General features: G+C 46.3%; 6 protein-coding genes, 2 long non-coding RNA genes, 1 other non-coding gene and 1 pseudogene across 14 annotated transcripts; 5 read left to right on the forward strand and 5 right to left on the reverse strand.

Moving 5' to 3' along the window:
• Positions 1-10,420: 10,420 nt before the first annotated feature.
• Positions 10,421-44,496, reverse strand: AKAP1 (A-kinase anchoring protein 1). Of its 2 annotated transcripts, none has more exons than XM_032871999.1 (11): positions 44,369-44,496; positions 22,778-24,389; positions 20,117-20,250; positions 18,405-18,531; positions 17,756-17,883; positions 15,770-15,947; positions 14,219-14,369; positions 13,719-13,786; positions 12,354-12,427; positions 12,066-12,128; positions 10,421-11,490 (listed from the first exon to the last, which is right to left on the reverse strand). In XM_032871999.1, the coding sequence occupies exons 2-11, from the start codon at positions 24,363-24,365 to the stop codon at positions 11,416-11,418; spliced, it is 2,586 nt and encodes an 861-aa protein (XP_032727890.1). In that variant the 5' UTR covers positions 24,366-24,389; positions 44,369-44,496; the 3' UTR covers positions 10,421-11,415. The 2 variants fall into 2 exon arrangements, with proteins under 2 accessions (XP_032727890.1, XP_032727889.1); XM_032871998.1 differs by lacking the exon at positions 44,369-44,496 and adding an exon at positions 31,237-31,430.
• A 308-nt stretch (positions 44,497-44,804) lies between these two features.
• On the forward strand, positions 44,805-84,380 carry LOC116875925. The gene is made up of 4 exons (XR_004384290.1): positions 44,805-44,983; positions 46,385-46,586; positions 53,425-53,535; positions 84,279-84,380. It is a non-coding gene; the product is annotated as an uncharacterized LOC116875925 (long non-coding RNA).
• Positions 84,381-98,211: 13,831 nt separating this feature from the next.
• On the reverse strand, positions 98,212-106,028 carry LOC116876049 (annotated as a pseudogene).
• Positions 106,029-109,051: 3,023 nt separating this feature from the next.
• Positions 109,052-140,847, reverse strand: SCPEP1 (serine carboxypeptidase 1). The gene is made up of 13 exons (XM_032872000.1): positions 140,747-140,847; positions 137,374-137,522; positions 132,863-132,952; positions 128,548-128,703; positions 128,158-128,232; positions 123,552-123,624; positions 119,295-119,332; positions 118,778-118,906; positions 118,081-118,174; positions 117,056-117,169; positions 114,951-115,088; positions 113,232-113,395; positions 109,052-109,650 (listed from the first exon to the last, which is right to left on the reverse strand). The coding sequence occupies exons 1-13, from the start codon at positions 140,817-140,819 to the stop codon at positions 109,588-109,590; spliced, it is 1,356 nt and encodes a 451-aa protein (XP_032727891.1). The 5' UTR covers positions 140,820-140,847; the 3' UTR covers positions 109,052-109,587.
• Positions 140,848-145,468: 4,621 nt separating this feature from the next.
• Positions 145,469-162,529, forward strand: COIL (coilin). Of its 2 annotated transcripts, none has more exons than XM_032872001.1 (7): positions 145,469-145,756; positions 152,662-153,775; positions 153,899-153,985; positions 154,409-154,456; positions 156,961-157,030; positions 159,940-160,095; positions 161,561-162,529. In XM_032872001.1, exons 1-7 carry the CDS (start codon positions 145,512-145,514, stop codon positions 161,587-161,589), a joined length of 1,749 nt encoding a protein of 582 aa, XP_032727892.1. In that variant the 5' UTR covers positions 145,469-145,511; the 3' UTR covers positions 161,590-162,529. The 2 variants fall into 2 exon arrangements, with proteins under 2 accessions (XP_032727892.1, XP_032727893.1); XM_032872002.1 differs by having other exon boundaries at positions 145,470-145,756; positions 159,940-160,028.
• An 8,049-nt stretch (positions 162,530-170,578) lies between these two features.
• Positions 170,579-192,951, reverse strand: LOC116876053. Its single transcript, XR_004384312.1, has 3 exons — positions 192,883-192,951; positions 185,111-185,113; positions 170,579-170,591 (listed from the first exon to the last, which is right to left on the reverse strand). It is a non-coding gene; the product is annotated as an uncharacterized LOC116876053 (long non-coding RNA).
• Positions 191,183-208,279, forward strand: TRIM25 (tripartite motif containing 25). The gene is made up of 8 exons (XM_032872003.1): positions 191,183-191,826; positions 194,827-194,922; positions 197,535-197,768; positions 200,494-200,665; positions 202,219-202,284; positions 204,193-204,219; positions 204,739-204,837; positions 207,750-208,279. The coding sequence occupies exons 1-8, from the start codon at positions 191,224-191,226 to the stop codon at positions 208,277-208,279; spliced, it is 1,827 nt and encodes a 608-aa protein (XP_032727894.1). The 5' UTR covers positions 191,183-191,223.
• TRNAK-CUU lies at positions 195,382-195,454 on the forward strand. The gene has a single exon. It is a non-coding gene; the product is annotated as a tRNA-Lys (tRNA).
• A 19,227-nt stretch (positions 208,280-227,506) lies between the features above and the next one.
• On the reverse strand, positions 227,507-251,727 carry DGKE (diacylglycerol kinase epsilon). 4 transcript variants are annotated; one of them, XM_032872004.1, is made up of 12 exons: positions 251,589-251,723; positions 250,620-251,092; positions 241,410-241,569; positions 237,413-237,532; positions 235,449-235,592; positions 235,020-235,177; positions 234,624-234,675; positions 233,405-233,518; positions 231,868-231,939; positions 229,362-229,489; positions 229,019-229,130; positions 227,507-228,652 (listed from the first exon to the last, which is right to left on the reverse strand). In XM_032872004.1, exons 2-12 carry the CDS (start codon positions 251,072-251,074, stop codon positions 228,449-228,451), a joined length of 1,719 nt encoding a protein of 572 aa, XP_032727895.1. In that variant the 5' UTR covers positions 251,075-251,092; positions 251,589-251,723; the 3' UTR covers positions 227,507-228,448. The 4 variants fall into 4 exon arrangements, with proteins under 4 accessions (XP_032727895.1, XP_032727896.1, XP_032727897.1 ...); XM_032872005.1 differs by having other exon boundaries at positions 250,620-251,096; XM_032872006.1 differs by lacking the exon at positions 237,413-237,532 and having other exon boundaries at positions 251,589-251,727.
• An 8,908-nt stretch (positions 251,728-260,635) lies between these two features.
• On the forward strand, positions 260,636-279,138 carry CUNH17orf67 (chromosome unknown C17orf67 homolog). Its single transcript, XM_032871804.1, has 4 exons — positions 260,636-260,690; positions 261,809-261,930; positions 277,328-277,465; positions 279,097-279,138. The coding sequence occupies exons 1-3, from the start codon at positions 260,636-260,638 to the stop codon at positions 277,442-277,444; spliced, it is 294 nt and encodes a 97-aa protein (XP_032727695.1). The 3' UTR covers positions 277,445-277,465; positions 279,097-279,138.
• The last annotated feature ends 6,923 nt before the right edge of the window (positions 279,139-286,061 follow it).

Below are 286,061 nucleotides of genomic sequence, written 5' to 3' on the forward strand. Positions count from 1 at the left end.
GTGTCAGAGCCCAGGAAGAACTACACCTTCTAAAACCCGCTTCCTTAATTTGTTTAACAAAAGACATCTCCATGCTCTGTGGCCTCTTAATTTCCGTAGATGTTAAAGTGCAGAGAATTAAAGAATCAATGGCCAATTAAGGAGGCACTGGCAGCTTCTAGCCAAGAGCATATTATTTATTTATTCAGCCAGCCACACTCATTTTTAAAGCGCCAACTTTCCATTTTGTTTCTGACATCAAAAATAAATCAAACTAAACTGTATACGTCATAGCTGAAAAAAATTATTTGCATGATGCTTTGCCCCCTCTGAAGCCTCAGTAGCCACCTGCAAAAGAAATTTGTGTCAAAAAAAAAGATATAAATTCATTCTGGCACTGGACTCCCCTTAGGATACAGATAGGATTGAAATGATAGAAATAAGATTTTAATTCACCAGTGATTTTTCCACCTACTCTCGAGATTCTTTTTGATTTCTGAGCATCCATTTTCCTGGATTGCCCTGGGAGGGTTGCAAAGGTTTTAGTCCATTAACTGTGGTGCTTTGGTGAAATGTCAGAATGGGCAGAGTGGGGACACAGGCTGACCTTTTTCTGCTCCTGGTCCTGGCCTTCTATCCAGAGTGGGGGTTACCCAATGACTCCCTTTTTCCTCCATCCAAATGACACCCTTTGACATGCCTTACCTTAAAAGAAATAGGAATTTGCCACCCAGTCTCTAGTCCCTTAACTGCTTTCCCATTTGCACAAGTCCTCCCCAAATTTGGACAATTTGGAGTTGCTCCTGTGATGGCTACCTTCACTCTCCACCCCCCATTTGCCCCCCACCCATCCTACCTCACTCCCACCCTCTCTCCAGCAAGCCCTCAATCCCACTTTCCACTTACATCTACCCAAACTACCCCAAAGGTCAACTCTAGGACAGTGATTTCAAACATCCATGTGCCCAAACCACCTGGACAGCATGTTGAAAAACAGTTTCTGATTCAGTGGGTCTGAGGTAGGGCTTGAGAATTTGCATTTCTGGTAAGTTCTGAGAACGAGACCTTACTTGGAGAACCACCTTGGAGGCAGTTGTAGGAGAACCTCCCTCCCGAAACTTGTGCTGTGGCGCCATCTAGTGGTCCAAGGCTACAGTGACAGCCATCTGCACAGGGCAAGTTGGAAGACCCTGAAATTCACTCCCCCCACCCACCCCCGGCTTCTCCCCTCCACCCCCACCAAGAACTTCATGGCTTGGGAGCAATGTATTCACTTTTGTTAGCTCTACGTTCTTGGTAAGCTTTTTATTGAAATTAAATGGTCTCTTTTCATCCTTGTAACAACCACAGGGCAGAACTGAGACTGAAACCTTTTGAGGCCAGAAACTACACAGTACAAAGAGACCTTGGTGTTTGTCCTCCAAATGCTTCTAACAAAAGGCATGACAATCCTCACACAGGGGCAGACAGCAAAACAGCCACTTTGGTCACACAAAACCCAAACCCCAATTTAACCCAAACCTTGGTCCGGAATACTCCTGGTAGCCAAGTCAAGGTAGGAAAAGAGTTTCATCTTTTCCCAATCTGAAGAAAAGGAGCATACCTTTTAAGAGGGAAATCAAGTTGCCCCAAGTTCTAGGAGCAGGGGAGCTCAAATTTAAGTGGGCATGAGTTTAACTACGAAGTTAATTGAAAATGCAGATTCCCAGACCCATTAAGAGTTTCTGGGTAGGGCCCAGCAATTTGCATTTTTAACAAGCCCTGCATGTAAGCTCTGAAGCAAAAGGCCTGAGCCCCAACTTGAGAACATTATTTGAAAGACTGTGACCCCCTCTAATGGCGTTCCTCCACCCACAGCTGTCCCACAAATGACAGGAGCCACAAAAGATGTGCGCGCATCCACCAGCCAGCCTTTAAAAAGCAAAAAGAAAACACACGTGACTGATAGTATCTTATTTAACCCACTGTAACCAAAATGTTTCATTCTTCTTCTCTAATCACACCTTTTCTCACGAAGTGTATAGTTTACGCTTAAAACACCTCTCCATCTGGACAAGTGGCCAGAGGCTCCACATGTGGACAGCGGCTACCATGTTGGACAGCACGGTTCTCGATGCACTGAAATTTGGAGAGGATGGAAATGTTCTGTGATCTGCATTTAGGCATCATTTATTGAACATGTTCCACTTTCCACCGTGCCCCGTGCTAAGTGCTTTCCATGCTTTATGCCAGTGGTTTCATGCCACCCCTCTTAGTGCTCTCAAGATCGAGGGGATGCTGGGAATCATCCACTGCCACCACCACGACCACATGTCCGGAGGGCCCAGAGGATGCAGAAGGAAGAGCGTGACGGACACTGAGCTCAGCCACTGCAGGTACTGAGGACCCGGAGGGGAGAGATACTGGGACAAGTCTGGAATCCAATCAACAGGGATAAAGTGGATTCAGGGTGGGATTGGCCATGGAACCAGACATCTGGTTAGAGAGCAGTCATAGTGGCAAGCAACAGAAATGGATTAGGGATTACCCGGAAGGCCACTGGGCAAAGCAACAGGATGGCAGCTGGAGGGCAGGTGGGTGGGAAGAGCTTGGAGCCGTCTGTCTCTTGAGCAGGATTCTCAGTCCCAGACGCACATCAGAGTCACCTGGTCACCCTTTATTATGATTATTTTTTAAAGATTTTATATTATTCTTTAAAAAAACTTATTTAAGTTATCTCTACACCCAATGTGGGCTTGAACTCATGATCCTGGTATCACGAGTCACATGTGCTACTGACTGAGCCAGCCAGGGGTCCCCCTGGTGAGCTTTTATCAATCCTGATGTGCCAATAACCAGAAGCTAAACATAGTCCAACCCCATGGCCCAGGAGTCCTCTTCCCAGGTGCAGGCCCAAGAGGAATGAATATATACATCCACCAAAAACCCTGGAATGAGTCATGGCAGACTTATTCACTCCAGCCCCAAAGGGACACCTAAATGAACACTCATCAGAGAATGGGTAAAGAAGCTGTGGTATGTTCATGAGGCAGAAGACACACACCTTCTCAGATCTCGTGGCCAGTGGAGAGAGCAGGACGCAAGTACTTATTGGATGATTCCATTCATTCAAAGTTCCAGAATAGGCGAAACTGATCTTAGAGAGGTCAAAGAATAGTGGTCACTAGGGAGAGGGCGCTGGCCAGACAAGGGCATGAGAGGAACCCCGGGGGTCCTGGAAAGGTCTATCTTCACTGGACTAGAGTGACCCAGGTGTATCTGTGTAAGAGTGCATCACACCTTGCCCTCCAGAACTGTGCACTTTGTGTACTTTAATACTGGTGTCATACTCCAAAAGTAATAATTTTTAAAAATGTATCTCAATGCCCACGCGGCAACCCGGTACGATGTAATCTGCATCTCTGGGGCAGCTTGGTGGCTTAGTCGGTTAGGTGTCTGCCTTTGGCTCCGGTCATGATCCCAGAGTCCTGGGATCGAGTCCCCCCATCAGGCTCCCTGCTCACTGGGGAGCCTGCTTCTCCCTCTGCTTCTGCTGCTCCTGCTGCTTGTGCTCTCTCTGACAAATAAATAAATGAAGTCTTAAAAAATACATGTATCAGTGGGTTTCATTATTTAAAAAAAAAAAAAGAAAAGAAAAAGAAATCTGCATCTCTGAGAATGGGTCTGGGTTTCGAAGCAGTTCCAGCATACAGCCAGAGTTAGACACTACTGCCACAGAGCTCGACTCAAACTTGCCTGAGCACATAAATCCCCTGGGGGTCTTAATAAAAGGAAGATGTGGGTTCAGTAGGATGGGGCGTGGGCTTCTGCCCCCAGGTGCTGCCAGCAGTCTGGAATTGTGGACCACACTCTGCTACCCAGAAAGGTCCTTCCTGGTCTACCCCGGGTTAGTGCCCACCCTATGTGAGCGGAGGGTTCTGGGCTGGATTGCCCTGGCCAGGACAAGACTTCTACCAGGACGGGGTCTACAAGACACAGAGCTGCCCACCACAGAGAACCTTAGGGACACTGAAGATTCTGTAATTCTAGAAGTCTAAAGAATTCATGGTTGGAAAAGGGGCAGGGAATATTAAGGCCGCATTTAAGTTTGGTTAAATAGGGGCAAGTATGCAGGAGTGTTTACAGTAAACTTTTTCTGTTAAGGACTTTATGTGGGTTTTTTGTTGTTGTTGTTTTATTTAATCATTTGACAGAGCACAAGCAGAGGGAACTTCAAGGAGAAGGAGGGGGAGAAGCAGGCTCCCCGCTCAGCAGAGAGCCCGATGCAGGGCTCCATCCCAGGACCCTGGGATCATGACCTGAGCTGAAGGCAGATGCTTAACCAACCAAGCCCCCCAGGCACCCCAAGGACTAGGCATTTTTGACCTTGCAGGGCATACGGTCTCTATGGTAGGTCCTTAAGTTGGTAGTTTTAACACAATGGACACTATGCAACCCAGTGACCATGGCTGTGGGCCAATAAAACTGCACGTACAAACACCAGTCAGGTTTGTGACCTGAGGCTGACACAATGCTGTCCCGTGGGTGTGAGGGATGGGCCCTCTTGTAGAAAACATGAGAATCTCAATCATCTCCCCTGGAGAAGAAACAGGGGGGCCTGGAGGACACAGAAAGGAGAAACCTTTCCCTGGTTATCTTTAGCTATCCTTGGAATCATGAATTGTGTGTATCACCTATTCAAAAAAAAAAAAAAATGAAAAAAACAGAGTTAGGACTTGTACACATGACGTATTTGTAGACTGCCTCCTGTGACATGACTCCTCCTCTACCATCTCTCTCCACGTGTCCCCGAGCCAGAGGTACAGCACAGGCCCATCTTGGCAGGACGGTGGCCCTACCACCTTCACCTCCTTCCTCAGCCTCCTCTATCTTCAAGGTGGTGGAGGCCACCTCCTCCAAGGAGCCCTACCAGAAACACGGGAATGCTAGCCTCACTCATCCCCCCCATCAACATGGCCCCTTTGGCCCCTTTGGCTCCTCTGGCCAGGAGAAGCAGAGACATTGCATGGAGGGGAAGAGCAGAGTCTGCGGTCTGGAAGGCCCAAGTCCCAGTCCTGTTGCTGCTGATTGGGAGCTCACCTCCCACTTTCCCAGCAGCTACCAGGATCCCCTAAGGAAGTGAGGGAAGGCACCTCCACAGGAGAGCACCATCTGCGTAGAGACCACCGAGCACCCCCTCCCCAGGGAGATATGCTTCCCTACGGGCCTGTCTGTGTCTCTCCTCGCAGCCCCCTCACAGGATGCTTGGCATACAGCAGGCACTCAGTGGAGAGAAAGACATCAGTGGGAGTGGGCAGGGTTCCTGCCAGCCAGTCACCAAGCCAAGGAAGCTGGAAAAAGGCAAGAAATCCATCCCAGGTCGAGGTAGGAGGTGTCTGCCTTCCGGGTCCTCTCAAATGGCGTCTGTCCGACCAGATGTCAGCCGGGCTTATTTCTAGCAACAAACAGCCAAAATCTCACTTAGATAATTTGCTTTGTAAAAATACAAAGTCAGTCAGCCTCATTAACAGGAATCTACAGGAAGGCTCTTATTTACAGAACAAATCAGTCTAAAGGCAAAGCTGGCAAGTACCTCTGTGTTCATCTAAGTCACCCCCAGGTTTTACGGATGGGGGGATGGGGGAGAGAGGGCGAGAAACTTGCCCCAAGCCCCATGGCCAGAGCTCTGAGTCCTCAGAGCAAAGGTCAGGGGCCCAGGACGAGAGACCATCAATCGGGATAGGCTAGAACAGGTTGCAGATGAGACACCACCTCAATCCCAGTGACTTACACCAGACTTGCTTCCCATACCAACATCCAGGGATTGGCTGCAACCCTGCTCTATGTCGTCTTCACGCTGGGATGCAGGTGCATGGCTTAGGTTCCACCTGCAACACAGCTACCATCGGGAGGGAGAGAACAAGTGAGTCTGCCTCTTGGGACACACACTGCCTCTACCCACCTTTCAGGGACCATGCCTGAGTGCAAGAATACAAGGATTGCAGGGCGGGAGGGGAGAATTTTTGGCAAGGTGACCTTCACTCCAGCAGAAATGCTCAGCCTAATAACTGCTGGTATTGTCGGGACACAAAGAAATGTTCAGACATACAAGGTGTTCTGAAAACCAGAAAAAGTCAAAGTCATACTCCAGACGAAGTCAATCAAAATAAAGACCTCAGGAGCAGGTGTATAAGAAACAGCAGGAGGAAAGCTGGAGAAACAAAGTTGGGCAAAAATGTTTCCTGGAAACAAACAGGGTCGCTGGCAGGTGGGGTTGGGGAGGCATAGGATGGCTGGGGGATGGACACTGGGGAGGGAAGGTATGTGCTATGCTGAGTGCTGTGAATTGTTAAGACTGATGATTCACAGACCTGTAACCCTGAAACAAATAATACATTATATGTTAATAAAAAAATGTTTTCTGGAAACATGACCGAAGTTTAATGTCACCATTCTAAAACTCCGGAGATAGAGGCATATGTGAAAAAAGTTTGTAATCTGAACAGGATTCTAGATGATTCTGACAAAACCCAGGAGAGAGAGAAAGTGTGCGGATGCACATTTGTAGGAAGAAAGGCAGAAATATTTCTGCTGAGTTTCCCTTTTGGGGGGAAAGGAGGCCTTAACTATGTGATATTAAGAGAAACATAAATTCAAAGTTATTGGCCAATAACTGATTCCCACTTAAAACACAGAAACAAGATCTTAAATGCTAAATTTAGGGGTGCCTGGGTGGCTCAGTTAGTTAAGCATCTGCCTTTGGCTCATGTGGCTTCCTGCTCAGCCAGGGGTCTGCTTCTCTCTCTCCCTCTGCCCCTCTCTGTCCACCCTCCCCCACCCCCCGCTTGTGCTCTCTACTCTCTCTCAAATAAAATCTTTTTTTTTTTTTCAGGTTTAAAACAACAGTGTGGATTTTATTTTATTTTTTTATAAATTTGTTTTTTATTTTTTATAAACATATATTTTTATCCCCAGGGGTACAGGTCTGTGAATCGCCAGGTTTACACACTTCACAGCACTCACCACAGCACATACCTTCCCCAATGTCTATATCCCCACCCCCCTTCCCCCAGCAACCCTCAGTTTGTTTTGTGAGATTAAGAGTCACTTATGGTTTGTCTCCCTCCCAATAAAATCTTTAAAAAAATAAAAATGAATGCTAAATTTACTACAGGGAAAAATCCTGATCAAGCAAATAAGGGGAAAAAAAAAATCACCAACCAAAAAGCGAAAACCACCCAGAAACAAAACATAACAGAAAAATGAACTAAATGGCAAATAATAATATTGCAACAGTGATCACAATGCACAAGTCAGATTCACATACTGACCTCTTGATTTCACTAAAAGAAAAAAATTCTAGCAGTGTGCTGTTTACAAGCCATCCACCCACCTCATTAAATGACAGAAAAAAATATATAAAATTTAAAACAAAAAGCACCAGAGTATCAAAGATACCTCACATTGATGAGAAAATATCACCCATGAGCTTTTTCAAACTAAGCAATGTAACAGCATCTTTCACAAGTTTCCACTTAAGAACAGGAAAACCAGAATCTTTTAATGCATTTTTCCTGGGAACGGACAGAAAGTACAGACAAGGAAAAAAAGGGGGAGGGCAGGGAGAGGGTAAGAAAGAAAAACTAGATATGAATAATTTACAAACTCAATTTAATATAATACATAAAACTTTATAACAAGCGAACAACATGCATTATTTTTTCCAAATGTCGGTAAAACATTCACCATGATTCCCTCTCAAAAAAATCATGCTAAAGGTCATCTGGAAAAGTAAATGTGCAAAAGAACCTAGAGCTTTCTGAGTAAGGACAAACATCAACATAAGGCTGTCAGTATCGGTGTGATGCTGATCCATGGGACAGTCTGGTACCCAACAAGGCAGCCACCTGTGGCTGAGCACCTGAGCCGTGATTAAGCAGAAAAGACAGGCTGGAAGTATAAAATATACACACAGGATTCCCCCAGACTCAGTACGAAAATACTATAAAATCTCATTGATATTTTCAATGTGCATTATGTATTGAAATGTTGGATTAAACAATTTAAACTAGTCTCACCCGGTTTTCTCTTATTGAGGCTCCTAGAGAAAAATTTTAAAATTACACGTGTGGCTCCCATGTTTCTCCTGGACTGTGCTGGTCTAGAAACAACCCAGATGTTCTCTTTTCTGTCTATATCCCTGATGACCTTCCCCAGCGGAGGTTTTTTTTTTTTTCCTTTTTAGATCAGCAAGGACCAAAAATGTTCACTCTGGCTGGGATGCTACATGTTCTTCCTGGCTTTGTTTACATTTCTTGAATTTTAATTTCTCCTATAAGCAAAATGATCACATTCTGCCATGGTGTTTTTCCCATTCTCAGTTATGAGACTGTTTTGTGGGGTGATGACTTCATGACTGTAGCCTTTACTTGTGGATGCAGAATGAAGCATGATCAGATCTCACGATCCTTCAGAGGAGCTGTGGTGGAGACCCGCCTTCGGACAGTGGGCTGGCTTTTAAGTGCAGTGTTCAACTGTAAACCACTTTCTAAGTCATCATCTATTTCCAAGGTCAGTCCCTGCCTCCCTGGGTTGTCTTGAGGACCAAGTTTATCTCCTGCAAATGAGCACCTTGTCTCCATCACTCCAGCTACTCATCTTGTTTTATCTTAAGCTGGAGATGGTTAAGAGATGTATGCACAAAGTTGTATCGGGCTTAGCAGGAACATGGGCCCCAGCATCCATGCTGACACCCCACCAGGAGCAGGCACACCTGGCAGGGCCTCGAGCACCGGTGAGGGGCGGGAGGTGGAGAAGCGGTTGAAATAAACACCTGTAGTGAGAACAGACTGGAAGCTCTAGGCTCCTGCACCCAGCACTCCACCTGGCTCCACCATACCCTCGGGCAGGTGACCAGCACCCTTCCAGCACCCCTCCAGCACCATGAGTTTTCAAAGCCATGCTTAAGCCATCCCCTGGATGGCCCAGCTAACTCAAAGCAGATGTCCAAAATATACTGTCCAGAGGACTGATGTCCACAGTCGGGGAGTGAGGACCTCAATAAATCTACCCCTCTGTAAGAGCAACAAGATTACCAGCAAAATGGTCAAAACCAACTTTTTCTGAACCTGTATAATCTGAGAAGGGTTAATTCAGAGTATGTGACCTTCACCAACCTCTAAACTCACTTTACTCCCGTATACCAAAGCCTCCTTAAATGGACTCACCCCTGAAAGCTAAGACTATTAAGTCCCACAGTAGCCCAGCTCCTCATCCCCACTGCCCATCTCCCCCAGTCCTGGAGGCCTTGTCCAACGGATCCTGACCCATCAACTTATCACCCCAAGAGCTGTTCCACAGAACAGCATCTTATCTGGACTACCCTGACTTGGTTTTGGCTTGTCCTCTATCCTGTCCCCCACCAGGCACCAGATTCTATAGGTCCCTCTCAATAGCTCCCAAAGGCCAACTCTGAACACCAGGCTCTGCTACTCTCCCCACACAAGCTTGAGGGCACCCACATACCCTTGTCTGCTCCAGTGATACAGAGCTGTACAGAAAAAGCTTGGGTGTAACCCAAACTGGCCAATGTCACAGCCAATTACTGCTGGGACTTAGGATGACCTCCAGCTACAACTGCATGAGAGCTTGCCCAGGGCCAAGCTCTGTACAAGCAGGGGACACTCCATGATTTTGCTTCATTGCTTTGAGGTTGGTCCCATGAGCTGATCCTACAGATGAGAGAAACATGCTGTTAACCACTTGTTACCCATGGCCGGGGAGGGTAGTTGCAGCTCTGTGGGGCAGCCTCCACCTTCCAGAAACCCCTTTTGTGGGGGTGGGAGTGGGGAGCGCCAAGACACAAGCCAACGGGCCCAAGCCTGCGTTTGCCCTAAAGAGAGGCCATTAAATAAAAACTTCATTCTGGGGCGCCTGGGTGGCTCAGTCAGTCAAGCATCAGACCCTTGATTTCCATTCAGGTCATGATCTCAGGGTCGTGATATCAAGCCCCATGCTGGGCTCCGTGCTCAGGAGGGTGTCTACTTGATTCTCTCTCTCCCTCTTCCTCTGCCCCTCCCTCCTGTATGCACACACTCCCTGTAAAATAAATCCTTAAAAGATAAAACTTCATTCTGTTCTCCCCATGTAGGTGTAAATTGTTCCTACACCACAAGAGAGGACATAACTTCAAAGATCTCTTGAGACGACCCAAAGAATTATGGAAGCCAGTGCTTTAAACTCGGGCCTGGCTTTCTGAGACTCTCACTAGGGGAAGCCAGAGGAAGCATGGCTGCCACCTTGTGGGGTAAGGAGAGAGGGAAAAAAAAGGAAATTTCTGGCTAACTGGTCTTCCCAGCGCCCTGGGGCTCCTTTAGAGGGGCCCCTCCAGCCCACCACATTCACCACCACCTCCTCACTCCCCACCCCAACCCTCTCACCCTGGAAGAAAGGGACTCAAAGCTACAGTGCACACAGTTCAAGATTTATGTAAGTTACTTTCTTTTGTCGGCAAAATGCTGAAGCCAATCTAAAAAAAGAATCAAACACACCACGGGAAGGTAATTCAAATGAGTTGATTTTTTTTTTTTTTTAACAAATTTTTACAGGAAAAAAAAAAATCCCCGCTCACAATCTATCCCCTACAGTCACCCTGTCCAGTATGCAGGAAGCCACAGGAGGAAACCTGCATTGACAGCTGCTCTGCTCACAGATGATGTGGGGTGTGGAAAAAATCTCGAGTTCCCTTTGTTCTCCAGTGTATCTTATACAAAATATTACATTTTTTTAAACATATATTTACAGAGTTTGCACAAATAGAAAATGGTTACAAATTACAACCAGGCTTGGCAAGATAACGTTCCCCTCCACCACCGACCAAGGCAGGAGGTCTGACTGCTTCGTATTTACATATGCATTAAAAAGTCTGCCTTCCTAGAGACCTAGATGAAGTTTATAAAAACTGGTTAAATATCATAAATTCATTGACATAAGCTGTACAAATAATCAATACCAATTAGTGATTTCATGTCTTGCTCCCTGAAGAAAGATTTTGAAGGAAAAGAAACCCTCCCAGGCAACACATCCCTTGGCCCGTCTGCTGCGGTTGGTCTGGTTCTGAGTGAGGGGAGGAGGTGGGAAGGAAGAAGGGAACGGAGGTGGCAGAGGACAACCTGGTTGAGACCGTTTTACTCTCATTTTTTTCTTTTTTTTTAAAGGCTTGGAACCAGGCTAAACTGACTGGCTTGTTCAACACCATCCTATGGCTTTTGAAAGAACCCATGGTTCCTTCCTTGTCTCAGAGACAAGACTTCTCAACATGACTACAGTGTGGAGGGAAAAAAGACGACTTTCTGGGGAAGACAACGATTGTTATTCTGATGTAATGTCTTTGCCTCAGCGCCAAGCCCAATTTCAACAGTGCAAAAAGACTCCAGAAGCGTCTGTCAGGGACGGGGGTCAGAGGCTCGCGTAGTAGCTGTCTACCCATTGAGCAAGTCCTCGCTCCACCAGCGACCGGTTTATCAACACCGCCTGGAAAACAAAGTTCCCTTGAGAGCTCGGCCCACTGCACCTCCAGGCCAGCAGTCAAGACCAGCAAGGGTCCTCCCGCTCCAGGTCCCAGAAGACCACCGCAAGCTACGAGTACCAGAAGATTGGGGTGGGGGTGGGGGACAGGACTCTTCTAGGCTAACAGGGGTATTTACAGAACGTTCTGTTGGCGTGAGGGCAGGCTTCTCAGTACACTAGAGAAATCTAAGCATGAACACCACGAAATGGGGTGGGAAAACCCACTGGACACAGGGTCCAGAAAGATCCTAGGTCCCAGAAGGACCACTGACACTTTGTTGTGGGGCCTATTCTGTGCACTGGGGCATGTTTAGCAGCACCACCCTGCCTCTACCTACCAGACACCATTAGCATCGCCACCCCCAAATGAGGCAACCTAAAACATCTCCGGACATTGCTAAATGTCCCCAGGTGGGGGCAGTGGGGTCCACTGGTTAGTTACAACCTCTGATTAGCTCAAGAGGAGATAGTGACAGAATCAGCTCCAAATCCATCCATGACTGCTGGCCAATAAATTACAAGAAAAGCATAGAACTTACTTCATTTCCAACCACACTCCATAGCTGAATTAGAGGAAGGCCAGTCGGGCTGTAACTTGTCACCTAGAAACAGAACAGAAGAAAGCAAGCATATTACAAAGCTCCCCCACGCACCCCTCATTAAAGACTACTGACCAAACCAGGGCCCAAGCCACAAAGGAGAAAGGAATTCAAAGGTCAAAGAATCCAAGATCCTTGATAACAGAGGCTGTGGGAGGCACAGCACAAAAGCCAGCAGGAGGCTCCTCAGACAGACCCTGTCCAGCCTGCCTGCCCCCACACACACACCTGAGCCAGCAGCGCGGTATTTCCGGTCATCTCGCTCATGGCTGCATCTGCTTCAGGGGAAAAGTGGTCATCATCTTTAAAAGGAAAAAGAACAGCAGCATTTAGGTTTTCATGGAGGCAAAGCACCCTTGTCACTCACACAATTTCCAGGTGTTTCCAGAAGCCTCGGATGCTGCCAGGGCCCGGGGAACTTAGTCTGGAAGAGCCACCTGTGGCAGGAACAGAGGCCAAGCCTCCATGGGGCTCCAAGTGGATACACTCATGGGGGCCCCGCTACAGGCTACCTGCTGGGGGACAGGAGCAAATGAACGGAAACTCTGCCTTCAAGGGGAACAGCATCACTGCCACCATCTAATTTGGGTGCTGACCGGGACGAACCTTCCTCACGTGAGGCAGTGACACCTGGTGAAGGTGGGCCACAGAGCACAGCATGGGCAGCCCCCCACTGGTGGGCAGGGCACAGGGGCAGCACTCTCCATCTGCTTACGCAGCTACGCACAAGTGCACAGCCGAGGCAAGAGGCGGCAAGGATGGAGAGGCAGGTCAGGGAGGTCTGCGTAAGGCCTGATGGAGGAGGGACCCCTTGGCTGGGCCTGGACAGACCGCGGAGATGCGAACTGCACAAAAGCAAAAAAGGAAAACAGGAGGAGGCTGCCAGGACACCAGTGAGCCTGCAGGGCCCCCAGCACACTTCCTGTACATGGACCAGAACAGTAAGAGCAGAGCGGGGCACAGTCGGACTATCACCTACAAAAAAAAATTCCCCGTTGTCGGCCGCTGCAACTTGACCACCGTCCACATCCCAGTTCCTGGGTTTATGGGATTCCCTCGGCCTCCCTGAAGGACAGATACTATCCCATTTTCCAGAGGTTTTAAAAAACTAGCAAGGCTAACTTAACATGCCCCGGATCACTCTGTCAGTACCTTTCTGTCTGGGGACAGGGTCAGTCTAGGATACCACACAGGTGAGTGTCAGCACAGTCCCCACGGTGCCCGGGGGCTGAGGCCCAGCTGAGCAGTGCAACACGCCTCCACACATACCCCTTGACCACAGAGGCTGGACCCTAGGTCCCAACCATGTTCCACAAAGTGCCCGAGTTAGAAACCTCTCAAAGTTGGCGGCCTGGGTAAAGTCCGGAACAGTGGCCCTGAAAGGGTGGTTCATGGGCCAGCGGCACTGGCATCAACTGAGTACTGGCCAGAGAGGCACGTCCTCGGGCCTCGGCGCTGAACTATCAAATCAGAAACTCTGACAGAGGCACACGCTGTGTTAGCCTAAGTCCTCCGGGCACAAACGAAGGTTCTCAAAGAGAAAGACCTACTCTCAACCATGGTTCCCACCATGTCAGAGGCCCCATCTGTTACCTGACAAGGGCATCACGCTGTCCAGAAGGACCTCTGCTCCCTGGAATGGCAGAGTCACAAAGTCAGATCTAGAAAGGCAAGGAAGGAACAGTTTACGAACTTGAAGGATGATTCCATTTCAGGCCAATATTTACCTGGTGCTTTAACGCTGTGCCCCCACCAAACCCAAGATGAAGCCAAGCAGAGGCATACAGGACGGGCAGCAGGTCGCAGCTCCCAGCATGCCTGATTGCAGCCTGACCTCAGCAGGACTGCTGGCATCAAGTTCCCAGAGAGAAGCCTGCCCCACTTCTGTCCAAGGATACTCGGGGGACCTCTGCCACAAGACCAGCCCTTCTAGCAGAGGCGAGCAATGCAGCCTATCAGGCTCTGCCAAACCAGAATAGGCAGCCAAAAGAGTCAACCCATGTCCCAGGCTTGGTAGAACTAAGCCAGCTCTGCAGAAATCCCACACCCCCTGACACACACAGAGTGTGCATGTCTGAGGAGTGTGGACCCACCGGATCTGCCGGAGCACGTCCACTTTCACTCTCTTATAGCCACCGTAGTCCACGTAACGGATCTCCACTTCATTGCTTTCCTCATAGGAGGCCACCACTTGGGCTCGCCACCAGGCACCGTCCACGCCGGGGGCAGCGCAGATGACCGTTACTGCAGGTCAGGAAGAGAGCATGTGGGTACTCCTGGCATAGGGCAAGGCACCAAGGGTCACCCCAGTCGATGCTACCCACATCCTCATGCTACTTCTCAGAGGCCTGTGCTTCCATGGGGCCAGGAGTCTCCAAAGCTTCCCTGGAGCCTAAGACTGGCCAAGGGAAGGACCTGGACATGGGAAATCTGGCCTCCCATGTATGCCACCCAAAAAGCTCTCCAGACCAAAAAACAGTCTTCCAAACCCATTTATTCTGAAACTTACTAAAACCTGAGAGGGACAAGGATTGACCAGAAGGAGCCAATCTAAAACTCAGGGAATGAGATGTATATTTTTAAAGTCCCAGAAAAAAATCAAGAACCTCCGAGTACGGCAGATCTTGTCAACCTGGTATCTAGAGCCTGTTCTGGCCTGTGGCAACTCAGAAGTTGATCAGAAGAAGATCCCCAGGCTTAAGGCCCCCTCTTCTAGCCTTTGCTTCAGGAAGGCACCAAGAGCACAGCTGTCCCAGGCAGCCAAGGCCAGGGAACAAGTACACCAGCAGTCACCAACACCCCCATGGTAGCCGGGACAGGACAGATAGAACTCTGGGGTGAGGGCCTGTACACACAGCTGACCATACTATGTCCTCACTTTGACCCTTAAAGGGAACCCCTGGCACAGTCACCTTTTAAACCCCAGTTCAGTCTTTACTTGTGGATCAAAGTAACATTAAGAGACTCTGATGATTAAGTCCTTATTTCTGCTACAGGTATCTTCAAAGTTTTCCCTAAAGCCTTAAAACCATCAGGGTGCTCCAGGTTAGAAGCCCCTGCTACGGGTGGATGATGAGATGTTGGGACATTAGATTCCTGCCAACAAGGCAATAAGGAAAGAGTGACAAAGCACAGACCTAGGAGCACAACTGAGTTTAGATCCCCGTTCCTGCTCAGGGATCACCTGGGCCAGCTACCGGACTTGAGGGCCCGTTTTCTCATCTGTCACATGGAGGTGAGACACCCCACAGCAGGAGTCTATGGCTCGTCAAGGAGCTTCTTCGAGAACCATCATCTGGATCAGGCACTTTACATACAACACACATACAATCCAACCCCGACTCCTGAAACAAGTGGGCACCGCCCCACTCAACAGATAGATGGCAGAGCTGAGATCTGAGCTCATGTGTCAAAAATCTACTTTAACCCCATGGGACTCTGTCAGCCAGTGGGAAGACCATTTCCATTGGGACAGCTGGGAAACTCAGCCCAGAGTAACTCCACGCGGACGGCAAGAACTCAGGGATGCTGCTCCAATGAAGGATCTTGGGACAGCCTCCTCCTGGGTCAAAACCAAGGGCAGCACAGGCCACCCCCAAAAGCCTGAGCCCAGGGCTCCCCACTGACCCGCGGGCAGCACTTACCTTCCACGGGGGTGGGCAAGGTGGGGATCCCGGGCTGAGAGTAACACAGGCACATCTGCTGGTCCAGACTGCGCAGCGCATGGAAGGTAGGGTGCGTGTGCTGCTGCACGAACAAGTGCCCGGCGTTGACCTGGTTGACCACGATCACTTCCACAGTGACACCGTCAGGCAGCATGAGCTGTCAGGAATGGGAGGGGCAGCAGGCACTGCAGTAATCCTTCTCTTCTCATGTCTGGCATAAGCCCTGAGGCCTCCAGGCAAGCCTCTAAGCTGGCATAGCTTTGGAAACGCATGGTAGCCCAAAGCAATATGGCACCCAAATGGAGGAAGCCCAAGAAAACGACCTCAGCCATGCAAAGTGTGGCACCTGCGGCCCTTATCCTGCAATGCCAAGAATCACCTCTAGAGGAGGCCTTGTCGCAAGGCAGGGAGGAGCCAGCTGTGGATGCCCTGTAGGGGCCTGGGCAAAGGCCTCTCTGGAGGGCAAGGAATGAGGGGCCATGGAGAAAAAGGCACCAGAGAGTAAGAGGTAGGCAGGCCCCAGGTCCACAGCCAGCAACCTGGGCCCTGGAGCTGACCCCAGGAGCTCCAAGTCCCACAGGGTCCCTCTACTCTGCTTTCCTGCCAGCAAGAAACCAACAGTCTGAGTCATCCTGTCTCCTCCTTTCTGCCCTCCACAGACAACCTCCCAGCTCATCCCCACTCTGGGATGTGGAATGTGGGTTGCTCCGTGGTCAGGTCCCACATTAAGACCCTAGCAGAGGCCAAGACTGCTCTCAAAATGACGTGTCCCTAGACACTAGTTTTCCTGATGCCAAGTTACAGGCAACAACTAGGTGCCCTCAACAGGAGGATGTAGAGGCCACCTTCCAGTCAGGTGGCCAGGTCTCTGACTAAGAGTCCTGACCTCCCTCCTTCCCCCATGCAGCTAGTTGAAAGGCACCTGCGACCTCCTCTCCAGTTCCACCAAGCCACACAGAGAACCAGGGAAGGAAGCCATCTACCTGCTCAATTATTTACAATTAAAGAGCATGGCTGGTCCAAGCCTGCTGGGGAGAAAATGCTAGGATTCAGAAGTAAAGCATGGAGTGGGCTTCAGCCTACTCCCCAATATCCAGAGGAAAGTAACAGGACACCCACCCCTCCCCCAACAGCACAAACTCTTTGGAGGGGGCAAGATACAGAACCAAGAAGTCAACCCTCCCAAACCAACCCCAGGGAGACAGTTCTCCGGAAGCAGCACATCCAGCCCATGTGTGAAGTGCTGTCATCATATCTGTCCTACAGAGCCCTACAATTCTTCTCCCGGGGAGAGGCGGCTCAAGCAGAGCTGTGGGCATGCTGCAGGATCCTGAGGGACAGGCCCCAGAAAGCCCACAGACCCCAGCACACAGGGGCCTCAACATGTTAGCTTTCCCTCCGAAGAGCCACCTGGCTGGCTGCCTGGGGCCGGGTGGGGAGAATTTCTTCTCCTTTATAGTCCAGGTACCTCCTGTGAGAAGGAAGGGGAAGGGATTCCTTCACCAGGGCCACCACTAGACTAGAACTAGGAGCAATGAACACAAGGACCCACTCCAAGCCCATCCAAACACACAAGGGTGGGTCCCACCCAGGCCTCCGAGGTGTTAGGCTGGGACTCTGAACACATCACCAAGCCAGTCTGGTGCACCCAGTCTCCTGTATAGACTATACTCCTTTCTAGGCAAATGCCTTGAAGACACAAAAGGTGCCAGGGCGGGAGAGCCCAAGAACGGTCCTTCCAAGTGGGGACAGAGACACATCTGGCTTTGAACCAGCACTTCGGCCCCAAAGCCCAGCCACAGAGAGCACAGGCTAGAAGCAGAACCAAACTGACCAGAGGCCAGCGGTGAGAGGTCACAGGCATCAATGAACTCTGGCCTTCTCGGCCCAGTGTTGGGAGTTTCTTATCTGAGGCAGGTTGGAGTGAAAGGGAGACAAGAAGGTCTGGTCTGGGCGCATGCTCACCCAGGAAGTCATTGGAAGAGAAGGCAGTGCCAGTGACGGCAGTGGAGGAGCGTAGATATTGGTGAGGTTCAGTTCTTTGAACTTCTTCCCAATTAAGTTCAGCGCCTTGTCTACATGATGCTGAGAACCTGAACGGGGGCAGAGGCGGGAGAGTCATAGTGGGTGTGATGAACAGCAAACCAAACTCACGTACATATCCCACCCCACAGTTTTCCTAGAGTTAAGGTGTAACTTGGCATCTTTAAAGGTGCCGAAAAGCCAAGTTTCACCTTAAGAAGAAAGGCATCTAATGAGGCTTGAAACCCACTGACCTTTCAAATGGTACCTCTCTGGTGCCGTGTCCATGCTCTGAACGCAACAGAAGGCTAGCTGATGGGAAAGGCCATAAGCCCGGGCCACCCCACCTGCCCATCTGAGTGCTCACACCTCTCCCGGCCAGAAGATCTGGGGGAGGGAGCCGAGGCTCCTTCAGGTAGCTGAACTGGAGAGGAAGGCTGAAGAAGACCCCTCTACCCCAGGCTCCCTTCACCTGGGAATAAGCAGGGTTTTCTATTCAGAGATGTGGATTTCAAAAAGGGGAATAACTGGGACTCAAATGCTTTACATTTCAGGCAAGACAATGAAACCCAGGCCAGCAGCTGCCACTGACCTTCTATGTGGCAAATCTGGATGTTCTGGGTGTAAGGCAGGGTTGAGATGTAGATCTTGGCACCAGACGTTTGCTTCAGAAAACTCACATACCGCCCCTGCTTGCCAATTAGCCGACCAACTAAGTGCTGAGAGAGAGAGACACACAATTGGGGGTGTTAATGGGAAATCAATTCCCTACGTTCCCAAAGACTACCTTTGTTTTATACAAGGTCAAGCTCAAACATCTCATTAACTATGAACATGCCAGCACTCCTCTGCCACTGTTCTGAGCGCTTAGCTCTGAAACAGATACCTTTATCACCACTCCACAGATGAGGTTAACGAGCTCAAGGAGACTAAGTAACTCTCCCAACGTGACACAGCTACCAAGTGCTGAACTACACAGTCTAGCTCCCAGACTCAGCAGTTCCCCTCTCTTCCCCGACAACTTGGCCCACATCCAGAGAACTGCAAAGCCAGCATCTTCTCCTCCCAAATCTACACTAGGAGAGGTTTTACCAGCACAAGGGTGGGTTTACGACTTCTCCGACCTCTTCAAGTCTATCCGCGCTCGAAGATAAGGAGGCTCCATTTGAAAATAAAAGTTGAAGAAAGAACCTCTGGGCTTCTGCTGCCCACTGATAGCGGCCCGGGGCCTCCAGAGCACGAGGCTTACCAAAGTGCCTGGCGTGCCAAGAGCTCAAGGCAGACAGAAGCAGCCCAACTTAGCCATGATGTAAGTAAGACAAGCTCTGAGACAATCCCAAATGACCCCACCCCAGCAGAGCTACCAGGGACACAGCTGCTTGGTACACAGAGCTGCCTGCCCATGCCCTTTGTAGAGGGCATGATGGCTCTCGGGGTCACAGGGGGAGAAAACACCAAGGGAGCCAGCACTCCGGGGTCAAAGCAGCCTGCCTAACCCAGGGTTCAAACCAAGCCAAGTCTCCACGGCAGCAGGGAGCTAGTGCCCAGGAGAATTCAGTTGGCCAATTATTTCTGAGCCCCGGTGATAAACATCAAGATCAAGCCAATAAAATTGTTAAGTTAGAACAGCAAGAAGCTCGAAACTACCTCAGTACCCTGGATTTGAGGACTGGCGAAGTAAACTGACATTCATACAATGAATAATGCAGTTAAAATCATATTTTCAAAGAATAACACAGGAAAATGAAATTGTTAAATATTTAAAAGCATTAATTAGAGCACCATCATCTCAGTTTTGTTTAAAAACCACAGGGTGCAAGACGAGAAGGAAACACACGTCTTCACAGTCACTCCCGGGGGTTAGATTAGAGCAGCTTGTTATTTTCTTCCTACATGCCTATACTTTTCAAGCTCTCTTAAATATGGATTTATGCTGTGCTCAATTATCAAAAATACTTTGCGTTGGGGAGCTCTGAGCAGGCACAGCGAAGGGACTCTGGGCTGGCCCACGTCCTCAGTCTGGTTTTTAGTAGCATCTCCAAACAGATCGGAGCTCCAGCAAACCCAAGGAAGCCCAGGGGAAGAGTGAGTAGCCTGTGAGTTTTAATGGAGATGAGAACAGGTCCCTCCTGAAGGCAGCTGCGGGAACTTCACATCACAGGAAGCTCTCAGGCCCTCGCAGAATGTGGGCCTCCTTTTCCCTCCAGCCCCTGGCTCACTCGGGGGCTGCTTTGGGTTTACTGTCCCTCCACACTCAGCCCGATGACCCTGGGCCTGAGGCACCATGGACCTTGCAGCCCTTACCTTGGGCACCTCGATCTCCCAGATGATGAGGTCCACCTTCTTAGGACTGGAGCCCACTTGGGCGTTCTGGAAACTGTCAGTCTTCCTGGGCCCACAGCAGCCATCCACTGAGTCCATGCTGTTCCCGTCTGAGCCTGCAGGGGAGGAAGCAGCATGCACAGACATACAGACGCCAGCTAAGAGCAGTCAGTAACACAGAACTTTCAAATCCACATTCCCAGGAGGCCCCTGCCCCACACCCCCTCCTCAAGCTTGGCAGGTGACTGTCAACCCGAAGTCTAGAAGGCTTATTAGAACAACCCCAATGAAAGGAGGACTGGGGGTGTAGATACACCTAATTTTAGCCTGTCACTCACAGCCCCACTTGCTGAACTGGCAGCCACACCCAGCCACAGCTGCCAGAGCAGAGACAAGTGGTGAGCTGGGAAGGGGGGGGGGTCCATAGGGTGGTGGAGCAGGCCAACAGGTCCACATGGTCCCCCGAGCCAGCTATCAGGGCTGGCCTCCACAGAGACCAACCAGTCACAACGAGCCCACGCCCTTCAACTGCGCCAGCCCCTCGGACCAGGGGACTCTAGTCCCCCCCGGCCCCCAGCCTGGGCTCATGGGCTGTGAACTTCAGTCAAGCAGAGCTAGAAGAGTACTTCCTTGATGGCTCTTCTAAGGGCCCCATTCTTATCCTGCCCTGGAGCCCTACTGGGAGTAAATGAAGGAAGGAGGCCCCCCTCTTCCTCTGTGGAGGCCTGACTTATACACTTCTGCATACTCTTCAGGGCTCATGGCGGGTCTTTACCCCCAAGTCAAAAGACTCAAGTTCATGCCCCAGACGACAGGGCAGGAAGCAGGACCCTGGGCATTGATGTGGTCTGCTGCACTCCTGTTCAAGAGTGTGCCCGAGGGGCTATCCCGGAAAAACACAGGTACAGACCAGCTCAAGAGGAAGGATTCTGGCTTAAACATGGGACACTTAACTGCCAGAAATAGATTGCTCCTGAGATTCTACTAATTAGGTTATTATCCACATGGTTTCTCCAAACTCTGGACATAATCCTTTGCCAAGCAACACATGTTGTCTGGATGCAGAATAAGACTTAAAAGAGATTCTGTCCCCAGCTAAGGATGAGTCACCTTCGAAATGGCCTTGTCCCTCAACATCAGGGGCCCCTGCCTCCCCTGGATAGAACAGGACTGGCCGATATGGGTCACCCCAGGGATACCCAGAAGTGGCTCAGACTCCAGCAGTCTGCGCTCACAGGCCAGCCTCCTCAGTCGGCAGTCCCCGGGCCCCTAGGTTCCAACTTCCTCACCCATAGGCAGGGCTATGCGCGCTCGGGTGCAGATGCCAGGGAGGCGGGAGCCTGTGCTTTGCACGAGTGCCGAGTGATTGGCACTGGCAGCCCCTGTCTGTGGTCCCTGTACCTCCCGGCCACCAGCCTGCTCTCCCGAGAGGCCTCAACTCCAGGCCCTCGCCACACCTGAGCAGCTGCTATGCTGCATCTGCCGGTGGCAGGACATGACTAAGGGGCTTAACTCAGCAGAGGGCCAGCGGATAAAGGGAAACTCCATTCTTAGAAAAATTTTTGTTTACTCATGTTAAGATCTTTAAACAACATTTTAACATCCCTGAAATCTGGATGCATCTTCGAGTCTCTGGCCTTCTATGATCATGATCACAATGATGAGTTTTCTTTCATTTAGAGGTAGAGGAATCAGTGGTGTCTTAATTCAACAGCCGTCTCAGAGATGACAAAACACGGCGTGGGGTACACACCAGATGTGGCTGGAAGGAGTCAAATTCCCACAAAAGACTCCCAACCCTCCTTGAGCGGAGGTGGTAGGGAGTAGCTCCGGGATAAGCAAGGCAGAGACCCCCACGGGGAATTCATGGCCCCTTTACAGGAGATAACTGGAAATACCCCAGGGTGGCTTCGAAACCAGGGTCAGGAGCTGCTGACCTGTATGTGAGCGGTCTGAACTGCCTACGTTGGGGCCAGCACTCGAAACCCCAGTGGACACTCGTGACCAAAGCGCCCCTCTTTCCCGGGGACGGAACTGCAGCTGCACAGAAAGTAAATGGCGGAGGCTCTCTGCGGAGGAATAGTGGCGACAACAAGGCAGGAGAGCGAGAGCCTCCCTCAAGTGTCAAGGCTGTGGCCGCTCTCTGGGCACTTACCCGGTAAGAGCTTCTGGAGAAGGAAGGCAGGTGAAGACATGGGAACAAGCACATGATTAAAAGGAAATAAACCATTGGAAAAAAGTTCACACCCATTCTTGGCACTTGGGAATTAAAGCTAAGGAGGCCTCTCCGTTATAAAAACCTTTAAGAGGTTAGGGTTGAGAGAGGAAGAGGCAGGGGGAGGTTAACCACCAAACCCAACATGGAGCTGGCTCCTTCGGGAGGACTGAGGATGGTCCCCGGCTGCTGAACCAAGTTACAGCTCCTGTGGCTTTGGGGGGTTCGGGAGAGCCTAACTTCTCAGCTACCCACCAGTGCTACGCTGGGCCCCGACTTTCTGCAGGCCCACGGGGACACGGAGTTGAAGAGCATTACTACTGCACAAGTAGCAGAGGGACAGGCAGACTGGCAGCCTTTGCCTACGAACAAAGGAGAACCGCCCCCCACTCCTTCCTCTAAGAGAGGACCATCCAAGACCCTCCTACCTCCCGAATGATCTGCTTCTGCATCCACGGTCCATCCATCCTCATTCCCCAAGTCCGAGAGCTCCCCTTTCAGCACCCCATTGCTGAAGGGCACAGTACTTTCTGGCAGCGGCGGGGAGACGGCCTTGCTCCTGGGGCTTGAGTTGGTGTCTGTACATGAGTCTTCAAGCCCTGAAGTGCTGGTGGAATCCGAGCACTGCTCCGAGGCCACTGAAGGGACATCCTGGCCACTCTCAGAAGTGCAGGGGACGCAGAGGACACATCCGGCATTTTGCACCAGGACACTGGCTTCATCAGGTGACTCTCCCTGGGGGACGGCTGGCAGAGGGCAGGGGGCCAGGGAGATGTGGTGTGCGGAGTTCTTTGGCTTCCTGTCCTTGGTGGGACTGGACAAAGGGCTGCTCAGGCAGCTCTTGTAGGTCTTTGGTGGTGGCAGGTCCTCTGCGGGCAGGCCTGGCGAGGGGAGGGCGGCGTCTGCGCCAGAGGCTGCCTCTGGCTCCACGGTGGCAGGAGCGGGCTCCCCGGCATCTTGCCCGGGGGAAGGTTTCTGGCAGACTGGCCCAGAGCTCTCTTCCTTCTGCCCTTGGAGCTGACCAGCTGAAGCCTGATACACCCGATCTGCAATCCTGCCCACGGTGGTGGCCAGCACCTCTTCAGTTGCCTCCAAGATCACTCTGGAGATGATCTGGTAGGCAGCCTGTTCGATCTTCTCATTTTGCTCCACGGCCTCCTCCTTGCCCGGCCCCCTGGCACCATCTGCGTCACAGGCTCGGTCGCCAACCCAGGGTGCCCGCAGCTCGTCATCCTCCATCAGCTCTGAGTGAGCCGACTCGATAAGGCTGCTCAACAGCTTCCCCACAGCATCCTCCTCCGTCTGTGGCGGTCCGTCCTGCCTCTTCTCCCCCGGACTGGGCACCTTGCGGATCTCCGAGTCGGAGTCATGCTCCTGGTACAACACACCCTCCTCAGGCAGGCTTTCTCCAGACACTGCGTCCCCAGTGCCTTCAGACCCACCCGTCTCTCTTGGTTTCTCTTGGGGGGCTGCAGCCTGGCCCTGCCAGCCCCGCCCTCCCATCGCACTGAACAGCGCCTCTTGCTTGCACACCTCAGCCGCCAAGTGGGGGAAAGGAACACTCTTTGGAGTTGGGAGGGGACACTCTGGAGGAACGGACCCGGCTTCGTCACCCGTCAGGGCTAGTTCCACCTTTGCACTGTCATCTCTGCGCGTTCCTGGTCGCAATCTTGTATCTGTGGTGTTAGGAAGGCTGCCAGAGGACTCGGACCGCCGACAGGATGCATGTGGCCGCAGCAAGGCTGGGGGCTCCGAGGGAGGCTTGCTCACAGCGGATGGCTCCCTTTCCACTGGGGCTCCGATGCTGGGGGGCGGGGACACTACTCCAGGACAGGGGTCCTCCCGGGCGAGTGGCTCTTTGATGGCACGGCCAGCCCTCCGCTCCACAGCGCCGGCCTCCACCTGTCTGTCCTGGCTGCTGACGTGCTTTTTACGAGAGAAAAACCACCACCAGCCGAGGACTGCCAGCATTCCAGGCAATGCCAAGGGGAAAAGTGAACGGAACTGGATGGCCATCCTGGAGGCCTGAAGAAATTATACCTGGAGAGGAGGAAAAGAGAGAGAGATGCTATAAGAGCCAAGCAGGGGGATCCTGATGCCACTACACAAGCAAGACAACCAGCTGCTCTCTCTCCCTTTCCTGCCCCTGTAAGGGGCTTCCCTCCCCCTGCCCAAATCCACAGCACTGTCCACCTGAGGCAGGTGGGCAGGGAGACAAGCCCCCTTCTGCTCCCTCATCCACGCACACTCCCTTCAAACAAGATGAGCCTTCTCTTGGACCCAAATCCCTTCCTTCATCACTTCTCATTGCCAAATTCCATGTTCCCCCAAGGGGATAGCATGTTTAGTGTTTTAGTTCTCTGAACTCCCAGAGCACTTATCTACTCAGATGACACTGGAGGGTTTTTTTGTTTGTTTGTTTTCTTGTTTTGTTCTGGATTTTTTTTTGAAAGAGAAAGAGAGGACATGGGAGAGAGAATCTCAGACTCCCTGCTGAATGCAGGGCCTGACGGGATCCACTGATCTCACAACCCTGAGAATTTATGACTTGAGCCATAATCAAGTCAGATGCTTAACTGACTGAACCACCCAGGCACCCTGACACTGGAGTATTTTTAAAGACCCGTGAAACTACATGTATCTATGTCCTTCACATCGCCCACAAAATCATCAATGAAACAGTTATGCAGCAAGAAAGCCCTGGGACCAAGGATGAGTATGATTTCGAAGGGAAGAGGGGGAGGCTCCAGGGGGACGGACCAGCAAAACAGACAGTGGCATGGAGGTACAGTCATGCTTGAAGAATCAAGCTGTTTGGTGGACTCAGTGAGGGTTCTGGGGCCTCACTGTGGAGTCTGGACTTTAGCCTGTAGGCAACAGAGAACCCTCGGAGGTCTGCAAGGCACACACACCAATCTGTGTTCCCAGGTGATCCTGGGAGTAGAAGAAACAGGATACCAAGCAACAGGAACCTGGACACCAAAGTCAACTGGATCTGGGCGAGGAGAAGGCAATAGACACATAAAGGAGATAGGAACCTCAGTTTTCTTCCTCATAAGATGGGGTCACAGCTCATAAAGCATGGCTGGTACAAGGATTAGTTGAGATATGTATTAAGTGCTATGCAAAGCTGGGTTTGCTCTCTTTAGAGGTTTGTGACAGACTTATTTTAGAATGCTTATAATTCAGTACCTCCCATGCCAGTAAATTTTATTCTGTCTGCAAAAATCACGAGCCTTCTTAAAACCAAAAATCCTCCACTGATATTGCAAATTATACCTTAATTTGGATTTGTGCTTTATTGTGCTTAATTTGGATTTATGCCTCCACTGGGAACCACTGCTCTAGGACTCTGCTTCTTAAAGGGTGGTCTATGGACCAGAAGCACTGAGCATCACCTGGAAACCTGCTAGAAACAGAGCCCCAGCCCAGACCTACTAAATCACAAGATGCATTTTAATAAGACCCCCAAGGGATTCACAAACACATTACAGTTAGTGAAGAACACAGGAACCATGTTCTGCCCCAAAGTGAGGGGGCGGGGAAAGCCATAAACCTTCTTGTTAATATCTGAAAGTGAATCTTTGGGACTGCAAAATATCAAGCAGAGCTAAGCAGTGGCCAGGCTCCCAAGATCCTATCAATCCCTCCAGGCAGAAAGTTCAACGACACTCCTCACAACTTTAGATTCCAACAAAGAACCCCATTAGGTGTTCTCCCTTGTATCACTTAATCCTCAACCACCTGGTCTGGAATGTATTGCCATCATCAAGGTCAAAACAGCTCAGGGTCAGCAGGGCACCTGGGTGGCTTGATCGGTTAAGTGTTCCACTCAATCTTGGCTCAGGTCTCAATTCAGGGCCCTGAGCTCAAGCTTTGAGTTGGGCTCCATGTTGGGCGTGAAGCCTTCTTAATTAAAGAAAGAAAAAGCTCAAGCAGGGCATGTGGCTGGCTCAGTCAGTGGTGCATGCGACTCTTGACCTTGGAGTCATGAGTTAGAGCCCCATGTTGGACATAGTTATTACTTAAATAAATACTTCAAAAATAAAAAAGCTCGGGGTGCCTGGGTGGCTCAGTGGGTTAAAGCCTCTGCCTGTGGCTCAGGTCATGATCCCAGGGTCCTGGGATTGAGCCCCACATCGGGCTCTCTGCTCAGCAGGGAGCCTGCTTCCTCCTCTCTCCCTCTGCCTGCCTGTCTGCCTACTTGAGATCTGTCTATCAAATAAATAAAATCTTTAAAAATAAATAAATAAATAAATAAAAAAGCTCAAGGTCATATAGTCAAGGATTGGAAGTTGGGTTCTATTCCCCGTCAAGTCTGGAACACACTGTGTCTGAGGAAATGAGGCAGCATACGGAACAAGGAAAGGGGGAGTTCACATTGCTCTTAAAACGTTATAACTATGACCTAAAAACCTCACACCTGCCATCTTCTCTTAAAAAAAAAAAAAAGTTCTAGGGGTGCCTGGGTGGCTCCGTTGGTTAAAGCCTCTGCCTTTGGCTCAGGTCATGTCCCAGGGTCCTGGGATCGAGTCCTGTATCAGGCTCTCTGCTCAGCAGGGAGCCTGCTTCCCTTCCTCTTTCTCTGCCGCCGCTCTGCCTACTTGTGATCTCTCTGTCAAATAAATAAATAAAAATCTTTAAAAAAAAAAAAAAAGAGAAAAAAATTCTGCATAGGCAAAGGCCTATATAAAAGTTCACTGGGGCATCATTTGAAACAAAGTTCTAGAGACTCACTGCTAAATATACTGCAGAATCCACGGACATACCAGTGATAGAGAAGTAGGCTGATCTCCCATACAGATGTAGAAAAACTGCCATGACACCAAAAATAAAAGCTGCAGACCACCATCCATGGAATGTCTACATCCGCATAATCCTACTGAAAAACCGGGAGGGATACATGCCAAGCCTTCCAATTGTAGGAGAGGAGATGGTTTTGCACACGGATCCTGTATCCTATAAACTTACCGACCTCATTTATTAGTTCCAGTAGTTTTTTTCTTATCTGCTAACCTAAGATAAAAATCTCTTCCTTTTGGGGAGAGAGATTTAAACTGCTCTCTCTCAGCAGTTCTCCAACTCAGTGGCACCTTATCATCACTTGGGAAGCTTTTAAAACCTCAAGGCCAAGGTGGCACCGAAATCAGTTAAATCACAATCTCTGAGAGTGAGACCAAGGTACCAGGTTTTTTGGTTTGTTTGGCTGGGGGTGGGTGTTGTTTAATATTTTTCTATTTTTAAGTAATCTCTATACCCAACATTGGGCTTGAACTCACAACCCCAAGACCAACAGTTGCTCGTGCCACTGAGCGAGCCAGCCAGGTGCCCCCAACCCAGGTGATTCCAATGTACACTCAAGTTAGAGAATCACTTTCCCGAACAAAGTGCACAGCCTCGAAGAGGCGGTAGATGACATTAGAGTATTTTCTTTGCAGTCAAGGTCTTCCACACAAAAATAAAATCTGAGAAGGAACAGAGAGGCTTTGGGGGAAGGGTGTGCTCAGGATAAAGCAGTATGACTGTGATGTGGCCTACTGTCAGATCAGTCCCACCCAACAGGTGACAGGCAACAGGAAAAGTGTGGCTAGGATCTCAACCTGTGTTCTCCTCTTGCCAATTTAGATTCTGATTCCTTACTAACTAGTCAATCTCATTTCAGCAGGATTTATAGTTCTGATTCCCATGGTCTTCTACCAATTCTCTGATCTGAAGAACAAAATTCCATGGAAGGGGTAGAGAGGAAGATAAAGAATCCTAGGTAGAACAACCTATAGAGGGCAGTCTCCTGTTTTAACAAAGGCACAAGGCCAAACTCAAATTGAGGTGTGCAAGGAGGGAGTTGCTACCCAAGATACAAACTGCCTCTCGAAACAGCTGGGAGAAGTCCCCACCCTTTGGTACTAGAAGTTGATCCTAAGGACCCAGCAGTTGACCCCGGTTCACCTCTGGAGATCCCAGGAATGGGCTATAAATCAGAAGCCCACACTCGAGCATACTCTCCCAGCCTGGCTTTGGTCCTACACCCTAGTTGATCCACACTACAACGTAGCCCCTTACCTGCCCCCGACCCAGGTCACTGTTCCCCAGCCCCACTTCATCCCTTTTTCTCCCAGACCAGGTTCACATTGAGCACAGGACCAGTCACCTGGGGACACAACACCGCCCTGTAGTTTGGCAGGAGACCCTCACCACACACCCACCTAACCCTCCCCACCCTGGCCCACTAGTATCCCAGAGATGGAGGCTCTGAGCCCCCAAACCCACCCTCCACAGCTTTCTGCAGACAGTCAGCTGCAGCTATGTGGCTAATTACAGCTCAGGAAACCATTTCGGCACCATTTCCAAGCCAGATGCCTCCTGCTGTTGTGGCATGAGGCCCCTGAGGTTCAACACTGGTACCCTGAGGCGGCATCACCCAACCCCAACCCAAAGAATAATGAATGCCCCACCCGGATCCCCAGTGCCCACCACTCTGCCCTCGGACTAGAGCTGGAGAGCCAGGAGACAGGACCCCTGCTCCTCCATGGACCTCTGGGGACAGGAACTACCCAACTGAAGTGCTCCTGCAACTTGAGGAAAGAGGTAGGAGATCCCCAGGCAGGAGAAGGCAGGCTTTGTTTTTTTCCTTGCTACCTGGGGACTGTGGTTAGACCTACCAGTCATCTCCACCAGGAACAGGGCCAAGAGCCTAGAGGATGAGCAGCCGGCCAGTCCAAAGGAGCCTTGCCGGAACTCACTGGAGGCACTGCTGCCCAGAGGCGCCACTTGGGAGCACCTGGTGACTGAAGCCCCCACTTCCCCCAGTCCTGAGAAGTCCCTCCCTTCCTCAGCCCTTCACTTCCAAGACTCCTACTGGAGCCAATCTCACCTCAGTCAAACGGATTTTTTGTGAATCCGTACAGTGCCATTTTCCCTGCTTTACATGGTCTGATAGGCCTGGACAGGTGCTGAAGAGGCCCCAGCCCTTCCTGAATTCTCAGACACAGCCGCCTTCACCCTTGCATACACACGCAGGCCCACGTGCACAGGTGTGCACGCTTCAGCCTACCTGCCTTCTCTGGGAACAGATTCTCGAGTTACTCTCTTTGCCCCGGTTTTTGGATTTTTGTTTTCTGTAAAAAGCCCAAACTTCAAGATATAAGTGGCATTTAACACCATTGGTCTACAAGCCTTCACACTCACAGCTAACTGAAGGCACCACCTCCCCCAGGGACTCCCCCTCCCGAGGCCCCAGACACTCTGACAAGCCAGAGAAAAGCCTTGCAGAAGGATGCAGAGCCCTGCCTGAGGGCTGGCAGGGAGGAGCCGCATCTGTTTTGAATCTGTTGGGATTAAATAGCTACCTGCTTATTTTTAGCAGGTCCGTTTGCCCGGGGATGGAAGCATGCTGGCTGCCTGCCCAGCGGTCACACAGAGCCCAAGGCAGGCACGTGCTGTGGCCCTACAAAGCCCTAGGTTCACCTGCTCTGTCTGGGTTCTAAAAGGATTCCTTTCCTTCCTCCCAGAGGAACCTGCGGCTTCTCAGAAAAGCTTACTCTGGAGAAGTAATGGCCTCACTCCCAGCACCGATGACCAACCCAGTTACTGCAGTCTAGAGCCTTCTGCTAAACAAGAAAATAAATTTCTGGGAACAGTACAAACTGTGGGTCCCAGTGACTAAGCCCGTTTGGCTGCAGTTATTGTGGGGAATAAAAGAGCTTCATGTAGCTGACTGATGGGAAAGCTGATCATCAATACAAGCACTTGGGAGCCGAGCGGCCACCAAGTCCAGCGCGGGCCTGGGCCTGGTCAGTGAGGTCACACGCAATCAGCAATCTAAACGGACTTTTATGTAATGCCCGCTCCAAGTGGAAATATGAATAAATCCATTATTCCAGGCCTATGTGTTCATATCACCAAAGACTCTCCCCAGGTGTTCAACCCAGTCCATCTCTAGAATGCTCAGCCCATCAAGTTGTTGCTGAAGGCCTTTTCGCCTTGAGGGGGTCTTCAAAGGACAGGAAACAGCCACATGATCCAGAACCTGAAGTCCAGGACTTGCTGCCACTGCCTTCAAAGAGCAGATGGCTGTGGGCCAGGTCAAGTCCCCCTCCCCCTCCCCCTCCCCCACTCCACCCCCACCAGTCAGCTGGAGGAAGACCACACACACGGAGGTCTGTGTAAGACCACAAGAGGGCCTTTTGGTTTCTACAGGATGGGTTTACCTGACTCATCAGGTTGAGGCTACACACATACATTCACTCATGTAATAATTCACACATAAATAGGTTTAAGTTGCTGTCAGGAAAAGACTCTGTCCACCAGAAGCTCACAACGCATAATGAAGAATCTGTGTGCGTCTCTCACACACCTGCACCAAGCTGAGCCCGATTTCAGAAGCAGGCCAACAGAACCCAGACAAGACTGCCTCAGAGGCAGCCACAATTTGCTGAGGTTGCAATGGTGAGTTACAGGCATAAATTAAAGTTCTAAACCCAAGATGCCTTTGGGGATGGAAGGGAGCAGCAAGATCCAGACAGTGCAGAACAAGTCCTGGGAGCCAAAGCTGAAGAGCTGGTAGGGGCCAGACAAAAGGAGTTTGACCTTTACTGTCAAGGCAACGGGAAGAAGAGGCAGCAGCTGAAACATGGCCAAAGCAGAGCAGGTCACAAGAGGCAAAGGCCCAGGTGATCTCCAAGTGGAGACTATCTGGCAGCTACTTACTCACTTGAAATGTGACCAGTGTAACTGAGAAACTGAATTTTAAAATTTTATTTAATATTTAAATTTAAATAGCCACATACAGCTGGTGGCTTCCTACAAGAAAGCGCAGTCCTAGAGGTGTTCCCAGCAGACCGGAAACAAACACAAGAGCTGGGTGAATGCTGTGAAAACCAAAGCCTACCTTGTTGGGCAGAGTCTGGTGCTGCCACTGAGGGTGAGGCCGATGGTAAGCTGGGCCACTCCCCCTCAGCAGCATGGCTGGGGCCGGGGAATCAGAGTGCTGGAGCCATGCCTCAGGGATGTAGCTCTCAGCCCAGCCCTGATGTTCAAACAGTTGTTACCTTCAACCGTAGGGGGGCTGTGTGGGCTGTGACTCATGCTGGCACCCTGAAGATTCCAAATTAGCTCACAGTGGAGCTGTGAGGTCCTGCCCCATACTCCCCCCCCCCCCACCCTTCATTGTGATGGCCCCACAGAGCAGCCAGGTGAGGCACCTTGCCTGGCCCAGGCCCATTCCCTATTCTCAGTAGATCAGCTGTCCAGAAGTCACAGAACACTTCCTGGGCTGCTCTCCAGGAAACTGGAGGCTTAACCCAGTGTGTCTGGGTGGGAACACCTGCTCAGTGAAGGTTTTTCCAGCCAAAATGGAGACCCAAAGCCCAATCCCAGGAACTCCAGGTTAAGAAGAGCCAGAAGCGAAAAATCCCCTCTCCGGACATGGTCTCAAATTAAGAGCTGTTTCTCCTCTAGATCAACTATAAATTAAACTAACTCCCAGTTTGGAAAACTTGGTAAAAAGGAGAATTCCATACAAAGGTGACATGCCCAGTCTCCCTCGCTCTGCTGACAGAACACCTGACAGGTCCAGTCTCATTAGGTTTCAAATGATAAAGGGGAGATGGGGGGAAATCAACATTTTCTACAAAGGTCTTCCCACTGCTTCATGGGTGGGGGGGAGGTAGGAATGCAGCTTTCACATGGTTGTGACATCCATCCTGTCCCTTATTCCCAGCTCTTGGCCACCAAATTGCTTTACCAGTAAATTCTGACAGATTTCTGAGGATAGTGATAAAGCAGGTGCCAGGGAAGTATTCCCAGGTACAGAGAGTTCCCAATCATGACCCTGGAACACTACCCAAGACTGCCCGAAAGATAGGAACTTGTGCTCTGACAACAATCTTACCCAAAAATGCTAATGAAGAAGACACACACCTTCAGAAGGAATCAGAAAAGACCGTGTAAGGCAAGCAGACCTTCACACCATCACCTCAGGTAGGCAAAGCAACAGGTGAGACAATGATTTCCCAAATGGCAGATAGTGGAATATGACCAACTCAGAAATCACATAAAGGCCTAAGGTCATTTCTACCCAACAAATATTTATGGGCACCTACAGGGTACAAAGCACAGCAGAACACAGAAATGAAACAGACAGACTGTACTTTTGAGGCACTTTAAAGTCTGTTTCTTTGGGGGCAAAAAACAAACAAACAAACAAAACCAATGACCTTCTTCAGTGGGCCTCTTGGTGCCACTATCTGCCACTGACCAACTGACAACTTTGGTCCAAGAGTCAGGCAAGTATCCTAGCTGGGGCTGGGGACAAACAGAAATGAGGCTGCCAGTTTCCACAGATTAGAATGTTCCAATGTCCCAGGGTGGAGAGGTTGTCAGTTTGAACACCAGCACTGTGAAAGCCAAGAGGGCTTGCTTGGGTTGTCCCATTCAATACGTAGACTTTCATTCCATACCCTTTCTCCTCACTACCTGATGTCCAATCCAGATCCCCTCTCATTGAAACTATTCCATAAAGTGAAGCCAGATAACTCTGCTGGCATGGTGAAAGGATTGTGGGCGCCTCGTTGTCTTTGCTGACTTCCCACCAAGTCTTCAGCCACAACCCAAACCCATCCCTTCAAAAGAACTTGTCCTTGAGCATGAATCAACTTGCTTCTAGTTGGCTGCCCCCCCTCCCCCATTTTTTCCTCAGCAAGCTCCTGAAAACAAGACACCAAGACACCTTGTCCACCAAGACACGGGAGTAATCCAAGAAAGGAGGGGGACACCCATCCACAAAGCAACACAAAAGGGAAGAATGGATTCCCAGGATGAAGGGGAAGCAGAGTCAGGGACAAGGGTGCCTCCCAGGAACAGCATGAACAGCTGAGAACCTGCTGTGTTTAAGCATAATGAGGTACTCAGCTACTGGCCAAGGCTCAGTGAAGAGCTGGAGATCAAGTGAGACATAGACAACGGAGGTAAAGAAACACAGGAAATGAACTAGGAGAGGAAAGGTGGGGGGTGGATACAAGAAAGGAAATAGGGAAAACCAAGAACTTTGAGGCCCGTAAGCAATATTTACATCATAATGTACACTCAACAGCACCTTGACTAGAAGTTGTGCTAGCTACCCCCATGCCAAGAAGATGAGGGGAGAAAAAAAAGTGTAGGAATGAGCCAAGTCCTTACCTTCCAAAGTAGAAAAACAATCACGTAATATTTAAAAAAAAAAAAATTTTTTTTAAAGGAAGAAAGAAAGCAAAGAAAAGCATCCCACCTAGAAATACAGATGTAAGTGGCAAGGAGGACAGCCTAGAAGAATTGAGGGCAGCTGCCTCTAAAGGAGAGGACTGGTCAAGAAACGCTCAGAAGAAAGGGCTTTTCTTTCAAAGAGTAACTGTGTATAACTTGTGTATCAAATCTTTCTACCAGCAGTGCTTTGATAGAACAAAAAATATATTCTTGGGCACCTGGGTGGCTCAATCAGTTAAGTAACTGCCTTTGGCTCAGGTCATGATCCCAGTGTCCTGGGACTGAGTCCTGCATCAGGCTCCCTGCTCAGCAGGGAGTCTCCTCCCTCTCCCTCTGCAGCTCCCCCTGCTTCTGCTCCCTCTCTCTAATATATTAACTATTAAATAGCAAGAGATGCTCTATTACCATAGATTTTTTTTTTTGAAGATTTTTTTTATTTATTTGACAGAGAGAGACAGCAAGAGACAGACTACAAGCAGGGGGAGTGGAAGAGTGAGAAGCAGGCTTCCCCTTGAGCAGGGAGCGGGATGCAAGGCCTGATCCCAAGTCCCTCCTGGAACATGACTGGAGCTGAAGGCAGACGCCTAACGACTGAGCCACCCAGGCGCCCCTCTATTACCACAGACCTTTAGGATTCTTGTTAACCAGTATAGCCTGTAGTGTCAACTCTATGTACAAACTTGGATTGCTTTAATTTTCCCGTAGTTGACGTCAATTCTGCTTCAGAGCCCCCGAAGTGCCCTGCCAGTATGACAGCAGTAACCACAAGAGCAGGGGCTTTAGTGACGGCAAGACCCTCCAGCGCTAAGGTACTGGGGCTCCCCCACCCTCCTGAGGTCTAAACCAGCATCAGGCAGCAGGACCCCTCAGGGTTAGTCGTTGAATAAAGCTTTTAATTCCCACAGCCAGCCAGGTCCAGTGGAGGGGGCTGAGGAGGTGGAAAGAGCCCTCAGAAAGCAAAGGTAGCGGGAGGGGTAGGCAGTCACATTTCAGAGAAGATGCTGTGAAGATACAGCGACCCAATAGCATAAACCTGCAGCCTTGCAAGGGTGTTCAAGGAACGGAGCCTAAGCACCCCTTGTAGATAACAAATTAACTATATTCCTGTGCATTTGGAAGGGTACTAGTGGAGTTAGTCGCTCAGTCACGTGCTCTGTAGTTTAGACGAGGAACTCGGGTCGAGAAGAGCCGGGTTAAGTACGCCTGGCAGAGGGAGCTTCAGACAGAATGGTCAGGGAACGCCTCTCCAAAGGTGGCAGCAGAGCTGGAACAGTGAGGGGTAGCCGTGCCAAGATCTGGGAGGACAGGGAAAGGAGAGGCGAGAAAGTTCCAGGCAGGGAGAACATGTGCCAAAGTACTAAGGCAGGAACACACTTGGCTGACTCAAGGGGCAGCAAGAAGCGGGGAGGGGAAGATGAGGTCGAAGGGCTGCTGCCGGAGAAGTCGCTCTGCACCATCACCCAGCTGAAGCTGCGCTGAAGGTCAAGAACCTGGAGGGACGGTTCACCCAACTTCCTCCAGAGAGGAGAACCCACTTGCTCAGCTCAAAGAGCCAAGGGGCTGCAGTTTCTTTTCGTTTCTTTTTTAAAATTTTTCGAGTGATGCAGTTTTGAAATTTATTTTTTTAAGAGTATTTATTTATTTGAGAGAGAGAGAGAGAGAGCATGAGGGGGGTGAGGGGCAGAGGGAGAAGCAGACTCTCCACCAAGCAAGGAGCCCAACGCAGGGCTCAATCCCAGGTCCCTGGGATCATGACCTGAGCCGAAGGCAGACACTTAACTGACTGAGCCACCAGGCATCCCTTGATTTTTATTTTTGAAGTTTTATTTAAATAATCTCTACAGGGGCACCTGGGTGGCTCAGTGGGTTAAAGCCTCTGCTTTCAGCTTGTGTTGTGATCTCGGGGTCCTGGGATCGAGCCCCGCATCGGGCTCTCTACTCAGCAGGGAGCCTGTGTCCCCCTCTCTCTGCCTGCCTCTGCCTACTTGTGATCTCTTGTTTGTCAAATAAATAAATACAATCTTTATAAATGAATAAATTATCTCTACACCCAACACGGGGTTCGAACTCACAACCCTGAGGTCAAGTTGCATGCTCTTCCAGCTGAGCCAGCTAGGCGCCCCTATAGTTTCTTAATTAATAAACAGAAGCAAATTCTGGAATCTATTTCAGAAATACAGTGCTTCTCTGGCTGGTAGATTAGGTACACACTACATGATCCAATAGGGGCTCACTTTCTACTTGGGAGTTCTCAGCAAATGCATTTGCCAGGAAGCCCTGGGGTCACACCACTCATTGGCCTTGGAGCCAACGCTAGGCCCTCACCCTAGCACCCCCCCCCCAACTCCACCAGATGAATCTGTCCAAGAAGGCAGTCCAGCCCCACGGAGCAGATGGGAATGGAGGCACGCATGCACACGCGCACACACACACACACACACACACACACACACACGCACCCCTTGCTACTTCTTTGAATCAGACTTTGCAAAAACAACCTCGGTCTCCAGCCAACATAAACCATAGGCAACAGAGGGCCTTATACGGCTTGAAGGTTTCTTAATCAGAAAAAGATAGATGGGCTGGAGTTGGCAACTCCAAGTTAGAGGATAGGAGGAACAGAAAAAAGGGGGAGAAGGCAGGATGGTGCTGAGGAGCAGAATTCATCAAACTCCTTCATATCTCTTCAGCTTCTGTAGCCCCCCAGTGAGAATTCCTAGTAAGGGGCATGGCTCTTACTGCCTCTTGTTTTGTTTTGGTTTTTAAGCCAGGAGACGCCGGTAATCAGGCTGCAACAGAACCACAGTTTGACAGACTTTTTAGTGTCTGTGTGGAGGACCTCTCTTGAGTCAGGTGACTTCCTATGAAAGTGGGATAATGTCATTTTTAGAGAAACTGGCCACTAGGGCAGTAAGAGGTCCTAAAACCAGGGAGTTCCCGGACTCCTGGGCTGCCTCTGCCACAGATCCAGAACAGAAAAGGCAGCCCCAGGGAACTTTTAGGCAACTACCACTCCACACACACCCCACGAGAGTTTTTAGGGTGACTTTATTCTCCTCACCACCCCGCCCCCCACACTGACTGGGAGACCGCAGCAGCGTCCACACCAGGACCTGTTTGTATGCTGAAACCACATGTACTTGGCCTTCCTAAAGGATGCCACATGCTAAAAATAGCACACAGCACAAGCCTGGCTGGGTGGGCCTCACCAAAGTCAAAGGACAAAGCAAGGAGGTTATTCTCAGCACAGCCTTTTCTCATCAGAGCTCAAGGCACGTCAGGGTGCAGGCCTCCTTCCAAGGCAGCTCAGGAAGTCACTCCTACTCCTTTCTCTGTGGAGGGACAGGAAGGAGGTCTACGGAAGACTGAACTGGCCTTCAGATCCATCGTCCCAGGCCAAGGCTACAGGAGACGGCGTAGGGGTGGCAGTGCAGCATGCTGGGGATTGGGCTTGAACAGATCTGTGCCTCCTCTGGCAGAGACAGACCAGGCTACTCCTAGGTGACAGCCTGTTGAGGGCTCAGGGCTGGGTCTCATGACCTCCATGTGAGGTCCCACAGGCCACATTATTATGAGCCAAGGAATGACCGACTTGAGATTGTCTTTTCAGCCAGGTGACTGAACTACACCAGAAGTCTGCAGAGCCATTTCCAGGCCCTAAGGCACAGCTGCCTAGCCTACAAGTCTGTCTTAGTCACACTCATCATTTGTGCCACTCAAAGGCACTGGACAGTTGCATAACTTGGAGCTAAAACCTGACTTTGGAAAGACAAGAGCATTAGAGTAGGATCCTGAACTTCAGTTTCCCATAAAATGAAAATATCCTGCAAAATGGGTTACAAATACCTCCACGGGGCTGTTAATGAGGCTGATGACTCAAAACACTGAAGAGCTTGACTGTTTGTGGAATACATCATTTCAATCTTAGGAACCCAGTTTTATTTTCCAGATGAGGATGGAACAGTAACAGGGCAGTAAGAAACCATCTCTAAGAATGCAGCTAGAGAGAGAACCCTCACTTAAATGCAAAGCAGCCCTGTGTCCCCAGGTCAGCTTAGTTTTCTGAGGGCCTCAGCTCCCTCACACGCAAAGGAGAAATACTTTACCTCCTAGGATTGAGATAAAATAAAAAGGGAACATAGCTGACTCTCGAACATGGGTTTGAATTGCATGGGTCTGCTTGCATGCAGATTTTGGGATGTAGTACATTACCATAAATGTTTTCTCTTCCTTATGATTTTCTTAATAACATTTTCTTTTCTCTAGCTTAACTTTTTTGGTAAGAATACAGTAGAGAACACACACAACATACAAAATATGTGTTCATTGACTGCTACGTTCCCGTAAAGCCTCCATTGGCCTGTTAGTCTATTAGTTCAGCTTCTGGGGAGTCAAAGTGATTTTTTTTTTACTGCACGGGATGGGATGGGGTGGTGCGGCTGGTGCCCCAACCCCCATGTCATTCAAGGGTCACTGTAGTTTGAAAAAAAAAAAACAAACAAACAAACCCTAAGATGCCAGGTGTACAGTAGATTCTGTATCCTATGCTGGCTGGGTCTGGGACAAGAGAGCTCTCACATTATATGCCAGTCTAGCAGGGTTCAAACTAGGCATGCCCAAGATTGGATGTGAGGGTATCTGGAAGTAAAGCTCACTCCCCAGAGCTAGCCCACACCTACACTTCAGGACCCCCACTGTGGCCCAACCTTATGAATGGCTTCATAAAAACAGGCCTCCTAACACCCAGATGGACTGGAGAGGCAGAATGAAAAGGACATTTGTTCGTAAGGTGCCTGCAAATCTGGTCCAGCCTTGGTCCCACAGTGGGATCCTACAGGAAGTCACCAGGTGGGTGAGTGGAGGGCCAAGTAGCAAATTCACAGTGAGCAAAGGCCTCAGACAACCAGCAATAATAAGTTTTAAGATAATAAATAAGTTAATAAATAATAAATAAGTTTTCAAACCAAAACAGCTTTCTGAGGGCTTAGCATCTGCCTCTCCCGTTTTGCGCTCCCATCCCCAGCCTCCTTACTATGTTCTTCTCTAGAACCATTTCTTAATTGATCACTGCCCTCCAAACTGGCAAACCAAAACCTGTTGAACAAACCATACATAGAGCTGATAAATAATGTCACCAAAACTGTGGATTCGTGGACTCTATAGAGGACTAAGCCCAAACATGTGATGCTTTACAAGGTGAGACAATTAAGCTTTTACAGTTGGCCCAAAGCTAAGACCAGCACTGTCCAACTAGAACCTTCCGTGATGGTGAAAATGTTCTAAAGCCTGCCCTGTCCAATACTGGCCACATGAAGATACTGAGCACTTGAAATGAGACTAATGTTACCAAGGAATGGGTTTTTAAATTGTATTTAATGCTTAGAAGTTTTTGTTGTTGTTATTGTTTTTTAAAAGATTTTATTTATTTGACAGAGAGAGAACAAAAGCAGGGGGACACACCAGAGGGAAGCGAGGGAGAAGCAGGCTCCCTCCTGAGCAAGAAGCCCAACTTGGGGCTGGATCCCAGGACGCTGGGACCACAACCCAAGCCAAAGGCAGATGCTTAACAACTGAGCCACGCAGGTGCCCCTAATGCTTAAAAGTTTAAAATTGAAGCAGACAGGCATCACTGGTTGCCACCCTACAGGACAAGGCAGCTCTAGACCCTCTCCCCTAAGGGTAGGTTTAGGAGATAAGAATAGAAATTAATAAAAAATAATAATAATAAATAAGAGGTGCCTGGCTGGCTCAGTCAGAGGAGTATGCAACTCTTGATCTTGGGGTCGGGAGCTCAAGCCCCATGTTGGGTATAGTGCTTACTTACATAAATTAAAAACTTTTAAAAATATAGCACTGTAGGATGCCTGAGTGGCTCAGTTGGTTGGACGACTGCCTTCGGCTCAGGTCATGATCCTGGAGTCCCAGGATCGAGTCCCGCATCAGACTCCCAGCTCCACGGGGAGTCTGCTTCTCTCTCTGACCTTCTCCTCACTCATGCTCTCTCTCACTGTCTCTCTCTCAAATAAATAAATAAAATCTTTAAAAATATATATATAGCACAGTAGCATTGAAAAGCTAAGAGAACTTGAGATGCACTTAAAACAGTGGACTATGGCTTTTGGGGTGGGGGGGCTTTGACTTACACTATCCACAAAGCCATGCTTCCTAGCCCAAACACATCCCTGCCCATACACACCCCAGCAGGTAAATCCACCCTGCAGTATCCCAGAGGCACTCTAAGGAGCAGAATCTGAACACTCTTGACTGATGTTGATCAACCCTCCTTTTACCAGCTGAAGAAACTGAGACCCCAGAAGGGTCTAGAGACACAGCCAGGTTTCAGTCCTGAAAGCTGTCGTCGTCCCACCGCACCCCCCCCAACCCCCGTCCTCATCCCTCAAACCAGGGCTCTTGCCAGCTAAACCCAGGGTTGAAACAATTCTCATTCCTAGGTCCTCAGCCTTTGCATTTTGACTCCCACAACTCACCTGGGGCTCTGCTTTGTTCCTGAATGCTATGGGCCTCAGTAACACGGGGCTGAGTGAAGGCAGGCAGCCAGTCTTACCAGATGGGGACAGAGTGTTTACTACCAACTGCTGTAAACTACCAAACTGAGCTGTAGAAATATCCAAATGGCCAGGATTTGGACAGAAAGAAGACCACTTAGCAGGAGGAAAAGAAAGTTAAGGAAAAGGACACCATGAAAGCTACTTATTACTGAAAGCCAGTCTTCAAAATGCTGCATAACATACACTCCTTCACTCCAACAATCTGCTTAGAAAGCAACAGAAAGATTAGGAGAAAAGCCCACGGATTTGACTATTCCTTGGTTCTTCTCACAAAAGCCCTCCAGAGGACCTAGTTTAATATTTATACTGGCCATTGAAACAATCCCAATTGACCTCCAGCATCACCCGCCTCAATTGTACTCAGAGGTGTGAGGATTAAAGGATCAAGGAGGTGTTTGCATGTAACTCTCCCAGCACAAGACAGTAACTGTCAAGGAAAAGGCATCCTCTAATTTATAGTTCCCACATCCCCACCAGCTAGCTACCTCTTCAGCCAGATTCTGTCCCACTCAAGACACTGCCACTGATCCTGTTTTCCACAACCCAAAGTATAAAATCAGGTATTGGAGCCAGCAGAGCTGCTCTGTGGAGCGCCACAAACAATGGGTATTTCATGTTAAATGATCATAAAGGTGAAACCTGCATGAAGCATTACACCAGAAAGGGCTGTGGAAAAAAAAAGAACTTGCCTTAGAAAGCCAAGGTTAGGATTTAAATACATCCCACGCAGATTAGCAGCTCAAACCACAGGAGAGGATTTCAGTGGGACAAGAGGCCCAGAGGACCCCTGCCTTCCCAGAGCAGAGGAAAACAGAATGGCAAACAGAAGGTGGCTTACTCATACACAAAACTGACTTCCTTACAACAGCACAGCAGACCAAGCTACAGAGAGGTCCTCTTCTTCTGCAAGCACAGCGAAGGTTAGGAAGGAGTGGCCTGGGGAGAATGGGCAGGAAGGCACCAGCTGGCCAGGCACATGGGGTGCCCACTCCTCAAAACCCTGAAACGTGTACTCAACCAAATCATGTTGCTTCAGGCTAGAGCCAGGAGGCTGGGAGCAGTGTGGGGAAACCAATTTGCTTTCCTTCCAACCAAGTATCCAGGTCAGAGGCTAGCGAGGAGGGGTATCCTTAATAAAATCCAAATCACTGAAGTGATTCAAGAGAAATTAACGTTAATCTCAGAGATTCTTTAGGAGGAGAAAAAAAGCAATTCTTGAACAGCCATCATGAACCAGGCACAATGCCCAGTCTAAAATATAATCTCAATCTGTCTTTAGGATGAGAGGGAACACTGTAAAGGCTAAAACTAGTCTTCACCCACAAACGAGGGCTATGGCCAGGCCTGGGTCCAACACCCACAAATAATTTAGATTACCAGCTACAGCAAAACAGACTGCTTTAAAATATTGATGTTCAGCAACCTTACACCAGAGCCACATCTACCTGGCATCTGAGCAGGTCCCATTGACAGCAGACACCTTTGTGCTCACCCTACAGGGGCCAGGAGTTGCTGTACTTCCTAGAAAATGGCTGGGCGGAGGAAAGGATATTCATACAAAAGGCTCTAGGGACCAAGATACGTGTCACTCAAGGGCTTAGATGGGATCTATTATCTGCAAATTTGGAGCCATCGCCTAGCAATGTGCATGACAAAGGAGCCAGTTTAATCCAGGTAGGCACCGAGGCTTCAGTGATTTGCATATTTGTAGGATCAAAAGGCCCTCTCAGATCCTAGAGCCATATTTCCTCTGAGAATACACCCCAGAATTACTTCCCAGAACCCACAAAACTAGTTAAGAGGTGGAAGAGGTGGGGCGCCTGGGTGGCTCAGTGGGTTAAAGCCTCTGCCTTCGGCTCAGGTCATGATCCCAGGGTTCTGGAATCGAGCCCCACATCGGGCTGTCTGCTCCGCAGGGAGCCTACTCCCTCTTCTCTCTCTCTCTGCCTGCCTTTCTGCCTACTTGTGATCTCTGTCTGTCAAATAAAGACAGAGATTGAAAAGTTGAGGTGGAAGAGGTTAAAGTTCAACACAAAAGCCCCCCCCAAAACATAATTTCACTTGTTCCCAGTGCTCAGAACGTTTTTTTAAGTTTTATTTATTTTTTAGTAATCTCTACACAATGTGGAACTCAAACTCACAACCCCAAAATCAAAACTCGCATGCTCTACCCACTGAGCCAGCCAGGTGCCCCTCAGAAAAAAAAATTTTTTAAGATTTTATTCATTTGACAGAGAGATCATAAGTAGGCAGAGAGTCAGGCAGAGAGAGAGGAGGAAGCGGGCTCCCCACTGAGCAGAAATCGCGTTGCGGGGCTCGATACCAGGACCCTGAGACCACAACCCGAGCAGAAGGCAGAGGCCTTAACCCACTGAGCCCCAGGCGCCCCCAGAAAATATTAAATAATCAGCAGGTGAACTACTTGAATGCCAGAAACAAAGAAATGTGAAAAATGATCAAATCATGCTCATGCTATCATCTATCCACTCATTTCAAAGGTGCTCTGTGCCTTTAAGAGCAAAGGGGATGGGTGGTGCTTACTAAGAGTCCGAGCTTTGCTTTCTGAATAGTTTAAAAAAAAAACACAACAAACTAATTTGAGAAGCACTTGGTTACAAGAACACAGTAAGGTTACCAGTTGCTAGAGTTAACAGCTTTTTGTGAATGGTGTTCCTTGATCAGTAATTGCGACAAAGGGGGGAGGGGGGAGGGGGATAGGAAACCAACAGATATGACCGTACCAGGTGTCAAGCAGCCCAGATTCCCCTGCAAGAGATAAATTTAAAAACAAAGTAGCCTACACTTCAGTAGGGAAAAGATAGTTGGCTTAACCTAATTGCTCTGTCCATACCCACTACCCGGCTGGAGCTGCCTTCACTAACACCTGGGGTGAAGAGCACCGGGTTTCTGTTAGCCGCGGCCAAGCGGGAGGAAGGCACCAGCCAACCTCGGCATCTCTGCAGGAGAGATCTCGAAAGACCCAGGGGTTCCAGCAGTCCCGGGTCTGTTCGACACCGCCCACCATCAACAGCGCCTTTCCTTCTCTAAGCCTCCCTCGGAGGTGGGGGATAGGGAGGGACTGTACCTTAGGGCACAACGGAACTGGTGAGAGCCTGCCCCGAGGCGTTCAGACCACAGTCTTCCCAAGCCCATTTTGACCCATAACCCCGAAACTAGCGTGGTCCCTCCACACCGCGGGCCGGGGGGGGGGGGGCGGTGGTGCAGGCGGAGTGTGACACGTGACCCACGCGCCCCGGGGCATGAAGTCCGCGGGCACAACGGCCAGGACAACCTCCACCTCTCCCGACACCCTTGAAGGGGCTGCATATGCTAATCCTCTCGAGAGACACCAAGCCCTTGACCTCAGGACCCTAACTCGGTTCCAAAGGTCCCTGCCCCCAAAACCTTTCCAATCACCACGGTGCCCTAGCCCATCCTCCGCGTTCCGCAAATCAACCCTCTTCCCAGGTTCGCCGAACTGAACTCCCAGGGGCTAGGCTACCTGCACGGGTTTGCCACCACCGTGCCTAGGTGGGGAGCAACCCAGCGCGAGCTTAAGGGGCCCAGAAGTTGGATAAGGTTCCTGAAGTGACCATTTCAACTCCAGCCCTTCAGGAGGAAGAAAGGGTGCCCGCGGGCCTCGGGGCACCTCCTCGCCCTTACGAGCGCCTGGCCCTGCCCACAGCCCGCCCCGCCGCCGCCTCTCCCAGTTCCCACTTGGGTACACACGACCTTTGAAAAGTAAACGCGTGTGGGGTTGGGCGACCTTGGGTGGGACGCGCTCGGGTCTGTCTCACGGGAGGGAGTGCACGCTCGGGGAAAGTTAAGTCGCAGAGGGGTGCCCCGGGCGCCGCGTCCTCGCCTCCCTACCCCCAGAGGGCTGTGACGCGCGTGGGGGGCACCATGCGGCCGCAGGCCATGGCTCCAGCCGCGCACACGCGACCTGTCAGCAGGGGCCCGCGGGCAGACAACCCCGGCGGGGGAGGAAGAGGGGGCGCGCAGGCGACGACAGCGAAAGGGCCTGCTTGACAGCAGGCGATGGGCCAGATCCCCTCCTCAGGCTCTCGGCTTCCGCAGCCTAGCGCCTCCAGGACACCTGGAGCGCGCGTCGCACACCGCACCTGCACCCTAGACTCCCAGCGCCCGACGGCGCCGCCCTCGGGGGCCTGGCAGGTGGTCCTCGCGCCAGCCGCCCGGGAGGCCCCAACTCACCAGGTCCTCGGCGACAGTCGGGATGCAGAGTCCTCGCCCGCCGCCGCCCCCCCCACCCCCGGGCCCAGCAGCCCAGCCCCGCTGCGCTGCGGCCGCTCCCCCACGTGCTTGCCCAGGCCGGAGGAACACAGAGACATTAAATACTGAGGACGCGCAGCTACGTGCCCGCTGCGCGACGCAAGGCCCCGCCTCCCGCCCTGGTGCCCCGCACCGCCCCACTCACCTGCGCGTGCGCGCCTCCTGCCTCTCCCGCCCGCGCTTCTCCCAGCTGCGCCAGAGAGGGCGCGGTCTGGAGCGCCTCGCCAACATCCCGCAGCGGCCGCCGGCAGCCTGGCCTCTCTCGGGCTCTCGCGAGAGGAAGTAGAATCTCGGCGGGGTTGGAGAGAGCGGCCTGGCTGGAGCCTGGAGAGACGTCGCGGAACCTCAGAGGTCTACCCGGCGAGCGCAGCGTGGGGTCTCCTGCCTCAGCTCTGGGCGGTTTCCCGGCGTCAGTTAGACAATCTGCCTGCGGCGTCGCGGACAGCCTCCTGGAAAAGGCGGAGTGGCCTGGCCGGGGAGGGGCAGGGCTCCCCTTTGCTTCCCAGGAACTGTCAGTACTTCGTAACGCATAATCAGGTGGCCATTAATAATTGTTCAATAATGACTGCAGAATAGGGAGTACCTCGCACTACTCAAATACAACTTTTTTGCCCATTTTCACATTCGGTGAGGTTGAACTGAAACAAACACTTTCTTCTAAATGGGTTTGAGTTTTGGAAAAATTCCTGTGAAGAGGTGGTCAGTCACCACGAGTCACTAACTCTGCCAGGAAACTTGGGAAAATAAATTGCCCCCAGACAAGTGAACAGGATGGGTCGCAGTTGGCTGGGCCTGTTCTCAGTCTTAAGAAATAGGGACGTGAAGTAAACATTTGGGCCAAATACAGAAAATAGATCATGCTAACCATTAACCATTGTTTGGGAAAACGCTTCATTCATCCTCATTAGTGACCAAAATGCAAATTTAAATGACAATGAGATACCATTTACTATTGAGTTTTAAGTATAAATTCATATATATATATATATATATATATGAATCCCAGTTGCATGCTGCGATTAGTGTTATGAAGGAAACAAAGAGGAAGTTGAAATAGGAAAGAAATAGCAAGGTTCTATGGTTCCAAAAGACATAGGGTAAAACTTAAACTGAAACCTAGTGGATGAGAAGGAACCAGCCTTGCAAATAGCATTTGGGAATAAGGATTAGGAAGTATTCCCAGCAGAGGCAACAACACAGGCAAAAGGAAGAAACAGCTTCTAGTGAACTAGAAGGTCAGTGTGGATAGAATATATAGTGGGGGTTGAGCGCAGTGCTGGAAAAAGAAGGTTGCAAACAGGTAAAAGAAGGTTGCAAACTGGGGAGAGGATAAGAGAACTAGACCACCTTATAAACTATAGTAAAGCTTGGATTTTATTCTACTCTGCTTAGCCCCAAAGCCGAGCATGCTTCCACCTCAGGACCTTTGCACTTGCTATTTCCTCCGACTGGAATATTCTGCAGACTACACTCACCTCTTTCAAGTCCTTTGCTCAGTGGTCAACTACTCAGTCTCAGTGAAACTTTCTCTGTTCTCCCTATTTAAGATTGTAATTAGACATATGTGTGCGGGTGCACACCCCCACCCACACAATTCTCTGTCCCTCACCCCTTCTTTATTTTTCTTCACGGCACTTACCACTATCTACATTCTATATACTTCATTTATTCGCAAGAGCTGATATCATTGGGGGCATGACATATGGAGGGCACTCAGTAAAAAAAGCATTTAGTGAATAAGCAGGAATCCATTTTAAAAGGTTAAGTAGAAAGTAATACTAAGAGTGCATAGGTGGCTCAGTCAGTTAAGCATCTGACTCTTGATCTCAGCTCAGGTCTTTATCTCTGGGTCCTGAGTTCAAACCCTGCGTTGGGTGTGGAGCCTACTTTAAAAGAGAGAGAGAGAGAATGATACAATATAACTTCTGTTTTTAAAAGGAAGCTGAAGCTGCTATGGAAAGAATGGATTAGAAGACCAGTACAGAAGCAGGGAGACCAGAAGAGAGACTGCTACAATGAGCCAGATGAGAAAATGTGCTGGCCTGAGCTAAGAGTCATGGCAGTGGGTATGCAGAAATGGCTTTGAACACAATGTATATTTTGGAAGAAGTACCAACAAGACTACTTCACTCATGTTGAGGTAAGGAAAAGGGAACAATTAACAGTCCTTCCTCTGGCTTGAACCACTATGTTAAATGGGGTATAATTTATTGAGATGAGGGAAGATGGGGACAGTGAATCATTGGTTTTATTTGGGACCCACTATATATATAGTGTTTTGTGACTGTCAAGTGCAAATAAGTAGTTAAGTTGTATATGCACATCTGAAGTTCAAAGTGGCAGAAGTTGGAAATACAAATTTGTGTTGAAAATCATTTAAAAAAGTGGATATTTTAGGGGCACCTGGGTGGCTCAGTGGGTTAAGCCTCTGCCTTCAGCTCAGGTCATGATCTCAGGGTCCTGGGATCAAGCCCCACATGAGGCTCTCTGCTCAGCAGGGGGCCTGCTTCCCCCTCTCCCTCTGCCTGCCTCTCTGCTTGCTTGTGATCTCTCTCTCTGTGTCAAATAAATAAATAAAATATTTTTTTTAAAAGTGGATATTTTAAAGAAAGACAATGCCCTGGTGGTGGTGGAGGGATGGAATGTCTACGGGGGAGAACCTGGGAAAATGATGTCCAAGCTGTTATGTCCTGGAAGGATTGGTAGGAAAAAATGGGGGGAAGGAGGAAGTAGAAGAAAGAGGGAGGCAAGACTATGAATATGGTTATGAGGAGGGGCAGAAAAGCAGGAGGAAATAATATCAATGTGTTAGTCCTATCCTAGGTGTGGTCACATGAGCGAAGGAAGAGGTAAAGTGGGGTAACTGGAGTGCTAGGGAAAGTGTAAGACACAGTTCACGGGGCGGGGGGTGGGGGGTGGGAGCTGAAGACAGGATTAACTATAATCACAGCTAAAGATCAACCCAGCAGCTGTGGCGGAGGCAGAGGTGGCCAGCCACAAGGTCAGGGCAGTGCAGAGGTCACAAGGTGGCCCTAGTATGAGAATGAGAAGGTGGAGGAATGAGAAGGGAGGTGAGGATGGAGGGCCATCTTAAGAACTTGGCCCTGAGGAAGAAGCTTAAACTTTAGCAAGTCTGCTTAAGACAGGGATTTTAAGGGGTGCCTGGGTGGCTCAGTGGGTTAAAGCCTCTGTCTTCAGCTCAGGTCATGATCCCAGGGTCCTGGGATTGAGCCCCGCATCAGGCTCTCCCTCCCTCTCACTCTGCCTGCCTCTCTGCCTACTTGTGATCTCTGTCTGTCAAATAAATAAAATTGTTTGTTTGTTTTTTTAAGATTTTATTTTATTTATTTGACAGAGATCACAAGTAGGCAGAGAGGCAGGCAGAGTGAGAGGGAGGGAAGGAGGCTCCCTGCCAAGAAGGGAGCCCGATGTGGGGCTCAATCCCAGGATGCCAGGATCATGACCTGAGCCGAAGGCAGAGGCTTTAACCCACTGAGCCACCCAGGTGCCCCAATAAAATAAAATCTTAAAAAAAAAAAAAAAAGACAGGGATTTTAAGATAGGACATATAAAACAGCTTCAAAGACTTTTGTGAACCCTCTGAAATTGCTCACATAGTTTAAGTATGATGTTTTTCTGTGAAAATAGTCATGGATAGCTTCTATCAGATTCTCTAATCCTGATGTTAAAAAATAATAATAACGGGAACCTGGCTGGTCTAGTCTGTAGAGCATGTAACTCTTGAGCTCAGGGTCGTGAGTTGGAGACCCACATTGGGAATAGAGATTACTTAATATATGTATTTTTTTTACTTAAAATTTTTTTTTAAATAAAAGAATAAGAATCTGGTAAGTGGAACAAGACAGAAGGTAACAGTGTATCTTTAAAAAAAAAAAAAAAAAAGGAATATGTCAGTTAGAAGTAGGAAGTGACAAAGGAGACCAAAAGAAAAAGCTGGGGAGTGAGTAGTGCCTGTCTTAGGGAGAAGGCACTCAATCCAGTCTAATCAAGACACTGCCCTCTCTGGTTAAGTGGCAATGGTCAGATCAGAACCCAGTACTATTATTCATTTAAATCCTAGAACTCTGCCCCTCATCCTGTTTCCATACCCACAAAGCAACCTTCTGATAATTCTCTCCGAGGAGAGAAGCCATGGCTGGACTGCCTTACAGGTAGATTTTGGTCACTGTAAATTACACAAATTACCCTCTTGTTTTCTCCATCTCGTGGACCTTGTAAAGGTTTGTTGTTTGAGTCAACTTTCAGTTCGGGAACTCAAACATGGTGGAGTTTCTGAACCTGTCATAAGGCTGAGTGAGGGCTTTAGGACCACAGCAACTTTCATCAAAACATCACCAGTATGTCCTCTTGTGAGGCTCTTGATTTTTGTTTTTTTGTTTTTTTGTTTTTTTAAGTAGGCTCCACACCCAACGTGGTGCTTGAACCACAACCCTGAGATTAAGAGTCACACACACTCTACCGACAGAGCCAGCCAGGTGCCCCTGTGAGGCTATTACAAAGTCAACCAGTTGTCTTCTCTTGGCAGCAGAAGGAACTTTTCCAGTGCTAGCAAATATGAACTGTCCCCTTAATGGGCAATACAGTGAGGGAGTGTCCTAGCACCTTCAGTTTCATTGAATAAACAAGTGAAACTAAACCCCTCCCATTCTCCACTGGTTTTACCCCCAGGATCATGGTGTGTCTACAGAGAAGAGTAAATGATCTACTCCGAAAGAAGTCAATAGAAAGAGTTAGGGAAGGACATCTGGGTGGCTCAGTCCATTAAACGTCTGCCTTTGGCTCAGGTCATGATACCTGAGTCCTGGGATTGAGCTCCGCATTGGGCTCCCTGCTCAGCAGGAAGCCAGCTTTTCCCTCTCTGTCTCCCCCTGCTTGTGTTCCCTCTCTTGCTGTCTCTGTCAAATAAATAAATAAATAAATAAATAAATAAATAAAATCTTTAAAAAGAAGAAATAGAGAATAATAATACCCATAGCTAATACTTAATGGGCACTTAATGCCCAGCACTGTGCAAAGTACTTTCTTCCAATCCTCCACCAGCTTCAGATAATAGACGCCCTCATTCTACTGCATTCCCATTCTGCAGCCCTTAGTCACACAGCAGTGGAGGCAAGGTTTTAACCTCAGAAATCTGACTTGAAGCCCATGGATTAACCAACTCACTATATAGCACTACTGGAGACAGACCTAGAGAATCAGCAAGCAGTTTGATACAGAAACATGGCTGCTCCATGTTTGATTTGTGTCCCCTTAAAAAAGATATGCTGAGGGGCGACTGGGTGGCTCAGTGGGTTAAAGCCTCTGCCTTTGGCTCAGGTCATGGTCCCAGGGTCCTGGGATCAAGCCCCACATCAGCCTCTCTGCTCAGCAGGGCGCCTGCTTCCTCCTCTCTCTCTGCCTGCCTCTCTGCCTACTTGTGATCTCTGTCTGTCAAATAAATAAATACAATCTTAAAAAAAAAAAAAAAGATATGATGAAATCCCAACCCCAGTACCTCAGAACGTGACTTTATTTGGAAACAGGTTTGTTGCAGATTTAAGTTAAGCTGAGGTCATGCCAGAGTAGATTTGACCCCTAATGCAATCTGACAGACAGCCACCAAAGACAAGAAACACAGGGAGAAGCGCCATGGGACAAGAGAGGATTGGATTTATGCATCTGGAAGCCAAGGAATGCCAGAGATTGCCAGCAATCCACCAGGAGTGAAGAAGAAACAACACTTCTCGAACACCTTCATTTTTTACTTCTTCCTTCCAGAACTGTGAGACAACACATTTCTGTTGTTTTGAGCCACCCAGCTTGTGATACTTTGTTCCAGCAGCCCTAAGACACTGATACAGTATCTTTCTTTCTGGAACCCATGGCCGACAGTTGGTGAAAGGGAATGTGAAGTCGTTTAGCTGGTGATAAAAGGGGGCTGTCCCCTTCCTCCCCCTCTGGACCCAAGGTGTGCTAGCTTCACAGGGCAGAGGCCCCATCCAAGGGGTTATCATGAAGGGGCCTCAGATAGCCAGCACTCAGGCTATCGCCCCATCACCACCATATATTTCCTGGGAACTTTTCAGCTACATATTTAAGACCTTGATTCAGGTTCAGTGGGCGTCATGCAGGGGTGTGTTCGGCCTTTCCCAGAGCCTCTTCACTCCTCTCAGCTTCTTGCAATGGCAGTACAGTTGGGAAGTGGAGCCTACGAAGCTCTGTAAACTACTTCAGACAGGGTGAAGTTGTACCCCAAAGCAATTTAGGTCCTTCGGCTATAGCCAAGCTCATGGACACAGAGAAGCGATTAATTATCAGACATTGTTACCTATTTTATTTTCTCCTGTGGGAGGGATTTCCTTCTGGGCCCACTCTCACGATCCTCCCAGGAGGCCACCTGACCATGCTGCATGTCTGTGTAGGGATGCTCAAGTTGCTTGGACTCTCTAAGAACGCTGCAGTGAGCCCTCTCTGGTAAGGTTTATAATCTGTTGTGCAGTGTTTGTTTTTTGTTTTTTGTTTTTTTTTTTTGTTAGTGTGCATGCCTTTTGGTACACCACTGCAACTGGGATTGTCTGAAACAGCAAGGTCTAGGAGTCTCAGATAACCCACAGGGATGGGAACTTCTGTGGGATGACACCTTTTCCCAAGGCGACTCACCTCTGGGAGTGATGGGGTAGGGCACATAACGATACGGGAGCTCAGACACTGCACCCAAATTTTTCCATTGTCCCCAACCTCCACTCACCCTCCACGAGTCCTCTGGAACCATTTTCTTGGCTCTATCTATTCTAAAACCTGGCAAGTTTCTGAATTCTGTTTGATGAGACACTCCAGGTTCCTACAAACTAACGTGTTCCATCGAGAACTGCCAGTAGCCCACACACAGTGGCATTGTGCAAATTAGGTAACAGGTGTCCCCTCCCCCAGACAGACACAGCTCTGTGCCAGGCTCCATAGTGAGCAGAGTGCAATGGCACAGTCTAGATTTCAGCCTCTACTTGCCCTTGGGCTAGATGTCCTTGTGCAGGACACAACCTGCACAACCCTCCATGACATTCCTGCAGTTGGCAGTGAGCCCTAACAGGACAAGTGCTGTCTACTATGACACAGTCAGGCAACCAGACCTCCAGGGATTTTGTGCACCACACTGCAATGGTTTCATTCACTTAACCACTGCCAAAGCCTAAATAAAGTATTGCCTTGTTCAGTACAGGTTTGGGTTTGGTTGGTTTTGGTTTTTTGTTTTTAAAAATTTTAAGTAATCTCTATACCCAACATGGGGCTTGAACTCATAACCCTAAGATCAAGAGTCACATGTTCCACTGACTGAGCCAGCCAGGCGTCCCTCAGTACAGGTATTTAAAATGCTCTTGTGGCAAACAGTCTCTCCTTTGCTGGCCTGCCCACTGCTCCCTTGCAGTGTATTCAATAAATTTCGATCTCCTTTGTTCTGCCTTGGGTGAATTCTTTCACTGCCCACACATTGGCCTCCACCGGATTGGGTCACCCCCATTTGATGGCCCACACAGGTTGGAACCACAGCCATGCAGGGCCAGGACTCTCCACGGATTTTCTGGGAATGTCTCCGGACTCTCCCTCGGTGGACCGACTCTAGTACTCCCTGGGAATCTGATGACCTCCAGCTGAGGTTACTCCTCCATGAGGATCTGAGCCCCAGAGGGAACCTGCTGGACTACCCTTGCCCAAAAGGGTGAGGGATTTTCCCTCTTGCCCTTCAGAGGATCCTTCCCTCCCCCTTCTTTCAACTTTCAGTCCTCTGTCAGCCTAACCCTAGTGTTCCTCAGACAGCTGAAGGTCTCTGGCCAGGGCAGCTCTCTGGTGTTGGTCTGCCTGTGTCCTCACCTCTCACACTCCATCCGCCTCTCACACTCCATCCCCCCGAGGTGTCCGTTCCCAATGTGTGGCACAGTTGGCAGTGGCAGCCCACCCAGGGTGAATCCACACATACTGCAGACTCATTTGGAACCCCTCCTGAAGCCAGGTGACTCTCAGCCTTGCTTCTTGCTTCTTTCCGCATCCCCTTTTTTCCTTTGTTCCCATGGGTCCAGCCACCATCTTGATCTATGTTACTGTGGGTCTGAGTGAATCCAACAATTCCATACACAAGTGATGATTCCACAAGGGTTCCAGCCCATGCCATCAGGGGTCCCCTCCCCCGAAGACCCATGGAGCTGACCACCAGAGAATCTCACTCAGATCACCTCTCAGCACATTCATCTAACACCATGCTCTGGTCTTTAACTGCACAGAACCCCTGATGGACAGCTTAGGTCGAGACAGCCCCCACCCACATCCAGCAGAAAGCAGCTACTGAAGATGAGACCTCCACCCAAATGCCAAAGATTTGTCCTCTTCAATCAGTCAGGGAGGAATATAGAGGCCACTTTCAGGCAAAGAGGCTTGAGCAATGGAAGCTTGATTAAGGCAGAAGAACCCACAGTGACCCCAGGGCTGAATACAGACAGGCCATCAGGCAACACACCTCAAAATAGCCCGAGTCCCTGGCTGACCAATGGGCTACTTACAACCGGGAACAGGAACCAGAAAATTCCATATATTCCCATGCCTTCTCACTACCCCCAACAACAACAGCCACCCCCCCACCCCATCTCCTGGCAGACAGTCTCTCCTTTGTTGTCCCACCCTCTGCTCCCTTGCAGTGTACTCAATAAACTTCTCTCTCCTTGTTAATTAAGAAAAAAGAAACAAAACACTTGTAACCTCAAGTAATTTGACCTAGCCTCTCAGTATCCTCATCTGTAAAATGAGGGTAATTACAGGACCTACTTTATGCAATTTTTGTGAAGATAAACTGAGATAATCCATATGAAATACTTTGTACAGTGCTGAGCCCAATAAATAAAAGCTATTATTCCATTTCAAGTGCTTTTATTAAGCAATCAGGAACAAGTCAAGATTCATTCAACATATGTGTATTAATTATTTTGTGCTAGGTCTTGTGTAAGGTGTTGTGGTTACCAAGGTGGAGGCCCCCCATCTGGTAGAGAAGGCAGACATGAACATGTGTGAAGGCCATGTGCAGTGGGGTCAGTGCTGTGACAGAGGTAAGTACAGACGTGGGATGAAAAGGTGGTAAATGTCAGTGACTTTTATTCTGCCTGTGTTAGAGTTAGGGAAGCTCAAAGGTATCCCTGGTACTCTTTCTGCATTTGTTATTTACCAAAATAAAATATATTGCTCCCATTATTTGTTGTTGCATACCAAACCATGCCATCCCAAAACTGAAATGGCTTAAAACAATCACTGATTGTTAGCTCATTGGATGGTTTGTTTCTGCTCCCTATGTTTTTGGCTGGGTGACTTGATTAAGATTGGAAGATCCAAGATGGCATCACTCACATGTCTAGTTCCTTGGCTGTCATGGCTGGAATAGCTGGGCTGGCCCAGTGTTTGTTTCTCTCTCTTTGTGATCTCTCCAGAACTCCCTCTTTGCTGGACCTCCCTACATAGTTGCTGGGGGCTCCAAGAGGAGGAAGGCTGAGGCTGCCAGGAGTCTTAAGACCTAGACCCAGATCTGGGCAGCAAGTTACTCAAAATCTTTTCCACTCTTTCTTCATCTGTAAAAGGAGGGGCAGTAAGATCTAACTTGCCGTTTTTGTTGTTGTTCATTTTTTTGTTTGCTTTTTTTTAGGATTAAAGAGAATGCAAGGAAAATACTGGCACATAGTAGATGAGATAGTTGAGGGGTGACCGTATACTGTTGTTATTCGTTTTCTTAACTTACTTCTTAAGTAATATGGCTGCTACATTTGGAAACATTTTTTCAACCTGTTATGGGAACACCAAACAGGCCTCTCGTATTGCCTGCCCCTCCTTGAAAACCTCAGCAGTCATGCCATGGAGTTGGGGCATGGCTTTGCGAATTTGTTCAACCTTTTGGAAAGCAATTTAGTAATCATTAACAGACTCATAAAAAAACGTTCATATCCTTTGACCCAATAACTAGATTTTCAGAAAATTATCTCAAGGGCATTGATTCAAAAGGAAAGCAGCATACACACCAAGCTCTTCATTGCCATTTTCTCTAGAGCATTCTAAAATGGAGAAACAGGGGCGCCTGGGTGGCTCAGTGGGTTAAGCCGCTGCCTTCCGCTCAGGTCATGATCTCAGGGTCCTGGGATCGAGCCCCGCATCGGGCTCTCTCTCAGCAGGGAGCTTGCTTCCTTCTCTCTCTCTGCCTGCCTCTCTGCCTGCTTGTGATCTCTGTCAAATAAATAAATAAAATCTTTAAAAAAATAAATAAAAATAAATAAAATGGAGAAACAGGGGCACCTGACTGGCTTAGCCAGTGGAGCATCAGACTCTTGATCTCAAGGTTGTGAGTTTGAGCCCCACACTGTGTGTAGAGATCATTTAAAAAAAAGAGAGAGAGAGAGAGAGAGAAACAGCTTAATTGTCCAATAGTAAGGGAATGGTTAGCTAAAATATGATACAAATAAATGCTTTAATATGATACAAATGATTAAATGCTAAAATATGATACTACTTTCTGGAAATAAATGCTTTCTGGAATATCATATATTTCCTAAAGTGACAATTCTTACCACTATATGATAGCATGGAAAATTTTATAAATAAAATGTTAAGTGTCAAATTCAGAATTCAAAAATGTCTCTACATGAAAAAGGACTAGAGCCAGACATGGGGAAAAATTTTTCATGTGTTTGGGAAGTGGGTTTGGAATTGATTTATTTTCCTTAAAAATATTTTTTATTATTTAAAATCAAAATCAGAGAAAAAATTTAGGCGAGGCCATATGGAAAAATCGTTTATTAAAAAAGAAAGGCCAGGGGCACCTGGGTGGCTCAGTGGGTTAGGCCACTGCCTTCGGCTCAGGTCATGATCTCAGGGTCCTGGGATTGAGCCCCGCATCGGGCTCTCTGCTCAGCAGGGAGCCTGCTTCCTCCTCTCTCTCTGCCTGCCTCTCTGCCTGCTTGTGATCTCTCTGTGTCAAATAAATAAAATCTTAAAAAAAAAAAAAAAAGGCCATAGAGTAAATGGTAGAGAATAAGTTGCAAAGCTTTTAAAAATACAGGTGACTGGGGGCACTGGGTGGCTCATTAAGTTAAGTGTCCAACTGAATTTCAGCTCAGGTCGTGATGTCAGGGTTGTGTCATGGAGCCCCAAGTTGGGTTCCTTGCTCAGCTTGGAGTCTGCTTGAGATTCTCTCTCCCTCTCACTGTGCACCTCCCCAGATGCTCACATTCCAAATAAATAAATAAATAAAATCTTCAAAAACAAAATACAGTGGCATCTGGGTGGCTTTGTCAGTTAAGCATCTACTTTCAGCTCAGGTCATGATCTCAGGGTCCTGGGATTGAGTCCCACATTGGGCTCCCTGCTCAGTGGGGAGTCTACTTCTCCCTCTGCCCCCCCCACCCAGCTTGTGTGAGTGCACGCACTCTCTCTCTCTCTCTTGCTCACACTCTCTTTCTCTCAAATTAATAAAATACAAGTGCCTAAGCTTCTCCATACAGATTCTAATTGAGAGGTTCTCAGGTAGGGCTTAGCTATTTATATTTTTGCAGAGCTCCACAAATGATTTTGATGTATACCTTGGGGAGACCCACTGAGATGGATACATTGTTACCCTTTCAAATGATTGAATAAACATTCAGATTAGAAAGAGTAATGCAAGGGGCACCTGGCTGGCTCAGTGCTATAGCATGTGACTCTTGATCTCAGGGTCATGAGTTTGAGCCCCATGTTGGGGATAGGGTTTACTTTAAAATAAGAGTAACACAAGGAAGATTTACATAATTAAAACATTTTTCCCCCAATAAAATTTGTTCCTACTTGTGGACCTTTTCTATTTCCATTTATTTACTTGTACTCTGATGAATTTGTAGCCTTTGTACATAATCCAGAACACAGAAGGGACAGCTTTTGATAAACATGTGTAGTTCTGTACAGTGTAAGGAAAAAAACATGGCATAAGAGCTGATGGCCTGGGGCTTAGCAGGAAGAGCAATAGTAGTAGAGAAAGATCTCATCTCCATACCAGTTAAAATATATTGACAGAGGTGTGACTGGGTGGCTCAGTGGGTTAAGCCTCTGCCTTCGGCCCAGGTCATGATCTCAGGGTCCTGGAGTCAAGCCCCACGTCGGGCTTTCTGCTCAGTGGGGAGCCTGCTTCCCCCCTCTCTCTGCCTGCCTCTCTGCCTACTTGTGATCTCTCTTCCTGTCAAATAAATAAATAAAATCTTAAATATCTGTATATATATATACATATATGTATATACATATACACACACACATACATACAGAATTTCAAGGATGATTTCCCACTGTGACCAGTTGTGGGCCGTTTCTAAGGAATAGAAGTAGTAGGTAGTCTCATGATATTTAATATGAATATTTTTCTTTCTTTTATAATACTGGCATTAACTCATAGGGAGTTATTGTTAAAGACTGAAGAATAGAAACTGCAAAAGCCAAGCAGAACCTTGTTCTACCCAGCCCAGCTTCCAGAAAATATAGTGAAAGAGACAGTAGATTCTTTGAGAAAATCCTGGAGTTAAGTAATTTTCACAATGACTATGTTTCCTAAGACCATCATTTCCCAAAGTGTGCCCTTTGTAAAAAGTAGTTTCTCAGAAGACTGGAAGATATTGCTTGAAAAGGGGTTTCATGATAAAATCAGTTTGGAATGTAGGATTTCACCAAGTTAGAAAGATTTCTTTGCAGGACTTCTCAGAGCCTTTGTGAATCTCTAAGAAAGAATATAGTATGAAATATAAAAACCTTATGTTGGTGGATGCAACACACTTTGCAAAACACTTCCATAGACCATAAGATTTCCAATCAGAGCTAAATAAATATTAGTTTATGTATAAGTGTTAATGCAAGGAAAATTAGTACAGAGTATTATGGTCCTAGGTTTGTATTATTTCATTTAGATTTTTCCCTGAAGGAAAGTTAATCTTCATGTGAAAATTAGGAGACAATATATAGAAAATTCAAGAGCCTCTCCGGATAAACTCTTAGAACTAATGAGAAAGTTCACTAAAGTTTTTAGACATAAGATCCTTGCCCCCAATCACAAATTGCTTTCCTATTCCCCAATAGCAAACAATTAGAAAATTTAATTTAATTTAATTTTTTTAAAGATTTTATTCATTTATTTGACAGACAGAAATCACAAGTAGGCAGAGAGGCAGGCAGAGAGAGAGGAAGGGAAGCAGGCTCCCCGATGAACAGAGAGCCAGACGCGGGGCTCGATCCCAGGACCCCGGGATCATGACCTGGGCCAAAGGCAGAGGCTTAACCCACCGAACCACCCAGGCGCCCCTAATTTAATTTTTTTGAAGAAATTTTAATTTTAGAAGTACCATTTATAATAGGGCCAAAATCTGTACACTAACTAGGAAGAAGTCTAACAAAATATGGTCAAAGCTACTATGGAGAAAACTTAAAGTCTTTATTCAAAGACATAAAAAAATTCCTAAACAAACAGAGAGATTATATACCATGTTTGTGGTTAGGGAGATGCAACGTGGTAAGGGTATAATGGTCTCCATCTTTCACTTCCTTCATTTCCTGATTAAAACTTGTATTTATCTCTTACCCTTCCTTCTCTTGTTTCTTGTAATGTCTAAGAACAAAGATGATCTCCACTCTTTCATTGTCAGAATGTCTTCTGCCTGTCTTAGCCAATTATGAGACATGTTTTAGAGCTCCATCTCCAGATGCCCAGTAATACCCAGCCAGGTCAGTTGGGAGAGCATGTGACTCTTGATCTTGGGGTTGTGAGTTTGAGCCCCACATTGTGTGTAGAGATTACTTAAAAAATAAAATCTAAGAAAACAAGCAAGCAAGCAAGAAGGATGCCCAGCAAACACTGGTGGGTGGTTGTAGGATTTCTAGTACAGTGTAAAAGGTCTTAAAGCATTTTAGAGTACTATCAGACTCTCTGAGCAGCCTATGCAATTAGTTTGTGTCTTCTAACCACTAAATATCTCTTGGATACCTTAGCTAGAAAGGGCTTTATCTGTGCTCAAAATCGCCCAATTTAATCTGCTAAATGGGTTCTGTCAATGTAAATGAAGGTAGCTTCCTGGCTCACAGCAATACCCACAGAGGCCACATTTGTGCAACATTTCCTCTGATAATAGACTCAACCCCAAATCATAGAGGTGGGGAGGAGGTGATCCAGGCTGGATTGATTATAATGCCTCATTCCTCTGGCCTGGTGTACACATGACCCAGGCTGCACTGATCAGTCTTTCCTGATGGTGGAGAGAATGAAGCTAATAGGAAAAGAGCAGAGAGACAAACCGTTTTTGAACTCCTGGCTTTTGTCACCCCTGCACTTTCGTGGGTTGAGGATACAAGCCAAGAAAGGTCCCCCTTTTTTTGCTTAAATTTGTTCAATATGGTTTTCTGTCTCTTGCAGCCAAAGAATTTTCATAAGAAAGCAGGTGGAAAGTTCCATTCTTTGATTGCCCTGGAGTCTATGCAGGCTACTAGTAATATAGTCAGAAGTTATTCAGGGAAGCAGAAATGCCATAAGTTATGAAGTTATGGGATAAGGAATTTATTACAGGAAGGAGAGTGTGCACAATGGTGGGAGTAGCTCAGGAAGTACAGGATCATTCAGAAAATCGGGAATCAGAGAAGAGGTCACTGTTTGGTCAATCCGAGAAGCTAAACACGTCCAGCAATGAAATGGGATGGCAAAGGCAAGCTCCCGGGAGGTCAGCGGGAAGCTGTGCCCCTGTATAGTTACTTACTTTGAGGATCACTGTCAAGCATCTGGCACTGAGTCCCGGGCCACCATCAGTCAATAGGGTCACCAGTTGGTAAAAAGAGGCCAATCAGGAGCAGAGGAGAACAGGAACAATCTGGAACCCCCACACACCTCTCTCTGTAACTGCTTCCAACCGTGACAACCTTCAGAGGGTAATGGCTGCTGCTTCACCTCCACCTTCCAAATCTTATGCAAATTCATCTTATGGCCAGCTCCTGCCCGGAACCATGCAGAGAGGAGGATTCTGGGAAATACAGATCCCAATTTATTCAAACTGTCGCCGCACAAATTGCCCTAACCTTTATCCAGGCAGCCACACATGGAGAGAGTCTCATGTAAAGAAAGAAATCAGGTGCTACACCACCTGACTGGCCTGGGGCTTCTGCAGCAGTCTGACCCTGACCCACCAGCTGCTCTTCTCACTGGGCAATTTTTCTCACACCCTTCCAGGTTCCTAGCTCTGCCGGCCCCTGGTACACCTAAGAGCCCTCAGTCCTCCTCCCAAATCTGTAAGCCCAGCCCCGTAATAATTGTTAGGACCAATTTTAACTTTGGAAAAGGAAGATGAAGGATGTTCAATCTGCTGCTTGGGGACACAACACAAAGTTAAGATTGCTCAGAGACCACCTCTGACTTCTTGCCCCTGTCCTAGGTTCTGTTGGCTGGATTCTGCCTTGCTCCTGGAGCAAAAAAATAGCCTGATTATCTGCTGAGCATTCTCTCTAGGCCTCCTAGGACTGAGTTCCTGACTTGCTGCACCCCACCAACCCCACCCAAATCCTCTGAACTCCAGCCAGGAGCTGTGGGCACTCCTTCCAAATAGGCTTTCCTGATATCAGCTCCTTCAAGTCTGATTTCCGATAGCAGCCAACCCATGACATGCTTGAGTAATACTCCTCCAAGCCACTCTGAACCCCTACATTGTTTGTACAAGTGGTTCTTATTCTCCAGAAGCAGAGTCACCTGCCTGTTGTACATAACCTCCTTCCATTTTCGTCTCCTTTTCAAATTTCACTAAAATGTAACTTTGCCTTAATCATCAGCTTTTGTGGCATATTCAAACAGCTTCTTCAATTTTTTTATAGGGTCCAGTCGGAATGTTCCTCCCATTGAGCCCAGCACAGCTGATTCTGATATTCAGTTATATTTCATTTTCTGACTGAATTTCTCTTTGCTTTAATACTTGCATCAGCAGCTGACTGGTCATTCATTCAGCTAGTTCCCATGTGTCAGGTGTTTAAGATGCTTGTCCTGGCAAAATGACAAATGACTACATGTCACAGATCTTTGGGGGTCACTCCAAAGCATCTTAAATGGTGAGTGTGGCATCCAAGAGTACCAGGGATGTCAATTTATTACTTGTTCTGTTGCTACCCTCTGTCAACCTCTTGCCATATCAGATGACCCCGATACCTCCTGCTTTACTAAAAAAAAATGCTTTTCATCATCAACTGTCCTGGTCCCCAGATTCCATACCCTGCCTACAAACTGGACAGCCTCCCAGAACCCGTACCTATAGACCATGTTTCCTGGGTATATATCCTGAGTGGATGGGTGTATGTGTGTTTTAAATAATTTCTACACCCATTGTGGGACTCAAACTCATGACTCTGAGATCAAGAGTCATATGCTCTACTGACTGAGCCAGCCAAACACCACTGAGCAGGTGTGTGAAGTACCACATCCCAACCCCTTCCCATGTGTCTTCTTCAGTGCTCTGGGCCAAGTTGGCTAGGACGACCACCGTTACCAATAATGCATTGAGCACTTGATCCCTGGATGTACTGACTCACGGAAATAGCTTAAAATAGCTTTGTTGGCTCCAGGGAAATATACCAAGAGAAAATAAAGTCATCTCTGAGATATTTTGGGTCATTAAATCATCTCATATGAGCCATCCTAAACTCTAACAAATTGAGCATGGTTTTCATTGATGGTATTATGGCCATCCAATTAGGCTCTAGATCAAATATATGATCCAATGACACTTTTATATACTCCACAGCTCATTGGACTCCCTGTGTAATCATTGCAGAGAGTACATTTAAGTCTGTTTTATAGAAATTGTGGAGTCTCACACTTATATTGTTCTAGGGGATTACAGAATCCTTTAGGATTACAGATGATCTTTTAGGACCTATTTTTGGTCATATCACTGACTTACTCAGTGCCAAGTCCTCTGTCAGGAGTCCATTGTCCTATTGTAATAGTATTCCTAGGAGAACGTGAAATGCATATTTGTTTTTTCACTCAGTAATATTCTAAATTTTTAGGTAGGCTCCAGGGGCACCTGGGTGGCTGGCTCAGTTTGTTGAGCCTCTGACTCTTGGTCATGATCTTGGTCATGATTTTAGGGTTATGAGACTGAGCCCACAGTTGGGCTCTGCACTGGGGGTGGAGCCTATTTGAGATTCTCTCTCTCCCACTTCCTCTGCCCCTCTTCCCTGCTCTAAAAAAATTTAAAAATTAAAAAACTGGGGCACCTTGGTGGCTCCGTCAGTTAAGCATCTGACTTTGGCTCAAGTCATGATCTTGGGGTCCTAGGATCAAGCCCTCTGTCCAGTAGGGCTCAATGTTTAGTGGAAAGTCTGTTTGATCCCCCCCTCCCCAACCCTCCCCCACTCATGTGCACGCTCTCTCTCTCAAATAAATAAATAAAATATTTAAAAACTTTTTTTAACTTAAAAATTATTTTAATTAATTAATTTATTTATTTTTAAAGATTTTATTTATTTATTTGACAGACAGAGATCACAAGTAGGCAGAGAGGCTCCACAGAGATCCTGATGCGGGGCTCAATCCCAGGACCCCGGGATCATGACTTGAGCCGAAGGCAGAGGCTTTAACCCACTGAGCCACCCAGGTGCCCCCAGAATTTTTAATTTAAAAAGTAGTCTCCATGCCCAGTGCGGGACTTGAACTCATATCCCTGAGATCAAGAGTCACATCCTCTACTGACTGAGCCAACCAGGTGATCCAAATATTTTAATTTTTGAATGAAGCTCTCTGCCACTGAGCACATTGTGAGAGTTTTGCCTGATTTGTACACTGAGAGGGTGTATGTGTTGCAGATAGGGAGGAAGGAGATGGTGTGGAATGGATATGATCCTTGAGGAAAAGCTTTGTTTAGGAAACTGTGGCAAGTTTCCTAAACAGAGAAGGAAAGAAGGAAGGAAGGAAGGAAGGAAGGAAGGAAGGAAGGAAGGAAGGAAGGAAAGAAGGAAAAGAAAGAGGAAAAGAAAAGAAGGAGGGAGGAAGAGGAGAGGAGAGGAGAAGAGAAGAGATGAGGCAGAGAAGAGGAGAGGAAACAGGAAACCTGTTAGGACAATCTTGAACCAGGTTTTACCTCAAAGACCCAATACCTTCAACTTCCTCCATTTTTCTCCTATGGAATTTCAACTTATTGAAAGAATGAGCCATTCTTTCTTTCCCTGACCCTGCTTTGGCTGAAGGCCCTAACATCTTTCCCCTGAAGCCTCAGCCTCTCCTAAACACCTGTGGTAGGCAAATACTGCCTCAAAAAGTTGTCCCATCTTAATCTCCAGAACATGTGAATTCACAATCTTACCTGGTAAAGGAGACTTGGTGGATGTCATTAAGTTAGGATCTTGAGATAGGGAGAATATCATGGATTATCTGTGTGGGCCCAGCATAAACTCAAAGGTCCTAATGAGAGGAATGTGGGAGGGTTAGAGTCAGGGAAGGAGATGTGACTATGGAAACAGAGGTGGGAATGATGGGGCAGTGAGCCAAGGAATGCCAACAGCCTTCTAGAAGCTCAAAAAGGCAAGGTAACAGTTTCTCCAGAAAGAAGGCTGCCTCATCAGTATCTTAGCCTGATAAGACCCATGTTGGACTTCTGACCTCCAGAACTATAAGAGAATAAATTTGTATCATCTTATTCTATGATATTTGGGGTGATCTGTTACAGTAGCAATAGGAAACAAATACAGTGCCCCAGCCAGCATTGACTAAACGGTAGAAATGGTGGGGTTATCGAGAGCTACCCTGCTTTGTGTGGTGGCCACGAGTGACAGATTGCTGTTGAGCAACAGGAATGTGGCTAGTCTGAATTGAGATGGACTGCAAGTGTGAAACACATACCATGGCTTAAGGACTTCATTAATATTTTGGATACATCAGGGTAAATAAAATATATTAGAAATACTTTCATTTGTTTATTTTTACTTGTTTAAATGTAGCCACTGGAAAATTAAAAATTCCACGTGTGACTTGCATCATATTTCTGTTGATCAGAGGTTTGGATGAATCTCGATGCTACAGTTTCTAACATTACTGTGCAACCTGACTGGGTTGGCCCCAAGCCCTGTGCTTCCAGCTCATATGCCTCTGGTTCCCATCAAGTATGCCAGGATGCTACCAGAAGTTCATACCTGAACTACCCTGAACCTGCCTGGCTTGAGTCTTGGTACCCTGCTTTAAGTTTTTCAAACTTATGTTTTATAGGATGAGGTCATTTTTAAGAAAAAGAACACAAAATTAGGTATGGGTGTAGGAGTGATCTGTGTCAAGTGGAGGACCTTAAAGCTTCATTAACCTTACTGTGAATCTGCCTGTCTTCACTCCCAAACATCATCGGGACTGACTCCTTTCTTCTGGTTTCTTTCTTCCTTTCTTTTTTTTTTTTTTTTAAGATTTTACTTATTTATTTGACTGACAGAGATCACAAGTAGGCAGAGAGGCAGGCAGAGAGAGAGGAGGAAGCAGGCTCCCCGCTGAGCAGAGAGCCCGATGTGGGGCTCGATCCCAGGACCCTGGGATCATGACCTGAGCCACAGGCAGAGGCTTTAACCCACTGAGCCACCCAGGCGCCCCCTTCCTTTCTTTTTTTAAGCTAGTTTGTTTGTTTGTTTGTTTGTTTGTTTTAGTAGTCTTCATGCCCAACGTGGGGCTCGAACTCACAAACCCAAGATCAAGAATCGAACACTCCTCTGACTGAGCCAGCCATGTGCCCCTCTCCTAGTTTCTAGTCTGCCAGGGATCCCACTTTCCAAAAGATCTCTCACTCCTTCCTAAGACAACATACCAAGTGGCCCCTACTGCCCTTAACCCTGGCAAAAGAGGCCCAGCCCTTGAACTTTGGAGAACATCACATAACAGTAACACAATGGCTAGGTATGTTAAGAAAAATAAGGGTGCCTATCGGTTGGGATTTGGCACTCAGTGCTGGCACAGCCCAATCCTAAACATTTGTTCTCATGACTAACACTATTCAGGTCCCAAAAAATTGCTTCACTACGTTTCCAGCCCTGTGTCCTTGAAACAAAAAGAACTGAGACCAAATGCCATGAAGATTTGTAAGTTGTGGTGCTAATAACCTGGAGCTAGACACTGCACCCGAGTGAAAGGAGGAGGAAGCATTAAAGAAAAAAAGAAGAAAAGACAAATCAATTAACTTGTCAAACCCTCCTCCCAACTAGCATGAATGCAGTGGGTTCTTACATAACAAGGTATCATTTCCCAGGGGTACAGTGGTTCTGGTTTTTGCAACAGTTGCAAGTGACGGCTAAGGAATATTTTGTAACACCAAATAGTTCAAATTACTCTTGAATGTTTATATATGCAGGTCTAGATGCAACATTCTTGAAACATTATATGAATTGGCACCTGGATAGACAAATACAGGAGCAACTAGATGGACAGCGAATGCTAGAATTATGAGTTTTTATAAAAATTTTAATGAGAATGTAAATTTTCTAAAAATTTGGATATGAATTTCAATTTTATTAAAATAATTTTGAAAGTGAGTACAAGTCAAGATTATCATAAAGACAGAAAATGCAGAAGTGGAGTTCAGAGAAGAAAAAGCCTGAAAGAAGAGGAAATAGAAAGTCATCTGTTTAAATTTCTAAAAACTGGAAACAGTGATAGTGAGCTGAGCATGACCCACATAAAAACTGCAGACAGGACTTTACAAATCTTTAGTGAACAAAGATTTCATTACTAATCAAACGAACAGTGAAAATAAACAGGGAGACGTCTGGTCGCTCAGTCAGTTAAGCGTCTGTCTTCCGCTCAGGTCACTATCCCAGGGTCCTGGGATTGAGTCCCACATCGGGTTCCCTGCTCCACCAAGGGTCTGCTTCTCACTGTGCCCCTCACCCCACTCATTCTCTCTTTCTCTCCATCTCTTTCTCTCAAATAAATAAAACCTTAAAAAAAAATCTTTCAGCCCACAATTTGAAAAGATCAGATGAAATTCCTGCAAGTTCTCTTTCTTCATTAAATGAAAACTTAATTATGGATTAAAACAATGAGGGGAAAAAAAGAATTATTCATAACAAAGTCATGACTCAGAAAGCCAAATGCAATTCTGGGCAGTCCATTTGCACATGAAGAAAATTGCATTTATAAAATCTGCAATTCAATGTGAAAACTAAAAACCACTGGAGTTTTACTGTTCTTATTGGATAGTGATCCTGAAAAATGCCTGTCCCATCTTTCAGACAGTATAAATACATCCCTAGCAAAGTGCAATCTAATTCAAATTAATGGTGATGGGGTGCTTGGGTGGCTCAGTCGGTTAAGCATCTGCCTTCAGCTCAGGTCATGATCCTGGGGTCCTGGGATTGAGCCCTGTGTCAGGTTCCCTGCTCGGCAGGGAGTCTGCTTCTCCCTCTTCCTCTGTTCGTCCCCCCACTCATTCCCTCCCCCTCAAATATATAAATGAAATCTCTTAAAAAAATTTTTTTTAAATAAAATGCACTGGGCGCCTAGCTGGCTCAGTGGGTTAAGCCTCTGCCTTCGGCTCAGGTCATGATCTCAGGGTTCTGGGACTGAGTCCCATATCCGGCTCTCTGCTCGGCAGGGAGCCTGCTTCCCTGTCTCTCTCTCTCTGCCTGCCTCTCTGCCTACTTGTGATCTCTGTGTGTCAAATAAATAAATAAAATCTTTAAAAAATAAAATAAAATAAAATGCACCAAATGAGGGGCTCCTCAGTAGCTCAGTTGGTTAAGCATCTGAGTCTTGATATCAGCTCAGGTTCTGATCTCAGGGTTGTGAGTTTAAGCCCCACATGGGCCTCCATGCTTGACATGGAGCTTCCTAGATAGATAGGTAGGAAGATGATGGATAGATAGATAGATAGATAGATAGCACCAAATGATCACTATATAAAATGAAGAACTAAAGATGAGATTATTGGGATACCTGGGTGGCTCTGTCATTTAAATCTCTGCCTTCGGCTCAGGTCACGATCCCAGAGTCCTGGGATCAAGACTCACATCAGGCTCCTTGCTCAGCAGTGAGTCTACTTCTCCCTCTGCCTGGCACTCCCCCTGCTAGTGCTTGTGCTCTCTCTCTCTCTCTCTCTCTGGCAAATAAATAAATAAAATCTTTTTTAAAAATGAGATTATTAATTTAATTGTTTCAACATAAGAGGAGAAATCATACACAACCTAATTAGATCTTTGTTACTCAATTTACCTAGATAATTATATTATGAAATATAATAAAAATATCATACTGCTTTTTCTGTATTATTTTAGAAGTAATATATTTCAAAATTCCTGGAAGACAATTTATGTGTATTATCTATAGATGACTCACCAAAAAACAAACAAACAAAAAACAAGGAAGTTAAGGTTAATATTCATTGGCTTTACATCTGCAGTAATAATTACATTCAGTTTTCTTTACTATTTTGCTGGTTTTCAGTCACATAAAAACTGTAGCTCTATGACTTTTTAAAAAGATTTTACTTTTAAGTAATCTCTACACCCAGCATGGGGCTCGAGTTTACAACCCTGAGATTGACAGTCTCATTCTCTAATACTGAGCCAGGTGGGGCCCCTGATGGATATTTTTTATTTCATTTTCTTGCCATCAAAGTATGTTTTATTGTAATGAAGCTATATTTGTTAAAGTAGAGAGAATATATTTTATTTAGCCATTTGTTTGTTTGATTTTAAGCTTTTAATTATATAAAATGTGGTACATGATTCTCTATTTGTATTCTTACCTGGGACCAACAAATGTTGGAAATAAGCCCAGTTCTATCCACCCACCCGACTTTCTCAGATATGGGGATCAGTCGCCAATTCATGGTCACCCCAATTCCCAGCTTCTTTCTCCATCTACCCAGCCAGTTGTTGACATACCAACAGATGTCAGGATCAAGTACATCAGCTATTTCAAATCTAATTTCTGTCATTTGCAGCTGAAAGAGACTAGTCGCACTCATTCACAGGGCTCTTCACAAATTTTCTGTTTCCTTCTTCCCAGACCATATCCTCTTTGAAGTTAGGTATGGTTATGGCAGCTGCTTTGACCAATAACAGTGAGCAGACAAGAGCCAATACAAGATCGGCCACTCCTTTCTCTCTGCCCTAGCAACCAGCAACACTCCAGATGCTTTCTTAATTTGTGTATCATTTAAAAATCATCAGCATGCACAACATGTACTTAATGCCATTGAACTATACTCTCAAAAATTATTAAAATGGTCCGTTTCACGCTATCTATATTTTACCATGATAATAATAATGAAAAAAAAAAAGAGTATCATCAGCAGGCAATTGGATATTAACTAAGGCCCTAGGGGTAATTCCACATAAATGGCTGTGATGGCCAAAGAAAGGGTCTTCCTTTCATTCATTTGGCAAACTTTTATTGAGCATCTACTATGTACTCACCACCATGCTAGGCTCCGGTGGTACCGACACTATACTTCTGACCTTGAAAAGCTTTCTTCCTGCTATAGAGCCCTCATCACACTGTCTTCCATCCTAGCCCATCCACCGCCCACTCCTACTGGCCCCACTTAGGTTCCTGCTTTGTCAGCAGATCCACCTAGCCCATATTAAGCAGTAATAGCTGAAAATCACTCTGGCCACTTAAGGAACCCTTCCTAATTAGTTCTTCCTAATCTTTTTGTCCTTTAACTCACTAGTGTGGTGTGTGAGAGGACAGGGTCTCAAGTCCAGCAAGCCAGACTCAATTCTCTGCTCTACCACATAATAGTTTGGTGACCTGGGCAAGTGACTTAATTTCTCTATGCCTCATCTCTTCGTTGGCCAAGTGGGGATACTAAAGTGCCTGCCTCTTAGGATCAATGCGAAGCTGACATGAGATATCTCATATAAGCATTTACCCCAATGCCTGGTACAGATTAAGTGCTGAATAAGTATTAGTGGTTGATGAGTCATTCTAAGCTCCTGTTTTGCCCTGTGATGCTGGCGTTTCTGGCTCACTAATGGACATTACAGCAGGGATTTTGTACCCTGTACTTTGCCAGCTCTCTCTGCACCAATACGTCTATACTTACAGTTTGGCTCACACATCTTGCCTCTCTGCAGGGGCCTGTTGCTGGTCCACAGCCACTTGGGAGCACCCTCGAGTTAAGAGCAACCCGTTCTCCTTCCTGACAGGTGGCTTAGTTCCCAGCCAGTGTGCTCAGTGAGAACCTTTCACTTTCAAATCTAGCTGGAGCTGGTGAACTGGGTGTGTCCTCCCAGACAGTTGGTGGGAAGCTGGCTTTCAACAGTTAAGAAACAATAAACCCGGGGAGGTGCCTGGCTGGCACAATTGGTAGAGCCTATGACTCTTGATCACCGGATTGTGAGTTCAAGCCCCACGTTGGGCAAGAAGCCTACTTAAAAACAAAACAAAAACCACCACCACCACCACCAACAACAACAAAAAAAACCCATAAAACTGATTGAGACCACTTCTGCTGGGGAAGGCTTTTAACAGCACAGTATCCCAACCTCTGGAAGCAATTCCCAGCCATATCATCAGTGTTTGCAAATGAGGCTGGAATTAATATTTCAAAGTTCTTCCTCACTCTCCTCAAATTTCTGGACGGCCTCCCTGCACACCCCACCCTTTGTGGATATGAGTCACCCTCCCCTGGAACCAGAAAACAGGCAGCAAATACAGGGTGGTTAAATACAATCACACTGCTGGACTAAACAAGAGAAATTGGAGCACACATTTGCAGAGTAGAATGATTGGATATTTCTGCCTGTCTTTTACATTTTTTTAGGATTTCCATTTTTCTTGTTAAGGTGCAACGAGAACTTGGTCACTTAGAGGAGATCTGAACGTAAAGTCCTTCTAGATGGTAATAATTTTCTTCCTGTCATTCATTGTTATCTCAACCAAATGTAAGTTAAATGATTTTTTTTAAGTGACTCTCCCTTATTGAGAAACTCCAAAACATATAATATGGATTTTTTCTTCTATTTCCCTTATTTTGTTAAAAATTAGCAGATTTTTTTTTTAGAGCAGTTTTAGATTTACAGCAAAATTGAGTGGAAAGTACAGAGAGTTTCCCTATATCCCCTCTCCCAAGTACGCACTTTCCACCATTATTAACATCTTGCATTGGTGTGATACATTTGTTAAAATTAATGAATCAATATTGATACATTATGTTAACTAAGACCTATAGCTTATCTTAAGCCTCATCCCCTGTGTTATACAGTTCTATAGGTTTGTTTTTTTGTCTTTTTTTTTTTTTTTAGATTTTTGTTTGTTTGTTTATTTATTTGAGAGAGAGACAGAGAGAAAGAGCATGAGCAGAGCAGGGAGGGGCAGAGGGAGAGGGAGAAGCAGGCTCCCCACTCAGGGACACTTAGGCTTGATCTCAGGGCTGAGATCATGACCTGAGCCAAAGGCAGCCGCTTAACCAACTGAGCCACCCTGGCACCCTTATAGTTCTTTAAGTTTTGACAAATGAATGATGTCGTGCACAGTATCAGAGTAGTTTCACTGCTCTAAAATCCCCTGTGTTCCACTTACTCATTCCTCCCTTCCATCCCACCTCTCTGACCCCTAGCAACCACTGTATAGTTAGTTTGCCTTTTCCAGAATGTCATATAGTTAAAGCATACCATGTGTATGTAGCCTTTTCATACTGGCTTCTTTCACTTAGTAATATGCATTTAAGTTTCTTCCATGTCTTTTCCTGGCTTGGTGGCTCATTTCTCCCTCCCCCTTCTCCACCTCCCCCACCCAAGCTTTATTAAGAAATCATTGACACATAACATTGTGTAAGTTTAAGGTATACAGCATACTGACTGCATATATTACTAAATTGCAAAATGATTACAACATAATATTAACTACCACCCTCATCCCATCATGTAATTGCTACTTCTTTTCGTAGTGAGAATATTTAAGATCTACTCTCCTAGCAACATTTGAGTATATGTGCTATGGGATTGTTGAGTGTGATGGTCAAGAAAGAATTCTTAAGATGTTTTATGATGCAACTTAGTAAGTTTAATTAGTACGGGGACAGGATCTGTGGGCAGAAAGAGCTGCACTTTTTGCTATATGGAACTGGTGACCAGACGCTTCGTTCCCAAGGGGAAGGGGATGTACAGGGAGTATTTGATCATAAATGTCTTCAGGAATAATATTTTCCTCAAGGTTTCTCTGGTGCTTATTATTTAGTTTGATATTAACTATAGGTGAGATGTACAGGCAGTCATGAGACCCTTTAAGAATGCAGCAACCAGCACGTATCTGATCCTTATCAAAACTATGTAGGCCTTAGGCCAGCCTTCTGGGCTAAAGGTGAACATTTTTCTGCTTCTATCCCTCATCATTTCTCCCCAGACCAATTTTCAGTCCTTAAATCTTTAAGGTTCATGAGAGACAAAGGCCTCATCTCCTGTAACTTCTTCAAGCTGATGGGGTCGTAGAGATGTCCCTACCTGTGGACCAAAATTGGTTACTATCTGTCCTTACAAGTAACTGCAGCAGAAGGCCATTGCTGTAGAGTCCAGAGTAGACATCAGGGTGAATCTGTGTAGAGTACTAAGGGCCATCAGTTGGCTGGGCAAAGGAGTCAGGAACTGTGTGCATGTATCTCAACAAGAGGAGAGAACAAAGCAGAAGAGACAACACATTAGGATTCTTACAATGATAAAAATAAGAGAATGAGAAGACCTTTTAGTGTAGACCGTAGTCTAGCTCCCAACCAGGAATGTAGCCAATCATTAAATGACAATGTAAGACCTTTAAGAGCACCCATTTAATTATTCATATCAGTAAGTAACCCTGTTATATTTTTGTCATCATCCGGAATGTAGACACAGTATTCTGCTCTAGTTATAGCACATATTCCTCCTTGCAATGCTGTGAAGACATCTAGTACCATTCTATTTTTTTTAAAAGATTTTATTTATTTATTTGACAGAGAGATCACAAGTAGGCAGAGAGGCAGGAAGAGGGGGAGGGGGAAGCAGGCTCTCCTCTGAGCAGAGAGCCCAATGCGGGGCTCGATCCCAGGACCCTGAGATCATGACCTGAGCCGAAGGCAGAGGCCTAACCCACTGAGCCACCTAGGCGCTCCTACCATTCTATTTTGTAACTGCTTTACTCACTTGAGTCATTTTAATGTTTAATAATATAATGGTATTTTGAGAGCCATTTAAGACCTTAATTGTATATTTATCAAGAGATTCCATGTGCCATATAACATTTTATAGACCTACTGGTGGAAGAAAAATAGATGTCAGATGGTCATAGTTATGGAATGCAGACCTTGTCCATCATTGTTTTAGAAATGGAAAATTAGCTGGATTTAGGAAAATCTTATTGCCACAGCCATGTGTCCAGCCTGTTGGAAGCAATGGCCATAAATCTGATCCACATAACCATTGTGTTCCATTAAGTGCTAGCCATCTGATGTCTGCTCACCTTGTCCAGTCAGTAGCAAACCTATTTGGTTGCCTTAAAATAATGGTATGGTCACGGGTTTCTACAGGGAGCCATCCCATTTAGCAAGTATTATTGGGCCATGAATCAAGGGTATAGGGTTTTTTTTTTCTAAGCATAAAAGGGCCTTTTGACTTAGGTGTCCTACTGTGGGAGTAAGCTACATAGATCCATCCTATATTTGATATAATCTTTCCTGGTTGTATCGATAGGAAGGATTAGTTGGGGAATCTGTTGTCAGGAGCCTATCTGTGGATTGGCATATTCAGTTAAAATTTTGATAGTTTGAGGATAAAGAAAGGTCTCTTATGGCCTGGAGAGCCCCATGTAACATTTACGATGTAACACAGGCCAGCAAGAAACATTCTTCTTACTAATGGAAATATCCCTGTATGTGCTGGTATTAGGGTGAGGTATCCTACTGGTGACGCATTGATGTAAATAATGCCAATCTGTGCCTTGTCGCGGAGGAACCCACCCAGGGAGGCCTGAAGTGCTTGATATGGGCAGTAAGCCACGTGGTTTTGGAGCTCAGAATAATGTTGTGCCTGTTGAAGAAAAGAGTTACTATTTAGGTGTGGTTTGTAGATAGCAAGTAGAAGAAAAAAGACCTTCATTTCTTCTTATCTTGTTGTTTGAAGAGGAGTTTGAGATCTTCCACTGGTTCGCAGAATATGAGGACACGTTGTCCAGTTTGTTGTCAGCCTGTGTTGAAGGGGGTATAAATTTAATTCTGGAAATATGAGTCCACATCGAGTGGCCTTCTAGCTCTACAACAATGGGAGTGCTAATACAACCCTCTAAGGTCCTTTCCATTTAGGAATGAGTTCTCCAGAGTTATTTTCTTTCCAATCTTCTAAATAGACTAGTTGTCCAGGGCTTACCTGCAAAGAAATTTGAGTTTCCTTAGGTCTGGTTTGGGCAGTACCTTATTGGCATATTTGTTGAGAGTTCTATGGACTAATCCAGCTTATGAAAAATTTGAGAGGTTATTATAATCTGGGTCCAAGGATAAGTCAATGGTAAGGAAAGGTCTACCTTATGTCAATTCAAAAGGGCTTAGGGGCGCAGGGGTGGCTCAGTCAGTTAAGTGTCTGCTGTTGGCTCAGGTCATGATCCCAGATCCTAGGATCAAGCCCTGCACCAGGTTCCCTGCTTAGCAAGGAGCCTGCTTCTCCCTCTGCACCCCCCCACCACTCATGCTTGCACTTTCTCTCTCTCTCAAGTAAATAAATAAAATCTTTAAAAAGAAAAAAGGCTTTACCCCAATTTTTTCCATGGAGTTTTTTTGTTTTTTGTTTTTTGTGGTTTTTTTTTTGAGAAAGAGAGAGAGAGCACAAGTAGGGGAAGGAGCAGAGAGACAAGCAGACTCTCTGCTAAGCATGGAACCTGACGCAGGGCTCTGTCCCAGGTCCCTAAGATTCTGACCTGAGCCAAAGTCAGATACTTAACTGACTGAGCCACCCAGGCGCCCTTCCCATGGGGTGGTTCTTACTCTTAAGAGACCTATTAGTGAAACAGTTATCCAGTTTTCTTCTTTTAGTTTTTTCTAGGCTCATCTGAGTGAGATGTCTTTTTTCTTTTTAAGATTTTATTTATTTATTTATTTATTTATTTATTTATTTATTTATTTTAGAGAGAGAGCAAGCAGGGGAAGGGGCAACAGGAGAGGGAGAGAGAAAATCTCTGCATTGAGTGTGGAGCCCAATGTGGGGCTCGATCCCACTACCCCAAGATCACAACCTGAGCTGAAATCAAGAGTTGGACACCTAACTGACTGACCTACCCAGGTGCCCTGTGAGATATCTTTTTAAATTATTTTTTTAATTATTTTTTAAAAAAATATTTTATTTATTTATTTGACAGAGATCACAAGCAGGCAGAGAGGCAGGCAGAGAGAGAGGGGGAAGCAGGCTCCCTGCTGAACAGAGAGCCCGATGCGGGGCTCAATCCCAGGACCCCGAGATCATGACCCGAGCCGAAGGCAGAGGCTTAACCCACCGAGCCACCCAGGCGCCCCTCCATTCTGCTTTTGAGCTGAAATATTGATTGGGGGTGCCTGGCTGGCTCAGTCAGTGGAGCATGTGACTCTTGATCTTTTGGTTGTGTGTTCAAGCTCCATGTTGGGTGTAGAGATTACTTAAAAATAAAATCTTGGGGCATCTGGGTGGCTCAGTCAATTAAGTATCTGATTCTCGATTTTGGCTCAAGTTATGATCTCAGGGTCATGGGTTCGAGCCCCAAGGAGGGCTCCATGCTCAGCAGGGAGTCTGCTTGAGTTTTTCTCTTTCCCTCTGCCCTTTCCCCCACTCACTCACCCTCTCTCCCTCTCTTTCAAATAAATAAATAAATCTTTAAAAAGAAAATATTTTTTTAATATTTTATTTATTTATTTGAGAGAGAGAGTGAGAAAGCATGAGCAGGGGAAGGGGCAGAGGGAGAAGCAGACTCCCCACTCAGCAGGGTTCCATCCCAGAACTCTGGGATCATGACCTGAGCCGAAGGCAGATACTTAACCAGCTGAGCCACCCAGATGTCCCAAAAATAAAATATTTTTTAAAAAAATTACTGATCTGGGGCGCCTGGGTGGCTCAGTGGGTTAAAGTCTCTGCCTTCAGCTCAGGTCATGATCTCAGAGTCCTGGGATCGAGCCCCGCATCGGGTTCTGTGCTCGGCAGGGAGCCTGCTTCCTCCTCTCTCTCTGCCTGCCTCTCTGCCTACTTGTAATCTCTGTCTGTCGAATAAATAAATAAAATCTTAAAAAAAAAAAAGTTTAAAAAAAAGTTAAAAAAAATTACTGATCTGTAATGGGTTGGCCTCAGTAGTTTTCATTAAACCAACAATTGTGTAGCCAGGCTCTCTTTGTCCTCCTATAAAAATACTACCGTCCATAAATCAGCTAACATCAGTGTTGTCTATGGCTTGATCTTCTAGATCTGTATGGCTGGAAGAGACTAGTTCTATTACCTCTTTACAGTCCTATACAGATGCAATAGTGGCATGGTCTCATCCAGGTACGAGGGATGCCGGGTTTAAGGTTTGACAGATTTCGAGAGCAATACTGGGGGAGCTAAAAGCATTGCTTGATACTTAGTCATCCCCCTGTCATCCACTGATGTTCTTTAGTTTCTAAAAGTCCTTGAACCTGATGAGGAGTCATCACTGTCAATGGCTGTTCCATTGAAAGTGTGGACGCTTCTACTAGCAGTGCAGCAGCTGCTACTGCTTGGAGACATACTGGCCATCCTTGGGCTCCCTTGTCAATGGCTTTGGAAAATATCCTGCAGGTCCAGATTCATACCTGCATTTTTGTGTTAGTACTCCTAGGGTGTGGCCCTAACTTTCAGCAATGAATAAGGTAAATGGCTTTTCTAAGTTTAGTAGAGCTAGGACCAGGGCCACAGATAGTTTAGTTTTTAGTTGTTGAAAGGCCCCCCTGTTGTTCTTTAAAGCCTCTTCATCTGGCTCTCTAATGGACTCATATGGAGTTTTAGCTAAGATTCCGAATCCTGGGATCCACAGGCTACAAAATCCAGCTATTCCTATAAAGGTTCAGAGTTGGTTTTTTGTGGCAGGTGACCCCAATTCTGTTATAGTTCTTTTTCTCTCAATGGACAGGAAATGATGTCTAGGAGTTAATTTATATCCTAAGGATTATACCTTCTGTTTAGATATTTGAGCCTTTTTCCACAATACTCGGTATTCTCTAAGAAAGTTTAGTACAATACAATTATAGTCTGAGGCCTCTTTTGTGGGGCTATATGTTAAAATATCATTGACATGGGGTGCCTGGGTGGCTCAGTGGGTTAAGCCTCTGCCTTCTGCTCAGGTCATGATCTCAGGGTCCTGGAATCGAGCCCCACATTGGGCTCTCTGCTCAGCGGGGAGCCTCCTTCCTCCTCTCTCTCTGCCTCCTCTCTGCCTACTTGTAATCTCTCTCTGTGTGTCAAATAAATAAATAAAATCTTTAAAAATAAATAAATAAAATAAAATATCATTGACATATTATACTACTGTTCCCTGAGGCCATACAACAAGTCTCAGTTCTTTCCTGAGTACATTGCCAAACAAATGGGGACTGTCTCTAACTTCCTGCGATAGGACTGCCCATGGAAGCTGGCATGCTTGGTGTTCCCCTAACGGAATCCCTTTGAAGGTAGATAGAGGTTGGGCCCCCTCCCCTAAGGGATTACAAAAGGAAGGATCCTGTATATCTAGCATTGCAAACTATTTTGTATCGCTGAGAATTTGAGTCAGTATAGTGTAAGGATTTGGCACTATAGGGTGAATAGGGATGACAGCTTCATTTATTGTTCTAAGGTCTTATACTAGTCTATATTCTCCATTAGGCTTCTTAATAGGCAAAAGAGGAGTATTATAAGAGGACTGGAAAGGTTTAAGAATCCCGCATTTAAGAAATTTATCTAGGAGTGGTTAGAGGCCAGCCCTGGTTTCTGTCTTAAAAGGATATTGGTGTTTTGTGTGGAATAGTAGCAAGATCCTTTAGAGCTATTTTGATGGGATAGACCCATATTGCCTCCCCTGGGGTATCACAATTCCAAACTTGTGGGTCTACTCATTCCCAAATGTTAGAGGAAGTTCCAGGATATATGTCTAGTTTTTCTTTAACCAGCAAGGAGAAGAGACCATCCCCCTGTCTAGTTAGTTTGAACTAGATTCCCAACTTCAACACGAGGTCCCTTCCCAATAGGGGAGCAGAACAGGAAGGGAAAACCAGGAAAAGAGTGTATAACTAATAGGTTTCTATATTTACAGGTTAAAGGAAGAGTTTGTAAGCATGATTTAGGTTCTCCTTCTACTCCAGTAATTTTACATTTACAAAGGTCAGGCCAGAATGCGGAACACGGACAGAGTAAGTGGTTCCTGTATCAATAAGTGAATCAATGAACTTACCTCTCACACCCAGGGCTCAGCCATCTTGATGTTCAGGGGAGCTGGACCAGCCTCAGGGCCCTGTTATACTATCTCTTCAAGTTGCTGCTCTCAGGCTGGGAAATGAGTTCCTGGGACACCTGGGTGGCTCAGTCAGTTAAGCGTCTGCCTTTAGCTCTGGTCATGATCCCAAGGTCCTGTGATGGAGTCCTGCATCGGGCTCTCTGATCAGCGGGGATCCTGCCTCTCCCTCTGCCTGCTGCTCCCCCTACTTGTGCTCTCTCTTGCTCTTTTCGACAAATAAACAAATAAAATCTTAAAAAAAAAAAAAAAAAGGAAATGGGTCCCTGTCTTCGTCTCTCTCTGGTGACCAATGGGTTCCTGTCTTCCTCTCTCTCTGGTGACCTCTCTTTTCCAGTGTCCCCCTGCCCTGCAGATGGAACATGGTCCTGGTGGAGGGCATTTATCAGGACATCCTTTACTCCAGTGTCCAGTTTGGGTATAGCTATAGCATGGGGTCTTACCTGGACTTCTGTCTGGTGCTGGCTTCTTCTGCTGCTCCTGGCTTGCTGAAAATGTAGGGGATCCACAATAGTGCAGCCAGTATTTAAGCCTACATTCTGCTGTGTATTTTAGCACTGTGGTCCTTTTTCTGTCTCGGAGTCATATCTCTGTTATTAAAGACTCCAGTGGCCACTTCCAGCAGCCACTGGTTTGGAGTTTGAGGGCCTAAGGCCATTTTTGTCAATGTACAGCCAATGTCTGCTGTGGACTGGCTCATAGAATGAGCATTTAAGATAGCCATCCCTTCCAGTGTGGCTGGGTCTAAATTTGTGTGTGTGTGTGTGTGTGTGTGTGTGTGTGTGTATTTTTAAGATTTTATTTATTTATTTGACAGAAAGAAATCACAAACAGACAGAGAGGCAGGCAGAGAGAGAGAGAGGGAAGCAGGCTCCCCGCTGAGCAGAGAGCCTGATGTGGGACTCGATCCCAGGACCCTGAGATCATGACCTGAGCCAAAGGCAGCAGCTTAACCCACTGAGCCACCCAGGCGCCCTAAATTTGTATATTTATGAATTGCTTCTATTAAACATCCTTGAAACAAGGCTGGATTTTCATCTTCTGCCTGGGTTACCTGCTTAACTTTATCAAAACTGACAGGTTTAGAAAATCCTCTTTTTATTCCCTCCAATAAACGGGTGACCATATGGTCTCATCGTTCTCTGCCAGATCTGTCCTCTTGATGGTTCCATTGAGGCTCAGCCTTAGGAACAGGGTCTCCTCCTACTGGACAATGATTTCTATCCCTCGTGGCCAGCTCATCTGCAAATTCTTGTGCCCAGCCCAAATCTGGGCCTTTTCTTCTAGGGTATGACATTGTATTAGAATAATTTAGATATCCTGCCAGGTTAAACCAAATATTAGAAATACCTGGTGAAATCCATTATAAACTTGGTTAGATTCTCTTAGTATTGTCCTAGTTGTTGTTTTTACTTGAACCAAATCTGACATGGAAAGTGGGACATGGACATTAATTGTGCCCATTTCCCCATTTGCTACTTCCTGAAGTAGATACAATCCTGCCTTGGTCTAAGTGGTAGGTACGAAGCTCCACTTCTCTATGTTCTGCTGGACTAGAGGTGGAAGGCTTTGAAGGTTTGTGTGGAGGGGGAGTTACTAGGGGACCTGGGCTCAACTCGCAGGCTTATTTCAATTTTTTCTTCTACTGATTGACTTTCTTGTTTGTCTGACTCAGGTGTTTTCTTTGGAGGGGTAGTCCGCTTAAACTGTCATCATCTAAAACATCCAATGGTGGAGGGACCTGGAATCCTACCAGACACATCCTCCAAGTCTGTCTTGGATCAGGATGCTCACTCAATGGCCTAACAGCCTGAGTCAGTAGGGCAGTTTGGTCCATTTTCCCTGATGCCTATGAAGAAAGGTCTAATTGATAAATAGAACTGAAGTATTGAGGACTGGTTCATGGATCATTTTTCATTATCCTCCAGAGAATATTAAGGCCAGGCATCATTACAGAGGAAGATGAGATGCTGCTTCTTTATATCCTGTTGTCCACATGACTCCAATGTGCTAGGAGACAGGCTAAAAGGGGAACTCTCTGGGATCGAGGAAGTTGATCCCATAGTTAATTCCTATAAAGTGAAGAGAGTACTTTAACTAACTAGGAGTCCATTACCAAAATCCCCCTCAGCTTCCAAATGGTGTCCCATCAGGAAATTTGCCAAAGGTTCCTGGAGTTCAGAGTGGCAGGAGGTGTCCCTCTTTCTAACTGCTCTGACACCTTTGTGCCACTTGAGAAGAGATGCTGACCTCGCTTCACTTCCCTGCTGCATCCTAGGCTACAGTAGAAGCTGGGGAATGGACTGAAATACTTCAGAGACTGGAGCTGCCTCTACTCATTTTGAGGGAGTTGATATATTTCGCGACCAATGATACTACCTTTCGTAAGCCTCTAGAACTAGTATTAATGGATGCGGTGGAGGCCATCAGAAGGGGCAGCTATTTTATTTTTAAAGATTTTATTTACTTATTTATTTGATACAAAGATAGAGAGAGAGCACAAGTAGACGAAGCAGCAGAGGGAGAGGGAGAAGCAGGCTCTCATGGAGCAGGGAGCCTGACGTGGGGCAGGGAGCCTGACGTGAAGGCAGACGCTTAACTGACGGAGCCACCCAGGTGCCCCAAGAAGGGCCAGCTATTTCATATCATATTAAGCATCATGTATCTAAGCTAGAGGTACTTTCAATCTGAGAGCAGGATGGAGAATGCTGAACAGATCATGGGAAAGGACAAGTGAGAAACATGAAAAAAACCCAAAGTATGGAACTCCTATCTAATCCAAGCAACTTTCTCATGACCTTTATCCATGATCCAGTCCCAGGGGAGCAGTCCCGCCTTGGGTGAGTGCCTCAACTCCGTAATGGCTCCCACTGATCCCTTTCAGGTACATGACAAAGGCTAAGGATAAAGAAGACTTACCTAATCACACCAATGGTCTTGGATTCTCTCCATTGTCCCCATATGGGACACCAAAAATGGTGCAGTACAGTTGAAAGAATTCTTGAGCTATTCTACCGTGCAACTTGGTAAATTTAATTTAAATGGTATGGAGGCAGGGCCCGTGGGCAGAAAGAGCTGCACTTTGTGCTGTATGAAGCTGGTGGTCAGATGTTTTAGTGCCCAAGGAGGAGGACACGCAGGGAATATGTGATCATAAATGTCTTTGAATTTCTACATGTAAAACTACTTTTGCAAGATTTCTCTGGTTCTTATTATTCAGTTTGATATTAACTGTCAGTGAGTTAAGGGTCATCAGACCCTTTAAGAATGCAGCAACCAGCGCATATTTGATCCTTATCAAAACTATGCAGGCCATAGGTCAACCTTCTGAACTAAAGATGAACATTTTTCTGCTTCTATCCCTCATATGATACATTATTATTAGCTATAATCACCATGCTATACATTAGATCATCAAACTTGTTAATCTAATAAATGGAAGTTTGTGCCCTTTGACCAATGTCTCCCCATTTCCCCACCCCAATCCCCTGGTGGCTCATTTTTTTTTAATCGTCAAACACTATTCTACTGTTGGCATGTACCAAGTTTATTTATCCATTCACCTACTGAAGGACATGTTGGTTGATTCCAAGTTTTGGAAATTATAAACAAAGCTGCTATAAACATTCGTATGAAGGTTTGTGTGTGGACATAAGTTTCCAGCTCATTTGGGTTAATACCAAGAAGTATGATTCCTGGCTCATATGGTAAGACTATGTTTAGCTTTTAAGAAACTGCCAAACTGTCTTCCAAAGTGGCTGTACCATTTTGCATTCTTGCTTTTTTGGATTCTCATTTTTTTTCCTTAATGTGCAATGAGAATTCAAAGTCATTTAGAGGAAATCTGAGTATAGACTCCTTCTAAATAATAAAAGTTTTATGTCAGTCATTCACAGTTATCAATCTAATTCCAGTGAATCAGACTCAATCAACCAAATCTAATTCCAATGATATTTTTTACATTATTGAGAAATTCCAAAACACCCAATTTAGAATTTTCTTCTTTTGTCCTTATTATCTTTTGAAAACCTTTTTATTATGGAAAGTGCTGTATACAGACTCTTCAAAGAGCAGGTAATCAGTGTAATGAAATCAATGTGTAAACACCACCTAGCCCCACCAGCTGGGAACCAACTTGTGGCCAGCCCTGTCTCATCCATAACCCTGTCCACTTCCTCTCCCATTTTTGTTTTCCAACTGGTAATTTTATTGAGACATCCCTTTATTGAGATTATTTCCTTTGAGGTAATATTCATTTACAATAAACTGTATCCATTTTTGTGTACAATTAAATGAGATTTAACAGATATATACCCCCTTGAAACCACTGCAGTAATCAAAATACAGAACATTTCTATCATTCCCCAAATTCTCTTGTGCCCCTCTGCAGTTTCTTCCCTTCCTCCTTCTGCTGCTAGTCCCAGACCACCATGATCAGACTTTTTTCACAATATATATCCCCCCTCATATTATTTTGGAGCAAATGTCAGATAGCCTATCATTTTGTTTATAAATAATTTATTGATTTTTTAAATAAAATTTTTAATATGCATCTCTAAGACATAAGACCTCCTTTAAAAAAAAACCAGCATAGGGTGCCTGGGTGGCTCAGTCAGTTAATCATCTGCCTTCAGCTCAGCTCATGATCCCAGGTCCTGAGATCAAGTTCCGCATCAGATTCCTTACTCAGCAGGGAGCCTGCTTCTCCCTCTCTCTGTCCCTTCCCCTGCTCATGCTCTCTCTATATCTCAAATAAATACAGTCTTTAAAAAAAAAAAAACCAGCATAACTACAATGTCATTATCACATAACACAATTAGCAATAATTTCTTAATACTATTAAAACACCCAGTGGTAGAGCAGGTGCGCAGGTAGAGCAACCTGTACACTAGGTTGAAGCCTCCAAAGGCTGGGAAAGGGGAGAAAAGCAGGGATCACGAGCAGATCAAGCCCTCCCCTTTGGTGGCCAGATTTAGGATATAAAAATATGGGATATTGAGTTGAAGAGTTAAATTTGAATTTTAGCTAAGCAATGAATAATGTTTAAGTATGTCCCATTAACACTTGGGACATACTTATACTAAAAAATTATTTATTGTTTATCTGAAATGTAAATTTAATAGGTCCTTATCTGAAAGTTAAATTTAACAGGTGTTTCTCTGGCAATCCTACACCTCCCCCTCCCACGCACACGTACGTACTGAAAAGATGCTCTTCTAGACCCTAAATACACGTCAGTGTCATGTGACTCTTCAGTGCAGGTAAACCGCCCCCCTCCCCACAAGTCTATATATAGAACACTGTCAGGAGCCCAGGAAGCATCTAGAGAGGGCTGGTAATTCAGAAAGCTGAGCTCCATCTTGACCAATGTGGGACTAGATAGAATGAGCTCAAAATCCCCAAAGGAGATAGGACATCTCCTCCCAGTCCCTTCCCTCTTCCCCATCCTTCTTGTGGACAGAGACTGACTTCCAGATTCCTCTCATGTATTTCCAACTGGCCTGGGTCCAGAGTCTCAAACAAAACCCAATCCAGAAGTCCCCTCTGCCTTTCTTTTTTTAAAGTTTGTTTGTTTACTCAAGCAATCTCTTTACTCAATGTGGGACTCGAACTCACAACCCCAAGATCAAGTGTCACATGCTCTTTTGACTGAGCCAACCAGCCAACCAACCGCCCCACCCCCCTCACTCTGCTTTTCTGACAGGCTCAGAAGGATAATAAAGTAAAGCCTAATTAATCTGAGGTATGCAGGAGCGAGCTTTCCCTTGCACTTTTGTACAGAGTTGCACTTTGCTCTGGAAAGCTCCAAGTGGCTATTGCTACAACGTAAATGGGGTCTCACTCTTCAGCAGCCCTTTTAGGAATGATCAGACACGTTGGCGCAAACAACAAGATGATGTCACCAAGCACTGTCCTCCTCAGAATTTATTTTGGGTCTAATGCACGTTACCATAGTGGTGAGCCAGGATGCAGGTGCACCTCTGTGACACATTGGTGGAAGGCAAAAAAAACCTTCTGCCCCTGTGTCTCTGAAAAAGAGAGCTCTTTACCTGCCATCACAGGTGCCTGCACACCTGGCCAATAACATCCCTCACCACACAATTGCTTGTTACTGTATTTTATTTATTGTGAACTATGTCATTCATACAGAGGAGCAAACAGAACATATGTACAGTTGCAGGTGTCATCATAAATCGGGTGAAGCCACCAGGTCCAGAAGAGTACTCTGCTCCCCAGGAGCCCTGTGGGGCCCATCCCTCCTCACATTCCTCTCTTCCCTTTGGAGATGGGCACCATCCGATTTTTTGCTGTTCTATTCAGTGTATCTGCTCTTTGTGTACCTCTAAGCAAGCCCCTGTTTTTGAAGTTCATATAATTGGAATTACAGTGTATATATTCTTTGTGACTTGTTTCTTCCTCACAATTGTTCTTAGACTACCAATGTTTTCAAGCTTGCGGATTCAGGAGTATGCTATCTTCACAAAAATTAGTGGCCTTGATGTCATCCTGACCAGCTTTGTTTGGCCTCCTAGTTCAGCCCCTTACTTGCAAACCATGTGACCCCTCTTTTCTTCCTTTGTAAAACATGAAACAGATTATACCGCTGGACATGAGCACCTCAAGACCAAGAAGTGTACTTCAGTTGTCTTTCTCTTCTCAGCAGCTCAGCGCCCACTAGCTGATGGATCCTGAATGAGTAAAGGAGTTGGGGGGCACCTGGCTGGGTCAGTGGGTAGACCATGTGACTCTTAATCTCAGTGTGGTGAGTTCAAGCCCCATGTTGTGCTCAGAGCCTACTTAGAAAAATAATAAAATAAAAATAAAGGAGTAGGGATGAAGCCCTAATACCACCCCTAATTCATAGCAAATATTTAACACATGGTGGGTAAACTCATTATTACGTCATTATTGCCTTTTTTTTTTTTTTTAAGTCAGCCCTACACCCAACATGGGGCTTGAACTCAGACCCTGAGATCAGAAGTTGCATATTCTACCCACTGAGCCAGCCAGGCGCTCCTCATTAGTGTTGTTTATTTGAATACACACCTACCTATGGTAGGCAGCCTCTGAAAGGGCCTCTGAATACTCCTGGGATTCTTATAGTCGTACATCCCTTGAGTATGACCTGGATTTGCTAGCTCAGTTCTAGCAAATAGACTGTGGTAGAAGTGATGGGATGTCAAGTCCAAGAGTAGGTTATAAAAGCCATGACTTCCACCATGGATCCTCTTTCTCACTGCCTCTCGGATTGCTTCCTCTAGAGGAAGTCAGCTTCCATGTCATGAAGTAGTCCTGTGGAGACACCCAGGTGGTGAGGGTTCAAAGTCTGCCAACAACCACACAAGTGAGCTCAGAAGCCTGTTTCCCTTCCAGCTGAGCCTTCGGATGAGACCGTGACCCCAGCTACAAGTTGACCGCAACCTTACAGAAGACCTTCAGTCGGAAGCTCCCAGCTAAGCCATGCCTGGATTCCTGACCCACAGAAACTGTAAGATAATAAATGCTTGCTGTTTTAAGCTGCTACATTTTGGGGCAATTTGTTGCACTTGATAGATAAGTCACATACACCCTTCTCTTGGATGAAAGGAGCACTGGCCAGTTTTTAGAGCATGTGACAGACAGGGAGATGCACCGCTGAGATCCCCATTTAAGGAGATCCCAAGTGCCTGATGCCAGGAGTGCAGTTCGCTGACAGCCTTGAGGGGCCAGCCCAGTTTTCAAGCCGAGGTCATGCTCTTCTTGGAGTGCTCTCCTCAGCCAATGGGTGAGCTGCAGTAGTGGCACAAGGACCCACCCATCTCTGCCCAAATGCAGGACCCCTTGAAATGGGCAGTCTTTGCTTCAGAACTCCATGTTGGGCTGGCAGAGACTTTGGTCTGTGCTGGGTCTTGTCTATCTGTGGGTGTCACTCCCCAGTAAACCTCTCTCATTCTCAATCCCATTTTGGCCTGGGTCCACTATAGACTCCACCCTTTCCTTGCTCTGTGTCCCTGGGTGAGTTACTCAGCCTTTCTGAGCTTTTTCTTCTTGCATGTAAGTTGGATGATAAATAATGTGGGGTTCGAGTGAGGTATTTATAGAGTGTCACAGAATGTGGAGCACAAAGTGCTAAATCAAGGATAACTATTGCACGTCCACAGACTACACACCAACCAGACACTTTACATTTTCCAGAAACTTGTATTGGAAATCAGTTTAATATATTGTGTAGTATATCTATCATAGATGTTTGGCTTTCATGAGTTCCTTATGGAACTCCAAACTACCAAATGCCCCTATAGCATGTACTGTCACCCATAAAATGAACCAAAGTACAGCTGAAAATTATACATGACTTTTGGTTCCTTAACAGTTCTATAAATAGGGAACTAAACCTTTATAAATCTGTTATGATATGCCAAAGCAATTTGGTGAATTGTTTCTCTGTTTGCATTGGACTTCATCACATCAGAGGGCTGAGTCACCTCTGAATACCGCCCTTTTAATAAACCCAGACATCTGAAATTTAACATGCCCAAACCTGTTCCTCCCACAATCTGCCTCACTTTGGTGATAATTCCAAACGAGAAAATAGGAAGCCATCTATGGCACCTCCCTCCCTCTCCTTCCCACCTCTGATCCAATAACATGCTTTGTCTATTTGTTTTCCTTTCAAAATGCCCTAAACCCATGAACCTCCTTCCAACTCCATGGATGCAACTGGCCTCTTTCTTCTCTTTCAAGAACCTCCTAGCTAGCTTCCTCTTGCCTTTAGAATAAAGACCACAGTCTTTGCCAAGGCTGAGAGGCTCTGCATGAGCTGGGCCCTGCCCCTCCACAATACCACCTCCACTCCCCAAACACACGTGGGTGCCAAGCTCGCTCTTGCTGTTGGACCATCCCGCAGGCCCTTCCTGTGTCTGGAATTCCCCTCCACCTACTCTTGGCGCTGCACACTCCTTTTCCTCTGTCAGGTCTGGGCCTACATGGCACCTATTAACCACCTCCTAAAGTAGGTTCCACTACTCACGGCCTCCTCCCATTACCGTCAATCCCGGCAGCCAGGTCATTTCTTTTTGTTGCCTGCACCCCAATTTGTCACGACATATTTATTTGTTTATTGAAGGCTTTCTCCAGCTTGTTGCAGTTTCTTCAAGCGCACCAGTCTTTCGTACCCCTTTTGTTCATCCAGGGCCAAGCCCAGCGCTGGCCATAACACAGGCTTCGTAAATGTCCATCGGATGAATTTTCCAACTAAATATCGATTTTCTCTTTAACAGTCATTTTGCCACTATTGCAAAAGCCATACCTTTCCATTGTAGAAAAGATTATAAAATATAGATTGAAGAAAAGGATAAGACCATGTTACCCTACATTTAGAGCTAGCTACTGTTAGCCTTCACATAACATTCTTCTGGGGCAATTGTCATGCATCTCTAGCCACCTGTATAGGGATATATATGTTCTCAAGTCCTTCAGCTTTCTGTGGTCACTCCTTCAACAGTCAAACAGAACATCCTTGCTCCCCATGCACACCCTGAGGGAAATCAAGCCTTCTGGAGGGGCTATAATGGGGCGTGGCTTCCTTGTTTATGAGGAGGAAAGAGTACAGATGGTGGCATTCAGTGACAGCCTCTGGGGAGGTCCCTGGAAGCAGGGGAGGCACAGCTCTCGTGGACAGCAACCCAAAGCTGGAGGAGAAAGGGAAACAGACAGCTCATAATAAATGTGCTTGACTTCGTGCTTTCCATCTTTGCCAGTTTGGATTTCCTAGTGCTTCTCAAGACAGTCCACAGTACTTCTTGAGAACTGACCCAGGCCAATTTCAGCCAACCTGCCCGGCAAGATCTAAGCCGAGGCTAACAGCGTGTCCAGACAACACAGAGGGCACGATTACCAACAAGTGAGTTTAACTTCAGCCAAACTTAACCAAATGTGGGAGAAGTCTGAAAAGTCTAGGAGACCCCAGAGCTGTTTAGAATATGTATCGTCAAGTGGAGTGGGGTAGGGGAGCCACTGGGCCATTCCACAGTCAGACCAGAGGGACAGGATGTGTCCAGGCACTTTTCCTGGTAGTACGTCTTCCCAACAACCCTGCAGGGGAGGTGGTTTTTACCCCTTTCACAGGGAGGTTAAATCGTGTGACCAGAGTGACACGGCTAGAGGGGCCTGAGCTGGGATTCGAACAAAATCTGTTTGACTCCAGAACCTGAATTCTTTCTGTGGATCAGGAAGATAGATAAAAGCATCAGCATTGCTGAACTCCAGGACGGTTCATGGCATAGTCCTGTGTCGCTAGAAAGTAAAGAAAATATGGGGCACCTGGGTGGCTCAGTGGGTTAAAGCCTCTGTCTTCAGCTCAGGTCTTGATCCCAGGGTTTTGGGATCGAGCCCCACATCGGGCTCTCTGCTCTGCAGGGAGCCTGCTTCCTCCTCTCTCTCTCTGCCTGCCTCTCTGCCTACTTGTGATCTCTGTCTGTCAAATAAATAAATAAAATCTTAAAAAAAAAAAAAGAAGAAGGTACTATTTTATTTGTTTTGCTTTTGCAAATGAGGGGATTGAAGTACAGAGAATCAGAATTATTTGTCCAAGTTCGAGTCAATACCTGTGCTAGAATTCACACCCAGAGACTCTTGCTCTAAAACACACTCCTTGAGGCCCCCGTGCTATGCTCCTGCTAACAGAAACAGAGGCCAGCAGCCTTTTGGCCCTCGCTGCAACAGTTCCAAAGGCCCGTCCAGGAGGGACATGACCATCCGGGTAATGGAGACAGGAGCTGTGGAGTCAGGCCTGCTGAATCCACATCCAGCTGGCGACCTCCCCCTGGGGGCTGCCCCTCAGCTCAGCTCCAAGCCTGAACACTTTGGCTGCCTCCTCCTTCCTGCTGTTTCCCAGGACTGTGACGTGAACCTGCAAAGGAACGAAAGCACCACAGGCCTGCTGGGACTCTCCTACCTCCCGTGTCCAACACTGCTCCTCTTTTGTTTACCCCATGTCAACAGACCACAGAGCTCAGCACCTCCTCAGCTTCCAGAACTAGTGTGTTCACCCACACATACAACAGGGAGCACCACCAATTTGAATGAAAATTGGAAAGCGCAGCTGGGGAAGGGAACCTACAGCCCACAACTCACAGAAAACCATTATTCCATTTTCATTTTTCAACTCTTCTTCCCAGCCTGCTACCCATTTGATGGTCATTCCCCTCTTGGCCTTTTCCCCACACATGTTCCCTGCCCTCTGGGGTAGCAGATGGTGGTCCAGAAAGGCCTTCTCTCTTCCCTGTGTCTTTGCTTCTCACTCTCCCCTCACACCCTGGGCACACACAGATTCCTCTTGGAGCTTTGCTTGGATTAGCCACTATCTTTTTTTTTTTTTTTAACTTATTAAGTAAGCTCTACACCCAATGTGGGGCTCAAACTCAGGCCCCTGAGATCAAAAGTCCCATGCTCTAGTAACTGAGCCAGCCAGGTGCCCCAACCACCACTTTTCTTATACAGTACATCCTTTGGGCCCTCCTTCTAGTCCAAATAATTTGTTCAAGTGTTTGCTCCAAATAAGTGCTGTTCTCTCCCTGCTTGGTATGCTGGTTAATACATGAGCTCCCTCTACTGCCCCCTGCCCTCCCAGAAGCTCTTTTAGAAAGAGGACAGTGGAGAAGTCTAGCAGAGCCATGGTGCCTGTGTTGGGGGGTGGGGAGGGGTTGTCCAGCTGCCTTTGCCGGCACTGGCCTTTCCCCCACTTCCGCCCTTTTGAAAGGTCATCGGCTCCAAAGGTCTCAGCAAGTTTGTCCTGAGCTCCTATTTTTCCAACTGTGGGTTTCTAGCTCCTCCTAACAGCAAGAGGGATGTGTCTCTGGTGACGGCTGCCAAAGGTAGTGGCAGGAATCTCTCAGAGAGCAATTACCTTGAAGAACCTTCCCTGGAGAACAGGCTCTTTCTCTTCCAAATTGGAAAATTCTCACATTGTGCCAATTAGTCCAGAGGGCACTTGGAACTTTACCAGGGGAAACACTATCAACTCTTAAAGGGAAAGTGAGCAAGGCACGAAGGCACCCTTCCCAGGGCCGTGACAGCAGGCAGGTGGCTTTTAGAAAGCACAAAATAATAATGAGCCGTTATCCTGGCTGAACACACTGGAATATAATCTTAAAGCCCATCACTGATTCAAGTTCATTGTGGGGCTCACTGCTCCCCAAAAGGGTATAGATTTCATTGCCAGTGTCTCCTTTACCCTAGAGGTGAAATATCTATTCTGAAAAAGACTTGCAATACCAGAAACCTCCTAAAGTCCATACAGAGATGGACAGCTGGACCTGCTGAAGGTTGATTATTTATCACAATAAGAGAACGGCCAAGGATGGTTGCATGTTTCTTTTTTTTTTTTTTAATATTTTATTTATTTATTTGACAGAGAGAGAGAGATCACAAGTAGGCAGAGAGGCAGGCAAAGAGAGAGGAAGCAGGCTCCCTGCTGAGTGGAGAGCCTGACACAGGACTCGATCCCAGGACCCCGAGATCATGACCCGAACCAAAGGCAAAGGCTTAACCCACTGAGCCACCCAGGCTTCCCTACATGTTTCTTTTTAATCACACTGGCTTTGGGCTGCATGGCATGATTTCCTTCGAGACAGATTTGCCACCTCCGTTCGGCTTCGCCTCAAACAACACTTACCTTTGCTTGCTTTCCCCAGGTGGGCGGCACCTGACTGGAGTCGTGCAGAGGTGTGCAGACTGGCGGGAGGACCGCTGGCTCGGGCTCACACGCTGCCGTGTGCAAAGTCACAGACTGCACGGCCACTCTCCGACTTGCTCCAGAGTGGACTGCACGGTTGTACACACACCGGACACTTCAGTTCGCGGTGAGTCGGTGGGGGAAGAGGGGATCTTGCAGAAGCTGGCCAGACCCCTCCCATGTGGTTTGGTAGAGAGGACAGGAAGCGGGCCATTTGGAAAAGAGAGAGAGAGACCTCTGTACACCAGAGGACATGCCATTGAGCTAACTTGATGTTCCTATTTAATTCTGGAGAGAATCACCTGGGTGCAGCTCTTTGCTTCAAGTCTGACCCTGATTTTCACTGCTGACCAGTTCTCCTTTTGGCAGGAAGAGGAAGGCACCAGGATCACTCTAAACATCACAGTAAAATATTGCACCCCCTTCCTCATGCCCACAAATCACTTTTTTTTTTCTTTAAAGTAATCTCTACACCCAACGTGAGACTCAAAATCACGACCCCAAGATCAAGAGTTGGACGCTTTACTGACTGAGACAGCCAGGGGTCCCAATAACCATCTTTTTTTTCACTTTTTTTTTTTAGGAACAAAACACTCTGATTCCCCAATCCTTATGTATTTTAGATCTGAGTCCCAAAGTGTGTTTTCAGCAAACTTGATTTACTGTAACTGAAGTACGTTCTAACACAACCTTCTTTGGACTTGGCGTTTTACTTCCTTTTTAGATTGGTATTTTTATTTTAAAGTATTTTCTCAGTGGTTTCCTTTTTCCAGCCCAGATGAAAACATGGCTTGACTTGAGCTTTTTAGCAATTAAAACAGGTTATTCTTCTAGGAGCAGAGTTAAATGTGTTCCCAGAGAGATGCCAAATGCCATTTTTGGTTGTAGTTCTCTCAAGAGGGCCTTTTAATAGTTCTTGGAGTGGGGTTGGTAATCTCTGGAAACAAGATAAACTGGGAGAAGATTGCCCTGTCCCAGGTCCTTTCTTTTCCTTTACACTTGAGGCAACTATATTAGAGGTTGGACATCATGAATCTCACAGCTGAACTTGGAATTTCCTGCTGCTGACACTGGCTTTTGCATTGGGATCAGGAAGACTTAAGAAACGAAACCTAATGCTTTGGTCTCAAAATACATTTGAAATGCTTCCCATGGCAGTAACTCTCAACGTCTCCAGGCTTACGAAACAGAGGGTAGCAATGCCATTCCTAGTTTCTAAAACCAGACTTATTAGAACTAGGTTTGGCTTGATGTGGTAGAAAACCCAAACCATCAGAGGCTTAAGATAGAACTTTCTTGGGACGCCTGGGTGGCTCAGTGGGTTAAAGCCTCTGCCTTCGGCTCGGGTCATGATCCCAGGGTCCTGGGATTGAGTCCTGCATTGGGCTCCCTGCTCAGCGGGGAGCTTGCTTCCCTTCCTCTCTCTCTGCCTGCTTCTCTGCCTACATGTGATCTGTCTGTCAAATAAATAAATAAAATCTTTAAAAAAAAAAAAGATAGAACTTTATTTCTTTCCCTTGCAAAGAGGGCAGTGGTGGAAAAGTGGAATAGTGGCTCTATCCTTCAGAGTTCTTAGGGACCCTGGCTTCTTCCAGCTCCTCTCCCCACCATGCCTGTGCTTTGGTCCTTATGCTCATTACCCCTACAAGGTGGCATCCACTTTCTAGCCAGTAAAATGAAAGAAAGGGGGAAAAGAGGGCAAAAAACACCTACTGGGGAAGGTTTCTAGCCACTACCAGGAGAACATTTCTGCTTCTATTCCACTGGCCAAAACTTAATCACAGAGTGGCACTGAGCTACAAGGGAGGCTGGCAAATGTAGACCTTTTCTTCTGCATGGCTGTGTGTCCAGTTAAAGATCCAATTTCTTTGTCATATACTCTAGGGCTTCTATTCTTAAAATTCATCCATATCTACCAATGTATCTTGAAAAAATTGGAATGCCTCTTGAGATTACTATATGACAACACAAGATGGCATAAAATCAGTATTAGAAATGTCCCACTCAGATGGGCAGAGGGCAAAAAAAGAAAAAAAGAAAAGAAAAAGAAATGCCCCCCTCTTTACTCTCTTAAAAGTAATTTTGCTTTATGGGGTGCCTGGGTAGCTCAGTGGGTTAAAGCCTCTGCCTTCGGCTCAGGTCATGATCCCAGGGTCCTGGGATCGAGCCCTGCATTGGGCTCTCTGCTTGGCAGGGAACCTGCTTCCCTTCCTCTCTCTCTGCCTGCCTCTCTGCCTACTTGTGATCTCTGTCTGTCAAATAAATAAATAAAATCTTAAAAAAAAAAAAGTAATTTTGCTTTTGGTAGTCCAGAGTAATTAAATACCTCTAAATACAGAAAAAGTTTTAAACAAAACCATATTCATCACATGGTTATTTATAATCACACACAAAAGAATGGAATTAGAATGCCAAAATACGGGGGATTGAGCACATCAACTATGGAATATGTTCTTAATGAACTACTGTGCATCTGTTAAAAATTAAGTTTACAAAGAGTCCACAGTAAGAGAAAACTGCTTATCCTGTTAAATAAAACTACAGAGATACAGATTTGCAGTATAGTTACAACTAACCTAGAGAGAGGAAAAAAGAAACAAAAACAACCAAATACTGAAAACAAACCCCAATGACCTTTCTGGTTAATGAAACTTCTATTGACTATTTTTTTTTTTTTACATTTCTTTATTTTTCCAACTTTTCTTAATGATTATACTTATTGTTTTATTAGAAATAAAAATAAATCCCATTCTCTGGTCTTTCTAGGTCCCTACATTCTACCCAGTTCATAGGGCTCAATTTAGTCCTTCTTCCTATCTGAAAGCTTCCCCTGATCCCTCCCTCTCTCTCCAGCATCACTGTTAATACCACTTGTAATGGAAAGTCACCACCTTGACTTGTCAGCATCAAGGGGACTCCTCTGCTAGAGAAGTCTTGGGGTTTGAAGGGGGCTAGACCTCTGCCCTGTCCGCTCCTTGGCAGTTATGGTGCCGTCCTGTGACCCAAGCACACTCATCAAATAAAATAAATCAGGCATATGCTTTAAAAATAATCCATTTTGGGGGGTGCAGTCAGTTAAGCATCCAACTCTCGATTTCGGCTCAGGTCACGATCTCAGGGCATCATGAGATTGAGCTCCATTTCCGGCTCCATGCTGAGCCTGGAACCTGCTTACGATTCTCTCTCTCCCTCTCCCTCTGACCCTCCCGTGTGCTCTCTCTTTCTCTCTCTCAAAAAAAAAAAAAAAAAAAAAAAAAAAAATCGGGGCGCCTGGATGGCTCAGTGGGTTAAAGCCTCTGCCTTCAGCTCAGGTCATGATCCCAGGGTCCTGGGATCGAGCCCCACATTGGGCTCTATGCTCAGCAGGGAGCCTGCTTCCTCCTCTCTCTGCCTGCTGCTCTGCCTACTTGTGATTTCTGTCTGTCAAATAAATAAATAAAATCTTTAAAAAAATAATCATAATCCATTTTGAGGGGCGGAAGGCAGAATAGGTAAAATAAGTTTGTTCACGCGTTGACCATTGTCCGAACAGAGTGATGGGAGCATGGTGGTTCGTTATACTATTGTCTCTATGATTGTATTTGTTTGCGATTTTCCATAATATAATTTTGCTTAAAACGGTACCTGGGGAAAAAACAAAACAAAACAAAACAACGATACCTAGGATTTACTCTTTTCTGAAACCGGCTAGCTAGGCAATAGCAACAGTTCATTTAATTAAGCATTAACAACCGCAAATAAGGCTGTGAAATTTAAGGCAAGAAGCAAATATGAATTAGATATCACCTGTATCATTTAGGATTATTTCAGTTGCAAGTGAAGGAAAATCTCACTCAAAATGGTTTAAGCAATTCATCGGATCCCAGAGGAAAAGTGGGAGAATACTTCCCCCTTCAGATGTTATTTGACACAGAGCTCAGATATGTCATTGCTCTGGAACTCTATTTCCCCTCACTTCTTGGCTCTGCCTTGTGCCAAGTTAGCTTCATCTGCAGGTTTCCTGAGGCGTCTCCTGAGGCGTCTCCTGAGGGTCACATCGGCTCTGCTCCAAGTGCCGCAGATAAAAGGTAGCGGTTGCTGTTGGTGCCCCGGAGGGCTCTCCCCACCCAGGCACGAGTGCACACTATATTGTACACCCTTGTATCCCACCATCATCCCGTGCAGCCCGTGCACGTGGATGGCCTTCAACAAGTGCTTCTAAATGCTCCTTTGAATGGACAACTGTTTGCTAGTGCACAGCCACAGGGTGAGCCGCCAGACTCAGAGGAGGAACTCCCTGCACCCCCCTAGGGGGAATGGGCTTTCATTAGGCCTGTCTGGTGACTGTTAATTCCATGGAGGATGACACCATTGGCAGGCCTCCCGAGGGATTAGCCTTTACCAAAAACAAAAACACCTTCCTCCGTCTGTGGAGTGATAGCAGCTAATGCTGACTGAGGGTTTATTGTATGCCCTTCACACTTAACCATCACAATAACCTTATGATTCGTTTTCTTAAAATTTTATTTTTTTAAGTAATCTCTACACCCAGTGTGGGGCTCGAATTTAACAACCCCGAGATCAAGAGTCTCATGCTCTACTGACTGAACCAGCCAGGGACCCCAATTATTATTATTATTATTATTATTATTATTGCTATTATCCCCATTTTACAAATGAGGAGACTGAGGCACAGGCCACCTGAGCAGTAGTGACCTGAACCAGTACTGAATCCAGGCAATCTGCCTATGAGATGATTCTTTTAACCAACCTTCCTTCCTTCCTTCCTTCCTTCCTTCCTTCCTTCCTTCCTGTCTTCATTCTCCTCCTTCTTCTTTTTCTTTTTTTTTTTTTAAGATTTTATTTATTTGAGAGCACGAGCAGGGGAGTGGCAGGCAGAGAGATTAGTAGGCTCCCCACTGATCAGGGAGCCCAATGTGGGGCTCGATCCCAATTACCCTAGAATCATGACATGAGCTGAAAGCAGATGCTTAACCAACTGAGCCACCCAGGCACCTCTTTTCAACTTTTCTGCTTCCTGGTCTTAGAGATGCTTATTTGCAAGCACTCCTGGCTAAACACCAGTTTCAAGTTTTTCCTACTTCTCCAAGTTCTCTTGCAAGTCCACCTTCTCTGCCTGGCTGTTCCGTGTTTCAAGTTCCCATAGGATTCTTCCTAGGCCCCTCCCCCTCCTCACAGTCTGGACTCTCCCTGGGCTTCTCATTAAGGCCCTGGGGTTCAGGGGCCATCAGTAGCCTGTAGCATTTGACTACATGCAACAGAAAAAGTGACTATACTAGTTTAACCACATGAGGGCTTTTTTTTCTAGGAAGACTGAAAACACGTGATGGGGGGCTGGCACAGCAGCTCTACAATGTCATTGTTGTCCCAGGGACCCTCATCCTCACGTGTAGCTTGCATTTACATGCTCTTTTTGCCTTTTATCACACGACAGTTGCTCTGTCTCTAGCAAGTTTACATTCTGGGCCAACAGGGGAAAGACAAAAATGCGCCCAGGTCTCATCTGTCCCTTTGTATAAAGTATCCTGGTAGTCTATCCACCTACTTCTGCTTACCACTCACTGGGCAGAGCTGGCCATTCTGAGCAGCCAGGAGGTCAGGGAAGGTATCTTTAACTAGGCACACTGTCCTCTGAACAAATTTAAGACTGATGGAATGGAGAGAACTTACATAGATACAATGGAATATCATTCAGCCTCGAGAAAGAAGGAAATCCAGCCATTTACAACAGCGTGGATGGACTTTGAGGGAACCAGAAGAGAAACACTGTATGATATCACTTACATGTGGAATTTTAAAAAGCTGAACTCATGAAAACAGAAAGCAGAATGGTAGCTACCAGGGATTGGGAGATGGGAGTTGGGGAGACATTTAAGTTTACAAACTTGCAACTAGTAAGTAAGTTCTGGAGAGTTAATGTGTAGCATAACTCTCCAGATCATTCAACGATATGAATGAAGCTGTATTACAAGCTTCAAAGTTGCAAAGAGACTAGATCTTAAATGTTCTCCCCAAGAAGAAATGATAATTACGTGACATGAAAGAGTTGTTAGCTAATGGCTACTACAGTAATCACATCGCAATGTATAAATGTAGCAAGCCAACATGTTGCACACTTTAGATTTACACACTGTTATATCTATTACATCTCCATTAGAAAATAAGAAGAGAATAAATTGGATGGACAGGCAACCAGATGCCACCGATACACCACTGATCCCAAATTTACAGTTCTATTTCAGACCCCTGCACAAACTGAAGGTGAGTTCTGTCCCCTAGTGCCAGAGCATTACTATCCTCAATCTCCTCTACCCTAGACCTACACTCACCACTTTAATTAGGGTCCAGCTTTGTTGATCTTTGACACCATCTGTTATGAAGGCACACATTCTCTGCCCTTTCCTGGAGGGGTCTTTTTGATTCTCAAATATCTCTTCTTTTCTAGTGCAAATCAAAAGCTATGGTTCCTAATCCTTCTTTCTTTTTTTTCTTTTTAAGTAGTCTCTACACCCCCCCCCCCAACACACAACCCTGAGATCAAGAGTAGCATGCTCTACCAACTGAGCCAGCCAGATGCCCCTACTTGCATTATTTTAACAACTCCAATCCGCCCTTCCTTCATTCATTTAAAGTAGGCTCCAGGGGTGCCTGGGTGGCTCAGTCGGTTAAGCGGCTACCTTCGACTCATGTCCTGATGCCGGGGTCCTGGGATCAAGCCCTGCATCAAGTTCCCTTCTTAGCAGCTTCCTCTCCCTCTCCTTGCTCATGCTCACTCTCTCTCTCACTCTCTCAAATAAATAAATAAAATTTAAAAAAAAAAAAGGGCTCCATAAAAAATAAAAATAAATAAATAAATAAATAAAAAGCGGGCTCCATGCCCAATGTGGGGCTTGAACCCACAACCCCGAGATCAAGAGTTGCATGCTCCTGGGTCTGAGCCAGCTAGGCGCAGCTCTCCAGGCATTTTAGATGACCCTGGGTGATCCGGTGAAGGATCATGAACTCAGTAAGATAGAGAAGAAAATCACAAGGATTAACATTTCAAAATATTATCTTGCTGTAGATAAAGAATGCTTGTGGCAGTCAATGTAGAGAGAATCTAACATGAAGACAAATGACATAAACCATTGTAAATCAATTTCATAGAATTACTCTTGAGTCCAGAAAATGAGAACTGTAAAATTTACATAAGTATCTGGAAAATTTGTTGTTTTATTTACTCTTGCTGATTTATTAGAAAAGGATATGACTCAGGAACAGCCAAATGGGAGGAATGCACTGGGCGGGGTATGGGGTGAGGGGCGGGGAGCTTCCGTGTTCTCCCTGGGTATGTCACCCTCCCAGCCTCTCGATCTGTTCACCAATCTGGAAGCTCTAATCACTGGAGAATTTTCTGTGCAATACTCTTCAATGAAAAACAGGGTAGGGCATGAAATGTTTAAAAACATATCAAAATTAAATTTCTGTAGCAATCAAAATCGGACGAGCTTATACTTCATCTCTCTAAACTGATTTCCAAATAGATAAAATGGGACAATTTTTTTTAAGGTGTCCAGTTCATGAGGTCGGGGAATAAATAAGACAAATAATGCCTGTAAACACTTGGCCAGCATTTCATATGGGGCAAGTGCTCAGTCAATGTTAGTTGTTAGCACGGTATGGCAGTCAGATATGAAATTTTAATACGATAAGGCAGGAAGGGCAAATTTTTACTTTTTGCAAAATTATTTCAAGGTCAAACATTTTTAAGAAAAAAACAATCATAAGAAACTTGTTTCACTTAATAAAACACCAAAGTGTCTGCTGATGACCTGATCAGAGTCCTACATATCTCCTGGACGACGGGACAAGTCAAGAAACAATTCCTCAAGACCCTAATGAGATAATGGAAACGATGCAACCAGGTTTGGTTCCCAGTTAGGTTGATGGGGTTTGCAGTGTTGCTGGGGCACGGGACCAACGGCCAAGAAAGAATTCTTGAGACATCTTTGGTGCAAAAAGGTGGTTTTATAGAACAGGACCAGTGGGCAGAAAGAGAGGTTGCTCTAGGACTGTGGGGAGCAACTGATTATAGACTTTGGGGTTGGGGAAGTAAGACAAAGGGAAGCTCTGGAAGGACTTTGATATGCTAAAGAAGATTCAACTGACTTGGGAGGTCTGGCTAAGGTTGTTTTATCCCTCCAGCAAGGCATTCAAGTTAAGATGGTTGGCAGTTCCCTGGAGGAAGTAGTTCTACTCTGTCTGCCTCAAGTATTTGTCCGAGGGCTACAGGTTATAAGGACATTTCATTTTATCTACATTTCTTTCTGTCTTTGTTTCCCATATCAGGTCATGCTAAAGATCAAACAGGAACAGCTCTCCAGGTGATACAAAGAAGGCGCACCTGGCAGGAGGGTATCCTGAGAGATGGGTGGAAGAGGAGGTATGTGGTTTCTCGTAAAGATGGCCGTCGGTGTCTGGGATGGACTGCATGGCGACGAGAAATCTGACATCGCCAAAGTCCCAAATGACACTGGACACGTATTTCTCCCTTTCTTCCATAGGCTCCATGCTCCAACATGATGCTGACAATTCAGTTCAGCACAGATATATCTAGTGTTCTTTGTATCCAGGGACTTGGGATACAGAGACGAGTACGACAACTTCTGTTCCCCTGAAGTGCTCTACAGCCCGCTGGGGGAAATGGATAATGGTGATTGCAGGGAGTCAGTCCTTCATCAGAAGCTGCCCCAGGTGACAGAGAGTCTTAGTGATCTGGGTACGACATGGAGGGGAAGTCAGAGAGGACCTACCTATCCAGGTAGTTGAAGTTTTCTAAGATGTAAGACAAACTCATTTTAAGGCAGAGAAAGCTTTTAGTTCTGGCACATTCAACCTGTTATGCCCCAATAATGGGTCTGTGATTAAAGGAGCGAGACTGATACAAAGCGAAGGTCAAGCAAAGCTTTATTTTGCGCCAAGCATCAAGAATCTAACCGAACTTTCGGGGACCCACCTCTTACAAGAGATCGCGACCCTTCTCTGTTTCACAGTCTAGTTTTTAAGGGCAAAGGCCATGCGGTCAGGCCTGGCCACGCACAGGTGACCAATGAGATTGTAACACACACAGGAAACTCCACAGTGATGCTAGGTGACCAATTGAGTTACAATTTACCCTAGTAGACGCTTGAACCAGCCTATTACACCTTGATTGGGATTGGCGCCAAAAAAGGCTCCCAAAGGGCGGGGCCCATACTCCTTGGTAACCAGGGAGACAGTATGCATCCCCCCCCACTGATCAGATGTGTCCACCTGGCCTGACCCACCCTTGTATCTGGGCTTTGTTACCTGTAGCTGGTTTCCGGGACTTGTCTCCAAGTAAATCCCCTGGGGGAAGGGGAGCAGGGACAGTTTCTAAATAGGTCCTTACACAACCTACAACCTGTTATCTACACCCCTGCATGGATATGGACCTCGTAATGTCCCACCTAGCAGCGGGAGCCCTAAGTCACAGCGCAGTTCCATGTGAGAAATGCCTTTCTTCTTGCTGTCGCTGAAGTCACTGCTCCCAAGGATCCCACCACGGGGAACCTCATCTGCCACGAGAACTGGAAAAAAAAGTGGCACATGTAAGGAGCCCAAGTTTCTGGAAGGAGGAAATGTGGCACATTTTCATAAACAGATGAGGCAAAAAGTGGGTGTCGTCATGGAATGTTGAAATCCCAGCCAAAGCAAGTGAGGTAGGTCGAAGCCTGCAACAGAGCCAACTCCAGGGGGCCAAGAATGCAGCTCGGAGGCCACACTTCACAATCTGGAGGAGGTCCGTGAGCTCCTTCCTCGGTCCCTGCCCTGGAATGCCAGTCAGCCAGCCATCTAATGAACAGGGAAGGCCTGCCCTGTACCGGGGACACCAGGACATCATCACAAGAAGCCTGAGGATTACAGAGTACAGGGAGAGTGCTAGGAAGGCAAGGGAGGGGACTCTTAACCTAGTCTGGGGGACCAGAGAAGGCTTCTGGGAGGGGGTTCTGTTTCTGCTGAGACCTGAAAGGGAAGGAAGGAAGCAGCCAGGTGGGGAGGGGCAGGAGGTGGTTCGGCAAGAAGGCACGTGACCGTTGCAGTGCTGAGTGCTGGGGTGAGGAGGAGAAATGCCTCTTCCCTAGTTCTGGTTTTAAGTCTTCCCTGAAGACTCCTGGCCTCTGGCCCTCCCTTAGTCCTCCCCAGGGTGGAAGGGTGAGTTATTTGATGGGGATCTGTTTTGCGATGGTCTGGGTGATGTGAGGCCAGCAGCTAGGAATGCCTGGGGGCACTCCCCTGGACCCCTACTCCTGCTGCGGGCCTCCCCTCCTCCTGCTGGAGGCCACCTGGCAGCCAGGCTGCAAGACACACCTCCCACGACCTACAGGGAACCTTAACAAAACCAGGTTTATTACTCACACAAGCCCTGGAGAGGACACAGTGGCCTCAGGACCATGCTCGGAGGTCAGGGGTAAAGAGAGTGCAGCAGACCTGGGATTCTGCCTTTTCGGGCTTGAGGATGGGGGCGGAGGGTTTCACGAGTTCACTCTTCACTGGTGAATTTAAAGCAAAGTTTTGAAGTTCTAATGCAGTGCATGGCAATTACAGTCAATTGTACTATAAAGTTTAAAGTGGCTGAGAAACATAGATCTTAACTGTTTTCACCACACACACACAAAATTATGTGACATGACAGAAGTGTTGGTTAACGTTGCATAGTGTGATATATAAATGTATCAAATGAACATGTCGTATGCCTAGAGCTTACACAAAACTGCACATCAATTATATCTTGGTGGAAAAAAGAAAAGGAAAAACTTAAAAAAAAAACCATAAGAGTGAGAATTAGAGCACAGGAAGGGAAAGGCAGGGTCCCTCACGGGGCCAGGTATGTAGGTCACCCAGGGGGCTCTAGAAGGGGAATGTCATGGACGGGACGGCCTGGCACATGCCGTCTGCATGTGTCACCAGCAGTGGGTTATTGGAGATGGATGTCTTTGAGAGGGAAGCCTTGAAATTCGAAGCCTTAGTTAATGGCAGGCGCTCCTGTGAGAGTCTGAAAAGCTACCTGTCGGGCCCTGACGCTATGGTATCATTCAAAGTTTAGTGCAGGAAACAGAAAGCTCTCTCAGTGTTTTGGGTAGAAAGGGGTTGACCAGGTATCCTTGCTTTCGTCATTGGAAAGACTGGAAGGAGGGGAAGAGGGGCTCAAGAATAAGGTCTCCATGGGAGACTCCAAAAGCCCAGAAGAAATGGCCCACGAGTGGAGCTACTACTTCCCAGCCCTCTGCTGGCTGCTGACTGAACACAGACCTCCAAAGCTGCAAGTCGGGGACCCGGACACCTTAGTCAAGACACTGCCACAACAGCCTGTTGTTACATGCCAAAAATGGGTGCTGGAAGGTCGCTGCAGAAAAGTCTCATGTCTTCACACAATGCCTTGGCGGCAACAACAAATCAAAAGGAGCTGCCATCAAATCTGCACCCATTTCCAACCAGAAGCCTTGCTACAAAGGAGCCTGTGACTACAGTTTTTGGCTTTCTGAACTCTGTCGTCAGAAAGGAGCCTTTGACGGTGGGCTGGAGGTTGGAAGAGTTGAGCCACGGTGCGTCACAGTGGGGTACACACACTGGTCTCCATTTCTTGACTGGGTAGATCCAGTCAGGCATAGGTCCTGGATCTCAGGATTTGGTTTTTCTTTTTCTCTCTCTACTGGGATGAGTGGGAGGTGGTGTCTGCTCTACACATGCCACCTTTTCCTGAGATGGGCTGGTCCAAGGTCAAGAGTGGGGACTGTGAGGTAGCAAGTAGACTTTGATTCAAACACTGAGCTATGTCCTCCTATCTATTTCAGTCTTCTTACCTGCTGACTTTGTTTTTTTGTTTGTTTGTTTTCAATTGTTTCAGAATGTGGGTAGGGAAGAAGAATACAATTTACAGGGTCCTCCCACAAACCCATCTTCTAATATGCTGCAGTGCAAAGAGCTGGGGGTAGAGAGACAAAACGAGACTGAAGAGGATGATTCTGTTAGGTCTTCTGGGTTTACTTAAGGATTGTGGTTTTGAACATAAGGCCATGAGAAAGCATTGGAGAAGCATATCTGAAGGGATGAGCCTAAAGTCAAAATGCATTAGGGGTGCCTGGGTCGCTCAGCCTGATAAACATCTGCCTTCGGCTCAGGTCATGATCACGGGGTGCTGGGATCAAGCCACGCGTCAAGCTCCTTGCTCAGCAGGAAGCCTGCTCTGCCCCTTACCCCTACTCATGCTCTCTCTCACTCTCGCTCTCAAATAAATAAAATCTTTTTAAAAATGCACTAAATGGACAAAGAAGCAAAATAAGGAGAAAATCATTGTAGGAAATACAAAGGGTTGGTTTCCTTATTCTGCCCCTCATGGACTGTGTGACCTCTGGATCTCAGTTTCTTCATCTGTAAACTAGACATAATTAAATCTCTATCTTAGGAGAACAAAAAGGGAAAACTGCTTAGGATGGTGCTTGCCAGAAAAAGGTTGAATCTGAATCCAAATCTGACACTGTAATCACTAATGAAGCAAGTTCACAAAATGAATTTGGTTGAAAACAGAGTAACCTAAAGCACCCTCTCTCTGGGACCAAACCCCCGGCAATGAGTGTGTTGGAGAGTATTTGAAACTTTACACGGTTGTTCCACATTTACATTTGGGAGTTGCCACTCACAGCCGTGGGATCTCGGCCAGGTGATGTGATCTATTCAAGCCTAGGTATTTTCTTCTTTAAAATGGCACCAAATTATTGTACTTCACTTCAGAAGCCTGGGGGAATTAGATGTGAAAATCCACACAAAGCATCTGCTATAGAATAAATGTTCAAGGGCTATGAACGGGTATCGTGTTATCTGTTGTTGATCTGGACCAAACCATCAGCGGAGGAGCAGGCGTGAGACACAGCTCCGCCCTTCACGGCAGGAATGCAGTGTGGTGCAAAGTGAGTGGAAGCAATTCCTAAGGGTCACACTACTATTCCTCCCACCTGTGAGATGGACTGTGAGTCCAGCAGGTGTCAGGACAGACGGAAAACAGCCTAGTGAGCTCACTCTTCCACCACAGGAGTGTGGGGAGTGAGGGGTATGAGGAGAGCCTGCAAGGCCACACATCACCATGCTTTCTCCATGGACCCTGATCCTGACAAGAAGCGATCTGAGGTGAAGAACAACAGAAGCAAGTATGAGAAGACGCAGTGTCGACCCACCATGACAGCCAGCTTCTAAATGATTCCCGACAATAGTCCAGCGCCTGGCACCCGTGCTCTTCTGTAATGCCCTCTGCTGCAGTGTGGGCTGGACCTGCTGACCTGAGCTTGCACCCGAGTGCATGCTTGTGATGAGCTGGACTGTCGAGACCAGCTATACAAGACGATGATCTTGATCTTGCCCGCACTCTGACTCCTCTCTTGCTTGCTCCGATGAAGCAAGCTGCTGCACCGTGAGCTGCCCTAGAGAGAGGTTCCCAGGGCAAGTAACTGGGGGAGGCCCTCAGTCCAACAGGCCAGGAGGAACTGAATCTCACCGACAACCTCCTGAGTGAGCTTGGAAGCAGGTGCTTCCCCACTGCTGTCTCAAGGTCTTAATGGAAGGCCCGGCCAACACCTTGCTGGCAGCCTCGTGAGAGACCCTCAAGCATAGGACCCAGCTAAGCCATACCCAGGTTCTTGACCCACACAAGCTATCAGATAATACAAGTCACAGTCTATGGATAATTTATTATGCAGCAATACAGAACTAATACACCCAGCAAATAAGTCCCTAAGTCTCTCCTGACTTCGCTTCTTTACCGAAGTGGTTGGTCCATCCTGCAGCAGGAAACACAATGAAATCTGAGTGTTTCTGCCATTAGTAGGCAACAAGGAATATGTTTCCAGTAATTACTGCCCAACCAGTGAGCATCCACTTCCCTCAGGCAGCAGAAACACTAAATGGGTCACATAGATCCACAATATCCAATTTTCCTGGATAAGAACTAAGTGGAAAATCTAAGAAATAACCAGATGAACTGGATGGGGAATTAGAGGATTCCCATAACCTCATTCAAACAGATGGAGGCACCAAAAAGGAAATGTGAACATGAGAAACACTCACAGAAACTGACACTCAAGAAGTTAATGCGAGATACGAAAGATACATGAGGAACATTCTTTTGAAGGTTTGTACTAGGAAAGTCTAAATACTTTGTTCGGTCTCAAGGAGATTAGAGCAAACACAGAGTCCAGGAAATAGGAAACGGAGAAGCAGACAAGGAGACTTCGGTCAAAGGTGAAACAGCCGCTGCCATAACCGAGGGAAAAAAGGAGAAAGATAATTACAGAAAAAAAAGCGCTTTAGAAATGTCAAAACTTGACCAAATTTGGGGCACCTGGCTGGCTCAGTTGGAAGAGCGTACAACTCTTGATCTCAGGATTGTGAGCTCAAACCACAGGTTGGGTGTAGACAGGACTCAAAGTAGGAGTGCCTGGGTTGCTCAGTTGGTTGAGTGTCTGTCTTTGGCTCAGGTCGTGATGCCAGGCTTTGGGATCGAGCCCCACATTGGGATCCCTGCTCAGCGGGGAGCCTGCTTCTCCTTCTCCTTCTGTTGCTCCCCCTGCTTGTGCTCTCTCTCTGGCTCAAAGAAATAAAATCTTTAAAAAAAACGAACTTTAAAAGAAAAAATGACCCAAAAAGTTGGCCAGAGTTTACCAGGAATTGAAGTAGAGATGTTAATGTAGTCTTGTTTTTCCCAGCTCTTTTTTTTTTTTTAAGATTTTATTTATTTACTTGATAGCGAGAGAGTGAGAGAGAGAGCATGAGAGGGGAGAGGGTCAGAGGGAGAAGCAGACTCCCCGCTGAGCAGGGAGCCCAATGCGGGACTCGATCCCGGGACTCCAGGATCATGACCTGAGGCAAAGGCAGTCACTCAACCAACGGAGCCACGCAAGGGGCCTCTTTCCCAGCTCTTTTTGAGATATAATTAACACAGTGTGTGAGTTCTAGGTGTACACTGTATTGATCTGATACATCTATAAGTTACAAAATGATTAGCACCATGTTAGCAGGTAGTAACCTGCTGATGGCAGTCTCCATTAAAAGTACCCAGAATGGGGACGCCAGGGTGGCTCAGTTGGTTAAGCATCAGATTCTTGATTTTGGCTCGGGTCATGATCTCAGGGCTGTGAGATCACGCTCCCTGTAGGGATCTGTGCTTAGCATAGAGATTGCTTGAGACTCTTTCACTCCCTCTCCCGCTGCCCCTCTCCCTTCACTCTCTCAAAAAACCAAAACAAAACAAAAAACACAAAAAACAAAAAAGCTCACTACATATCAGGCAAAACTAATTAAAAACTATACACATCAGTGTACCATCTAAAGTTACCAATCTACAAGATTAAACAAAGAAGTGTCCAGCATCCAGGTATCAAAATTAACCGTTTACAAAAGTAAAAAGCAAAAACAAAACAAAAAAACCCAAAACCCAAAGTCAAGTTGGTTTCAAATTTCTCAGCAACAGCTGATGCCAACAACGAAGGCGAGATGTGACCCAGGGTTCCGCATCCCATTAAGCTGCTGCTCACACGGACAGAACAGAAAGGCATTCTCACACGTGCAGATTCCAGCTGTGGGAACTCTGAATCTAACTTATGGAATCAGTCAGGATTCGACCAGAGAAGTGGAACCGTGTGCGTGCACACGCGCATGTATGTGTGTGTGCATGCGTGTGTGGGGATTTGACTCATGCAGTGTGGGAGCTGGGTAGGCAGCTTTCACAATGTGATGCTGGGGATTGAGGGACACAGGGCTACCAGTCAGGAAGGGACGGTAAAGTAGAGAAAGGACAAGAGCACTCTGGATCCGGTGAGCTGGAGTCCATGAGGACAGTCCCTGGGACAGAAACTCGTGTCATCAGAGCTAAGCACACTCACCTGGCCCAAGAGGCAGAGACGCTCCAGGAGGATCCAAGGGAATGTGAAGCCGTAGCGGGCCTGGCTGGGGAGGGGCTGAGGCGGCAGAGAAATGACAGCACTTTGAGCTAAAATTGGCTGCTGTCTCATTTCCAGCCTCCAAATCTCCATGAGAATCTCTAGTCTTGTGGGCTGTTCTAATAAAAAACATACAGGAAAAATAGTTCTGGAAAAATATAATTTGGCCTCGGCAAGTGGAAACATTACAAAGACCCCACGGTCCATCCCTTTTCAACTTGGCACCTGGACATGTTGCCTTAAACCACACTTATTCGCCAAATAAAGACAGTCCAGAACCACACTTGTATATAACACAACACAATATCCCCCATACGGCCAAAACCACACTGACCTTCTCCCCAGAACAGCACCAGAGTCCCTGGTTTGTCTCTGGAGAATGGGCATTCTTTTCTGAGCTGGTTCATACTCCTTTTTTGACATCTTGATACTTAAATACTTAAACAGAGCGTTATTTATTATTAGCACATCTTAAATTAGAAGATAAAGGATTGAGAGATTTAAAAAATTTGGTTAATATTTATTAAAATATGTTCACATCACCATAATGGAGAAATACTCATACTATTACAGTCTTTTCTACAACAGGTCATGAAGTCACGGCTCGTGTTTGTAACTACCATCATTCACCACTTATTCCTTATTCCTTTGTCCTCAGCAAGCACCTCGGTTCATCATAGTTCCTCACCTGGAGGAATGATCCAAACCTTTGTGGAAGGTGTGGGCCATTACCAGTATAAATTGGGTTATTACTGTTTTCCTTTGACTTGAGTCAGAGGCTATGGGAGTACTATAAGGTACTGCAAAGGATCTCTGGCATTCTCCCTCATTATCCCTACTGTGTAGTAACAACCCAATTTCCCTTTGATAGTCAGGATCAGTCACTCCAGCCTGTCCTTTGCCTGTTTATTCAGTGCCCAAAGACACCAGAAGGCAGCTTCCAACTCCACTTCAAGGCAATCTTTGCTGTGTGTCCTGGTGAAAGCATTTCTCCCTTTATAATTAAGACTTCTAGACCAGTAGAGGCTCAAGCTGTAGGAATGAGAAGCAAAAATTTGACTACTGGATCAACAGGGCCGATAGGGAGAGGAGCAACTCTCATTTCTGTGCCTTGATTCCCAGACTCCCAGATCCAAGGTGCGGGAGAAGCACGATGCCGACAGACAGCATGTACCACATGCTGAAGAACGCGGCCTCAGCCCTGCGAGGGATCCCCACCTAGCTGGTACCGTGGTTACTCACTCAACCACGCGTCAGGGCAGTTGCTTCAGGGTGGTGGGGGAACATGGTCAAACTAGTAAATGCCAAGAGCATGAACCCACTTCTGTATTTCGTGTGCTGCGAATACCATGATGGCGGATGACCCATTCTCTAAAGCCACAGATGGCAGTTTTGGCAGAGGCGTTGTGGGCAGAGAAGGCGTATCTATGTCCACAGCAAGTGTCAATTCCAGTAAGATCAACCCGCTGCCCTTTTCGTAATGAAAGTGGTCCCATGTAATCAACCTAACAGCGGGTAGCTGGCTGATCCCTCCGGGCACGGGCACCGTGTCAGGGGCTCAGCGTTGTCCCTCGCGCTGGCAGTTGAGGCACTCAGCAGCGGCTGTAGCCAGGTCAGTCGTGGTGAGCACAAGTCCACTGCTGTCACTATGGCCACTTCGGTTGGCACTGAGTCCACAGGTGTTGCTGGGGAAAGAGGCTGTTCCATGTCCATGGAACGGGCGATTCTCGCCGTCTGATTATTAAAGATCTTCCTCTACCTTTTGGTGAGCATTCACATGGAACACAAGTTAGCTTCATAACGGGCCACTCAGAAGTCTATCCTCGTACCTCTTCCTCAGGCCTTGTGATTTTTCAGTTGTGTGCACTCCAAGTCCAGCTACTCAGCCTAATGATGCCTTGGTGTGGACCCTTTCTTCTGACCATCTCTCCTTTCTGGCAACATGAACAATCAGGTACCTTGTTCCAAGTTCTGTCCACTGGGAGGACTTCCACCCCGTCCACTCCCAGGTGATGCGTGCCCACCAACCTTGCAGAACGATCTGTAAATGAAGCCCCAGACTTCCTTCCCACATGAACTGATCACAGGGAATTTCCCATGGAGGCATGGCTGTGGGTTGAGAGAGAATGTAATGTAGCAGGAGGAGGGCTTTGGGCATTGTGGAATTGGTGATAGGATCTTTTTTTTTTTTTTTTAAAGATTTTATTTATTTATTTGACAGGCAGAGATCACAAGTAGGCAGAGAGGCAGGCAGAGGCAGAGAGGAGGAAGCAGGCTCCCCACCAAGCAGAGAGCCCGATGCGGGGCTCGATCCCAGGACCCTGGGATCATGACCCGAGCCGAAGACAGAGGCTTTAACCCACTGAGCCACGCAGGTGCCCCTGGTGATAGGATCTTAAGGCAGGAGAAGATTCATTTCCTCAGGCTGGGATGGAAGGGCTGCGTCTAGTGGCAAAAAAAAGGTCAGAGGTCTCTAGCTTCACTGGAATCTGCCCATGTGCACATCCTAATGTTCAAACTCAGATTTGAACCCTGATTTCTTTTCCTCTTTTTTTCTTTTTTTTTTTAAAGTAGGCTCCATGCCCAGCATGGGGCTTGAACTTAGGACCCTGAGATCCAAAATCTCATACATGACTAACCGAGCCAGCCAGGTGCCCCCTAACACCCTAACTTCTATGAAAGTGATCCTATGAGGTTGGGAATTCAACTGTGTTGTAATTCAGTGCCAGAAGGACTCACAAGATTCAGTAAGTATACTCACAGCTACCTTTTCTTCCAGCAAAGGACCCAGCAAAAGCAGCTGGAGAATATGCACTGGTTGGGTCCAGTGGGACCCAGCATAAGCCTGTCACGTTCTTCCATGTCCAAGGGTACACAGGAGTGCTTTCTTCCCAACAGCAAAACATGGTTAAGTGCAGGGTAGCCCTGCCCCAGCAGCCCTGCGTTAATCTCAGGTCCGAGCCCCGGGGAGGGTCATGTAGACTTAACCCACTATTTCTTTTTTTCTAATTTAAATTAAATTAGCTAATATATAGCACATTATTAGTTTCAAATGCATAACCCGCTATTAACACTCTGTTCCACAGGAAGGCTCTGGGTTTGGTTTTCAGTATCTCCGCCCCACAACCACAAGACAGAGTGTTTTTTTCAGGGTTGTCACAGAGGCTATGACCTCCCTTCTGCAGACCATGAGCTGCAGATGAAAACTTGAAAATCCTGACTTTTAAGTTAAAGACATCATTTTCATTTTAAAAAGAGAAGTTACAGTTCTTTGACTAAACCATTGTGCCTTTAGGAATCTACCATACGAAAATAAGGAGGATATGTATAAAAATATAACTGTCAAGATGAATCACCGGAGCACTGTCTCTAGCAGACACACAGGCGCTGCTCACATGAAACCGTTGTGCCTCATGGTACATCCATGAAATGGAATGCTCAGCAGCTATTAAAAATGTCACAAGAGAACATTTATTGACATGAAGAGGTGATAGGACAATTGGTATGTGTGCCAGGTAGTCAGACAACATACAGTAATGATTCCATTTCTGTAAAAAATATATATGCATATATGGCAAAAAAAAAAAAAAAAAGACTTACAAGGCTGGACAGTAAAAGGGTAACCGAGCTTGTCCCAGGGAAGAGATTGAAAGGGTGTTTATTCTATTTACTTGTATTTCTTTTTTTTCTCCATAAATCACATCATTTTGTAATGCCAAAATGTCAAACCTATTTCAACGCTTCATTTTGATTAAAACAAATCCATCGGGGAAAAAATGGGAGTTCTTCAGAAGCAGAAATGATTTCCAAGTTGCCGCGGAGACAGCGAGTGTGTTCTCAGGAGACGCGGGTGGGAACCTTCACACTGACAGGCAGGCGGGGTTCCGTGGGAGACGGGCAGGAGGCCGGTGCCTCCTACAGCGTCAGGGTCCTGGCTCTGCCTCCCATGCTCCGGGGTGGAGCAACTCACCGCCAGTCCGTCCTACTCCTGCTGAGTCACCATCCTCATCATCTTCAGAGCCATGTCCCCTTGGTCAGAAGGAACCTAGGACCAAACAATCTCCTGAGCCCACACTCCTGGTTCTGGGTTCAGGGGCGATATCCTGAGACCCCGCTCCCAGGAGGAGTGCCGGCTCCGCGACAGCAGCCTCGGAGGACATCGCACCCGAGTGCGCCCCTTACGGGAGGGTCCCATCTGTGGAATGAACCCTGTGCAGGACAGAAGCTTGTCAGACTGCAGGGGAAAGACCCTGCTGCTCCATTTGGGGCTGATCTGTTGATTCATTTATTTTTAAAGAGAGAGAGAGAGCGCAAGTGCAGAGAGGGGTGGAGGGAGAGAGAGAGAGAGAGAATCCCAAGATGACTCTCCAAGGAGGTCAGAGCCTCAGCTGGGACTTGGTCCTAGGACCGTGAGATCACGACCTGAGCGGAATTCAAGAGTCGGACACTTAACCCACTGAGCCCCCCCAGGAGTCCCTGCTGATTTCCTTATAAGACCTGTGCTTAAGTTACCAGGACCTAGCCTGTTCGAGGAAGAGCGGAGATTCTAAACAATTTAAAGGATTCTCTGGGACTGGAGTACAAAATAGCCAAGAGGGAAGCTAATAGCAAATCTGTCAACAATACAACAAACAAACAAGATGCTTTGTTTGGGTGGTACCCTATTTTGGTATTATTGTTATTATTCAATTTTCTTTTGTGTGTGTGACATCCAGAGTCACACACTCTACTGTCTGAGCCTGTCAAGTGCCCCATCCCTTAGATTTTTCAGATAATTCCTTTATAAACTCCCTTCCCATACACCATGGAAAAGGGGAGGGACAGCAGCCTCAGTTTCTCCCCCACAAAGATGGGCATCCTGTTGATGGTCCCAAGTTCTGAGAGCCCATGGCTCTATGATTCTCCACAGCACACTGCTGTCCCTTAGGTCCCCTGGAGGCACAGGCACAGTGGGGTATACCAAAAAGACATTTCATCAACTAAAGGGGAAGTTGTTGGGGGTAATTTAATAACAGTTTCCAGGAGCTATTTTAAGGCTGCCCCAACTGATGTCTTGCTTCTCTCGGTGACAAGCCAGAGGAAATGGGCCTGAACTCCGGCACACATGCTCTCCCTCCCCTCCCTATCCCCCTTCCCCTCCCACCTGCCCCTGCAGGGCCCTTCTCACAGCACTGTGCCCTAAGACTTCCTACTAGCTCCCTCGCTTGTTGATGCTGAGGGTACTGAGAATACCTAAAGTCACTCAGAAGTCTATCCTTGTACCTCTTCCTCAGGCCTTGTGATTTTTCAAAAGTGTCCACCTCAGTGGGGAGCCTGCTTCTCCCTCTCCCTGCTGCGCCCCCCTACTCTCTAGCACTCCCTCTCTCTCTCTTAAATAAATAAAATCTTAAAAAGAAAAGAAAAAACCCAGACAAAATGTCCTCTTAACCCTGGGTGCTGCTGCCTTGTTCATGGTCTCTCCACATAAAAGGGCAGGCTACTACCTCCTTCCGGTTTCTGAGAGGAAGCTGTCTTCCACCTGCTCACTGCTCGTTCATCTGCTCCACCCCGTCCATGCTGGCTTCCCGGCCAGCTGTTGCCCTGAAAGCGCTTGCCACGAGCTCTACAGATACCACTTGGCCCGAATCCCCGCTGACACTTGGCTCCTTTATCTGAGCTAGTGGCAGCTTGGGACACCACCAGCCCCTGGCGACTTTGCGCATGTCCAGGTCCCTGGTCTCCCTCTTCCTTTTTTGGCTGCCCTTTCTCAACTGTCATTTGTATGTCCTTCTTTTACCTCCTGCCTATTTTTTTTTTCCAATTTATTTATTTGACAGAGACAGAAGGAGCACAAACAAGGGGAGTGGCAGGCAGAGGGAGAGGGAGAAACAGGCTCCCCGCGGAGTAGGGAGCCTGATGCAGGCAGCACTCAACCCCAGGACCCCCGATCATGACCTGAGCCCAAGGCAGACACCAACCGACTGAGCCACCCAGGCACCCCCACCTCCTGCCTCTTAAATACTGGTGTACCCAGGGCCTGTCCCCAACCTTTTTCATATTCAACTCCCAAATCTCAGTCTCTAAGAACAAAAATTTGACTCTGGATCATATACACACAGTGTATTCAGTTGCCTTATGAGCGTCCCACTTGCCGGTTCTACAGGCAAACAGGGACCAAGTCCAGCCAGTTCTCCCTTCTGACGCTTTATCAGCTCCCTCTACTTCTCTTCCTCCTGGATTACTATAAGAGCGCCTTAGAGGGGCGCCCAGGTGGCTCAGTTGGTTAAGCATTTCTGCCTTCGGGTCAGGTCACACTCCCGGAGTCCTAGGATCAGCCCCGCCGCATTGGGCTCCCTGCTCAGCTGCTGCTCCCTCTGCTGTTCCCCCTGCTTGTGTGTGCTCTCTCTGTCAAATAAATAAATAAAATCTTGAAAAAAAAAAAGTGCCTTAGATTGGTTCTTTGCCCCAGTCTCATCCCAGGCCCTTGGCTGCTAGAATGCTATTTCTTAGACAAATGTGGCGATTTCACTCCTTTGCTTTAAGACCCTCACGGGCACCCCGTTGGTTTCAGGATACGTGTGAGCTCCCTAATAAGGAATCCCCAGCCTCATCTCTCCCCAGTGCCCCTCCTGAGGCTCTGCCCATGCAGTTCTCCTTGCTCCTACACCTCCTCCTTGCCTAGCTAACACCCCTAAGGAGTTGGTTTCTGCAGAGGGCACTTTAGTTCCTGCTGAAATCTCTCTTAGCATCTCCTCGGCCATCCAAGTAAATACACTATGTGGGCTTGATGTACAAATGGAGCTTACAGACGAGTTTTCTAGCCAGACCACAGCCCCTCAGCCCCTTCTCTGTGGAGATTCTGTCCTAAGCACCAGGGGGCCAGGCAGAGAGAGCTTCCCAGAAGGCACCTTACCGCCCCTTCCAATGAATCTCCTCCAGGAAACCACTGTCCTGGGAAGAAGAGAGACCCTGCATTTAAGCGGCCAGACCAAAGCCTCACCGTGAGGGAAGCACCTGACCCCTTGGGCGCCTGCACAGGTGTCTGCATCCGTACGTGCACACACAAGTGTGTTTACAGTGGATTTATCCCTCCAGAATCTCCCTCAGCCTGTGGACAGCCACTCAATCAACCTACGACCTAAGGGGAGATAGTGTGTTCACTTGGCACGTGAAGACCACTTCATCTTTGCACACAAAGCCACTTCCAAACTGCAAATCTGGAAGCTACTGCGGCTCAAACACTCCCCCACACCCTGTCCCGTGCTTTGCAACTCAGCTTTCCAGGTCGCGGAACTTTGGTTTTCTCTCCCCGAAAATGTTAGGGAAAGACAATTTCTCCCTTCTTCCCCCAAGACAAACAATTAAGAAGAAAGTAACATTAAACTCATCTGAACTAAAAAATCAAAGATAGAGAGCCTGGCTTAATGCTCTCAGAAGGATTTAGCTTTTTTTAAATGAGACTCTCTAGAGCCAAAGGAATGAAGCACTAATAGTAGGACTTCAGTAGAGACCTGGAAACACTCCCCAAACCAAAGCACTTCTTTTAAGACCAATCCAGGCACTGCACTCATGCATCATCAGTCACCCGTGGCCTCCCTCTCAGGGCAGCTAAGAGTCCACAACCAAGGCTGAGGGACACAGCCTCACCATGTGCCCAGCTCTGAGGATCCAGTAGAAAGCCAGGTTCTTGTAGGACTTGACGAAAGCAGACGTTTCCGAAGACTTAGGGTCACTGTACACAGCCTTCCACTTCAGCTGCTTGAATTTGGGCAGCTCTGCCCACTTCAGTTTCCGCACCCAGGCCTCCTGACCTGGTGAGAGGCACAGAGCAGGGCCTGGCATCAACAACTGGTTGGGGTAGAAACAAAAATCTAGATCCCATTGCTTTGCCTTTACCAAACTGTAACATGCATAGAACCCATCCTGAGATCTGGTTAAAATGCAAACTGGGAGTCAGTAGGTCTGGGGAGGGCCAGAGACTCTGCCTTTCCAGTGAACTCCCAGTGATGTCCAAGATATCCAGAAGAAACCTAAATACTGAGAAGCCTGACTACGTTTGCCTCTGCCTTTCCCACCACTGTATGCTCTGAAGGAAGGAAACTGGGGACCTCTGCAGGTGTAAGACTCTCTGGAGGACTGTGAAGTCTCAGGGTGGGGAGATGCTAACGGGGATCCCCTGGGCAGGTCATGGAAGAAACACAGAACCCTTTCAAAGTGGCCTTAGTGCCCTTGGCTCACAACTGGCAGAAATATTCAATCCCACTGACCTTAAGAGGTGCGTCATAGACCTGTCAGACCAGGTGCCTCGATTTACCTGCTGGTTTCGAGAACCTGCCTCTCAGTCCTTACCTGGCCCTACTGAAACAGAACCACAAAGGCCATTTCCCTCAGGTCTTCAGGTTTAGAGCCAGCAGGGTTTAGTTTCAGTTCAGCCTGCAGAGCTTACCACCTACTGGGCCCCTGACAAAGACTCAACTCAACAGTGCCTTGATCCCATGGCCAGGAAAAGGTCTCCCTTTCTATTTTTGGCAGGAGTAAGGTGTAGTGTGTTTCTTAATCATACATAAGGGCCTCAAAATCTGGCAGGCCCAGGCTTCTCTAAGGGGTCACCATGATGAGGGAGCAGAAGGCTAGCCGAGGGCAAGCAGAGGCTGACACCCTGCAAATGCCGGCCCCACCCCCACCCCCAGGCAGGATCTGGGACACATTCTTCAGGCACTCCTGGCTGCCTTAAAGCTAAGGGAAGGAAAAGCAAATGATTCCCTAACAGAGATCACAGTCCAGCAAGACCTGTGCTTCCCTCAGTTTACAAATGTTTTCATGATTTACAAGAAAAAAGCATTCTTAGCAATCACCTAACTTCCAGAAGGAAACTCCCAACTGTCTTAATGTTAATGCTTTACTAGAGGGAGAAACTACTTGAACTTGACAATAGCAAGGCCTCCAATATCTTGTAGGTCCTCTTTAGCATACAAAAGTTTTGAAAATCCCCCCCCCTTTTCCTTACCCCCAACTCCAGAGTATATAATCAGCCACCCCTCAGAAGCCCAGGGCAGCAGCTCATTCTGCCCATGGGTTCTGTCCCTGTACTTTCAGAAAATCACCGTTCCACACCAAAGATGTCTCAAGAATTCTTTCTTGGTGGTCAGCTCCAGACCTCACCCCACCAAACCTCACCTACATTCAAAAACTGTGTCAACACCTCTGTTCTCTTCAAAGAAGTCATGCAGATGAGCGGAACATGAACTGGCCTTCTTGCTGGCATTTCAATGTCACCAGCCCCAAGAATGACATGTCTGGGGCCAGTTCCCTTCCAGCTCAACCTACCGAACTGCTCTCCTTGGGCCCCTAAGAGTGCTTTCCTACCTATGGTGTCCACGATGAGATCGAGCTGTCCATTATAGATGGTCACGTTGACCCCGGCTTCCAGCAGCTCGTCCACGATGCTGATGACCGGCTTCATGAAGTCGCCCTCCATGTTCTGGAAGACATTGGCAGACTGGCCTACACATGGGGAAAGAGAAAGAGGTGAGAGCCTGCAATCTGCCAGCATAAAGGGCACCTTTCAGACCAGAACATCCTGGGCTCCGGCACCCGAAAGTAACCACTGTGCTTCACCTAACAAAGGCTGAGCCCAAGTGCTTCACCAACAGGGACCAGCCAGTCCAGAAATCCATGCCCTGAGCCAGTCACCTGAAGCCTAGTACCCACGCAGATAGAGCTTGTTAGGCCAGTCTTCTCAGGGAACAATCTCTGCTTTGGGGCACGTCTTAGTTTCCCTCCATAGCTAAGTAACACCAGGGCCACACTGTAAGTCCTGCACAAGTGGGGCCACCCTACTAATAAACCAAATCAGATCCAAAGCAATGCAGAGCCTCCCCGCCAGGGAGCCACGGGGAGGACGAGCCCCAGGCAAGAGAGGAGATGGTTGGCACCGCACCCCCGGCAGATTCCTGACCGTCATCTGTGACACTGAACCCCACAGTGACACCCCACAACGACGGCAACTACTGCGCATTTCTGTCCGCTCGTCATTGGGTTAAGCAAGCACTTTACAAACATCGTATTTCCTCTTCACCAATCCCGGAATGTAAGGGGACCTAACCTGTGCAGTGGTTAAAGCAGACGAGGCTCCAAGAGGCTAAGAAACATGCCCACAGTGACAGAGCTGGTCAGTGGCAGGCGGGGCTGTGGGCACAGGCTTGGCAGGCCCCACAGTGTGTGCGGAGCCTGAACTGCAAACCCGAGCTCAACGCCCTGGGTGTGGGTATCGGCCAGCCAGTTTGTCCTTTCCTAGACACAGCTGGAGGCACAAAGAGTTTTCTCTATCACTCATCATCTGCCAAAATGTAGTCTCCTTGCCCGTCCAGCTGCACAGGGCAGGGAGGGTCCCCGGAACCAGAGAAGCTGACGCTGGAGAACGCAGTCACAGGGATCAACGAAAGGGGCAGAGCAGGCTTGACCTTAGCTGCCTTCCTGTGACCTGTAACGGCCACACCTCTATTCTCAGTGCCACCTGGCTCCCCGGGGGGGTATCCCCCGAAAGCTCTGACATTGGATTATTTTTATTTGATCTAATTAACTCCCTCCACCCCCACCCCCATTTCTAGAAAACTCTAAGGGGTGAGGCAGAAATGAAGACACCGGAGCTGGGAGGAGTCCTCTGCGAACTGTAATTTGGGAGGGCCCGTGTACCCTGAGGAAGCCAGGGCTGGAGCCGCGTCTTAGCGTCTCCACAGCTGTCAAGGGGCTGCCCTAGAAAGGCATCGCTTTGGGGGAGCTCACACATAAAGGAAGCCCTCTTCAGCTTGGCCTGTCTCCCCTCCAGGGATCTGGGAGTCCCACTGGCTCACAGCCTCCCTATAGGACTGAGTTCTGATCTCTGGTCCTGTTTTCTGAAGACCAATAGTTCCTAATATGGCCCCCAGAACAGAAGGCAGTAGACCCTGGAACCACATCCAGCATGAGGAGGTGGGGGGGAGGGTTGGGGGGACTGAGAGGGGGTGGTGCGGAGGGGGGCTGGCCAGGGAGCTGGTCAAAACCCACCCCAAAGGACCTTGGTCTGGAAGTCACACCCACAACCCCCGGTGGCTTTAGGCTTGGCTTTTTAATCTCAAGTTTGTTTGTTTTTTTTTTAATTATGGAAAACCTCAAACTGATAACAGAAGAGTGAGAGGATTCCCAGGTACCCACAATCTGGCTTCAACAATTATCAACGCCCACCCCATCCTCTCATTCCCCTCCCCACCCACTTCCCTACCAAGGTCTTACTCTGAACCGATGTTGGCAGGTTATTTACTGTCTCTGCATGTGCTTGCTCACCTATAAAACGTGGCCAGTAATGCAGTCCTATCTGCAACCTGTCCTCACCATCAACAAAGCCCATTCTTCAAATGCAGGCCTCTGAACCCGCACCTCTACTGCTCCACCCCCCCACAGAGGGCGCTTTACCAGGTCGCCGAAGTACCTACCTCCCCAGGAGCAATCCTCAGGAATAATTTTGAGCTTCTTCCTGATGGGACCATTCATGAGCTGACTCAGGGAGTCCTGCTGGAGGTGTCTCATGTGGCGCTGGTAAAGATGAACTGAAACAAACTGGCGCCCGGTGAGCCAAGGGACTGGAAATACCACTCAGAGAATGTCTTCCCCTGAGGCTGGGACAGTGTCTAAGAGGGAGGCTTTCAGTTGGAAGACGGAAAGCGTCACCTCATTCACACCAGATGGAAGAAGAAAGCCAGAAAGCCCCTGAAAGTGTCGAGATGCTTTATAAATTTTGATCGCTGCACTTTATGTACTTTGGGACCATTGAGACTATCCAGCACGGTCCAAGGCAGTCAGCTGAGATACGGAATGTAGAGGCTCCCGCAGCCTTTATAGACCTATGGAGGGAGGACGCTGGGGCGTCCAGCATCCTCAGCAAAGCTGGCTCAGCTGAAGGACAGCTCAGTCCAGCCTTCAGAAGGACTGTAATGTGCAACGGGCAGAAGATGGTTTCCAAACATCAAAAACAAGTGAAAGTAAAAAAAAAATTAAATAAATAAATAAATATTTTAAATTAAAAAAATAAAAAACTAAAAAGTTTTTTTAAATTAAAAAATTAAAAATTTAAAAATTTAAAAAATTAAACAAATAACAACAACAACAAAAAAAAAAAACAAGGGAAAGAAGCCAGATGCAAAAGACCACCCACTGCATGGTTCCAGTTAGACCAAACGTCCGTATCTAGAAACACAGACAGATTAGTGACTGCCTGGGGCTGGGTGTGGGACTGGAAACCAACTGCCAGGAGACCCGGGATCTTTCTGGCATGATGGAAATTTCTAGAACTGGACTGCGGTGATGGCAGTGAGCACCTTTGTGAATACACTAAAACCACTGAATCCTACACTTAAAATGGGTGAATTTTTTGGCGTGTAAATTATGTCACTAAGGTTAAAAGAATTCTCTCTTGCATGGAGATGGACACAGGGGTCTCGCAACGTCAAGGTTCACTTACCTAGGGGACTCTGGGTGAATTCTAGGCTGGACTTCACCACAGACGTGGGAGTGCTTTTAGTTAAGATGTTATAGAAGTTCACGCCATCTGTGTTCTGAAATACAGAATGGTAATTGGCTGTTTGTTTATTTATCTATTAACGAAGCTGCATAATAGAGAGGCAACTGGCTTTCCATCTTATCCGAAAACAGCTTTAACTTTGTAAATTTGCCAGGACCAGAAAGAAATGCAGCTCCGAGGGCTGAGACCAGACGTCAGCCTGATCCTGGGGCAGGGGGAGTGAGCAGTTTATCCACATGGAGCTCAGATGCTGGAGAAAACCAAGGGACCACGTGTTATTCTACAGGGAGAACAGGGCTAAGGAGGGTCCTGCACACTCGTCCTCAGCTGTGCATTCTTCCGTCCTGGCTCGCTGGGGGCAGAATGTTGCCTGGCAAGAATTCAAACATTCACTTCTGCAAGACATATCATTTCTCAGGATGTCCATACATTTGGTCAAGGAACAAGCGGGTCTGGCAGGCCTGTGGTGGTTTTCTGACCTCATCACTGATTCATCAGCTTTATTGTTTAGCACGTGACCCTTTTCAGATCTGCGGGGAGTCTCAGAATAGACCCAAACCCTGGTAGCACCAACCAGGGGGCCCTAGGTCCATGTGGGAACAAGGCAAGTGGGCTGCCCCCGAGTGTATCCCATTACCTGTTCAATGACCAATTCTGCTTTCCCCCACAGCTGGGTGGCCTCTTTGTAGAGCCCCTTATTCACGGCATCCAGGACATCCTCTGCAACCTGAGACACCTCCGCCAGGCCTTGGTCATCGAGAAGAGACTGGAATGCAAACCGAGAATGAGAAGGCCCGCTCTACTCAGAGACACAGACCCGGCATCACCACCGCTGGGGACAGGTGACAGAAAGAAAGAGAGCGAAACGCTGGCAGAGTCCAAATGGTGGGTATAGGGGTGTTCATGGGATCTTTCAACTTTTCTGCACATGTGAAAATTTTTCTCATAAAAAGTTGGAGAGATTTTAAACACTATGTTTCTTATACCTGGAGAAACAGGGAACTGGGCTGATGGTTCATTCAGTTTCCCCCAAGGGTGCAGTGTCAACTTCGTAGGCAAACCCAGCTAGCCTGTCTGTCCTGGGGACAGAGCCAGGAGGGGTCTGCCGGGCCGCTTACCATGGAGGGTGCCGAGGTGGGGACTCATCTACTTACCACGCTGTATAGGAATGGTCCCCAGGAGAGCACCGAATCTGAAGGAAACCACACAGGTACAAAGTTAAGTCCACCGTGGCTCTCCCTTCCAAAGAAGAACCCAACTGGGTTCCCTCCCAAAGTGGAGACAGAAGCAAGAAAGCTGGTGGCTTTGGGGCTATAGGCTCCTTAACTCACTGGTGCCCCTGGCAGGGCACCCCCACTCGGGAGGTGGCATGATGTGGGGACCTTTCTGTTGATTCAGGGCTAATGACACGTTAAGTTGGCTTGATCTTGGAGCAGCGAGTGAGTCCTGGCCAGTGATGGCATCCCCCCAGGCATGCGGGGTGTGTGTGTGTGTGTGTGTGTGTGTGTGTGTGCATGCGCACGCACAGATTCCTCTCTGCTAGACCTCTGGGCTTTCCGACAGCTTAGAATATTCCCCCACCCTCACATTTCTGCTCTGTATTTGCTCCTCCAGTCTGGGGACACTAGCTTCTGCCGAGGAGCTAATTAAGGAGGAAGACTATGGACTTTGTAATTCAAGAGCCTAGGACTACACTACCAGCCAATTCTTTTCTATTCCACAAACATATTTGAGAATTTACAAAGGGTCTGAAGCCAGCAAGGAATTTTAGAGATATAAACGGGTAAAATAATGCCTGCCCTCAGATAGAATAGTTGGGCTTGGTCTGACAGATTTGCAACTCCCATAACTCTACGTAAGGCTAGTACCACTGAGATGTGCCAACAAAGTATCAAGGACGACAACTTGCACACTGGATATGTCACTCCTTTGCTTAAAAGACTTCAATAGTTCCCTAAGGCCAAGCATGTCAAAGTATGTTTCAAGGACCTTCAATACTGCAGGAGTTTAGCCTACGTATCAGAGAAGAAAAAACAATTCTTCAGTTAAATATCTCTGAGGCTATGCAAAACAGAGCATTTTTCCCCCCTGCAGGACTTCTCAGAGCCTTTCACAGGCCTGTGAAACCTTGAGGAGGTGGAGCCAGTACTGAGCCCTGGCAACTTACCTGACCACGAAGCCCTTTGCTCACTGGTCTGGTATTCTTCAGGGTACACCCTGAGACATGCAGACGTACCAGGGGACCTCACTATCCTTCATCTCTCCAACTTAACTGTCAAGTTTGTGCCTTAGTTTCTTGAAATACAGAATTGTCTGCAACTTTCCATTGTGCCCATTCCCTGCTGGATCTAGACCAGGGAGGGACAAAACTTTTCTATAAAGGAACAAACAGTAAACATTTTTTGCTTTCAAGGCCAGGCGGCCTCTGTTGCAACTACTTGACTCTGTTGCGGCAACCTCCAAACAGCCACACACAACATGTAAATGAATGGGCGTAACTGTGTCCCAGTAAAAAGCTCCTCTACCAAAGGAGGGTGGCAGGACAGACTCAACTTGTACGCTGTAGTCCGCCAACCTCTGATGTGCAACAGAAGTTTCTGAGATGATGGAAATATTCTCTATCTATGTGGTCCAGGAGAACTCTACAGTCATGTGTGGCTACTGGGTGCTTGAAATGTGGACAGTGTAATTGAAAGATTAAAATTTTTATTGTATGTTAATTAATTTAAATTTAGCTACATATGGATACGGCTACCATCTTGAACTGTGTAGATCCTCTTGAAGACATGGAGCATGTCTTTGCATCCTTCCTAGCACCTAGCAAAATGGCTACTACCTAACAAATAATAATTGTTCATATAAATTAACAGTATTTCTCTCTCAAAAAAGAAGTACTTCTGGGATGGTAGGGTGAGTGGATCTGAAAGGAGGGATTCAGATCTGGGCAGAAGACTTCTTTTTTCTTTCTTTCTTTCTTTTTTTTTTAATTGAGAGAGAGTGCACAAGTGCAAACAGGAAGTGGGGGGTGGGGGGAGGGAGGGGCAGAGGGAGAGAGAGAAAGAGAAAACACGGGGCTTGATCTCATGACCCCGAGATCATGATCTGGAGCCGAAATCAAGAGTCAGATGCTTAATCCAATGAGCCACCCAGGTGCTCCTGGGGAGGAAGATTTCTAAGGGGAAGTTCGTCACAGTAAGGTGAAAAAAGGTAGATTTTGGACAGGATGAATGGCAATTGTTTTTTGTTGTTGTTGTTTTGGTTTTTTAAACTTCTTTTTTTGCTTTTCATTTATTTGAGAGAGAGAGAGAGAGAGAGAGATCACCAGTAGGAAGAGAGGCAGGCAGAGAGAGAGAAGCAGGCTCCCCCTGAGCAGAGAGCCCGATGGAGGGCTCGATCCCAGGACTCTGGGATCATGACCTGAGCTAAAGGCAGAGGCCTAACCCACTGAGCCACCCAGGGGCCCGATGAACAGCTCTTGTAAAGCCTTGTGTCTTGTGTGGTAGGTGCAGCGTACTGGGTGAGTGCATAGAGTCTGGAGCCTGCTGCCTGGACATGAATGCTGACTTTAGCTGTGTGACTTTAGGAAAATTGTTCAACCTCTCTGAGCCTCAGTTTCATCATCTCCAAAACTGTGATAATAATAGCATCCATCCCATGGAGCTGTCGTAAGCGTTAAATGAAGTTAATGCATGCCAAGTGTTGAGTGCTGTTAGGAAAATGTGATGAGACCCCAGAAGGCAGCATAAGGCTCATGGCTATGATTTTGAGTGAGACAGGGGGCCTCACGCCTCTGATCAAGGCTTCTGAAGCTTTATGTCCTAGGAGGTCTACCCAGGAAGGAAAAACAAAGAGGAGCTCTTCTCCTAATGCTAACTCCAGAGCTCTCACTTATGCCATTTCAGCCCCGGATGACGCCAAGAATAAGGGCAAGAGACACCATTCTCAGCACCATCGGGATATCCTGAATCCATTAGAGGCATGGCTCTATAACAAACTGAATCCCCACCTTTAAGGAGAAAAATATTGCTTTTTACAAATTACTATTTTTTTTTAAGATTTTATTTATTTATTTGACAGACAAAGATCACAGTAGGCAGAGAGGCAGGCAGAGAGAGAGGAAGGGAAGCAGGATCCCTGCTGAGCAGAGAGCCCGATGCAGGGCTCGATCCCAGGACCCTGAGATCATGACCCGAGCCGAAGGCAGAGGCTTTAACCCACTGAGCCACCCAGGTGCCCCTACAAATTACTATTTTTAAAAACCGAGGCATCATCACACATCAGAAATCATACATGCCAATTCAGACATTCTGATGAATACACACACCCACGTAATGACCACCCCAATGAAGACAGAGAGCACACACAGTAGAAAGTTCCTTGGTATCCCCTTCCAGCTCATTCCCCTCCCTCCTCCAGAGGTAACTTCTCTTCTAATTTCCTACTTTGTAGTTTGGTCTCGCCTGTGAAAAGTCACCTTCCGTTGGGTTCGAGTGGTTCTCAACCAGGAACATCAGGAGGAGCGTGTGGGTGTCACACTGGGGCGGGCATACTGACATCTGAGGGGTACAGATGCTGCTAATACCCCACAATGGATAGGACAAGTCCCACGACAAAGAATTATGTGGCTTCAAATGTCAACAGCCCTGAGATTAGAGTTAACCCCACCACCGTGACAACTTCCGACATGGGAAGCCACACCCCAGATGTCTGCATCACAAACCACTTTTATCTGTAGTCCCAAAGAGGACACTCTGGTCCTGAAACAATGAACCTGAGCGGCAGGACCTGATGGTAACATCTCACCATCACTGTGAGCAACAGATGGGAATTCCACCCCATATGCTCATACAGACTGGGGTTTGAATCCTGATGGGGCCACTCATGCTGTTGTGTCAGAGGGCAAATTCCATCACCTCTCTAGTCTTTAAAATGTTTTCAACTGTAGGGGCACCAGGGTGGCTCAGTCAGTTAGGCATCAAAATCTTGATTTTGGCTCAGGTCATGATCTCAAGGTTTATAAGATCGAGCCCTGCCTTGGGCTTGTGCTGGGCAAGGAGCCTGCATAAGATTCTCACTCACTCTCTCTAGATCTCCCACTGCACCCCCTTCTCTTATTTAAAAAAAAAAAAAAAAAAGAAAAAAAAAAGTCTTCAACTGTAAAATGTGATTCTTTTAGTGTAAGAATCAAATAAGAGGATTAATCTGGCCAGCAGCAATCTATGGTAGGAGCTCTATAAATGAGTTCTCATCCCCAAATTTCTTGGACACTCCTGGGGCAAACACTTTCTGCTTTGAAATCTCTAAGGATCCAGAAAATTCTGTTTCCCTGTTTTTTGATCTGGACCACATAGCCCCAAGTCCCAGGGAAGGATGGAGAAAAGGAGTAAAGCATCGAAGGATTCTGGACTTACCAACAGGGGAGATCCACGAGTCACCCAAAGCGACACCGGCAAAGTTGCACTGGATGGTCCCTTGCTGAATGGCCTGAAAGAAGAGCCCAGAAACATTCTTGCCAAGGAAACCCAGAGACCTCTGTCCCTTCTTCAGCAGGAGGGAGCCAAGCCTTTATGCACCACCTTTCCCGAGCACAGAAAACTTCTGCCCATCCTCTCTAAGACTCCCTGGGTATCCAAAGACCTAAGAGACCCAGTGGAGAACCAGAGTAACTCTTTCCTGCTGCCATTTGCAAAATGAGGAAGAACCGCTCGAGTTTCTCTCTAGTGTTTTCACGAGAGTGTTGGCAGGATGTGCGTGGGGTCTGGTGTGGCCCTAGCTTCTTTCCAAGGGTCACTGGCACTCCTTCCCCTGAGGTCTGGGATCCTTCACAAGGTGCTGGGGTGGGGAGGACCTGGGTACAGGTCACTGTCCACGTGGCAGTTGCTGAAGGGGTGGCGGTCCTCCCCAGGAGGTCCTTGAGGGAGGGAGGGATGCCTCAGAATTATACTATCATTTGTATAAAAATGAGAAAAGAAGATCGAGTGGACCCGTGAACACAGGTAGGAACAGCACAAGTCCACTTACACACAGAGTTTTTCCAACAAAGACAATACAGTAATGTAAATGTATTTCTCTTATGTTCTTCTTAATAGCATTTTCTTTTCTAGCTTACTTCACTGTAAGAATACAGTATATAATATACGTAACATACTTTATGTACTCAGCAAGGCTTCTGGTCAACAGGAAGCTATTAGTAGTTAAGTTCTGGGAGAGTCAAGTTATATTTGGACTTTCCACAGTCCTACTTATATGAGAAAATGAATCACTGTGACACACCTGAAACTAATGTGACATTGCGTGTCAACTGTACTCAAACAAACAAAAAAATGTGTTTAAAAAAGATGTATGTGGGGCACCTGACCTATTAAAATATATGCTATCCAAAACTTTTTTTTAAGTATTTTATTTATTTATTTGACAGAGAGAGAGAGAGAGATCACAAGTAGGCAGAGAGGCAGGCAGAGAGAGGGGGAAGCAGTCTCCCCGCTGAGCAGAGAGCTGATGTGGGGCTCGATCCCAGGACCCTGAGATCATGACCTGAGTTGAAGGCAGAAGCTTAACTCACTGAGCCACCCAGGTGCCCCTCTTTTTTTTTTTTTTTAATTTTATTTATTTCACAGAGAGAGAGACACAGCAGGGGGACAGGGAGAGGGAGAGGGAGAAGCAGGCTTCCCGCTGAGCAAGGAGCCTGATGCGGGGCTCGACCCCAGGACCCTGAGACCATGACCAGGCTGGCGCTTAATGACTGAGCCACGCAGGTGCCCCTGCTACCCAGAACTTTTACCTTGAATATATTAGACCTTTGTATCTAACTTACAGTTTCATAGGAAATACAATAGAGAGAGAAATAAGCTAAATAAAAAAACACAATGAAGATGTTACCAGACAAATCCAGAAAAGGAGACAAGCCATGGTCTGGTTTCTTCACCAAATCAGAGTCATAATAAAAGGGCTGCACTAGATGAAAACAGAATTTAGGGACACCGCAGCCAGATGTAATTCCTGCATCTGGTTTGAACAATGGCTTAGACTAACTGGCTATCAAGGACACGCTACAATCATTAATATTTGAGATGAATATCTGAGATGAAAAAGTACTGAAATGGGAAGGTGAGGACTAGCGACTGAAGAAAGAAGGCTGTAGACATTATGCCTAAGATGATCTCATATTGGTTTAAAAAGCGTTTTATTACAGTGCAGAAGCAGATGTAAAGGCCATCCACTAAGGTGCTAGGGGGGGCTCTCCACCGGGTGGGAAGGTGACGTTTTAAGCTTTAATTGGTGCTTGCTGTATTTTTTTTTTTTTAATTTGACAGACAGAGATCACAAGTAGGCAGAGAAACAGGCAGAGAGAGAGGAGGAAGCAGGCTCCCCGCTGAGCAGAGAGCCCGATGCGGGGCTCAATCCCAGGACCCCGGGATCACGACCCGAGCCGAAGGCAGAGGCTTTAACCCACTGAGCCACCCAGGTGCCCTGCTTGCTGTATTTTCTAATTTTCTGTTATGCACATATACTATTTCTTATGAAGGTTCATTTTTTTAACAAAACTAATAAATCTTAAAAAAGTAAAGGTCATACGAGCTCACAGGAAACAAATTGGAATACTGCAGGGGACAGGAGAAAATGTGGTGAAACTTTCCCCTCTGTCCCACATGCGACCCCCTGCTCACCGGTCAGCCACAGTTCACATGGCACATACCTTAAACCCTTCCTTTGCTCTCACAAGCTTATACACACATGTACATAAAGAGGCATCCATTCTTTATGATGGCTGCAAAGAGTTCCACGGAAAGATACACTTCTTTTACTTAACTAATCCTCTAAGGACAACCACTGACCTTATTTTCAGTTGACGGGAACTGTAAACAATAGTGAATTAAACATCCTCTGACTTGGGGCGCCTGGGTGGCTCTGTCAGTTAATGTCTGACTCTTGGTTTTGGCCCAGGTTGTGATCTCAAGGTTTTAGGATCGACCCCCACACTAGGCTCCACACACAGTGCAGAGTCTGCTTAAAACATTCTCCTTCTCCCTCTGCTCCCCCACCACCCCACACTCTCACTGACTCTCTCTCTCGCTCGCTCAAATAAATAAATAAATAAATGTATGTTAAAAAAAAAAAAATCCTCTGACACACACATGTAAGAATTCCCAAGGACAGGTTCCTGGCACTGAAACTATTGGATCCAAGGGCATACAGATTTTAAAAGCTGACAGAGACTACCAAATTGCCCTTTTATTTATTTTTTTAAAAGACTGTATTTATTTATTTGACAGAGAGAGAGACAGACAGAGAGCACAGGCAGGCAGAGTAGCAGGCAGAGAGAGAGAGTGAGAAGCAGGCTCCCCGCTGAGCAGGGAGCCCGACGCGGGACTTGATTCCAGGATCCTGGCATCATGACCTTAGCCAAAGGCAGTCACTTAACCAACTGAGCCACCCAGGAACGCCCCCCCCCCCCCAAATTGTCCTTTTAAAATGTCAATTTTCATTTCCACCAAAAGTGCAGAAGAGCACTTATTTCCCTGACTTCTTACCAAAACTGGGTGTCACCAATATTTAAATACTTATAAGCCTTATAGATTTGGCTACTAACAAAAGTTGAGCACTTGTCCTATGTTCATGGCTGTTTGCATTTTTTCTATAAATGGCTTGTTTATATTTGCCCATTTGCTACTAGGATATTGTCCTTGTTTATGTTTATCAATATGAATACTTTTTCTATCATATATTTGTACACATATACATCTTTTGAAATTATCTATGGAACTCTGAAGTTTAAATGTGCATGGGGTCTAAATATGTCAACCTCATTCTTTTTGGCTTTTGGGTGTTCCATCCTATGACAGAGAGTGTCAGGGGCTCAGTCAGTTGTGTCCAACTCTTGATTTAGGCTCAGGTCAGGATCTTGGGGTTGTAAGATGGAGCCCCATGTTGAGTTCTGCGCTGGGCATGGAGTCTGCTTGAGATTCTCTCTCTCCCTCTCTCTGTCCTCCCTCCTTCTCTGGCTCATGTTCTCTCTCTCTAAATAATAAAAAATAATAATAATCATTTAAAAATGAAAAGAAAATTAAAACAATGAAGGAAAGCCTCAGGTTCTCTTACAGTTTGGGTTTTATGCTTAGATTTTTTTTTTTAATGTTTAAATTTTTTTTTTTAAGATTTTATTTATTTATTTGACAGAGAGAGATCACAAGTAGGCAGAGAGGTAGGCAGAGAAAGAGGAAGGGAAGCAGGCTCCCCGCTGAGCAGAGAGCCCGACACGGGACTCGATCCCAGGACCCTGAGATCATGACCCGAGCCGAAGGCAGCGGCCTAACCCACTGAGCCACCCAGGTGCCCCTTATGTTTAAATTTTTAATCTTGAACCAAAATTTTATGAGAGAAAGAATTCCACATGATGGTTTTTCAAAGGGGGAGCCGTTCGTTTCCATACCATTCACTGAGTATCCTATCTGCTGCCCAATGATTTAAAATGCCATCTTATCATCGCATATGATCATGTCATATGATCCTATGCATGACACATATATGTTACTTACATACACGTATATACACATCATATCCTGCTACATTTAATCTGTTAGTCTGCTGCTGTGCTAGTACCACATTGGTTTACTTACTGCAGCTTTCTTTTTTTAATTAATTAATTAATTACTTTATTTGATAGAGAGAGACACAGCAAGAGAGGGAACACAAGCAGGGAAGTGGGAGAGGGAGAAGCAGGCTTCCCACTGAGCAAGGAGTCCAATGCAGGGCTCAATCCCAGGACCCTGGGATCATGACCTGAGCTGAAGGGAGATGCTTCACAACTTAGCCACCCATGCGCCTCATGGTGTAGCTTTCTTTATGGCCTGTTCCACATCTGCTAGGGCAACCTTCACTGTTCTCTTTGAAACCTTTTGTGGTTATTACAGACTTTATACAAGGTCCTACTCAAAGTATATTCAATATCAGGTGATAGAGAAAGGAACACAATCAGTTTTTGTCTGAAACCAAAACAACAGTCCTCTCCCCCGTTACCTTATAAAGTTCTAGACCAATGCCGGCTGCCATTTTTCCTCCATAGGACTCTGAGAAAATGTAGAATGGAATCGTCTAGCAAGAAAAGGGATTTACAAAGAATTAAACATGCTGAATGCCTTTTTTTCCCCCCCACATGAATTAATTTCACATTTCTACTGCATGTAATGGCCAGACAAATCTCTTTTCTTGGTCTTTTCCCCCATATCAAGCTCAAAACCACTTTTAGAGATGACAGAAACAGAAGGCCACAACCTGCTCTTGGGTGTAGAAAGGTTTTCTCTGATAACAGCTGGACATTGAACTCCTGGGGAAATGGAAGTTAATTCAGGTGGCTACAGCAGTGTGACTGCTACCCCCTTTGCTTAGAGTCCCCGAGTCACTGTTCACCTGAAATTCCTTGTGGCAATCGAAGAAAGTCTTCAGGAGAACCATCATGTCTGACGCCACGGTGGTGAGGTCTTTGGCATACGCGTCACTCCTGTTCACGTAACTGAACCCAGTGCCCACTGGGTTATCCACAAATAGGAGACTGGCCGACTGGAGCTACATGTCACACAGGAAAGTCAAGTGGTATAATCAGTTAGTCACCAACTGTCTTTCCACCCTCTTTTTAAAATTTATTTTTAACTTAATTTTTTATTTCCACCATCTTCTATGCACTTGAACCCAGGCATATGAAAATATCAGTGAGTTTACGATCCTACTGCTAAAAGGGATTTCAAAAAATAATAAGGGACAGGACAGGCACCTGGCTGGCTTAGTCGGTAGAGCTTGCAACTCCTGACCTCAGGGTTGTGAGTTCAAGCCCCACACTGGGCCTGGAGCCTACCTTAAGATAATAAATCAGAAGGGCCAGGAACGTAGACTACTAAGGCAAAGAAAGGCAAAGGAAAGAAGAGGTATGTCCATATACATAGGGACCAAAGCATCCTAGCTGTCACTTTCACACAACACAGTGTCCTAAATGTAATCTGTGAGCTCAGGTAGGACCACACAGTGTCAGCAGGAGCCACGGCTCAAAGCAGAGAGAGTACATCCCAAGTCTGAACATCACCCATCAGTTTTTTTCAAGATGAATCCAATTTCCACACCAGTCTGGCCTCCAGAACACCACGAGCACAGAATTTATCCTAATACCTTTTCCAAAGAGGCTCAGGGCTACAGACTCTTCTGTCTGGAAGGATCATCCCTGGTGACACAGTCCAGCCATGTCCTTTACCGATCAGGGAATTAAAGTCGAGAAAAGACCAAGGACTTGTCCAAGGAAGGTCACAAAGCTGGACAAATAATAGCAGCACCAGCACGCAGGCCTGGCCTCCTCACTTCTCATTCAGACTCTGCCGAGTCGTACTACGCTCTGAGTTCCGGGAAACTTGTGAACAAGCCAGTGTGGCACTCAGCTACTACACACGGGAGTGGTATTTCAGTCAGAAGCAAGTTCAGGAATGTTCCAGGCCAAGGGAACAGCATGTGCAAAGACCCTGAGGAGGACTAGCAGGGAGACAGACCAAGAGAATCCAAGAACTCCGAGGGAACCTTGAGGAAGAGGCGGTTCCACACTGAGTCTTGAATGACAGACATGAGTATAGGAAGGCAGGAGAGAGTGAGGGACCAAAGGAATGAGGTCCCCGCCAAGGATCTGGCCAGGCAGAGGCCTGAAGGGAGGGTGTACAAAGACAGATGTTGGGACATGGGGCAGGAGATAGGCAGGGACCAGCTTATGCCCAGGAATCTGGCTCTGATCTTCTGGGAACTGGAAGATATTAAACTAAGGAACTAATTGCATCAGAGAGGTGCTCTGAAAGCAGCCACTAGAGAGGATGGGAAAGGGAGAGATGAAGAATGTTAACACACGTGGGGGTCTAACATAGAGTTACCAGATGACCCAGCCACTCCACTTCGAGGTAGATCCCCCCCCAAAACCCAAAACAGGAACTCCTATGAATGTTTGTGCCCCAGGGTCCCCTGCACTCATCATCAGAGCCAAAGGATGGAAACAACCCAGCTGTCCATCAACAGATGGAGAGACAGACAGAATGTGGTCCACCCATACAACGGAACATTATTCAGCCGTACAAAAGGGGCTCTAGTGGCACATACGACATGGATGTACCTTGTAAATATCACGAGACGTGAAAGAAGCCACACACCGAAGGCCACATACTGTATGACTCCATAGTTACAAGACAGCTTACCCAGCCAAGTCGACAGAGACGAAGGTTGATGAGTGGCGGCCTAAGGAGAGACTAGTGCTTAAAAGCTAAGGGGTATGTGGTTTTCTGGGATGGGAGGGTAGTGAAAATGTTCTGAAATTAACCGTGGTAACGGTTGTAAAACTGAATATACTGAAAGCCACTGAATCATACACTTTCAATGGGTGAGTCGTATGGTGTGTGAATTTTATTTCAATAAGGCTATATTTTAAGAATTCGTTTTTAGGGGTGCCTCGGTGGCTCAGTCGGTAAGGCATCTGCCTTCGGCTCAGGTCATGATCCCAGGGTCCTGGGATTGAGCCCTGTGTCAGACTCTGTGCTCAGTGGGGAGCCTGCTTCTCCCTCTGCCCCTGCTCGTGCTCTCTCTCTCTCTCAAATAAATATAATCTTTTAAAAAAATAATTCATTTTTAGGTAAAACTGATTGGACAAGCAGGGTGAGGGGCAGGGGAAGACAAGGATAGCTCTCTGGTTTGGTTCAGGCATGTGACGGGATGGTGGGACCATTCGCCACAGCAAGGAACAATGGAGTTGGCTGGTTTAGTGGGTGGGCAATCCGGTGTACTAATGACTATAGTTTGGGGTATGTTGAATAGGGAATTATGAGAGACATTCACGTGGAGACATCCCAGAAGCAAATGGAGAAAAGTTCTGGGGCAAAAGTTTCTGAGCTAGAGTTAAGGACTTAGGAGTCATCATCTTCTATGTGTGATTAAAGCAGTCTGAGAGGACAGGGCTGCCTAGAGAACACACAGAAGAGAAAGTTACCAAGGACAGAGTATGGGACACAGAGTACGAGGCAAAAAAGTCCATGAAAAGAATCCTATGCAGGATCTGCCAGACTTGCGACTGGGAAGCCAGCAGGGCCCTGGGGACAGGTGCTCCAGCAGAGTTACGGGGAGAGAGTGAAGACGGGGAGAGAGTGAAGTGGGTTAGGACAGGGCTGCCCAACCTCGTCACGGAGACAGAGGAGATTTGCGTACACCCTCCTAGGGCTACTATACATTACGTTCCCTAGCACCCACTCTCCCCTGCCCCCAGCCCCAGTCCCCAGCCCAGAAAGCAGGTGAAGGCATAAATAGGAGGTGAAGACTAGAATAGTGAACAGAGGCACACCTCATTTTACTGCACTTTCTATAAATTGAAGGTTTGCGTGTAGTCCCACCTTGAGCAAGTCCACCAGCAACATTTTCCCAAAAGCACCTGCTCACTTCAAGTCCCTGGGCCACATTTCGGTAATTCTTGCAACGTTTCAAACTGTTTCATTATTACTGTACTTCTTACGGTGCTCTGTAACCAGTGATTACCACCCACGGAAAGCTCAGATGATGGCTAGCACTTTTTAGCAACAGGGCCCTTCTTCACTAAGGTATGTACATTGTTTTTTCACACATCACTTCAGTGCCCATGGAACAGACCACAGTATAGTGTAAGCATAACTTGTATATGCCCCGGGAAGTAAAAAAATTCATCTGATCAGCTTTACCGTGGGGGTCCGGAACGGAACCCGCAGTATCTCCAAGGTATGCCTATATAAAGAATTCTTTAAGAAAGGGAGGGAGCTGGAGGGATTGGTGTGGTAGGCTGGGGAAAACCCGTGCATGTCCATATCCCAGGGAGAAGAGAGTCTAGAGACAGCACAAGGACAGAGAAAGGTTGTAAATGAGTGGAATCTTGGAGGAAGTGACCGCGGCAGAGAGGAGGCTCACATGTTGTTCTGGGATGGGGAGGAGGCTAGAAAGGGGTAGAGAGGTCAAACCTTACTAGCAAGGATCGGGGCAGCTGGTTGCAGGGGATGGCTCTGTTCTCCTGGGCAGGCAGGGAGGGGAGTGGAGTTGCAGCACACAGCGGAGGCGGCCCCCTAAGGCCTGGCGAAGCCCACAGCCAGGCGACAGCCCCACTCTGCCAACACTGCCATGTTGCCCACCAGGGCTGGGCACTTGGGAGTAGGAGCCAAGCAGGGAGACAGTGGGACGGACCCACGCTTGGGTGTGGCAGGGCTATTCCGGGAGAAGGATGAAGGAGCCAGGGGTTGAACAGAGAGGGATTATGGCAAAAAGTGAGACTAAGAGTGAAAGAGGGAGGGAGACAGAACTGGAGATACACCAGAAAGGCTGAGGACAAGGGGTCTGAGGTCTTGATGGAGTCAAGAAGCAAGGCAGGTGAGGGGAGAGAGGAAAGGATTGGGGTTTGTGGCTGGAGGCAGGGACCCTACAGTTGGACTACAGAGATGGCCAAGATGTAGGAAGTGAGGAGGTCCAAGCTGTCAGCTAGAATAGGCTTCTTCTGCCAAGTGCAGAGAAAGGCCAGGGATGTGGGAAGGCGAGAGAGGAAGCCTGTGGTAAGTAGGCAAGGCCCCAGGACACACGGGGAAAGGGACTGGACAGAATGGCTAGACTTGTGATCCCACCCAGAATGGGTCAGGCCGGGTGGGGCTGAGCCCTGGGGAGGCCAAAGGGCACTTGCAGTTAGGGGCTATGCTCACGGTACCCAGGTGCTTCTTCGTGGTTTGAGATCACTATCAAGGGGCCCAATCTCCTCGAAATTTCCAAATCCAGTGCTGGAACCACCCGGGCCACCCTGTGGAAGAGAAAATAAACAAAAATAAGCCCAGAGAAAACATGGGTCAAATCATCATTACAACGACGACCACATTCACAACAACGTATGATTTAGCGATGGCTGGGGCAATGTTATACCAAAGACTGACTCTGTCTGGACCAACAGAGCCCCCTCCTAACTGCTCAAGCCTTATTAAAGGGAAAAGACCCAGGGACGTCTGGCTGGCTGAGTCCACAGGGCACATGACTCAACTCAGATTTGTGAGTTTGAGCCCCATGTTGGGTGTAGAAAGTACTTGAAAATAAAATTAAAATTAGGGCGCCTGGGTGGCTCAGTCGGTTAAGCAGCTGCCTTTGGCTCAGGTCATGATCCCAGGGTCCTGGGATCGAGTCCCACATCGGGCTCCTTGCTCGGCAGGGAACCTGCTTCTCTCTCCGCCTCTGCCTGCTTGTGCACTTGTGCTCTCTCTCTCTCTCTGACAAATAAATAAATAAAATCTTTTTTAAAAAATTAAAATTAAAATAGTAAATAAGCGAATAAATAAATAAATAAAGTAAATGGAAAGATGTGGCTATAGAGCCCCAGAGGGAACTTTCCTACTTCCAATCCTCTGAGGTTGAACCCTGGCCTGCCATGGGGTCACTGACCTTCAAAACACCTTGTCCGTCCCCTCTCATTTCCAAGATGAGCAGTAAGGGCCAGGGAAGGTGCATGGCAACGCGGGGTCTGCCAGGCCCAGACCTGGGGCCCTGTGACTCTCTACCCCACCACCCTCTCCTCAGTGTCCCTGCGGACTGACAAAGGACACAGACTTGATCACGTGGATCCCCAGGATAGAATTTAGCAAATGCAAAAGTCCCAGAGCAGGGAGGACCCAATACTGTTGTGTACCCAGGACCAAGGGTGGGGCAGGATTGTGACCAGAGGTCAGTGCTGGGGCCCAACTATGAGAGGTGGAAGTCCTGTGGGTTGTGAAGGGCTAAGTGAGGGAGGGAGGCCCTTCTGGAGATGATGAGGGAAAAGCATGGTCAGTGCTCTTCTGGACAACGTCTTAGGGGCCAGCTGAGCTGAGGGGATAGGCCTCAAATAAAAGGATACTGTCTCCCTGTACGTGAGTAAGATGGATAGGAAAGAGAGACACAAACATGGAAGGAATAGCTCTGGCAAAACAGAAGCCAGGGCTATCTGTATAGGGAAATTTAAAGAGAAAAAAAAAAAAAAAAAGTCAGGGAGCCTGGGGCGCTCAGTCAGTTAAGCAACTGCCTTCAGCTTGGGATGTGATCTCGGGGTCCTGGGTTCGAGCTCCACATTGGGATCCCTGCTTTGCGGGGAGTCTGCTTCTCCCTCCGCCTGCTGCATCCCCTGCTTGGGCACTTTCTCTCTCTGTCAAATAAATAAATAAAAATCTTAAAAAAAGAGAGAGAGAAACAACATAGGGTCCGGGTTCAGGGGTAACTGGAAGAGCCCAGCAGGGAAAGACTGTACGAAAGTATGCAATGTTTTGAACCTACACCAAACTATTATAGAGCTGGGTGGCTATAAATCCCTCTAATTATATGCCCTCTGTATCATAGGTTTTCCTAATAGTGTGGTAAGACGCCCACCAGCCAGAGGCGCAGCTCATTGCAGCGATGCCTGTAACAGTGAAAGGATGCACCTCCAGTGTCCCTCACTTGGGAACAGGTTAGTAAATTATGACACATCTGCAAGACAGACTTGAAATGGCCATTTAGAACCATGAACTATAGGAAACTGTGTGGCAACACTGAAAAATGCTTATAATGCAACACGCAGTGAATTAAGAGCAAGTGTGTATCCTCAGGTGAGCGCTGGGCCCCTTTCTCCTAGCTGACTAACTGGGAGACAGGGGGACAGCACCAGAGCGAAAGGAGTGAAGCTGGGAATCCTGGGATCCCTATTGGGATCCTCCAAATCCCAATTTCCTGTCCCGCTTTTGATAAGCTGTGGTTGGTAGCAGGTGACGACACTCCTTCCACTGTCCCCTCCCACCCCGCCCCCACCAATGGCAACAAGAAACTGGCTGGAGGATGTTTCTGTTGTGCTTGAGAACATTCCACTGCAAAATCCTTTTTCCTTTGGAACTTTGGGATGAGGTGCTGTCATGGCCCAAGACTACCAGTGACTGAAATATGGGAAATGTGTCAGCAGATCAACCAAAAGGCTTCAGTGACTTGCGAGTGTACCTAAAATAGCTCACTGCTCCACTCATAATTACTTCACTCAGGCAACATGACCTCAACTCTCAAGGACCTACCCATAGAACGCAGTATGTGCACCGTCAGCAAGCTGCTAAAACAGATCTCCTTTTAATCTAAATTAATTATTTCTTCCCTAATCATAGTCTTTTTCCTTCTCCCATGGGGCTCTGAGGAAATGAAAGGCAGGCTGGTTAGCTAGCCTGTTGATAACCTTCAAACAGTATCTCAGCTCAGAGGGTAACCCTAACCAAAGGTCACAAACTGGGCAGCCTGCGGGGGCCACGAAGGGTACGCATGGAGCAGAGAACTCAGCTGTGGGCAGAGGGATCCCCTCCTCCAGAAGCTCCTGCCCTGTCTCACGGGGGGCCATGGCCACTCAGCTCTGGCAGAGCAGGGTCAGGCCCCAAGGGGGCCAAGTCTCCTGATTTTTGGAAAAAGGAAAAAAGTGTCTTGAATTTAAAATGTTGCCAGCTGGGGTGCCTGGGTGGCGCTGTCTGTGGTGCGTCTGACTCTTGGTTTGGGCTCAGGTTGTGATCTCAGGATTATGAGCTCGAGCCCAGGCGGAGTCAGCTTGGGATTCTCTCCTTCTCCCTACCCTGTCCCCCCAAATAAATAAATAAACCTTTAAAGAAATCCTGGCGAGTAATTCATATAGAACAACCACCTCACTCTACAATCAACCAAAGGGAAGGTTTGCAGCTTCTGAAACAGAAGAATTTTTACATTCCTGAGAGCCCAGAAAGTGCCTCAGGGCAGCTCGTGACAAAGGGGAGCACCAGGCCTACAGGCCAGCACTTCTGCTTTCTGCTCTGGCTCCGTACATCAGCTTTCACTTGAGGGTAGAAAAAGTCCTGCTGATTAATAAAAAAGTTCAACACCCTCAAAATTCCTCAGACTAAAAAACCAAAGCTCAGAAAACGGAAGTGGGCCGCATCCTCACCCCCCCCACCCTTGCAGCCCGGGGTGGACAGAAGTTCCTGGGAAACACACATGGGATCTTTCCTCAGACATCTTCCTATCTCTACCCTCAGGCTGGGCCTCACCTCCAGCCCCCAAGGAGACAGTTGTGATAATGCTACAAGAGAAAGGGCCCTCCTGGTTTGCTTTATCCTAAATGAAGTGCTTTTCCTTATCTCTACAGTATATTAGAGTGACTAAAGTGCCTAAAAATAGAAACCAAATTTCTGAGCTCTATCTCACCAGAAACGTCTGCAGGGGCTAGCTGAGGAGGCCAAGGCTAGGGCACCAGCAGGGTGCTTGTGAATACTAACATTTTGGGAGAAAGTGACATCTGCACCCCATGGAGAGGAGCAGCAGGACACCTTCTTTACCCATGAGCAACCTGGAGCCCCATCCAGGCCATACGTCCAGTTTCCAGAGGCTGAAGCGGGAACGCGTTCCTCCACCCCTCCCTAGACCCTGGTCCTCCAGGTGGTCGTGGGCCACCTCCGGACAGGTATTGTAGGAGGGCAAGAAACGATCCTCTGCCTGCCCCCAAATGCCCTTCAACCAGCTCCCTGCCTTCCATCCTATAATCAGAGCTCGAGATCAAAAGGCAGGGTGCCTGGGTGGCTCACATGGTAAAGCATCTGCCTTCGGCTCAGGTCATGATCCCGGGGTGCTGGGATCGAGTCCCGCATCGGGCTCCCTGCTCCTTGGGGAGCCTGCTTCTCCCTCTGCCTCTCTCTCTCTTTCTGTCTCTCAAGAATAAATAAATAAAATCTTACAAAAAGAAGATTAAAAGGCAAACACACTCAGGGAGAAGGATAGGGTGCAACATTTAATACTAAGCTACACAAGGCTGAGTCCTTTCAAGATCAGCTTTTCTGCAGGCAAGGAGATAGGGTTAAGGAAGGACTGGGAGAAGAGGGAGAGGGAGGGCTGCTCAGGGTACCTCAACCTTTGCTTGGGAACCTCTGAAAACATTTCTGTCAGCACAGAGTTGAATGTGAATTTAGAGCTTCCACAAAGGCATCCTGCCACTGACTGGGCTTAATATAGGAACACCCCTGCAAAGGCTGGAACCCCTCACTCTCTGATCTGGCCCCCTTGGTATACCATGGCCTTTGCCTGCCTCAGTAGGACACCGAAGCCCCAAGCCTTGGCAACCCCCAACTGGCCACTGGATCAGATCAGTCCTTTACCGCTGAGCTGTGAGTCCTTAAGAGCAAGCAAAGTGGCAGGTGGGGAAAGCTGACCAGGCAGCCCAGCCACTGTTACCTGAAGCCACATGACCAGGGGCAGTTCTGAGAAGTTCTTGCAGGGGTTAGTGGCATAATAGAGCCACCAGAACATGTAGGCATCCTTGCGAACAGTCACATAATTCCATACTTCCTTTCCCTCCTCTGAGGGCTGGTCCGCGGCCACTCCTGAAACAGAAGCACAACGTGATCTTCCTGAAGAATGTGTAATGTCCAGGTAAATTCTAAGCCCACGGAGATGGCCATGATAAACTGGAGATGATTTGGTTTCTATTTTTAGGCACTTTAGTCACTCTAATATACTGTAGAGATAAGGAAAAGCACTTCATTTAGGATAAAGCAAACCAGGAGGGCCTGGGTGGCTCAGTCAGTTAAGCATCTCATACTAGATCTCAGCTCAGGTCCTGATCTCAGGGTTGTGAGTTCAAGCCCCGCTTCAGGCTCCAGGCTGAGCACAGAGTCAGCTTGAGATTCTCTCCTTCTGCCCCTCCCACCCACTCTCTCTCTCTCTCTCTAATAAATAAATAAAATCTTTTTTTTTTTAAAGATTTTATTTATTTATTTAACAGACAGAGATCACAAGTAGGCAGAGAGGCAGGCAGAGAGAGAGGAGGAAGCAGGCTCCCTGCTGAGCAGAGAGCCCCATGTGGGGCTCGATCCTAGGACCCTGAGATCATGACCTGAGCCGAAGGCAGAGGCTTTCACCCACTGAGCCACCCAGGCACCCCATAAATAAATAAATCTTAAAAAAAAAAAAAAAGGCAAACCAAACTTAATAGTGACATAGGAGGCTGGAGGCTTTCACTTTTTCCTCTGCACGCCCTGTAATATTCAGATGTTTAACAGTAAGCATGAAACACTTTTTTAAAAAAAGATTTTATTTATTTATTTGACAGAGAGAGATCACAAGTAGGCAGAGAGGCAGGCAGAGAGAGAGAGAGGAGGAAGCGGACTCCCCGCTGAGCAGAGAGCCCAATGTGGGGTTCAATCCCAGGACACCAGGATCATGACCTGAGCCCAAGGCAGAGGCTTTAACCCACTGAACCACCCAGGTGCCCCAGCATGAAACACTTTTATAATTCTGTTTTAGAAAGAGAGATTCACATTTCTGGAAAAAAAGGAAAATTGCAAAATGCAAAATGCTGGCCTTTATATCTCATTTAATATATGATTAAAGAGGTATCCCAGATGAGAGGGACCAATATTCACTATCTTAGGCTGGGGCAAGTATTAGCTTTTGTGAAGGAGAAATAAAATGCAGGTCCCTACTTGACACTATAAATCAAAATACATTTCAAGTGAATCAAGTATTTCAATTTTAAAATTTAGATATTAAAAATACTATAAAAATATAATTGAGGATGCCTGGGTGGCTCAATCGTTAAGCATCTGCCTTCAGCTCAGGTCATATCTCAGGGTCCTGGGATCAAGCCCATTAGGCTCTTTGCTCAGTGGGAAGCCTGCTTTTCCCTTTGCCTGCTGCTCCCCCTGCTTGTGTTCTCTCTTTCACTCACTCTCTCTCAAATAAATAAATAAAATCTTTAAAATACATATATAAAATTGAATTTTTCTTAATCTCTGGAAGGGGAAGTGATGTAAGCATACCCCAGAGACTATAAAGGAAAAGATCAACAGAGTTGAGGACAGAGACTTGTTATATTTTCTGTACAACAAAATTTATGTACATCAGAAATAAAATTAAAAGGCATACAATAATGATATGCAACAAATACAAAAAAGGGTGATTTTTCTTACTCGTGTGGATCAATTTCAAAAAGGAAGATCCTAATAGTCAAATGGGTGAAGGCTCTGAAGAAATAATTTATGAAAAGTAAATGTGAATGTCTGATAAGTATGTGAGAAAGAGCTAACATCACTAATACTCAGTTATGAAAATCAAACCAATATGAGGTCACACACAAAAAACTTTGCTTATGTGACAGATTAAAAAAATAATGACAGGTGCCCAATGGCAAGGAGACAGGAGAGCAAATCCTCATCACTGCTGGAAAGAGTGCACACTGGCATCACTTTGGGGGAAGGCAGCTTGGGTTTGCAAATATCAAAAGAAAGATATTCCACAGATCAAAAGCTATATATATATCCTTTAATCCCACATCTCCAATTTTCCCTAGTTAACTCTGTAGCATCTGCAAAATATGTATCCGGAAAAAATAGGTTCAATACATTTTCTACGTCACCTTTGCTAAAGTAACAACTCTTGAGTTACTGTTCTTTTTCTCAAGTACCCGTCTGGGTAAAAGGCTGCCATACAAAGATGATGAGAGGCGATCCTCCATGAGGGGAGTTTCCTGCCTTCTACTTCCTCTTTTCTTAAATTTCAAGCCCCCATGACAAGGATAAGTACAAGAACTGGTCTCAAAAAGAAGAGAAGGGAGTAGAGGAGACAGGAGAAGTGAGAAGCGAGAAGGATGTAGATTAAGAAAATCAGAAAGTGGCTTGCGGAGCAAAACAGAGTGGCTAGATCATAGATGTGGTTGAAGATTGTCTGTACAAGTGACCTAAGATTACAGTCTCCTGGAAAATGACAGATATGGTTCAGGTCCCTTTTCACTTAACCGATGGCCCTCCTCCCTTCCCTGGCAGTGACTGCTGTTAAAGTGGGGCTGGGGAGTGGGGGCAACGTGTTTGACATTTCCCAGACAAACTGAAGGGCCAGATGATCCCGAGTTTACACAAGGTTAAGACGAGAACTCTTAAGCACTCTGCGTAAGATCACAAGGCCAGTGTGTGGCCAGTTCGAATTCTCAGATCTTGAATCAGACCACGGAACACTTTGCTGAAAGGCTAAAAATCGATCTGCAAGTCATCCTATTTAACGCGAGTTTGTTTTTGTTCAAAAGGATCGCAGTGAGGGGAGATACTATGCTCCGTTCTGATCAGGAGAGAGAGAGACAGACCTCATCTCAATGAAACGTCCCATTTGTGGCGGAGTTGGTATTTCTGGGTCCTTCGCCCCACACGTTTCCGCTCAAAATAAAAAGTCCTCATTAACCCCACTTAGCAGCCAATCACCGCAAGAAAAGGGAGGTGGTCTTGGGATCGTGGAAACCTCATTGATCAGCAGTTTCCCCAGTCATGTATTTTGCACAACTCTTTCTACCTCGGGGTAGGAAAGAGAGGAGAACTAGACCACGCATAGCCAGAAAGGGGTAGAAAAAGCACTTGGCACTTAGAAGAAGAAGAAGAAGAAGAAGAAGAAAAGGAAAGAAAAGAAAGAAAGAAAGCGAGGTTCTAAAGCAGTGTAATTACGCAAGGTGGAAACTGGGGAAAACAGATTTGCTTTCAAAAGCACAAACCCACTAATAGACGCTCATCCTTGGAGAGAGGAGGAGGCGCCTGTCGCTGATGCAAATTTTGCCCGAACCTACCGGTGCTCGAACCCAGATGCAGCAGGAGCAGCAGCAGCAGAGACAAGGGAGATGTCCGGGGTGCCAGCTCCATGGCGAATACCCCACCGCCTCACCAGCCGCAGGCTGGAACCCGCGCCCCACCACGTGACGGCGGTGGGTGGGGCCGGGCCGGGCCGGGGGCGGGGCCGGCGATCCGGAGGCGGGGCCTGGGCGGCCGCTAGTATCCCGAATCTGCTTTGCTGGTCTGGCTCCCCGGAAGCCGAGTGGCAGCGCTCGGGGTGTTGTATCTGCCCCACCACGTCCTCCTCTGCGGCTTTGGGGATGGATCAGAGAAGTTGCTGCGTTTAATGCGTTTGTCTGACTTGGGTCGTGCGACGGAACTGAAACGCTACGGAGAAATAACCACGAGAACCGTCTTTCCTGCCCGGCTCATCCCTTCCTTCCCCAAAAATACGCCTGGCATTTCGGAAGCTACTGCATGACATCCAGGCAGATGAAGCCTGAACCACCTGGTCGTAGAACACTGCGATTCCATTTTTCACAGATTTAGCTTTAAAAGTATTTTAACTATAAAATTACATATATCATAGACATGTTGGAAATTACTAAAATTTTTAGTTCCTGCAAAACCATTGTTGGCGTTATATATTTTTCTCTAGTCTTCACCTTTGTAAGTACAATGAAAAAAAGTTTTATTGTTTTTTTTTCTGGGTTGGTAATTTGTCATTCACATAATTCTGTGTTAACATTGTCTTCGGAACAGTCATTTTATTTATTTTTTTAATATTTTATTTGAGAGAGAGAGAGAGAGCACAAGCAGTGGGGAGGGGGAGAAGCAGACTCCCTGCTGAGCAGAGAGCCTACCGTTGGGCTCTATCCCAGGACCCTGGGATCATGCCCTGAGCTGAAGGCAGAGGCTTAACAGACCAGGTGCCCCCACAACAGTCATTCCTAGATGGAATTCTAGTTTTGGGTAGGGGAAGGTAGGAAATGAATGGTAGAGGGGTGTGTGTGTGTGTGTGTGTGTGTCTATAAAGGTCATTTTTTCCCCCTTAGAATATACTAAATAACTCACCTCATAGAACTAGGACACAAGATAATACAAGGACAGGTTATTGCTAAATATTGTATTTCAAAAAGTGCTCATGACAGAAAACGAAACTGAAAAACAAAGTCCATGTGACAACTCCTTTTTCTGTCCCCCTCTGTATCCCTCTCCTCCTGACTCTCATAAATGGACAGATGTTTTTATCAGCAACCTTGTGAAAAGAGTCGTGCCAGTGAAGGGCAAGGGCACTGAGATTTGGGCCAGAGAAAAGAATTAGGCAACCAGGTTTTCGCAAGCTTTAGCTTGGGTTGGTCCTGGAATGTGTTAAATGCCATAATGAGGGTACTGGGGATAAGCCTCTTCTAAAGGAAACATTTGAAAAATATACACACAGGAGTGACTGGGTGGCTCAGTCGGTAAAGCAGCTGCCTTCAGCTCAGGTCATGACCTCAGGGTCGTGCGATCAAGCCCTGCATCAGGCTCCCCTGCTCAGTGGAGAGACTGCTTCTCCTTTTCCCTCTGCCCCCACCCCCGCTTGTGCTCTCTCTCAAATAAATAAGATCTTAAAAAAATAAAATAAACATGCAACTATCATATGACCCATGCAATTGCACTCCTGGGCATTTATCCCAGGGAAATAAAGTCTTAACGTTTACATAAAAACCTGTCAATGAATGTTTATAGCAGCTTTATTTGTAATAACCCCAAACTGGAAACAACCCAAATGGCCTTGAACACGGCCAACAGGTCTTCGATGCAAATGGTTAAACGAACGGGGGCTCACCCATGCCACGGGATACTGTTCAGCAATAATAAGGAGCAAACTATGGATATACAACAACCTGAATGAGTCTCCAGAGAGTTATGCTGAGGAGAAGAAAAGCCAATACCAAAAGTTTACATACTTCATGATTTCACTCATGTAACATTCTTGAAATGACAAAATCACAGAAATGGAAAGCATAGTGGTGGCTCTAACAGCAACAGGGAAGATCACTGTGATAATGGAACTGTTCTGTGTCTTGGCTATATTCATGTCAACATTCTAGTTATCACTGGGGGAAATTGGGTGAAAGGTACACGAGATCTCTCCATTATTTTCCACAACGGCATGTGATCTATAATTATCTCATACTTTAAAAAAACTTAATTTTTATTTATTTATTAACTATTTATTTATTTATTTGTCATAGAAAGAAAGAGACAGAATGCACAAGCAGGGGGAGCAGCCCTCAGAGAGAGAAACAGGCTCCCCGCTGAGCAAGGAGCCTGATGCAGGACTTGATCCCAGAACTCTGGGATCCTGACCTGAGCCCAAGGCAGACTCTTAACAGACCAAGCCACTCTATTTATTTAAGTAGGCTCCTCCTCAGTGTGGGGCTCAAAATCATGGCCCTGAGATTAACACCTGAGCTGAGATCAAGAGTCAGACATTCAACTGACTGAGCCACCCAGGTGCCGCCCCCCCAAAAGCTTAATTTTAAAAAGGAAAGCACATAAAAGCATAAAACATATGCAGCTCTGCGTGTTCTCTTTTCTCTCATTATATCCTAGGCACATTTCCACCGAGGTATATTTGGAACTAAGTAAATGGGGATTTAATTGCATAACTTTTGATACAGTAGAATTCTATACAACCATTTGATGTACACTAATTTTATTCAATTAAATCTGTAGATGGATATTTACTTTGTTTCTTGTTATTTGCTTTTACAGTGTTTCGGGAAACATTGTACAGGAGTCTCTGCTCATTGTATTAGTCTATCTCTAGGATAAATGCCTAGATATGGAATTGCTAAGTCAAAGAGTACATGAAAAAAAAAAGGTACATGAATTTATGATTTAGACAAATGTTGTCAAATGACCCTTTGGAAGTTTTTAAAGGATCATTCAACAAAAGAATAATAAGTACTTTCTATAAATTTTTGAAGTCATGAACATTGTAAAATGCAGATAAACACACAGAATTGGGTACCTACCATCCAGTCTTATTAAAATAATGTTAATACCTTGGTTCTGAGTCTTAGATTAGATCTGATCAGATTTAATTGGTTCACATCTAGGACTAGATCTGACTCTTAGATTTACAGTTTGGAATCAATCCTTTATCATCACTCTAGGTTTCCACAGTAAAAGGAATGGTGGCATTTCACCTATCTCCAGGAAGGAAACAAGAATAGGCAGGCAAGTACTTAAAAACCACCTGCTACTTAGGTAACTTTCGAGGACTGTGGGCAAATCAGTCCTGAAGAGTACCCGAACACTTTCTTTTTTTTTTTTTTCTTTTTAAAGATTTTATTTATTTATTTGACAGACAGAGATCACAAGTAGGCAGAGAGGCAGGCAGAGAGAGGGAGGGAAGCAGTTTCCCTACCGAGCACCCCACTGAGCAGAGAGCCCGACACAGGGCTCGATCCCAGGACCCTGAGATCATGACCTGAGCTGAAGGCAGAAGCTTAATGCACTGAGCCACCCAGGTGTCCCTCAGGTGTCTGTTTTTAACATTTCTTTGTTACATTTGAACGATTCTTTGTTTTTAACATTATTGAACATAACTGAATTGTTGGCTGATAGAGTACTGAAAATAATTTTTAAAGGAAGATCCCTAAGTAACTTTAGCATTTAACTTGGCAGGAGTTTAAGGAATTGGCTGACATTGCCAAGGACAATAATTCCTTCTAGTCTTGTCTACTTACGTAACGAACACATTTTCTTAGGACTTTACATCTACAAAAACAAAAAAATAGTTCCAGAATCCATGTAAAGCCCTGTCTCTGTTGCTAAATGAGGCACAATATTCATCCAGAGAGACTTGGACTAATTAAAAAAAAATAGAGCTCTATTTCGTTAATAGATATGTTTCCATGTCCATTTTATTTTCCCTGTTTAATAATTATGTACCAAAATATGTGATATTTTGTGCTATTTTGGTCAGCTGGGTACCACTCATAATAGTAATGATAATTCAATCAGAAGACTTACAGGATAAGGTTAGGAGAAAATAAAACTTGCAAAAAAATTTTTTTCAATGTTTCCACTGACTACAAATATTAGCACTTACTAGTCCAGTGATCTTAGGTTAGTAGCTTAGTCTCTCCGAACTTTTTAAAAAACTTTCAGCATGGGAATAGTAATAGCTTATTTTTGTCATGAAAACTAAAGGAATTAATATACTATGTGAGAGAATGGAAATTCAAATGATGTGCAATTTGTGATTTACTTACCTACTGGCTAATAAGAGGGCTTATTTTTATATTTTAAAGTATGGATGGTGGTAGGTATTATACTGCTCAGGTCTCTAATTAGTGGTTTTATTTTAAAACGTCGATATTTACAATATATTAGGAATTGCATCTTTTCCAACTCTTTACAATGAAAAATTTTGTCAATTAAATGTATTGGGAGTTACTGTTTTTTTGAAATTCTTTTCCGTATAAAAGCAAATATCTGAGAAGACAGCTACTGAGAAGTGCTTGTTTATCCAGAGAGTTGCCTAGATTCGGACGCTGCACAGAGTTCAGCGGAAAAGGAATTCACGTAGACTCTTTCCTAGCCCAGTGATGAACAGAATTGAATCGAATCAACCCCGCTCCGCGTTCTCGCAGGTCACGGAGCCTGTAGTAGCCACTTGGAGCCAATAGGGGGCATACGTTAAAAGGCCCCAGGGGGCGGGCCTCCGAGCACGCCTCTCGGTACCCTGTGGTGTCTCTCGGCTTCCGTTGAGCATCGGGCAAGATGGCGGCCTCCGAGACGGTTAGGCTACGGCTTCAATTCGATTATCCGCCGCCAGCTACCCCGCACTGCACGGCCTTCTGGCTTCTTGTCGACTTGAACAGATGCCGAGTGGTCACGGATCTCATTAGTCTCATCCGCCAGCGCTTCGGCTTCAGTTCTGGGGCCCTCCTGGGCCTCTATTTGGAGGGGGGGCTTTTGCCCCCCGCCGAAAGCGCGCGCCTGGTACGAGACAACGACTGCCTCAGGTGCGCGGTGTCGGGGTGTCGGGGTGGGCGGCGGGCCGGGGACGCGCCTGCGCACGCCCGGGGCGCCTCGGGCACCTGGAGGCCGCGCGTGGGTGGGCAGTGGGGCAGTGGGGGAGTGGGGAGGGGGCCCTGGGGGTGGGCGTGGGGTGGGGCTGTCAAGCTGCACGTTAGTGAATCCAGGAGATGCTGATTGGGCTAGGCAGGTTTGGGGCTCAGGAATCCGCTGGGTAAGGAGCATTCTTTCCCCCGGAGTGCTTCTGAGCCAGGTGATTGGTGACCAAACTTGGAAAGACCCTGATTTTGCGCGTGGGCCCGGCCGGAGTTGCTTTCAGCCCTGGTTCAGCCGGCACTCACTTAACGAGGCACTGTGTTACGTGCTCATGGCACACATGTGCCTGAGACCCGGCCTTCCCCTGGCGGCTCTCAGGGTCAGGTGCAGGGGACCCAGGCAAACGGGAACAGTCGTTATTTTTTCAAAGGGTGCCGTTCGCCATACTTACGTGCGCTCCTGCTAGGTCTTCCGAGACTTACAGTGTCATTCTTGTCATACGTGGGTGTTTTGTGGTTCTTTTAAATAGGTATTTGGGGCCTTTTTGGGTTGTGAATTGGGAAATAAAATAGTTTTAAATATTTTAGAAGTTAAAAATAATGATACTAAGAGGAGTATCAAGGAGCCATTGTGGTATGGATTGCCCAGGTGTGGTTCATTTGTTTCAATGAAATGGTAAGATATTATCATATCAGTTTGAACTTTTTTGACTAATTCATTCAGGTCTTCTTTTTAAAGCTCAGCTCCAATGAAAAAATTCTAAAGTTATGAACCAGCCTACTTCCTCTGCTTGCTCTTTGTTGAATAGTCTGTTCCTTAGAACATGTCAGATTCACAAGATCTCTTCATAAGATTTCTTCAGGGAATTCAGTTCAGAACAATAACCACATCTGTGTGTGTGTGTGTGTGTCTTAAAATCAGGAATGCTGTGATTTGTTGAGAATGTTTAGCTGTTTCTAAAGACAATTTGAAATAGTCCAAATTTCAAAAAAAAGCTCTTTTTCCTTTTTCTTTCACTGTTAACGGCTCTCTATTATTTCTGCAATTCAGGGACTGCTTAAATATTACAATTCAATTGCAAGGACTGCCTCTCCTCCTGTTAACTCTCCTTTCTGGACTATTCCCGCCTAATGAATTAATAACCTGCTGCTCACTAACTGCAGTTATACCTCAATTAATGAATCATCTGGGAATTACACTCTTTATAATGAAGTTAATGTCAAAAGCAAGCCATGACAGTTGTTAGAGGAAATAAATACAGCACAATGGCAGGAAGAATTTGTCCTAAACACTTCAAATGTGTGATTGTGTGTGGTAAAATGGCAGCTGGCTTCGGTGGTAAATGGGGCAGACCTTAGAAAAAAACTGAGTTTGGGAAAATTTTGTGTATTTTTGTGGTTGCCTGTTTTGAATCATTCTGTGTTCCAGCAAATTTACCTTTCTCCAGAGCTACAGAAGAAAGCATAGTCTCTTTTCTTAAAGGTTTCTAGTATTGCAAAATAACTAGTTTCATGGTTCAGTATATCATCTTCTTGTGTGATGTCAGCAATCAGCCTGGATAATTATATTAGGTTGTGCTGCTAAGTGCGGAAGATGATGGAGAAGGGAGAGATCATCATGGAACACATGGTCTGGGACTCTCACAGTTCCTTGAGGGACATGTTAGAAATGGAAATGCTAGATGGCCCAGGAGAGTTGTAGAGGCAAACGCTAACCTGACTTGGTGAAGAGATAAGTCTGACTGCAGAAGGAGTCTGTCGGGACTGCTGTAGTATTGAGGAAAGTCTCACAAGGAAAGGTAGAGCCAGCTGGTGGGAGGCTTGAGAGGCTGCTTCCCGGTGGCCATTTCCTCACAGCCCATTCTCTCAGGACCCAGAATCTGACTTTTTCTGCTCTGACAGACCAAAAAAAGTTGTACTTCAGAATAGTTCAAGGGAAGAAGTACCTTATTTCTCTTCTCACATTCTCTTCCCACACCCTACTCTCTAGAAGTATCCTCAGTTAAGTTTGGGGTCTATCTTCCCAGATTTTTTCCATACACGTGCAAACATGTATACTTACCCTTTTTAAATATACATGTTATCGTAATAAACATAGTGTCCTGCACCTCACTTTTTTTTTTTTACCTGACATATCATGGGTATCTTTCATTTGAGTGTACATTATTCTTTTTTAGATTTCTTATTTTCTATTTTTAGAAGAGAGAGAGACAGAGGGAGGGAGGGAACGAGCAGGGGGAGGGGCAGAGGGAGAGGGAGAAGCAGGCTCCCCACTGAGCAAGGAGCCTAAAGCAGGACCTTGGGATCATGACCTGAGCCAAAGGCAGACTTTTAACTGACTGAGCCACCCAGGTGCCCTACATCATTCTTTCTAAATGCCATGTAATATCCTTTTACATGACATGTCAATTTCTTTAACCAACCTCTTACTAATGGACCTTTTAGGTTGTTATCTGAGCTCATTTAGGCTGCTATGATAAAAATACCATAAACTGGGTAGCTTATAAACAACAAGAATTTATTTCTCACAGTTCTAGAGGCTGGGGAGTCCAAGATCAAGGGGCCGGCAGATTCGGTGTCTGGTGATCTTTGCTTTCTGGTTCATAGATGGCACCTTCTCATTGTGCCCTCACTGTGGAAGGGACTAGGGAGGGCTGTGGAGCACTAATCTGGTTTGTGAGGGTTCTGCCCCCATGACCTAAGCACCTTCCAGAGTCCCCACCTCCTAATTATATCACTTGGCAGTTAGGGTTTCAACGTATGAAGTTTTCAGCGACGCAAACATTTAGAACATGGCAGGTTGTTTGTTTGTTTTTTTTAAGATTTTATCTTTAAGTAATCTCTACATCCAGTGTGGGGCCCAAACTTACAACCCTGAGATCAAGAGTTACACGCTCCATTGACTGAGCCAGCTAGGTGACCCCCTCATGATGGTTGTTTTCTGTTTTTCACTGGTACGTACTGCTGTAGTAAACATTCTTGTACATTCTTGTGTACTTGGGCAGTAGTTCAGCAGGATACATTCCTAGAAGAGGTACTTTTAGGTCAGATTTTAAAAATTGGTGAGTATTGTCAAACTGGCCTCCAGAAAAGTTGTACCGATCTGTGTTTATGCCAATAATATGTTGAGTTACTTTTGTTCAGTATTGTGTGAAAGGTACGAGAGCAGAGTGATTAAGAGTTCAGGCTCTGGAGTCAGACCCCTAAGTTTGAATCATGGCTCATTAACTGTGTTCCTTTTGAAGGTGTATCCCTCTTTGAAGGTGATAATGTAGCAGCCAGGCAGGAGGGAGGCTGCAGGGAACTGAAGGGACCCAAACAGGGTGCAGCGCTACCTTTTTACTCTCCTTGTTGCTATTCATCTCCATTTGGTGGGACAAATTCATTAAAACCCCCCCAACTCCTGGCCTCAGAGGACTAACAATTATTGTATTAATAAAAATTAGAGTTAGCATTTGGATAGTTCTTGCTCTGAGTCTGGCACTGCTCTAAACATGGATGGTAGCTCATCTGAATATTATAATTATTATCACTGTCCCCATTTTTACAAATGAGAAAGATTGAGGTAATATTTAAAAATTTTACTTAAAGTGGCAGAAGAATTTGAATCCAGTCACTTTGACCTTGGTAGGCTGTGGGTTTGGGGTATTAGGCTGTGCAGCTGGGTGTGGCTGTATTTCTGTATGATAGAATCCTAGAAGTGAAATTGCACATTTAAAGGGAGTGCCTTGCATTTTGGGGTGCCTGGACAGCCCAGTCGGTTGAGTGTTGGACTCGGTTTCTGCTTCAGTTATGATTTTATGGGCTGTGAGATTGAGCCCTGCAGTTGGACTCCATGCTTAGTGGGGTGTCTGCTTAAAGATTCTCCCCCTCTGCCCCCCAGCCCACTTGCTTGGGCACAGGCTCTGTCTCTCAAATAAATAAATAAATCTTAAAAAATAAATAAAGGGAGTGCCTTGCATTTTGATAATACCACCCAGCTTGCCCTGAAAGAGTTTGCATGAACATTGAAGAGTCTGTTTTAAAAATTTCTTGGAATTAAATCTCTTTTATTGCTAATTACATAGGTAATTCACTTCTCTTCATACAAGGACAGCTACATTTATTGTTTGTGATCCAAGAAGAGAAATGAAGGATATTCCTAGGGAAAGTGTACACCCAGGAGGGGATGATAGCTCAGCAGACCCTAACGAACCATTCCTTATCCTCTGGATGGCGGTTTGTATCTCAGACTTACTGTGTTCCAAATGGAAATAATTCTCCTCAGGAATAGCAGATAGTGAGTGAGGCTGCAGCAATCACAGGTCATACCTTTATGCCGGTAGCCTCAGATTCGATGTCTTCAGCATAGGTGAGGTGATGCCAAGGGCTGCTTGTTGAAAGCGCGATGGTGTTGCAGCAGGTACTGTCTTCCAGGGATCTAGTAAACCAGTGACTGAACTGAGACCGAGACCCTTGCAACCATCCTCACAGTTTGATGGGAAATTTGGTCCGAACTGGTTGCCTCAGGATTGAAGCTTGAATCATAACATTGCTACGAGTAAAACAAATTGATGAAGAATGTCAAGGGACAATCCAATATACTGCAGGTTCCTTAGTAGTTCTTAGATTCACAGGATGCCAGCCTACTTTTTGCCCATTTGAGAATTACTCCCTTGCTGCTACACGCTAAAGTCCATGCCGGGCGTAGAGGGTAAATGTGTTTTTATAAATTAAATCTCTGATCCTTCAGATTTTTATTTCTGTCTATCCTGATAGCAGCAGCTTTGATTTTACTTTGCTTTGTATGTGTCTGTGTATTTGTGTATTCTGCAGAATAATCTGGTATGTTTTTTTTCAGCTACCACATGATAAATCACAGGATTAGTATCCCATAAAAAAATTTTTTTAAATGCCTACATCTTATTCCCCTATTACACTTTCCCCCCCCAAATATGATTATTTAATCTTTCTGTGGTCACTAAAAAAACTTGATGAAATATATAGCTGGATAAAAATGTATTAAAAATATAATATCTGTTTTTAGCAGGCAACTTTAAGCACCCACTATGCACTTGACTTTCGGGACACTCTCCGCTTCCCATCATTGGACTGCATGTGTTAGAATTAGCTGTTGCCAGTTCATGGAACAACAGAGTTTCTTTACTATGATAATAATTTTGGATGAAGTGTGTTAGGGCTCTCCAGAGAAACCTAGAGTAAAAGATAATAGATATATATAGATAGGAACTTGTTTAAGGAATTGGCTCATGAGATAATGGAGGCTGAAAGGTCCCAAGATCCACAGTTCACAAGCCGGAAATCTAGAAGAACCAATGATAAGGTTGTAGTCCAAGTCCAAAGACTTCAGATCCAGGGAGTTGATGGTGTAAATTCCAGTCCTAGTCTGAGTCTGAAGGCTGAGGTCCCAGCTCAGACACGTGGGCTAAGAGAGGGAATTCCATTCAGGCCTTCAGTAGATTGGATGAGGCGCACTCACCCACTGGGGTGGGCAATCTGTGTGACTTAGTCTACCAATTCAGATGTTAATCTCATCTAGAAACACCCTCACAGACAAGCCCAGAACAGTGTCTAACCAAATGTCTGGGCACCCATGGCTCAGTCAGGTTGACATATAAAATTAATAATCACAGAATTGAACTTTATGATGGCTTGTCACTATCCCAGAGAACATAAATTGTTAGAAAATTTTTCCCCAGATTTCAACAGAATAAAAGTAAAATCTGAATTTAAGAAAAAGCTGACATTTATTTATTTATTTATTTATTTTTAAAGATTTTATTTATTTATTTGACAGAGAGATCACAAGTAGGCAGAGAGGCAGGCAGAGAGAGGGAGGGAAGCAGGCTCCCTGCTGAGCAGAGAGCCCGATGTGGGGCTCGATCCCAGGCCCTGAGATCATGACCCGAGCCAAAGGCAGAGGCTTAACCCACTGAGCCACCAGGTGCCCCCTGACATTTATTTTTAAATTTTTTTTTATTTTTTTAAAGATTTTATTTATTTATTTGACAGAGAGAGACAGCGAAGAGAGGGAACACAAGCAGGGAGAGTGAGAGAGGGAGAAGCAGGCTTCCTGCTGAGCATGGAGCCCTATATGGGACTCATCCCAGGATCCCGGGATCATGACCTGAACCTAAGGCAGATGCTTAATGATTGAGCCACCCAGGTCCCAGTAGCCTGCATTTAAAAACAAAAGTAGAGGGGTGCCTGGGTGGCTCAGTGGGTTAAAGCCTCTGCCTTGGTGATCCCAGGGTCCTGGGATCGAACCCTGCATTGGGCTCTCTATTCAGTGGGGAGCCTGCTTCCTCCTCTCTCTCTCTCTGCCTGCCTCTCTGCCTACTTGTGATCTCTCTGTCAAATAAATAAAATCTTTAAAAACCAAACAAACAAAAAACAAAAAATAGATACTCTGCATTATCACTATTTGGGATAGGCAACATAATAGAGTGGAAAGATTGTGAACTTTGAGGTTAGACAAACTGGTTTGAATCCCATTTCTGTTGCTTATTAGCTGTGGATCTTGGGCAGGTTACGTGTCTGAACTGTAATTTTTGTGATCTGTTTTAGAATGAAGGATACCTGCTTCATGGTGGCATTTAGATTAGAGAAAAGGTCTAGAAAATATTTGGGATGCAGTAGATACTCAAGAAATAGAACTAGTCATTAGAAAGTTGACCGTAAGTGATACCATATAGGCCATTTTGTCAAAATGAGTCTTTTGTCCTTAAGTGATTTGACATTTTTTTCATTGCCTGGTGGCAGGGGTAGCTTGCAATCATCTCCTTATATAACTGTGTCCTGGAGATGTGCTTGTCCAGGAGCCGTACTCACTGTGACTTTCTCTCTTGTTTTGATAGAGTTAAATTAGAAGAGAGAGCAGCTGCTGAGGATACCGTGACAGTCAAGAATGGTGATGATAGTCATTTATTACCTAGAAAAGCAAAGAAGAGGGCATTTAAGTTGGAGGATGGTGAAGAAACTGAACTAGATTACAAAAATTTAAAGAAACAGTGGAAGAGGCAAGAGAACAATATTGATGAGAAGACCTTGGATCTGGAACCAAAAGCCGTCACAGATCCGAGTGTGAGGAAAAAAAGCAAGAGGAAGAGCAAAGCCATGTGTAGTGTCGTGGATGGTGATGACGAAGGAACCAAAAGAAAATCACCAAAGAGAAAGGAGAAATGTGAATATAAAAAACAGACGAAAAACTCCAGGTCTTCCAAAGCACAGACAGTGAAGGACTGGGCTGCCCCAAACTGTGGTCCTCTGAAAGGCTCACCCGCTAGAAACAGCCTTGTCAAAGCCAAAAGGAAAGGTGGCACGAGCATTAGTACAAAAGAAAGTCCCATTTCCTCCTCAGAGTCTGAGTCTTACCATGAATCAACCAGTGATGGTCTCAGCCATGTCATCTTGGAGGTCAGAAATTCTTCAGAGAAAATACCTACTGAGTCATCAAAGGAAGGACCCTCTACCAAAAACACAGCTGCAAACAAAGTGACTGCCAAAACTGGCTTCAATTCTACTGCCGTCAAGGGCAAGACGACTAGAACATCATCTTCTAGTTCAGACTCTAGCTCAGAGTCAGATGACCAGAGCACGGTGTCCAAGAGCACCCCAGAGCGCGCTGCCGGCTTCTTAAAGCCAGTAGGCCTCTTTGCGGGGCGAGGCTGTCCAGGCCCAGGGCCCTGCTTGCAGCCTACCACTGCTGCCGCCTGGAAGCATTCTGACGCCAACAGTGCCAGACCGGCCCCTCCTGCTCCCCCTCCCAATGTGACTCTCCCCGCTGGTTTGGGAAGAGGTTGGGGGAGAGGAGAGGACCTTCTTTCTTGGAAGGGGGCTAGGGGCCGGGGGATGCGGGGGAGAGGCCGAGGCCGAGGGCAGGCCATTTCCTTTGTGTTAAATAGAAACGCGGACTATCAGAAGCACCAGCAATTAAATGAAATGGTCACGAACTCATCTACTATTATCCAGGCAAGTACGATTTCTTCTGAGCGTACCTCTTCCCCTTCTCCCACAGGGTGTGTCTGGAGCAGATGTCACGGGTTCGCTTTTTTTCACCAGTAACAGACTCCCATGACTCATGCTGTTTTTCAGAATCCAGTAGAGACACACAAGAAGGACTACAGTTTGTTACCACTGTTAGCAGCTGCTCCTCAAGTTGGAGAAAAGATTGCGTTTAAGGTATATTTTAAAACCACAACAATTACAACAAAAAGATTATCCTCCCTCCAAATAAACTTAATCATTAGCAGCTCAGGATTATATATGCATATAGACCCTTTTCCAGATCATATCTGTCCTGTTTTTGTACCTGGCATGCAGTAGGTGCCTAATTACTGTTTCGGGAACGAATAAAAATGGCTTAGCCCAGTGTCTGGAACATAGCAAGTGCTCAATAAAAAAAGGACTCAAATTCATGCACACTCCACCACAATATCCTCCCTCAAATCAAAGAAACCTTTCCCACTGGAACCCCTGTTTTGCCACCAGTTCATGGTAGGACCCCCAGGGTGGTGGGGTGGGCACCCTAACCCGGCATATTCTCCCAGGGGCAGAGGAGAGGAGCCACAGAATTTGTCTATTTGTGGGCTCTTTCTTTTGTAGCTTTTGGAACTAACGTCTGATTATTCTCCTGATGTCTCTGATTACAAGGTAAGGCTTTTTATTTAAAAATAACTTAGTATATTAAAGAAGCTAAAGTTGTATTTAGTGCTGCTAATAAGGATAATTTTGCTTTTTGGAATAAATAATGTAAAGTAGAAATGGGAACATTATCAAAGTGTAAACTTGTATCACTGGAGCCTTCAGCGTCATTTTCCTTGCACTTGAGGGTGAATGCAGGACAATGATGAGTTTTAATTTTTTTAAGTCATTTTTTTCTAAGCAGCTTAGACATTTGCACGCTTATTTGAAGCCACTCCCCCAGGATCCTAAACTTTGAAAGGAAATAATGAATAGCTGTTAGCCAGAAAATTTGATTATTTTCATTATAGGAATCTGTTTTATATAATTGTGAATTACTGTAGATTCTTATGGTCTAACACAGCCCCTTTTGCATTATCTGTTAACCACAGGTAACTCACAAATATTATCCTTGAAATTTATTCACTAAACATCTGTGTGGGACTTTACATTAGCATGAGCTTTATCATAATTCAGTAAAAGCTTAACTCCAGTGGGATTATAGAATTGCATGTTTCCTTTTTCACCCATTCAAAATTTTGTTAAAATGCATAATTTTTTTAAATATTTTATTTATTTATTCGACAGAGAGAGAGATCACAAGTAGGCAGAGAGGCAGGCAGAGAGAGAGGAGGGGAAGCAGGCTTCCTGCCGAGCAGAGAGCCTGATGCGGGGCTCGATCCCAGGGCCCTGGGATCATGACCTGAGCCGAAGGCAGAGGCTTAACCCACTGAGCCACCCAGGCGCCCCAAAAATGCATAATTTTTTATTTTGATGTAATATATGGAATATAAGGGCATTTAAAAAATAATAATTGGTAATGTTAACATAGTAATACAGAGAAAGTACAAGGAGATTTGATTTAATCTGAGTTGATACCTTGGAAGACTTTTTTTTTAAACCTTGGAAGACTTAAAATCCTGTTAAGAACTTTTCCTTAAAAGCAGACTAGAAGAAGAATCAATTCATGAAGGGGTTTCGTAGGTCAGTTCTGGATAATTAGTATTTCATCGTATTTTTTATCTTAGCCTCTTATTATAAGTAACATATAAGTTATCATCTAAAGCAGGATACTTGTGAGTGAAAAGGATTAATATTATACTAATAACTGTCCTGGAAGGAAATGTAAACGGGCCTGTCTTGGGCAAACCAGGATTTTTTTTTTTTAAGATTTAATTTATTTATTTGACAGAGATCACAAGTAGGTAGAGAGGCAGGCGGAGAAGAGGAGAAGAGGAGGCTCCCTGCTGAGCAGAGAGCCCGAAGCGGGGCTCGATCCCAGGACCCTGGGATCACTACCCAAGCAGCAAGCAGAGGCTTTAACCCACTGAGCCACCCGGGCATCCCAAACCAGGATGTTTTGTCACCTTATGGTAGATAAGGACTTTAATTCTGTGATATGTGGGGAGATGGATAAATACAGAATTAATATATGTCCTACAGCACAAATTGTGAGTCTAGATACTGATTTTTTTTAAATGCATATTAAATCAATGTTGGTCATAGTTATTACCCTGGAAAGCTATTTGCTTACTTTTCCTGGTATTTTTAGGACTTTCTGGAAATTATTTTCAAAACCATTTGCAGAGTGAAAATCAGTCCCAGTTTTTGCTTTGACCTCAAGTGCTGTTATCTAGCTGATCACTGGCTTTATTCCTGAAGCTGGTCTTCAGAAGTCAAATCTGTCTTCAAAGAATGTAGTCTCCTCCACCCCTGACCCTGTCTCATGTGTATGCACCTACCTGCGGGATTTTAACCGATGGAAGTGACTGAGTGACGCCGCAGAAGTCAGTGCAATGGAAGAAGACTTTATTACCTAAATTTCCCGAGGGAGCAGGGAATGCCATATTGTGCAGGCCCTTAGGGGGAAGTACCTGGACCTCACCTGGATCTCATTCAGAGGCAGAAGCAGGAATGAGGAGAAACCGTGTGCCAGGGCCTTTACTGGGGTTTCCTTGGGGTAGGCAAGGCAGGATCAGGGAAACAGTTTGAGATTGGCTACTTTGAATAATTAGCAGGCTTTGGGCTGTAGGGGCTGTCCCTAGTTGTGTGGTATTTGTCTTTGGGATGATTTCGACCAGGGAAAATAGTGGCTTGAAGTATGGGAGTTCTTTTTCTCCTATAGGTGGATTTATTTAAAAAAATTTTTTAAAAGATTGTATTTATTTATTTGAGAGAGAGAGAGAATAAGTGGGGGGTGAGGAGGAGCAGAGAGAAAAGGAGAAGCAGACTTCCTGCTGAGCAGGGAGTCCAACGCAGGACTTGATCCCAGAACCCTGGGATCATCACCTGAGCCGAAGGCAGATGCTTAACCGACTGAGCCACCCAGGCGCCCCTAAAAGAAGTTTTAATATTGAGATAAAATTTGTATAATGTAAAATTTACCATTAAGTATAAAATAATAATTAGGTGGTTTTAATATATTCTTAATGTTTCACATGTTGGTTTTTGACTTGGACTTTTATTTTTGAAAGGAAGGAAAAATACTAAGCCACAATCCAGAGACCCAGCAAGTAGATATAGAAATTCTTTCATCCTTACCTGGTGAGTCTTCTAGAAAAGAATTTGAAAATTTAGGCTCTTCATATCTGCATTGGTTTCTAAATAGCTTTTATACCCAGGAGCTGCTCTCTGCCTTGGCCTCCATGACTAACTCTCCACTTCTCCCGTTGGCACAGTGCAGCTCTGCGGACCCGTGCTCCCCCTTAGTGGAGGTGTATGTCCACTAAGGGTTGTTGGATTTGTTTCCAAAGCCATTAGACAAGTTTTCTTAGTCCTATAATTATGTAATTTCATAAAAATTACATAAACTGACGAGCACTGATTGCAAAAGGAATTATTTCTATGTAACATAAATTGAATGCTGACCCAAGAGTGTAACTAAGAAATTTGTTGGATTATGGATCTGCCAAAAGAGATTGGGAGGAATCTGGTAAGAAATCTAGGAAGATTTCCAACTTAGACTGCCTTGCTAGTGTTCGCATTCTTGTATCCCTTAAAAAAAAAAACAACAACTCAGAACTGGAAATTGTAGAACTAGCAGACATATATTAAGTATATGTTTATAGAAGAGAGGTAACTGTAGTCAGCAGGCTCCTAAGAACTACTTAGTTCTATTTCAAAAGAGTTGGTAAATGAATATACTTTTGTGTGTTAAGTCAAAATAAAATGTCTAAAGTACATGTGCCATCCACACTCTCACACATTATTTCAAATGCTTCCCTGCTTTATCCCTGATTCACCTCACCCATTATTGGTTCTAAAATCTGGGAATAAGAGAGCTTTCACTGACTATGGCTTCACTTGGGTCGTATTGGCCAAAGAGCAGGGGAGATCCTTTTTTCTTTAGCAGCCCCTAAGGCAATTAAAATGTTAAATAAAGACTAGAAATAACTTAAATTGGTTTTCCAGCTTTCTTCTAATTAGGTTTAATTTGAAAAATCTCCCTTCCTAGGAATGGTGGACAGAGAGGTTTGTCCATGGTCAAATTCATGGATACAGCCTGATCACTGTTTGTCAGGTGATTGGCAGTGAGAACATCCAGTTAGAACTTTTCTTCTTTGGAGCATCTAGAAGTGGCTTTATCTGTTCAGTAATAGAAATACAGGTAGTCCTTGCTTTGCATGGTTCTGATCATACATATATATATATAGGAACTTTTGTTCCCATGGTTTGGTTACATAACACCAGTTCCCAGTAACATCAGGTATGCTGTTAGCTATGAATAACCACATGAAGTACTGCCAGCTTTTCAGTCTGCAGATCACTATGTCAGTAACAGATGCCCATCGTGATCAGTGACCAATGACGTCACTTCCAGGTCTCCCGGTGATTGGTCACTGTGCGTCTGTTACTCCATCCCCAGCCACACTGCTACCCGTGTGGTTTGCTGCCTCCTTGTCTCTCAGGATAAACCCACATGGCATTTTACAAAAATGTATGTTGAGGTAGGGAATTGGTCAACAAACCTGAAAGTACAACAAAAAAAAAGTGATGATTCTGGAGGTGACATGCAAATGGGTTCAAGTGGAGTGGGGTCCGAGGTAACAGCTGACCTTGTGGATGTTGGCCCTAGAGTTCATGTGAACTTCTTGACATAAATGAGGAAGGATGGTGGTGACGAAAGAGCTATTTCATGATGATGATAAGAGCTCAAAGGATAAAATCCTGAAAGCTGGTGCACACTTAGGAAGGAGTCTGCTGCTTTTGCAAGTGTAGAAAAGACTCTCCCTCTATGTTGTCGTTACATGGCAGGAAGGCAAGCACTGTTTAAACCACTCTTGCTAATAGCTTGTTCTTTTTTTTATTTTTTTTTTATGATTTTTATTTTTAAGTCATCTCTACACCCAAAGTGGGGCTTGAATTCATGACCCCAAGATCTAGAGTCACATGCTCTACTGACTGAGCCAACCAGGTGCCTGGATAAGTTTATTTTCTTAAGATTTTATTCATTTATTAGATAGAGAGAGAAATCATATGTAGGCAGAGGAAAGAGCTGAGCAAAGAGCCCGATGTGGGGCTCAGTCCCAGGGCCCTGAGATCATGACTTGAGCTGAAGGCAGAGGCCCAACAAACTGAGCCACCCAGGCGCCCCCTGGATAAGTTTCTTAACAAAGAGATAGAGCACTAATTCTTTCTGGTAGTTGAGATTACAGTGTACTACATGCATAATATTTTTGCTGTTTTTCATCTCCCAATAGAGATTTTAATGTTTTGACAATTTTTTTTTAAAGATTTTATTTATTTATTTGACAGACAGAGATCACAAGTCGGCAGAGAGGCAGGCAGAGAGAGAGGAGGAAGCAGGCTCCCTGCTGAGCAGAGAGCCCAATGCGGGGCTCGATCCCAGGACCCTGGGATCATGACCTGAGCCCAAGGCAGAGGCTTTAACCCACTGAGCCACCCAGGCGCCCCTGTTTTGACAATTTTTAAAAATGTCTTGAGACCATCATGATTTTTCCCCATTGATTATTCCGATTGTGCAGCCTGCCATGGTCATTTTTGTGACCCCTCACTACCGTACAAAGCGAGGACTGCTGTATTTCCGAGTAATAAGTATGTTTAATTTTGAGGACAGAGCAAGATAGACAAATTCTGCAGAATTCAGAGATTACCTTTCCCAGCTGAAATATATCAGTAGTCTTTTGGGTCATCTAATGGTTACACCTATTCTTTTCTGAGAGCACTGATAACAGTGTATCAAGCTCATTTCTCTTTCGGTGAAGGAAAGAGTCTCTCTGATAAATGTCTAGGAAGCTCCCATCTGCTGTTACAGGGCTTTCTCAGGGTCTCCTGTCACCGAGCACCCCATACTTTCATGTGTGTACCCAGCCTCCACATCAATGGACAATTTGTTTGTGGTTGTTTTTCTAATGATGTAAATTCCCTGTAGAGGAACGTTTTCACTACTGGGAAATGACTTATTGTCTCTCCTTCCCACCGTCTGGTTTCAGCCATGAAGGAACCTGGGAAATTTGATTTGGTTTATCACAACGAAAATGGAACTGAGGTAGTGGAGTACGCTGTGACGCAAGAGAAGAGGGTAGGCGCACTTCGCTTCTTGGGATTGCTTGGTCCGTTCTCTCAACTGGCTACTGGCGGTCTGGAAGGTGACATTGCAGCTTCCTGAACTGCCTATATTAAAGTCATAAAAGCTCTACGCTCTGGGATCCCTGGTCTGCCTACAGGGTGGCAGTGTCCGTGCCCAGTGCCAAGTTAGGGTGCCATCTTGGATCTCAAAGAGCCAACAGGACAAGGTGCACAAATAACAGAATCTTACTGAAGATTATAGAGTTGCATAAAAACAACTCTGTAAGGGTTTCATTAGGGAAGAGTAGCATATTTTTAAAACTTCATCGATATATACTTTGAGTAAAGTGTATATAGTATATAGCTTGAAGGATTGTCATAATCGAACATACCCATGTCACCAGCACCTGGGTCAAGAAACAGAACATTAACAGCCTCCCTGGAAATCCCCATCATGTCTCCTTGCAGTCACTACCATCTCCCAAATGTTACCGTGATTCTGACTTAAAACAGCATACATGGTTTTGAAGAATGACATAAAAGGATGATTCTGTCTTTTGACTTCTGTTTAAATTCTTAAATTGCCATTTTAGGAAATACCTGGTTTAGAGATTTTAGGCAGTCAGGCTTCTAGAGTTGCTGGCAACGCCTGGCTCATTAGGCTGTGCTAGCATTAAACTAAATAGAATTTATATTTAAGAAAGTGCTTCCTCTTAAGATGTTTATATTTGAAATTTTATGGATATTATTCTGTAACTTTCAGTATTGCAAATTCACATTTTAGAAATGTAAACTTGTAGAAACCCTAACCGGACTATGATTTGCTTTGTCTTTAGGATAGACGACACTCTTAGGGATTTATTAAAAAAAAATTTTTTTTAGGGTCTGTGGTAGGATCAGCAGATTTGGCCAAGTCTCCTATACTTCTTTATTTGCAATGTGTGCCTCTTCACTTTTTTGTTGAAAGGTATTCTTGGAAACCACACTGGAAAATTAACCTTGGAAGCCTTCCTCTCTATGCCTTATTATACAGGGGCTAGAAGGGGAGCCTGTCATTACCATTCTCCGACACTAGATGGCGCTCATGATTCATCCACGTGGCCCGAGTGTTGGCATTTGTTTGCTGTCTGTGAAACACGAGCTGCCTCCTAGGTGTAGGCCGCGCAGAGCAGCGCTGTGCAATGGAACATTAGGAGTCCGCTGATAACCCTTAAGGGCCACATCTGCCTGTGAAGAGTCCGTGGGCCGCCAAGCCACAGAGTCCTGCTGGGCAAATACCCTTGACCCTGGGTAACCAGCCGCCCCACACCCCGGCCCGTCCCATCCCTACCCTGCTGGAAATGAAGGAAAGGTGCAGTGTGTTTAATGTAAAGTGTAGTTGCATTCTAGGTAAACAGTTCTTCTAGCTAATTGGACTCAGGTCTTTCCAGGTCTTCAACTGTTCTGCACAAATGGAAATTTACATGACTGAAGTTTTTAACCAAGTGAAACCTGTCTGATCTCAAAACGAAGCCCCTAAACCAAATATTTTGTATTTTTCCTCAGATCACTGTTTTTTGGAGAGAATTGATTGATCCAAGATTGATTGTTGAGCCTCCGAGTACCATACCAAGTACAGAGCCTGCTTGAGGATGACCTCTCCATCTCATAGTCTATAAATGTCTTGTTTATGAAAGTGACTATAACCTGAACTTTAAAAAAAAAAAAAAAAGATTTGAAAGTTGTATGCATTTTTTGTTCACTTTACTGCATAGGAAAAAAATCTACCTCATCATTTAAAATAACATGGGTGTTGCTTTTTGTAGATCTTTTTTTTCTTCTTCCAAGCTTAATTTCAGTAACAAAATTTAATACATGACATTCCCTGCAGGCATTGTTACATATCCGTATATATGGTTTCTTCTTTTTTTTATTTATTTTTTGACCATCAAGTAGCCATCGTCAGTAGGAGTTTATAACACCAAGTACAAGAAAATGCTGCATATCTTGTCTTAGTAAGTTTCATTAAGTAATGTTCTAAAACCTGAAAGCATGTTACTTGACTTAATTTTTTAACATTTGAGTTCCATTAAATATGGAACATCTTATAAATTGCAAGTATTTTATACTTGTAACTGTCAAGAATTAAGTAGCTGGGTTTATTGCAAGCAATGAGTTAGAGAATCCTTTCACATTTTTCTCAACTTTAAAATTGAGGATTTTCAGAGTCCTGTGTAGAGCAGTGAAAATAAGACCTCGTGTTTTTGCCTGGGGTGAACTGGTGTTCCACCTGGGTGAAAGGATTCCCTGTGAGTTCAGACCAGGGAGCATGTTGTCGTGCTACAAGATCTTAAGCACCTGGCGGAGTGCGCTGGAGTAAGGACTGAACAGAAACTTCAGTTTCTGTTATTATTCAACACAAAGCTAAAATGGAAAAATGGCTAAATCTATACTGTGAAAATTGCTTCCTTTTACAAAAGATCAGGTTCCTCCTTCAGCTTTGCAGATTTTTAAATAAAATCCGATTGAACTACACCTCCCTGCTGAGTCATCGTGTTTGGTTGAGTATTGCAAATTGCTGTGTTGTGTCACAATAACGCGACAGATACAAATGTTCTGGAACAGGAAGCTTTGCTTTGACTGGAGAGTCTGGTGTTGCACAATTCAGTCCAGTGAGATTCGTCAGATCTAGGAGCTGTTGGGCTGGTGATGCTGTCTTCTTTCAACCCGCACGACACTGATGTGCATCAAATGTGGATTTATTGATGTGTAATGAGGAGTACTACTCCAGAAAGTGTGAGGTCAGTGTGAGTAATGGGATCTCGGCACTAGGGTTCTTGCAGAGCGCACTTTCCTTCCAGGGTCTAGAAAACAAATTAAGGTAACTAGCAAGCACCAGCAGACATGAATAAATGCTCAACGTCATCATCAGAGAAGCGCAGATCAAAACCACAATGAGCTATCACCTCACAGCTCTTAGAATGGATGTTGTCAAGACAAGGAACAATGAGTGTTGGTGAGGGTGTGGAGACAAGGGAATCCACTGTGCAGCCACTTTGGAAAAGAGTATGCCCTCTGTTCATTGTGGCATTATTTACAATAGGCAAAATACAGAAACAAGTGTCCATTGACAGATGAAAGGATAAAGAAAATGTGTTATATATACGTATGTATTTGTGATTCAACCATAAAAAGGAATGAAATTCTGCCGTTTGAAGCAACATGGATGGACCTTGAGGGTGCTATGCTAAGTGAAACAAGTCAGAAAATGATAGAATGATCTCACCTATATATGCCATCTAAACAGCCCCCCGCCACCCGAAAAAGGGGAACTTAGATACAGTGAACAGATTGGTGGTTGCCAGTGGTAGGGGGTGTGGGTGGGCAAAATGGGCAAATGGGGGTAAAAGGCACTAGCTTCCAGTTATAAAATAAGTCACAGGCATGTAACATACAGCATGGGGACTATAATCAGTAATACTGTATTCCATATTTGAAAGTTCCTGGGAGAGTAGATCTTAAAAATTCCCACCACAAAAAGTTTCCATAATTATGTATGGTGGTGGATGTTACCTACATTTATTGTGGCTATTGTTCTGCAATGGGTATATACAAATGCAGAGTCATGTTGTGTACCAGAAACTAACGTTCTATGTCAATTATACATTAGTTAAAAAAGATAATTAGTAAACATTGACTAGATTGAAGGGAAGTGTTGAACTCAGGGTGTGTTTTCTTTAGGTTATAATCCACTTATGAGTCCCCTTTTTCCTCTGTAGTGGTCTTTTTCAAACTATAAACAGCAGCCTACTAGAAAATTGGGGGTCATGATCTCTTTGAAAGATGCACTACCATAGCAAAATACTACATCCACTAAATTTCAGTTTTCTTTATAAAACAGAACTTATAGGGGGGCCTGTGGCTCAGTCAGTTTAGCGGCTGCCTTCAGATTAGGTCATGATCCCAGGGTTCTGGGATCAAGCTGCTTGGCACTCCCCGCTCAGTGGGAAGTCTGCTTCTCCCTCCCCACCAACCTCCCACCCTGCTTGTGTGCGCATGCTTTCTCTCTTTCAAATAAATAAAACCTTAAACCCCAGAATTTACATATAGCTGTGTGTGTACAGGATCACCATGTAAAATGTAGCTGTATTTACTCTTCTTTTCTTTAAGATTATTTGAGAGACAGTGAGTGAGAGCACAAGCAGGGGGAGCAGCAGAGGCAGAGGGAGGAGCTGGCTCCTCCCTGAGCAGGGACCCCAATGCGACGTGGGGCTCGAACCCAGGACCTTGGGATCATGACCTGAGCCGCAGGCAGACGCTTAACTGGGCTATCCAAGCGCCTCTGTAGCTCTATTTACTGTTGCTTGAAATCAGATCATGGTCCGATGCGGACACTAAACTATGCAGTACATTCCAGGAGTGAGAGAGAAGAGGGGACATGAGGAAAGGGGCTGGGCAAAAAGTACCTGCCAGCGACTAAGTCTTTGCCTCACGTGTCCTGGGCCGGTGGTCCTGTTCGAGATGAGGAAATAGCAAGTACTCAGAGACCAGCTCTGAATATTACAGGATTAGCCTGTGGGTTTCAAGTAGTGACGCATCTAACTCCTCTCAACGTACTATTGAGTAACTTGCCAGAGACCACACAGCTAGAGGAGAGAGAGAGAGCTTCCAGTGTGATTTTTCAGAGCAGTATTTTTCCCCAAGGTGTTTCAGTGGCTGTCCCAACGCTCTTGTGTCCTGGCCTGACCGTTGGAGTTGGGCACGCTCCACACCCTTCCCCCACGGCCGCCTGTGTTCTTGGGAACAGAAAAACTTCCTGCTCATGACCTTTCTGCCTTACGACTCAGTCCTGTGCGTCTTCAGACTGTCCGCTCACCATTAAGTTCTTTTTTGTTTTTTAATTGAGTATCTGTTTTTTATTGTTTTTGTTTAGATTTTTAAAATTATTTTAAAAGCGCTTGATTGAGGTATGAGTGATACCCTGGAAACGGCACGTATTAAGTGTGTTCCCTTTGATGAGTTTGAACACATGCCCAAGCTCCTGAAACTGTCACCACCATCACGCTGATAAGCAGCGCCTTCCAAAGTTTCCTTGCGCCTTGTTTTGTTTTTGTTTGTTTTCTGTATGTTTGTCAATAACACTTAACGTGAGACCTACCTTTCTAAATTTTTATATGAGTGGAATCGGGTAGCATTTGTCCCTTGTGCCTGGCTCATTTCACTTAGCATGGCGCCCTTTGGTTCATCCGTGCTGTTGCAAATGGCAGAATGGCCTCCTTTTAGGCTGATAATACTGTGTTGTTTGCAGGTCCACACTTACTATCCATTCATGTGTGGGCAGACGTGTGACTTTTTATATCTTGGCTGTTGTAAATAATGCTGCGGTGACCACGGTCACCATTAAATCCTAACCTGCTCTAGCTCTTAAGCCTTCAACTCTGTATAAAAAGACTGTGACCCTTACTTAATCAGTCCAGTGTCCTACAGGATCTTTGTTCCCTTCTTGTGAAAACTGCATGTTCTCCACTCCATTTATGTCCCTTGATACGGTTGATCTCTTCTTTGCTGTCCTCATCGGGGGCACCATGCTGCTAGCTTCTTACCGGCTAACTTTTTTTTTCTTTTCTTTTTTAGCTACTTCCAAACCTGGATTATTTAAAGCATTAATTCTCAACCTTCCTAACTGTTCTGAAGGGATGACATCACAAAAACTCTTCCCAGGTGAGAGATCTATGTACTCTCAAAATATAGGCACTATTTGGTTCTAACTTTTAGTTTCCTTATTTCTACCTGAAAGAGCGGTTGCAGACTTTCTCCTTCAGCCCAGACCCTCCTTCCCCCATGTCAGGTAGACAGTTCTTGCCACTCACCAGGATGAAGGGGACCTGCGGGAAGCCCCTTCCCTTCACAGTAATGACTGTATGGTTGGTTTTTCTTCCTGGGGCTTTGTTCTCAGCACAGGCTTGCAAGGCCTACTGTATCAGCCCAGATCTGATTGGGAGAGAGAAACCGCACAGTAATTCAAAGAGGAAAAGTTTAGTACCCAGAATTACTAACTCTAACAGGGACTGGAGTAATGAAGGCTAGTAGGAAATGAAGAGGGCACTAATGGAATGGCGGACATGACAAGCAGCTACTCCCTGAGCTGAGGCACAGCCCCCTGGGGAAGAGTCGCCAAGACCCCCGCCCCGGGGCACTCATGATGAGGCCCTGCTAGGAGGTCATGGCCGTCCCTCACTGAAGGGGAGGGCGGTGTTTCTGATGTTGTACTGGCAGAACTTGCCGGAAATCTGCCCTCTCCCACACATTTAATTATGTGGTATTTTAAACTCGCATTTACTAATATTGCCAAATATCTCGTCAAACCAGTCTCTGAGTATTGGGGAACTGTCAGCTCACTACAGCAGACACATTTCCAAAATTCTGATTTGTGCTTGAAAGCTCCCACTTTTTCCCTGGCAACTAACACAGTTGTCCTTGAAGGGAGAGCCTCCTTCCATTCATGGTCAAGAAGATGTTTGCAAGACCCGTGTCTGAGCGACCACAGCCTGTCTGCCTGTTGGTAATTCTGAGTAATGACGGTGGGGCACAGAAGGTGTCCGCCACGCAGCACGTCTCTCCGCAAGAAAATCACGCTCTCCGGTTTGCAGCAGCAAACCGGAGGTCGTGGTTTCATAACAGTACTTGTCCCTGCTCTCTCGGGGACGTTCCTTTTCCTGCCTACGGCCCATTTGCGGCTGCGTGGTGCCCCCAGCTGGGTTCCCCTGGGTGCCGCACTTTGGGGCTTTCCCACCGTCCTCCTGGACGGGACGCAGTGCCAAGACAACACCTTCGTAGTTCAGACCTCACAGGCCCCGAGACCCGCAGGGCTCCACAGATGATGCTCAGAGACCTGCTGGCCTCGTGGAAGAAGACAGGTTTTGAAGTCAGGGTTGGGGGTCCCATCTGAGCCCCAAGACAGAGTGAGTGTCTTCATGACTACGATGGACCTGCCCCACCCTCGGCTTACAAAGAAAAGTCAAAACAATGTTTGGGAAATGTGACACCATTCAGGAAGGCTTGGTCCACTCTTAAGCCTCTAATCAGACTCAAGAGAGGCTAATTAATAAACGCCAACTCATTAACATTCAGAAAGAAAAGTCACGACTGAGTATTAGCATGCGATCACCTTGACGGTAGACTTGGTTCACTGCAAAGACCATGTCGATTCAGTCAAAAGGATCTGCTAAGCATGCCTAAAAACCCTGCACCCTGCTGGAAAATGTTCTTGCATCAACAAGAATGTAGTTACAGTTAGCACCCGGCTGTTCCAGCAATCCAGGTGTACCCATGGGAGTGTGGCAGCTATGAAAAGGGACTTGAGGGCAGTTAAAGCTCTGGTTAAAGCCATGAGTCAAAACCATGGGTGCTTACTGGAACCTGAGCACCCAGTCTTGGGGCACTGGAGGTCATACGATGTTAAAGCCCAAGGCACCCTCAGAATAATGAAGCCCAAACCCCACTCCCTGCTTGCCCCCCCCTTTTTTAAAGATTGATTGATTTTAGCAGGGGAGGGGCAAAGGGAGAGGGAGAATCTCAGGCAGGTTCCGTGCTGGGCTGGGCTTGGACCCTGACAGGAAGCGTGGTCTCATGACCCTGAGATCATGACCTGAGCAGCAATCCAGAGTCGGTTGGGTCTCTTAACGACGGAACGACCCAGGCGCCCTCTGAATCTCTTTTTACACTGACAGTGGAGCCAGAGGGAGTGACACGGCAGAGGCAGTATGGGCTTAGAATGTGGGCTCTAACCAGTTACGGATTCTGTCTCTCTCTCTCTCTCTTTGTGGTCACTCTGCCTTCGGCCAGCCCAGTAGCCTCTGTCAACCTCAGCTTCCTCGGCACGGTGGCCGCCCGGGGGAGTGTGGCCAGGCCCGCAGGAGAGAACAGCTCACGGGAAGCATTTAGAGCATGACCAGGAGCACAGTAGGTGCCTGTTGAGATGTTAGCTGTCATTTATTCATGTTCCCATTATGGGGCGTGCCCGAGGTCCGGCTCTGAATTTCGGGCAGAATTTGAATCTCCTTCTTTTGAATTTATCTTAATTTTTAAATTTTATTTTTATCTGTTAGAAGCAACTTGCGCCATCGTTCATATTACAGCCGCCATGTTTAGACGTTCCTTAATTACACCTTTATTTTATTTTATGTTTTAAATATTTTATTTATTTATTTGAGAGAACAGGGGGAGGGGCAGACAGAGAGGGAGAGGGATAAGCAGACTCCCCACTGAGCGCCGAGGCCCTGTAGGGTGGCGGGGAGGCTCAATCCTGGGACCCTGAGATCATGACCTGAGCTGGAACCAGGGGTCTGAATCTCAACCAGCTGAGCCACGAGGCACCCCCTTAATTACATCTTTAGGTGGGAGGAAGTGAGTCACCTAATTTCGATTAGTGATGCTTTTATTCCAGAAGGCTTGGGAGATTTCTGCTCTGACTTTGTCCATCCGTTATCTCCAAACTCTTGGGCTTATCCTCATGCCCGAGTAGTATAGTTTGCCCCCCTGGCTTTAGCTACTTAGACACACGATCCCCACTTTCAAAGAATCAATATTAAGAAAACACCTTAGGATTGTGCTTTGTTTGTTTGTTTGTGTCTGTTTCTCTTCCTCCCCAGCCAACAGGAGGGAAAGTCACTCGGAGGTGAATAGTGAGGGGTTACAGCAGAACCAGTACAGTGAAACCTGAGAAAAAGGCACGGGGGCTCTGTTGAGACTGGTGATTGGCTCCTGTCCCCTGTCATCTTGTTAACCTTGCAGCAATACAACCCCTTGTGTCAAACAGCTGGATTTGGGGACACCATTTATAGCATTTTACTATATACAAATGTGGCTACAACGTAATATATGATTAATTGATTGACTGATTGATTGAGAGAGAGAGATCACAAGTAGGCAGAGCAGCCAGCAGAGGGTGGGGGGAAGCAGGCTCCCTGCTCAGCAGAGAGTCCGATGTGGGACTCGATCCCAGGACCCTGAGATCACGACCTGAGCTGAAGGCAGAGGCTTAACCCACTGAGCCACCCAGGCAGCCCCTTGATTGATTTTGGACCAACCAACCATGAGAGAGTCTAAAGGCTGGGGCACAGGTTGTATTGCATATTTCTGCTGAAACTGGTCAGCTTCGCTGAGATACACCCTCAAGGTCAATGGCACATGCCAACCCGTTGGCCACTGTGCTGTCTGCCAAGGAAGCCTGGTTGAGCCTTAAGGGAAGGCGCAGGACCGGCTGGACCAGGACCTTGCTGCTCCCATGGGTCTGCCAATAAGCAGCCTCCACTTCCTGGGAGCTGGTTAGGAAAACGGGGTCCCAAGCCCACCAGACCTGCTGGATTGGAGGAGGTATTAACAGAACCCCACGTGACGTGTGCACATGAAGTTCTGGGACATGCTGAGTTAGGGGAGGACACAACTGGGATGCTGGCGCAGTTTCCTGCTCATCAGACTAATAACAGTTACTCCTGCTTGACTAAACCTGGTCTCCGTGAGGTTTTTCTTGGGGGCTGACCTGGCAAACCCGAGATTCTCTTTCACTGTAGAGGGAAAAGGGAGTGACGCAGCTGCTCCAACAAGGAGCTGGCTCAGGAGTCTCAGAAGGATAAAAGTTTCATATTGTTTTTATTATTTAAAAATGTTTTTAAATGAATTTGAGAGAGAGCGAGAGAGCAGGGGGAGGAGCAGAGGGAGACAAGCAGACCCCCGCTGAGTACAGAGCCTGATGCAGGGCTCGATCTTACCATCCTGAGAGCATGACCTGAGTTTGACACCAAGAGTCAGATGCTTAACCCACTGGGCCACCAAGCACCCCTAAAGGTTTTATTTTGATCAGGACTGACATTCAGTTGAGTGCTCTAAGTAGCGCTTCCTGACATTTCCCCTATCAGAGCACACATGGAAAATATTTGCAGGCACACTGGGATAAGCAAATAATGCTCTCAGTAGCCAGAGGCAACCAGCCACCTAGCTTCTGGGTGCACCAGAGCCGGAGGGATCAAAGTCTCAGAACACAGGGAAAGCAAGCCCGTTGAGCACACCAGGGTTTCAGGACACAGCAGCTAGTTCAGGGTGGGAGCCGGAAATGGAGGCAGCATGCCCTGAGCAGTCCCAGCACCATGTTGGACTGGTCACCATCCCAGCCCTGCAGGAGCACCACCCCAGACGAAGACCCCCAGCTGGAGATGAAATGATCAGCGCAAGGAAGCTTTGGAGACTAGAAATGGTAACAAGAGCTATGCCAGCTGTTTTTCTAAGCGGTATATGTGTTAACTCATTTACGTAATAAGCTGACAAGTGAAGTCCTGTTTCTTTTTTTTTTTTTTTAAAGATTTTATTTATTTATTTGACAGACAGAGATCACAAGTAGGCAGAGAGGCAGGCAGAGAGAGAGGAGGAAGCAGGCTCCCTGCCGAGCAGAGAGCCCGATGTGGGGCTCGATCCCAGGACCCCGAGATCATGACCTGAGCCGAAGGCAGAGGCTTAACCCACTGAGCCACCCAGGCGCCCCTGAAGTCCTGTTTCTATTTCCCTTTTACAGAGGAGGGAACCGAGGCACAGTGGTGCAGGGCTTGCCCATGGTCGCACAGCGAGCGAACGAAGGAGGTCTACATCCGGTTGTCTGCACCAGACTCTGTCCTCTTGCTGTACCACCTGCCCGCAGCAGAAGATCCCAGGGAAGAAAGAGATGGAATCCTAAGTGAAAAGGGCACCCAGACCTGTCCGCATCCAGTCAGCCGGCTGAGGCTTCCTCTGCAACCCGGGCTTGCTGGGTCCCCGTCACCCGATTAGGAACAAACAAGAGGAAACAAACACCAAATTCCACATTAGGAATTGGGGGAAAGGTTTGGAGCTGAATCCTTTCAGAGTATGTTCTTATAAACACTGTTAAAGGGAAAAAGTGAAACACAAGTGAGTTCAAGAATGTGCTTTCAGCCCTCCGCCAGATAATTAGGACCACTTGCTCTTCCTCTGCATCATGAATAAGGCGCCTGGTGGTTTGTTGTTGTTTTTAAAGATTTTATTTACTTATTTGACAGAGAGAGAACACAGAGAGAGAGGCAACACAAGGAGGGGGGAGTGGGTGAGGGAGAAGCAGGCTTCCTGCCAAACAGGGAGCCTGATACGGGGCAGGCTCCATCCCAGGACCCTGGGATCATGACCTGAGCCAAAGGCAGGCGCTTAATGACGAAGCCACCCAGGCGCCCCTGTTTTGTTTTTTTAACCTGTTTATAATAATGACCAATGTGTGCAACTGCCCCTCAGAACAATGTGTTACTTAAACTATAACCCCTGTAGGATTTTACTAGTTACCAAGCACATTTAGATATGGCCTTAAGAAAAACACATGCTGGCAATAGGTCTTTGGGGGGAGATAGGACCGTGAAGCAGAGCGGCAGGGGATGCCCTGCCCCCTCAGGGCGGAGCGAAACACCGCCTGCTTCCCTTTTCCATTATTGCTCCTTCCTCCTCCCAAAAGCGCCTGTTGTTAGTTAGATGAGTCCTTTGAATGTGCTTGGTTAACTATGAACTTTACCCTCCTTCTTGTTTGTCCACAACACCTGTGACTAATCTGTGGGCTATTGTTTCTATCTAATAAAAAACAGGACTGAGGAGTTGCTCCGGGCCACAGTCTTTTTTACTGTTGTCCGCTGCTCCCGTTCTCCTGCAGCTGACTGGTTTGTGCCTCATTCCTCTCCCGTTCACCGTTCGAGGTTCGCCGACTGGAAGCAGCAAGTGGCACCGGAACAGGGACTTGAAACGAAAGGGGAGAAGAAGCCCCAATGTGAGTTTTGCACGGCCATGCCTTTTTCCCGCTGGTGAGTTGTGGGTACTTACCGCAGGGTATGGGGAGTCGAGAGAGCACAAACGATTATCGCCCTTAGGTTTGCTTACTGAGGGGGCTCCTAAAGGCGGGAGGAGCAAAAGTCGGCGAGGGCCAACTTATGGAGCTTTTAAAGGTAATTAAAGAACATTGCTCCTGGTTCCCTATGTTAGGGACGTTAGAGTTACAAACTTGGGAAAAAGTAGGTCACGAGTTAAAACTTTCGTATACTAAAGGAAAACCAAGTCCAATTACTGTATGGCCTACTTGGACCCTCATTCGCTCCATACTGGAGCCCTTACAAACCCCTAATTCGGAGAACGATAATGAATGTTCAGGAGAAACTAAAAAAGGAGAACCTGAACATGCCATCCAGGAGGAGAAAGAAATTACTAAGGCCACCAGAAAGGAATATATAAAGGAGAAATCTCCTCCGCCTCCTCCAATAGCAGAACATAAGGTTCCAATGGCACCGTTGCCATCAGCTCCACCATTCTATAAGAAGGCACCATTTAATGAAAAAGATGAAAAATACATGCTATCAGCCATTCAAAAAGGCCTCCTTGAAGCACAGCGAGCGGGATTCCTAGATGCCTTGCATTTTAATTTCCTGGTTATTACAGAACATGTCCTTCCAGGACATGATCCTAACAAACCTAAGGGTGTCTATGAGGCCAAGCATGAGCCATTTCCCTTCAAATTATTGAAGGAACCAAAACAAGCAGTACAAAATTACGGAGTTAATTCTCCATTTACAACAGGAATCATTCAAGGCTTCGCAGAAGGCAATCGACTTACTCCAATTGATGGGTCATTGTTAGCAAAAACAGTTCTATCTCCAAGTGAGTTCTTGCGATTGAAAACATGGTGGCAAGATCGTGCAGAAACCGCAGCTGCCCATAACAGAGCTCGTAATTTCCCTATTTCCATGGAACAGCTCATGGGTATTGGGCCATGGGCGCAGGTGCAAGACCAGGTACTAATGAATGATCAAGCTATTGAGCAGCTCCGGTGTTGCTGTTTGAGAGCCTGGGAGAGAACAGAATCCCAAGAAGAGAAGTGCTCTTCTTTTCAGAAAGTGATACAAGGTCCAAAAGAACCCTATACTGATTTTATTGCAAGATTACAAAAGGCTGTCAGAAGACAGATAAATAATCTTGAGGCTGCGGATACCATTCTGCAACTATTGGCTTATGAGAATGCCAATTCTGATTGTAAGAAGTTGCTAGCACCCTTTAAAGGTAAGGGAACATTGACAGATTATATTAAGCTATGCCAAGGAGTACGAACAGAGACCTATAAAGCTGATTTGTTAGCTCAAGCAATGGCTGCACTTAACACAAGAGAAATTACTTACTTTGCAAGCCTTAGTAGAGGAACAGATAGAAAAAGGACATATTGAAGAATCTTACAGTCCTTGGAATTCTCCAGTTTTTGTTATTAAGAAAAAATCAGGAAAATGGAGGCTTTTAACAGACCTGCATGCGGTTAATTCTGCTATCCAACCCATGGGGTCTCTCCAACCCAGATTGCCTTCGCCTAATCTAGTCCCACGCGAATGGCCAATAATTATCACAGATTCACAGGATTGCTTTTAGACTATACCACTTGCTAAGGAAGACTATCCTCGTTTTGCTTTCACTATTCCTAGTGTAAATTAAAAAGAACCAGCCAAATGGTATCAATGGAAAGTTCTTCCACAAGGAATGTTGAATAGCCCCTCTATCTGTCAGGAGTATGTGGCAAAAGTTATACAGCCGGTTAGAGATCAATTTCCACAGATTTGTCTTAGCCATTATATGGATGACATACTATGTGCAGCCTCTGACAACATGCAATTGCAGGATGCATTTAGAATGCTTCAGTTGCAATTTGAAAAATACAAACTAAAGCTCCAGAAAAAATATAAGTCACCACACCTTTCTCATATTTGGGGTTCATTATGGACAGGACCTCCGTTAAACCCCCAAAAGTTCAAATCCATAGAGATAAAATTACAACCTTGAATGATTTGCAAACGTTATTGGGAGATATTAATTGGATAAGACCTAAAATTGGAATTCCCACCTATGCTTTACAGCATCTATTTGCCTCTTTAAAGGGGGATCCTAATTTAAACAGCCCTAGAACCCTATCAAAAGAGGCCTTAAGAGAATTACAATTTGTTAAAAGCCAGATTCATTCAATGCAAACGGATAGAGTCCAACCTGAGATATCGTTAGATCTTCTCATTTTTCATACCCCACATACACTCACTGGGTTAATTGTTCAGGAAAAGTTAATTGTAGAATGGATTTTTCTCCCGAATAACACTGTTAAAACACTCACTACTTATATAGACCATATTGGCAGTATTATTAAATTAGGAAGAAAAAGAATTCGCCAAATACAGGGGTATGATCCGCAGGTTATTGTTCTGCCTTTAAATAAGACACAAATTGAAACGGCATTTCAAAATAATTTAAATTGGCAAATTGCCCTTAGTGGCTTTGCTGGAAACACTTCTTCTCATTATCCCTCTTTACCTGTTGTTTCCTTTTTAAAACATACTGCTTTTGTCCTTCCCAAAATTTCTTCTAAAAATCCAATAACAGATGCCCCTACTTAACTTTTCTGATGGCTCTGTTAAAGATAAAGCTTGTTATTATGGTCCTACTTCAAAGGTCATATCTACTATTGGTCTCTCAGCACAAAAAATCAGAATTAATGGCGGTTATTGCATTGTTTCAAGACGTTTATTCTGCATTTAATCTGTTATCTGATTCTTTGCATACAGTATATGTTTTACAGCATATCAAAACTACTACTGTTTCTACATCTGATGTAATATGATGACTCTAATCACAGTAACCTTAAGTTTTCCTAGATATTATGCACAAATACATAACTTTATTTATTGGGCTTATATACCCAGTCCTTCTCTGCTCTGTCCAGTAGAGTGGGGAGAAGATAGAATACCAATTTATTTGAATGCCTCAAAATGGGTACCTGGAATTTTGGATCCGAGATTGCCACTATTGCCCTTAGAGGAGGGCACAAATATTAATCTTACCTTTGGATATCAAAATAGACCAATATGTATCGGTAATCATTCCAGTTGTCTTATCCCTGATGATCAGATGGTTGGTGGACTTTCCTACTGATAATTAGCTGACTAAAGCTCAGTTACATTTACTGTCCACTAAAGGATTCCTTGCCAAGGAATATCGGGGTCCTAGCTATAACACAGCAGCACCCCCTATTCCCAAATGCAAACTAACACAAATAGGATCTGATGAGGGAATTCGCCCTTTATGGGAGGATTGTCGAGCTTCTTACCCCAGTATTGTTATTAGTGATTCCTATGGAATTGTATGGGACTGGTCCCCTAAGGGGATGGCAGTCACCAATTGCACTGGTAGACCCTGCTCCTCTCATCGAAATTTAAAATGGCAAGTTTTTGATGATCCCATTTTACCGCAAACCTTAACCTCAGGAGATGCACCTCTGGTCTGGCTTGGGCAAGGACTTTCTATGCCATCTCCCTTTGTTGATTATCATAAAAGACAAAAGATTTTATGGAAGGTCACCACCGCTTTAAATCACGTAAGAGTTTGGAACAGCTCTTACATTCATCAGTCTAATGACTATGCATTTTCTTTTTTCCTTATGGATAAAGAATGGGTAAAAGCTTGTGTTAGAGATCCCTATGTTTTTGTTATTGAAAAAAAATGACTTTTGATCATAGCAATAGAGAAATAGACTGTCTCAACTGTAAAATGTTCACATGTGTAGATGAGAATGTTTATACAGACAATTCTATCATTCTCATAGCTAGAAGAAGAATAGGCATCTGGTTACTGGTGAAACACCACCGTGTTTGGGAAAGCTCTCCAGATATACATATACTTTCAACAGTTTTGAAGGACTGGGTCCATAGAACAAAAAGATTTCTTGGGTTGCTTATAACAGCTATTTTAGGACTTATAGCCATTACTGCTCCAGCTACCACTGCAGGAATAGCCTTGCATCAAACTGTACAAACCACACGATTTGTACAGAAGTGGCATGAGAATGCTAGCAAGGCTTGGAATCAACAAATGATCATAGATCAAAAATTAGATGAACGTATCTCTGATTTAGAAACAGTCATGATACATAGAGGAGATGATCTTCCAAATACAAAACTTAAACTTCATATTTTATGTGACTGGAATGTTTCTCCTTTCTGTGTTACTCCCCATGCCTATAATGAATCAGAAATATCTTGGAGCAAAATTCGCGGGCATGTCATTATGGTGATAATCTAACTTTAGATATTAAACAACTTCAAGATACTATTCTAAGTACTACTCACTCATCATCACAGTCAGTTCCAGGAGTGAGTTTTACTCAAAGAATTAATGATATACTGTCTGGTTTAAACCCTTCTACTTGGATCAAACAAACTGGTCTCGGCGTTATAAGTGGAATGATTATTCTTATTGCTATAATCTTTTTATGCTTAGTCCTCAGAAGCACGCAGAAATCCCTCCAGTGGGAGCGCCTGGGTGGCGCAGTGGGTTAAGCCTCTGCCTTCAACTCGGGTCATGGTCTCCGGGTCCTGGGATCGAGCCCCGCATCGGGCTCTCTGCTCAACGGGGAGGCTGCTTCCCTCTCTCTCTCTGCCTGCTTCTCTGTCTACTTGTGATCTCTTTCTCTGTCAAATAAATAAATAAAAATTAAAAAAAAATCCCTCCAATGACTGAAGAGTCAAGAAACTGCAAAATCAACTTTTCTACTTCTTCACAAACAAAAAGGGGGAGATGCAGCTGCCCCTCAGAACAATGTGTTACTTAAACTATAACCCCTGGAGGATTTTACTAGTTACCAAGCACATTTAGATGCGGCCTTAAGAAAAACACTTGCTGGCAACAGGTCTTTGGGGGAAAGGACGATGTATAGAACGCCCAGCCCGCTTAGAGCTGAAGGAGACACCGCCTGCTTCCCTTTTCCGTTATCGCTCCTTCCTCCTCCCCAAAACACCTGTTGTTAGTTAGATGAGTCCTTTGAATGTGCTTGGTTAACTATAAACTTTACCCTCCCCGTTTGTCCATAAGACCTGTGACTAGTGTTTGACCTTCTGGGCTATTGTTTCTGTCTAATAAAAGCGAGACTGAGGAGATGCTCGGGGCAGCAGTCTTTCGACTATTGTCTCCTGCTCCCTTTCTCTTGCAGCTGACTTGTTTGTGCCTCATTCTTCTTCCATTGGCAGACTGGAAGCGGTAAATGTGCAGTATTTTAAAAGTTTTATCTCCCTTCAATATAAATTCAAATGTGTGTTATTTTGTGCCTGATCATATTAAGATTTTTAACAATGACATATAGAATATCCTCCCCTCCCATCCTATTTTTATAAAACAAGTCCTGTGTTGGGGCATCGGGGTGGTTCAGTCTGTTAAGCGTCTGCCCTTGGCTCAGGTCATGGTTCTAGGGTCCTGGGATCAAGACCCACATCAGGCTCCCTGCTTAGTGGGGAGTCTGCTTCTCCCTCTCCCTCTCCCTGCCACTTTCCCTGCTTGCACTCTCTCTGTCAAATAAGTAAATAAAATCTTAAAAACAACAATAACAAACTAACAAGTGCTATCTTACAAAAACCCTTGGAATTTCAAACACTTATTCCATTCATGCTATCAGTTTGCCAACCTTCTTTGGACCTCATTTTCAGAAAAATCTTGAGAACCCTTGTCAAGTAATCACAGCAATAACCGTAATAAAAAGATAGCTAATAGGCAATTTGAATTCTCACCTTTTAAGCATAGATTTAAATTCTGGAAACAGCCAAGTTTGGTGACTCCTAATCATTTTTTAAAAAATAGACTTTATTTCTGGAGCAGTTTTCACAGCGAAATGGAGCAGAAAGTACAGAGTTCCTATACCTCCTTTCCCCATTATCAGCACCCCGCACCACAGTGATCCATTTGTCACAACTGACGAACCCACACCAACACATCATCACCGAAAGTCCGAAATTTCCATTAGTATTCGCTCTTGGTATAGCACACTCTATGGGTTTTCCTAAATACACAATAACATGCATCCACCATTACAGTGTTATACAGAATAATTTCAATGCCCTAAAAATTTTCTGTGTGTACCTATCCATTCATTCCTATCGCTTGGCCCCTGGCAACCAGGGATCTTTTACCATCTCTGTATTTTTGCCTTATCCAGAATGTCATAGAGTTGGAATCATACACGTAGCCTCTTCAGATTGGCTTCTTTCACTTAATAATATGAAGTTAAGTTTCTTCCATGTCTGTTTGTGGTCTGATGGCTCATTTATTTTTAGCACTAATACTTCATGGTTCGGATGTACCATAGTTTATGTGCCCACTCAGCTACTAAAGGACATCTTGGGTGTTTCCAGGATTTAGCAAGTTTAAATAAAACTGCTATAAATATCTGTGTGCAGATTTTCATGTGGACATAAGTTTTCAGCTGCTTTGGGTAAATACCAAGAGGTATGATTGCTGGATGGTCCAGTAAGAATGTATTTAGTTTTGTAAGAAGCTGGTAAACTGTCTTCCAAGTGGTTGTGCCATTTGCATTCCTTCTGACAATAAGTAAGAATTCCTGTTGCTCCACATCCTCACCAGCATTTGCTTTTCTCAGTGTTCCAGATTTTGGCCATACCAATTGGTATAAAGTAGTATCTCTTTGTTGATCTCATTTGTAATTCCCTGAGGACATATAAAGTAGAGCATCTGTCCATAAACTTACTTGCCATCTATTATCTTCATTGGTGAAGTACCTGTTCAGATCTTTTGCCCATTTTTCATTTGAGCTTTTTTTCCCTGTTAAGTCTAGAGTTTTTTGTACATTTTGAATAACATTCTTTTGTTAGTGATGTATTTCGCACATATTTTCTCCCATCCTGTGACTTAGCTTCATATTCCCTTGATCCGAATCCATTTTTAAGATTGGAGACAGAGTTGGGGGCACCTGGGTAACTCAGTTGATTGAATGTCTGCCCCTTGATTTTGGCTCAGGTTGTGATCTCAGGGTCGTGGGATCAAGCCCCGTGTTGGGCTCTGTGCTCAGCATGGAGTCTGCTTGGGATTCTCCTCTCTCCCTCAGCTCCCCCCAACAACTCTCACTCACTCTCTCTCTTAAAAAAAAAAAAAATTAGAGACAGAGTGAGAAAAAAATGAAGAAAAAAAGTAACAGGAGACAGGGTGGTACTAGAGTATCCAAATAGTGGGCTAGGCCCAAGTTCAGGGCACCAGGAAAAGGATTATCAGAAACATGAGAAACAAAATATTTTGAAAGAATTTGATACCAGATAACACCCACCTTTGGCTCTAACAGAGTCCTTAGTACAAGAACTGCCCACCCACCGAACAACTACAAAAGTGAATAAAATATGCAACTTTTTTTGAGCATTGGGCAAAAAGTAGTGTAGGACTTTGATCCTGCAGAGAAGGGAAACATGTGATGGAAGCCTCACAGTCACCCTGAACTTCTACTGCAGTATGGGAGGGAGGTTGGTCACAAGTGGAGAGTTATCTCGCTGAGCTGAGAGGACAGAGATTGGGTTAGTAGGATACTGAAAAATTAAAAAATTAGGAAGGTTACTGAAGAAAAGGAAGCTGTGGGGTGGGGGGAGTGGATTCCAGAGGACCCTTTGTACAAGAACAAACAAACTAAAAAATCAACAGAACAGATTCCCAATTCACCCAAATGTTGGAACTATCAGAAAGGATGTTCAAGTAACTATTACAAATATTTTTAAGGACTTAAAGGAAAATATAGTCAAAATGGGTGGATAGATGGGAAATCTCAGCAAAGCAATTGAAACCGTAAAAAAAGAACCAGGTGGAAATCCAAGAATGGAAAAATAAATATCTGAAATTACAATGTAACTGTAGGGATATTCACAGCAAGTTGGAGACTTCGGAAGAAAGACTGAATAAGCCTGAAATCAGATCAGTAGGAATTATCTCTTTATTTTTTTAAACGCTTTTCTTTCTTTTTTCTTTTCTTTTTTTTTTTTTTTAAAGACTATTTATTTATTTGACACAGAGAGATCACAAGTAGGCAGAGAGGCTGGCAGAGAAAGAGGGGGAAGCAGGCTCCCTGCTGAGAAGAGAGCCTGATGCGGGGCTCGATCCCAGGACCCTGAGATCATGACCTGAGCCAGAAGTCAGAGGCTTAACCCCCTGAGCCACCCAGGCGCCCCAGTAGGAATTATCTTCTTATTTGAAAAACAGAAAGAAAAAAGATTAACAAAACTTCAGCAACCTGTGGGATAATATCAAGCAAGCTGACATATAGTTAACTGGAGAGAGAGAATGAGACCAAAAATGTTGAAGAAACAAAGTCCAAAAAATTACCCAGATTTGGAGAAAACATTCAAGTTACAAATCCAAGAATCCTAGCAAACTCCAAGCAGGATTAAAAAAAAAAAAAGACACCCAAGGACATAGTTAAAATGCTGAAAATTAAAAGGAGATAATCTCAAACCTCACCAGAGGAAGTAAAATACCTGCAGAGAAAGACCAGTACAAATGATAGTTAATGTCTCATCAGAAAAATGGGATCCAGGAGACAATAGAATGATATATAATATATTTTTTAAGTGGATTTATTTTAGAGAGAGTGCAAGCAGGGGGAGAGGCAGAGGGAGAGGGAGGGAGATGATCTTCCAGCAGACTCCGCACTGAGTGTGGAGCCCAGCATGGGGCTTGATGGATCCCAGGACCCTGTGATCGATCGTGACCTGAGCTGAAATCAAGAGCCAGCTGCTTAAGGAACCGAGCCCCCCAGGCACCCCTCGAATGACCTCTTTATAAAGAGCTGGAAGGAAAGAAAGTCAACTTAGAATTATATATCCTGTGAAATTACCCCTTAGAATTGAAATGAAAGAAAGGCATTTTCAGATAAACAGAAGCTGTAAGAATTCATTGCCAGATGGTCTGCCCTCCAGGATATGCTGCAGTAAACTGCTATCTGTAAGAAGAAAGGAGGAGCCCTGGGATTGGTAAATATGTGGGGAATTTGTCTATCTCTTTATATGTAAACATATTTTCTTCTTTAATTTTTAAAAAAATTTTTTTGGAAGTTCATTGTTTAAAATAAATGTAATAATAGAATACTGTTAAAAGAAAGACCGAGGCACATTACATTTTTGAAGCGTTCATTTGAACAAACATTGATTTGTATCAGGCAGCGGCCAGACCTGAAGTGGTTACGGGTGCTCTATTGGCAGGAGCTGGGAGAAAGTTTGTGTTATTTAATTATAGCTTAAGCAGTTGCCTTATTTGGGAAAGCCTAGTTCACTGTTTGTGACTGATTGTTTTTAAGTTTTGCTTCCTAACCTCAAGGCACTTACAGGAATGGACTCTGGCATAGGTTTTGGCTTGCTAATGTTGGCTGCCAAAACATCAGAGCCATCCCACCCTAATGACTTCTTGTTTAATGACTTTTACAATAGTTGTGGGGTTTATTATGTAAGTATATATGATGTATATGGCAACAATAGCAAAAGAACGACAATAGCCAAAGCCATGGTAAATGAAATTTTAATGTAATAAGATTCTCATATTTTATATGAATTACTAATGCAATATTCTAAGTAGACTGTGATAAGCTAAAAATGTATATTATAACACATAGAAGACTACTAGAAAAATAAAAAGTATAGGTAAAAGGCTGCTAAGAAGAAACAGAAATGTATAGTATATATATATATATATAGAAGATTTTATTTATTTGAGAGAGAGAGAGCGAGCCCAAGTAGGGAGGGAAAAGCAGAGGTAAAGGTAGAAGCACACTCCCCGCTGAGCAAGGAGCCTCATGTGGGCTTCAACTCCAGGACCCCGGGATCATGATCTGACTGGAAGGCAGATGCTTAACTGATTGAACTTCCCAGGCACCCCTGAAATGTATAGTATATTTGATCAATGTGAAGAAAGACTGGTAAAGAGGGGAAAAAACCCAAAGAGATAACTAAAAAGCAAGTAGCAGTTTGGCAAACCTAAAAATCAGTATGTACATTAGGGGCACGTGGGTGGCTCAGTGGGTTGAAGCCTCTGCCTTCGGCTCAGGTCATGATCCCAGGGTCCTGGAATAGAGCCCCACATCGGGTTCTCTGCTCAGTGGGGAGCCCGCTTCCCCCTCTCCCTCTGCCTGCCTTTCTGCCTACTTGTGGTCTCTCTCTCTGTTAAATAAATAAAATCTTTTTTTAAAAAAAATCAATACATTAATTACAAATGGACTAACTAAAAGGTTGAGATTATCAGGGTGGACAAAAAAGCAAGAACCAACTATGTTCAGTCTAAAAGAGACACTCTTTAAACATAAAGACACAGAGAAGTTGAAAGTGACAGGATAGAAAGCTATACCATTGAAAGAGTAAGGTAATAAATCTGGTGTGACTCCTGCTATGAGACAGAATAGATCTTTTTTTTTTTTAAATTTATTTATTTATTTGACAGAGATCACAAGTAGGCAGAGAGGCAGGCAGAGAGAGAGGAGGAAGCAGCTTCCCGCTGAGCAGAGAACCCGATGTGGGGCTCGATCCCAGGACCCTGGGACCATGACCTGAGCCGAAGGCAGAGGCTTCAACCCACTGAGCCACCCAGGCACCCCCAGACAGAATAGATCTTAAGAGAAAGATTATTTTGAGAGATATAGGAGGACTTCTCTTTTTCTTTCTTTCTTTTTTGTTTAAGATCTTATTTATTTATTTGACAGATTAGGCAGAGAGGCAGGCAGAGAGAGAGAGAGAGAGAGAGAGGAGGAAGCAGGCTCCCTGCTGAGCGGAGAGCCCGATGTGAGCTCTATGTGGGGCTCGATCCCAGGACCCTGGGATCATGACCTGAGCTGAAGGGAGAGGCTTTAACCCACTGAGCCACCCAGGTGCCCCTCTTTTCTTTTTTAAAGACTTTTTTTTAAAGTAATTTCTACACCTAACGAGGGACTTGAAACCACAACCCTGAGATCAAAAGTCGCATGCTTTACTGACTGAGCCAGCCAGGTACACCAAAGGGGGACTTTTCATGATTATAAAGGGTTTAAATAATAAGAAATATATAAAATCCTTAATGGCGTGTACCTGTATTAATTTCCTAGGGTTGCCATTATAAAGTACCACAAACTAGGTGATACAAAACAACAAAATTTCATTCTCTCATGGTTCTAATTTAAGGTGTCATGCTCCCAGAAGGACGCAGGCTCTCTCTGGGACTTGTAGGAGGGACTCTTCTTGCCTCTCCCTAGCTAAGAAACCGACACGTTCATTATCATATTGAAGAAATTAACATCTCCTGTCAGAAATTGGTAAAACCACTAGATAAAGATTGGGAAAGATACAGAAGATCTGAGCCTTGATATACTTGACATTTATACATTCAATAAATGGAAAACACACTTTTTTTCAAGTACACTAAGAATGTTCATTAAGATAGACCAAATGCTGAGCCATAAAATAAGTCTTAACATATTTCAAAAGACAAGTGTCTGAGATAGTAGAGCAAAGATTGCATTAAATTAGAAATCCATAACAATAATATATCCAGGGATGCTCCAGATACTTGGAAATGAAGCCATATCCTTATAAGTAGCTAATGCATCAAAGAAGAAAACACAAAGGAAATTAGACAGTATTTTGAATGGAATGATAATGAAAACACACATATCAAAACTTGTGGAATAATATGAAAGCAGTGCTTAAAGAGAAATTTATAGTTTTTTTGTTTGTTTTTTTAAAGATTTTATTTATTTATTTAATAGATAGAGATCACAAGTAGGCAGAGAGGCAGGCAGAGAGAGGGGGAAACAGGCTCCCCGCCGAGCAGGAAGCTCGATGCGGGGCTCTATGCGGGGCTCGATCCCAGGACCCTGGGACCATGACCTGAGCTGAAGGCAGAGTCTTTAACCCACTGAGCCACCCAAGTGCCCCGAGAAATTTATAGTTTTAAATGTCTTTGTTAGATAGGGAAAAAAAGTTTAGCAATAATAATCTAATCATAAGTTTGAAAAAGAAGAGCAAATTAAACCAAAAATAAATAGGAGGAAATAATAGATAAGAGAAGAAGTCAATGCCAAAAAAGAGTATATACATGACAGAAAATTAAAGCCAAAAGTTGATTCTTCAAAAAAATCAGTAAAATTAATAACAGATAGATTAATCAAGAGAAAAAGAAAGAAAACAAAAATGGCTTATATCATGAATGAAAGAGGGGTTATTACTACTGACATGGTGACATCAGCAAAAATGACAGAATAAGAATCTTTTAGGGTTCCTGAACCTAATTCTGATATGGGTGGGGAATTCCCCCAACAACACCAAGCAGGGTGTCTGAGAATTCAACTCAGCTCTGACACTTTCTACCTGGAGATAGCACCAGATTCTATAGGTTAGGGGTTCAGTCCTCTAAGACTGCTCCCCATCTGTAACGTCAGTTGCCAGTCACAAGTCCCAGACTTTTCCCTGCACTTCTGACCAACCGGCTATAGACTGGAGGTTCCAACAAGCTCCTCCTTAAGTTTGATTAATTTGCTAGAGTAGCTCACAGAACTCAGGGGAATTACTTACTTAACGGCTACCGGTTTATAAAAGAATGTGATAAAGGATATGACTCAGTAGTCAGATGAAGAGATACATAGGGCAAGATCCCAAACAAAGGGGCTTCTGTCCCCTTGGAGCTTTGGGGCCTGGCTCTGTGATACGTGAAAGTGTTCTGGTTCCCCAAGCATGGAGGCTCTCTGGAAAGGACAAAAAAGCTGCTCTCTTGGATTTTTATGGAGGCTTCGTTGCACAGTCATGAATGACTAGGTCACTGGTCATTGGCTGATTGAACTTCCAGCCCTCTTTCCTCTCTGGAGGTGGAGACAGCGGGGACTAAAATTTCCAACCTTCTAATCACTTGGTCCTCTTGGCAACCATTCCCCATCCTCGGGTGGGGTCCAAAAGTCCCTTTTGTTAATGACAAGCCACCCATTTCACCTTTATGATTCTGAGGTGTTTTCAGGAACTGGGTGAAGATCAAATATATCTAGAAATATATTTTGGTCATTTGAATGGCCAAATAGATATTTCTTATAACAGATGTTTCTTATAAATCATTATATTGTGAAGGACCTCTGAAAATTCTTCTTCCATAGAAGAAAACTAACAAAATTGTTGGGATCCAGGTTTTCAGAACCCTGGAAATTAGTGAAGAACTTGCCAAATTCAGGGAATGCTTATTCAAGAGAAGTGGCTTAATCCTGGTGAGGACAGCAAGTTTGGGTGTTTTAACTGGCTCTGTTCTGTTCTATTACCCCACCCCCAGCTCCATGGTACTCTTGAAAACCAATGGGCTACAAACAAGTCTGAGCCCTTGGAAAATACTGGAAAAATTATTGGTTCTAGGGATTTGTGGAAATCTCCATCCAGTCATTAGGTGATCACTAAGCCAACTGAGCTGGGACTCGGTATATAGACTTTATGGAATTAATTCCAAAAAGTCACTAAACAAAAACAGTGACAAACAGCTATAACAACAAATCCTGGGGAGGGGGAATCCAGTCTCCACAGTGCCACACTGCATTATTTTAAATGTCCAATTTTGAAAAAAAAAATTCACAATACAAAGAAACAAAAATGGCCCATATAAGAAAAAAATCAATAGATATTGTGTCTGAGGAAGTGCAGGTGTTGGACTTACTAGATAAAAACTTTAAATCAGTCAGCTATTTTATTTAAAGATTTTCTTTTATTTATTTGAGAGAGAGAGAGATCACAAGTACACAGAGAGGCAGGCAGAGAGAGAGGGGGAAGCAGGCTCCCCATTGAGCAGAGAGCCTGATTTGGGGCTCGATCCCAGGACCCTGAGATCATGACCTGAGCCGAAGACAGAGGCTTAACCCACTGAACTACCCAGGCTATTTTAAATATCAGCTATTTTAAATATGTTCAAAGAGCATTAGGAAAACTCATCTAAAGACATCATTTTCATACAGTGAAGAATGAAAAATACATCACTGTATGAAATAAATGGCAAATGGCAGATGTAAACCCTACCTTATCATTAAGGTAAGTGGGTTAAACACTCCAGCGAAAAGGCAGAGATTGGCGGATGCATAAAACAAAACAAAACAAAACAAAAAACAAAAAACATGATCTAACTATACGCTATCTACAGAAGCCACACTTTAGATTCAAAGACACAAATAGGTTGGAAGGACAAAGACGGGAGAAGAGGTACCATGCAAACAGTAACCCACAATAGAATAGACCACATTTAGGAAATAAAACAGTAAATTTTAAAAGATTGAAATAATCCAAAGCCTTCACTTCATACAGTGAAGTATGAAAATGATGTCTCTCTCAATAGAGGATCAGTAAGGAGATAGAAAAAAATATTTTTTAAAAGATTTATTTATTTGAGAGACGGGGAGAGAGAGAGAGGTGGGGAGGGGCAGAGGGAGAGGGAGAGACAGTCTTTTTTTTTTAATTTTTAATTTTTTTATTAACATAAAATGTATTTTAGCCCCAGGAGTACAGGTCTGTGAATTGCCAGGTTTACACACTTCACAGCACTCAACATAGCACATACCTTCCCCAGTGTCCATAACCCCACCACCCTCTCCCTACCCCCCTTCCCCCGGGAAACCCTCAGTTTGTTTTGTGAGATTAAGAGTCTCTTATGGTTTGTCTCCCTCCTGATCCCATCTTGTTCCATTTGTTCTTTTCTTATCCCCCAAACCCCCCACGTCGCCTCTCAACTTCCTCATATCAGGGAGATCATATGGTAATTGTCTTTCTCTGATTGACTTATTTCGCTAAGCATAATACCCTCTAGTTCCATCCATGCTGTTGCAAATGGCAAGATTTCATTTCTTTTGATGGCTGTATAGTATTCCATTGTGTGTGTGTGTGTGTGTGTGTGTGTGTGTGTGTGTGTGTATCACATCTTCTTTATCCATTCATCTGTTCATGGACATCTAGGTTCTTTCCATAGTTTGGCTGTTGTGGACATTGCTGCTATAAACATTCGGGTGCACGTGCCCCTTTGGATCACTACATTTGTATCTTTAGGGTAAATACCAGTAGTGCAATTGCTGGGTCATAGGATAGCTCTATTTTCAACTTTTTGAGGAACTTCCATGCTGCTTTCCAGAGTGGCTACATCAGATTGCATTCACGCCAGCAGTGTAGGAGGGTTCCCCTTTCTCCACACCCTCACCAACATCTGTCATTTCCTGACTAGTTAATTTAGCCATTCTGACTGGTGTGAGGTGATATCTCATTGTGGTTTTGATTTGTATTTCCCTGATGCCGACTGATTAGGAGCACTTTTTCATCTGTCAGCCATCTGGATGTCTTCTTTGCAGAAATGTCTGTTCATGTCCTCTGCCCATTTCTTGATTGGATTATTTGTTCTTTGGTTGTTAAATTTGATAAGTTCTTTATAGATTTTGGATACTAGCCCTTTATCTGATATGTCATTTGCAAATATCTTCTCCCATTCTGTTAGTTGTCTTTGGGTTTTGTTGACTGTTTGCTGTGCAAAAGCTTTTGATCTTGATGAAGTCCCAATAGTTCATTTTGCCCTTGCTTCCCTTGCCTTTGGCGATGTTCCTAGGAAGAAGTTGCTGCAGCTGAGGTCGAAGAGGTTGCTGCCTGTGTTCTCCTCAACGATTTTGATGGATTCCTTTCTCACATTGAGGTCCTTCATCCATTTTGAGGAGGGAGAGACAGTCTTAAGCACACTCTGTGCTAAGCGTGGAGCCTGACGTGGGACTCAGTCTCACAACCCTGAGATCACGATCTGAGCTGAAACCATGAGTTGGATACTTAACCCAGCTGTAACAGGTGCCTCCCACCCCCTCATTTTTTCTTTTTTTTAAAGAACCAAATGGAAATTCTGGAGTTGAAAAGTAAAAGAAATGAAATGAAAAATTCACCACAGGAGTTCAATAGCAGATTTGAGCAGGTGGAAGAAAGACTTTGTGGATCTGGATATACAGATCAATTGAGATGATCCAGTCCGAGAAACAGAAAGGGAAAAGAATCAGGGAACCTCACAGACCTATGGGACCTATGGGACACCAACAAGCATACCCACATACACAGAATGGGAGTTTCTGGAGGAGAGGGGAGAGAGGGAGGGCAGAAAGAATATTTGAACAAAGGAATAAAAATAGTACACTAGAAAATATTTAGCACAAAGGAAGGCAGTAATGGAGAAGCAGAAGAACAAAAAAAGATATAAGACATAAAAATAAATGGCAAATGGCAGATGTACACCCTACCTTATCATTAATGTAAATGGGTTAAACACTCCAGCGAAAAGGCAGAGATTGGCAGGATGCATAAAACAAAACAAAACAAAGCAAAAAGACCCCAAAAAACATGATCTGACTATACGCTGTCTATAGAAGCCACACTTTAGATTCAAAGACACAAATAGGTTGGAAGGACAAAGACGGGAGAAGAGGTACCATGCAAACAGTAACCCACAAGAGAATAGACCACATTTAGGAAATAAAACAGTAAATTTTAAAAGATTGAAATAATCCAAAGCCTATTCTCTAACCACAATGGGATGACTTTAGCATCATAGTGATATAGGCAGGCCTGGTCTAAGGACCCACTGGGGGCCCTCACAGGATCAGTCAGGAGGGCCCTTGGATTCAGTCAGGAGAGAAATCAAATGTGAGCCAGGAGGAAGTGAGCACAGGGTTTATTGAGTAGGGATATGGTCTAGTAGACAGTGTCTGGGAGACTCGGAAAAGGAAAAGTGAGTCTCCTTGTCACTTGTGGCTAGGGGTTTATACAGGAAAGTGGTCCAGGGTACGTGTTCCTCCAGGAATTCAGGTAGGGGTCGATCAAAGGGCCTGTCAGGTGAACAACAGGTGTTCTCCCATTCATCACCAAAGGCGGGGATATTGATGCCACTGTGGGCCGAGGTTTGTTCAAAGCTAATGTTTGGGACCCGGTTCTTCTCAGATGTTATCAGGTGTTTAGGGGCCAGGATGAAACTCAGAGAACAATTCTGTTCCTTGCTTCCCCCTTGGGAGTGGGAAGTTAGCTTCTCTGGTTTACCCAGACGCAAGGTGAACTATAGAACGTGAGAAAATGGGGCCTTTCTTCAGCTTCCCTATCTCAGTAGGTCTTAGTAAATATCTATTGCCTGGAATTTGATAAACAGACTATGTTCCTCTTCACTCACTAGCCCTTCTAAAATCTCAGAAAATTCTACAGACATTCTGGTTGAGTCACCAGGCTACCTCACCCACAACAGCTAAGTCATAGGGTGTTTCATAACATTTACTTCCTGTAAACGGCTCCATCCCTCCCTTTGGGAGGCAACATCTTCTAGTAGGAAATGTTTGGCTTCTAGAATGGGATAGGCTGCATGCCAGTATCTGTTGTTTAAGGCAACAATTATTTCTCTTCTCTAAGCCTTGGTTTTCTCATCTGTAACATGAGATAATATCTACCTCAAAGATTTAGTGTGAGGATTAAATGAGATACTATACACAAAGCTGATTTCCTAACCCCTCCTACCCTTTTGCCTTCCTCCTCCCCAAGCAAAGAACACCAACACAATACAGAGGAGAAGAAATGGGGTTAAGAGTCTTGGAGGAACAGAAATGGGAAAACCAGGAATTAGAATTTTAAGCAGAGCAGTCCTGAGTTTGAATCTCAGCTGTTTTGTATAAAATAAGTGACCCTATTCTGGGCCCCACTTTGGGCAGAGAGATTACTTAAAATGTAATTTTAAGTTTAAAAGGATTACTTAAAATGAGGGGAGGGTCCCTGGCTGGCTCAGTCCTTAAGCAGCAGACTGTTGTTGATCCTGAGTTTGAACCCCATGCTGGGCGGGGAGATTACTTAAAAAAACAAAATACAGATCCTCATCTGTAAATGGACATAATAAGTTCTGTCTTCTAGGGTTTATAAGGATTGTAAGAGGTAAGGTATGTGACTTGTCTTGAACGGAGCAGGAGCCCCATGAGTGGTAGATTTTACTTTAAGCAGTTAAAACATTTACCTTCTTATGTTTGCTGCTCATCCTGTCCAGCAAACTCTCCCCAAAACCCTACCTCTCTTTTCCGCCCCCACCCCTCTCAATACTTCTCCCCTCCTGTATACCCACTTTTCCTGTGCCCAGGCCCCGGGGAACAGAGCTGGATGAATGAAAGGAAACAAATCTAAATAAACAATTTTGGGAAAAACGTTTGTTTCAAAATTTGTGTGTGTGTGTGTGTGAGAGAGAGAGAGAGAGAGAGAGAGAGAGAGAAACCTTTGTTTTCTAGGATATTGGGTGCCTGGGTGACTCAGTAAGTTAAGCGTTTGCCTTTGGCTCAGGTCGTGAATCCAGGTCCTGGAATCTAGTCCCACAGGGGGCTTCCTGCTCAGCGGGGAGCCTCCTTTCCGTTTCTTGCTCCCCCTGCTTCTGTCCTCTGTCAAATAAAATCTTCAAAACAAAACAAAACAAACAAACAAACCCGGGGCGCCTGCCTAGCTCAGTGGGTTAAGCCTCTGCCTTCCCTCAGGTCACGATCTCAGGGTCCTGGGATCCAGACCCACATAGTGCTCTCTGCTCAGCAGGGAGCCTGTTCCCCCTCTCTCTCTGCCTGCCTCTCTGCCTACTTGTGATCTCCCTCTCTGTGTCAAATAAATAAATAAAATCTTAAACAAAACAAAACAAAACAACAAAACCCCTAGGATATCTGCAAAGCCCAGTAAAGTAGAACGGAAATTAAACACAAAACAAAACTGCATGTTCTACTGGTTGATATGGAAAGAAATCGCCAGCTTTTTGTGTGCCAAGGAGCTCCGGCCTTCAGGGATCATATCCCCATGAGCCAGAGCCCAACCGGGGGGAAGAAGGAAGGGCTTATAAACGTGGCAAGGAGGGGCAGCTTCTCGGTTCAACACCTAGGTCTTCAAGGCGAGGACGGATAGACACTCTCCCCGGAGGGCGCGGAGGGGGCAGCGCGTGTCCCGGTGAGTTCTCCGCAGAAGGCACTAGCTGCAGGCGCTGGGGCAGGAGCGCCACCCCGGCCGGGGTTCCCCACCTGCCGCGCAGGTTTCCTCCTCCGCCCGGGGGGTAGGGGAGCGCGGACAGAAACCTTTGCAGCTCGTGGGGACGAACTGAGACCCCGAGCCCGGAGCCCACGCCCACTCAGCCGAGCCGTCGGGGCTCCCAGCGCGGCCGCCTGGCTCAGCTCGCAACACGACCCCCGGCACCCCAGGGTAACCCCGCGCGGCCCGCCCTGCCCCCCACGTGACTTCCTGGAGGCCCGCGGGCCCCGCCCCTCCCGCCGCTCAGTTTCGTTTCCTCGCGGGCCTCCGGCGGTCGTGTGTGGCGGTCGCGGCCGCAGTTCCAGCGCATCCGGCCCAGTCCCCAGGAGCGCCATGGCGGAGCTGGTCCCCTTGGCCGAGGAGCTGTCGTGCTCCATCTGCCTGGAGCCTTTCAAGGAGCCGGTCACCACGCCCTGCGGCCACAACTTCTGCGGCTCGTGCCTGGACGAGACGTGGGCCGTCCAGGGCTCGCCGTATCTGTGCCCCCAGTGCCGCGCCAGCTACCACGCGCGGCCGCAGCTGCGCAAGAACACGGTGCTGTGCGCGGTGGTGGAGCAGTTCCTGCAGGCCGAGGAGGCCCGGGCGACGCCCCCGCCCCCCGACGATTGGAAGCTGCCCACCCGCGCCGCCGCGCCCAGCCCAGCGGGCCCGGTGGCCTGCGACCACTGCCTGAAGGAGGCCGCCGTCAAGACGTGCCTGGTGTGCATGGCCTCCTTCTGCCGGGAGCACCTGCAGCCGCACCTGGACAGCCCCGCCTTCCGGGACCACCAGCTGCAGCCCCCCGTCCAGGACCTGATGCGCCGCAAGTGCCCCCGGCACAACCGGCTGCGGGAATTATTCTGCCCCCAGCACGACGAGTGCATCTGCCACATCTGCCTAGTGGAGCACAAGGCCTGCTCGCCTGTGCCCCTGAGCCAGGCCAGCGCCGACCTGGAGGTAGAGGGTGGCGGGCAAGGGCACAGGGCGGCAGCCTGGGCTGCTGGGCGGTGCGGAGGGAGCCGCTGTGGGCATTGTGGTCCACCGCGGCTCACCGGGGGCAGGATGGGTCTCGCCGGGCCCAAGAACCGGGGCAGGGGCGTCCCTGATGTCAGAGTGCAAAGGGGCAAGGAGATCATAGAGCCCTCCTCCGTCATCCGTGGCCCACCGTCTTCCCCCTCCTCCCCGTCTTACAGAGGGGACCACTGAGGACAGCTGAGGTTGCTTGCCTTAAGTCTGTAGAGGGTTTCGCACGTTGGATATGAGCCCTGGAGGCTCCCTCGGTTCCCTCGTGGAATCTTGGCATCATCCCAGAGGTGGATATTATTCGGTCCATGGTACAGCTGAGGAAATGGAGGTCCAGAGAAGTTAATTTAGGGTGAGCTACCCCAGTAAGTGGCCAGGCAGGCACCGGGAGCCCGGCTGGTTGGACTCTACAGTTTGCTGCTTGTCCCCATGACAAGCCTGATACCCGAGTTCGTGGAGCATGGGATATTCCTGGAGGCTTGAGGTCACGTGAACAAAAAGTTGGGGTGAGCCAGAGAGTTCCAGTGAGCCGGGAGGGTCGTTATGAGCAGAAGCATGGGCCAGGTGCCAGATAGCTCTGGGTGCTACCCACAGGCTGAGCCAGACTCTTGCACGGCAGTGCTCTCCACCCCTGCAGTACGACTTCTGGCACAGCTTTGGCCCCTGGGCCCGAGTCTTCATCAGTAAAGTGAGGAGGTGGGACCAGGTGGCTCTCTAAGGAGACTTCGAGGTCTGTGATGATTTTAGTGGTTTGGGGGAGATCATCACTTCCCTCGTACTTGTTTGTCACACACGCTTGGCTTTGTAATCCTTGTAATAGGCCTGACCTTGCCACCTCCCTGCTCCTCACCATTGTCCTGGCTTGCCAAGTCCCTTGATCAGCCTCCCCCTCTAGCCCTGCTGCTGCTCCCTACTCGGACAGAGCCAGCCCTATCTGGGCAGTGCCCCAGCCCTGAGTGGCTGGCTTGTCTTGGCCAGAGTCCACCCCACACTCGGGACTTTGGAGCCTCCCACATCTTCATGGAGAACTCAGGTCCTCAGTCTGTGAATAGATCCTCCACTTCAGAAAGTTCTTTACCCTCAGTGAGGGGACTGTTGTCTCTCTCAAAGTCCTTGGGCCACTTTCCTTTGTCTGGAGTCACATAGGACCCTCTCTCTGCCATCAGGGGACTGTCATATATGCATCTCATTCATGGTGGATAGAATTTTACCAAACATAGAGTTTTGGGGTGCACTGCTGTTGGAGGTGGAACAGTCGGCAGTCCCCGGGTTTTCTGAGTTCTCTTCCAGCACTGAGACCTGTGAGTCAGGATCTGCCTTGGCCTGCCCTTCTGCCTATGGCCCAGTTTATCTTGGCCACTGTTAGAGGCCAGGTCAAAGGGCATTGTCACAGAGGTTGAATCTGAAACACCATCAGTAACTTGGACTTTCAGTGTCAAGTTAGTGTGACCTTGATCCCTGCTTCCAGCCCTTAATCTCTGCTTCCAGCCCTTATAGTTGGCTGTCACTGGGTTGTTCAAATCCAGATTCAAGGTCAGGTTTAGATCTGAATATCTCTAGTGGAGTGGGAGAGGCAGGAAAGTGGAGGGGGCAGGCTGGAGGGTGTGGAGCCGGCTTGTTAGGGGAAGTAAGTGTTTTTTCCTGGACATTTCCTGTGTCCTCAGTGCTTTAATTGTAATAACACTGGGACCTTGTAACACCAGTTAACAGTGATGTGAGTCCATTCTTCGAAAGGATGGGTAACTCGCACCTTACAGTGTTGTTCTTAGCTTTCAATAAGTTAACACCTGTAAAGCACTAGCACGGGGCCCAGCTTGCACTGCGTATATAAGAAACGCTAGCTGCTCTTATTCTGGGGCTGGGTTTTTTTCCCTTCCCTGTTTCTGTGCCCCAGCATGTCACCTGAGCAGGGAGGGGGGGTCGCTCCCGATACGGATTCTGAAAATTTATAGAAATACTAAGAGGCCCCGGATGATACTGTCTCCCTTCATGCGTAATTGGCCTTGGTTCCTGGAGGTGACTAGGGACTTAACAATTCTGAGTCACCTTAGTTCCGTTTCAGGGATTTTGCCGATGGGGGGCTGGGCTACCGCTTGTTCATCCTTATTCCTAGCGTATAGCCTGTGGAGGTCCCTACCCTTGGAGCCAAACAAATGAGCCTTGGACCCTGACTCTTGTCCCCCTGCTTCCCCGAGGCTGACAGTGACTCTTCCAGCTGTCTTCTGGAATTGGCAGATGGTTCTGGGAGAGCAACCCCAGATGCCAGGCTTATCTCTCTGGATGGCCGTCTCCCGGCTCTGGGCTCCATCATCCTTCCCTGCTTAATTAGCTCTCCGATTGTCAGTAAGCAGATTTTTCTTCCCTGCAGTTTTTGCTTTTCTCGTTGTTTGCAGTGGGAGAGCTGGCTCCGAAGACCTCATCTGCCATCCTTGAAACAACCGTTCCAGCTTGTTCTTGGCTCTGTGTGAGCTCAGCCCCCTTGCTGGCCTCCTTGCCTCTGTTTCATTGTCTGAAAAATGGGTGTTAATGAAAAAGCTCCTGATAATAGAAGCGGATGTTTAGTTTGTCCTTACTAAAATCCCGGCACTGTGCTGAGTTCATACGTTGTTTCAGTTAATTCTGCTACTGGCCCTAGGAGGTGGAAACATTTGTATCTCTTTCTTGGCCAAGGGCACAGGTGAGAGATGCTGGGACAGCTGGAAACAGGGCCTGGCACACTAGTCGGTCTGTCTCCAAAACCTGTGCTCACAACTTCTTTCTTGTACTGTTGCTCTAGAAGTTTGAAGGGAGGCCATAAATATGAGAATGCTTCCAAAAGCTATAGGCAGGCAAGACTCAGGGTGGCAGAAGCACCTGTGGGATAGATGCCAGGGCGGTCCCTGGTGTTGGGGGCTGGGCTCCAGTGATCTCTCATGCTGGTTGTTTTCGCTGCAGACCAAGCTGAAGCATAAGCTGACCGTCATCTACAGTCAGATCAACGGGGCCTCGAGGGCTCTGGAGGACGTGAGAGCCCGGCAGCACGATGTGCGGGTGAGTGACGGGGCTCTGCGGCCGACCTCTGCCCCCGGGCTTGGGTTGGTTTCCCTCACAGAGTCAGGAAGAGACCTCCACCTGTCAAGACATCCAGAAAGCTGCGTCCCCAGGAAAGATTCTTTGTCGACCTAAACTGAGTCCATGAGCTCTGACCTTGGTGTGGGGAGGACGGGGGCAATCATTAAAAATTAGGGCCATAGGGGCATGTGGGTGGCTCAGTGGGTTAAGCCTCTGCGTTCACCTCAGGTCATAATCTCAGGGTCCTGGGATCGAGCCTCACATAGGGCTCTCTGCTCAGCGGGGAGCTGGCTTCCTCCTCTCTCTCTGCCTGCCTCTCTGCCTACTTGTGATCTCTGTCTGTCAAATAAATAAATAAAATCTTAAAAAAAAAAAAAGACATAGAGGGAAATAAAAAAAAAAAAAAAAATTAGGACCATGAAGTAGTCATAGAGGGGCGCCTGACTGGCTCAGTTGGTAGAGCATGTGACTCTTGATCTTGAGGTTGTGAGTTCGAGCCCCACATTGGGCGTAGAGCTTACTTAAAAAAAAAAAAAAAGATCGTGAGGAAAAAAAGTACTCATCTAAAAAGTGGTTATGATTTAAATGGGAAAAAAACAGGAAACAAAAGTGTATACCCACTAGAGTTCTATTTATAAAAAGCAAGTGTGTTGGTTTTCTAGAGCTATCCTAACCAGTTTCCCCCAGCTCAGCTTACAGAGACAGAAATGTGTTCACTCACAGTCCTGGAGGCCAGAAGTTCAGAATCAGTCAAGGCCACACTTCCTGGTTCAAGGGAAGAATTCTTCCTTGGCTCTTCCAGCTTCCGGAGGCTCAGGAGTTCCTGGGCTTGTGGCTGGTGTCACTCCAGCCCCGGCCTCTGTCTTCATATGGCCTCCTCTTTCCTCTGTGTCTTTTCTTCTGTCACTAACAAGGATCTTTGTCATTGGATTTGGGGCCCATCCGGGTGACCCAGGATAATCTCATCTCAAGATTCCTACCTTATTACATCTGCAAAGACTTTTGCCAAGTAACCTCACCTTCTCAGGTTCGGAAATCTGCACATATCTTTGTGGGGAGGGTCATCATTCAACCCGTTACAGGAAGTGTAGGAAAAAAGACTGAAAGGAAGTATAGTAACAGAAGAGTAGCAGAAGCATTGGATGAGTAGAATGAGAGATTTTTGGGGGTCTAGTTTTTATAAGTTTTGTAAGGTTTTCAATATTATATATTAAAAGAATACATATGTATTTTATATGTATAAGTAAAAAAATATATAAAACATATAATAAAATGATATTTTATATAATATAATACCTATATGTGTTTTAAGTTTATTTATTTATTTATTTATTTGTTTTACGTTTATGTAAGTAATCTCTGTACCCACTGTGGGCCTTGAACTCATGACCCCAAGATCAAGAGTCGCATGTTCTTCTGACTGAGGAAGCTAGGTGCCCCTGAAGGAATATATTGAAAGAAGATTTGAGTTTTAAATATCCTGCTCTAGAGCCGTAGCGTCTGGTTTTATGGTGGCAGCTGTGGTGTAATTAGATGAGTTCTGAGTTAGAATACCAGCTGTGTTACAAAATAGCCTGTGATACTTGCCCGCTGTGGGCAGATCTCTGAGCCTCAGTTTTTCCAGCTGCACAATGGAGTCACAGCTTTTCCCTGATGGTGGCCTTGTAGTTTAGGTGAAGGCATGTACGGGAAAGCATGTGTACTGTTTGGAAGGGGCGGGCTAAACTGTTGATAGAGATTACCCCTCACCACCACCACCACCACCAAATTCAGAGTCTTAAATAAAATAGAAGTTTCTTTGGCTCCGTTTGGCAGCTCAGTGCCAGATGTGAGCTGCCCAGACTAGTGGGGGTGTCTCCGTTCCAGGCGATTATGCAGGATTCAGAGTCTTTTCTTACTACCCCATACTGCAGGGGGTTTCTCACCTCTGGTTGGAGCTGGGTCACCATGATGTCTTTGTTTGAGCCTGCAGAAGAGGGGACAGGGGAGAAAAGTGTTGTGCTCATGCTGCACTGGGAGCGGCTTAGTCCCGTGGCCGCATCTAGCTGCAGGGGTGGCTGGGGACGTCGTCTGTGGCGGGATAGCCATGTACCCTGGGAAACCCCGGGGGTGTTCTCTTCCTAAGAGGAAGCCATTCTCTTTGTTCCTAAGCTCTACATAAAAAGCATCACGCCCGAGCTGTCTTCTGCACGTTGTTTTTTCCCTCGTGGAAATTTGTCCGTGCCTTGCCCTAGTTCATTAGTTTTCATTACTATTTAATATCCTATTCTATGAATAATTTGAAGATTTGTATCTTACTGATAGATATTTGGTTGTTCCCAGGGTTCTGCTAATGCAAGCAGTTCTTCTAGGAGCGTTCTTGGGTCTGTCTCTGGGGCAGGGGTCTGAGTGTTTTTCTAGAGGCTATTGCCTGGGTTGGGGAGGAGCACCTTCAGATTCATTAGACTTTGCCAAAGTCCCGTGCAAAGCAGTTGTGCCCATTTGGTCTCCCACGAAGCACAGGAAAGAGTTCCTGCTGCTCCACATCTCACCAGCACTTGGTACCGCGGGCTTAACTTCCTGGGCTGTCCACTGTGTCTTGGCCCTATTAGGAGGCTACGAATCGGAGGATGGAGCAGCTGAGACAGGAGTACATGGAAATCAAGGCGCTCATCGACGCTGCAGAGGCCACCTCCACACGGAAGATAAAGGAAGAGGAGAAGAGGGTCAATACCAAGTTTGACAACATCTATCAGATCCTTCTCAAGAAGAGGAGTGAGATCCAGAATCTGAAGGAGGAGGTTGAACTTGCCCTGACCAAGGGGGATGAGTTCGAGTTTCTGGAGGTAGGTCTCAGTGAAAACGGTTGAACGCGCTTCCTGCGTGCCAGGACCCTGGTGACGGCAGGTGCTGTAGGGCCGCCAGGAGACAGGGCTGGACGGGGTCCCTGGGAGCCGTCCCGAGACTCACGCGGTGTCCGTTTGCTGTGCTCTGTGACAGCTTACCGCAAACTTCATGGTTTGGAAGAGCATTTTATTTGTTCCCTCACCCCTTCCGAGGCTTAGGGTTGGGGCATGGCTTAAGGGCTTGCCGTCTGAGGGTTGGCTGGGCTGCATTCCTTTTGGAGCTTCTGGTTGTCTTCCAAGCTCTCGCGGTTGTTGGCCGAATTCGGTTCCTGTGGTGCAGGCCCCAGGGCCTGCTCTCCCACTGGGTGTCGGCGGACGTCTGCTCTCAGTTCCTTGGCATGGTGGCCCTCTCTCCGCTTGCCAGCTACTTCTTCAAAGCCGGCGGAGAAGGAAAGCCTGGTCCCTTTTTCTTTTTCTTTTTTTTTTTTCCTGTGTAGATTACTTAGATTATTGGTCTTCTCTTTCTCCTTTTTAGTTATTTATCTATTTTTAGATTTTATTTATTTATTTGACAGACAGAAATCACAAGTAGGCAGAGAGGCAGGCAGACAGAGAGAGGGGAAAGCGGGTTTCCTGCGGAGCAGAGAGCCCGATGCAGCGCTCGATCACAGGACCCTGGGACCTGAGCCGAAGGCAGAGGCTTTAACCCGCTGAGCCACGCAGGCGCCCCTCTTTCTCCTTTTTAAAATAAATTTCAATTAAGTAGGCTGCACACCCAATGTGGGGCTTGAACTCATGACCCTGAGATCAAGTCACATGCTCCACCAATTGAGCCATCCAGGCCCCCCTCCTTTTTTTAACATTTTAATTCCAGTATCTAGTTAACATGCAGTGTTACATTGGTTTCAGGTGTACACCAGATTCAGATTCCACAATTCTGTATACTTGGTGTTCATCATGATAAGTGTACTTTTAATGCCCATCACCTTGTTCCCCATCCCGCCATGCCCCTCTGGTAACTACCAGACTGTTCTCTAGAGTTAAGAGTCTGTTTCTTGGCTTTGTCTCTCTCACTCGCTCTCTTTCCCCTTTGCTCATTGTTTTGTTTGTTAAATTCCCATAAGTGAGTGAAATTGTGTGGTATTTGCCTTTCTCTGACTTAATGTTGCTTAGCATGCTGCTAGTCTCCAGATCCGTCCATGCTGTTGCAAATGGCAAGATTTCATTCCCTCTTACAAGCCTGGTCCCTTTCAATGGCTCCCCCTTGGTAAATCAGGCCCACCAGGATACTCGCCTTTCTGATGGACTCAAAACCAGCAGATTTCGAATCTTCGTTACATCTGTAGCATTCCTGCAGTTTTTCCGTATAAGGGAACTGAGTCATGGGAGTGCTAGCCTACCGTATTCACAGTCCTGCCCATACTCGGGGGGAGGAGATCATACAGGGTCCTCACCCCTGGACGAGGCGGGCATCTTGGGGGCCATCTTAGAGTGTTGCCGACTACAAATGCCTCCGTCCCCTTCCCTCCATTCTTCCTCCTGGTGGACCCTGGAAGTGTCTTTCTAAAGGACCTGGGTGACCTGTCCTTGTCAGCAGCCTCCTCTCTTGCCAGTCCCTGCCCTGCCCATGCTGTAACCACAACAGGGCACCCGCCATTCCCCAGACACCCTGGGCATTGGATGGGAATGCCGTGCCCGATCCTCTCTGCCTCGTAAATCCTGTCCTTTCTCCAGGGCCACTCCAGCTTCCCCCCATCGTCCTTGGATCCCGTTGCTCTGCCGTCACTGGTGACTGAGCAGGTCACACTGCTGTAGCACTCAGCGGCCTGGTTTTCGATCTGCTGGTTGTGTGTGTTCGGATTGCCGCTCCTTCGGGAAGACCCATCCCTTACTACCGCCCCCTTCTCCTGGCACACAGCGGGTGTTCCCCGAGCCCCATCGATGGGGCAATGTCATCTCAGAAGACCGGAGTCCTTATTTTGGTCTTGGCGAGAGTACAGGAGTGGCTGGGAACCTTCTCTTCTCCCCGCATGGACTTCTTTCCATGCCTGGATTGGGCACCACTGACTTTCATCTCAGTGTTCCTTCCTCTTTGTTGGCCTGGCTGCCTAGAGCTTTCTGAGAAGGATTCTAAGTCCCTACCTTGGGCCTTTTGATGCTGTATGACCCGATTTTATCTCAAAGTGTGGCACCCTCTGGCAGCTCCTTCCTTTTCACTAGATGTGCCCTGGCTGAACCCTTTGCCCCTTGAGGTGTCCCCATCCAGTTTTAGAACGTGTGTGCAGAGCTGGTCCTGGAGGGCTGCAGACCCTCTGTGCTTGGCTGGCCACGGCGGGAGGAGCGAAAGAGCATTATCCGCCGGGGGGGTCAGAGATTTGCGTGTCCCAACTTTGTCCTTGCCACTAACTGGCAGAGTTCCTGGCAGAATGCTTGTTGTTTACTTTTTTTTTTTTCTTTTTCTTTCTTCCTTTCTCTTTCTTTCTTTCTTCCTTTCACACGTGTTATTTCTTGACTTCAGTTTCTCCGTTGCTAGGTGAGTGGCCTCTGAGGGCCCTTCCAGGTCCAGAGAGCTGTGATTGAAAGTGGCCCGTTAGCCCTCAGCGATCTCTGGCCTGTCACTTGAGCACGCATGGGCACAGGGAAGGTCCTCCTGGGGTTCGTGAGGCCTGAGCCTGGGCCCTGGCTTCCCTGGAGCTGCCCAAACTAACGCCTTGGCCTGTTTCAGAAAGGGCTAAAGCTGCAAGGAGTGTCCACAAAGCCAGTCTACGTCCCCAAGGTGGAGCTGAATCAGGAGCTGATAAAGGGCGTCTGTCAGGGCACCTCAGACCTCAAAGATGAGCTGAAGCGGTATATCAGGCAGTCCCAGGACAAGAAGCCCGAGGAACCCACCGGCTCAGGTAACCATTAGCAGTCCCTGTGCTCCCCTCCTGGGGCCCCTGAGATGGGGGTGTCCCCTTGGGGCTTAGGGGTGGGGGAAGGTCTCGGCCCACAGCACTGGGGCTTGAGTTGCATCTGCCCTCCATCTGGGAGGTCACGGGGAAACATCTTGCATTGTAGCCATCCTTCTGAAAACATTTCTGGGTGCCTAGATGTTAAACGATGGGACTTTCTGGACAGGCTGTTCTTGGGTGTGTTCTTGGCTCAGGTGGCTTTCGGATGGACTCTGGGTTATCAGTGTCTTTGGTGGGGAATGGCTAGTTTTGGGGTCAGAGAAACCTGGCATTCCCCTCTGATACCCCCTTTCTTTGCCCATTGTATCCAATCTAGGACTAGATTTTACTTCTTAAATTTCTCCTGACTCAGTCCACTGGCCCCCCGCCAGCCAACACCTGCCTGCTTTCTGTTGCCCCCATCTGTGTCAACTTTCTAAAAAGTCCTTCTGCATCCACTCCTGCTGCAGCCAGAGAGAGCTTTTCAGGGTGAAAATCTGATCTCCTGGGACCTTCTCCCCTCACCCTGTTCAGAGAATTTCCATTGTTTTTGGATCTCAGACCACACTGTTGACACTATTCTCCAGGCCCCTCCCTAGTCAGGCCCTGTCCGTTTCACCAGCCTTGAAGAGCCCCCTCCTCCCACACATCTCTGTGCATGCTCTTCCTTGCATATGCCAAGCTTCCTGCCACAGGGCCTTTGTATGTGCCCTTCCCACTGCCCAGAAGGCTCAGACTCCACCATCCTCACCAGTTCACTCCTCTCACCCTTCAGAGATCAGTTGAAATACTGTATTTCTCAGTCAACCTCCCCTGTCACCACCACTCCCACTCCTCAGACTAGGTCCCAGGATCCTTATGATCCCTTTGCACAGGAGCCTTTGCACATCTGTCATTTTGTTCTTCCCCCACTAGATTACAGTCTCTGTGAGGGCCGGGGGCTTGGTCTGTTTGTCATCCAACTCTCTCTCCCCAGTGCCTAGCACAGAGCCTGGCACATAGCGAATCTTCCAGTGTAATCCCAGGGGTGGGGCTTGGAGAGCTGAGTGTCCTTGCGGAAGGGCCTCTGAAACCGGCATGGCGTGCTGTATGCAGAGAGTATGGCTGTTGACGAGCTGGCCATGCATATATTTGTTTTCCCGCTCCATCAGTAATTGCTGGTCTGGGGCAGGGTGATGGAAAAACCAGTGGGTGAGGAATGAGGCCTCTTGGCCTCTTTGCCACAAGCAAAGGGCTTGTCCCCACTGACACCAGAAGATCCAGAACCTCAAGAGAGGCTCCAGAGGTTATGGAGCAGGGCGCTGACAGAGAAAACATTGACCCCAGCTACATTTTCAGCCAGAGAAAAGAAGGACACACCAAACCCTTTTCGTGCCCTTGTTTCTAGCTCTTGTAAAGGATTGGGTAGGGAAGGTCAGTGGAGATCACCTTTGTAAACCCTTTTTCCGCCTGCCCCTGGCAAAGCTGGCCCCAAAGCTAGGGTTGCTTTGGAAGAACTAACCCCTTCTTCTTTGGCACAGGGAACCCCGGAGAGCATGGCCCAGCACCCACGCACAAACCCACCCACTCTGCGAAAAAGGCCCCTAGTAAGTAACCCTGCTGCTGTTCTGGGGCTCCTGTCAGCCCATCCCAAATGGCTGGGGGCGGGGGAGGGGCGAGTGCCTCTGCAGAGGAGTCTGGCTAGAGGGGCTATTGAAGGGACTCCCCTGGGGTGCTCAGCAGGGCCAGCAAGGTTACCAGCACCTGCTCCTCTTGAGAAATAGTTGCTGACACCCAAGTTTTGGCCCTTGGGCGGAGCGCCCCCTGGAGGAGCCTGACGCGGGTCCCAAGGCGCAGTGGCTACCCCTTCACCCGGGAGGGAGTTCTGAGGAAGTTCGGAGAGGTTCCCTCTGGAGTCATCCTGTGCTGCTGCTCTCAGAACACTTCCCGACCTGTGCCTGTCATCACTTCCCTGAAAAGTCAGTGTTCCCCGAGGCGTGCTGCCCCTGGGAGCCGCGGGAACTCTGGGTCTGTGCTCCCGCTGCTTTGTTTTCGAGTTTAGGCTGCCTTTGGCAGACAGATGTGTGGTATTGGTCTCCGAACGGAGTACAGAGCCAGGGGCAGAGGTGCCTGGTGTAGGTGGAGCAGGTGGCCCCCAGCTCAGCGAGCAGATGTGGAGGGGCACCTGGTGTGACCAGTGAAAGGAAAAGTCAGTGAACAGGCTCTGGGCACCCATGTCCGCAGATCACCCCCCCGCACCCCCCCCCCCGCCCCTCTCCCCCAGAGCTGCCCCAGATCACAAGCGCTGCTCTTAGCAGGAGTGAGCTGGGGATGCTGGCTGAGACGGGACAACAGGCAGGGGAGGAGTGGACAGATGTCACAGCGTAGATGAGACTCAGGACAGCCCTGAGGGCCAGGGAGGGGGCTGTGCCCTAGGTGGCCGCTCAGCCTAGGGTCCTCCCAAGAGGCTCGTCCTGCGGGAGTGGGCGGGGCAGGAGGCGATGGGGCCGGAGTGAAGACAGCATCTGGACAGAGGACTTGGAAGTGGGAGGAAGGGAGAGTGGGGGAGGGGAGGTGGGTGTCCTGTGGGGCTGAGTGGGGGCTGGTGGGGAAGTAGAGGATGATAGGAGAGAGCAGGGTTTGTCTGCGGGCAGGGGTAAGATCCACAGCACCCCTTTTCACTCTAGTGGTAGGGATGGTGGTGGAGGGAACCTGAAATCTAGCTCACGTAGACTTGAGTATGTTTCAGACCCACCAGGAGTGTGTAAAACACGGGTCGCTGGGCCCCAGCCCCGGACTGTCAGAGTCAGCAGGGTCCTGGGTGGGGCTCAAGAGTGTACATTCAGTTTTCATAGGTGCACGTTCCAGAGAATTTTTTAAAGACGGTTGTGATAATTTGGCAAGCACATTTCTTTGCTGATTTCCTTTTTTTTGGGGGGGGGTTGGAGTATTTTTTCTTTTATAGAGATATAATTTATCTACAGTACAATGTACAGATCTTAAATGTGCACTTTGATAATTTTGATAGGCGTGTATGTGTGTGTTAGTTACCCAAATCAAGTTAAAGAGTTAATTACCCCAGAAAATTCCTTCATGCTCCTCCTTGTCAGTCCCAGCCCCCAAAACCACTGATGCAGGTTCTGTCACCACAGATTCATTTGCTTGTTTCCAGGGAAAACATCCTAGCTCTATTTGTATGGGTCACATTCATGCAAATGATTATTATAATGGCAGCTTTTAAAAAAGATTTTACTTATTTATTTGAGAGAGCATGCGCAGGAGAGCACAAGAGCATGAGCGGAGGGAGGGGCGGGGGGGCAGGGGGGCAGAGAAGCAGGCTCCCCGCTGACATGGGGAGCCTGACATGGGGCTGGACCCCAGGACCCCAGGGATCATGACCTGAGCTGAAGGCAGTCGCTTAACCACTGAGCCACCCCAGCGCCCCTGTTACGGTGTTTTGAAAGTGTCACTGTGCTGTGCTTCATAATATCAATTTGGAAAATGTTCTTTTTCAGAAGAAGAAAAGAAACCCAAGAAACCTTGTAAGTTATGCATTTTTGCCTCTTACTGTTTCTTGGGATTGCCCGAGTGTGGAACCGACGGCTGGCAGCAAAGGCTGACCTCTCCGGTCGGGGTTCTGTGATTACGCTCTGGGGTGGCGGGTGGGCCTGAGGTTGGGGCTAAGCACGAGTGCACGTGAGCAAGACGAGTGATGAGTGCAGCCCTGTCTGGACTTGGCTGTGTCGCTCTGGCTGTCCAGATGTGTGCGTGGAAGTAGTTCTTGAAGATCAGTGTGGAAGGGAGGACGGGCCATCGGGCCACCGTATCATGTGTCCAATTCATGTTTCTCCTCCTCCTGTTCATCTGCAGCCCCCGCCTCAGCCTCCAAGATGCCCACGTTCGGAGCCTTGGCCACCAAGATGCCCACCTTCGGAGCCCAGGGAGAGTTCCTGGATCTGGAGGGTGAGTCCTAAGTCCTGGGCTAGCCTGGAGGGTTGGGGGCAGTGTGGGGTGTCTACTCTGAGTTTGTTCTGAAAACCGCTCTCTGTGTCCTCACCCAGGTGTAGTCAAAGCCCCCACTGCACAGCCCAACGCGGCGGCCGTCAAGGCCAAGGTGCTGGAGACCTTCTTAGCCAAGTCCAGGCCCGAGCTCCTGGAGTGTGAGTAGCGTCGGCTCTGAGGAGCGGTCCTGTTGGCTGTCAGGCTCTTCTGTGCAGTTCTACTCTCTGATCTCTACCCTCGCCTCTCTCTGGACATCCAGCTTGGTTCCCCCTTCCCCTTGTTAGCCACTGGCCTGCCCTCCACTTTGCCACAGCCTTGCTCGCTCCCCTTTCAGCACGTCCCCCGCCCCCCCGCCGCCCCGCCACCACCAGCTCAGCTCGCCCCTTTCTCTGGGCCCGCACCTGCTGCCCAGCCCATGCCTCGGGCATCGCTGGGGGCCCACTGCCAGCACCCCCACTCCAGATTTCTCCTCAGCTCTCCTGCCATTCCAGAGGCTTCCAACTTGTCATAACGGGTCCTCTCCCTGTCCACCTACCTTCCTCCGCTTCACAGAGAAGAGGGGCCCCTCGGCCTCTTGTTGCTGCCATCTCTCCTGCATCTCCACTTGCTGCCTCCCCACCATGCCCTCCTCCCCACGGCCAGTCTGGCTACTCCTGCTCTGTCTGCGCTCAGGCTCTCCTGGGGCCTGCCCCCCGGCAACAGCGTGTTTAAATTCCCCTCATTGCAAAAGCAAAAACAAAACAAACAGGAATATGAAAGCCGCCAGTGCAGACAGCCTCCCTTTCACCTGAATACTGGGGAGAAGTACAGATTCCTGGGCCCCAGGCCAGGGCTGCAAGGTCAGGCTGCTGGGGACCAGCCCAGAAAGCTGGGGGGTAATCGCCTTTCCTCCATGATCCTTCTGAGGGAAGTTGGAAAAATACAACCACATTGCTGTGGCTGCCTGTCAGAACCCCCTGGGGCCCTGACCCCGTCCCGCTGCTGCCCAAGCTTTCCCGGGACTATGGGGGGACAAGAGCTGCAAGTTTGGCCTCTGTCCCTGCCCTGCAGCAGGCCACCTCTGGCCGAGGGTAGTGGCAGCCCCCATGTAGCTAAACGTCAAGGACGCCTTTCAACCTTCAGGGTGCTGGACCTCTTAGCCGCATCAGTCCTTCTCTAAGGACTGGGCTCCCCTGGGCGCCACCTGCACTTCTGTTCCTTCTTAAGCACCTTTGTGAGCCTGTCCTTCCTTGACCGCCTGGAAGCGGTTGGCAGTCCTTCAGCGCCGGCTCTAGGCTCCTCCTGTTTCCCATCTGCACCCACTTGGATGCAGTACACGAGACCTCCCGCTGCAGAGGGCGCCCTGGCCCCCCTTTCTTCACAGGTGCAGCCGGCTGAGCTGTCTTGGGGGTGTGGGGGAAACTTCCTCAGGGCCTGCCTCTCCAGAGCTCCTGCTGTTCCCACTCCCTTGCAAGACCCAGGCTTGGTGCGGCTGGGCTAACCACCGTGGGGCCGCTGGTGGCTCACTGAACCACGGGTTTCTGGAGCCCTGGGCTCCTGGAGAGTAGCCACGAGAGCAAAGAAAGGGAGTTCCAGCAACGCAGGACTGTAGAGAACATTTTCCCTCCTCTGTTTGTTTTGTCCCCCTGGGGTGTAGGGTGGGGTGGGTGGCTCAGGCCTCCTGGAAAAACGTCCTGCCCAGAGCCATCCAGCAAGGGAATGGCAGGCCATGGTGAAACCCCTGGGTCTTGGTTTCCAGGTTCCCAAGCTAGGGATTTCCCCTCCCCTGGGCTGCCTGGGGAATCTGTCTCCCACGGTTGGGGGTGCTCCTGGGAGGGGAAGGGCAGAGATGGGTGTGTCCCGGGAAGGAGTTTGAGCGTAGCGACAACACACAGCTGAGCTCAGTCTTCGAATCTCCTAGAGCTGTTGGAAGTGTGCTGGGAAGGGTGGGGAGGCCATGTGAGTGTCCCAACCAGGAATACTCCGGTAATTTCTGTGTTTGGCTCCCTGTTGTTCACCAAGTAAAGTCTAGACCCTTTAGCTCTCTGCCCTGTGTCCCCAACATGTCTCTCTTCTCCTGCTAGGGCCTCTCTCCCACTGCCTAGCCTTCTCTGGTCCCAGTACGTGCCCACCCTTCCTGTGACTCCAAGCTTTGCTCTCGCTATCCCCTCTGCCCAGAATGACCTCACCCCATGCTGCTTGCTTCTGTTTAATATTTCTCAGCTTCCTGTGCTTGGCGCCAATTCCAGCCTACCTGCGAGACGTTCCCCTGTGCGCTCCCCACCCTCCAAGTAGAGCCACTGGTCCCTAGAGCGTACGCCCACTCATTGAGCAGAGTGCCACCTCACAGTGTTGTCACTGATGGGCTGGCCTTGCCCTGAGGTCAGGTACCATGTCTAGTCAGAGTCGTGCGTCTTGCCCAGAATCAGGTGCTCAGTCAATGGCTTTGGGTGGATGAATGGTCACTCATCTGGGTGACTGATAGATGGACAGTTGGCTGGATTGATGGATAGACAGATGGACACATGTCTGGCTGGCTGGACAGAATGGATGGATGGATGGATGGATGGATGGATGTGTGTATGGATGATGGACAGATGGATACGTATATGGATGGATATATGGGTAGATGAATGGATGATGGAAGGAAGGAAGGGTGGGTGAGTGGGTAGGTGGATGGATGGAAGGAAGGGTGGATGAAAGGGTAGGTGAATGGATGGGTGGGTGGATAGATGGGCGGATGGATGGATGAAAGGAAGGAAGGATGGATGGCTGGATGGGTGGTCAGGTGAGTGGATGGATGGACTGATGGACGGGATGGAAGGATGGATGGATGGATGGGTGGGTGGGCAGGTGGATGGAGATGGTTGGATGGCTGTAAGGGAGGAAGGAAGGGAAGGGAAGGAAAGAAGGAGGGAAGGGTGGATGAGTAGGTAAGTGGATGGATGGGTGGGTGGGTAGATGGATGGACAGGTGGAAGGATAGATGAATGGGTAAAATAAATGAATAAGTACTACCAGTTGGGGAAAGGTTTATACGTGAGAGCACTTTGGGCTCCTTGTAACTGATTCCTTGGGTCATGTCTTCTTAGATGCCATTAAATTCAGCCTGGACTACAACACGGCCCACAACAAGGTGGCGCTGTCGGAGAACTACATGGTCGCCTCTGTGGCTGAATCACCCCTGAACTACCAGCCGCATCCCAAGAGGTTCATGTACTGCTCTCAGGTGCTGGGCCTGTACTGCTACAAGAAAGGGATCCATTACTGGGAGGTGGAGCTGCAGAAGAACAACTTCTGCGGGGTGGGCGTCTGCTACGGCAGCATGCCGCGCCAGGGCCCCGAGAGCCGGCTCGGCCGCAACAGCGCCTCGTGGTGCGTGGAGTGGTTCAACACCAAGATCTCTGCGTGGCACAACAATGTGGAGAAAACGCTGCCCTCCACCAAGGCCACGCGGGTCGGCGTGCTGCTCAACTGTGACCATGGCTTTGTCATCTTCTTTGCCGTCTCCGACAAGGTCCACCTGATGTATAAGTACAAAGTGGACTTCACGGAAGCGCTGTACCCGGCCTTCTGGGTGTTCTCTGCCGGTGCCATGCTCTCCATCTGCTCCTACAAGTAGGCAGGCCACGGACGTGGGCCTCTGCGGGCCCCGGCTTGTGGCGACGGAGCCACAGGTGGACCTCTTTGCGGGTCTCCTGTGATTCCCCAGGGGTTGAGAGTGTTGGGGGGTGGGGACTGGTGGGAGGCGGGGGTCGGGGGATGGGGTAAGAGGAGAGATCCGGCCGGAGCAAGGGGTGGGGGTGATGGCATCACGGGCCAGGAGGCATGGCCACGTTCTTGTGCCTGTCAGGGCAGGGTGATCTCCTCCTTGTTCTGGTAGGTCTCCAGCTGCTGGCAGCTGGACGGGGCTCTGAGGGGTAAAATCCTGAGCGCCCTTCTCTGTTGCAGGGAGTGTGCAGCCGCTGCGTGCTCTTCCCCAGGTGACGTGGCGTGAGCTCCTTTGCTGCCTGGAACAGCCTTCGGATCTTTTTGTTTTGATTACTTCCATAGGGCTATTCAACTCAATAGATTTTTTTAAAAATTCCAAAATAACTGAAATTCAGTATTATTCATCACCCCCCTAACGTGGGGATTCGGGTATTTTATGTTCTTAAGAGAAACTACCCATGGCAGATCTCCACCCAGATCAGAGTTTCTGGAAGGTGTGTGTCCTCTCCCCCCACTTGAAAATAGCCCTGCTCCCCTTCCTCTCCTCCTACCTCACACACCCCGTCGATGGTTTTCAGATGTTCAGCCCAACAGGAAACTTTTCAGGCTAAGGTTTCGAACCATGATCTGGATCAGCCTCTGTGGAATTTGTGATTCAAGGTCAAGGTGACCCAGGTCCCATGGATGGAAACCCCTCCCGTTTCCCACTCTTGGCAGACATTCTTTGGCTGTACCCAGAGCTTGGGGGAGGCCTTCTTCCTGTAGCTTAGGCTTTGGGGCAAGGAACTCCATGGGGCAAGAGCGACCCTGCTCTGGGTTGACAGAGTGTGGTGGTTTTGCTCCTACTAGAGTGTCGTCTTGCCCTCCTACTGATGACTGGACTCCGTGATAGCCTTTCCTCCCCAGGACTGAGATCCTGGATTGGCTGTTGGAGAGACCACGGTGGCCAGCACAGGACAACTAGGTTTTCTCTCCACAGCCTGTAGTCACGTGGGCGGGTCATGCGGGGCTGCCTCTGGGACCATACTAGCTCACCTGCTGGGGTGACTATCTGTGGCCCACAGCATTTCTGGCAGATCCCTGGGAAGCAGGAGCATTCCTGTTTATCCCCTGCCATAGGCTGCACGCCCAGGGCTGGCCCTCATGGGAGTCAGATGCCCGTCACTCGCTCTAGCCCCTGCTCTTTTCCTCCTTTGAGCTAATTCCAGATGTCGGGCTTGACCAGGCTCGGGGGCCCAGAGACTTTAAGGGCCAGGGAGAGAACGCCCCACAGGGCTCAAGCACAAGGGGCTAATTTTCCTGCAGCATTTCTGTGCAGTGAAAATAACCCCCGTCTGCAAAGAGGAAGGAGGGAATGGACTGCCAGAATTTCCCGAGCTCCTTATATCCTGATGTCAGGATGTAAATTCCCAATCCAAAGTGGGAGGAATTTAGCCTCCCGTTGGTGAAATGAAGCCTGCTCTGGACACTCCTAAAGCGGGGAGGGGGCTCAGATCAGGCTCTTTGTGGTGTTAAATAGAGGTCATCATTGGGGATGTGGGGACCCCAGACCTCTTCTATGAATATATGAGAATTTAACACATCTGTGGCCTCATGCTGGAATTCCGGGGCACTCCAGTCAGGTCCGGAGCCCTGGAAATTCCTGACAGGTGTGAAAGGACTTCCACTTCCTTGGGAGGGAGATCCTCTTTGTAGGGAAGAGATCCCTACAGTAGGGAAGATCCTCTTTGTAGGGAAGGAATCCCTACAGTAGCCGAGATGTGTGTTTTTTTTTTTAAAGTTTTCCTCCTCTGATCCTGAGAAGAAGAGTTCTTTGGTGAATCTTCTCTGCTGTTGGCCCAGGTCAAAAGCATCTTCATTGATCTTTGAAACAAAAGCCTGGTCTGAAGCCAGTTCCCACCTGGGAGACAGCTGGGCTGAGAGGAGGGGAGCACTGCAGCTGAGCTGGGGGTCCTGCCCTGGCTGTCCGCTGCAGATCTCAGCTCGGGAAGTGAGCTCCCCTCTGTGTGTGAGGGGCAAGCAGGTAACCCAAGCTGGGCTCTGGGCAAGGTGCTCTGGAGAGGCAAACCCTTGCTGTCTTGAGCCATTCTCTGTGCAGTGGTGACCCTTAACGTTCCCTCGCCACTGCCCGACCCAGATTCCTCAAGGTCAGGCCAGCTTTGTGTTCGTCTGAGGTCTCGTTTTGCAAAATAAATCAGAGGAGATGGTATTGGGTTCCTCCGCTCACTACTCTGGCCATCCCATCCTGGAGGGGGTGCCTCCTAGACGCCCCCTGGTTCCCTGGGGAGGAGTCAGAAATCCCTAGAAACACAAACAAAAAACTACCGCCCCAGACGAGGGTGTCAGGGACTGACTCAGTCACTCTGGCGTGAGCAGGTCACGGTCAGCTTTTTGTATTATCCAGGACTGGCCGGTGCCTCTGTTTTCATTCCTCTGAAAAGGGTCTGTCTGTGATCTCCAACTGATACTGGGACATCATCTCTTTAATTCTCCCTCCCCCACTGTTGATTTTAGTGAATTCGGAATATTTGAGCTATTATTTCATGAGCTGTTTTTTTTTTTAAGGAGCTAATTCTTCAGGAGATACTTGGGGCTGTAGACACAGATCTTTTGAAACCCACGAGAACTACTAGGGTGGAGACTGGCTGACCTGCCTTCTAATCTGAATGTAACAAAGCAGTGTCTGGTGCTCCTTTCTGCAGCTCAGATGTTGTGTGCATGTCTACACACGCTGAAACATACAGCAGGTCTGAGCATTGTGAGTTCTCGTGAATTCCTTTCCCTTTTCCCTTTCCCTTTTCCCTTTCCCTTTCCCTTTCCCTCTCTCTCTACCTCCTTCTCTCTGTCTCTCTCTTTTTCTTTTCTTTCTTAAGTTTTCATGAATTCTTGAGCCCGAGGGACGTTCTCTGCCATAGACTGGATGTTTGTGTTGCCTCAAAAATCGTATGTTGAAGCCTAACCCCCAATGCGGTGGAAAGGGGTGGGGGATTAGTTCATGAAGGCAGAGCCCTCATGAATGAGATTAGTATCCCTATAAAGAGACACCTGTAGAGCTCTCTCGCTCCTTCTGCCTTGTGGGGGACATAACAGGAAGGCAGCTGCCTGAAGTCCTCACCAGACTTGGAATGAACCAGTGCGGGATCTTGGCTGGATCTTCCAGCCTTCAGAATTGTGAGAGGGGCGCCAGGGTGGCTCAATGGGTTAAAGCTTCTGCCTTTGGCTCAGGTCATGATCTCAGGGTCCTGGGATCGAGTCCTGCATGGGGCTCCCTGCTCAGCGGGGAGCCTGCTTCCTCCTCCTCTGCCTGCATGCTTGTGATCCTTCTCTGTCAAATAAATACATTTAAAAAAAAAAAAGAAGTGTGAGAGATAAATGTGATTTAAGCCACCCAGTTTCTGGTGTTTTTGTTACAGCATCTCAGACTAAGATCCCGTGTGACTGCAAAATTGAATAAAGGAAACCTCATTTAAAATGAAGTTGGGGGGCACCGGGATGGCTCAGTTGGTTAAGGGTCCAACTCTTGCTTTCAACTCAGGTCATGATCTCAGGGTCATGAGATTGAGCTCCACCTCGGGCTCCAGGCTCAGCACCGAGTCTGCTTGTCCCTCTGTCCTCTCCCTCTGTACCCCCCATCCCCCGCTCATGCTCCCTCTCTCTCTTTCTCTTACAAGTAAATGAAATCTTTTTTGAAAAATGGAGTTGGGAGGCTGGCAGGGGGAGCTCTCATGCTGTACCACTGCTTGCAGCCATTTGCAGACCCAATGGGAAGAGAGTACCTTGCTGGAAGAAGCCTACACTTTACTACTCCATCAGGAGGAAGGGAGATTTTCTCCTTCCCTGGCAACAGCCCAGCCAGTGAGAAACCATTACAGCTCAGCCAGGGAAAAGCCCCTACATTTGAACTCCCAGTTTACTCTAACGGACTGTAACAGCCCTCCCAACCAACCCCCACCACCTTTCCTCTATAAAAGAATGTTCCTCCTCTTTGTTCTCAGGACTTGTGTATGGTTTTGCCATGACTTGCATTTCCTGAATTGCAATTCTCTGCTATTCCTGAATAAATCTATTTTTGCTGGTATTACAATTTTCATTTTCAAGGTTAGCATTACCTTCTGGGTTTGCCAGCCAGAAGTGTCGGTGGCCTGGGGACCCTGGAAGTGTGGCTGCTGTCTGGAACAAGGGCAGTCCCGCTGGGACAGTGTCCTCCAGCCTGTAGAATCCAAACTCCAGACTGTCAGCAGAATTGTGTCACAGTGTGCCAGGTGCTGTCAGCATAAAGGTGGTGGGATCGCAAGCTTTTTTTTTTTTTTTTAAAGATTTTATTTATTTATTTCACACGGGAGTGGAGGGGCAAGACAAGCCAAGGAAGCAGGAGGCAGAGGGAGAGGGAGAAGCAGACTCCCCACTGAGCAGGGAGCCCCATGTGGGACTCGATCCCAGAACCCTGGGATCATGAACTGAGCCTAAGACAGATGCTTAACCGACTGAGCCACCCAGGCGCCCCCATCTTTTTGGTTCTTTATGAGGAATTCCAGTTTGCTTACAGCACCCATCTTTCCTGTATGTCATGTACTTTATCTGTTAAAGCCTTTAGCTAATTAATGCCAGTTGTTTTCAATTCCCAGTCTGATCATTCCAACATCCCTGCCATGGGTGCCCTGTCTCTTCAGATTGTGCTGTTTGCCTTTCGCTCTGCGTTGTAACTTGCTGGCTTGCCCCACGTAGTGTAGTAGGGGAAAGGAATTGCTGTAGATAGGCATTTGGTGTTGGGGGAGGAGACATGGTCCGTAGTCCTGTGGCAGGTCTCAGACTTGGGTAAGCCTATGCCCCTGGGCCATGAGCTTCCCAAATATTTCTCAGTTTTATTCTCCTCCCCTCAAGTAGGACAGGATGGCTAGCAGGGGCTGGAATGGGGTGTTTTTTCTGCCCCCAGATCTGCCAGGCTCTGACAAAACCCCAGCTGGGCTGGCTGTGGTTAAGCAGTTTCTCCTGAGGGCAGGCCTTGTTACCAAGGGCAGAGGGCTCCGCTGTGTTTAAAAATGGTTCCTCTTCCCCTCCCTCCCGGATGCGCAAGAGGATTTTTCTCCGCTGCTGACTGAGTCTTGGAGGGAACCCTCACAGTATGGTGGGAGTCCCCGTATGATGGGGTCCACTTGGAGTCATTCACACAGAGCCTCCAGCAATGCAGCGGGTACACTCCAGGTGTTTCTACGCCAGCCCTGGCTCCCCTGGTGAATCTCTGCCTTCAGAAGTCATGATTCCTTGTGATGGTTTGCCGGGCTGTGTCTCCAGTCTTGCGGACAGCAGTTTGCCGTGTCCACCCCTCGTGTGTGTCCAAGAAGAGTGGTTGGTCATTCAATGTGTCAGCTTTTTACTTATTGTTGGGAGGGAATTGCAACTTCCAAACTTCCTACATGTGGAACTGGAAACTGGGCCTCCGTGTTTCATTTTATTCAGTTCAAAATACTTTCAGTTTCCCTTATTTCTTCTTTGACCCATTAGTTATTTAGAAGTTTTTTTGGTTTTTAGTTTTTACATAGTTGGCGGTTTTCCAGATATCTTTCTGCGATTGGTTTTTAATTTACTTCTGCTGTGGTCTGAGAATCTACTTTGCATTGTTTGAATTGTTTGAAATTTATGAAGTTCTGACTGATGACTCAGAATGTGATCTAGCTTGGAAAATGTTCATGTGCTCTTGAAAAGGCTGGGTGGAGTGTTCTAGAAATGTCGGTCAAGTTAGTTGATAGTGTTGTTCAAGCCTTTTATTTATAACCTCACTGATTTATGTCTACTTGTATCAATTATTGAAAGTGGTGTTATCAATCTTTGACTAAAACTGTGGGTGTATCTACTTTGCTTTTTATCAGTCTTTGTTTTATGAAATTTGAAGCTCTCCTATTAAGTGCAGAAATATTTAGGATTTTTATGTCCTGTTGTTGAAGTGACCCTTTTAGCCTTATGAAGCAACCCTTTATCTCCCTTCTAAAATTATTTGCTCTGAAAACCACTTATCTGATATAATATAGACCCTCTAGCTTTCTTTGGATTAATATTAGCATGGCATATCTTTTTTTCCACCCTTTCGCTTTTAACCTGTGTCATTACATTTGAAGTGTATTTCTTTTCTTTTCTTTTTTATTTTTTTAGATTTTGTTTATTTATTTGACAGACAGAGATCACAAGTAGGCAGAGAGGCAGGCAGAGAGAGAGGAGGAGGCAGGCTCCCTGCTGAGCAGAGAGCCCTATGTGGGGCTCGATCCCAGGACCCTGGGGTCATGACCCGAGCCGAAGGCAGAGGCTTTAACCCACTGAGCCACCCAGGCGCCCCTTGAAGTGTATTTCTTACAGACAGTGTATGTTTGGTTACTGCTTCTTTTTGCAATCCAGCAATCTGTTTTTAACTGGTATGTTTAGACCATAAACACCTAATGTAACTAAGCATGCAGAATGGGAAATAACGCTGTGGTCATATTTGGGGGGAAAAAAACCCTGCCATGTGTTCTCCTTCCCCCGCCCCCACCTGCCCTCCTTGAACAATTACAAACTGGTTTCAGGTTGGCCAACATCTATGTTAATTTATTTTTTTGTTCTGTGCAATTACTGTTCTTCTGTTCTTGATGATAGGGAAATGTTCATATGAAAAAACAACTCAGCTTTGCAATTTTACATTCATCTTCTCTAGGTAAAAGATTCACACACGCATGCATGTACGCGCACGCACACACACACACACATGCACACACTAGCATTTGAACCTCACTACCAATATCTATTAATAATGTTGGGTTATTACCTGGATGCTCCTGGAACTACCAAATGCAATAACTCTTGAAGTGACGAAAAGAGTAGCATCACCTGTTTGGTTGCACGGACACTAAATTCTTTTTTTAATATTTATTTTTAAATAATCTCTAACCTAATATGGGGTTCAAACTCACTCCCAAGATCAAGAGTCATGTGCTCCACCCACTGAGCTGTCCAGGCACCCCCAGAAACTAAATTCTTTTTTTTTTTTTTTAAGATTTTTATTTATTTATTTGACAGACAGAGATCACAAGTAGGCAGAGAGGCAGGCAGAGAGAGAAGAGGAAGCAGTCTCCCTGCTGGGCAGAGAGCCTGATGTGGGGCTCGATCCCAGGACCCTGGGATCATGACCTGAGCCAAAGGGAGAGGCTTTAACCCACTGAGCCACCCAGGTGCCCCTCCCAGAAACTAAATTCTTAAGATGCCAAGCCAAATCAATGCTTTGTTAACAGAAATTGCTTCTTTGAGAAAAGAAAAGGCTGAGGAAGACCTTCCACTTTATAAAACACTCACTTATAGAGGATTGACACCTCTTCATGCAACACCTGAAGGAAAGGAATGCAGTCTGTGCTCTGCTGCTTTTCTGGAAAGTTACTTTATTTACCATAAAGATACAAAGGTAGTGACCTGAGGGGGCACTGCACCCGAGTGTTTATAGCAGCAATGTCCACAATAGCCAAACTATGGATAGAACCTAGATGTCCATCCACAGATGAATGGATAAAGAAGATGTGGTATATATATACAATGGAATACTATGCAGCCATCAAAAACCCCCAAATCTTGCCATTTGCAACAACATGGATGGAACTAGAGGGTATTATGCTGAGCAAAATAAATCAATCAGAGAAAGACAATTATCATATGATCTTCCTGATATGAGGAAGTTGACAGGCAGGGCGGGGGGTTGTGGAGTAGGGAGGGAAAAAAATGAAACAAGATGGAACTGGGGAGGAAGACAAACCATAAGAGACTCTCAATCTCAGGAAACAAACTGAGGGTTGCTGGGAGGTGGGGGGAGAGGAATAGGGTGGCTGGGTTATGGACATTGGGGAAGGTATGTGCTATGATGAGTGCTGTGGAGCGTGTATGCCTGACAATTCACAGACCTGTACCCCTGAAACAAATAATACATTATATGTTAATAAAATAAAAAAATGTAAAAAATACATATAAATCATAATTTGCTAATGATGTAAGAAGTGCCAATTATCTTTAGTCAGAAATATAATTCCACGACATGTAAACAAGAAAGCTTGCATTTGCTTCCCTGCTGTGGAGTGGCTGCGCTGTCTTGTACTATTTCATGAGCAGACCTCTGCGTGATTACCAGGAGTCCCTCCTGTTAGGTGGGGTGGTTTCTGTTTTGCTTTTGTATTCCTTAGTGACTCATAAGGAGACATTACTCTTCATGTCTAACAATTGGATATTTCTTTAGCATTTTGGGCAGTGACACAGAAGTGAACTTTCATTGTCACCTCTCTGGAAGGTGGCCAATAACCAGGAACTAAGTACAGTATTAGGTGCTGTTAGACATTTAGGAAACAGCAGGCTTTGCCTTGGGGAAAAGGAGAGAATACTAGAAGTGATCGTCCCCACCTTTTTAAAAAATTAATTTTTATTTTTTTAAAAGATTTTACTTATTTATTTGACAGAGAGAGATCACAAGTAGGCAGAGAGGCAGGCAGAGAGAGAGGAGGGAAGCAGGCTCCCTGCTGAGCAGAGAGCTCAGTGTGTATGTGGTGTATGTGGTGGTGTAGATAAGATGTTCAGGGAAGTCCCCTCTGATGGGGCAATGTTTGACCAACATCCAGAATGAAGTGATACAGAGAGTCAGATCACATGAAGCTAAGTTCAGGGAGAAGAGCGAAGGCCCTATGGCAGGAATGTGTCTGTTGTTTGGAGGACATTGTGGCAGAGTTTTGGATTTTATTCCAAGTGTGAGGTAACACGAAGAAAGCCACACTTCCCTTTAGTCTCCCTCTCTCATTTCCCTCCAGAAAGTAAGCTCCCTGAGAGCAGGAGTTTTGTCCCTCTTGTTCACAACTATTTTGTAAACACGTGTTTACAAATCTCTGGTCTAGGAGAACACCTCAAGGGGCATTGATAAATCATCCATCTGGGCTTTTTGTGTCCAGTTGGGCCCCTTTGAAGTCCACTAAGACAAGAGGAAGAACATTCACTCTGCAGCATTCTGCATGGCAGAACTTTCCCTCGCATAGTTATTTCTCATCTCCTTGGCTTGCATCATACTTCACTGCCCCTTTCCTTTCCTGGTTATTTGTCATTTCAACCTCTATTGTTTCTATCTGTCCAATTCCCCTTCAAGTTGAGTGTCCACGATCCCTGTTAGTCTCACCTTAGCATTCTGCCCTCCAGGAACCCACCATCCCCACCATCATCACCCCCATCACCCAACCACCATCACCACCCCACCACCCAACTACCACCATCACCACCACCCAACCACCACCATCATCATAGCTAACATTGATTTCCACCTATTATATTCCCAGTAATGTATCAAACTCTACACACATATTAGTGAGGATGTTGCTTTTTTTTTTTTTTAAGATTTTATTTATTTATTTGTCAGAGAGAGAGAGAGAACACAGGCAGGCAGAGTGGCAGGCAGAGGCAGAGGGAGAAGCAAGCTCCCTGCCTAACAAGGAGCCCGATGTGGGACTCGATCCCAGGACGCTGGGATCGTGACCCGAGCCGAAGGCAGCCGCTTAACCAACTGAGCCACCCAGGCATCCCGAGGATGTTGCTTTTGATGCTGATGAGCAGAAAACCCAATTTTCTAAAAATTGGGAAATTTTTCATCTCACATACTGAGCAGTCCCAAGGGAAGGCATTTCCAGTGTTGACTGACTCAGGCCCTCGACATTGTCATCAGTGGGTCTTTCCTTCCTTCCACACTGTCATCCTTGGAGTGTTGTCTTTGTCTGCAGGTTTGCTTACCTTGTGGTTAGAACGTGACTGCAGTGGTTGTAGGCATTTCCATGTGGTCATGATACTGTGACCATAACACGTCTTACCTTGCACATCTGCCAAGCAATCTTGAGAAATGGGTTCTAGTCTCCATTTTTTTTTTTTTTTTTTTTGTAGATGAGGAACACGGGCTCAAAAGATCATGTTAGAACCCTGGAAGCATTATGCTATGTGAAGTAAGCCAGAAACGAAAGGATAAATAATGTCTGATGCTATTATACAAGGTATGCAAAATAGGCACATTTGTGAGGCTGGAGGGCAGCCGAGTGGCTCGCAGAGGCTGGGAGAAGCAGGGAATAGAGAGTTGGTGTTTCATAGGTAGGCGGTTTTGGTTGGTGAAAATGAAAAGCTCTGGAGATGGATGGTGGCACAACAATGGGAGTGTACTTATGCCACTGAATTGCACACTTAAAAAATGGTTGTGGGCGCCTGGGTGGCTCAGTGGGTTAAGCGTCTGCCTTTGGCTCGGGTCGTGATCCCAGAGTCCTGAGATCCAGCCCCACATCGGGCTCCCTGCTCAGCGGGGAGTCTGCTTCTCTCTCTCCCCCTGTTTGTGCTCTCTTTCTCTCTCTCACTCTTTCTCTCAAATAAATAAATAAAATCTTTAATAAAATGGTTGAAATGATACATTTCATGTTACATGTATTCCACCAACAGAGAGAGAGAGAGAGAGAGAGAGATTCCTTAAATGGCCATAGCCCTCTTTCCATTCCGACATGCTCTTCCCGAACCTTCCCACACCTTCACTAAGAGGCAGAGCCTATTTCTCATTTTGTGGAGGCTTGACAGTTTTGTCACCATCTTTTTTTTTTTTTTTTTAAAGATTTTATTTATTTATTTGACAGACAGAGATCACAAGTAGGCAGAGAGGCAGGCAGAGAGAGAGGAAGGGAAGCAGGCTCCCTGTTGAGCAGAGAGCCCGATGCGGGACTCGATCCCAGGACCCTGAGATCATGACCTGAGCCGAAGGCAGCGGCTTAACCCACTGAGCCACCCAGGCGCCCATTTTTTGTCACCATCTTGATGACAGAAAGTGATAGGAGTGACCCCATGCGACTTCTCAGGTGAGCTCACTACAGGAGCTAGGGCTTCTGTCTGGCTCTCTCACTCTCAGATGCTTTCCTGGGAACTCAGACGCCACATGTGAAGAAGCCCCAGTGCCGCCAGAGTCCCGACCCATGGGCTGTGTGACCGAGTGAGCTCTCGCCACAGCCCTGGGCAGAGAACCAGACTCCTGTGGGAAATGAACGGAGCCCTGCACAAGCTGCAGATTCAGGAGCAAAGTCAATCTTGTTACTTTAAGCCACTAAGTTTTCAGGTAATTGGCCACACAGCCATGACTGGAATGCACATGTAGTGAGTGACAGAGCCAGAACCCAGGACCTGGAGCCGAAACTCAATTCTACCCCACTTATCCGCCAATGATGCACACATCTGTACATGTGCTTCTGGCCAGGCCTGAGCAGTCCTACGTGCCTGTCCTACTGTAACTTCACAGTCTTTATACAGAGAGTATCTAGAACCACGCTTATCTTCTGTTGCTCAAAACCAGCCCTCCATCGTGTAGAGGAACGACTCTCCTGCGCTATCATGGCATCCTTGGCCTAATCCACTAAGGCCAAGGCTTGAACACCCCCCTTTGCTGAATCTTGGCAGAGTTCCTTGTGATCCTTACAGACACGAGAGGATGGGAGGTCTATAAGGAGCTGGTGCAAGGCCATCTTCTGTTGGCCTCCTTATCTCTCCTGGGAAGATGTCATGAGAAGGTTTCTCTTCTCTGAGGTCCCGGCGAGGCTTGGGTTTCAGAGTTTCAAACCACTTCCCTGTGGGGTTGAACTGTTTCCTCAGCCGTGGGCTTCTCCTGCTTGCACTGTGGTCTCCTGGCCCCTTCGTTTTGCAGGTGTGCCTTTTGGGGTCTGAGGCAAAAATCACAGGGAGCTTGCAACTTTGGCTTCTTGTTATGGTCCTTAAGTAACGAACGCTTTGACTCTAAAAGCGGCTCCTTGTAACTTCACTTCTTGAATCAGTCAGGCCTTGGCCTTAGCTTTGTATGTGTGACCTTGAAATCCTGCACGTCCCCATTCCTGTCATTTGTTTATTCACAATCCATATTTATTGAATGAATTCATTCTTCCAAGGCTGGAAATCTCAAGACAACTTAACCTTTTCCTTGAGGTATCCTCCATCCAGACCTGTCATTCTTCCTCTATAAATGTTCTAATTTCTGCCTCTGCTCCCATCTGTCCTCTCCACCTGAATTCCAGCCCTCCTCTGTTCACTCCTACATTGTAGTAAAGTCCCTGGAACTAGGCTTCCTGCTTCTAATCCTTCTCCTTGTAACTCATCTTCCACGGCACTGCCCTGGTAATGTCAAGATGCCATTTCATGCGTGGCATCCCAAGGTTTAGAGGCTTAAAGTCGACATGCCCTCGTTCAAGCTTCTTGTTCAAGGCTCTCCAGTTTTTCTGTATCTCCAAATTCATCTTCCATGAATCCTCCACACTAACCTTTTCTTCTCACCAGCTTGGCCACCACAGTGTTTTCTGAATATGCCAGATAACATTTCCCCTGAAGTTCGGGCTAAGTGCCACTTTCTTCCTTCCTGAAGCCTTCCTCTACCACTAGCTCTTCTGAACTCATGTGCCACTGAGTTCTCTGTGGTACTCCGTGGCTTTGTGATTGAGCCCAAAAAGAAAATGACTAGAGACGGCAGAGGATAACCAAACAGAGCAAGTTTGTTGCCAGTTGGTACTAAACATCTGAGACACTCCGGTTAAGGCTGGTGTTCTTGGCTTGGTAGTTCTTAAGTGGAGTCTAGGAGGCCCCTGAAGTTGGTTATAAAATTCTGCTGTGTGTGTATAGCAATGCTGTAACACCATGCATGTGTGTGTCCGTAACTATAACCAGCTTCTTAAAAAGGTCTGCTTGGGACCCAGTAAAGGCTGAGAACCCCTGATCGAGACAAAACCTGGCATAACTTAGAGACAAACCAACAACAAGCCCCATTAGATTTTGGAGTCCTGGACTCCAGCTTTGTGAGACATTAGCATGTCTCTAATCTTTCTGAATCATGGTGTACTCATTTGGAAAACAAATGATCTCTCCTCTCCCTACACCGTTGGGTTTTGTGAGGAATAAATAACCATGTATGAAATTACTTCATAAATGATCAAATGCTCTGCAAGCATAAGTGATTATACCTCTTACTTCCAAACCATATGGTTCTGTTTAAGGTTCCAGTTTACACAATCTCTTACCTATCTTGAGATAACAGGTTCTTACTGGTCTTTGTTTTTTATTTGAAATACAGTTGATGTCCTTATTGGTCCTCTCTCCCCCTTCCTCCAGTGATCTGTTTCCTTGGTTCAGAGTCCATTGTCATTACCTGAATCATGGTCACAAGCTTTGGTAGGACACCAAAGGTCACTGCTCCTATCATCAAATTAAAGCAAGCTTCCTGCAATATTTCAGTCAGAGCTTATTTATAAGGAAACTCACTGCAACTGGCCCCTCCTCCTCCACCAAAGGCAGTAAGGATTTAAAGCAGGGCTTCTTAAAACTCACTGTGGTGGACCAGGCAGGTGTTTTTGTTGTTGTTGTTCTAGTTTTTTAAAATTTCCAATACATCGTGTATTGGTATTTTTAGAAAACAGAGAAAAATGACATGAGAAAAAGACATAAAATACAAGCCACATTTTATTATCATTAGATTCAATAATCAACTGTCAAAATAAGCCATAAAAATTTCTAAACTCTTACTCAGTTTCTGCACTTACTTCTGGATGGATTGGGAGCAAACAATTTGTGGGCCATGCTTTGAGTCGTATGGATTTAGAAGGTACATGAAAACAAAGCCCCACAGAGAATCTGGTTACTGGTCACCTGGTGGGATCCCCAGGTCCAGTCAGCCACAAGGGGGTGAATGATTACACGGTCCTTTGGTAGGGTCTTTGGTTGGGGGCACTTCCCAGGGAATGGGGTGTGACACACACATAGGTGTACTGTTTGCCTGGGCTGCCCTAGGGTTGTGCCCTAGCAACTTCATTTGTTTGAAGACTATGCTGGGAATTGGAGGCTGAGAGTAATGTCCTATAGGGTAAGTGTTCTAGAACACATAGAACAGAATCTTCACTAAAGATGTGCACATACTGGTTTATTTGAATGCAGAGATGAACAAGGTAAGCTCTCTGCCCTCAAGGGTTCTGAGCATACACGGCTTTCTCAATGCTGTTTCTATTTCCTAGTTCCGAAACCCTACCAAAAAAAAATTCAATTCTTATGACCAATGTGTAACGCTTTCATCTCATCAAAATCTTGAAACTCCTTCTACAAGCAGTTCATCTTTAATATGCATGTGACCAATTTCCTTGTGTGGGGAGCCCCTTTGAGGGCTTAACCCTAGCATTCCCAGTGCCCAGCCGCATGACGTGCCTGTCCGCACCGCACATTGCTTTCTGTATGGTACACTGGTGGTGGTTGCGGGGGGGGGGGGTGTCGACGGTAAGAAAGCACTGCGGATAAGGACCTGGCATCATCTAGCTCAGAGTTACCAATCTGTAATATGGACTGCATAAGGCTTACTCACAGCACTGTAGATTATAATGAGATGAAATTAAGTAGAGATATCTAGCAGAGCAACCAAAGGGCCAATAAATGTGTTAAAACTGCTAAGAAGTCAAAACATGGGCCTGTCTGGGGCTCTTTGGTTAGCAGAGTCTTCCTCGTGAACATGAGTGGGTGTCACTGCCAAGCAGGGTAATTCATGTTTAAACTGATCAAGAAAGGTATGCTAGGTTTGGCAGTGTTTGTTTAAAATAAAAAGTAGGCAAGTGAACAGTGAATTTGAAGTTATTTCAAAAAATTAGTAAAAATGAATTTTTCGGTAAAGATGACAAGAATGAATGTGCCTTCGGGTTCATATACTCTGCCCCAGGCTACCAAAACCATGCAGTAGGAATCTTTTCTTTCTGTCCACAAGCACCTGACCCAGAGCTTCCCACACACTCTGTTGCTGTAGACCAAGGTCCATCATCTGTGAAACTAACCCAAAGCTGCTTATTTTCTCACTTGTGTCAAAAAACAACACAGGATCATGGTTTTTGGAGCGCTGTACTTTAAATTTTATTTAAAAACAAGCAAACATTTCCAATGTATCAAATGCTTTAATTCACATTTCTCTGTAGGCATCGGCCACGATACAGAGCAAACACAACAAAGAGGGTAACACAGGGTACTTAAGCGGTAGGTACCCGGCGCTGTGGGCAGGAGTGGGGGTGGGTGTGCAAAGGCCAGCTGGGGCATAGCTGGAGCCATCCAGTGTTGACACTGTGGGCTCAGAGGGCCAGCTCAGCCAGCTCACCTGCCAAGTGATCAGGGCCGAGGATCCAGGCTGCTCTGAATGTGAATTAGAACTACAAATCAGAGTGCCCATTGTCTGTGGGGCTCATTCAAGCAGACCAAATTCCAGAGAAAGACTGCTGCCAGAGCCCAGAACCAGAGGTATGAGATTCAATGTTCTGATGAGCCACTGTCCCTGACTACAGTTTGGTTACCCTTCCGGCAGGAATGTTCTCACGTGGCATAGCCCAGGAGTGTTGCCTGGACAGTGGGAGGGGAACAAGGGTGGCAACCTCACCTCCCAGCTCTCCTTTCCAGCTTTCCACATTGGTCACCGAAAAGCATCACACAGTGGAAATTTCTTGTGGGTTATCTTGTGCAGTGTGTTCTGTGTGGACGCTTCCCTTCGGGGGTGAGGCAGCGCAGGAAGTGAGCAGCAAAGACTGGGGAAGCATCTAGGATCAGCAACATGTGTTTATCTGCAGCTTCTAGGGGACTTTCTTCAGATGTTTCTGCAGGTGACTAAGTTCAGTCATTTATGTTTTGTGAACTTCTGTATGAGGGACATTTTTTGATTCTTTCTCCAGGTTCTTGGAATGTACCTTTTTGATATCTGCAAGCCTCACGCACCAACTAGTCAGGGCCAGGGAGGGTGCGGGGTAAATGTGTATGTGTGTGCGCACGTGTGTGCATTTATAAAACTAAAATAATAAGGACCATTTCTACATTAAAATTAGAAACAGGAGGAACAGAAGTTAAGCCAGTGCTTTACTATTCAAGAAAATGGCTTTAAGCCTTGGGAAATAGCCAAATGGTCATATTTCAAGCAGCAACAGAGACCTCTGAAGTATTTTTCACCAAAAACCATGAGGTTTCTGAATACATACAAATCAGCAGAAAATGAACCAGGTGACGAGTCATTAGAAGAGTGGCTTCCAAACCCTTAAAAAAAATAGTGGAATCCTTTTTTTTTCCCCCCCAAAAAGAGGAAGAATTTGATCTACTGCGATCTTGTCTGCAACAGCGTCCAAGCAAAGTGAGAAAGCAGGAGCCCCTGGGGATCCACTCCACTGGCCCCCTGCACTGCTTGTTCTGAGACTCCATGAATCACAGTCCAAGAGCTATTTCCATGGAAGGAACGGAAGCTCCCAATTTTTATGTAATTGAGTCTAGATGGATCCAGGAATTTGGAGAGGACAGGAACAAACTGTTCACAGAATTCCTTCAGAAGAATGATTTGGGGGTTAGAACACAGTGAGTGGAGTGAAGGAGAAACCATTTTAAGAACATCCAGTTCATTCCATTTTTCTGCAAGGTATCCATCCAGCAAAAGCCCTGGGTGAGCACGAGGTACGGACCAGCTGCTTGAGAAACGTCGTGTGTCGTGCAAGCCCCCAAGGTGCCTGTGAGTAAAACTGCAGTCTCCCTTGGTCCCACCACAGGAGACACGGATGCCTCAGGTCAGGGGCCGGGCTCCGGGGTCAGAGCCCTCACACCCGGGGGTACTTCTGGTGCTGCAGACAATGTGTGGATCACACTTTGAGAAACAGGAGACAGGACTTAAAGGAAAAATCTGAGAAAGGCAGGGGCATATTTTCAAAGCCAAAGCAAAACCAAAACCGCCGCTTCTGTCTTATCGCTGAGAACATACCTTCATTCACTCACACTGGGACAGAGTAACACTATTCTTTTCTCTTTTTAAATTCCTAGGTACTTTTAAAAATAAATCTACCTATATTCTATTGTTCCAAATTAGGAAGAATTAAAAAGAATTCCGAATAGAAAGTGCTGGTTCTTGCTTCAATATTATCATTTCAGGGAAAAAAAAAACACACACAAAACTATCACCTATTCTACTGACCCTTTTGGCCGAACAAGTAAAAATTATGTATTCGGATCCACATGAACCTGTAAATTAATATAACCTTTAAAGTTTCCTAGTTAGTGCAAATTTAAAATTCCATAATATACAGTAAATACAATTTTGCTTTATATTACAAACGCAAACCATTTTTCTTTTGACATGCTGGTAGTATTCATTTTTACAACACAAAGGACTTGACAATTTGAGTCACAGAATATTTTACAACTCTAAGTAGGCAAACATATTGCAAAAAGCAAATACTACATGTTTTGACACACCCTACAAAAATAAAAATAATTCTGACTATAAAATTTTTATAAACATTAGCTACATTAAGGGTTCAAAACTAATTGTTGCAGAAAATCTAAAACTCCTTTAAGATCTTGTAATCTCACTATCAGACAACCTGTATTTTAAAACCCAAGTCGGCCTGGTTTCTACTGAACATAACAAAGCCCTGAATTTATCACCACCTACGCATGGGATCCATACTGTCTGCCGGGTACTCAGTGCTTAGGCCGCTAAGCTGAAGGAGTCAGGAATGCACCCGGCCAGCAAAGGTTAAGAGGAATCTAAAGACAGACATGGAGATAGGCTTTACTTCATATATTTCTTCCTGAGAATGTAGAATTTGTTATTATGTTTAAGTCTAAACGATTTAAAATGGAACAGGAAAATATTATGGCAAATTATCTTTGCAAAGTACAGAATGCCTGGTGCTGCTGACATCGCTACTCTAATGTATAACTTGCAAATGTGAGCCTTGTAAACTGACCTTATTTAAAACAAGACCTATGCCTAATGGTTTATTTAAAATGCTGGGTACATGTGCCTAAAAAGTAAATGGACTTTGCTAAAACAGTGTTTTATGATATGGCATTCAGAAACAACTTTCCTAAATGGAAATGAAGCCTGAATGACTGAATAAAGCAACAGAAGAACCTTCATGAAGAGTGAATGGGGGGAAAAAAACCTCACTGGATTATGAAAATTAAAAAAACAATTTGTTTAAATATATGAAGGTGTTATATAGACCTGTTCTAAATCCAATGTAACATTATGGTTAGAGTATAGTTTTAACAAAAAAACCTAATTATTTTGATCATTTTAATGCTGATATCCCAAACCATCTACTTTGATTCTATAATTAGCACTATGGAATTATATTACAGATAAATTACAGCCTAAAGCAAAGTGAATTCAACAGTATATTTATAAAATGTGACATCTGTAACAATGCTGACCATGAGTTAAGAAATCAAATTCATTATACTTAAAATATGATCAGTCAGTCCATAAATGAAAATCTGTAAGACCCTCTCTTCATCAACCTTGATGAAGGTGTATGAAAAAGGTGAAACAGATTTGTTTACAAAATCTTTCAATACTAGAATTCAGCATCTCCTCTTAGGAAATGGAAGAGGTTAATTTAAGCAGAAAAAAAGTATTTTATATATATAATGCACTGACTACTGTATCACTACTAAGTTTTTCCTTCAAAACATGGCCTCAGCCTGAAGGTGAATGAAATTTAAGTTAATGGATCTGTCATCCCTGAATTGCCATAAACAGATCCTTCAAGGAAGCTAATGTTGTTTTGGAGGATGCATTCTATTCTTTCAGAGACTAACGTCATGAAAGACCACGAAGCCCACAAAATGTGCCATTTGTTAGGAAAACACCAGGCTGGAGGACCAGTGAGGGAGCAGGCCAACTGACACCAGAAGAGCGCCCTCTTGTGGGGAAACCATGAAACTAGCCCTTCAGTAAGTTCTGGCAGATGAGGGTCGGTCAGATAAAGAATAAAATGAAACTTTCAGTTATGCAAAAGTTGTAGTTTGCCAGTGCTTTCATTTCCCTCTTTTTAAAAAATATTGAGTAATATTTCTGAAGAATGAAAATATCTAGATTATATGTCAGAATTAAATTATGGGTTTTAATTAGTCAGTAGGCTACATTTCTGATTGTGACTAGCTGAATTTATGTGATAAACTTATTAAATAAAGCCATATATTGTAAACACTAAACACAAGTATACCACAATGAAGAAAATAAATAAATAAAAAAATATCTCTCTCATTTTAAAATAAATATGATAAAAGCATTTTAGCACAGGATTCTGTCTGCTGATTCTTAACAGAATCCCTGGATTCTGTTAAGTACTTTGGATATAAAAGACTACTGTACTTCAAAATACTACAAGACCACTGAACTTTTAGAAGTTTTTGAGCAATTACTATGACTAATAAATTTTCTGCAGTACTTTTTTTGAATTGTTGATACTGTCTTTTTTTCAGGAGGAACAGGTCAACTGTCCAGCTTGAAAACCCTAACTTACAATCCAAAGTGCTCTCAATGTTAACCTTCACCAATTCACCTATGTGGTTGTCTTCTGTCTACACGGGGTCATAAACAAGATGCTGAATTCCAGTTCAATGTGGTCATTAACAGGGTTAAGCAAGCATGGGGGTCTGAAAATGCTCTCAAGATAAAAATTACAACAAAAAATTTAAGTATTGTCTTTCTTTAACATTTCTCCTTGTAGGTTTTCTGGAAATAGATCCGCAGGGATCTGCTCTGCTGGGCTGCAGAAAGTTGTCAGAGACAAGCTGCAGGAGGAAGGCCCGCATTACCCGTGCTGGTTGGACAAATCATCTCCTCTCAAAAAAGCAGGTTCATTTTAAAAATGTTATTGTGTTACCCCTTAAGAATTAAGATGGCAATGATTTTTCCACTTACATCTTGCTGGATGTGTAATGTGTCCATCAATGTGTATTTGAGAATAAGGAATGAGGGGGGCAGGGCTCAGAGCGAGTCCCACTCTCAAACAAAAAGCCCTGAAAAACACCTCACCCTTGAGTAATTAACGTTCTATGACTTTTTAAAGTTAGTACAATACGACCTGCGTGTTTTCCTGAAAAAGGAACAGGCGTCTGTAAACAACCGGAAATTTGGCTGTTTCTGGAATGCTATTTACATAAATGTATCCCCATCATACTACTGGTGAAATTCAGACTAAACAGCTATAGGGAATTTCTAACTTCTGGACAACCACGTATCTGCTTGCGTGTGGATTTTACTCTAAACTTGCATTTCCTCATCCGTCAACTCGGTTTCCTTTACGTCCTCTTGATCTGAAGTACTGGAGATGTCCTCATCCGTCTGCTCTCCAGAGAAATACAACATCAGTGCGTGCGTCTTGTGAGTTATGGTGACCGTGCAGGGCCCCTGAGCCCATGGCTCCCCATCCACCTGCATTGGCATCATGGAGCACTTCAAAATCAACTGGTTTTAGGGAACAAATAATTAGAACAAAGTCAGTCCCCCAAAGTTTGGAAAGGTCTTCCTAAGTAGTATTATCCACAGTCCCTTAATGCTAGTTCTTAGAAAACTAATCTGAACCTATTCAGATTCCTCATCAATTATTTAAGAGATTGTTTCTTCCACAGCTCCAGTCTCTCCACGACCACCCCCCAACACCCCCTGGTCACTCCCAGGCCTTGGTGGAGGCTGAGCCACAGTGCGGCCTATAAAGCACTGTTCAAGGGAAGCTGTAGCGGGCAGATTGATCTTCTACAGATCAGTGGCTTAGAAACGGACCCGGACAAGTAGTCTCTGTACATATGAACCACAGAGCAACATCTCACCTACCCGCACTGTATGCGCCTGCCCTATTCGAAAAGGGTTTGCCAGCTTCACTTGGATCTGAGCACAGTGGAAAGAGCCGTACACACCAACGACCTCCAGCAAACCATCGTCGTGCCTACAGGTGGGAAAAAGAAACATGGACTACATGAGGAAATGAAGGAAAATCAGCCCGTGAGGACAACTACGTTTTCACTGAGGTGGACAATCAACTGGTTAAATATTCGCATTAATGAGCTATGCAAGAGAGAAAACTGTGAAGAGAAAATATGAACGGTCTACAGAGAACAAGGGACAAGCTGCTTTAAAGGAAACATGACATGCCAAAAGTGACCACAAGTGTACCCACCTGGCTAGAGGGTAAGTCTCGTCTCCCATCCCTTCCCACAGTCTGCAGCCACCGCCCCAGTATCCGATGTTCAGAACTATAATACCTTCCAGGTTGGGCAGTTCGACTCGCTCGCCGTCCAGCTCTAGCTTTAAAGAAATCCGAGCAGTTAGTTACCACGAGGCGTGTGATTTCCAGACAGAGCCACTCAGGATTCACGCCCATGTCCATCCACGCAGGATGGGAGATGCGCGTGGAAGAGACTGCTGTCCACCCACCGCCCCCAAGGAATCTGCCTTCCTATTCAGTGCTATAATATGTTAGAGCTTTTTTTTTTTTTTTAAACAAGGTAAAATGGCACAGTTTTTGTTAAATCTTAGTATCTTTTCCCAGCCTTTTCTAGTACGCTGTTCCAGTAGCACCCGATACTCTTTTCCTGCCCTACTCCCTTCCTCGGCTTCTGGGAGCCGGACTGTCCTTCCTGGGTGCTCCTTCTCAGTCACCACCGAGATCCCCCGCTCCTGCCTCACGCCGTGTCCTGGGCTCCTCGCTCTCCTCAGGGTGCAGCCTCTGGAGGAAAAACTCAGCCACTGCCACAGCGTTACCCGCCGCTTCCGCGCTGACAGCTCTAGGCTGCTGGTCTGGGAGAGGACCTGGGCCGGATATGCGTGACCCGCTGCCCACCAAACACTTCCCACCGACTGCGGCCCCTGAAACTCCTACGCGTGGCGCTGAGCTGACGGAAGCAGCTTCTCTGCGGCCCCTATGGACTTCCCAGGGAGGAGCACCCCCGGCCCCAGGTGCCTAAGCCAGAAAGCTGGGGGTCATCTTTGCCTTGTTCACCTTTGACCTCCACTTCTAGGTACTACTGTCCCGTCCCCATCACACCCCATCCAGGACACCCTCAACTCTTCCCTAACGTGTTCCTATGGGCTCATTGCAGAGCAGCACGACAGGCGCTTACAAAATGCAGATACGCCATCCTCTGATGACAGCCCTTCAGTGCTTGACTCGTGCTCAGGATGAAATCCCAGTTTACGGGCCAATACGGCCCCTCGGAGATTTGGCCTCAGCTCTCGCCACTTTCTGTCCCGCAAGCTATCCTCCAGCTTGAACTCACACAAATTTACTTCTGGGTCACTGCACATGCTCTTCTCAGATGAGAACAATTCTCGATTCTCTTTTTTGGGGATGGGGCAGCAAAGCAACGTTTGCTGAGCGACAGTCAAGTTCATTGAATGATAGAGTAAAAAAATTCCCAAAGAGGGTGGGGACCCAAGAGGGTCACCCAGCCTAGAACAATTTTCACCTCCTTTTGCACTTAGCTATTTCTTATTGAATTTTCAGATTCTCCCTTGTCATGTCTTCCAGAGACACTGGGGACAGTCACTTTCCCTAGACAGTTTCCCCAGCCCCTGGGTTATGCATTTCTCTTACTTACTCTCCTAAGACCGAATACCTTCCTTACCACGTCGCCCCTCACACCGTGCTGCAATGTGGCTTCAGCGTCTTCTCACTGAGCTCACGGCACAGTGAATAGGGAATAGAGCCAGGGGTTTATCACAGCGTCTCCAGCGCCTAAGATGGCACCTGGCATTTGGTAGGTGGCTTCACAAATAATTTTTATATAAATAAAATATCAGACGCACACAAAAATAAAGGGTTACACCATGTTTGCAACACTCTACCAATGCTATCAGAGCCCAGGACAAAGCAAATATGATAAAGCGGAAGGGAACTGTTTTTATGGCAAACCATGCCGTTCATTCCATGCCTCGGCTGCAGAGTCTGTGAGCTTGGTGTTAGCCTGCCGGCCACGGCCCTCCCTGGCCTACGTATCCTCAAGCTCCTCACACTCCTTGCCCATTGTTCTCTCTTTTCCCAAGCTGTCTGCCTGGCTCTTCCCCTCTGACTTAATTTACCAGTTCTAGGCTTCTCTGTATTGATATCTTTCAGTGGGGTCACCCATTACAGATTCTTTCTGGAAGCAAGCAAGGACTACGCGCAAGACTCTGCCATCTCGGATACTGCAGCAAAAGCACTTGTTAGTATCCTACTTTTACTGCTCCTGTATCTTCACTCTGCTTTAGTACATAAGACAGACAGACCTCACAGCCATAACAGAAATTACACTCCGTGTTTAAACCTCCTCTAGGGTTCCTGACGAGTCAGGCACTGTGTGAGACTGCTTCGAGTGTGCCATCAAGTATGAAAGGAAGCTGTTCAGCATTAGTTAAACAGACTGGAGGTGGATGAACTTGGGCTCAAATCCTGGTTATGTGTAAATCTGGGCCAATTACTTAATTCCACGATTTTCTCCTCTGCAGGATGGGAATGTAACAGTACCCGCCTTACAGGGTAGTGGTGACGATTTAGGGGGGGCAATGTGTAGAAAGCACTTAATAAACTGCCTGGCATACAATAAATACTCCATGTATGTCAACAAAATATGTTAACAGAAAATTCAGCATTTTTGTTAAAAAAAAAGTTGATAATCCAGAGATCACCTAAAACTTTAAAAGCTTACCTCAACTTTTTTATTCAGATCTTTACATTCTTGCACCAAACAGTCTTTGGTTCCATAGAATAAGTAAACAGCCTATGAGAAATGGACAGAAAAGGGGATATTAAAGCAACCTAAGCAGCTCTGGCAGCAAGACAAAGACACTGTTAGCAAAGTCTCCCGACAAGACCGTTGAGCCACGTTTCCTTAGAGCGGACCAGATTCTTGTGGGAAGAACGGGCACTATTACTTTTAAGCTGAACTAGCCCATTTTTCAGGGGGAATGTAAGATAGGAGTGGTTCATGCCAAAATGGTGTATTCTCCCAATTTATCCAAAAAGTTGCATTTTATAAAGAAATACTAAACTTAGAAAAAGTCTACCTTTTCCTAATACTTAGGATTACTTATTGAAAGGAATAAGATCAATCTAGTGAACATTTTATAATCACTTTTGAGTACAGAAAGGTTGACGGAAGCACTGAGATGCTATTACTAATCATACAAATTGTAACACTTCCTGCCTTAGTAACTATATTAATAAGAGGAGACTCTGTTAATTTAAAATATCTGTAAAATAAGGGGCGCCTGGGTGGCTTGGTTAAGTGTCTGCCTTCAGCTCAGGTCATGATCCCAGGGTCCTGGGATCAAGCCCTGCATCAGGCTCCCTGGGAGCCTGCTTCACCCTCTCCTACTCCCCCCTGCTTGTGTTCCTTCTCTCACTGTGTCTCTGTCAAATAAGTAAATAAAACCTTAAAAAAAAACCTCTCTCTTTCTCTCTCTATATACATCCATTCATCCATCCATGAAATAAAACCAGGAGAAAAACTGTTTTGCATTTAATTTTCATATCCTGTTGCTCAATTACCAAAAGACATTTAAAAAAAAAAAAAAATCCCAGGGATGTCTGGGTGGCTCAGATGGTTAAGCGTCTGCCTTCGGCTTAGGTCATGATCCTAGGATCCTGGGATTGAGTCCCGAGTTGGGTTCCCTGCTCAGCCAGGAGTCTGTTCCTCCCTCTCTCTCTGCCTCTCCCACTGCTTGTGCTCTCTCTCTCTCAAATGATATAAGATCTTTGAAAAAAAAAAAAAAATTCAAAATCAAATTTCCACCAAAGGAAATCACCTGTTCTAGAAATCAGAGTCATGAACATAGTTAAAAGCCATGGTAAACAAACTGCTCCTTCTCTTACTTCATCTGCATTTTGAAGTTTTTTGAAGCTAAAGGAATCTTTTTTTTCCACTAATGACTTCACCAAAAGTTTCTCCTGCCTAAATCTTTCTAGTTTTAGTTGCCATTTCAAGTAAGATAAGCACTGCCACCTAAACAAAATGTGCTGTTAAATATTCTCTGAATTATAAAAAGTTTGTCAGAGTTCTAAAATACTCTGAGAAAATACATTTCAGGAGCTAATTTGACAGTCTTATACAAAACAGAGGAGGTACATGCTTCTATAAGTCAGTTCTATCTGAATCTACTTGAAAGAATGCTAGATAGAATTAAACTATTGATTTTTACTGTACCTTCGGTGATAAGCAGGAAATGTTATTTTATCCAACACACCTTATTAAGAATTCTGCTAGAAAACAGAGAGGGTGCCTTCTCACGATGAGCATGAAAATTGAGAGCCATGAGAGCATCAGGTCCAATGGAAAAATAGTTGTTCATGGTGAATTCCTGTGGAAGGGGTAAGAGCAAGTAACACGTTATACTTCAGTCTAAGTCTGTGACAAATGTCAAATATGTAAATCTCAGTCTTTATGTTCTTTGTGAAAATTTAATACTTTCTGCATTTTTCACTTATAGCTGATGCTATCCAGTGAAGTTTCCAGAAATAAAGCTTCAGTTCAAAAGCCGCTAACAATCCATATGAATTTCACTTTGCTGTTCTGGTTAATATGCTACACCACCTCAGATCTTAGCATCGTGTCCCCACCCCACCCTACCCTGCCGCCCACTGGCTCTACTTTGGATCCAGGCTTTGCATGCCTGTGTTCCCCTCACATGAGCCTTGTACTTTCACTGCAACTCGCAGGGTCCCCACTTTATCTATTTCCCACCCTGCATGGACCCCTTGTCTCCATCTCCAGCTGTCTTGCTCCTAAGCACTAAGCCTGCATTTCCAACTCCTGTCCAATGTGCCACAGCCTCAAGGTCGAGATGCCCCAAATCAAACTCCTTTTCCTCTTAAACACGAAACGCTCTTATTTTAAAGTCATTTCCATATACCCAGACAAAACAACCAGAAATGTGGTATAACGTGTATCTTCTCTCTTCCCCTAATACTGATCAGCTGCCAGGTCTCCCTCAATTCCACCTCTAGAACATCTCCTGATGGGCCTCCTGCCGAGAGGCCCCTAGTTCTGCCCTTGTGCCAAGTTCCCAGGCTATTTTTGCTCCATCCCCAGAATATCTGCCAGAAAATACAGAGCTGCTGTCACTGCAGTAGTTGCTCCCCCAGGATCTACTTCCTCTGCCAGGGGAGTCTTTTGTTTCTTCTGTTGATCTAAATTATGTTTCCCTTGTAAGGACCACCTCACATGTCGCTTCCCCTTGAATCTCTCCTGCCCGATATGTTGGGGAGGCCCTTGCTATTTCCCCCGACAAACCTCTTTTCAGTCTGACTTGGGGTCCAAGACCTTGGGTTCCTCTTCTGCTCCATGACTGGCCCTGGAGGCAGTAAGCACCAGATCTCTGTACCCCAGCACCCTGCCAGCCCTGTACAAAGGCCACTCCCTCATGGCTGCAGAAACTGCTTGCAACGGAGGCCTGAGACACATACCTTGGGTTTTCTTAAGTTGTAGTACCCTTTATTTGTTACTTGAACCTTCCATCTAAAAAATGAAAAAAAAGGTAATTACTACCAAATTAACTGCCAGTTAACTATAATTATTACCAGTCAAGTCTGGATGCCTGGAGATGAGGTTCTTCTATGAAAAGAACATTTGAAAAAATAAGCACATCTAAGCAACGATGCAAATTCTGAGGTAAGTCCTCAGCCTCACGGGTCCTTCAATCACAGCACAGTACAGCAACAAGATAAAAGGACAGCACCCGTGGACGAGTACAAGTAATATGGTCTGTTTCCATTACACTGGAGAGCTACACAAGTCTTCATTTTAAACGAAACAATATTCCCGAAGCTCCAGAAATCCACCTTTTGGGGGATACCACTCACCTGTCTAGTTTAATTGTATCTGCTTCCATCACGTTTCTTAAGACCTGAGTGACCGGGACCTCCCCGGCGTACCCCGTGCCCCAGCCCAGGGTGTTAGACAGATCGTTGCCTGTTCCCAGAGGCAAGACTGCGACCTGGGGAATGTACTTTTCTTGTCCCTAGAAAACGGGAGATACAGGTTAGATTTTTCTCTTCAGACCACCTGTAGGCTCATAGTATTTGGTCAAACACATAGACCGAAGCAAGAAAGAACCAACGTAACAACTGCATGTTGTTTTGCTGAAGGTTATAGGAACTGCTTAATCATGAGATTCAAAATCAGCAATGTCTTCTAACATTCCTCTGCATAATACAAAATAGAACCCGAAGGCCACCTCACGGGCTCAGAGCTGCTGCTGCGAGAGGCACATAGCCCTTCAAGACCGATACCTTAACCTTCATCTCATCCACCGCGTCCAGGACCCAGCCCACTGTGCCGTCGCCTCCACAGACGAGCACCCGGGCTGAGTGATAGGGAAGAAGAGTGCAAAGCTGCAGGGCTTTGATGGGGGGAGTTTTAGTTACATCAAAAACCTAGAAATGAAAGAAAAGGAAAAATTATTTCTATCCAGCACCAACCTCCACTCATGAGGATGCTGTCCTCCAGATGAGTACAGACACAGCAGAAGGACAGCTCCGGTTACCATGGGTCTCACAATGCGCCAGACTCTTGACCTTCCTTGCTGCGTAGCCTGACACTGACCCTACTTACAATGCGTGAGCCTCATTCTGGTGACCCGGAAGCGGAGGCACTGGAAAGTTGGGTGACTTGCCCGTGATTCCCCCAATAATTACGTGCTGACATACAAATTCAATCCTATGGTGTATCTATTATACAACACTGCCTCCTTCCTGTTCACAAGAAACCAGAATGTGCTAAGTTCATCTTTAACCAATATTCCTACTTTATACTGGATTCTTCACATCCATTACTAGTGCAATTGAGTGCACGTTTCTGGAAAACAGTTTTGCAATATGCATAAAATAACATAAAGATGCAAAGATCCTTCATATCTGTAATTCTGTAAATGATCTAGGAAAATATTTCAAAAAATGAAAACGCCTGTTTATAAAGGTGTTCAGTGTGGCCTTATTTACCGTTGCATAGTCATAGAGACAGACTCAACCTCCAATAGCAGACTGGGTAAACATGACATATCTGTTCAATTAATTATCTGCATTATTACATGTATAATTATCACATGTAATGTGATAATTAATAATGTGAATGTCCATCACACCATGGACAAATATCCTTTAAAATAAAAAATACAAATTTTAAATCTGGATTATTACTGTAATGTTAATATGGAGATGCAGAGACAATGAATGGAAAGAACATAGACAAATGAAAACAACAAATGTATTTGTGTGGGGAAACTACAGGTCATTTTCTTTCCTTTTTATTATTTTTACAGTTTCCTTAAGTTGTACAATGTTGAAGGGGAAAAATACAAATTGGAAGGAAAAAAGTGAATGCCCTTCTGATCGTTGCATGGGTTATTTATAAACATTTCTCAAAGCAGAAGCTACTACCATGTAAACTCAATGGTACGATCCTTTTATTCTTATTTTTTTAATTGAGGTATGATTCACATGTAACAAAATGTTTATTTAAAATCAGCCCATTTAAAATGAACAATTAAATGATTTTTAGTAAGTTTACTGAGTCGTGCATCCACCGCCACAATCCAGGTTAGAACATTATCCGTGCTCCGAGAAGACCCCTTAGGGTCTGGGTGCCTCAGGCAGCCGCTCCCTTCCTGTCTCTGGGCACCTGCCTTTTCTGGACAGGTCCTGTAAGTGGAGCCACACTCTCTAGGTCCTTGCACCTGGCCTCCTTCACCCAGCAGGTTTTTGAGGCTCACCCTTGGTAACATGTACACATCAGTACTATGTTCCTGCTTATCACGGAGTCATATTCCCTTGTGTGGGGACAAATTTGGTCTTATCAATTTGCTGGCCCATGGACAGCTGGGTTGTCGCCACTTTTTGGCTATTATAAATATTACTGCTATGAACGTTTGCATTAAAGTCTTTGTGGGACACATGCTTTCATTTCCCTTGGGTTGGTGGCTAGAAATGGGATTGGCAGGTGGTATGGTGAATTTATGTTTAATTTTTCAAGAAATGACTGCACTGTTTTCTAAAGTGGCTACACCATTTTATATCCCCACCATTTATGGAGAAAGAGCACCTCTTTCTCCATATATATGAATGGCTTGATATTTCTTAAATTCTTTCTATAATTGGGGGTCTACTGTTTTAAAACATTAACCACCATTACAATGAGGGACAATGAAAAGCTAAACATGACAAGATTACCACAGAAGGAAACTTTTCTCTTTAGTTACCTGGACTGGGTTTAGGATGATCCTAAATTCTCCCAGCAGCCCTTCTCCCATGTTAGTTCCACTACGAGAGTTGGCCAGGATGATTAATGGTGTCCACTGCTTTCCAAGCTTAGAGGCTAGCTAAAAACATTAATGTGGGTGAAAAGGGTTTAATATCTCAAAGATGTTGAGGAATACCATTTTCTTTTTTTTTTTTTTTAAAAGATTTTATTTATTTATTTGCCAGAGAGAGAGAGGGAGAGAGAGCGAGCACGGGCAGACAGAATGGCAGGCAGAGGCAGAGGGAGAAGCAGGCTCCCTGCCGAGCAAGGAGCCCGATGTGGGACTCGATCCCAGGACGCTGGGATCATGACCTGAGCCGAAGGCAGCTGCTTAACCAACTGAGCCACCCAGGCGTCCCGAGGAATACCATTTTCATTTCCTGGTAACAATAGTGCTGTAAATTTGCTGGGAGAAGAACAATGATCCCAATACAATGAATATAATATGTAAATCAAAGAATTCCCGGAATGGAAAGTGAACTCAGAGATGAATGATTTAACTTGCACTTACTGTATTAATTCTCTTCTCCATTATTCTACTTAAGTCACTTGGTGATTCCTGGATACTTATTTAGGAAAAACTAATAAGGTAGCCCATTCCACTAATAACTCAAATTGTTAGCAAGTTTTGACTTAAATGGAGTTAAAAATCTGTCTTTCAATAACTTTTCTTCATCGTTCTAATTTTGCTTCCTAAAGCTACTAGAAATAATTTTATTTGTTCTTCTATAGAATTTGTGCTCAAACACCTGAAGCATTAGATCTTTTATCAGTCTTATCTCCTAGGTGATCCATTTTAAATTCTTTCAACTGTTCACAGAATGAACACAGATTTTCTCTGCTCTCTTACCTTGACTGTCCTTCTCTGGATGTATTTTTTTTTTTAAGATTTTATTTATTTATTTGACAGAGAGAGACACAGTGAGAGAGGAAACACAAGCAGGGGAGGGGGAAAGGGAGAGAAAGAGCAGACTTCCCACCGAGCAGGGAGCCCAAAGCAGGACTTGATCCCAGGACCTAAGCCGAAGGCAGACGATTAACAATTGAGCCACCCGGGCGGCCCTCTGGATGTATTCTAATGTATTTCAATTTGCAAGTTTTTTAAATTTAATTTTATTTATTTATTTGACAGAGATCATAAGTAGGCAGAGAGGCAGGCAGAGAGAGAGAGGAGGAAGCAGGCTCCCTGCCCAGCAGAGAGTCCGATGAGGGGCTTGATCCCAGGATCCTGGGATCATGACCTGAGCCGAAGGCAGAGGCTTAAACCCACTGAGTCACCCTGGTGCCCAAGGTTTTTTTTTTTTTTTTTAATTAAAAAAAATTTTAAAAGTGGGGTACTCAGATTCAAGAATCCAGATTTACACAAAGGCCAAAGTCAAATGAAATTCATGTTCCTCTAACCCATCCATTTCTTTCTTTGCCCCTTCTCCTTGTAGATGTGAACATGAATGGAGATGTTCCACAGTCTTACTTAGTGATTCTCATTCCTAAGGATCTCAGATTGAATTTAGATATGTTAGGGGATTGTACATTTAAAAAATATGTATCATAGGGGTGCCTGGGTGGCTCAGTGGGTTAAGCCTCTGCCTTCAGCTCAGGTCATGATCTCACGGTCCTGGGATAGAGCCCCGCACTGGGCTCTCTGCTGGGTGGGGAGCCTGCTTCCCCCCCACCTCTGCCTGCCTCTCTGCCTACTTCTGATCTCTCTGTCAAATAAATAAATAAAATCCTTAAAAAATATATGTATCATAACATTAAACATAATGCTTTAAAAATTTTTTTAAAGATTTTTATTTATTTTAGTGAGAGTGTGAGCATGGATGAGCTGGGGGCAGGGTGGATGGGGGAGAGGGACAAGCAGACTCTGCGCTGAGTGAGGGGCCTGGGCTCGATCTCACGACCCTGAGATCATGACCTAAGCCAAAACCAAGACTCAGATACTCAACTGACTGAGTCATCCATGTGCCCCAATGTTTTTAAATTTTAAAATGCCTTTTTCAACAATTGACAGGATGGGAGAAGATATATGCAAATGACATATCAGATAAAGGGCTAGTATCCAAAATCTATAACTTATCAAACTCAATACCCAAAGAACAAATAATCCAATCAAGAAATGGGCAGAAGACACGAACAGACATTTTGGCAAAGAAGACATCCAAATGGGCAACAGACACATGAGAAAGTGCTCAACATCACTCGGCATCAGGGAAACACAAATCGAAACCACAATGAGATACCACTTCACGCCAGTCAGAATGGCTAAAATCAATGAGTCAGGAAAACGACAGGTATAGGTGAGGATGCGGAGAAAGGGGACCCCTCCTACACTGTTGGTGGGAATGCAAGCTGGTGCAGCCACTCTGGAAAACAGCATGGAGGTCCCTCAAAAAGTTGAAAATAGAGCTACCCTACGACCCAGCAATTGCACTACTGGGTATTTACCCGAAAGATACAAACGTAGTGATCCAAAGGGGCACCTGCACCCCGATGTTTACAGCAGCAATGCCCACAATAGCCAAACTGTGGAAAGAACCTAGACGTCCATCAACAGATGAATGAATAAAGGTGATACACACACACACACACACACACACACACACACACTGGAATATTATGCAGCCATAAAACCCCCAGAATCTTGCCATTTGCAACGATGTGAATGGAACTGGAGGGTATTATGCTAAGTGAAATAAGTCAATCAGAGAAAAACAATTGTCATATGATCTCACTGATATGAGGAATTACAGAAACAAGACAGAGGATCATAGGGGAAGGGAGGGAAAATGAAACAAGACAAAACCAGAGAGGGAGACAAATCATGAGACTCTTAATCTCAGGAAACAAACTGAGGGTTGCTGGTGGGGACAGGGGGTGGGGGAATGGGATGGCTGGGTGATGGACACTGGGGACGGTATGTGCTATGGTGAGTGCTATGAACTGGGTAGGACATGAATCACAGACCATACTCCTGAAACAATACATATGTTAATTTAAAATAAAATGCCTTTTTCTTTGGTAGGATACTGACAAAGATGACATTTAAGATATAAAATCCTAATTTGGAAAAGACACAAAATTAAATTTCAAAATAAAATAGTTCAATTGGGGCACCTGGGTGGTTTTTCGGTTAAGTGTCTGCCTATAGCTCAGGTCATGATCCTAGGGTCCTGGCATTGAGCCCTGAGTCAAGGGTGCTTGCTCAGCAGGGAATCTGCTTCTTCCTCTCCCCCTGCCCCTCTGCTTTCTCAGATGTTCTCTCAAATAAATAAATAAAATCTTTTAAAAAATAGTTCCATTGTTTTGACATATTCAAGTAGGAAATACAAGCAAATTTTTTTTTTACAGGCAAATTTTTATAGTTATTCCTTTTATAACAAAGACTGAGAGATGCATTTATATCAGTTTCCAAATACACACATACTGCAAAGTGTCGCTGCCCCTTCAGTGTTCACAAATTGTTTGTAAGGAGTAGCTAATGCAAGGTAAACTTATCTCTGGGCACCCTTCATAAAGTTCCAAGTAGGAAAATTATGTTAGAACAGTGTGTGAGGAAAATCCATGTTTTCTTTTCACGAATAGTAATAATGAATTTCAAGGCTGGCTGTTTAGGAGTCATCTGAAGACCTTAAAGGAATATAGATTCCCAGGACCTGCTCTAGACCCACTGAATCAAACCCAGTGAGGAAACCGCACTTGGGACTCTGCATCCTCAAAAAGTTTGCCAAGTGACTTAGATGCAGGTGGGGACTGGGAAACCGGTAAGAGGACATTTCCAATTTCCCTTTAGACATGAAAGGACTCAAGAGCCAAACTCTGAGGCACCTCCCTGAACACTAAGCAGGGCTCTCCGGCCTGCTGTAAGACTTTCTTCCTCAGTGCCCTGTACCTGTCGCACTCTGACTTAAACGGCTCTATGAAAACCAGTTACATAAGGAAAACAGAACTCTGATTACCAGTGCATAATCCGTTTTTTTGTCTTTACGCATCTGATTAATAGAGGTCAAATAACTTGGGGGGATGATGAGGTTTCTGAATTCTCCAAAATCACATTTTTCATTCTTCAGGCTACTTCTCATGCATTCATCGTGTACTGTTTTCTGACACCAAATGCATCTGAGGGAAGGAAGAAACAAGGACAATAGTTAATTTTAAACCGTAACTTTAATGATTTGTAAACGGATCATTCCTGTCAAAAAATTACTAGTGATCTCATCACCATTGGACATAAGATCTAGCAAATAAAAGATTTATAACTCTCTGCATAGTGAAAACAAACAATCAAGTCTGAACATACCTGGCACTGTAATCTAATAGTGGTTTTTAAAGTGTGCCCCAGGGTTCCCCAGAATCCTTTCAGGATGACTCTGAGGTTAAAATCACTTTAATAATAAGGGACTTCTGGGTGACTTAGTTGTATCCCTTTTTTATTTTATTTTTTTTTAAGATTTTATTCATTTGTCAGAGAGAGAGAATGCACACAAGCAGGGGAGCGACAGAGGCAGAGGGAGGAGCAGGCACCCTGCTGAGCACGGGGACTGATGCGGGGCTTGATCCCAGAACCCTGGGATCATGACCTGACCCGAAGGGAGATGCTTAACTGACTGAGCCACCCAAAGGTCCCAAGCTGTCCAACTCTTGGTCTTAGCTCAGGTTGTGAGTTCAAGTCCCACACCGGGCTCTGCATTGGACATGGAGCCTACTTAAAAAAAAAAAAAATCACTTTAATAATAATTCCAAAATGCTATTCCATCTTCCTTCTCTCAAGAGTGTGCAGATCCAATGCAGAAGCAGGCAGGAAAATCTAGGTTTCCTCTAAACCAAAAAAGTCAAACTGTCGCTCCTCTCATTAAATTTTCATTAAAATATTTTGTTACATTACTTAAAAAATATTAAAACAATTTCTCATTTTTTAAAAAAGATTTTATTTATTTGACAGAGAGAGAGATCACAAGTAGGCAGAGAGGCAGGCAGAGAGAGAAAGGCAGAGAGAGAGAGAGGCTCCCGGCTTAGCAGAGAGCCCAATGCAGGGCTCGATCCCAGGACCCTGAGATCATGACCTGGGCTGAACTGAGCCACCTAGGCACCCCACAATTTCTCAGTTTAATGTGTAACATGGTAAATGCCAGTAGACATAATCCACATAAACAAAAGTGGGTCTAGAATAGTGTTTCTGAATCTTAATTGAAAACCTCTAAGACCATTTGTGAACACTCTAGTAAATAGAGCACAAGAGTCAATTTCTTGTTGGCAGTTATTACAAAACTAGTCTATGCATTTGCATTCGAAATACACACAGAAGACATTTCCATTCAGATGTGCCTCTCTGGATGGGTGTGGGAACAAACAGGAGTAGAGCTGGAAAAGGTCCTGGGTTTCCATTATTAATCTGCTAAGAATTTAATCCACTCACAGACAAGACAGAGCTGACCCTACAGACAAAAGCAGGCCGACAGAAAATAATGGTTATAATTAAATGAATTAAAAAAAAAAAAAGAGGATAAAAGTCTTTTGCCCAAGGCCAACCCTTTTGGACTTCTATTTTAAGGTTGTTTTTTCCCGGTGGATGTTCAGATTTGCCAAGTGATTACTTCTATAGACTCAGGAGTCCTATTTACTGCTGAAAGAAGTGTTATCTGCAGGAGCTGTTAGAAAACTGTAAAATAACTTATGTACATTTTGTTAGTACTCGCTTTTTTTTTTTTTAAAGATTTTATTTATTTATTTGACAGAGATCACAAGTAGGCAGAGAGGCAGTCAGAGAGAGAGAGAGAGGGAAGCAGGCTCCCTGCTGAGCAGGGAACCCAACGTGGGGCTCGATCCCAGCACCCTGGGATCATGACCTGAGCCGAAGGCAGAGGCTTTAACCCACTGAGCCACCCAGGCGCCCCTAGTACTCACTTTCAAACCAAGCCTGAGAAACCACAACAGACTGCTTACTGCACCCCAACGCTCCCATCTCCACCTACTGCGTGCACCAGGCACTTACAAACTGGGTGCTGTTACTGAGAATGACCTGCAAGGGTCCCTCTGAATTATTTCACACTGCTGTCCTCTGGGAAAAAAAGTAGGACTGAGGGATGAGAGGAACATTTCCCCTTTTATTCTATATTCTTCCGTATTGCTGTACTACCTGTTTCTAAAAACCAGAATATATTGATAAACTCCCTATATAAACTTTTAAAATTGTATTTTAAATAATATCAGCATATCAAAAAGACATAAAATAAAAATCATCCAGAGACAGTTCCTCTTAACTTTTGGATATACCTCTCAGTTTTATTGTGTATATACACTTGTGGTTCAGGAGAGATAGGATGTAGATGGATCTGAATAATATGTTTCTTTCCATGTTATCAGGAATGTTGTCCTATGTCGTTAAATATTTTAAGAAAAAAATATGGTTTGTAAAGAACATATATAGTACATCACATGGATGTACTATAATGTATTCAATCTTAAAAAATAAGACATTCAGATAATTTATTTTTCTAAGTATAAATGACATGATTAACAACATAAACATAAATGAGATTATTTCTCTGGAATCCTAGAAACCAAGTTACTGACTCAAAGGGCATGCATTTTCCCAAGATTCTTTTCTTCAATAATTTTTCTGAGTATAGTGGACATATAATATGTACATTAATTTCAAAAATACAATAGAGTGACTGATATATGTCTATCCAGTGTGCTTGCTGTCAATGGAGATGTTCATCATGGCTAACACTTGCTTATCCTGCACATTAGTATTTTAAATTTTTTGATAATTTGATAGAAAACTTTTTTTGTTTTAATTTGGAGGTCTTTGATCACTAGGTGAAGCTGAATATTTTTCTGCCTGTCTCTGTGAATTGATTCATGTCCTATATACATCTTTTACTAGCTTTTAACAACTGCATGCACTTTTTATTGATGTAGGATATCAACCTCTTTTCTGTCACGTTTATTGCAAATTTGTTTCAGTTTTCTTCTAAATTTACTTTTGAATGTCCTTTAGTTCATTTTTTGATAGATCTCTATTTCCGCTTGTGGTTTATTTAAATGCTGTTATGCTTTGAAGTCCTTCACTATTTCCAAACTAGACACTCAGTTTTCATCTCTCTGTCATTAATTCGGTACTTCTTCTGAGACAAGATGTTCCAATGAGAAGCTCATGAAAGTGTCCAGGTTTCTTGGAATCTTAGCCATCTGTGAACTAAGAGCCCCTGCTTTAATCCACCTGCTGTTTATTTTGGTATATAGTGCGATATGAAGATCTCACTTTTCCCCCCAAAGAGGACCTGTCCTAGCATGATTCATAAAATAATCTTTTCTATCCCCACTGATTTGGGACACCTTTATCATTTACTACATTCTCATGAATTTCACAAAGATTCTGTTACCTAAAATGATGGCTATTTTCAGCCTTTGCTCTGTAAAAGTAGACCTAAAATGCTTGCTAGCTGTGCAACATTATACTTTTCCTTACAAATTTCATATTCAAAATTGCGACTGGTCTCTTTATGTATTTTGTAATAACTGTTCAACCTGATCTAGATTTCAAACCTGATGGGAAAATAAGACATTACTAATAATGTCTTGATATTTTAGTTTCAGCAATCATGTCATTTTGATTAATTGCTTATCTTTTTACTTTGCAAAACTTTAAACCTACACAGAAGTCAAAAGTATAGGGGCGCCTGGAGGCTCAGTGGGTTAAGCCTCTGTCTTCGGCTCGGGTCATGATCTCAGGGTCCTGGGATTGAGTCCCTCGAATCGGGCTCTCTGCTCTGCGGGGAGCCTGCTTCCCCTCTCTCTCTGCCTACTTGTGATCTGTCAAATAAATAAATAAAAATCTTAAAAAAACATATAGCAAAATGACCTTCACTCTGACTCTTAGTATTTTTCCCACAGTTGCTTTATCTTTTAAATGTGAACTCATAGATTGCTGAATCATTTGAAAGTATTACAGACATTATGAGATTTCACCTTTCAATACTTCAACAAGTATTTTCAAAATACAAGGATAGTCTCCTTTTTAAAATGCTTTGCATTAGAATTTTTTTCCTACAGTAAACATAGGTAAGTCTACCACCTACATTTCAGCATTAATATCTTACTGTAATTGCTTTGTTACATTTCTATCCATCCATTAACCCACCTAATTTTTGGTTTATTTCAAGTAAACTGTAGATATCAGGATACTTCCTAAATGTTTCACCAAGCAGGCATATCATTACCTAGAGTTCATAATTTATAGTTTTTTTCTTTTGCTATAAAATTTACACGTGATGAAATGTACTAATTAGTACATTTGCTGAGTTTTGACAAATGAACACTTTCATGTAACTAAAACCTTTATCAACATACAGAATATCACCATACTATGTGCCATTCTTGTACAGGAGTATAACTTTTATTTTTTTAAAAAGAAGCTTTAAAAAAGCTCAGTGGGTTAAGCCTCTGCCTTTGGCTCAGGTCATGGTCTCAGGGTCCTGGGATCGAGCCCCACGTTGGGCTCTCTGCTCAGCAGGGAGCCTGCTCCCCCCTCTCCCTCTTCCTGCCTCTCTGCCTACTTGTGATCTCTCTCTCTCTTTCTGTCAAATAAATAAATAAAATCTTTAAAAAAATAATAATAATAAAAATAAATAAATAAAAAGAAGCTTTATAGGGACGCCTGGGTTGTTCAGTCGGTTAGAGTCTGCCTTCAGTTTAGGTCATCCCAGAGTCCAGGGATCGAGCCCTGCATCAGGCTCCCTGCTCTGCAGGTGTCTGCTTCTCCTTCTCCCTCTACTTATGCTCTCTCTTGCTATCTCGGTCACTCTTTCTCTGAAATAAAATCTTAAAAGAAAAATTAAAACAAAACCAAAAAAAAAAAAAAAGAAGGGGCGCCTGGGTGGCTCAGTAGTTAAGCATCTGCCTTCAGCTCAGGTCATGACCCTGAGGTCCTGAGATCCAGCCTCCTGTTGGGCTCCCTGCTCAGCGGGGAGCCTGCTTCTTACTCTCCCACTCCCCCTGCTTGTGTTCCCTTTCTTGGTGTGTCTCTCTGTCAAATAAATAAATAAAATCTTAAAAAAAAAAAGAGCTCTACAAGGGGAAAAAAGAAACTACTGGCAATAATGCTTATTATTTTCTGTAAAGCTACCTGTTGGCGGTAGCTCTCTTCTTTAGTTTGCTGGAGGAGGCGGCAGAACTATATGTAAGGTTGAGATGGTCGTGTTTATTTCCACAAAAACAGGGGTTGGCCAACTACAAATAATACGTCTGTCACCTGATTTTATGAATAAAGTTTTATTAGACCACAGCTACCCCCTTTCATTTATGTACCATCTAGGGCTGGTTTTGTACTATGATGGACAGTGAGTTGAGGGTCTGCAAAGCCTAAAATACTTAGTTTTGGCTCTTTATAGAAAGTTTGCCCACCTCTACTCTAGAAGATGATCTGGTATCTTTCACTGTTTCAGATAATGAATAAAATGAATAAATACTTAACAAGAGAACACAGAAACATAAAGTTTAAGATCAAAGCCAAGACTAAAGTGGCCCAAGTAATTAACCAGCTCAAAGTCAGAAGCTTTGTTTCATTAATCAGTGTGTCTGGGGGTTGGGGGTGGAGGTTGCGGTGAAGGGGAAGGGATAGGATGTAATGAAGAAAAGGTCTTATCAGTAAAAAGGCACCTTAAGATTTTTTTTTTTTTTAAGATTTTATTAATTCATTTGACAGAGATTACAAGTAGGCAGAGAGGAGTCAGAGAGAGGAGGAAGCAGGCTCCCTGCTGAGCAGAGAGCCCGATGTAGGGCTCGATCCCAGGACCCTGGGATCATGACCTGAGCTGAAGGCAGAGGCTTTAACCCACTGAGCCACCTAGGTGCCCTTTTTTTTGTTTTTTTTTTTCTTTTTAAGATTTAACTTATTTATTTGACAGAGAGCCAGAGAGGGAATGCAAGCAGGGGGGAGTGGGAGAGGGAGAAACAGGTTTCCTGTTGAACAGGGAGCCTAATGCAAGGCCGGATCCCAGGATCCTGGAATCAAGACACGAGCCAAAGGCAGACACCTAATGACTGACCTACCCAGGCACCCCGCACCTTAAGTTTTCTTAATAACAGATGAGGTTTTCTTAACAATACTATGAGGAACAAGTTTTATTTAAAGAATGTAATGAATACTTCTAACACAATTCCCTATTTTAGTTAGAAGAAAGATAGGAAGAAGAAAACGAAGACCAGGGAAGGGGTGTTAAGATACTAGGTGCAGAAACACATTACAGAGATTGGGGGTAGATGCGGGAATATATACACAAGAGAAAAAAATCTACAGGGAATGGAGAATCTGGTACAGTGCCTGGGCACAAAACAGATGCTCACTATGTAAAAATAATGACCGAATGAGTGTAAGTTAAAGGGCCTTTGTCACTTATTCTGCAGAGCTTAACTGAGCTTCAGGCTTTAAAATCAGTTATCACATGCATCTTAATAGTTCTCTTAAGTCTCATACTTAGATCGTGATATAGACATGGAAGGAGCCCTTGCCAGGGCTGGATAAAATCCAGAGAGGGACAGTGTAGCTTGTGTTTAAAGGTTCTAATAGGTATTTATTTAATTTATTTTTCTAATATCTCATTCCTACAGAAGGTCATAGCAGACAGCAATCCTGCATAACATTATTGGCTAAAATAAATCAGAACACTGCAGAACATTCAGGACACTGTGCTCTTTTCTCCTGGGAATAATAAACACTTCCTAAATTATACAGAGATAATTTCTACCATGGGTGAGGGGTTCTAGTATGCTGGGAAGAGACTGCTCATTAACTGGTAAGAACAAGGAAAAGATCATCACATTTACTGCACACAAAGGGGAGGATACAACATTAAGGATGGAGGCTGATGTTGTAAAAAGTACATAAATATAGCAGTCATCCCCCAACTTTAGAATTATCTGCAGGGCCTGCTAGAGCAAGAACTGCTGGTTTCCAGGCCAAGTTTCTGATTTAGTGGGTCTGGGGTGGAAGTAGGGTTGCCAGGAAAATAGAAGATGCTTGATTAAATTTGAATTTCAGATAAACAAACAATTTTTTGGTATAAGTCTGTCCCAAATGTTGCAAATGATTTATTTTGTTCACTAATCTGGCAAACTAGAATTTGCATTTCTAACAAGTTTCCAAATGACGCTAATGGTGCTGGTCTAGGGAACCTACTTTGAGAACTACTGAAATACAGAACGTTATGTCATCATCGAGAAGGAAAAACTGGGGCCTGGGGGTGAGTAGAAGATCAGGTAAGGGTTCCTGGAGGAAAGGGCACCAGACCAGTCTCTTAAGGATGCCTAGCAGCTAGCCAGGGGAGGAAAGTCTTGAGAAAGAGAAGGGCAGAAGAAAAAGCCTGGTATTTTAAGGAAGGCACAGCCAGCTCGGCATTGCGGGCACATCAAGTTTAATGCCAGTGGTAGCAGGTAAACCTGGAAGGGCAAGCAGGGTCTGGAGAGTGCATAAGACCCTGGGTGTCATGGAAAGCACTTGAAGTTTACAAGGGAAAACCATCATGGTAAGTGATGGGAGCAAGTAAAGGGGTTTACTCAGAGCAGGGACTGGGTCAGATACACTTTTCTATTATTACTCAGGCAGAGGATCAGAGCACTAGGATTATCTGTTAAGGAGTATGTGAAGCAGTTAAGATATTTAAGGAAGCCATTTTTATCTAATTCTTCAGACACAAAGAAGGGAAGGGAAGAAGATGCAAGTATTGTCTCTTTCCAACTAACCCCAGTTTTTGAAGACTAAAGCTTACCTATAGAGAGAATTATGAAATTTACCTAAAGACGCTGGTAACCTAGCTCTCACTGATGCCAAAAGAAGAACATCTAAATTCGAAAGATACCAAATAAAAATCAGTGGTTATAAAACTCTGTAGTTGTTCAAAATTTTTGAGTCTAAAGCTGATGTGTAGAACTGTTAAAAATAAGATTTAAAAATAGGTGTTGACCTAACAAAGCTCATGCTAAGTTAAAAAAAAAAATGGTGGGGGGGGAGGTTGAAGTAAAATAAAAAATAAAGATAAAAAAGTAACTTGTCATCCAATGTCAGCCTGCTATTTTAGTTTCTAAACACATTTAGGGCTCTTTCTGCTTGTCAGAAATAAAACCTCATGACAATGAAGATGTCCAGACCTAAGGCTGAGCCAAGGGTAGGATGTCGGTATGCCTATCCCTATCCTGGGGGTTAGAAATTCCAGACACAGGTAATCTTACCACCAAGTAAAATTCTCTCAACTGTAAAATGACAGCAGATGATCGCAGAAGCAGCTTCTCCTAATTACCAATCTTTAACAACAGCCAAAGGCGTCTTCCCCTATTTTCAGACAGTATTTAAGAACATTAATGTTTCATCTGGTGTCCGTTATTTAGAAGCCACTAAAATATTCTTTTTTTTTTTAATATTTTATTTATTTGTCAGAGAGAGAGCGAGCACAGGCAGAGGCAGAGAGAGAAGCTGGCTCCCCGCCGAGCAAGGAGCCCAATGTGGGACTCGATTCCAGGACGCTGGGATCATGACCTGAGCTGAAGGCAGCCGCTTAACCAACTGAGCCACCCAGGCGTCCCGCCACTAAAATATTCTTAGCTTAACCAAAGACTCTTGTCTGAGATACTACATGTCCTGGAAGGCCATCTGGCAAAAGCAGAGTCCCTCTAAGTGCTGTCTTTCACTACAGCACCAATATCTATATTCCAAAACAATGCCCCCAATGCCTCTGGAGAACCGCACTCCCTTTCATTGCCCATTCATAATACCACTGATCCCGAGGAGGAACAGTTTCCTGAGTCTAGGGGAAAGCTTAATTTGTCCATACGTCCATTCTCCTTACTTCAAATGGAGATAATCAACAGGAAGGAAAGCTAAAACATAACACACAGTGGCTATGAAGTGTGCAGCACTTAGAGACCTTGGGATCTAAGTGCCAAGTTTCATTACCCAAAAGAGCAGCCTGGTTGAGGAGTGGGGGCTGCATGCATCATCTGGGCAAATGACTACTGCAAAGCTGCCCTGCCTGTCCAATTCCAGGGACGTTTATGAGCTTGCTTCCTTGAAGTGGGCAGTTTAGGCCATTTGCAGAGATCAAGGCAGGCGCCTCCGCCCACTCCACGAAATCCTGACTCCGACGCCGCCATCTGGGGCACAAAGGGCTTACCTGGAATCGCAGAGCTTGGGCTGGCTGCCGCACTGCTGCTTGCAGACCACGCAGTAGCTGCACAGGGGCACGTTGCCCCGGATCCAGTGGTGGGGCATGGCGTCCAGGACCCTGCCGTCATTCTTGAGCATGATCTCCTTGCACGGGAAGCGCTTGTCGGCCTTCTTGAGGCAGCCCTCGTCCACGCGCAGCCCGCAGCAGTCGCAGAAGGCGCCCAGCAGAATGTGCTGCGCGCACACGCAGCAGTAAGTGGGCTGGCTGAACAGGTCCGTGTCGCGCCAGCCGTGCTTGCTCTTGCGGAAGATGTCCCTGCGATGCAGCTGGCGGCGCGACCGCTGGAGGCTGCACCAGAAGGTGATGAACACGGGCAGCAGCACCGAGCACAGCGTCCACAGGACCAGGTGCCCGTCGGCAAACAGGCCCTCGTAGGGCGCCGGCCGCTTCTCCGCTTCCATCTCGTCCGAGGCCGATTTCTAACTAAGAGAGAAACAGGCGAGGTCCACCCGGGGCTCGCGGTTCCCGACCGCCCTCCGCCTTTCAGGGGACCCCGAGGGAGCCGTCCGCGCGGGTGGCCCCGCTGTCTCCCATGAGACGCGCGCGCCGCGTCTCCCCCGCCGCTCGACCCCCGAGGCTCCCGCCGAGCCGCGCCGAGGGGGCGGCGCCCAGCGCGGTCACGCTCCGCCCGGCGCCCGGCACGGGAGAAACAGACAGGCTGCCCTCGGCGGGGAGACGACCGCGGAGCTCGGCGCCCTGAGCTCTGCGCGCGGTGGCGCACGTGGGCCGCGCGGCGCCGGCGGCGTCCGTGACCGTTAGCCCGGGGCCCGCACTCCGCGGCCGAGCGCAGCCGCTCGGGCCCGGCGCGGCCTCCCGCAGGCCTCCCCCCGCCCCCCCCCCACCCCCCGCTCACCCCTCGCTCACCCCTCTCCCGAGGCCTCGCAACCGGCCCTCCGCCCTCCCCTCCGGCCCTTCCTGGCGCGGGCGGCGGCGCTGCTGCTGGGCCCAGGGCTGGGGCCGCCCTCGCGCCGCCGCGCTCACAAGCGCGTCTCCGGTGCCTGCCGGGGCGCCGACGCCAGCGAAGGGAGCCGCGAGCCGCACGCACGCCGAGCCCGGCGGCGCGACCGCGGGCGGGGGCGGGGGCGGGGCCTGCCGCGCGAGCCCCGGGGCGGGGCGGAGGTGTGAGGTGGGATGCTGGGGCTGACGGGCCTCGGGGGGCGGGCCTTGGGGAAAAGGGTGGAGCCGGGAGGAAGGAGCTGGGCAGTGGGTGTGACTTAGGGAGAACAGTGGGCGGAGTAACAGTAAGGTGGGGGCGGTAGAGAGTACGCGAGGTGGAACCGCGCGAGCCTGTAGCCATGGAAGTTCTAGCATGAGTGATTTACAGCAAGCTTGTCTATGACCTTCACCTTCCCCCACCTCCCTCACTGTCTGGCGGAAGTGGGAGCCCGCCCGGTTTCGAATGATGGAAGAGAGAAAACCGAAAGTTTTGAGAGTGTTACATGCTAAAAGAATGGGACAATCCAGGTAAAAAATGGACAGATGTCACCTGAGTGTTTGCCAGTTTATTAAACGCGTTGGCTTATTGTGGTCCACGCACTCTGCCAGGAGCCCCAGCCCTCGCAGAGTGCCGGGCGTGTTGTAACAAGCCTGACAAGAAGCGTTTATTTAGACCTATTAATAATGGCTTACTGCATCCCCGGTGCTAGGCACCAGGCTGAGTTTAGCATCCCCATTTTCCAGATGAGGAAAACCAAGGCATAGACCGGTAGAGAAACATGTTTGATGCTCCAAAGTCAATGTTGGGACTGAGATCCCTTTTAGCTGGTCATCCAGGGGCACCTGGGTGGCTCAGTGGATTAAAGCCTCTGCCTTCGGCTCTGCTCAGCGGAGAGCCTACTCCCCCCCCCCCCCCCCCCCCGCTTCTCTGTCTACCTGTGATCTCTGTCTGTCAAATAAATTAAAAAAAAAATCTTTAAGTTGGTCATCCAAGTTAGCTTTAATCCTAATTAAACCATCAGAGTGTCTCTTATTTCAGTTTGAAGAACCTTGCCCCCGGGGATCTTGTTTAAAAAATGCAGGTTCTAATTCCATTTCTTGGAGAAGAGGCATAAGGGTCTGCATTACTGACACATGTCCAGCGATTATGATGCTGAGGGTTCCTGGGACACACTTGGAGTAGTCAGCGAAAGTATTTAACCATCTGGATTGTGAAGACTGGGGGCGGCCTGTGTTGGAAGTGGGATCAGTGTCAGGTGGTGTGGTGAGGCTTGGAGCACATTGATCCTGGCCACCCACGTCTGTGGATCCTAGTTGAAGCAGAGCCCTTAATGTAGCTTCTATTTGAAAACATAACAAAGAATACACTTTTAAAAATTGAGGGTTTAAAAAAAATTCCCATTATAGAACATTTGGAAAATATAGAAAAGATAAAGGGAAGAAGGATCATCCCTCTTGCACCCCAAAGACAACCTGTGTTTGCACATCTTGGCACATTTTTTCCATTAATTTCTATGAAAACTGTGGTTTGCTTTTTTCTACAAGTAATTTTGATTATATGGTAGATATAGTCTCTGTCCGGCTATTTTTTTCATTTACAAAATAACTTTTACACGTTTTTATGCATTTATATCTAACAGTTGCATAATGTTCCATTCCAGGAAGACAGTTCACTGTTGGGAACTTACCTCTGTTTTTGGCTCTTTGTCTCTAATATTTTGCTATGATATATAGTTCCTCTGTTTAGGTTTATCTCCTCAGATTCTCACATTTAGGAAAAGAATATGAACAGTTTAAGGTTTATGGAAGTTTTTTTTAAAACAATCGTAGTCTCTCTTTCCTAAGTGAAAATCATCTGGGAAATTTATCTGTGTAAGGGCAGATTAATAGAGATTACCACGTCTGAGGAAGACATTCTTTTTCTTTTTTTAAAGATTTTATTTATTTATGTATTTGAGAAAGAGAGAGAGCGCATGTGCCCATGAGTGGGGGAGGAGGGGCAGAGGGAGAGGGAGGGGAAAGAATCTTAAGCAGACTCCCCGCTAATCCCCGAGCTCATCATGGGGCTCCATCTCAGGACCCTGAGATCATGACCTGAGCCTAAAACAAGAATTGTATGTTTAACCTACTGAGCCACCCAAGGGCCCCAATAGCTCATTTCTTTTTAGTGCCATATACTATTCCATTGTCTGGAATATTATCACAGTTTATTGATCCATTTACGTATTGAAGGACATCTCGTTTGCTTCCAAGAACTGGTAATTATGAATAAGGCGACTACAGACATCTGTGTGTGGGTTTTTGTATGGATATAAGTTTTCAACTCACCTGGAGAAATGTCTTCTCTTTAAAAATACTTTTTTGGGGCGCCTGGGTGGCTCAGTGGGTTAAGCCTCTGCCTTCAGCTCAGGTCATGATCCCAGTGGGCCTGGGATCGAGCCCCACATCAGGCTCTCTGCTCAGCAGGGAGCCTGCTTCGCCTTCTCTCTCTGCCTGTCTCTCTGCCTACTTGTGATCTCTCTCTCTCTCTCTGTTAAATAAATAAATAAAACTTTAAAAATACTTTTTCTATCTTGCTTTTTTTTAACCCTTTCCCCTCCCCCTTTCTCTCTCTCATTCTCTCTCTCTCAATTTTACTCTATTTTTCTAAAACATTTCCATTGTTCTTTCTTTTTATTGATTTTTTTAATTTCTAAGAACTTTTGTTGATTTGATTTTGGAAAATTCCTTTTTTTTTTTTTTTTTCAACAGTATCCCGTTCACATTTCATGGGAGCAGAAATGTTCTCTTGCCTCGCAGAGGATAGTGTTGGATAGTTTTTTTTCTCCTTCTCGCCTCCCACAGTCTCTGTATTGCTGCACGTTGCTTTTCCTTCTGGTTTCCTTTGTCTTCATCTTCTAGTAAGAGGTTTTCACTGATCTCTCATGAACCTCTGGGGGATTCTAATGCAGCTTAAGTTTAGAGAACCACTGCCAGAGGGTCTCTTCACCTCCCTGAAACTGATGATCCCAAATGAAATCCCACAGAGAAAAACAACACAGGTTTCAGTATCTTTTCCCCAGAAGAATTGAGCTTTTCTCTCCTAGTTGAAGGCTTAGCACTTTTCCTGAATGAAGTGTAATATGACAGCAGCCTTTAGAAGTGGTTTCACAAGTTATTTGGTCCGTGCTCCACTCCCCCAGTGTATTGATTTGTACCACCGTACGTTCCTACACTTTGCCAGTGCCCCTGTCATTACTGTTTAGCTTGGAGGGCAGCCTGGCACTGGCCATCGGGAATCCGACGCTGACCTTGGCTGTCCTTACCTGTTGGGCAGATGTAAATTGGGGCCAATGTCCTGAACCCAGAGCAGAAATCACAGCCCACTTGTGGCAGCAAGCAGCAGGCCAGCAAGGTTCCTGTCCAAGGCCAAACCATCTTACCATTGTATTACTGCTCCAAACAGGAAGGTGTGTGTTTGTGTAGAAGTACAGAGGATATGAAAAGGGAAGCCAAGGGCATGGGGTGTGGAGACAGAGCAGGGACATCAACTCCTGTTGAAAAGGGGCCGTATTTTCTTTTCTAATAAAGATGGATTTTTATTTCAACAATATACAGTATTATGTACCTTAATATGTGTTTGATTAATCTCTGTATCATTTGGTCACTGAGGACAGTTTTATAGATCTTCTGTCACGGGTCTTAGAATGGAATGGGTATGAAAATATAAGAAAAGTGATTCACAAAGAGAAGGAGGAATAATAATAATCATGCTGCTAATAACAACAATAACAGGGATTTCCAAATATTAGATCCTTCCTGTATCTGTCAAGTACTTTACAAATACATTCTCTTTTTCAATTAATTTGTTTTTAGAATGAACTTTTCTATTTATGATTATTATTTTTAATTTTCTTTATTTAAGTTCTCAAAACACAGTGAGAGGTAAGTTATATTATAATTATCATTCTTTTCTTATAAATGAGGAGACAGTAATCTCGATAGTCAAGAAACCAGCCTGATTACAGCTTCACTATAACCCAGGTGCTAATCTCGGAGCCCGGATTCATCGATGACTCTGTGTTCCACAATCTTGGCCATGGTACCACGTGGCCTACACAGTAGATACTCCTTAACTTTTAGAATTTTTTTTTTTTAATTTATTTGACAGACAGAGATCACAAGGAGGCAGAGAGGTAGGCAGAGAGAGAGGAAGGGAAGCAGACTCCCTGCTGAGCAGAGAGCCCGACTCGGGGCTCGATCCCAGGACCCCGGGACCATGACACGAGCCGAAGGCAGAGGCTCTAACCCACTGAGCCACCCAGGCGCCCCGATACTCCTTTACTTTTGAGTGAAGCTTCTGTCAGGACCCTGTCGTGGACTTAGACCCAAGAGCACCCAGGTTTGGACACACTACCCGTCTCCTGAGAAGCCCCGTAGTGCTTAGCTGTTGTCAGAGTGAGGCTGTGTAACAAACCACTCCTAGACCCCGTGGCTTAAAGTAACAGTCACGTCATCCTAAGGACCTACAGGTTATGGGCGGCTGGGCTTCCTGCTGTGGTGGCTGGAGGCCAGGCAAGGTGAGTGGGCCTGGGTTGGGTGAGTGAATTGCTCGGTAGGCTGAGCTCCTTGCTCAGATCCCTTCCATCTGAGTTAATTCTGAGACTCAGCTTGGTTGTGGCGGTGGGGGGGCGGGGGGCAGCTGTTTGGGGGAAGCTCTTCTTGCAGCAATGGCAGAAATGCGAACGGACGTGCCTGGGGGCACACACACATGGCATGTACCCTTGTTTGTGCTGTGTCTGATACCATCCCATTGTCTGAAGCAAGGCCCTTGGTTGAGTCTGTGGTCAAAGGGCAGGACTGCAAAGTCCTACAGCAAAGACATGTATGTGGTGGTGGAGACGGGTCGATGCGGGTGCTCTCACCCACCACACTTGCCCACACCTCATACCTGTCTACACAGCGTGCCTATCAAGGAACCTGTGTATGGTTCACGGGCAGTTTATGCAGGGACTATAATAAAAATTACAAGAGAATTGTGTGTATACTGTAAAAATACAAGAGTTTATAGTCTAGTGGGAAAGGTAGTAAAAAAAAAATGAAAACAACTGCAAAAAGGAATATTAGAATTTATTTAATTGACTCTGGGCCTCAAGAATGTGGGCACATTATAATTCTCTTCGGACAGATTCAGCATCTTTCCATCATTTTGTTTTTGTTTTTAAAGATGTTTCCCTGTTCTCTGAAGTTTCTCTAGCTGACCGAATTAGAAATCACTGTCTTGGGGCACCAGGGTGCCTCAGTCATATGGGCATCTGACTCTCGGTTTCAGCTTGGGTCCTGATCTCATGGCTCATAGGATTCAACCCCTCATTGAGTTTCATGCTCAGTGGGAGTCCTCTTGGGTATTCTTTCCTTCTGCCCCCACCCCTGCTTATTTACAAATAAATAAATCTTAAAATAAAGACATCACTATCACATCCTTTAAAAAAAAAAGATTTTATTTATTTATTTGAGGGACAGAGCATGAGGGGGAGGGGATGAAGGAGTAGGAGAAGCAGAGTTCTGAGAACTTGGGTAGTAGCCTTCGTTCTGTGGATAACTGGTAATGCCGCTTTCCTAACCCTTAGCGTCTAAGGAAAACCTTGAGATTGATTAAGATCCTAAGAAAACAGTCTGAGGCACAGCAGTGCCATCTCTCCATCTCCAACGGATTCTCTGGTAGTCCTGGAAACTTTTAGAAGAGCCAACCTCGGTGGCCTTGAGTTTCTTTCCCCATGACCTTGGTTGTCCCTGGTTCTGTTCTCTAGGCTGCCACCTTGTGGAGCTTTTGGGATATGCATGTTCAATGGAGAGCCCTGTAGATTGATCTAATTGATCTGCCAGATGCTTTCCCTGAGAATCAGGGGTAGGGGGTAGGAAAGAATTCTCCTCACCCAAGTGACACTCATTACAAAGCGACCTTCCTCTTTCATTTTTCCTATAGTTACCCCTTAAGGACAATATTGGCAGAGGGACATTTGAATGGCCCAGCCATCACATCTGGAGAACCCTCTGCCCCTTCCCTTGAGACCTTGAGCCAGGATCCCAGGATGAGATACAGTTGCCTGACTGTCTCTAGTAGCGCCTCTCCAGTCCTCCAGAGGTTACTTTTTCCCTTTTCTTAATTACAAAGGTAGTACATGGTTCACTAGGCTTATAGTCCAGTGGAAGAGACAGATTTTAAAAAGTAAACAAAACCAATATTTACACATTCTGGTAAGTGCTATGAAATGGAGTGGAATGGTGGGATGGGGGTGTGGTCAGGGAGCTTTTATTAGGTTGGTAAAGGCAGGCTTGCCTGAACAAGAGAACTTTCAGATCAAAACCTGAAGGATGAGAAGGATCCAGCCATTAAAAGAGTGAAGAAGATCATATGCAAAAGTACTGAGGTGGGAAAGAGTTTATTAAGTTGAAAATAACTGTGTGTGTCTAGATTGCAGTGAGCTAGAGGGGAGTGGTCAGAGTGGGGCTGGAAAGGAGAGCAAGTGGAGATACCACAGGGTCCTGTGGTGCATGGTAAGGATTCTGATTTCATTCTGAGTCCAGTGAGAAGAAAGGATACTTTTTAAAAAAGATTTTATTTATTTATTTGAGAGAGACAGAGAGAACACGAGTAAGGGGAGGGGCAGAGAGAGAGGCAGAAGCAGACTCCCCACTGAGCAGGGAGTCCCATGATGATGACACAGGGCTCGATCCCAGGACCCCGGGATCACAACCTGAACCAAAGACAGACACTTAACTGATGGTGCCACCCAGGTGCCGCAAGAAAGAATTCTTAATCAGGGAAGTGATGAGGCCCATTTTCTATTTTAAGTAGGTCATCTTCTCTGCTGCATGCAGAATGGATCAAAGTGAACAGGAAGGGAAGTTGGGAGACCAGTTGGGAACCTGGTGCCGGAAGCTGGGTGAGGAGCAACAGTAACCTAGACCCAGGGGGTGGCCATAAAGATGGAAGGATCTAGACCCATGCTGTTGAATATGGTAGCCACCAGCCATATGCAGCTACTGAGCACTTGAAATGCATGAGTGTAAAAATACCTACCAGATTTTGAGGGCTTGGTACAAAACAACTCACAAAGTGTCTCATTAAGAATTTGCTTAGCTTCCTTACATATTGACATAATCATATTTTGGACATTTCATGATGCATAAAATAGAATATAAAAAATTTCACCTACTTCTTGCTTTAAAAAATGGGGCTGCTAGAAAAATTTAAATTATGTATGTGGCTTGTATCATAGCTCACATTTTTTTTTTTTGAACACTGCTGATATGGACAAAAGTTACTGAATTTAAAAAATATTTTTCGGGGCACCTGGGTGGCTCAGTGGGTTAAGCCGCTGCCTTTGGCTCAGGTCATGATCTCAGGGTCCTGGGATTGAGTCCCACATCGGGCTCTCTGCTCGGCAGGGAGCCTGCTTCTCTCTCTCTCTCTCTCTCTGCCTGCCTCTCTGTCTACTTGTGATCTCTGTCAAATCAATAAATAAAATCTTTAAAAAAAAATATTTTTCTAGCAAATTTACATTGGATACATTAGAAATTTCTACCTAGGTATAAATTTCCTCCTTCTGGCTCACTGAATGTATTTATTTGATGTAACAAAACAATACAGTTATTGTTCGATTCCAACCACAAAGAACAAAAGCAATGAAAAATTTGCCAATGCACATTAAAAAACCCCAGGATGTTTAACACGACAAATATCTAGTCCTAAAATAATGTTCCTAAAATTCCTCAGTTATTGAAAACTATATAAAAACAGAAGGGATGGTTAACAGTGACAGAGACATAAAACCAAAGATCTAACTCTGAGCAACTTCGCTGACAAGGCATGATTTTTCTGCCTTGTTTACAATCTGCTCGAACTGTCTTTATACCAACAGAGTGGACAGAGCATTTAGGTTCATATCAGTTACACAACATTAGCATTAATTCGGACAACTACAGAGAGGGCATTGTTTTCCTTTGAGCTGCCCAAGCGAGAACAGAAACAGCAGATCATTTCTCTGAATTGAGGATTTCGTCCCCATAAATGCCACATGACTTCCAGACATATTTTTAGAATATATTTAATCATTTTTTAGGTAATATTTACAGATGAGTTGAACTTAAAAGGATGTCAGCTTACCGAGATTCTATTGTCTTTACAAAAACAATCTGAAGTCTGCACTGGGGGCTGCTTACCCCTCTTATTGACAGCATGTTGCGGGAGGCCCTTTAGGGTGTAACGAACGGGAAGAGCAGTGGCCTTTAAAGACTGAAGAGATTGGCTCGACTTCCGCATCCGTGATGTGTGGACTTGATCATGGTCTTGTATCTCTGAACCTCACGTCCGTCCTTGTAAAATGGAGATGGTGCTCGCTGCCATTTAACCCTCATCTTTAATCACCCCCACAAGATAGGCAGGAAACCGAATTTCAGAAAGGGTAAGGATTTACGAAGTTTACGTTGCTAGAAAGAGGTGAAGCCAGGACATGAACCCTGGTCTTTTTGGCTCCACAGTCAGCTGAAACCCCCCCCCCCCCTTTACGATGCCCCTTGCCAATTTCCCTGCCTACCTTTGAAACTCTCAGGAAGGTCAAATCGAATGAACGGGCTTTGGAGAAATGCCACACCGTGGGCATATGGAAGAGCTGATTAACGAAAGAGATGCAAACAGTCGGAGCATACTCTGAAGCTACACACACAGAACACCTACCGTAGGGTGTAGCTATGTCTGTTTAAACGAAGGGAATATCAGTGTTGTTTTCTCAGATTCATGCTTTGAACGTCACATCGCAGAGGGGTAATTTCCTTGCTCAGGATGAAAACTGACAGGGATTCAGAGGAAAATAGTTCAGTGGTCATACTAAAAACTCGGAGTCAGATGCACTTAGCATCATACCGTAAGTGGAGTTAGTCACAGCATAAACAAGCTTGGGGCCAGACGTGGCTTCCTTCAAGTAGGCTGGCCCATCGGGGGCGGCATTCATTCTGCAAGGAGCCGAGACAGGAACTAAGGCAGCATGGAGAAGATACTTGGACTCGTCATCTCCCTTATCTTACTGACTTGCTTCGCAGGTGAGCATTCACTCTGAAAATGGCTTATTACTCTGCTGACACGATAAACTGGAATAAGTCTATTTCATAGTAAAATTTCTTTTCATGTCAAAGAATATGTAATGTATAATAATTCAATGCTTGCCCCGCCAAGAGCAGGCTCCCAGAATTGCTATCATTAGAGGTAAATTATTTTTTCAGTCTTTAAATGTATTTGAATATTAATTCCTAGAAATGCTGATAAATCTTTAACTATACCATCTTTTATTTTTTTTTTAATATTTTATTTATTTATTTATTTATTTGAGAGAGAGACCACGAGAGGCGGGGAGTGGGAGAGGCAGAAGCAGACTCCCCACTGAGCAGGGAGCCTGATGTGGGACTTGATCCCAGGACCCTGGGATCATGACCTGAGCCAAAGGCAGACACTTGACCTTCTGAGCCACCCAGGCGCCCCAACGATACCATTGTTTTGAGTTCGTATGAGATCATCAAGACCTGACAGACTTTTATCGGATGATATCATTTGGCATTTATGTATGATTATTAAAACAATATTAACTTTATTATCATAATATCCTCTTTGAGGGGTCAAGTGTGATTATCAAGTTTAACACAATCTTATTCTCATGAAGAATTGCCCAATAACAGCTTTTAGTCGATTTAGTGTTTTGGGGATTTAAAGAAAAAAAAAAAGCAAACCTAAGGGACAAGAAACACATTGACCATAGAACTGAGGAAAATATGTTTTAAAAAACTTATCCAGGGGCAGTTGGCTGGCTCAGTTGGTAGAGCATGCGACTCTGGTCTTGGAGTCATGAGTTCGAGCTCCACGTAGGGTGTAGAGATGACTTAAAAAAGAAAGAAAAGGGGGAAAAATCCGATGTTCATGAAACTCGCTCCTATTTTTAAGAAACGCCCCCCTTGCCGTGGGTAAGTCTGTTCCAGCCGTGCAGCTTCTGCTCTGGGCTTCCCAAGTTAGAAACAAATCAGAATTCTTCCCGGAGCCCTCTGGAACGCGGCATCCTTTGGGACAGGTCCCTGTGAAAGAACTTTTGTGTTTGACCGTAATTGAACTTGCAAATCCTTGGTGTCGGCCTGTGAGCCAGGGCACGCGCGGGTGTGCCGAGATCCCTCAGGCCCCTTCCTGACTTTTTCAGGATCCTCCCCGATTCTGACGGAAAAGCAGGCCAAGCAGCTCCTCAGGTCCCGACGCCAAGACAGGCCCAGCAAACCCGGTTTCCCCGATGAGCCCATGAGGGTGAGTGCTGGCCTCCCGCTGCCTGAAGGGAAGGTGCCGTCATGTCCATGCTCCCCTGCATTCTGAAACTGAGCCGGGTGCTGGTGTCAGCTCAGGGCCAGCTGCTCCATGGAGGTTCTGCAGGGTCTCGGGTGGAAGGGGCTCTCAGCCTGTCGCCCGCACCTCCGGAGGGGCCAGCCCCACTCGCCTACTCTACACACAGTGTTTACAATGCACACAGTGGGGCTGACAGCCAGAGTCCCAGGATCTCCCATGTCACCCCTGAATGGGATGCTAGGGGCTGTGTGTTGTAGTTAGTGCCAACCGCATCTTCCCCAGCTTCCCCTGGGCATCGAGCAAGCCAGACCCACATCCTTAGCCGGCGGTACTCTGTCTGGACAGGCAGACTCCTTGCCCTGCTGCCTGTAGGGTTTTGCCCTCACCTTGCACCTCTGATTTTGGTCTTTAGCCCCAGGCCTGCCCTCTGGGTTTGTGGTGGCCATCTGCCTCATCTTTCTGAACCAGGACACTGCCCCTGCCTTTACTTTGTGACTTGTGGGTGCTATCAGACCCTGCTGGCCCTGGCCTGGCTTGTCCCCTGCCTCCCGCGGCAGGAGTACTGACATTCCTGGTATTTTTACCAGGATTAGTTCATTTAAAAGTCTCTTATTCAGATGTAGTATTAAAGAGGAAAAAAAGATGCAGCGTTGCAGAGTGGGAAGAGTGCTGGCCCTTGGTCAGACTGTGTGGGCATGGCTCCCCATTTTCTATCCTCCTGAATTTGGGCACCTTTCCTTGTGTTCCTGTGCCTCCTGTACTCTTGTCTATAAAATGGGGTAACAATAAATATTACTTACATTCCTACATAATATTATTGTTCTAAATAATAATACAAATAACTGCTTTATGAGGATAAAATAAAGGAATACCTAGTAAGACACTTAGAATAATACCCAGCATTATTGTAACTGTTACATTATTGTTACTGTTACATTGTTGTAAACAATAATGACTCCTTTGAGTATTAAGTACCAGGGACCAGGCAAGGTGCAGAGACTGGGAGCAGAAGTTACTGGAATTCTGCTCAGAGTTGGTGACAGACACAGAGAAGGTAGTGAATGGCTGTTACACCGAGTGGCTTAGAAATGAATTAGGGACATCAGGCTGTCAGGAGTGGACATGGCCTTTCTTTCTTGAAGTCAGATGTGGCTTGGACCATCTAAGCGCAGGGTAGAAGGGGACTGGGAGGACAGCAGATGCGAGATCAGAAAGGGCTGGAGTACCTTGGACTTCCTCTTATGTTCAGTGGAAGATGATGGGAGTTTTTAAATGGGGGAGTGCACACTGGAGCTTTAGACAGATGGTCTGAGATGTGATTAGAAGAGAAGAGGTCCAGGATTGAAGTCTGGGGATGCCGATGCTCAGAGGTGAGCAAAAGAGGAGGAACTCGAAGGGGCTGAGAAGGAATGTGGGGAGATACTGGGGAGACCAAGAGAGTGTGGAGAGCAGGATGTCTGGCTTCAGGCTCCCTGGGGGCTCTAACTGGCTCCTTGTGCTTTCTGCTTGATGTCTGGAGGGGCCGTTCCAGAGGTTCTTCCTCAGGGGCCCTAGGAGGCTGGGAGAAGCGAAGAAGCTGCTCCCCTCCAGGTGCTCAGGAGAGAGGATCTCAGGTGACAGAGGCATTTTCTCTGTCACCATCTGCCCCTTGCTCCTCTGAGCTCTGGCATCACGGGGACTGAAGAAGGCATCTTAAGCATCGGGCAACAGGTGAGTCCAGAGTGTTGCAGCAGATGGGGCTGGATCATGGCAGATCAGCTCCCTGCCTCTGGTGACCCTCGTGTGTCAGCCTCCATGCCATTCTAGACTTGTGTCCCCAACCATGGCTTGGTGTGGTTCTTCCCTGCCCAGAACTTCTGAGAGCTCCTTCTCTGACCATTTCCCTCCTCCTGGCCTCTAGTCACCACTGCCCTTCACCGGCGACAACCTTCGGCTTTTTTTTACTGAATGTCTGGCTTTTTGGGTTTTGTTCTATTTTTTGTTTTGTTTTTATTAACATAATGTATTACTTGCCCCAGGGGTACAGGTCTGTGAATCATCAGGCTTACACATTTCACAGCACTCACCATAGCACATACCCTCCCCAATGTCCGTAACCCAGCCACCCTATTCCTTTCCCCCCACCTCCCAGCAACCCTCAGTTTGTTTCGTGAGATTGTCTCTCTCCCGATCCCAGAGGATGCGGAGAAAGGGGAACCCTCCTACACAGTGCAGCCACTGTGGAGAACAGTATGGAGTTTCCTCAAAAAGTTGAAAATAGAGCTACCCTATGACCCAGCAATTACACTACTGGGTATTTACCCTAAAGATACAAATGTAGTGATCCGAAGGGGCATGTGCACCCGAATGTTTATAGCAGTGATGTCCACAATAGGCAAACTATGGAAAGAACCTAGATGTCCATCAACAGATGAATGGATAAAGAAGATATGGTATGTGTGTATATATATATATATATATATATATATATATATACAATGGAATACGATGCAGCCATCAAAAGAAATGCAATCTTGCCATTTGCAATGACGTAGATGGAACTAGAGGGTATTATGCTGAACGAAATAAGTCGATCAGAGAAAGATAATTATCATATGACCTCTCTGATTAAGGAATTTGAGAGGTAGGGCAGGGGTTTGGGGGGCAGGGAAGGTTTTGTTCTGTTTTTGATCATCTCATTATAGGCCGATCACCAATGACTTCTTTTACCTGCCTTGAATCGACCTTATCTGGCTTCTGTGTGATCCTGTCTTGCCTCTCTGAACCATTTCCCATCCATCCTGCATCCATCCCAGCCCTGCATGTCCCTCACTGAGACACGGACCCCAGTGTCCAGAACCCTCTACCACTCAGCCAAATTTGGAAAAGTGCTCATGTGACCTACAGTTGACATGGGAAATAAAGATGCAATAAGCTATTTGGCGGCTAGCCTCCCTCAGTAGCTCTCATCCAGGGGTGATTTTCTCCCCCATCCCCATGGACACCTGACAGTGTCTGGAGACGTTTTGGTTGTCACAACCATGGGGGGTGGGAGGAGGGAGGGTTTGCTATTAGCATCTAATTGAGTAAGGCCAGGAATGCTGCTGGACGTTCTCCAATGCACAGGGCAGCTCCCATATCAAAGAATGATCTTGCCTAAAATGTCCACAGTGCTAAGGGTGAGGAACCCCGGCTGCAAGTGCTGAACAACCTCTTTCTCTTTTATTCTGCGTGTCTCTTACACTATTGTTTACTATTATATTGTACTCTATTTTGTTCATTATATTACCTGCACACAGAACAGCTGAATCAACAAGCATTACTGGTATCACGTTTTTCTAGAAATGTGTTTCTTTTTTCTTTCTTTCTTTCTTTTTTTTTTTTTTTTAAAGATTTCATTTATTTATTTGACAGAGACAGAGAGAGAAGGAATACAAGCAGGGGGAGTGGGAGAGGGAGAGGGAGAAGCAGGCTTCCTGCTGAGCAGGGAGCCCGATGCAGGGCTCGATCCCAGGACCCCGGGATCATGACCTGAGCCAAAGGCAGACACTTAACAACTGCCCCTCTAGGAATGTGTTTCTTAACCTTGGCTGTGTGCTGGAACCAGCTGGAGAAGTTAAAAATCTGAGGCCCGTGTCCCGCTCCCAAGGGGGGGTGGCCTGGGGTGTGGCTTGGGGCACTGGGTGGGTGTCACAGCTGCCCAGGTGGTATCACCATGCAGCCGAAGCTGAGAACCCCCAGGGCCAGGCCTTCTGGGACAGACCTGCCAGCTGTCATACCCGCTCCCGTAGTCCAGTCGGGACCACGAACACTAAGAGCATGAAACGTTTAGGAAACAGTTCAAGGTTGAACTGAGTGGTATGGAGAGTAAATGCCCCAGTTTGCATTCAGCTCAGACAGCGAGAATGAGAGGGTCACGTGGTGCATGCCCAGAGCGCTCCTTGCTGACCCAGATGTACACTTCATTATGCTTTCCATTGACTGGGCCTTACCAGGTGCCGGGTACTGGGACGGAAAATGAACCAGATTTTCTTCCTTTGTTCCAGGGGCCTGTGTCTGTTGTGTGGGTACACACAGAGTCAGAGTGTTCTCTGATGCGGTTGCGGGGCGAGGATCCCTAGCTCTAACTGGAAGGAGGGAGGAGGCTGGGAAGGCTTCCCAGAGGAGGTGTTCACCCAGCTGAGGCTTGAAGGATGAGGAGTTTTCAGGCTGTGCAAGGCATGGAGGCGAGGCAGAAAGAATAGTCCCTCTGGGGTGATTTCAGTCCGTATCCTGCCACTACGTAGTCATGGACTTTGGGCTTTGGGCTCAGGATGAGTCGATTTCCTTTCTCTGGAGCCCTCAAGTGCAGAGAATTTGCTGAGAATCTGGCTAAGAGGTCTGTTCCTGGTCTTGTATTTTAGGGTTCTGGATAGAGCTTCGGGAGACGACACAGGTTTCCCAGTAGCCAGGCTGCAGCTCGAGGAGAAGCCTTGGGCAGCAGGACACGGGACACTGTGCAGGACACAGGGGCAGCAGGACACGGCCCCAGGCGAGGAGCCTGCGGGGGGGTGGGGTTTGCTTAGAGGCCCCTGAAGGGTTTCTTTAAACAGAGGCTCCCTCCCCTCATGCCGGTCCTGTTGCCCCTGTGTCCTGCATCCTAGACTTATATTTTGACCTCTCCCCCCATGTCGGGTCGGGTCTCCTTGTTGGCTCTTCCTTCTTATGGATTCGCTGAGAGCAAAATAAATACCAATCACCTGTCATGGAAAAGGAGCCATGTACTCATTCTCGCTGAGCGGCTGACATCACGGTGATCCTGGTCCTACGTCACTGAGCACTGGACACAGTGACCCCACATTTGTTCATGAGGAGGCCACAGGGTGGGACCTCTGGCCGTAGGGGAGGTCTCAGGGTGGTGGGTGGAACAGCCATACAGCCTACAGCCTGGGGACAGGCTGGCTTATTCCCTTTGATTTGTGGGCAACCGTACTTCCTTGCTCTCAACCTTTTGCCCAGATCACCCGCTAGCCTCCTCGTTTCTCTGTGCAAACCATCTGCTAGGGAAAAGGGTAGAGTGGGTGCCCCGTCCTGGGTATTCAGTGCACGCATATCGTGTGCGTTGTGTATGTGAAGGTGTGTGTGTCTGTGAGGATGTGTATGAGTGTGTGTTGTATATGGGAGGGTGTGTGTATACATGAGGGTGGTGTGTATGTGAGGGTGTGTGTGTCTGCAAGGGTGTGTATGAGTGTGTGTTGTATATGTGAGGGTGTGTCCGTGTGTGAGTGTGTGTACGTGTGAGGGTGTGTATATGTGAGTGTGTTGTGTATGTGAAGCTGTGTGTGTGTGAGGGCAGGAGTACATGAGAGGGTGTGTGTGTGAGAGGGCATGTGTGTAGGGTTTGTATATGACTGTGTGTGTCTGTGTATGTGTGAGGGTATGTGTGTGTGTGTGTGAGGGCATGAGTATATATGAGGGTGTGTGTGAGAGAGAGAGAGTGTGTGTAAGGTTTGTGTATGACTGCGTGTGTCTGTGTCTGTGTGAGAATGTGTGCATGTATATTTTGGAAAAGACCTTGCAGAATAATTTTTCAGAAAGTCTGGATTCCAGTTCTCTCTCCTCCACTTTTGACTTTGAGTTGAGTCCCTGGAATATAAGAAAGGACAGGCGATGGCAATGGGAGGTCCTGGGGGGCCAGGCTGGAAGGCCACGGCTATCACAGCAGAGGTGACTTCCGTTCTGCACTCAGTAGGAGCCACCGGGGATTTTAAGTGGGGGAGTGACAAGACTGGAGCCAGGTGACAGGAGCCATGCAGAGAGGTCTGGGACACAACTCTTCAACACTGCCCTTTAACTATCTCTACATATGGGTGAGGGGAAGTGACATTTTTGGACAGGTTACTGCTATTCTTTGCCATGGGACCCAGCAGACTGACAGGTGGATGGGGACAAATGAACAGAGGGAGTGATTTCTGGGGAATGTGTGTGCCTTTGGGAGCTGAGCCTTGAAACTTGCGCTTACTCCGGAGCTAAAATCACGGAGAGATGCCTGATGGGGTTATTTTATCATGCTTGTCCCTTCTGAGGGGCTTGCAAAAGCAAGCAGATTCAGAGAGAAGAGAGGCCAGTGATCGGGGTGAGTGAATGGAGCTTTGGGGTGGTATTAAGAATTCCAAAGGCAAAAAAAAAAAAAGAATTCCAAAGGCAAACAAGTACGAAGATTTGCAGTAGCCCTCTCTACCTCAGTATTTACTAAGCAATGTTAAGGATCTCGACTCGTGGCTCAAGTATCGGCAGAGGTTGCCTTTCGCGGACATACGGACATATTGCGCTGTCATTACCCTCTGCAACCTCCAGACCTTGGGAGAACTCTGCTAACATGGCAACATTGTGTTAGTGGTTCTTTCTGGGGAATGGCAGGTGGTGGGAGATGTGCTGTGTGGTGGACAAAAGAGGATGGTATCATCTCTCCAATCTGGAAGCCACTGTCGTGGTGAGAAAGGCCACGAGACTGATTTGGGAGAAAAATGGCCCTCAAATCTTCAGGGATTTGGAGGGAATGGGTTCTAGACCTCACAGGAATTTGATGGGCTCTCCTGGAAGGCTGGAATTTGAAGGGGGGACAGGCCATCTGGGTTAGGTGTCAGCTGAATCACTTTGGGGGTCAACATTAGGACCCCAAGGACAGTTCACAAAGACATTGTGTTAGAAGAGCTTTGGTATCATGAAGCCTCAAAATCCTCAGGGAGGAAAAAACAAACTGACCTGGGGAGAAATTGATGCATGGAAAGAAAGGTCGGGTTTATATGTAGAGGGAAGAAAGTGGAAAAAATGTTCCGAGATTTCCCTGAGTATTTCCTCAGTCGTGATTGTGCATGTATGTTGATTTTCAAGGCTTGGGTCTAAACTCAAAATGTGATCCCAGCCCTGGCTGGTGGGCTTCTTGGAACCTCAGACTCCTCCTCGAACCTCCTGCAGACCAGTCTGCTCCTCTGCCAGGGCCCAGAGGCCCCGGGCACGCTTCGGTCTGAGAGACTAAGTGCCGTCCTGCAGAGCTCCCTGAGAGGGGGACTCTTAGCCTCTGTTCTCAGCATCCTACACCCCAGGGCCAGCCCACGTTTATTTTGTATGACATATCCCATCTTTCCCCCTTCCTTCTGGGCACTCTCCTCATCTGGATTCCAGTCTTCCGGGACACCTTGCCTGACTTCTCTTCCTGCTTGGCGGTTTCTGTTCCTCCATCCATTTTGCTTGATCCTTAGTCCTTTAAATGTCGGAGAGACCCAGGGCCTGCCTTCCCACCTCGTCCAGTCCCGTGACTACAGTGATGGCTGCACGCTGTCTCTCCCGGGAGCTCCGGACTCATTTATGTGACAGTCTGCTTGCTTGGCGACCTTTCCCAGACAGCTGAGACCCAACAGCCCTGAGTTGGCTCTGACACCAGCTCCTGCTCGTGCCTTCCACAACGGGGTAAATGGTGCCAACCCTTCCTAGTTTTGTGTGCCCCCAGTCTCGACTCTGACCACTCCTCGCCCTCCACCGCCACCACAGGGGTCCCTAGAGGAGATTGAGGAATTCTTTCTTGTCCGCTTCCATGCCTTCTCTCTGGATCCCTCCGTGTCCGTTCTCTACACCGCAGCGAGAGTCAGATGTTAAAAATGTGAACCGGATCTTGTCGCTCCCTGGCTCAAAAACCTTCCAGTGGTTCCCTGCCTTATGCCCAATAAAATCCGTAGTCCTACTGCGGCGAGCCAGACGCTGGAGGCCTGCCAGCGCCCTCTCTGCTCCCACCCCAGCCTCCCCTTCGCACATAGTCCTCTTCCTTGCGCCCTCACCATTCCAGCCTTGCCTATCCCTTCACGGCTGACATAAGGCTGTGTGGTAAGCGGGGTTGGGTTTGTTCTGCAACTTCCTTTTTTTTTTTTCCATTCAACCATATATCTTGTTCTGGCTCATTTTTACCTGAAACATAGTCTAAATGCATCATGCTGTGGCCAGAATGTTTGTGTCTCCACCCCCACCCCACCGTCCCATTCATATGTCGACCTCCTAACCCCCTGTCGGGGTCCAGCGAGCTCCCTAGCCCTCTCTGCCAAGTGGAGTGACAGCAAGAAGTCCGTGACCCAAAAAAGGGGCTTGGGGACTCTCACCTGGCCACACTGGGCCCCTATCCTTGGACTTGCACCACCAAACGGTGAGAAAAGAATTGCTGTTGTAGTAAGCGACCCAGTCTGTGGTGTTTTGTTAGAGCAGCCCAAATGGATGAAGGCGCATTTCAATTCAACTTACTTAGCCCTTCCTAGAACAATGGTCATTTTTTTGGTATTTCCAGTGTGTGATGAAGATCCTTGTACACACGTGTTTGTCCAAGTTCAATGATAACAAATGGGATTGCTGAGACAGAGGGTTTATGCCCTTTTAACTGAATTAAATCAGGCCACATTGCCTGATCAACTGTATCAACCCCCCTGACCTTGAGCACGTGTAAGAATCCTGGGGTCCCTACGCTCTTGCCAGGACTTTCAAAAATGGAAAGAAATGAAGTTTTAAGAGATAATGTCACCTACCGACACTTCTCTCTGTATGCATGTATGGAAACAGGTTGCCAAATGATAGTGACAGTATTCTCTCGGTGATAAGATTTGAGGCAAATTTTTTACTTTCATCTTTACGTCCTTTTTGCGATTCCTCAGTGTATTCATTTCCCGTGGCCGCAACTACAAAGTGCCCCAGATGGGGCAGCTTCTGACAGCAGACACTGATTCCTCCTCTCATTAGTTCTCCAGATTTAGGGACTAGAAGTTCAAAATAAAATCTTGGCAGGTTTGGTTCCTTCTGGGGGGCTCCGAGGGAGAATCTGTTCTGGTTTTCTCTCCCAGCTTCTGATAGTTGCTTTAGTCTTTGGTGTTTTTTGGCGGATCTCTGTGTCCATCATCCCATGACCTCATGTGCTCTGTGTCCCAACATCCAAATTGCACTCATTTCACGAGGACACCTGGATGTAGGGCCCACCTTCGTCCAGTGTGACCTTATCTTAGCGTGGTTACATCTGCAAAGACCCTAATTCCAAAGAAGGTCACATGGGCAGGTTCCGGATGAACGTAAATTTTGGGGGAAATCCATTCAATACACTCATATGTACACTCATATGTATACATCTCCTAAACACAACACAGGAGAGTGATAAAAGGCGGCTGCAGGTGGCTGGGTCTGAAGCCCAGACTTGCAGGGGTCTGCATGGACACCTTGGAGCCATTCATTGGTGTTAGAAACCAATGAAGAGAAGCAGGTGTCTGCAATAATGCTGTTTGAATTTGAAGCTCTCTGATCGCACCTGCCTTCTCCTCTTGTCCACCTGGTTAACTCTTACTCATAGAGATTCACTGTAAGTGACGCCTTTTTCAGGAAGCCTCCCTGATGCTCCAAGGCTCCCCACTATGAATTAGAGCATTGCTCAGGCATAACACAAGATAGCTACTTCTTCCTTCCTTCCTCCCTTCCTCCCTTCCTTCCTTCCTTCTTTTGATTTTTATTTATTTGTTTGACAGAGAGAGAGAGAGAGAGAGAGCGAGCGAGCACAAGCAGGGGAAAGTGCAGAGGGGGAAGCAGAAACAGGCTCCCCGCCGAGCAGGGAGCCTGATGCAGGCAGGACTCGATCCCAGGACCTCAGGATCACAACCTGAGCTGAAGGCAGATGCTTAATTGACCGATCCACCAAGGTGCCCCAAGATAGAGATTTCTGACTTTTTTTTTCTTTAAATGTGTCTCTCCTACTAGGCTGTTCTAAACTGCTAGAGCAGATGGACTTTTTGTTGGACTTCTGGGTCCCCAGCACCAAGCACAGTATTTGACATTTACTAGATGCTCATAATACTTATTTCCATCCCCCCACTGTTTTTGCTACTCTGCAGGGAAGAAATTTTGTAGGACATTATTCTACCCTATAACTGGGAGGTTATTTCAAAGAAATCTTTTATATGGCCTCACTTAAATTCATTAAATTTTTCCTAATCATCCCAGAATTTAGGGAAGAAATTATCTGCCAATAACTGGGATGGGCCATGGAAATTCTTTAGAAAAATGACATTGGAGCTAAAATTATGTCTTTTGTGAGTGTGTTCGTAAGTACTCATGTGCCCTGGGAATATGCTTTCTGCTCTACTCTGGCCTGTTTTCCTTTAAGGAATGTTCTTGTTGGGCAAGTATAAATCATATTAGCTTTATTGTATGTAGTTTTTCTAAAATATACTTTCATGTTTAGTCCCTTGACAAATATATGTAGTAACTTTACTACCCTTTCGTTCCCCATGATCTCAAAGGCCAGTTTGGAGTGACTGTGATATAAATTGCACACATCACTGATCTGCCTTTTTTTAGGGCTAAGCCCTCTGGGGTCCCCATGTAGCTAAATTCCCATCCACCTTTCTGCCTTGAGGATTACCTTGTTTGCACTAATGAGCAAAATGATTCATCCTCATGTTGGTGGACTTCTAATTTCACGCACATGTCAGAGGAAGGATTTGCCTCCTTGGAAAAAGTTGCTGCCTTGATAGATTAACTGTCTGCTCTATAATTCTCAGCTTAGATAGGGTCGAGCAAGTGTTTCACTTCATTATCATACGACTGCCATCCTAAAGGATCACTTCCAACTTCCTCTCTAATTACTGAGAGATTATTTACTTAATTCCTTACATACAGCTGGGATAGGACATGGAATGCAGATATTGGTTTTTGTTTTGCTTTAATTTTTTTTTCCCCTTAAAAGAAAGGAATCTCAAAAAAAATTAAAACTTATTTTCCATCTATCCCTTCTTTCTCGATCCAGGAACATTTGAGTTTATCGTTAATGCTGGGTCATTTCTAACGCAGCCAATGCAATTGTTGAATTTGTGGTTTTCAGCAGATTTGCAGTTGGGCTTTTCATCTTTGACTAATGATTGCTTCTAAGCCTTTGTGGCATATCCATTTTCCTAACATTTTAAATAAATAGGGAAATGTCATGGAAACCAGTGCTCGTTTCTTTTTCTCTCTATGCGTGTGTCTGCTCTAGTTGTTTTTCTTCAACGCTCATTTCTGCTGCTGTTCAGGAGTGTGAAATACATATTATTCTTCAATGCTTTTAATGTACATTTGGCGTGGGTCATTACAATGAGAAAATGACACAGATGTCGAGGAAACTTCCAAGGGGGATTTAGAAGGATTACAGAAAAAGAACGGTCATGGCATCTATTTATTCACTCGTTTGTATATTTCTCCAGTGATTTTTATTGAGGTGCTACTCTGTGCCGGCGCTAAGCCCTATACTAGGCATACCTTGGTCACTGCCATTGAAAAACCAGTTTGGAGGTTTGTCTGAGTGGGACAGGGATTAAATGAGTGAGGATGCAAATGAGCATATAATTATAAGAGGCATGCAAATGCAGGGTGCCTGGGTGACTGTGTGTTAAATGTCTCCCTTCGGCTCAGGTCATGATCTCAGGGTCTGGGGATTGAGCCCCTCGGTGAGCTCCCTGCTCAGCGGGAGCCTGCGTTTCCCTCTCCCTCTGCCCCTCCTTGCGCTCTTTCTCTCACATGCATGCTCTCTCTTTCTCTCAAATGAATACATAAATTTTTTTTTTTTTAAGAGGCATGCAAATCCTGTATACCAGTGGCGACATTTGTTAATATCCCCACTGATCTCATCAGAAAAGTCTGTCAGGCTCATGGGAATAAATACAAGTTTTCCAAAATTCTAATTTCCCTTTTAAAGCTTGAAGTTTATTGTTCAGTAACTAGTACAATCTATTGTTTTCCTTGAAGTGACAGGCTCATTTCATTTGTTTTTGAAAAGATGCCTGTCACACATAGCTAGTACAGTCCCTGACACCAACAATCACTCAAGGACTCTTTTTAGAGAAAAGCACTGGACCTGGTCACGCAGCAGAGGTGCTGCCTGAAGGCTTCCCATGGGGTCACTTTCTTCTGTTTCATGGGGGTGTTCTTCAGCGAAAAGGGCATTTTTTGAATATTCCCTATTTACTTATGCATTTTCACTATGAGTGCGTGATGGTGAGACATACAAGGGCAGGGGCCCTTGGGTGGCTCAGTCGGTTAAGTGTCTGCCCTTTGGCTCAGGTTCTGATCCCAAGGTCCTGGGATTGAGCCCCGAATCAGGCTCCCTGCTTAGTGGGGAGCTGCTTCTCCCTTTCCTTCTGCCGCTCCCCCTGCTTGTGCTCTCTCGCTCTCTGTCAAATAGATAAATAAAATCTTAAAAAAAAAAAAAGATACAAGGACAGTGATAGTGGTTGTCACTGCCTTGACTCTGGTTAAGATTTGACCTTGTGGAGCCCCTAGGGAAGCACAGACACCACTTTGAGGATGCTGCTTTTGTCTCTCATTCCACAAGCATTTACTATCAGTTTCCTATGGACCGGTTCCTGGGAGGGAGGCTCCATCTACCACCTTAACATCTATCAGATCTTTCTTATCTAGTAATAACCCCAGGGAATCAAGCAGAGCTTAAGGGAGAGACTTCTCGAAAAGGCGAGCCAGGATTCAGGTCAACTAGCGAGATAAAGGATCCCAGGCTAATAGCCCCTGGGCGTGAAGGGGAAAGGCAGGCTCCCAGAACAGGAGAGGACAGCCCCCTAGGAGCTGTGGTCCTCAGGAGTGGATGCCACCAGCAGACCCTCTGGGTCTCCTCCGGTGGCCTCCCTCTCCCCTGCTGGTGCGCCTATGGCACACCCATCTGGAACCCCCAGGTCAGGGGAGTGTGGGCTGCACTTCTAAGCCAGCTTCTCATCGCACAGGGCCACGTGAAGGAGGACAGGAACAGATTTAGATGAGTGGAAGGAGACTCCAGGTGTGGCACGGAACTTGTATCATTTCATTTAATCCTGATAACCCCGTGGAATAAGTACCCGCGCCATCCCCGTCTTGCAGATGGACATAAGGAAACCGGAGATGGGAAACTCTATGCGCAGGGTCTGGATTTGAACAGACCCCGACCCGGGCTCATACCCGGACCTCTAAGCCTTTCTACCACGTACCGTCTGGCACACAGGTGGGCAAGAAGATGGCCACGTGGGCTTCCTTCCGTGAGCTGCTTGCCCGGACCAGTAGAATAAGAAAGGCTATGTGCTGGAAAGACTTGGTTCTTTTTTTACAAGACCCCACACTGCTTTCTTGTCCCCCCAGTTCTTCTTTATCTGCCCAAAGACTCCCCAGACGGGCCAGGACAGGGTAGGATTCAGCCCAAAAATCACAAATGGGTCCTGAGAGCTGGTGGGGAGTCTTCGTCCCACAGCGGGGTCCTGCAGGAGCCTCTCACCTTCGCTTCCTCCGCGGTTGCCCCAGAGACTCCCCTGCCTGGGACAAGGAGTGCTTTTGACAAGTCAGATGAAAACAACAATGATAAACAAAACAGATTTAAACTGCATGGGTCCTGAGGGAAAGGAAAAAAAAAATCAGGAAAACTGGACACTTTGGAATTCATTCCTTTGCACCATCACTAAAAAAGCTTTTTTTTTTTTTTTTCTCATGCTATGTTTAATACAGGGTGCAGACTTCCTAGAGGGTTTCATAGAAACTTAAACCCTTAAAGTCCTCAACTGGATTCCTCTCTTAAAGCTTTATCAATGCCATAGGAGGGAGTTCGGGATTTAGGATTTTTATGATATTTAAACACACCAAAACCATTTACTCCTGTATCGATATTACTGACTACAATTGCTCTCTCCCAAAGCAAGATGCCACGTCTCTGATTATTGCCCTGCTGTGTTGGGTTACCCGAATGCATTTATACAAGATCTGTTTTCTACTTTGTGATGGTTCACATCCCATAATTACCACACCCAGATTGCATTCAGGGCAGTGTCCACGGCATAGCTTCAAGTTAAAAATCATTCCTATCTTCAGGTACTCTCTTTTGGGGAGAAAATGCCTGCTGGGTCCTGTGATGTTATCCAGAGCCGCAGGCCAGCCCTGAGGGCAGAGTGAGTTGTTACCCTCTCCCCCTTCCAGGGGGGCAGGGCCGGTGAAGGCCCGAGGGCAGCTGTGACCCCTTTGGGTAGCATTTTGGACAGGTCACTGTCAGGGGGGAGCGGAGATGTTGAGGGCAGGTGTGGTGTTGGGGTGGACAGATGGGGGCGCTACAGGAAGGGGGAGGGGTGAAGAGGCTGTCACCGCCTGGGTAGGAAGCCCGGAGGACCCGCCCTACAGCTGTGGCATGGATGGAGGGGTGTGCATCCGGGACTCTCAGGAGTTGACTCACAGTCCCGCTGCTCGGTGTCAGGTTGAGGCTGAGGGTGAGGGAGGTGAAGACAGTCTGTGTGCTGGCTTGCTTCCCCCAGTAGACGGTTTTGGAGGCGGGAGGCACCCCACAGCGAGCTGCTTTCCATTGTGAACACGTCCCTTGGTAAGGCGGGCCCCGTTTCATGGGAAGGGCATCCTACAGAATGTGGCTTTTTGTGACCGGCTTCTTGCCCATAGGGGAATGTTTTCTTCAAGGTTCATCCATGTTGCAGCACGTGTCTATGCTTTCTTCCTTTTTACGGCCGAAGGAGTAATAGGACGTCGTATGCATCTACCACATTGGATCTATCCATGCATCAGCTGGTGATGTTCAGGTTGTTTCTACTTTTGGGCTGCGGAGAGTGATGCTGCCCCGAACGTCGGTGCCCATGGTCTGTGTGGGCTCATGTCTGCATTCTCTGGGGCGTGCACCTGGGAGCAAAACTGCCAGGCCACACCCGGCCCTCTATGCTTGACATGTCGAGGAACTGCTAGGTTGTATTTGGTCCCTATCTCCCTAGTAACATTTTGTTGGCTTTAAAGTCTCTTTTATTTGGTAATAATAGAGCAACTTCAGCTTTCTTCCTTTTTTTTTTTTTTTTAAGATTTTATTTATTTATTTGGCAGAGAGAGAGAGAGAGAGCACGAGCAAGGGGAGCGGCAGGCGGAGGGAGAGGGAGAAGCCGACTCCCTGCTCAGCTGAGCAGGAGCCCCACCCAGACCCACTGAACCAGAAACTCTTGGGGGTGGGGGGACCGGGCCCAGCCTTCTGTGTTTTGAAAAACCCTCCAGGTGATTCTGAGGCCTGATCACAGTTGAGGACCCCCGCTTGGGGTATAATGAAGAGCGGGATTTCTGGATTTCAGGCAAACGATCGTTTTTCCAAAGTGGTGGTTGCACGTTCATGCCGGGAACTGTGTGTGTGAGTTCCCGTAGATACACACCCTTAAGCACTTTGGGTTGTCCGATTTCTTTCGTGTCTGACTGCTTTTCCCTGCAGGGAGGCGTGGGCGTGGCGGGTTCCCCTCCGGTCCTGCCTGCCAGCCTCCCTCCCCTGTCTCAGGAGCATGGCCCTGTCGCTCTGCATTGGCTCAGCTGTCACTGTCTCCGCTGTGTGGGTTTGTCTGGACAGGAATACATGCACCATCTGCTTCGCCTGGAGCATCGTGCCGAGGAGCACTTCCTGGAGCACTGGCTGAACCCTCACTGCAAGCCCCACTGCAACAGGAACGTGGTCCACCCCGTGTGAGGGGCTCCAGCCCATCCTCCGGTATGTCCCTTCGCCCACGGGCCTTCCGGGTTAGGGGTGGCCGTGGACAGCACGTGCATGGGCTCAGAGGCTTTGGAGGCGATGGCTTAGGGGAGCCGGCTAACCAGCTGGCTGAGGGCTAGGGAGGGAGTGGCAGGAGTGAGGCAGGGGAGAGAGGTGGCAGCCAGGTCGAGGGGGTTGCTGGGGACAGACAGGGAGCCTGACCCCTTCTGACTCACTGAGAGATCCCACAGAGGGGAGGGTTGGGAGCCTGTTTGCTGTCCAGAAGAGGTCACTCTGGAATACAAAGCTGGAGAAGTTGGCTTGTGGAGACTTGGGTTTTGACAGGTGGGGTTAGCAGCTGCGGCCTTGACCAGTGACATCCATCATAACCATTGCCAGTGTCACCAGGACCAGCAGCTTCTTTCCTGCCTTCCCCTAGCCTTCCGACCCAGGGGTCTGCCCGGCCCACCCATTCCTTCCCCCTCTTGCTCTGGCTTTGCTCTTTCAGGCCACCAGAGCTGGCCTGTCAGCGTTCCCAGGGTGCCTGCGCACCCTGCCTGCTCCCACGCCAGGCGGCTTGCCTCTTCCCGCGCTGGCTCCTCCTTCCCAGATACTCTTAGATAAAGGAACAAATCCCTTCAGAGGGTAAGCCTAGTGGACGCTGGGCCTCCTCTGTCATTTTTATGGATGAAGCAGGACAGGATACAATTGGGTCGTTTATCATCCGTGATTAAGAGACCTCTTACATCTGCGTTGCCGTTGATTCTGTGCTACTGTGAGTCAGCAGAGGAGCACTCCCTCTAGGATGACGCTCTTGAGAACTTCCAGAGGGCTCGCTCTCCCACGAAGTCTCCTGTTTGATCCTCTTAACAGCCCAGTGCCATTTGAGGGCATGTGTTTAACCCCTTTTGATGGAGGAGCTAAGTGAGTGTGATTTAGTACTAACTCATGCCAGGCACTGGCTGGGATGTCAGTCTTCTGCCAACACTGAATCCCACACTCCTCCTGTAGACGGCACTGCCTGGTCCTCTGTGTGTGGGGAGGGGTGGAACAGAATTTCCGTCTTTCAGGGGTGTGGGTTGGGCTGACATCTCTCCGTAAAGGGAGGACTTGGTGCTATTGTATGGGCCCTGGCCAGAGGGGTGGTTTCTGGGTTGAGCGAGCCCCACCTACAGTGGCACCCTCCATGGGCAGACCAGCAGACAGAGGCCTCTGCCTCTGGGTGGGATGGGCCCTGCGGGTGAGCCACGGGTGGGGACCACTGGCTTCTGCAAAACACAGATTCCCACTGAGGCCTCAGGGCAGGCAGCTCGCACTTACGCAGAAATGGGGAAGCCTCGGCAGAGGGGGTGCACCAACTTGGAATGTGGATTCAGAGAGCATTCAGATCGTGAAAAACCGTCATGGGGGGAAAAAGCCCATTTCTCTCTGTTGCCTCATCGACAAAATGAGGGTAGTAAAGGCTCTTCCCTCATAGGGTTGTTCCGAGCATGAAAAAAGTCAGTGTCTGGAACACAGAGCTGCCTGGTACATCCCGGGAGGTGCTAGGAGCAGACGGCTTAGCTTAGCGGCTTCTTCCCTCCCCTCCTCCCCTCCCCTTTTTATCAACTTGATCATCCCATGATCATTCTTTCCTTGTTCTTTTCCAGCAAGCCGTCTGAGAAGCCACGACCCGGCTACCATCAAAATGGAAGGAGGTGCCCTCTTGCACGTGTGTTTCAACTATGAGGACGGATGTGTTCAGACCTCGGGAGCTGCAGGCGTGGCAAAGGCTGCCTTGGGGATTAACGGCAAATATATATATAATAGATGCTGTTTCGTTTTACTAACCTGCGTCACTCATTAAAGCCAATAGTTTAAAGTATAACCCCTCTCCCCTCATGGCCTTCCTACAGGTTTGATGGGGACAGGGCAGGAGGAGAAGCTCAGCCCGGAAGAATGCAAGGGCACCTCGGGCTCAGACGACTGGCAGGCTGCCTGCCCTCAGGGCTCTGGGGAGTCTTGCAGGCCTGCCCTGGGGGCTGCGGAGGCATCTGGTCATCTATTCCCCTCCCCACCTTGTCTGCTGTAATAAATGGTGGTGTTCAATCTGCTTTCTGTGACGTCTCCTTTCTTTCCCCTCCAAGAAAATCTGAGATTTCCCTCCCTGTTTCCTTTGTGAATCCAGCATCAGAAAGCTGTAGATGGAGGAAATGAAAACTCCTAGCAGTTTTTCACAAGGGCCATCTTTATTGGCAAAGAGATGACTTGCCTGAGGCCTGCCCTGGACATAGAGCCATCACTGACTACCAGACGCACAGCCTGGTTTTCTAGCCAAGGATAAAACTTTTCGGTGGAAAGTGGGTTGTAGCTTCTCTATCCCTCATGTGCCCACAACTCTCAGAATCAGAGGTTGCAGGGTCAGAGACCAACAACAGCAGGAATTGGGAGGGCAAGGGAAAGTGGGCTGAAGGGTCCTAGGGAGAATCGGGCATCCTCAAAAAGAGGTACCCTGGGCTACAGAGTGGGGGGAGCCCCGTCCCCTGTCCCAAGGGAGCCTGGGCGGGCTTGTCTAGGGAGCCGTCACAGAGTGTCTCAGGGCCAAACCCTGAGCTAGGATTTTTCTGCACTAGGATTTTCGTTGAATCATCACACCTACTCCATGCACTAAGTAGATGTGGTTATTATTCCCATTTTATAGGTGAGAACACTGAGGTTTACAGAATGTTGATAGTGTATTTGTTCTCGGTCTTGGCTGTAAGAAATTACCAGAAACTTCGTGGCTTAAAACAATGGGAATTCATCACCTTACATTCCGAGGACAGAAGTCCAACCCGAGTCTCACCCCTCAGGGCTGCGTTGCTCTCGGGAGGCTCTACGGATGAATGTGTTTCCTCACCTTTTCCGGCTTCTTGAGGCTCCTGCATGTCTCATCCCCTCCTCCACTGTCAAAGCCAGCAGTGACAAGTTGCACCTTTCTCACACTATGTCATTCCGTCTCTCCTGCCTCTCTCTTCCACTGTTAAGGACCCTCGTGATGACATTGGGCCCTCCCAGAGAAATCAGGGCAACCTCACTCGCTTCAGGCCAGTTGTTAAGTGCCTTTAATTACATCTGTGACCTCACCTCCCCATTGTCATGTAAGGTAATTTACAGGGTCCCGGGATTAGGACGGGGCTATCTTGCAGGGGTGGCAGAGCCATTAGTCTGCCTCCCACAGGCAGTGTGTTGAAGTTCACACAACTGGTAGATTGGGCAGCAGGGATTTGAAGGTAGGAAGCTCCTCACTGCCCTGGGCTGCCCACATGCTCTGTCTCTTTGTCCTAACCCTGAAATCCTTCTGCCTTGGATTCAGTGGTTTTCTCAACTGAGCTCCTTACACCACTGCACCCCTCACCTGGTAGGAGGGCATCCGTTGAGTGCCAGACCCATTTCATGGACTCTGACCTTGAACTCACGGACCCTGACATTGAACACGTGGACTCTGACGTTGACTTGCCCAGGGCATGTGGAACGGTGGCAGACAGTATGCTCCTGCTCAGTGCCCCATGCTGCCGGCCTCTTGGGGGCTAAGAAGTAGGAGCTCAGTATGTGTGTGTGGCCCAGAATGCAGGGGGCTGAGACTAATAGGTCAGAAGGGAGAAAAGGACTAGGGCAGAAGTGAAAATACAGTGGACCCACAGGGAACCAGGTTCTTATGTCTGAGCAGAGGAGGGCCCTGGTTGAGCTTCTAGGAACATTTCTCAGGGGCAAAAGCTCCCCTTATGAACAGAGGAGATGCTTCATCTGTCATATAGAGCCTGGCTTCCAACCTCCTCCCCTTGACACATAGATATGCTTTTCCGGAACACACTCCCCTGACACAGACACAGGGGCTAGAGCACTGTAGTTGACCGTGAGCTTGAGGCAGCCTCACCTTCCCCCTGCTCACGACAGTGTTTTGGAGGGCACGTGAATGATAGCAACACCTTGACAGGACGATCTTGACAGCAGCAGACTTCAGTGCTTCAGACTACAGGCTTGGAGCCAGACTGCCTGCATTCCACTCTTGGCTCCACCACTGACAAGCTGTGTGTCCTCAGGCAAGTGGACTGACCTCTCTGGATCTCAGCTCCCTTCTCTATAAACTGGGAATAATAAGAGTACTTCTCTCCAAGTGTTATTGTGATAATTCTTTTAAAGAGGAAACGCTTCATAAAAGTAGCTATTACTGCTTAAAAAGATTCAAAGATTATTGGCATTACTTCATTAACCAAGATAAAGTGTCTCTCACTCTCTCTCCCTTTATTTATTTATTTTTAACTTTTTATTTAGGGAAAAGATAGTGTTTTGAGGGTCCCAGAGTAGAGAAGGGCTGCCTCTCCACTTAGAAAGAGTTGCTCTGTTCACATTATTGAATCTTCTTTTCTGTAAGCATGGTCTATCTCTCCATTTGTTCAGGCTATTTTTAAATGTTCGTTATTAAAATTTTATGATTTTCTTTGCAAAGACTGTGTGTATCTTTTGTCAGTATTGTCTCTAGATATTATGCAGGACTTTCAAAATTATAACCAAAATTTTCTTACAATTACATTTTCTAGTTGGTTATTCTGGTGCATATAGGAATAAAATTGATATTTATATATTGATTATATCTAGCCACCTCTCTGATATCTCTAACCAATTCTTACAGTTTTTTTTTTCAATTCTTACAGTTTTGAGACAATTACTGTATATGACCTTGGCTTCTCTTCCAAGTTGAGAACAAATTGAGAAGTAGACATAGGAGCATGTTAGAATAAGAACGATCACCTTTATTACCAGTATGGTTCTTTGGAAAATATGGATTAGATCTGTAGCTACAATAGGCTCTTTAATACTCCGTTCCATGATTAATATACTCAGTCACAGACAGGGCTGGAAAACGGCAGGCATCTCCTATGGGCGCTGCCCTTGTAAAAATCCCGGAATGGAGGAGCAGAGAATAAGTACTTTCTAGGGGCGGATTTTTTCCCCAGGACAGCGGAGAGAAAGATACTGAGCTATGCAGGTCTAGCTCCTTCTGCAGACTCAACAAGTTACTCTCTTGAGGGTGAATGGGAGAGCAAAGAGAGGCCAGCAGTGTTACTCTAATGCAGTTACAAACACGAAGAAACATGAAGTAAATGCCCTTCCCATATTATAGATTTCATTGTATTCTCTTTATAAAAAAATAATTGTCCATGACAATACTATTTCTTGTACAATCCTTACACCTTTCATTAGTTTTTCCTGTCTTATTGCTGTAGCTAGGACATCTAGAATAGTGTTGAACAGATGTCATTATAGTGTGTCTTTTTTTTTTTTCCTCATTCCTGTCTTTAAAGGGAATCTATATGATTGCTGTACTCTTTTGGTAGAAAGCTATTATCAAGTTAGGGAAGTTCCCTTCCGTTCCTGATTTGAAAAAAACCTTTATTTAATTTTTTTTAAAGATTTTATTTATTTATTTGACAGAGAGAGAGAGAGATCACAAGTAAGGCAGAGAGACAGGCAGAGAGAGGGGGAAGCAGGCTCACCGCGGAGCAGAGAGCCCGACGCGGGGCTCGATCCCAGGACCCTGAGATCATGACCCGAGCCGAAGGCAGAGGCCCAACCCACTGAGCCACCCAGGTGCCCCGGGTATTTAATTTTTTGAATTCTCTTTTGTGTTAATTGAAATGACAATATTAATTGTAATAACATGAATGTGATTTCCCTAATGTTAAGCCGTCCTTAAATTCCTGAGCTCATTGTGGCTTGTCAGGGAAGGCTTCTTAGAGGCGGGGTGCCATCAATGATTGAGAAGAAATTAGCTGGATAAAAAAGATGTATTGGGGATGAGAGGTAGGGCAAGATGAGGGTGCAGGTGGGGAGTGTTGTTGTAGGAAGAGACAACAACAAGTGCAAAGGTCCTGAGGTGGGGAAGGAGCCAGTTTGTTTGAGGAACTTCCACAGAGCCAGGATGGCTTCACCTCTGAAGAGAGAGGAAGAGTGTTGGCCCCAAGGAGGCAGCCAGTAAATCTCATACAGCCCAGTTAACGTTCTCCTCAAACCTGCAAACTCATCTATTTGATGGAAAACAAGTCTCTGTTTCAGAGATTTTTCATCGGATTAAAATGGACTACTCGATTTTGCATGGCTCAGGTTTCAGGTGGTTCAAATCTCTCTCTTTTAATTAAATGTGGGTCCTGCCTTTCCTCTCTCTGGGTCATGTCACAAGGTTCTTCTTCTCTTGCAGTTTAATGGTAGCAGAGAGCAGTTGTTCTTAAAGTATGGTCCCCATGGGCCAGTAGGAAATTGTCAGACATGCAAATTCTCAGACCCCACTTAGACTTTCTGAATCAGATACTCGGGGGCTGAGGCCCAGCGAGTGATCTGGGTTTTAGTGATCCTTCCAGGTGATTCTGACGTACTCAAGACTTTGCGAACCATTGGATTAGAGCTTCCTGGAGCTTCCTGAAGCTTCCCAATGTTGTGGAAAGAACCCAAGACTGAGAGATGGCAGGCCTGAGTTCTGGTCCCCTTTACTCATTTCTCCAACAAATATGTTTGAGTGCCTACTGTGTGTGCCTTGCACTATTTTAGGTCCTGCAGACCCAGGGATGAACAAGACAGAGAAAGGCTGATTCTAAAAAAAAAAAAAAAGTAGTTAAAATAAAATTCACATAAAATTCACCATCTTAAAATAAAATTCACATAAAATTCACCATCTTAACTAATTTAAGGCATACAGGATAGTGGTAGTTAGTACATTGACAATATTGTGCAACCATCACCACCGTCTAGTTCCAGAACATTTTATGACCCCAAAATGCGACCCTGTACCCACAAAGCGGTCACATCCATTTGTCTTTCTCTCTGGCCCCTGGCAACCACCAGTCTGCTTTCTGTCTCTCTGGATTTACCTATTCTGGACATTTCATATAAGTTGAACTCTACAATATATGGCCTTGGTGTCTGACTTTTCACTTCTTATATGTTCTTAAGAGTCATCCGTGCCGTGACACGCATCATTCCTTGATATGGCTGAGTCAAACCCATTGTATAGACAGATTACATTTTGCTCACCCTCCATTAGCTGATGGACATTGGGGTTGCTTCCATATTTTAACTATTGTCAATAGTGCTGCTGTGAACATTTGTGTGCAAGGTTGTGTTTTTTTTTTTTAAGATTTATTTATTCATTTGAGAGAGAAAAAGAGAGAGAAAGAGCGAGCAGGGGGAGGGGTAGAAAGAGAGGGAGACAAGTAGACCCCTTGATGAGCAGGGAGCCTAATGTGGGGCTTACACCCAGAACCCTGAGATCATGACCTGAGCCGAAATCAAGAGTTGGATGCTTAACTGACCGAGCCACCCAGGTGCAAGTTTTGGTTTGAATATCTGCTTCCCTTTCTTTTGGGAATATACCTAGGGGTAGAGCTGCAGTGTCATACAGTCACTCTATCTTGAACTTCTGGGGAGTCACCCAACTTTTCCATAGGGGCTGCACCATTTTACATTCTCTCCAGCAGTGCTCAAAGGTCCCGATATCTCCATGTCCTTGCCAACATTTGTTATTTTCCTTTTTCTTTTCTTTTCTTTTCCTTTTTTTTTTTTTTTTTTTTTTTTTGATGATAGCCACCCTAGAAGGTGTGAAGTGGTATCTTATTGTGGTTTTGATGTGCATTTCCCTACTGGCTACTAATGGTAAGCATCTGTTCCTGTGTCTATTGGCCATTTGTATATCTTCTTTGGAGGAATGTCCCAGTCTTTTGCCCATTTAAAACCTTGGCTGCTGAAGGGCTGATGTTTTTGAGGTGCTAGGAGCAGAGCTTACTAAGGGTAGATAGAATCTGGGACACGTTTCTGAGCCTCTCCTGCCTCAGTTTCCTCTTCTAAATAGTGAGGATTGTAACAGAACCTGGGGTAAAGGATGGCCGTGAAGACTGAGGAGCCTGCTGTGTGTACAGCTCCTGGGACTTTGCGTGGCATGTGGTGGCTCTGTGCTGTGTAACCGATGGTCCTTCCTATTCACCTGAGATGAGACTAACAATAGTAACGGAGCAAGAAGTTACCAGAGATTAATGACTGCTGGGAAGAAAATAAAACCGTGATGCAACAGACAGTGACTGGAAGGCTATTTTAGGTTGGATGGACAAGGAAGGCTTTTTGGAGGAGGTGACACTTGAGCTGACACCGGAATGACAGGAAGGAGCCAACTGCCTGAGGATTCATATACCGGAAGAGCTGAGGGAACAGCCAGGGCAGAGTCTTAAGACAGGAACAAGCCGGCCAGTTCAAGGAGCCTCTTGGGAGAAGGACAGGGCTGCTGGGGTGGGGGCTGGGGGCCTGGGCTTTCCCTGCGTGCAGTCTTGGGGGCAGCCCAGAATGAGAGGACGAGGGCTTTAGCGTCAGGAAGCCTGGGTGTCCAGGTCTCTATGTGTTAGTTAGGAAACAGAGGACGAGTGACAGCCTATTTGGGAAAGTCCTCCGCTTTCTCATGGTAAAAGAGGGGCTGGTTATTTCCACTTCATGGGTCTGCTCTGAAGCTCAAATGAGATAAAGTACAGACAGACACATACATTTGACATGGTATTAATCACAGGAGGGAGACACTGCTAAGCCCCATGCCCTGCCCAGCAGAGTGTGGGTGCAC

This window comes from Lontra canadensis, unplaced genomic scaffold (assembly GCF_010015895.1).
Source record: "Lontra canadensis isolate GAN:19392208 unplaced genomic scaffold, GSC_riverotter_1.0 scaffold43, whole genome shotgun sequence".
Lineage (NCBI taxonomy): Eukaryota > Metazoa > Chordata > Mammalia > Carnivora > Mustelidae > Lontra > Lontra canadensis.

Bases quoted from the DNA above. Each gene is read 5' to 3' on its own strand.
- COIL (XM_032872001.1), top strand. From the start codon at position 145,512: ATGGCGGCCTCCGAGACGGTTAGGCTACGGCTTCAATTCGATTATCCG. The intron at 153,776-153,898 runs GCAAGTACGATT...GCTGTTTTTCAG, and splicing joins ACTCATCTACTATTATCCAG to AATCCAGTAGAGACACACAA. The intron at 154,457-156,960 runs GTAAGGCTTTTT...TATTTTTGAAAG, and splicing joins CTGATGTCTCTGATTACAAG to GAAGGAAAAATACTAAGCCA.
- DGKE (XM_032872004.1), bottom strand. From the start codon at position 251,074: ATGGAAGCGGAGAAGCGGCCGGCGCCCTACGAGGGCCTGTTTGCCGAC. The intron at 229,131-229,361 runs GTGGGTACACTT...TCCCACCTGTAG, and splicing joins GAGACTTACCCTCTAGCCAG to GCACGACGATGGTTTGCTGG. The intron at 228,653-229,018 runs GTAGGTGAGATG...CCCTAAAACCAG, and splicing joins GGCAGGCGCATACAGTGCGG to TTGATTTTGAAGTGCTCCAT.
- AKAP1 (XM_032871999.1), bottom strand. From the start codon at position 24,365: ATGGCCATCCAGTTCCGTTCACTTTTCCCCTTGGCATTGCCTGGAATG. The intron at 13,787-14,218 runs GTGGGTCCACAC...TTGCCTTTCTAG, and splicing joins GACGTGCTCCGGCAGATCCG to ATCTGACTTTGTGACTCTGC. The intron at 11,491-12,065 runs GTAAGTTCTATG...TTTGTTTTCCAG, and splicing joins GGAGTGTGGTTGGAAATGAA to GCGGTGTTGATAAACCGGTC.
- SCPEP1 (XM_032872000.1), bottom strand. From the start codon at position 140,819: ATGGAGCTGGCACCCCGGACATCTCCCTTGTCTCTGCTGCTGCTGCTC. The intron at 137,523-140,746 runs GTAGGTTCGGGC...CTTCTGTTTCAG, and splicing joins GCATCTGGGTTCGAGCACCG to GAGTGGCCGCGGACCAGCCC. The intron at 128,233-128,547 runs GTGAACAGTGAC...TTTTCTTGCTAG, and splicing joins ATTGCCACAAGGAATTTCAG to ACGATTCCATTCTACATTTT.
- TRIM25 (XM_032872003.1), top strand. From the start codon at position 191,224: ATGGCGGAGCTGGTCCCCTTGGCCGAGGAGCTGTCGTGCTCCATCTGC. The intron at 200,666-202,218 runs GTAACCATTAGC...TCTTTGGCACAG, and splicing joins CGAGGAACCCACCGGCTCAG to GGAACCCCGGAGAGCATGGC. The intron at 202,285-204,192 runs GTAAGTAACCCT...GTTCTTTTTCAG, and splicing joins CTCTGCGAAAAAGGCCCCTA to AAGAAGAAAAGAAACCCAAG.
- CUNH17orf67 (XM_032871804.1), top strand. From the start codon at position 260,636: ATGGAGAAGATACTTGGACTCGTCATCTCCCTTATCTTACTGACTTGC. The intron at 260,691-261,808 runs GTGAGCATTCAC...GAGATCCCTCAG, and splicing joins CTTACTGACTTGCTTCGCAG to GCCCCTTCCTGACTTTTTCA. The intron at 261,931-277,327 runs GTGAGTGCTGGC...TTGTCTGGACAG, and splicing joins TCCCCGATGAGCCCATGAGG to GAATACATGCACCATCTGCT.